The sequence below is a fragment of the Desmodus rotundus genome, chromosome X, assembly GCF_022682495.2.
Source record: "Desmodus rotundus isolate HL8 chromosome X, HLdesRot8A.1, whole genome shotgun sequence".
Lineage (NCBI taxonomy): Eukaryota > Metazoa > Chordata > Mammalia > Chiroptera > Phyllostomidae > Desmodus > Desmodus rotundus.
Genome location: NC_071400.1, coordinates 87266970 through 87555327, shown reverse-complemented (window position 1 = coordinate 87555327; position 288358 = coordinate 87266970). Strand labels below are relative to the sequence as shown.

At 40.5% G+C, this 288358-nt stretch overlaps 7 protein-coding genes, 2 non-coding genes and 3 pseudogenes across 19 annotated transcripts in view; 6 read left to right on the top strand and 6 right to left on the bottom strand.

Moving 5' to 3' along the window:
- PRDX4 (peroxiredoxin 4) overlaps window positions 1–4282 on the top strand; it is a 15704-nt gene extending 11422 nt beyond the window's left edge. Inside the window, exons 5-8 of one of the 3 annotated variants that reach the window (XR_002975686.4) lie at window positions 1–125; window positions 1365–1399; window positions 3892–4019; window positions 4172–4282. The exon at window positions 1–125 is cut by the window's left edge and continues 6 nt beyond it. Coding sequence is in view for 2 of the 3 variants with exons in the window: in XM_024569958.4 (XP_024425726.1) it covers window positions 1–125; window positions 1365–1399; window positions 3892–3938; window positions 4172–4175 (211 nt within the window). In the remaining variant the exon portion in view is untranslated. The remainder of the gene's footprint in view (window positions 126–1364; window positions 1400–3891; window positions 4020–4171) is intronic. The other 2 variants (XM_024569958.4, XM_024569957.4) reach the window with 2 other exon arrangements.
- Window positions 4283–11671: 7389 nt separating this feature from the next.
- Window positions 11672–37775, bottom strand: ACOT9 (acyl-CoA thioesterase 9). 3 transcript variants are annotated; one of them, XM_024569945.3, is made up of 16 exons: window positions 37660–37775; window positions 32752–32849; window positions 31528–31554; window positions 30709–30754; window positions 28173–28343; window positions 27877–27914; window positions 23317–23400; window positions 22576–22679; window positions 17794–17867; window positions 14605–14672; window positions 14000–14111; window positions 13755–13845; window positions 13283–13368; window positions 12722–12809; window positions 12419–12569; window positions 11672–11974 (listed from the first exon to the last, which is right to left on the bottom strand). In XM_024569945.3, the coding sequence occupies exons 1-16, from the start codon at window positions 37677–37679 to the stop codon at window positions 11886–11888; spliced, it is 1347 nt and encodes a 448-aa protein (XP_024425713.1). In that variant the 5' UTR covers window positions 37680–37775; the 3' UTR covers window positions 11672–11885. The 3 variants fall into 3 exon arrangements, with proteins under 3 accessions (XP_024425713.1, XP_045059222.1, XP_045059223.1); XM_045203287.2 differs by lacking the exon at window positions 31528–31554; XM_045203288.3 differs by lacking the exons at window positions 30709–30754; window positions 31528–31554; window positions 37660–37775.
- Window positions 37776–52650: 14875 nt separating this feature from the next.
- On the top strand, window positions 52651–55493 carry SAT1 (spermidine/spermine N1-acetyltransferase 1). Its single transcript, XM_053917596.2, has 6 exons — window positions 52651–52891; window positions 53141–53192; window positions 53287–53370; window positions 54606–54707; window positions 54806–54846; window positions 54979–55493. The coding sequence occupies exons 1-6, from the start codon at window positions 52826–52828 to the stop codon at window positions 55147–55149; spliced, it is 516 nt and encodes a 171-aa protein (XP_053773571.1). The 5' UTR covers window positions 52651–52825; the 3' UTR covers window positions 55150–55493.
- Window positions 55494–96483: 40990 nt separating this feature from the next.
- Window positions 96484–184417, bottom strand: APOO (apolipoprotein O). 2 transcript variants are annotated; one of them, XM_053917613.1, is made up of 10 exons: window positions 184414–184417; window positions 150227–150250; window positions 128328–128435; window positions 126592–126711; window positions 123719–123773; window positions 120391–120486; window positions 115385–115476; window positions 111721–111801; window positions 100541–100606; window positions 96484–96591 (listed from the first exon to the last, which is right to left on the bottom strand). In XM_053917613.1, the coding sequence occupies exons 2-9, from the start codon at window positions 150233–150235 to the stop codon at window positions 100571–100573; spliced, it is 597 nt and encodes a 198-aa protein (XP_053773588.1). In that variant the 5' UTR covers window positions 150236–150250; window positions 184414–184417; the 3' UTR covers window positions 96484–96591; window positions 100541–100570. The 2 variants fall into 2 exon arrangements, with proteins under 2 accessions (XP_053773588.1, XP_024425651.2); XM_024569883.3 differs by lacking the exon at window positions 184414–184417 and having other exon boundaries at window positions 150227–150535.
- LOC112313432 (small Cajal body-specific RNA 3) lies at window positions 114233–114371 on the bottom strand. Its single transcript, XR_002975702.1, has one exon. It is a non-coding gene; the product is annotated as a small Cajal body-specific RNA 3 (non-coding RNA).
- Window positions 134300–134696, top strand: LOC112313342 (large ribosomal subunit protein eL22 pseudogene; annotated as a pseudogene).
- CXHXorf58 (chromosome X CXorf58 homolog) lies at window positions 150234–191568 on the top strand. The gene is given in 11 exon segments (XM_053916975.1): window positions 150234–150292; window positions 154883–154982; window positions 156444–156538; window positions 156946–157057; window positions 163296–163367; window positions 163369–163428; window positions 168351–168579; window positions 169609–169702; window positions 171216–171378; window positions 189376–189575; window positions 191511–191568. Coding segments are annotated over 11 exon segments (1242 nt in total).
- LOC139440560 (U4 spliceosomal RNA) lies at window positions 174469–174629 on the top strand (annotated as a pseudogene).
- A 10559-nt stretch (window positions 191569–202127) lies between the features above and the next one.
- On the bottom strand, window positions 202128–238592 carry KLHL15 (kelch like family member 15). Of its 6 annotated transcripts, XM_053917233.1 has the most exons (8): window positions 238088–238259; window positions 237781–237978; window positions 237549–237605; window positions 231088–231171; window positions 230041–230109; window positions 229681–229799; window positions 224953–225664; window positions 202128–207409 (listed from the first exon to the last, which is right to left on the bottom strand). In XM_053917233.1, the coding sequence occupies exons 7-8, from the start codon at window positions 225655–225657 to the stop codon at window positions 206300–206302; spliced, it is 1815 nt and encodes a 604-aa protein (XP_053773208.1). In that variant the 5' UTR covers window positions 225658–225664; window positions 229681–229799; window positions 230041–230109; window positions 231088–231171; window positions 237549–237605; window positions 237781–237978; window positions 238088–238259; the 3' UTR covers window positions 202128–206299. The 6 variants fall into 6 exon arrangements, with proteins under 6 accessions (XP_053773208.1, XP_053773209.1, XP_053773205.1 ...); XM_053917234.1 differs by lacking the exons at window positions 229681–229799; window positions 238088–238259 and adding an exon at window positions 238550–238592; XM_053917230.1 differs by lacking the exon at window positions 229681–229799.
- On the bottom strand, window positions 215838–219576 carry LOC128779988 (histone-lysine N-methyltransferase EZH2-like; annotated as a pseudogene).
- Window positions 238593–249034: 10442 nt separating the features above from the next.
- Window positions 249035–264287, top strand: EIF2S3 (eukaryotic translation initiation factor 2 subunit gamma). Its single transcript, XM_024569936.3, has 12 exons — window positions 249035–249184; window positions 249752–249815; window positions 250971–251098; window positions 251187–251308; window positions 253398–253492; window positions 254755–254913; window positions 256198–256332; window positions 257971–258065; window positions 258927–259071; window positions 260111–260280; window positions 260618–260790; window positions 263732–264287. The coding sequence occupies exons 1-12, from the start codon at window positions 249071–249073 to the stop codon at window positions 263793–263795; spliced, it is 1464 nt and encodes a 487-aa protein (XP_024425704.3). The 5' UTR covers window positions 249035–249070; the 3' UTR covers window positions 263796–264287.
- A 22583-nt stretch (window positions 264288–286870) lies between these two features.
- LOC112313420 (U6 spliceosomal RNA) lies at window positions 286871–286976 on the bottom strand. Its single transcript, XR_002975693.2, has one exon. It is a non-coding gene; the product is annotated as a U6 spliceosomal RNA (small nuclear RNA).
- Window positions 286977–288358: the final 1382 nt, after the last annotated feature.

The following is a 288358-nucleotide window of genomic DNA, read 5'->3' as shown; positions in this document are numbered from 1 at the left end:
CTTCATTATTGATGACAAAGGGATCCTAAGACAGATTACTCTGAATGATCTTCCTGTGGGTAGATCGGTGGATGAGACACTGCGTTTGGTTCAAGCATTCCAGTACACCGATAAACATGGAGAAGGTACTCTTTCTTTCCAAACATCATAGCCTTTTGATTTTCTTTAAAGATTTTATTTATTTTTAGAGACAGGGGAAGGGAAAGAGAAAGAGAGGGCGAGAATCATCAATGTGTGGTTGCCTCTCACACACCCTACTACTGGGGACCTGGCCTGCAAGCCAGGCATGTGCCCCAGACTGGGAATCAAACTGGCGACCCTTTGGTTCGCAGGCCCGTGCTGTATCCACTGAGCCACACCAGCCAGGGCAGCCTTTTGATTTTTTAATTTGAGAAGAGGTAGCAGCATAGTTTAGTTTTTTATCCTATAATTTGGAAGCTTCCAAAGTCACCTCATTGATTGTTTTGAAATTATTAGCTGATCTGTTAGTAAATCAAATTATTACTTAAAGCGCTTTTAACAAAATATCACTAATATATACTACTTACTGAATTTTAAAAATGCAAAAATAGTCATTATTTGCATAGTCCTTTTGGTTAAGCTCAAAGAGAAAAGTTTCTGCTGCTACAGTTCTTCAAATGATATTTCTATAAATTTAAAATGTGCCAAACTGGCAATATTTAGTAATGTAGGTTTTATGTGCACCATGTACATTATTGGATATAGATTTTCCCTCAGGATGATTCAGCAATCATCAGGGTTATCCAGCATCACGCTAGTAACATATTAGCTCATCCTTTCACTCCGAGCTTTACAGTAGCTACATAGGAAAGGTCAGATTTTCCTCACATAGAACATATGCTTTATATTCCTTTCAAATGTGTAACTTGGTGCCTGGGTCCAGGTTCATTCTAAAAGGAAAAGCCTACTTCCTGAATAAAGCCTCTTTTGACAAACAGCAAACCATGGCATCAGTACAAAGTACTGCAGGAAACAGCAAATAAGCTTATTGTAAGTTTATGTAAATTCAGAGAAATTTTTACCATGCCCAGAACTTTCAGTTCACCAGATTTCCCAACTCTCCAACTTAGAGGAAGACTCAGCTTGGTTTCTTAAATTGTAAATGTAACTAAACATGATTGGCAAAAATGAAAATAGATTAGCTGCCTACTGATAAGCTGTGACTAAAATTCCTTGGTGCAAGCAGGCAAGCTAACAGAAGCCACGTGTTCACTGGCCTAGAAATGGTCTCATTAATACAGGCTCCATTTTCAATTTCCTTCGGACAAAGAAAAGCCAAGAGTTGCTGAAGAGAACTGAACTCTTGTTTTTAAACTGTTTTTGCCAATTTTTGTTCCTTTCAGTGTGCCCTGCTGGATGGAAACCTGGGAGTGAAACAGTAAGTCAAATTGATTTTTCTTAAGGGGATGTCTGGGGCCAAACAAAAATGCCAACCTTAAGATAATCTCTAATAGCACTGCTTTGATTTTGTAAATGAGCTAAACATTGCTCGGCAAAAATCAGAAGAGCGCAGGCGTTCTTTGAACTGTAAGGAGAGTAGCTGAAACTGAAAAAAAACAGAAGATGGAACTTCATGCTGTGAATTTTAAAGCCAAATATCCAGCAAAATATACCATTAAAGGCAAAGAAAATAATCACAAGCAAAACCTATATACATATACAGATGTGTATACATATATATATTATATATTATATAATATATAATATATATATGTATACACATAATATATGTGTGTATACGCATCTGTATGTGTGTGCGTATACACATGTATGTGTGTATACAGATGTATGTGTGCGTGTGTACGTGTGTGTGTGCATGCACACATACACATATATAAAAGCTTTTGAGAAACTCTGGCTTAACATTGAATTTAATGACTCTCTCATCACTTGAAGGCAAAAAATATTGAAACAAATACATTCTTTCATAGGGAGGCTGTATAATTTATAGGCAATCCCTGAAGCAGTCACTGGCCAAAATGCAACTTGTAAAACTTGCCTGAACCCTTTTCAGTGAACATGTTATCTTGTAAAAATCAAGAGGTTTACACAAACTGTAGTTAGGAAAAATACTAGCGCATCAGAGGAAGACATTGTATTAGGATAAAAGAAAAATATAGAGTCCTAAGATTTCTTCCTGAGCAAACAGCCCCCTGAAAAAAACAGTACCATTAGCCATAGACAATGAAACGCAGAAATTCACTCTGTAACCTCACTCAGATCAGGTAAAGTACCATTTCAGTGATTTTAAACCAGTTTTTGATAGATTTGCAGAAGAGCTTTGCCCTCATGGGTCAAAGTGAATGTTATAATACAACCTTATTCACCTCTACATAGGTCTGATGGATAGCAAATGGATTTGAAGTTAAACATTAAAGGGACTTAGAGCACTAGGTACTTTAAATTATAAATTAATCACTAGGTTAATTTACAATTATTCACCATGAGGCTCACAGATAGAAACAGGAGTCAGAAGCTGCAGGCATCACCTGAGAAGCCTTAAAACGCGTTTCTGGGTAAGGTCTTCAGGCTCGGGGCACTCCACCTGGAGCTGTAGCAGAACCAACGGTCAGTGACAGCACACCATGGGTTGCAGGCATGTGCTGAGAGAGCAGGATGAAGAAAGGGAGATGAAGGATGACTAGGTCAAGAAATAGAGCTGTGAAGGGGAGAAGGAAAGAAAGTAGAGGAGAAGGGCATGTAGGACCAGAAAAGGTCTGGTGGTGGTGTTTCTTCGCAGATAGATGGGTTTTTCACCTCCGTATCCCTCAGCTTCGCCCTGTCTATTGCACAGGCCTCCTGGTTTGTCTCCCAGACCTCAGTTTTCTCCCCTCCAATGCATGTCATTCTCCAGACAGAACCTTCAGCGGCTCCCCAGCACTCACAGGACAAAGGCCTGATATCCAGGGCACAACCTTCAAGCCTTTGCATTGTTTGTTTCCACCGCTCTCTCCCCTGTCGCCTTCCCTATGAGTCATGCACACTGTGCTCCCACCATTCACGACTCATCTCTCCCACAAAGAAGCCCCACTTTTTCACACCTTTGTGCCTTTGCGCAGGTCTTTCTTTCTAGAGCCTGGAATACCTGTGCCCTTCTCTAAATTCTACTCCTCTTTTAGTGCCACCTCCACTTAGGCTGTCCCTAATGCCATCTCAGCCCCCATTGAGTCACACAGCCTATGTCACATATGATCATGTGGTGCGTTGCATCAAAACAGTCACATCCACAGACACCTTCCCTGTGTATTTGTATGAGCCTCAGACGTGGGGACCATGGTAGTTCCCTATATCCCCCCACCTAGCCCACTATTGACACAACATAGTTATTCCGTAAAGTACCTGTAAACTGAATTTACATGCAGACAGAGTATAAACTGGAAAAGACAGAATGCTCCCTGAAGTGATGTCTGAAAAACTAGGTAATGATTATTTTATGCTGAAGGAAAATTCTGAAGAAAATGTGTATAGAACTATTATAAGCTGATTACAAGAGGGTTTTTTGTAGGTAGGAATAGATGTACTTTACCTATAACTATCAAATGACATAGTTAATGTGAGGTCAATTTATATGGAAATTTCAAAAAAAAGTAGATTTCTAAGGCTGTGATCTAGTAGGGAGAGATTTGTTTTCATTTGGAGTATTTGTTCATTCACTAAACAGTTATGCAAGGTAATACTCCATGTTGTATTTGAGTATTTTCTTAACTTTGCAGTTTGAGGTCAAAAGGTTGCCTTCTGGACCTCCAGAAACTCCATTTGAACACACTGCCCCCTTTCCAGGGGTTGCGGCTTACCAACACTTCAGCAGATGACTTTAGAAACACATTAACATCTGTAGCCATGCTCTCTCAATGTGTTTGGTTTAATCAGATCAAACCTGAAGATGCCATGAAAGCCTGGTGGCCCCGAGAAGAGCTGTAAGTACATTTGGGGTGCCTGAGTACAGATGTTAATTCGGTAACAAGTTACGTTCCTCGTGGGATGCCTGAGATTAGGAGGTAGGACAAATCCAGTTCTTCCTATGTACACATGACAGAGTTTGGTACACAAGAACAGTCCTCCTCTTTACTCAACATGAGCAACTACTAGCACACTGCTAATGATATGCTTTGGCTTCTAAAATGAATACTTTGCTCTTTTCTTTTCATAGATAATCCCAGATCCAGCTGGAAAACTGAAGTATTTCGACAAACTGAACTGAAAAATACTTCAAGTTATGATGCTTGAACGCTGTCAATAAAGGACACTGTGTTACTTACCACATTGAGCTACAGTAGTTATTTCTTGGAGCATTAAAAAATCCACGTCAGGCTCCAAAGATATTGAGTGTTCAAGTCAGACACTGATGCGAAAAGATAGACACTTATTCTCTCTCCAAACTAAGAGATATCCCATTGAATCAAACTAGGAACAACAATAACTAGCCTTTATGTAGAACTGATCATGTGCCAGATGTCACTTTAGGCAGATTACATGAGTTATTTCACTTAATCCTCACAGCAACTCTGCGTTATTTTACAGACGAGAAAACTGAAGCTCATATAAACCACTGACCCAGGGGAAAAAGGCTAGCTAGCAAAGGCAGACTCAGCGGAACCCCAGACAGACTCATTCTGGTTGCTGGGCTCTTACCATCCCACTGTGGCCCACCTCTGTGCCCCTGAGGGCGGCAGGAAAGGCTCGTTTGTGAGCAGTCTTCTCCCTCAGCACCTGCTCAGGGATAGCTGAACGCAGAGCTCACTGCTCTGTACAACAAAGCCATTTAGTCACCACCCCCCCTTTCTGTGAATTCATGGTTCGACTTACACCAAATTTATAAGTAACAACTTCCATGTTTAAATTCACTTTAACAAACATTGAATCCCTAAACGTAGCTAGGTCTTCACAAATCACCGACCGCATATAAAGCCGAGCTCCAGTACTACTTCATCACACATTTGCCGAGAGTTATGGCAGTGACTTCCTTGTAATCATGTACGGGTGTGCCATGTAAGTATGTTCTACATGCTAGCTTACAGTCACGATTTTAGAAGGCAGCCTGTTAGTAAAGGTGAAAACTGCTAGTCCTTGGGTGTTCAAACAGGGTTGTAATAATCTTGTCAATACTTCCGATGCAATTGGAATCCTGTTCTCAGATTTCTTCCTTCCAGTCTGAACAGTACAAATTTCTTACTCATGGAATAGCCTGTATCTTCTTGATCCATAGTTTCCAATCTCCGGAGCTTTTCTAACATGTTCATCTTAGGTATGTTTACAAGGACAGCTATTTTTATATCTACAGGGTCCGGCAGAAGTAACGCCTGCTTGAGTGTGGTTGGTAGGGTAATAATATGGGTGTAATAATTTGTAATTTTAATTTAAACATTTCACCTAAAATGTGTGCTTGAGTGTGATATTATGTTACAGAATTACATGCTTATGATTTTCTAATAAAAGATTTTGTCATAAAAAGGGCGTTATTTGTGCCAGACCCTGTATTCCAAAAAGCCAGTCGTTACTACTGCATTCAACACACAGCAGCCATTGATCACCTAGTCTAAACACTTGGTATATGTCAGCAGCCAAAGACAACTTGCTCCCCTTAAGGAGCTTAGTATTTGATTACTGAAGCAGGTGTTGCTAGTGTGGTCATTTCTGCGGATCTGCAAAGAAGTGAAAACACATCCTGACTCACCCCTTTCTTACCAGTTGGGTAATGTAAATAGCAAGAATAAAATGGCATTAAATGCACTCCTTTTCGGGGCTTTTTATCACCTATCCCTTCAAACAGCTCACTTCTGAAAGTCCACAGGTCCAAAATCATACTCTAAAGATGATCTCATGTGGCCATTGGCAGAAGACTGGACAAAGAGCCCAGAAAGGACAGTGCCCCTATTGGAGAGGATGGGCCCTGGGCTGACAGGGTCACAGCTACAGGAGGCCTATTCCTAGAACATGCTGACCTATATCAGTGCTTCTCACCTGGGGACAATTTGAGCCCAGGGGACACAGTAATGTCTGGGAGATGTTTTTGGCTGTCACATCTGGGGGGATGCATCTAGTGGGTAGAGGCCGGGGTGCTGCTGAACATCCTGCAACGCAGACAGCCCCACAGCGAAGACTTGCCTGGCCCAAGATGTCAATAGTGGTAAGGTTGACAGGGCCCTCTAGACACAGCTGCCACCAGACCAGTATAGTTTAGTAGCTGCCTCTGCAGCAGGAAGACGGACCATGCCATGACATTTGGAGCTTATCCAAAATAGTAGGTCAAGAGGTGACTTGAATTTTGTATGCAATACACTAGGTAAAGTCTTTTCAGTGCACAAATACATACATACATACATATACATATATATGCACACATATGTATCACCTATAATTCCATGCTTCTCTTCTCCCTCCAAGTTCTGATCTGCTGAGCAGTTCCCAGTTTAGCCTCGGCAGCATGCTGAGCTTTAACAGTGATCGCAGCAAACTGTTCTTCCAGGGATTTCTTAGTCCCCCAATCTCGTGCAAGAAATCAGTTCCTCCTCCCAGCGTTTCTTCTGTGTCCATGGGCACAGAGAATCCTACATCCTAAAGTCTCCGTCAGTAGACTTCCAGGTTGTATATTTCGTTCTCAAATACATTAACCAGTATTTCACTAATGATATTTTGTGCTCTAACCCCCCCCCTAATATCATGGAATGCGTCCTTGTATTTCATTATCCATGAACTCTCTGACGTCATGTCACTGAAATATCTGCGAGTAGACTCATTAATACATGAATGGGATAACGTGTGTATCTCAGTTACACAGCTCCATATCTCTCCTGACAAGGCCTCCCTGTCAGGAGAGAGATACAGGGTCCGGCAGAAGTAACGCTGTAGAATGTGGTTGGTAGGGTACATGAATGTGTTGCACAAAATGGACAGCAATTTGAACATTCCACCTAAAATATATGGTGTGCTTGAGTGTGATATTGTTATGTTACAGAGTTACACGCTTATGATTTCGTAAGAAAAAATTTGGTGTAGATTACCGGCTCGTAAACAGGGGCGTTATTTGTGCCGGACCCTGTATATGCCCGTATGTGTATGCATACACAAACACGCATGCTTCTATAAACTCATTAAAAATTTTACCTAGGTTTTAAAAGGAAAATGTTTAGCTTAGTATTTAGTCTTAGATAGCAAAGCAACTTTACCAATTCCACTGTTAGCACAGTAACACAATTTTGGCGTAACGTTATACACTTAGATAAAGTCGTAAAAATATAGTTATAAAGGCCCACCTTCCTCAGGCTTATCCTTACAAATTTTTAAATTTAAAAATTCAAAAACCAAGTCAAACACCCACGTTCACCTCAATCATACATTTGTTCATACAGAAAATATTATCTGCACACGTGCAAGGTACTTGGCTAGGCAATGAGGATAAAAAGATTCGGTATAATCTCTTCCCTCAAGAAACCCACAGTCTCCCAAATGAAAGCATGAGGAAAGAGCAATACAGTGCAATAATGCTAACAAGTCACCTGTGCTGGCTCCAAGGCGCGCATGAGCAACTACAGTGGTACTCAGCAGTCATCGTTACTTCATTCCGAGTGGTGAGCAAGCAACAATCGATGAAGCGTATTTTCTTGCGGCATGGTGTCATCAGCCATACAAGTTCTAGCAAGTGCAAGGAGTAGCGAGCGAGTGCTGAAACATTTTTTTCTCGTGAAAAGGCTGTGAGTACCAGGTTTGACGAGTTCTGAGGCCGATGAGTACTGAAGTACTATTGCACAAGGAAAAATTGGGATGACGGAAGGTGTTACAGAGAAGGGGAGTGTAAACACATTTCCTATTCCTCCACTGAAAGCCATATCACCTGTGAGTGCACCATCATTGTATAAGAAGACTACTTATATAAGCCCTGTCCAGGTAGCTCAGTTAGAGTGTCAGCCCGATATGCCAAGGTTGTGGGTTCAATGCCCAGTCAGGGCACATACAACATCAACCAATGAGTGCATCAGTAAGTGGAACAACAAATGATTGTGTTTCTCTCTCTCTCAATCTCTGCCTCTAAAAATCAATAAATAAATTTTTGAAAAACTGTACTTGTGACCCAACTTCAACAGCCGGAGCACTAACAGGTTTTCCTCGCTCATGGTAATCTGCTGGGAGATGGCACATACTTGAGACCTGACTGGCTAGGATTGGAGGTTCGGGCTGTGGCCAAGGTGAGATGGAAGGAAGGTAAGAATTGAATCTGCAGGTGTGTTTTTTTTTTAAAGATTTTTATTTTTTTACAGAGAGGGGAAGAGAGGGAGAGGGAGAGAAACATCAATGTGTGGTTGCCTCTTGTGTGCCCCCTACTGGGGACCTGGCCCATAACCCAGGCACGTGCCCTGACTGGGAATCAAACCAGTAACCCTTTGGTTTACAGGCCATGCTCAATCCACTGAGCCACACCAGCCAGGGCAGCTGTGGTTTTGTTAACTTCAACTTCTGTTCATTTGTTTAGCTCAGTTGGGACACCAGAAAGGAACTCTTACCTTTTATGACAGCAGGGAAGGACCAGGAGATTATTATACTAAATGAAATAAGCCAGTCAGTGAAAAACAAATACCATATGATCTTACTTATTGTGCAAACTAATGAACAAAATAAATTTACAAAACAGAAACGGAGGCATGGATACATGGAACAGACTGCCAGCTGTGAAAGGAGAGGGGGAGAGGAAGACTGGATGAAAGGGGAAGGGATTAGCCAAAGAACATGTGTGCATAACCCACCGACAATAGTGTGGTGATGGCCAGAGGGAAGGGGCAAGGGCTGGATGGAAGGGGAAAAATGGGGACAACTGTAATAGTGTAAACAATGAAAACAAAGTTTTGCCCTGGCTGGTGTGGCTCAGTGGATTGAGTGCCAGCCTGTGAACTAAAGGGTCGCTGGTTCGATTCCCAGTCAGGGCACATGCCTGGGTTGTGGGCCAGGTCCCCATTAGGGGATGTGTGAGAGGCAACAACCACTGATGTTTCTCTCCCTTCCTTCCCCCCTCTCTAAAAATAAATAAAAAATCTGTTTAAAAAGGTCAAATAATAAATGCTTTAAAAGATAAAATAAAGTTTAAAAAATGAAAGAAATGAGATTTTGCTAGTTTTCTATTAAAGGGTATATGCTGCACAGTAACCCAAAGGCCACGAGATGGCGCCTGGCACACTGAAATCCCTCAACACCTGCTAAGACTGAGGCCCCTTTCAGGCTAAACTGAAGGAGCAACTAACTTGCAAGCATATTTTGTGATTTGTTTTGTTTTTTAGCCAATCTAATTTAGAAAAAACAATTAAAATTACTAAAAATTTCAGAGCAATTCAAAACTAAGTACAACTCATGTAGGCATCTTAATTTCTACTGAAAGTAGATCATGCCGTAGAGAATGCAGGTAGCGAACGGAACATGCAAACAGGGTATTTGGGTGAGCACGAGAAAGGATCCAGTCACACGGCACACACAACACAATGCAAAGCACACTAATGTGAACTCTTTTCTAAAGAAACCAGTGATAAAGACACCACCCTTGAAGACTGCCCACTGAAGAAATACCTAAGCAAATACTAAGAACTTGGTGATAAATGCCTGAAGTAAAACTGGAATATATCAGCATGGACTAAACCACACCCCACCCACCTTAGGAAGTTCCACACTAGAGATGCAGCAGAGCTGGTACTGGGTGAAAGTCCGCTGTTCTTTGAGGCAGACAGACAGTACACTAAATAGCTAGAACCTATCAGGTATGTTCCGTAGTTTGCTTCTTCTCGTCCTCTAAAAGTCCTATATTGAAAAATAAAGCCTCTAGTTCTTATTATTAAAAAAACTATTGGTAGATAACAGATTTCGAGTTAAGACTCTGATGTCCAAAATTACCTGAACCAGTAACTTAACTAAAAAGATAAGGAGCACTTTTTAAAAGTTTGATCTCAGCAGCATTCAAAGAAAGGCAATTAATGAATGTCATTTTCACCTATGGAAATAGCAAAGATGTTTTTAAAAGACTAGGATAACATTTGGTGAAGTTCGGGAAAGCCACCGATGAGTTAGTGAATGTGTGCAACTGTTCTGTAGGGTAATGAGAAATGCGTATTGAAAGCCTTCAACAATACTATTCTGACCTAGACATCACTGCTCTATAATTTTCCTAAGGAAATAAATTATGGGTTAAATGTTTTAGCCACTTAGGATATTTACTGCAACACTGCTTAAAAGAGCAAGGCAAATTCTAGAAAAAGCTTCGGTGCACAGCAATAAATGGATGCACGGGTAAAACACAATCTACACACTAGGATGCAATAGGTCTCTTATCTGAACTTCACTTAACACATGCACACAACTCTCCAGAGCCCATCCCTTCATCCCTTGTCAGACACCACAGGGACCCCACCGGTTTGTAGGTAGACGGGCAAAGTGCTGAGCTGAAGGGGCCAGGTGAGGCTCAGGATGGTGGCAAGTACTGCGTGGGGAGACAGGACCGCTGCCAGCAGGCTCCCAGCGTGCCGCACAGGCCGGATTCCAGAGTCACTCCACACGCCTCCACAGCAGCTGTCTGTGCCCATGACTGACTCTGCCACAAATGCTTGTTCACAGTAGCTGTGACTTCCACAAATACTACACTAATCTGATTTTCTGTAAAAGCGCACCAACTAACTCGTGGAGCCGAGTGTGTGACCCCTGACCTGGAACCCACACTAAAGACTGCGTCCTTCCTGGGAGCACCTTTCAGAGATGATTTTGCTCTTCTGCGCAGCCTGGTCTTTGTCTCTTCTGACCTTGATCAACTTCCGGTCTCATCAAGGAAGAAACTCTCTTGGCTGTGGACTCATGGGAATAACTCCCTTTGGGTGACACTGTGATACTAGGTACAGCCTCCCTAGGTGACACTGTGAGACTGGGTGTGGCCTCCCTTGCTATATTCCTAGAAGGTAATACGCTGTACTGGTCAAGAGTATCCTGGCCCCACACAGCCTTGTTCTGAATCCCAGCACCACCACTTACTAGTGGTGGGACCTTGGCAAGTGGCTTAACCTCTCTGTACTTCAGTATCCCGAGTGACGTGACCCTTTGAGAGGGCCACACAAGCTCCCTCACAGTGTCAATGGAAGAAATAAATGAGCTAATACATGTCAAGCGCTTAGGATAGTGCCTACATAGCACACGGCAAGTGCTCCAAAAGCATAAGCTGCTGTTATGACTATTGTCCTTCTTTAATGCTATATCCCGTCCAGCCCCCGCGCAGGGCACTAAGAGCTGTCTAGTGAAAGAACACACAGCTCTGTGTTTCCTCACTGGCTCATCTCTGAACACCTCTGCTTATGACTTTAGGTCTAAAGCTCCCCACAAATCTTTTGTAATGCCACATCCTTCATCAAATCCCTTCACCCCAACCTTTCATCTACCTCTGCTAACAACAAAAGCTGGGAAGCAGAGGGAGGCAAACCACAAAGGAATCAGGTGGGAATGACAGGATTTAAATGACGCACAGGAACTGCAGCGAAGGTCAGGCTTAAAGACTGTCCTTCAAATGCCGTGGCAAGAAGCCATGTATATACTCATAGTCTGTGACATGTTTAAGAAAAGAATGTTTTCAATGGCGTAAAAAGGCATCTAATTTCTTCAGTAGACAGGAAGCAACACGGTGGGTTCACAATTTAAATTGTTCCGAAAGTGTTTATTATTTAATAACTCTCTCCCTCTGCCCCACCCAGCCACTCTCTCATTCTGCTTTTGTAATCACCCAAAAAGTGGAATACATTCTTTCTCCCTGTGGAGGGTGAGCATAAACACTAAAACCAATACACGTGACGAGGCCTTCATTAGGCACTACGTCACTAAGAAAGGCTGGTCTTCACCAAGCGTGGGTTTCCCTAGGGCTCCACAACGTAGTCCTTTCTCAAGGTCACCGGTACACCCATGGAGTTAAAATGCCGCTGCCCATCTAAATACAACATGGACTCTGAAACACAAGAGAGAACCGAGGAGGAACTTGCAGCACCTCAGAAAAGCATGCTACAAACACAAGCCTACTCGGGAACATTGGGACGGCGATGAGAACGCAACACTGGTGCCTGGCAAGCACTGCTGGGCCAGGGCTGTGCCAGGTTCCCAAGGGAGCGGGCCTTGACTCCTGCCCCTCTCCTTTGGACCAGTGTGAGCGCCACTGGCTGCTTGCAGCTGGCGCCAGCCCTTCAGACAACAGCCGGGCCGGCAGAGCAGCCACAGCTGCTTGCGAGCCACAAGGCATCCTGGCCTTCAGGGCTGCAGAACCTCAAAAGACAATCCCCTAAGGAGATGCTTTTGAGCTAACAGGCGTCAGCAGGCTTCCTGCAACAATCTTAAAAGGGGAAATTTTCTTTTAAAGTCCTTCCCTTTGTCAGGGACAAGCAATCACGCTGCTTACCTCCATATGTTCTGGGGAAAACCAGGGGCACTTCTTTCTGCGACATGAACGTGAAATGAAAGACATTGGTAGTCGTATGCTCTTTATTTTGCAGGGTGGCCACTTCACTGTGGACTCTGACTTGAATGTAATTGTCTTGAGTATAGCAAACCTAAGGGATTATGGGCATGCCAGTCAGTCAGTCAATCATACTGGGAAGAGGGAACAGGGCAGTCATAAGGGAAGCAGTAGCGTTGCAATATAAAAGCTGCTATTCTGGGCCCAAATGACTAAAAATTGTATTTTATCTTGTCGCACACCTACCTGGGAAGAAAGGAACAGCAAGGATCCGACCTCAACAGGTTTCTGAAACATGATATCATCCACTGCTACTACAAACGGTCGGGAACCACTATTGGGAGAGGAAGAATTTGGGGTCAATGCAAAATTTTGAGGATCTCTATTTTTTCCCTAACAACTGGCTGAAGCCAAATTTCAAGGATCAAAGAATAAACTAAGCATTGAAATAATATGAGTTATAACCTTTTGCTGGTGGAGGGTTGGTCTTGCCTTCAGTTTATAAAAACCACAACATCTGTGAAGTGCAATAAAACGAGGTATGCCTATAATGTACTAACTTACTTAGTAAGAGTAACATTCTTCTACAATAAGGATCAAACCCAGCTGGCACTAATGTCCTATTTTTTCAAAAAAACAACAAATTCCCCAACACATCCAGACTGGTCCAGAATGTCTCATTTCAGCAGGCTCCTTCTGGAGCACACCCACATCTTTTCTTTCAAGGGCGTGTTAAAAAAAAAAGTTGCATTTCAGCGGTATTAAAAATTGCTTCTCAGAAGTTAAGACTACCTTCATCTAACTCACCCAAAGTTACAAGCAGTAGCCCATCCAAGTTCATATGCTTTCCTCATAAGGAAACCACCAAAGATCCGATTGAAAATGTTCCTCTCCTATAGGGTATAAAAATGAATGTTAAGAAATACAAGAGCCCTGGCTGCTGTAGCTCAGTGGATTGAGCACGGGCCTGCGAACCAAAGGGTCGCTGGTTCGATTCCCAGTCAGGGCACATGTCTGGGTTGCAGGCCAGGTCCCCAGTAGGGAGCAACAAGACACTGATGTTTCTCTCCCTCTTTTTCTCCTTCTCTTCCCCTCTCTCTGAAAATGAATAAATAAAATCTTTAAAAAAAAAGAAATACAAGCTCATGGTCACCCTTCTACATAGGACAAAAGAATTAACAATGCAAAGAAGAGAGGCCAGTTTAAAGCAATTAAATCTTAGACGACTACCAAGATGCAAGTTATCCTATTTACAAGAATCTCCACTAAACCACAATACCTGAGGGTGGCAAATTTCCAAGCTCTTCAGTTTTGAATTCTCCATCCACACTGCATTAGGGGGCAAAACTCGACTTCGAAAACTTATAGTCCTGTGCAAACAGAGATTCAGTAAACCTTGTTAAGGCCATAGTTTCACTGCTGAAAAATAAACTATTTGCAAACAATTCCGAAAATGTTCAGGCAAGCCTGGTTTTGGAGAAGGCCAAGGATTTCCCAATGTGGAATCTCACCAGCCTAACTTACTTTGGATCCAGCGTGTTAAGAAACATCTCATGTATGGTCATCCTCTCTTCAGCACTGGGAGCCATTTTCAGTAATGACGCAGAGCTAAAGGCGACCCTTCTCCTCTTATTCACTGAAACATGGAGCAATAAGAAGCGATGGTCAGGTGGGTCTCACTGTACACTGGGGTTCCTGACCTGGGCTGCCTGGGATCCTACAAAGACAGTATTTCCAGGCTGCAAAAATCCCACTGGAAACTGTACATATACCTCCCCAAAACCTAGTGATTCATTGCCTTCACATGGAAACTGTATCACACCTCAGTGTAAAAGCGCTTGACATAGCTTTGACCTAGAGCCCCAGCCAGCAGTGATTTCATCAAGATACATTTCCCATTTCATTAAAAATGACCAAAAAATTACTTCAACTAATAAATATTGGCTGATCGATAAAATTGTTCCAAGTATGGACTTCATGGAACAAAAAATAAGTTATTTTTAATTTCAATAAATTCATCAGAATGAGTATGACACTTGACTGGTATGAGGAGTCCATACATACTCTTAAATAAGTTCCTTTGCAGTACAGTTATAAAAGTTTATCTTATTATAAATAAATTAATATACATTCTCCTTGTCTAAAGAGCTCTTCTTCCTCAGGGCCTTCAGGGATGAGTGGATTTACAAATGCCGACCTGAAGAGAAGAAAAGAGTATAGTTTACAATGTTATATACAATAAAAATGGAAGATGAACAGTTACCCACTACTTTTAAACTCTTTGCTGGTCATTTTGAGTAACGCTTACTGGCTGCTTCACACAAAAACTCTGGAACCACTGGGGAGGCCTCTGGTTACAGACTTATCTGTACAGTAGAAAGGTCACATTATAAAAAGGACAGGGCTGCTGCCAAAATATTTCACCTGATTCTAATCATGCAGAAACAGTCAAAATAGGTTGTAAAACATTCTACAACACAACTGGACCAGACTCTTCAAAAAATGTCAATGTCTTAAAAAGACAGAAAATGGCAGGGGGACTATTTTAAAGAAACAGGGTAACCAACTGCAACACACAATTCTTGATCACACCCTGCCTTAGGGGAAGAAGCTATAAAGGATATTTTAGGGACATCTAGCGAAGTTTGAATTATGGACTGTTCAATTTGTGGGTCTAATAAAAGCACTGAGGTTTTGTAGGAGAATTACCTTACTCTCTAGAGATACATGCTCAACTATCTCTGGCTGAAATGGTCTCAAATGATTCAGGGTGGAAATGTGTGTATGTGTGCATTTATACAGAGGGTGGGATGATAAGGCTGGCGGTAAAATGGTAACTGGTGAATTTAAGTGAAGAGTGTATGGGTGTTCGTTGCATTATTCCATTTTTCTATAGGTGTCAAATGTTTTAGAATAAAAAACTGAGCAAAAAGGAAGAGAGGATTTCACTGTGGTGGAATCCAAAAGTTTGATACAACAACAATGGCAACACAAGAACTGAAATGGCAGCTTGGAAAACTGAAATACATCAGCAGGGGCAGAAGCTTTAATGCCCCCAAATGCTGGCAAAGGAGCCCCCGGCCGGGTACCAGGAGCAGCAAGCAGGATGGCTGGGGCTGATGGGAGGACTTAGACTAGATGGGTGTATTCTTCACTCACATCTGTCACCAAGTTATTTTTGCAACCTTGACATAATTTTCCATGTCAGCTTTCTATGCAGCAGAAATGACTTCTTATTGCAGACTCCTAACTCAGGTTTCTAACACAAAGCGGACTTCCCATTGGCCTCTAGCCTCTATCCTGTACAAACAGCAATCCTATAACACTTTCCCACCCCACTCCCACACACACAATCAGGTCGGTTTTTTCCCATTTGAAGGCCTTAGGTGTAACTGTTGTTTGGAACCAAGAATTCAGTTTAAGAGAAAACAAAATGAAATATGAAGGCAAATAAGTTAAAGCCTGTACTACTAAACCTGACTTGAAAATGACAGTATAAATTCATGAGGTTGTTTGTTTCTTTGCTTTATAACATATATCCAAGCTCTGTCCACTGAAAAGGCCTAGACACAATGAAAAACTAGTAACAACACACAGTTCAAGAGCCCAGATTTTAGACTCTAAATACCAGTTCCCACATAAAGAAACCCCAGGACTCCTGGGAGCAATCGCTGACTCTAGGCCTGGGGCAGGAAATGTGTAAGATAAGCCCAAGATATCACCTTGCACCAGAGAGCAGGCAGGTATCAAAGACTAACAGAAAAATGTCAAAAGAGTTTGTCACAGCAGCCAGCTTAAAGGAGCTCTCACTGACCAGAGACCATACGGTAAATCGTGAGCAGCAAGAGCAATGGCTGCAATTCAGAGAAATACGTTTATATATTAAAATCCATTCACAATGTTATTTTTTTAAGATTTTATTTACTTATTTTTAGACAGAGGGGAAGGGAGGGAGAAAGAGAGGGAGAGAAACATCAATGTGTGGTTGCCTTTCACGCACCCCCTACTAGGGACCTGGCCCGCAACCCAGGCATGTGCTGGGAATCGAACTGGCAACCCTTTGGTTCTCAGGCTGGCACTCAGTCCACTGAGCCACACCAGCCAGGGCTACAATGATACTTTTTTAAAAAGCCAAAAAAGTAGAAAAATCATGTCATCACTAGCTAATTAACCATCTCGTTATTTTGCAAATGTGTAAATAAAGGTTAACAATGAAACACAAATCTTGACTTCCCTTTACAAACCAAATTGCCCTAGTTCATGAGGGAAACCTCTGCTTTACCAAACTCCAGCTAATAAATGTCGAAGGAATGACAGAACTTGAAAATCACTTTACACTCCTGCATGATTAAAGCAATGATCAATAAAGGACATTAAGAGCCCTGGAGAAAGAGTGACAGGGAGCTAGCTGTGCGCAGGATGAGGAAGCATACTCTGCACCCTGCGCTGTACTACGCCCTGTAGATCATTCCTGATCACAAGCAGATAAACTGAACTTTACAGTGGAAAGATCAGTCTGTCAGTACTTGAATGCATGCATCGATCTTAGCCTCGCTATGAGTAAGACAATCTATACCTCCTGATACGATGCAATATGAGATATGAGATACACCGAGAGGATCACCTATGAAGTATTCTTGCCCCCCCCGCCCCAAAAAAAGACCATAAGGAAGCAATCAGACAAACCCAGAAAGCTGGACACTGTATAGAAGAACCAATTCGGCCTTTCAACAAGTTGATAAAACAACACGGGGGCAGTGGGGACACACAGCTACTCTGGTGTTAAACGGCCTTTAGAAACCACACAGCTCTCTGATCTGTGATATACTAAAAGCCATAAAAGTGAATACTTTCAATGGGTGAATTATATCTCAATAAAGCCATTAACCAACAAAACAGGCTTACAAGACATAAAAATCAAATTTAATATAGGGACGTTTTTTGGTGCCTAATTGGAAGAAATCATAAAAAAGATATTTGGGGAAAACAGAATATGAACTACTGGGATATACTAAGGATTTATTAGTATTTTAGTTAAGTATCCTACTAGTAATATAGTTATTTCGGGAAATATCCTCATTTTTAAAGAGATGCCTACACTAAAGTATGTAGAGGTGAAATGTCATTATGCCTGGCATTTGCTTTAAAATATCATAAAGAAAATAATATACTTTAAAAAACAGAAATATGGCAAAAATGTTAAAACTCTTTTAAGTCTAGGTGATGAGTACACAGACATCCACATCATACTCTTCTCTGCAGTATTATGTATCTTTGACATTTTTCAAAATGATTTATTAGGAAAAAAGAACAATTACCGTTTATTTTCAGAATCACGAGCCACCATGACAAATGTTGCTTCCAAAACAGGACAAAATTCATTGCCATGTAACTAAAGAACAAAGGAAAGAAAATGCAGGTGTAAGAAACGCATTTCCTGGGGAGACCTACAGTTATAACAGTTATCGTGCACGCTTTGAGAAAGGCTGCAACTAGAAAAAGAGAAGTGCATTCATGAACCAAAAGCTGCTGAGCTGTCAGGCACAGAACTGGGCTCTGGGTGAGGACAGCAGCATGACCGGGAGCCTGTGGTCCAGCAGGAGAAGGACACCCCAAAATCCCAAACAGTGCACTGCGCAAAATGCTGGGATGGACGCAAACCACAGGCTCTGGAGCTACAAATGACTGCGACCCAGGGGTGGGGGTCCCAGAGGGACCTTCTGAATCATTTCACTGTCCTGCCTCACACTTCCTTCAGGCCTACCTGTCCTCCAAAGGGCACACAGAGCCAGGTGGACCTCCTGCCGCTCTCACAGATACTAGTATTTTCAGGGAACCTTAGTGTGCCAACTACCAGCACATGTTTAGGATTCCTTAGCGGAGCCCAGGGGCTCCCAAGAAAGGGAAAGATCAGTGATAATCCTGTGGATTCAGCTAAATATTTACAATGCACAAGCCTTTGAGGTTTTAAGGTGTTTCTTTATCCCTTAGAAGTCTGTTTCCAGGACAATCACATCATAAAATCCTATCATAACCTAACGTTCAGTTCCGTCCTCATCACTTAGTTACTCAATCACTAACACCTGGTCAGGCCCTAATACCTTCCCCCTCAACTTTCTTCTACCGTCTGCTCTAAGCCTGTTGGCTCTGTACATAAAGCCCTCCACCACTGGGCTCAGATTCCTCCCCAGCTGTTCATAAACACTCCCTCACAGCTGCACCTTTTTCTCCCAGGCACGACTGACAACTTGGAGGTCCTAGAGTGGACCGTGCTGTCAAACACCTCCCTTGCCTTGCCTGATACCTCCCAAGCGGCTGCATTCTGCACAACTCCTCCTGGCCCAGAGCAATACCCATCCCTGCACCCAGGCACAGCTCATCATTCTTTCCTTTGTCTGCCAGCTAAACAGAAACAAAGTCCTCTCCTGCCACTGGTTCTTGCCTGCGCGTCCCTGTAGGGGGCATTTGGAAACATGTAGGACTGGTCTGGGTTGCCACATGGCTTGGGAGACATTACTAGTGGGACAGGGGTAAGCAAGAGGATGAACACTTCACAATGCAGGGGACAGTCCTGCAGAACAAAGAATTTTCCCACATACAACGCCAACCGTGTCCCTGTTGAGAAACGCTACATACTTCACATGCTAAATCACGACCATTTATTTACGTGGCTACGGCCCTGCTGCACCATGAGTTCCTTGAGGACAAGACCATTTTCATTCACACTTGTACCCCAAGCACTTAGCACAAAGACTGGCAGATAGCGAATACCTGACCAATGGCTGCCAACATGTGAACTGAGGCAGGTAATTATTGAGAACTGCCAGAATGTAAACTCCAATAGAATGGAACTATGTTTTGCTCACAGCTGTACACCTAGCACAGAACAGGCATGGAATAAATGACTGCTAAGCGAATGTTAAATGTGTAGATCTTGGGAAGTGGGCTGGGTGACTCATACCCATATCCTGCTGTTCAGAAGCATATGGTCTAGAGGAAGAGAAAACATGTTGCTACGCAGCTCTGAGGAGCAGAGATCGGCAGGTCAGAGAAAGGGTACTGGGGAAGGCATCGTGGGCGGGAACAGGTACTGTGAGCTGGGAGGCCCGGGGAAGGGTTCGAGTATGGAGTGACCTGGAAGCACAAGTGGAATGTGGCTGCAAAGAGTCAGAACACAAGGATTTTAGGCAAAGGAAAAAGCCTAGGCGATGATGCTTGGCCACTTGCTTGCTGTTTAAATTACAGTTTATTATAATGAACACCTACTAGCGCCATGCATCAGGAATGCGAAGATGAACAACTCCCTGCTCTCAGGATGCTCAAAGTGTCCAGCAGTGGGCTCTAAGAATGTATGCAAATGATGTTGGAGGGAATCTAGACAGAAAGGGAGGTTGGAGCAAGTTTATGGAGCACCTTGGACCTTAACTAGTCAAAGGAATTTAGACTTTAGTGCACAGATAATGGTCACCAAGGGTGTTTTTAAAAAATATTTTATTTATTTACTTTTTTAGAGAGAGAGAAGGGAGGGAGAAAGAGAGGGAGAGAAACATCAATGTGTGGTTGCCTCTCATGAGCCCCCAACTGGGGACCTGGCCCACAACCCAAGCATGTGCCCCAAAAGGGAATCGAACCAGCGACTCCCTGTTTCGCAGGCTGGCACTCAATCCACTGTGCCACACCAGCCAGGGCAGTTTTTGAGCAGTGATGTGATTTAAGATCAGCTTTGGAAGATCTGATAAAAATGTATAAAATTAACAGCAAGAACAGGCTAGAGGCAGGCAGATTAATTAAAAGACAGCTCGGGCATTCACACAAGAGGCAGTGAGGGCTTAACTGGAACACAGGGGCCAAGGGGAAGGGGAAGAACGGACCCTGGTGAGCTGCTAAAGGGGATGAATTTGCAGGACTTAGCAAAAAGCTGCACAGGAAAGGGAAAAACTTAAGCTATCCCATAGGTTTAGAACTGGGAAACCAGGAGGCTGGCAAAGGGGAAAAATCGGAGGAAGATCAGGATTAGAAAGGAAGCTGACACGCTCAATTTGAAACACAGTGGACTGGAGGCAGCAGGAGCCCATGTCGGAGGAGATATGAAGGGTACTCAGAGAGGGATGTCTGAAGGTCCAGCCCAGAATAGAGATCTGGGACCATCTCCACAGTAATGATAATAAATTAACATTAATGTCAATACTGTGTGACAGGCAATTTATCAAATTCTTCAGAGGAGTGGGCTGTTTTCCATTTCACCTGTACCATACCATACAAGGTGGTGCTACTACTGTTTCCATGGTGCCCTGGAGAAAACAGAGGCCCAGAGAAGGTAAGTGATTTACCCACAGTCACACGGCTAATAAGCAGCAGAGCTGGGATTTGAACCTATGTGGACTCAAACCAGAGGCAGGGCACCTATCACCAGACTCCCTCTCTGGAATAGAAAGGATCACTCAAGTAATGAATTATTAGTCAAAAGAACAAGTGAGAAATGCAAATTTAAAACATATGTTTGTACTTGCCTGACACACCAATTTTCATTGGCTCTCTCCTCCCAAAAATTCCTGTATTTCTTTGTCAACCTACTTGTCCAAGATTCAAATTGTCAAGATTCCCTAGAAAGTTGGCCCTGTGCCTGCAATCCACTGCGCGTGGCACTGAGCAGGCTAGGAATCAACCATGAAGATTAAAAATGTGGACAAATCATAGCAGAATCCCCAACAAGTTCATGGTGTTTTGTTTTAAAAAGTGTTACTGTCAGTTACAACTATATGGGAGTTACAGAATCCAACTGCTTACATACGGCATCATATAAAAAACATTTAAACTATTTTAACCAATAACTGTAATTACTGCAGAGCAAGCTTCAGACTTTTCCAAAAGGTGAAGTGCTTCATAATTCCATAACAGAAAAAATACACCTGAAAAACAGGTCTATTGAATACCCTGACATAACTAAGTCATTCTTAAATAAGTTTTCACAATGAAATCTTGGACATATGCTGAATTATTTGATTTCTGTGCTATCATCCTCTTTGAGGTAGTTTTTCTTGTCAAATTGTTTATTTCTTTATAAAAGCTATTCTGTGTTTTGCTCACTAGAGAGGCTGTTCCTAACTGCCGTGCAGTCTAAGTGATGATTCTGGGTTGAACTGTGTCCCCCAAGAAGATATATCTTAGTCCTAACCCTTTGGGATCTATAAACATGACTATTTGGAAATAGAGTTGTTACAGATATAATCAGTAAGGTTGAGGTCATACTGGAGTAGGGTGGGCTCCAATACAGTATTATTGATGTCATTATAAAGAGTGAAGAGAGCCCTGGCTGGTGTGGTTCAGTGGGTTGAGCACTGGCCTATGAACTGAAAGGTCACCAGTTCGATTCTCGGTCAGGACACACGCCTGGGTTGCAGGCTAGGTCCCCAGTTGGGGGCGTGTGAAATGCAACTCATTTATGTTTCTTTCCCTCTCTTCCCCTCTGTCTAAAAATAAATAAATAAAATATTTTAAAAATAAAAATAAAACAAAAAAGAGAAGAACACGGAGACACAGACACACAAGGGGATGAGCCATGTAACAATGGAGGCAGAAATTGCAGTGTCACAGCTACGAGCTAAGGAATGCCAAGGATTGGCAGCAGACTGTCAAAAGCTGGAACGATTCTCCCTTATAGGTTTTAGAGGGAGCATGGTCCTTCTGAGACCTTGATCTTGGACTTCTAGCCTCAAAACTGTGAGACAATTAATTTCTGGTATTTTATGCCACCTGGCTCATGGTGTTTTGTTACAGCAGCCATAGGAAACTCGCACAGTGAGCAATCCCATTCATGCCTAACATAACTCAGATTTTTGTGAAATTCTCTGGACAAACGCAGAAACAAGTGCCCTAACATGGAGCTGAGATGATTTGAAAGTAATAAACACCAAATAACGTGTCAGTCTTCGTCTAGGAGGAGGATGTTAATAACCCACCAACTTTGTGACCTGAACTTCTAATGGTTTCTCTGCAGCTGGTGAGCTGTGTGTCTAAGGACACATCGGTTAATAAGCTTTTCTTTCAGTAAGAAATGTAGTGAAATTTACCAGCATTGGAACAAGGGGGTGCTTACACACCTGGAACATTTGCATCTTCACTTCCATAGATGTCTTCCCAACCCAGCTAACATGGCCACTGAACTTGATGTCCTGTTCTGGGCTTAGGCACTTCTTATGCATATCTGCAAAACAGAAAATCAATCTGAGTTCAGACTGTACCCCAAATTTTCTGTGCTGTAAATGGACAATTGAAAATGCTTGTAAATTCCACTACATTTCTTTTTCTGTCTCCCACACATAATGGCTTTTTTGATATACAAAAGAAATTTGTATGTCTTTCTGAAAAATGTAGACAATGCAAAGAATATAAAAAATAAAACTGGAACCATGCAAAATTCTTTCCACCAAAGGATAATTATAATAAATATTTTGATATATAACATTCTAGATATTTCCACATGCATATATACATAAAAATTCCCCCATAAAAAGAAAATATTTTCTCTAATTTCGATAATATCTTGTAATTAAACGGGTAGTTACAGAATAGTCATGGGAATGTAAAGTACAGCATAGGGAATAGAATCAATAATATTCTAATAACTATGTATGATACCAGATAGGTACTGGAAATATTAGGGAGAACACTAAGTTATGTAATGTCTAATCACTGGGGTGTACACCTGAAACTATATTATGTTATTAATACAATATTGTACATCAACTGTAATTGAAAAATAAAAAATGATTTAATTTTTTAAAAAACATCTTGTAATTATTAAGAATTCTAAGTATGCATAGAAAATAATTATTGGTTACCAATCTTGTCCACCAGAGCTGTAACTATCGATAAAGGAGACATCTTAGTTGAATGCATTTTGGTATGCATGTAGCAAATAAGAACTGTAGGAAAAGAGAAGAGAAACAAATAAAGGCAAAGCAAAATTATTTCTCAACATTTACAATTCACTCCCTGAAATCTATAAAAAGTCTTATCTTGCTTGCCCTGCCTGGTGTGGCTCAGGAGATTAGGCACTGGCCTGTAAACCAAAGAGTCACCTGTTCGATTCTGAGTCAGGGCACATGCCTGGGTTGCGGGCCAGGTTCCCAGTTGGGGGCATGTGAGAGGCAACCAATGGATGTGTCTCTTGTACAATGATGTTTCTCTCCCTTTCCTTCTACCTCCCTTCCTCTCTTTTCTAAAAGTAAATAAATAAAATCTCTTTTTTTAAGTGTTATCTTGTTTTGAAGACCCAATCCCCAGTGTTCCACTAGGACCCAAGACTTTATACACTGAAAAGTTCTAGGGATCCTCTAATCTAACTGCCCAATCAGTTTTCGATTTGGTGAGGAAATTGAAGCCCAAGCCCAGGCCCACCAGGTGGCTTGTCACCACTCCACAGAGACACAGTGCCTAAATCAGAGAAAGACCCCAGAACATGAGTCTGCCAGCATCAGACATTTTCAGAAAAGAAAAACAATCACAAAAACTCAGCTACCTATTTTCCTCCTGACTCTGTCCTAATCATGAAGCTATTATTTCACTAAGAGTTATCCCGCCTTCCCCATTACGCCCTCGGTTCCTACACCACCCTGTGGTTATCTGCATACTTTCCCTATCTTTACAAGCATTTGTATCTGCCAAGCATGGTTCTATGCACCTTACAATCATCACCTCATTGAAAGTTGTATTTGCTTCTGTATTTAGTGGCCTCCCTGCTTCCTCCATGATTCATTCAAATGTGTATCATCAGCACCTGGAACTGGGTCTATGCACCATAAGTATTTGCTAAGTGACAATAAATCCTTCCATCCATGTACCTGCTAAAGGATGTACTGGGGGAATGAGAGGCTAAAGGAAAGAAATTCTATTTAAAAGCATTTATGGCCCTGGCTGGTTTGGCTTACTGGATTGAGTGCCAGCCTGTGAACCAAGGGGTCACCGGTTTGATTCCCAGTCAAGGCACATGCCTGGGTTGTGGGACAGGCCCCCAGTAGGAGGAGTGTGAGAGGCAACCACACATTGATGCTTCTCTCCCTCTCTTTCTCTCTTCCTTCCCCTCTGCCTAAAAATAAATAAATACATCTTTAAAAAAAAAGCATTTATGGTACCCAGAAAAGAAACTATATGCATCTGACCCATGGCAGCAGTAGTGGAAATGAAGAGAACAGGAAAGGTCCAAGAGCTAAGGAGAAGGGAGACTTGACAAGGCTTGACTAAACCCAGGTTTCCAACTGGCATGAATGAAGACAGTGTACCATTCACTGAAAAAAAAGAATACAGGAAGAGGAGAAGGGGCTGTTTCAACATGTTGAATTAGAGAAACCTATAGCCCATCAGACGTCCAGGAGAGAGGAGGACAAATTGGTCTGGAACTCAGAAAAGCAGGCCAGGTAAAGTACCTTCCTAAGTATGCCCCATACTGATAGCAACTAAAGCATGGAAAAAGTAAATGAGATTATTTCTAGAGAATGTGCAGGTAACTAAAAAAAGGGGGGGCAGAAGACAAAACTCTGGGAATAAGCAAATTTTAAGGGATCAATAGAGAAACAGGAGCCTACACGGGAGACCAGGAAGGAATAACCAGAGAGGCAGAAGGAAATGGCAACAAAGCCCAAGGAGAAGTCTGACCGCATCAGGAGCCGCAAAGGGGCTGAGCAAGCCCTGAAAAGTACCCAGTAGGTCATGTAATGAGGTGGCCAATGGACAGCGTGGCCAGAGCAATTCAGTGGCATGAGGAGCAGAAGCCAGAACATGGCAGGTTGGGGAATAACAGGAGGTCAGGATACAGAGCAATGAGAGGAAATGATTTTTTTTCTAATTCTTTCCAGAGAGAATTATAAAGGGAATTCTTTCTCCCTCACTTAGCTCTGAAGTGAGGGAGAAAGACAGGTGGAGAGGGTTATTGGGAAGGGAATTTCACCTATTTTTCATTTTAAAAGAGACTTAAATATGTGATAAGGCAAGTTACTTGAAGAAATGGAAGGAGAATCAAGTAAACAGGTGAAAGGCATTGGCCATCAACAGAATGTAATGAGGAAAAAACAGAGTATTGGCAGGGGAGTTTGTATATTTAGGGACACTTGAGGAAACCAAAATCAAGTATGTGTGTGTTTAATTTTTAAAAGGTGAATAAGAAATTTTAACCAGGTTTATTTACTCTGAAGAAAACAAGTGGTAGGCATGAGCCTCACAGTGGAGTTATGTCTGTATTTTTAAAGTTAATTAGAGCCTTTCTTTATTTAAACCCTTTCCCAGCAGTTCTTTCTACAATTAGGCAGGAGCAAGCAAGGTGGCCCAGAGTAGGGTGCTGAAACCCAAGTGGGGTCAGGAGGACATGCAGAGAGGCAACGAGAGCAATAGCTCAGCATGCTGCACCGAGCACAATGAGGAAGGTGACCAGGTGACCTGCAAAGGGGACCTAGCATGGACTAGAACATCAGTGAGGTGAAGGGAGTCTCAATGAGGGTCCCGGGGTGGTGGAGATGAAACTGGCTACATCCAGGGAAACCAGCCGAGCACGCAAATGTATTAACGATAACGGAGCCAGCCAGAGAAGGGAATTAACAAATACGAAAAGGGAAGAAATAAGAAGGAAGCTGTGGTGTTGAACTGGAGTTATCAGTGAACCCATGGTTTCCACAGAGAGACAGAGATAAACACTGAGGTAAATGTGTGTGAGTGCATGTATTCCCCAGCTCATTCAGTGAAAGGGCAAGGGAGCAGTCACACCCCAGCGGCAGTGACCACTCCTAGCTCCCGGATCTTGGTTTCTAAATGTCATTCGCCATTAAAAAGAACAAGAGCTCCTTAGAGATTTGGCAGATTCCAGGACAAGGGCAGGGAAAGCACAAATAAACCTAGAACATCTTACCATGCCAGAAAGACAGGAAGTGCTCAAAAAATGACGGGGACACATCAAAAAACAAACAACAACAACAACAACAAAAAGCCCTGGCTGGTGTAGCTGAGTGGACTGAGCACAGGCTGCAAACCAAAGGGTCACCAGTTCAATTCCCAGTCAGGGTATGTGCCTGGGTTGCAGGCCAGGTCCCCAAAGAGGGGCACATGAGAGACAAACACACATTGATGTTTCTCTCCCTCTCTTTCTCCCTCCTTTCCCCTCTCTCTAAAAGTAAAGAAATAAAAACCTTTAAAAAAAACAAAAAACAAAAAAACCCCACAGCCCTGACTGGTATGGCTCAGTGGGTTTGGCATTCTCCCACAAACTGAATGGTCACCAGTTTGATTCCCAGTCAGGGCACATGCCTGGGTTGCACGCCAGGTCCCCAGTTGGGGGCGTGTGAGAGGCAACTGATCAATATTTCTCTTGCACATCAATGTTTCTCTCTCTCTCCTTCTCCTTCCCTTCCCTTCCCCTTTCTCTAAAAATAAATAAAGTCTTTTTTAAAAAAACACAAAAGCCAGCTTGAAGGGACTAGGACTGTATGGGACAATCTGAGCATCAAAATGGATGAAGTAGCATATTATACCCTACTTGATAAAATAGGAATCCACAAGTCCGTACTAATTTCAAAGTAATAAGTTGAAAGTCTGAGAAATGGGATGTTTACAAGGTCACAAAGTACCCCCCTACAAGGTACTTACTAGTTACAAAGGGGAAAAGAGTAACTTTACAGTGAAGAAGTCTGGCAGACACCACCTTCAACAAGGAATCAAGGTTAACATCGCAGTAATGGGGCAAATTAGAATTATGCACCACTTGGTAAGATGCATCCCTTCTGTGACATTCCTGCCAAAGATGCACGTCCTGAATCTAATCTTGGGGAAGCAGCAAACAAACCCAAATTGAGAGAAAGTCCACAAAAGAAGTGGCCTATAATCTTCAAAAGTGGCAAGGTCATGAAAGTCAAGGAAAGACTGAGAAACTACTCCTGACCCGACAGCTAAATGCAACATGTGATTCAGAGCTGGATCCTTCTGCTATAAAGGCCCGCTGGTGCGAGTTGAATGGGGTCTGAGGAGTAGACAGACAGTGTAACGTACCAGTGTTAATTTCCTGCCTTGACCATTGTATTGTGGTTAAGTAGGAGAAGGTCCTTGTTTGTAGGAAATACACATGAAAATATTTGGGGGTGATATGCATATCAGCAACATACTCACATGACTTGGGGAAGAACAATTCTTTATACTTATTTGCAGCTTTCAGGACTTTTGTTGAAAAAGTTATTGGAAAGAAGGATTAATCAGATTACAACTGTTAAATAGGAATCAAAATTGTCAGGATAAAATTATGACGATTCAGAAATAGTAGCCCTTCTTTTTCTGTTAAAGAATTAAAAAAATCCCTTTCTAGCCATAGGATTCAATGTACAGCTCTGAGTATCTATTTAGAAATACCATAATAATACCAGTACCTCCTAAGCTGTCAAGATCCTCAAGAATCCTGCCAAATCTGTGAAATAAAGAAAACTGGGATTAAATGAAAATCATGATGATAGCCCTATAAAAATAACACATTTTAGGGTCATAAAAATGTTCTAAAATTAACTGTGGTGATGTTTGCACAACTCTCTGAATATACTAAAAACTACGGAATTGCACACTTAAATAGGTGAATGGTATGGTGTGTGAATTATACCTCAAAGCGGCAACAGAGAAAGGAAAAGAAATGAAAACAAATAAATAACACAAATAAAAATAGTACTGTTACCTTATGGCATTTTGAACAGTCAAATATTTCTCTCGTAATTCAGGCTGACTGCCCAAAGGCAAGAGAACTTCGACATAACTGTCTTTCATTCTCCGAGGCGGCAGTTCTTCCTGTGACTTAGCCAAAAAACTATGGAGTAATTTTCTTTCCTCCATTGCTTTCACATGGTCTCTGAGAAGAAAGGATGAAAGCTTCATGAAACACAGGAGCAGGGCTACGCCCCAATTTCGGTGACACAGAGGCCAGACAGGCACCACCAAAGGAGGAAAAGAGGAGGTCTGGACCTACCTCGTCTCCTCTTCCTTCCCCCCTTCATACCTGCTAACTTGGTACAAATAAAAATTTCTGTTAAAATTCCTTAGGTTAGTAGATAAGAAAAACATACCCAAATGAACCATATATTCACCCTCATCAAAAAGTGTACTCAAATAACAGAATATTTGAAATCAAATTAAAAATACAGAGATGGACACAATAGTATATACATATATATGAGTTAAAGAATGATATGGCCACTGAATTACACATTCCCATGTCTCTCCTTGCCAGTTCTCATACTCTCTGTGCTCCAAAGCAGGCTAGTGCGTGTGCGCACGTTCTCTACCCCCGACCTGTCCCTCTCCCTCCCTCGCTCTCCTGCTCTCTCTGCCTTCAATTTCAGGAGAGACAGAAGAGGAAAAATGGAGTATATCCAAAAGAAAGCAGAGCAAAAGGTAAAGAGGAAGAGGACAAGAGAAGGAGACAGAAAGGGAAGAAAAAGAGGAGACAACTGAGGTGGAAGAGGAGAGACAAGGGAACAGGAAACTAAAATGTTAACAATGTCATTAAATAAGATGTTTTTTTAAGCTTCAATTAGGAAGTATTTATTGAAGATTTAGCCTGCAAAAAATATATCAGATAGAGGGACAAGTTCAATGGTACCAGGTGAATCCAGAATGTAGACCATTCTATAAGACAAATGGCTTGGCCCCTTTAAAGCAAAGCTCATAGGGATCAAAAAAAGGGAGTTAGGGATAACTGTCTGTTATTCTAGATTTGGGAGGATTAAAGAGTTGTAACCACTAAATGCAATATGCAATCCTTTATTGGATCTTCATGTTTTTAAAAAAAGCTATAAAAGACATTTGAGGAGCAGTTGAGAAATTATGAATATAAATCAGTAATATACCATTAGGGAATTGCTGTCAATTTCATTATGTAACAGAATATCTTGCTTGTTGGAGATATGTGACTACTGATTTTGTTATGTAGGAGAATATATTTCTTTATTGGAGAGGTATGCTGAAGTGTCATGATACCTATAATGGACTTAGAAATAGTTCACCCAATGTATGTATATTGGCAAATCTGGGAAAATGTTAATAAGTATCCAATCCAAATGGTGGGAACATAGGTATTCTTTTTTCCCCTACTTTTCAATAAATTGAAATGTTCCTATAGAGGGTTAAAAAGTCATTAGAAAATTTTTATACCAAAAATAGATTATTATATGTCTAGTGATCACTTGTACTTTTTAATTTTTTATTGATATATTTTATTTTTTAAAAGATTTATTTTATTTTTAGAGACAGGGGAAAGGAAGGAGAAAAAGAGGGAGAGAAATATTAATGTGTGGTTGCCTCTTGTGTACCCCACACAAAACCTGGGGACCTGGCCTGCAACCCAGGCATCTGCCCTGACTGGAATCGAACCAGCAATGCTTTCGTTTGCGGGCCCATGCTCAATCCACTGAGCTACACCAGTCAGGGGTATTGATTGATTTTAGAGAGAGAGGAAAGGAGGGAGAGAGAAAGAAAGGGAGTAATGGGCGAGGGGAGAGAGGGAGAAAGGAGGAGAGAGAAAGATTGATTGTTGTTCCACATATTTACACATTCATTGGTTGATTTTTTTATGTGCTCTGACCAGGGGTTGAACCCACGACCTTGGCATATGGGGACAACACTTTAACCAACTGAGCTATCCAGCCAGGACTGATCACTTGTACTTTTTGTTTTATCTCATTTTAGCCTCAAAATTCTGTGCACTAAAAGGAGTATTATCCTATTTTACAGCAGGAAAATGCTGAAAGAGAAAGACCGTGTGAGAACCTCATTAATTGTGAACTAACAAGAAGCAATGAAGGAGTCGGGCTGCATGAAACAGGAAAAAAAAAAAAAAAAAAGAAAGAAGGAAACTTGGGTTCAAGTACCAAACCCTGATGCTTAATCATTCAATCTCTCTGAGTTTCCATTTCAAAAAAAAGGGATAGGAACATATGCCATAAGCCGATACAAATTTTGTTGAGAACCAGTGAGATAATATAGCTGGATGCACTTTGAAAAAAGTAAAGTACATGTAAATCACATTATCTTAGGACAACAATGCATCAACTGATGAGTATGGTGGAATGTTGATCTTCTCCGTGGAGTAAAAATACCTCTCAATCCACCTCCGTACACAGGCCCCCCCATCCCTAGAATGAGACCATCAACTGAGCCCAAATACAGTCTCGCATACCACTTCAGGGATGAAGGAATGAATACACAGGAGTGCATACCTCCAGTTTGTGGACGCTCCTACTATCTCCCGCAACTTATCTCGAACTGAAACAAAAATAAAGAGGTCATCCCTTGAAACAAAGAAATAGGAGAACAGAATTACGGCAACAAACTCAAGAACTATGAAAAGCAATTCATGAGCTCAAAAGCTTTAAAGATCCACGAATTTCCATTTAATGCCACAAAAACAGCTCAGAGAAGACATCAGGCCCCTGCCTCCTGAAAACTTGAAACAACAATTGTCTCCTTAGTGCAGAAAAGAATACCCTTGTGCCAATCGCTAGGGTTTACAGAAACAAAAAAGGATAACTCGGTGTCGGCAGGAGTCCCTTTATGATGGAAATACTAGCAACAGAATCCCCACCTATCTTCTTATAGGCAGTAGATCAAATTACTTAGCTCAGGGACTAACAATAATACCCAAATCTGAGTATCATTCTAATTGATTTCTCTCGTTTTTTTGTATAATCCCTTTTTCTTTTTTTTAAATTTCTGTTCAATTACAGTTGTCCCCATTATCCCTCCATTACTCTTCCCTTCCCTACCCACTCTCACCTTCCACAGTCAATCTTACCCCGTCCCTCCAGTTCCATCCATGCCCTCGTGAAGGGTAGGAGTTCCTTCTCATATATGAGTATTTATACTATTGTAATTGTTAGAAAAGCTTAAGCCAGAAAAATGAAGCAAAGACATAAATCAAGGAAAGGCAAAGAATGTGATTTCATTTCAGTTAATGCCCACTGCTCAAAAGTAGAAGAAAGAATTAGTGCAAAAAAAAAATATATCAACACTTAGTTGATACTAATTACCACACACACCATGATTCACGTGTATAGGTGAACATGCTACATGGATAAAGAAAAAAATAAATTAGATAAGCAGTAGTAACTCAAAACCAAAACATAAGTCTATAGGATTTCAAATAATGTATTTAGTTCATTTTTTCCCTAGCATTTAAAAATATACATTCCAGTTACAAGAAATTAATGGTCCTTCAATAACTAACTGATCAAAACCAAATATCGTTAGATTAACATGCACTTTAACTTTCATAAAAAACATTGATTTTTCTATCAAACAATTGTTATATACCATAAATTTCGTGCAAACTCAAATTACAAATAAATCATGGAGAACTAAACAAAATAACCATTCATAAATTAGTCTTATTGATGATTTTTTTTCCTCCTGAGTTCCTTGAATAAAAGAATAAACAGAAAATACGCCCAACAGGATATAGACTATTGCTGCTCGATAACATGAAATGATTGTTACTAGTTCAGTCAGTGTGAGAAGCAAGGCCACTGTGGAGGGCCAAGAAGGAAAGTAGATTTTAAATTATATTTATACATATACATTTATGTGGACCCTTTAAAGATGCCACAATTTTAATTATGATGAATACTCCTAAACTGATAAACATCAGATTACCAGTAATAATTGAAATGAATCTCAATTAAACATGGATTAAACACGGTCCCTCTAACAAAACTGTGCACTAGGAGCATTCATACAGCTGAAGCGTCCGTCACTTACTTATGCGCTAGATTTCTTTTTTCTGTGCCTTCCCCTTCAGTACCTACTCACGGGAAATGGAAATCAATGAACTAAAAGGGCTCAGTCCCCAAGGTTCCCAGGAACCAAAGCTCAAATTCTGAATGTGATCTCCACCCACAGCTCTCCGGGTCATTTTATAAATGAGAAGTTCATGAAAGATCTACCTTTAGTATGCCTCATTTGCCCTAAAGCAGGGGTGTCAAACTCATTTTCACTGGGGGCGGGGGGGTGGGCACATCAGCCTCACAGTTGCCTTCAAAGGGCCGAATGTAATTTCAACTCCTTAACAGTTAAGGAGTAGTTACATTTATACAGTCCTAAAATAATTTTGGCCCTTTGAAGGCAATTGCGAGGCTGATGTGCCCTCTGCCCCAGCCGCCAGTGACAATGAGTTTGACACCCCTGCTAAAGTATCTATAAACACCTCCCAAATAAAACCAGGTTTTTCACCACATGAGCCTGAAAAGTAAAATACCCATGCTTGCCTTCATGAATGTGGAAGACTCTCTGATTTTCAGGATTCTGGGATCCTTGAGTCAGTCCTCTGCCAGGAGTAAGCAGGCCCCTGCTCAAGGTGCAAAGCCTACAAAACAAGAAAAAACACTTAGCGTAGTTTTCATGGCTTCTTTCCTGGCAACCCCAAAGACCTGTGTCTCCTCCCAAAGCTCTTGGCTGCCCCACATCCTTAGCACAAAGTCATGCACCAAATAACAACGTTTCCGTCAACAACGAACCGCATATACAACAGTGACATCCCATATAGCCTAAGAGTGTAGTAGGCGATACCATCTGGGTTTGTGTAAGTTCACTCTATGATGTTCACACAAAATGATCGCCTAACAATGTATTTCTCAAAACTGCACATGACTGTACTGTATACTGACTTGTAGGGCTCTGTACTTGTTTTTCAAGTGTATGCATAGTTGCATATGAGGCTACTCCATAAGTTATCTCTCTAGCTAGAGTAAATATTTATTTTATTTTTCAATTACAATTTACATTCAATATTATTTTGTATTAGTTTCAGGTGTACGGCATAGTAGTTAGACGATTATATACTTTGCACAGAGTTCCTCTTGATATTTCCAGTACCCACTCGGCAGCATACATGGGTACTGCACTACTGACTGTATTTCCTATGCTGTACTTACTTCCCCATGATTATTCTGTAACTGCCAATTTGTACTTCTCAGTCCCTTCACCCTTATCGCCAAGTCACCCACTCCCCCTTCCCCTCTGGCAACCATCAGTCTTAGAGTAAACATTTCTTGAGAGCAAAGACTAATTAGGCAACTATCTATAAAATAAATAAAAGATATCAACCGGGTTTAATGAATTTACTCTTACTCTTTCTACTTTATTAGCTTCAGAAGCCCAGAATTGATTTGGTAAATAAGTAAATTCATTATGAACATTAATTTTGTTCATTATCATACAATATTTGCTCAATAGATAAGATAAACCCAATTATAGGTTAATCAACTTTGAAAACAAAATTAACCCTTTCCAGACTCAAACAGGGTACTTATTGGACTGAGGCAGAAATTTCCTAATCCCCAACCAATCACATAAAAGCTATTTATCCAAATGTGCCTACCCTATTCTCCCAAAGTAAGTTATTTAAGCTGCCTTTGATTCACTATTGCTTTAAGTGTTGGCTCCTAATCATACACTGTGACAGCATGGATAACACACATGTCATGTTAGGGACTGACAAACTGATCTGTTGAGAGCACAGCTGAAGAAGGCAAGGCATTCTAGAGGTCACAAACTCTAAATACTATTACTCATTCTAGCTCAAGTTACTAGTAAATTCTTACTACCTAATGCCAGGACAAGGGATGACTACCCTCCCCCCGACAAAAAGTATCCAGTCATACCTCACTACTTGTGGGCTTCAAAACTCGTCAAACCCTGAACTCATCCCATTTTGACAAGGAAAAAATGTTTCAGCACTTAGCCCTTGCTCAGGACTCATCATTCTTGCTAGAACTTGTATGAGTCACGATGCCATCCCGCAAGAGAACATGCCACATCGTTGGGTACTTGTCGGTTTGGGCACTCATCACGAGTTCCAGAACGAATTAATGAGTACCGAGGTACCACTGTATTTTTTACTGTCTGTGGCCCAACTTCACCTTAGATTTCTCTTCTGAATTGTATACAGAAATTATATTGAAGAAAAATCTCTCAGTAAAAATATCTGGTGAGACCTACACATAGTCTTGCCATTTGTGCTGCTAGAACAAAGCCTTGTCCTTTCACCGAATCAACTAATCTGACAGAACAGCACACGTAAATACAAGCACACGCTCGCAGTCGCTTTAGCTCCTTAGCCATCCAGTCGTCACACTAGCTGGGACACAGGCCCTGCTGGTCCACTAAGGTCAGACCACTTGTTGGAGTGTTTGGGGTTTTTGTTTTGTGTTTATTCTCTAATCACATAGCTAATAAGCCTCTCTAATCTATTTCGGATTTATTTTTTCACAATAAACTTTCCATGTCTGTGCTTTTATATGTATATTAATGTCAGTTTTCTAACTCTTGACCTTCTAATTTGCATTTTCTCAGAACATGATCTTAATTTTTTTCCTATTTCATTTTATGTATTTTCTGTAGGTTCAAATCCTTTCCTGAAGAAAACAACCCTTCATTCTGCCTTCTGAGAAACTAGCATTCTGCGACTGAATGCATCAGGTTTTAAAAAGCACACTGGGAAAAGCTAATATTTTTCATTGCTACTATTAGCTGAGAGAGAAAAAAAAAAATCATGCCCTAAATATATCAGCAATAATAATAGATGCAGTAGATGCTCCCAATATAAGAAATGAGATGTGACTCTGAGTAGCTGAATATTTTGAATATCACAAACTAACAGGAAGTATACAACCATCTCACATATTTGGGTAAATACACATATACACAAGCATTTTTGTTTTGTTACCCTAAGCAGTGGCATTTTCTTGAGTGATAAAAACCATCCCATCCTGCCTGAGTGAGAGGTAGTATAGTACAGAGGTTAAGGGCCTGAACATGCTGTTTGTTAGCTGTGTGACCTTGGGCAAATTAACTTAGCAGAGCTTCAGTTTCCTCATCTGTAAAATGGGGATAATAATAATAATACCTATCCCATAGGATCGCTACAAGGATAAAGAGGTTGACACATGTTAAACCCTTAGGAGCATGCCTAATACATTGATAAGTCCTCAAAAAAAAATTAGGTATCACTATTCCAAAAAGTCATCCTTCTCCAAAGTCTCCCCTAAAAGTCAAAAAAGACCAGAAATTTAGAAAGCATAAGCTAGGCGCCATGACGGGCCATCTCTGAATAGTGACTCAGCTGGAGATAGTAAAAGGAGTTGATGAATGTAACACTTGGGCCAAGTTACTGGGAAAACTATGGTCCTGCAGCCCTGCTCTTTGCATACTGCCTTGATACATTTGGAAATATATCCCTGTAACACAACAAAGGCATAATTTGAACGTTTATTAAAAATTGTTGACTATACTAATCATATATTGGTACAACAAATTTCTATTATCCTGCGAACATTCAGTTTATGATAACTTTCTACTACAATTTGGTATCCTACCTACTGACAATCTGATGAAAACTGGTATATAAAAATGATACGTACTATTTCAGAAGGTTTATAGACCACCCCCTTTTGACACCCCCATAGGCCCCTATATTAAGAAATTCTGACTCAGACCAACCTTCTGAAGAACCTGAGGCCCCCCCAAATTAGATGACTTTTCCCAGTGCCAGTCAAATAGATAGAGCCCAGTTCTTCTGAAGCCACTCTCTCTCTCTCTCTCACACACACACACGCAGTTGCTCTTTTCACAATCTCAGCTACTTCCCTTTATATATGCAGCAGTGAGGTGGAGGGAGAGGGAGAATCATTTATCACTAGCGTTTATAAATGAACCTTTCCAATGAAAGGAGACCAAGGAGTCCAACCTCTCCATGGGCTGCTTAGGGAGTCACAGAAGTCACCTGAAGGTGTGAACAGAAGTGTCTTGGCTCTGTTCTGGGTCCCAAGCTTAGGGAGGGTGTCTGGGAAGAGTGTTCAGTACAATGACAGGCAATGCCACTCATGCCCTCCACTCTGAGGGAATGCCTCTATTTACAGACTAAACAAATTCAGGCGGCTCTTTTGTGAGTAGAAAAGAAAGCCACGAAGATTGCCCACCAGTCAAATAACCTAATCATCTCAGATACTCTGTACTCATTGACACTAAGGGAGTACCTGCTTAAGGTTCTATACAACTCACAAGAAAGGAAGACAATGGGCATTCGGTGCAGAGACGACTTCCAAATTGGGGGAGAAGAGATAAGAAAGGTTTCCTGAGAGAAAGTATGTGGGCAAGACTGTGGAAAGGCCACTATAGAGGGCCTTTCACATCGTGTCCGGTGCAAGCTAAAGCCTTCTGTGGTCCTTTTGACCCAACTTTCAAACTGTCTTCAAACAGTGTAAGGAAGTTGGGTTTTTTTTTCATTTTGTTAAGTGCCATAAACAAGAGAGAGACACACACAGAGAACCTTTCTCAAGTGATGGTAAGGTCCAGAGGAACAATGAGAGAGAACCGGGACCCCCAAGAGAATTGATGGGGATTAGTGTCAGAACCACTATGGGCCACACCTGAGAGGCCGGCGCACCTGTAGCTGGACGATTGCAGAAATTAGAACAGCAGGGAGCCCCTGGGACGAAGCCATGAAAAAAGAACTTAAATAGCTGGAGTGCTCCGGTGAAGCGGTTTGGAAGAGAGCCAGACGTGCCCTGGAGTGATGGAATGATGACAAAAAAATAGCATCCTCCTCGTCCAAGTGACCCAATCAAAGTCCCCCCACACACACTTGCATCACTGCTCATTAAAGCTAAAGTTCCAATCAGCACCAGGGGGTCCTGGTCATACAGTCCTGAGAGCCCATTAGGTACCCTACAATCTCTGCCCACATTACAACACACTTAAGTCTGAGTCCAAATAATCCAACCACTTAGCCCTAAAGATGCTCTACAAAGGAGGGTAAAGGACTGGAAAATTAATGTGGAACTCCAAATACCAGCTTTCTAACAACGGGCTACCCCCCAAACCACACCCTCGATGAGCAAACGGAAAGGAATTTCAGGGAACACCCAACTTCCTCCCTTAAAGTGCCGCTTCGCTTTTAATATCACACTCAGTGCCAGAACACACTAAGGTGGGGAAGGCGGTGCTCCACCCAAGGGCTTCAGGCCCGTCGTGGCGCGCTCGCGGTAGGCGGGCGCCCTTTCCTACCCAGCCTCACTTTCTGCCCAATGCCCACGCATTAGTCCCGCCAGCCCGGACCTTCCGCCCTGGCCCGCTAACTAGCGGAGCAATGGCTCAGACGCCCCCCAGCTACGTACCGAACCACCGCACGCCTCATCGCGCTCTGCCACCGCGCCCGCGACCAGAGACCCCCGCTCCGCGCGCCTGTCGGCAGGGAGAAGTAAAAGCAGTTGAGAGTGCGACAGCGCGCGCGACTGCGTGCGCGACAGCGGAACCTGAGTTAGCTTCCCAAGACCGCACCCCGACAGCCCAAGCCTGCTGAGGAGGGCCCCACCGCCCGCGCAGCTTGGGGGCGGGTCCACGCTACCCCAGCAGCTCAGCTCATTGGCGGGAAGCTGGAATCCGTGCCGTAGAGCTTCCGACGTAATCAGCTGGTGGGGAGCACGTTACTAACTAGGGGGCCGGCTTAACCCCGCCATTGTTGATTAAAAGCACCACTGAACGTGGCCGGGGTGTGACGTGGGGGTCAAGTGCGGCTAGGTCCTTAGAGCTCGTCTCCGTTATCCCTCTTCGCTGAAGGCCCCGCGACTTTGCCACGCCTCGGCTCCCGGTCCCTAATAATTGCCTTTAACTGTACGTTGGCATCTTCTGGGCAGTTTTCCAAACTACTGATGCCTGGGCTCCACTTTCTGGAGACTCTGATTTAGTCAGTCAGGGGTGTGGCAGGGGTCACAGGTGTTGCTAAAGTAAGCAAAGGTTGAGAACCACTGACATAAAGGGAAAGAAAAACGGTTCCTCTTCTAATCTCGGCCTGCCCCCTAGTGTTGAAAAGTTGGAGATCTTGTCCAGCGCAGAGAAATTCAAGGCCACAGCGTTAAATATGATTTTACCCTAACACCTTATTCTCCACTTCATTCCACAAATAATTTTTTAAAGATTTTATTTATTCATTTCTAGAGAGAGGGGAGGGGAGGGAGAAAAGACCGAGAGGAAACATCGATGTGGGAGAGAAACATCAATCGGTTGCCTCTCGCACACCCCTAGCCAGGGACCTGGCCCACAACCCAGGCATGTGCCCTGACTGGGAATTGAACCAGCAACCTTTCTGTTCACAAACCCAGCGCTCGACCCACTGAATCGCACCAGCCAGGGTTCAACAAATTCTTTATTTTTATTTTTATTCTTTAGATTTTATTTATTTTTAGAGAGAGAAAGAGTAAGGGAGGGAGAAAGAGAGGGAACCACACCAGCCGGGGCCAACAAATTCTTATTGAGCTGTTTCCAGTGTGCCAGATATCATAGATGCTGAGGACATAACAAAGTAGATAAAAATTCCTGCCTTTAGGAGGCTTACCTTACAGGAAAGGAAGTCAGCAAGCAAGTGAGCAAATAACATTTCAACCATGGTAAGGTGGTCTAAAGAGGAAATAAGGTAATGTGAGAGGGGATCTTTGGAGAAGATGCTAATTTCCTAGGAGACAGCGTCCATATTGTGTTATCCCCTCTTCTGATATCCCATGCTTGGCAAAAATTTGCCAATTTTAATCAAATAATGCATTTGACTGGGATGGAGTTTTGGAGGAGTCTTGGTGAAGAGACTGGATAGTGGCCTAGAAAGCCACAGAAAGGAAGTGACATTGGAGAGAGTTCTTCTCTTAAAGAAAGAGACTAAATTATCCAAATTGAATTTTCCAGTTTCATAACTAAACCCTTTACAATAAAGCTAAGAAAGTTATCCAAAAATTAACAGGGAACGTGTTTATTTGCCCTTCTGTAGCACACTATCACACACACCTGGCTAACTTAAGTGTGTTGTTTTAATTAAAGGCATCTGTGGAAGTTGGCCAAGTACCACTGCATCAATGGCCCAGCTGAGCATTTCCTGGAAGGAGAGCTTCCTGAACGACTTGGCAGTGTCACCATCACTACTAAGCCAGATAAAATTTGTACTGGAGGCACCTAGGGCTGTGCATCCTCAGCGGAAGTGAGTTGAATAAGCAAGACATCCCTTTTTGCTGCATTCTCAGATGACTCAGTTCCATTTCCTAGGGGAAGTAATATGCCTCTCAGAACAGTTCTGAGCTGAGCCCCAACTCACTGAGGGAGAGTCGCCACTTGGCTAACATGAACTCTGTCCCTGGGTAGACAGATCTCCAATCCATCTCCCCCTTGTGTCATGTTTGTTCAAGTGAAGACACACATATCATGTGCCTACTCTGTGAGAGGAAGTCCTCTTGATGCTGGAGCCACAGACTGCAAATAACAGCCCCTGCCTCTGAGGGGCTCTTGTCTGGCTTCCTGACTCATTTCATAGATAAGCAAACTGAGGCTCTGAACTTTCTGATTGCTCGTTCTGGTCTGTTCATGCTGTAATACTCCCTTGAGTGCCTTCCTCCCTTCATGGACTCACCAGGCCTAACTGAAGTTCTGCTTCTTCTAAGAGAATTTCCTGGCTCCTGTAATCATTATTAACTTTTACTTTCTCTGCACTTCTATTTCACTAAGTCTGTACCTGACAATTTATCACTTAATTATACTTTGCCTTGTACTAGTACTTTAATTATATGAAGTATCTTTGTGGTACTCCAATGACACTATAAGCTTCTTGAAGACGGGAGTCATCTTTTAAATTTTAAGCCTGGGTTCTAGTTCATTCTCAATATCTAGTTCCAATTTAATTGATTGGATGATAGAAACCAGCTTTTGAGCGGGCTACTAATGGGAGGGGGGAGGAATGGTAGGCAACACGTCCACCTTCAAAGGATAGTTTAGTCCAGGGGTGTACAACGTGTGGCCCACAGGCCACATACCACCCAGAATGGCTGTGAATGCAGTCCAACACAAAATCATAAATTTACTTAAAACATTATGAGATTTTTGTGTGTAATTACATGTTGCAATATATTTAATGTGTGGCCCAAGACAACTCTTCTTCTTTCAGTGTGGCCCAGAGATGCCAAATGGTTGGATACCCCTGGTTTAGTCCTAACCCAGCCTTCAAAAACCAGCTGGACTGGGTTTAAAGAACCTTCCCCAAGAGCATAATATAAAAACCAAAGGGTCTACATTAGAGATCATATTCACAATCCATCCAAAAACAAACAAGCAAGCAGAGTAGAAACAGACTCATAGATACAGAGAACAGACTGACGGTGCCAGACAGGAGAGGGGATGGGGGAATCTCGAAGGGTTTAAGTTATTGCATGGATAATGAACTGATTAAATTTAGGATGCTGTGGAGGATAGCTTTTGAGGTTGACACTTATCACAGATTAACTAACTTGTCCTCCCATACAATAAATCACCCCCTTTTCACTTTTTTATGGCTGAATCATATTCCATTATATATATGCACCACTTCTTTATCCATCGCACATACTCTTTGACCCAGTATTCCAGTCTGAAAGGGTCAGGCCAGTTTCCCAGCCCGCCAGACCGCTCATGACCCCATCAGGACAGTTTTCCAACCCGCTGGACTGCCCATGACTCAGTTATCTGCTGAGCCACACCCTCCAGGGTGTGAATTGCATGTCTTGGGCCTGACTGTACATCTTTTGCATTGGTTTCATTTAACAACAAGTACTTTAAAAAATAAAAATAAAAAAGTAAACGCTTATAAGTTAATATTTCCTTCTTGTATCCCTTTCACACATGTGAGTAAGTTTAAACATTCCACATAGGGGAAACAGGCACTGTTGGGGTATTCACTGGAGAAAGCTGCGTGGGTCCCTGTCTCCCATACTGGCTCACTGGGCTGAAATGCCTTGTTGAACTCACCATGGTTCAGGTACTGGTCCTAGATACACAGGTCAGACACTTGATTTGTCACTTTGCTAAAGTTGAGTCTATGTCCCTATCAGGCCTCACATCAACCAAAAGACTAATAAATGAAATAAGAATATCAGTTTCTTAACTCATAATGAATGTGGGACTGCTTGGGTCCCGCGAGAAACCCCGTTATAATCAGAACATTTACTGATGGGTATGGCATCACTTGCATTCAGCTAAGATATATTTACTAGAAATTAAGTATCACGAAGGCAAATATTTTTGTTTGATTTTCTATTCCTATAATTACTATGGAAACTATAATAACACCTGAAACAATAAAAAAAATCTGTCAAATAAATGGCATAATTAAATAATGTCAAAGAAGGAGAGGCTGCTGTATCTATCTCCACAATATGCAAACTCCCATCTCAAGAGTCAGCTACTGGAGTTCTTGCCTCAATCACGGTATCTTGCTCCAGGACAGGGCCAGGTTGAGCAGTGCTAATTTTGGCCCCTGAGATTCTTCTTTTTCTACGTTTTTAGGACTTATCCTAGCAGACACCTTTAGTTGCCTCCCTTATCCATCTCAAAACATAAAGGGAAGCCATCTGGGGTATTCTCAGAAAGATGTTGCTTCCCAGACAAAAAGATAAAGCCTCATCAGAAGAACAGTTTTTGCTACTGACCTCTCCCCCTGCTTGGGATGCTGATGTGAGGACATACTGCTTGCAGCTATTGCAGCCCTGCATGTCCATGAGATGAGCTGCGGGTTACCGGCAGAGTGGAAAACAGCCCAGATCATTGACAGCACGGTTACTGGCAATTGCTAAACTAGTCCTGCAACTGGCTGCCTCCGGGCTTCTCATAGAGCTTTTTAAAGCTTCTATGGCTTAAACTATTCTGTTAGCTGTACTCAAAAGCATTCCTAACTGATACAATGATCGAGTTCCTTATAAGATGTACCTTCTCTCTTCAGATATGTTAATACATTCATTCAGTTAACAGTCAAATATTGACTGGTCTGGGATACAGTTTGAATATCTCTTCTTGATTTTAAGTTTCACTTTTAGATGCTATCCTAATTTCGCTCATTTCTAATTCCATTGCCCAAATCATGCAACCACCCCAACTGTGACAATACTGAGTACGTCAGGTCTCCTTTCCCAGCGCTCCTTTGCCTGACCTGTTACTTCTTTCAAATCCTTCCAAGTCATGCCAGGTTGCAGGCATTTCTGAACCAAAATAATCTCTTCTATCATCATAAACAGAACCCATTACAATGCTGATATTATCATCAACAAAAGCTATTCAATTCCATTTGTGGGAGTCTGGATATCATGTTTGCTTATTCTTTATGTCTTTCCAATCTTGAGAAATAAATACAAGATGTTTTAGGTTTTCCCTTGGTAATTACTTTCCTGATAGAAATAAGGTATCAAAAACAACAGTAGTCCACACTTCTGTCTGACCCATCTGCTGTTTGTTCGTCTTTTCTTGTTTTCCCTTGGATTATTTTTTTTTATTAATCCATTTTATCTCCTCCACTGACTTGCTAGCTATACCTTTTTTTAGTATATATCTTTTTTAAAAAATATTTATTTTTAGAGAGAGGGGAAGTAAGGGAGAAAGAGAGAGAGAGAAATACTAATGTGAAAAAGGAAACATGCCGCCACCCCCCATCTGGGGACCTGGCCCAAAACCCAGGCGTGTACCCCAGTTGGAAATCGAACCAGTGGCCTTCTGGTTCGCAGGTTGGCATTCAATCCACTGAGCCACACCAGCGAGGGCATAGTATTTCTTGTAGTACAAGTTCACTAGTGATGAATTCTCTTGGCTTTAGCGTATCTGAAATGTCTTTATTTTGCCTTCATCTTTGGAAGAATTTTCACCAGGTATAAAATTCCAGGTTGACAGTGTTTAACTTTCCATGCTTTACAAATGTTGTTCCACCATCTTCTAGTTTGCATTGTTTTTAATGAGAAACCAGTTATCAGTCTCATCTTTAAGATTTTCTCTTTATTACTGGTTATCAGAAATTTGATTCTACAGCACCTTGGTGTGGTTTTCTTTACGTTTATGCTTTCTTTAGGTTTATGTTTATGCTTGGAGTTCCCTGGAATTCTTAAATATTTTTTCATTTATAGTTTTCAATGAATTTGGAACATTCTGAAATTGAGTTAAAAAATTGCAAAATTGTAAATCGTGTTTCATTGCTATATATTGCGGAAGGTAAATGAAGAATGCTTAACCACTACGCACAACCATTTATCAGCTTTTTGCTTTTAACCATGGCTCCCGAGCCTAAGCACTGAAAGAAAGTTTGGGAAATTGTTCTATCTGCTGTCCTGCCCAGGTTCTGAGCACTGTAACGGCATAATTTCCCTCTGTCTGGTATCGCTGTAAAATACCTGCTAAAATAAAAAGACCTCTAGTCAAATTGGAGGTGTAGGTAAATATGGCTCACCTCCTCACAAAACCAGCAAAAATTACAACTAAACTACAAAACAACTACCACCCAGAATCATCAGAAAATCAAGCTGTATGAAAGTCTGACAACCAAGGAATTAAAGAATTCCCATTCATCCAGGCAGGTTGGACAGGCAGAGATGTGGAGACACGTGGAGATGCCCAGAGACATGGAGACGCAGAACAGGTGGTCCCACACCCACGTGTGGTCGATAAAAATTGACAGGGATATTTCAGGACTGAGGGATCCCAGCCCCAGACCAGACCACTGAGCCCAGGGTTCCAGTGCCAGGAAGGTAAGTCTCCATAACTTCTGGCTGTAAAAACCAGTGGGGATTGGGATGGCAGAAGAAACTGAGGGATTCTCTTCTTCCAAATAGGACCACACAAAGACATATCATAATTAAAATGCCAAGTGTTAAAAAGAGAATTTTAAAAGCAGCAAGAGGAAAGCAGATAATTATCTACAAAGGAGTTCCCATAAGACTGTCAGCTGATTTCTCAAAAGAAACTTTGCAGGCAAGAAGGGACTGGCTAGAAGTATTCAAAGTGATGAAAAGCAAGGACCTACACCCTAGATGACTCTACCAACAAAGCTATCATTTAGAATGGAAGGGCAGATAAAGTGCTTCCCAGGCAAGGTAAAGCTAAAGGAATTCATCATCACTGAGCCATTATTACATGAAATGTTAAAGGGACTTATTTAAGAAAAAGAAGATTAAAACTATAAACAATAAAATGACAATAAATTCACAACTATCAATAATTGAATCTTTAAAAAAAACTAAGAAAACAACCAGGACAGGAATAGAATCACAGGTATGGAGATCATTTGGAAGGTTATCAGCTGGGAGGGGGAAAGGGGAGAATGAGGGAAAAGGTAGAGGGATTAAGAAGCATAATTGATAAGTACAAAATAGAGGGAGGTTAAGAACAGCATAGGAAATGGAGAAGCCAAAGAACTTATATGCGTGACCCATGGACATAAACTAATGGGGTGATTGCCAGAGGGAATAGGGGTGCTGGGTGGAGGGGGGCAAATTGGGACAACTGTAATAGCATAATCAATCAAATATGTTTTAAAAAGAAGGAAAAAAGTTGTGTTCTGATTAATATGATCTGCATAATGGCCTTTTCAACATTTTCTCCAACTTTTACTAACTCCAGGTGTGCTTTATAGCTGAATGTTAATCAGGTCACAGATGAGGTCCACTTCTACAGTGAGTCAGGGTTGCCAATAACTTATCCTAGGTGATGTGTCCTGGACTGGATCTTGTCCACCTGATGTCTACCCAGGCAGACAAAATGGGCGGAGTGCAATAGGCGTTGCCATACTGAGTACCCAGCCTCTGCGATGATGCCTGCTTCTATGACCGTCGGGGCAGGCCTCCTTGGTTGGAAAACACTGACAGAATCATTGCACATTTATTATTCATGAGGAAGGTCAAAGTTTCATGACAAAGGTTAATGAATAAGAGAATGATCATGTGTAAGGGCAGGATAAAAACAGGTTTAGGGACAAATCCTTCTCTCTCCCCATTGAATCATTCACAATGATTCTTCCTGATCTAAAAATTGTTATAATCCCTTATAGCACCAGGTAGACAGAAAGTGATGAGCATTTAGAGGGTACTCACTATATTCTAAGCGCTCTATAAAGGACTGTACAACAGCATTTAATATTCACAACCCTAGGAGGAGGAAACTATTAACTCCATTTTACAGATAAGTACTCTGAGATTCAAAACCCTGTCCCAAATCACACAGTTGAAAACTGGCAGCGCTGGGATTTGTATCTGCCTGGCCTCAAAAATCCCTGCTTTTTCTGCCACACAAGCGCACTCAACTCCACCAACCAAAAAGTACTTACTAAGTCAACTACCCTTAGGCTCCATGCCAACAAGATGGCATTGTCTAAGTCTCTTGTCTGGATGAGAAAACCCCTTCTTCCCGTCAGATGATGAATATGTATACCATCTATGAGGGAAGAATATAAATAAACGAAGAGCAGCGGACCATCTTCAAAGTACTGGGATAACACTTATCTCAGAAAGAGTGATGGTGTTGGGATGCCCCAGATTCACTGACTAGGTGTCCAGAGAGGAATCCTCCAAGAGCAGAAAGTCCTATGGCTTCTGGAATTCTCCTCTGGGAAGGAGTCTGGATTGAGGTAGCTTCCTGCACCTTTTAGGGCAGCAGGGATCTCTTAGCAAGTTGATTGCTTCCTTGTCTCAGGCAGTAGGTGTTCCTGACCCATAGTCCATAGTCCTACTTCTTAGTCCCATTCTTGGTATGGGGGGTGGGGATGCAGGGCACAGAAGGAAGACTTAGGGAGAGCAAGATATCGGGGAGGCTGGAATTGTCAAGAGCAAGCATTTTGGTTGTAATTAAACTAGGTGTGTGCTTGAGAAACTTAATTTGTGCAAAGGGGATCAAACGTGTTGAATATTTACTGGGGTTTTGGGTTTTTTGTTTTTGTTTTTGTTTTGCCTAAGTTCCAGCCTTAGGACAGGATATGGTAAAATCTGTCTTTAAACTTTCCGTTTTTGCCAGAAGATCTATGAGGGCTATAATTACACAGTGCTGTAATAACAGATCTCTTGCCCAAGAGTCAGGGGACCTTAATGGTGTTTCTGACTCTGTTACTTTCTAGCTTTGAGACCTTGGGCAAGTGCTTTGCCCTCTCTGGGCTTCAGTGTCCTTAGATGAAGAATTTGGACTAGAAAATCACTAACATTCCATACTTCTATGATGATAGAAATCTCAACAATACAGATTAGAGGGCTTCAAAGGAAAAAAAAATCCGTATTCTTCCAGATTATATTTATCCAGGCCAGCTTTACTTAAATGGCTGATTTCACTCCCAGTTTTCCCCCAAAGCTCTGATTGGAACTGTAGAGTTAACCCTTTTTTTAGTATAACAACAAATCTCTTCAATTTAATAGAATGTAGATGACACAGCGGGGCATCTATATAAAATAAGAAATAATACATGGTAACTAAGACTAAATGAAATCACAGCTGTAAAATGCCAAGCAAGGCATGCCACCTAGAATAGGTACTAAGAAATGCTAGTTGGTCCTGGCTGGTGTGGCTCAGTGGATTGAGCACTTGACTGCAAACCAAAAGGTAGACAGTTCAATTCCCAGTCGGGGCACATGCCTGGGTTGCGAGTCCCCAGTAGAGGGCGCCTGACAGGCAACCACACATTGATGTTTCCCTCCCTCTATTTCTCCCTCCCTTCCCCTCTGTCTAAAAATAAATAAATAAAATCTTTTTTTTTTTTAAGGGAACCGGCGACCCTTTGGTTCACAGGCTGGCACTCAATCCACTGAGCCACACCATCAGGACAATAAATAAATACTTTTTTTTTTAAAGAAGACCTTAAAATGTATTACAATTCTCTCAATCCTGTGGTCTTGGGTCCCTTTTTGATCTTCCTGCACACTTCTCCTACTTCCATCTCTCCCCCACCAAAAGGAATGACTCACTCTATATTCTCCACCTCCAGGATGAGTTCTCAGGTAATAACCTCTGTTTTCTCCAGCAGAATATACCCAACATGCGTTCACACCAGGGCCAGTGTATGAGTCTGTTCCTTCTTCCTCTGGTCAACGGAGGCTGCTCAGGTGGAGTTCCCTCCCCTATGTTTTCTTCTTTGAAGTATCCTCTATTTTCCTGGATTCGCTGTTAACATTTAATTGCCAGTTTATGAAGTGTACAAAGAATGGGAAACTGGATTCTGCACTTTAAAATCTATTATGTGTGCCCAGGAGCCATAGGGAAAAGAGGGGGTGTCTTCTACTTTGTGTACTAATAGGCAATTATTTCCTATGATCTTCTTACTGAGTAACCTCCATAGTCAGATTCATAGAGGTGATATTTTAGCAGACCTAAGGATGGCTGATTGCAGTTTGCAGATTTCCTACATATTTATGAGGAGTTAAGCCTTGATCCATGAGTTGAGTCTTCCCCTTGGACATGATTTCAGAAGGGGAGAAAGGGAGGGCTGCGGGGAGAAGGTAGGTCATACTTCTCCCTGAATGGGTGACTTACCGTGTATCTGCCCCTCAGCTCTGATTGTTCTGTCTTTTTTCTCCAGCAGGCTGACTCCCTTCCAATCATAACTGGAACTGTAAGGGCCTGTAATGTTGATCTATAAGTTCCTGGAGGACAGGGGCTATGCCATATTTTTTTAAACATTTCCCCCAGGCATGACGGTTGGCAGGAACCAGACCTTAATATTTGTTGAATAATAAGCCGGCTTTTACTGCCCTTCAAATGCACACACACTTCAAGGTGACCCCTCCCCATGATCCTCTCTGCTGAGTGTGGGCAGGACCTACGACTTGCTTTTAATCAACAGAAGGTGTTGCAGGTGATAGGGTGTCACTCCCATGGTCGTGTTACATTCATTATGTAAAACTCCCTGTTGCCAGGCAACAAAAGCAAAAAATAGACAAATGAGACTACATCAAACTTTAAATTTTTCCTGCATCAAAGGAAACAACCAACAGAGTAAAAAAGCAACCTACTGAATTTTCAGAAAATACTTGTAAATCACATACCTGATAAGTTAATAATCAGAATACAAAAATAACCCCTGTAGTTCAACAACAACAAAAAAAACCCCTGTTTTAAAAATGGGCAAAGAACTTGAACAGACAGCTCTCCAAGGAGACATACAAATGGCCAACAAACGTATAAATAGATGTTCATAGTGGGGGGTGGAGGGAGTAAAGGGGGTTAAATATATGGTGACAGAAAATGATAAGACTTGGATGGTAGGCAGACAATGCGATATGAAGATCCTGTATCGTAGAAATGTACATTTGAAACCTATATAATCTTATTAACCAATGTCAGCCCAATAAATTTAATTTAAAATGATGCTCAACATCACTAATCAGAAATGCAAATCAAACTCACAATGACATATCACGTCACACCTACTGGGATGACCACTATCCAAAAATTAAAAAAAAATAACAATATAACAAGTGCTGGTGCAGATGTGGAGAAAAGGGAATCCTCGTGCACTGTTGGTGGGATTGTAAAATGGTACAGCCTCTATAGTAAACAGTACAGAGTTTCCTCAAAACATTAAAAATGGAATTATCATATGATCAGCAATCCCACTTCTGGGGATATATCCAAAAGAATTGAAACAGGATCTTAAAGAGATATTTGCACCCCTATATTTATTACACCATTATTCATAATAACAAAAAGATGGAAGGAACCTAAATGTCCACTGATGGGTGAATGGATAAAGAAATGCAGTATATACATACAATGGAATATTATTCAGCCTTGAAAAAGAAAATTTGTCATAGGCTACAACATGGATAAATTTTGATGTCATTATACTAAGTGAAATGAGCCATTCATAGAGAGATGCTGTATGATTCTACGTATATGAGGTATCTAAAGTACAAGCTCAAACTGATAGAGACAGAAAATGGAATGAATGGTGGTTACCGGGGCTGAGGGAGGGGGAAATGGGGAGTGGTTCAATACGTACACATACAGAGTTTCCATTTTGCAAGTTCTAAAGATCTGTTACACAATAACATGCATTTAGTTAACAGTACTATACACTTACATATGGTTAAGGTGGTAAATTTTATGTTGTGTGGGGTTTTTCACCAAAAAAAGATAACTTGCTAACAGACTGGCTTAATGCTGGCTTCATGAAGTAAATGGCCATACTGGGTAAGCCAAGGTGACAAGGTATTGCAGGTAAGCTTCTAAAAACAAAGGACAGCCCTGGCTCATGTGGCTCAGTGGACTGAGTGCCAACCTGCGAACAAAAAGGTTGTCAGTTCGGTTCCTGGTCAGGGCACATGCCTGGATTCTGGGCCAGGTCCCTAGTTGGGAGCATGCGAGAGGCAACTGATTGATGTTTCTCATGCACATCGATGTTTCTCTCCCTCTCTTTCTGCCTCCCTTCCCATCTCTGTAAAAAGAAATAAATAAAATCTTTTAAAAAACAAAAATAAAAACAAGGGATAGCCTCAACTGACAGCAAGAAGCCAAGGCCCTCAGTGAAGGAAATGAACTCTGCTAATGCCCGCAGCCTGAGTTTGCAAGTGGATTCTTCCTTCGTCACACTCCCAAATGAGAATGCAGCCTGGCTGACACCTTGGGCAGAGGACCCAGCTAAGCCATGCCTGGACCCCCCATCTACAGAAAGCACACAATAATAGACATATGTAAGTTAAGCTGCTAGATCTGCATTAATTTATGTGACAACAAATAATTAATACAGAAGAGATGTTATAAGACAACTGTTACCAAACTAAAGGGGTTTGTTCACTTGCGTGCACCCTAGCCCAGTCAAATGCAAACAGGAGTTTGCAGCAAAGAAAGTAAAGGTTTATTAGTTAAGGAAATGGCATCAAGCCTGGAATCATAGGTGAGCTTGTTGCTCTAAGACTTCTGGGGAAAACTTATTCATTATGGTGATAAAGAGAATTGGGGTCACGGTCAGGGTCATGGTCTGTACTGATTGGTCAGTGGTAGGGCAGGGGGTAGGTAGTTGGTCAGTGCACCTGGTCCTGATGCAGCCATGGGTCACTTCTTCTGGTTTCACCACTTTTCTGGGCCTGGAGCTGAAACACAACTAAGGCCTAGATGTTCTCTCTACTTTGACTACAACTGTGTGTCTGTGGTCAACAGACCTGTTCCTAAGAGTATTTGATGCCCACCGGAATCTCATTGTCCTGCAGGCTTAATGCTTAAGGGAGTGAATGTGCAAGGGGAAAGGAGATGTGTGAGTCAGGGGGCCGGATGAGGCCAGTTTGAATCAAGAGGAAAGAAAGGAGAAAAGGTCATATTAAGGAAATGAAGTTTCTGCACGGTTACACAACCTGCTTTCAAATAACTGCCTCGCTGTTGTGGAACCTTGAAATAAAACGTGTTCATCATAGAGAGCAATGACCCTTGGGTCAACAACACCAATCTGAACTCATAAACATTCATAGCCTTGGAATATGACCATGTCTTTGTCTAAAAATCACTCAGCCTTGCCCTGAGCAATGTGGCTCAGTGGGTTGGGCATCGTCCCACAAACCAAAAGGTCTCCAGTTTGATTCCCAGTCGGTCACACGCCTGAATTATGGGATAGGCTCCGAGGTGGGATCGTACTAGAAGCAACTGATCAATGTTTCTCTCCTTTTCTTTCTCCCTCTCTTCCCCTCTCTCTAAAGATAAATAAAATCTTTTCAAACAAATGAAAATCACTCAGCCTCTACATCTGGTTTCCAGGGGTCAATCTCTGTGGTTGCTTCTTGTATGTGTCCACACCAGGGATGGAACCCACAACCCTGGTGCATGGAGAAAACACTCTAACCAACTGAGCTACCCAGCCAGGGCAGGAAATCAATGATATTTTGAAAGATCATTGAGAAAGACATTTCGTAAACTCCCAGAGTGACTCACTATGCATGACGTCTCCAGAGGGTGGGAACCATAACAGAGAAGCTACTTTTGCTTTCTTTTCTACATAATCCTAGTAAAGGCAGAAAATCACTAGTTCAATGTTGGGGCAGGGTCATTTGGTGATAGTTCAACCTCTCATTTTCCATACTGAAAACACAGCAGGCTCCCTTTATGCTTTCTCTTTGACTCATCCAGAAACCCTGGCAGGGCAGCCCAAGCAAGACCCTCAGGAGGGTCTGTCCGAGAAGATGGGTTATAAAAGAAAAACTCTGTCTGAAAGAGGTCTGAATACTTGCTCCAGTGGGTACAACAGGAATAGCTATATTCTAATTCAAATCTTCTCAAACATTTTTGCTTTCAGGACATTTAAAAATGGTTGAATGCAAAAATGCTTATCTTCAAAAGTTCAGAAAACATAAGAATATACAAGCACACATTCCTTTAGTGGCCAAAGCAACAATGTCAGCAGACATCCTGTAAATTTACAATTATTTCAAAATAAAAAAAATTAAAGGGAGTAAAAGCACAGAAGATGGAGCAAGTAAGGATTACAACTCTCAACAGCAAAGGAATTCAGAAGATAGTCTGATGTCATCAATAAGTCCAACCTCAAATTCTATAAGCAGTGAGATCAATCCTTCAAAAATTTTAAGGATTAAAGACATATTTAGGCAAGGAAAACAGAAAATTTTACAAAAGCAGACATACCGTAAAGAAAATCATGATGTGTGTACCTAAAATAGAAGGAGTGTTCCCACAAGGAAGAACTAAGATTTAAGAAGGAAAAAAATATATAAAACACTCTGTTAACTCTAGAAATTACGAGTACTGTACAGGAGGAAAAAATTACTGAGAAATCCACATATCTTATCTTAGGAAATTCTCGAAGACACATGCATATACAAACACCCATTTCTTCAGTCATGCTAGTGATGACTTAATCATACATGAGTTTGCTTCTGGGAAATCCCAGCGAGGTTGAAAAAGGCAAACGAAGTCTTACAATTATTACAAAACTAATTTTGACACAGACTCCCTGAAAGGATCTTGGAACCAGAGTTCCCAAGACCACACTTTTAGAACCGCTGCTCTAATCTCCCCATTGCCCAAGGCCTAGTCTCCTGAGTTGGGCCCCAAGGGGTTCCCCTTCTCCCGCTTTTGCTAAGGTTACCAGGGACGCCTAAATTCCGAGGTCGGGCTTTCGGGAAGGCTCCATAAAACGCCGCTAGAGGGCGCCGCTAGAAAACCGGTCGCGCTCGTCGCCACCGGCGCCCGCGCCCGCGCCCGCGCCTGCGCCGGAGGGGTTCACACAAGCCCCAGAATAGAGGGCGGTGCCAGGAAGGAGGAGGGCAGTCGCAGCCTCATTGGACGAGATGCCACAGCCTCACAGGCCGGGGCGGTGCTTCTCCCTGGTAAAAAAAGCCGGCAGGGGACGGCCGAAACGGGCATACCATCCCATTCCGATCTGGTCAAGTGTTTCTGCCGCTCACCGAAGCTTCCCGGGTCATGGTGCCCGCCTGACTGAGAAGAGGAAGCTCCCGGGAAACGAATGAAGAACCACTTTCTCCTGTTGTTCAAGTACAGGGGCCTGGTCCGCAAAGGGAAGAGAAGCAAAAGACGAAAATGGCTAAATTCGTGATCCGCCCGGCCACCGCCACTGACTGCAGTGACATCCTGCGGCTGATCAAGGTAGCGGGAGGCGCTGGCTCTTCTCGGGGCGCGGCGCGGGGGGAGGGGGGAGGCTGCATTTCGTCCCGGGAGGTGTCCTTGTCTGTCAGGTTCCCCTTTTTCCACCCGCCTCCCCCAATCCCCGCGGTGCCGCCGCTCTGGGATTCCGGGAATAAATCACCGCCCCGCCCCGCCCACCCCATTGCCTCTCGGCTGCCGGGACCTCACTGTTTCTGACTCTTACCTTTTGTCCTATGTACATCGCCTCAGGAACTGGCTAAATATGAATACATGGAAGAACAAGTAATATTAACTGAAAAAGGTAATATTAGTGGCGGGGCCGGGGGGAAGAGCCTTGGGTGTCTGTCCCCTTCACCGAGGCCAACACTGGCTATCCCTGCTGCCCTTTCTTGCAGATCTACTGGAAGATGGTTTCGGAGAGCACCCCTTCTACCACTGCCTGGTGGCAGAAGTATCCAAGGAGCACAGCACTCCGGAAGGTAATGCCCCTCCCCTTCCAGAGAGTGCTAGTGTGTTGTGTAGACGTAGTGTGTGCCCTGTAGAAGCACTTACAACACAGGCCTAAGTTACTGCGAGGTTGGGTAGAAATAATAGGCAGCCGGTGTTCGAACTAGCGAGGAAAGTGAAATAGATGTGCCGCACTTACCAGGGCAGGTAAAAAGAGCGGTTTGAGTAAGTATCACAGTGCTGTGGAGACCCGGAAAAACCTGAGCTGTTTGAAAGTAAGTATCAGAGTGCGGTGGTGGAGACCCGGAAGACTTAGGTATGTCATTTGTTGGGATTCAGTTTCATGAATGGTTCCTGTTTGACCCTATCCTGTTTGAACCTCTCTTTTTGGTTAATTCTGTTAAATCACGTTTGTTTTAATTTGTCCCAATCTTCAGGTTACAGTCTCTAGCTTCGCCATGTACATGGCCCTTCCGTGTACATGGATGGGCGGGGAGGTAACTAAAAGATCCTTTACACAATAAAGTAGATGATCATGATAAAAATGAGGTAAGGCTGTATTATCACACACTTAAAACACGGTAGATCAGAAACTCGATTCTCCTCACTTCCTGTGTTTGCAACGGACTATAAAATGACAACAAAGTTTAATTTGAAATCTTTGCCTCCGTTTGGAATTGTAGACACCAAATAAAACGATTATTTTATTCTATTTGCTGGTCTCAGTTAACTGGTCAGAAGACAAAAGTAAAAGGGGAAGTGATTTGGGTGGGTGCTTAAGTGTTTTTTTCTGAAGTTTGTTCCCCAAGCTAGAAGAGATGAGCAGAAAACAAGAAAATATAAGGGATGAAGTATTTTTTAGAGACAATGTGGATGTTTCTCTATACCACTGCTTCTTCTGGCTTAAAAACTGGGGAGAGCAAATTGACAATATTTTCATTGGAAGGCGGGTTCTGAAATTAAACCTTGTACTTTTGGCCTAATGTCCTGACCTTAAGGAAGCAGAGTTTCTGAACTACAAGCGTCTGCTATGCTGAATTGCCGCATAAGCCTTATTCCCAACTCCGCATGCCACTATATCGATAGGATGTGAATAATGTGTGGGTTTAGTTTAAGATCATAGCATTTTGGCTCTGACAAGTAATGAAAGCATTCTCGCTAATACATGCTTTTTTATTTTCTAAAACCTATGATGCACTTTGGATTTTGCAGCTGCAGCTTTCGTTAATGCATTTCACCTATAGCTCATGTGATACTCTGATTACAGGACACAGCATTGTTGGTTTCGCCATGTACTATTTTACCTACGATCCGTGGATTGGCAAACTCTTGTATCTTGAGGACTTCTTCGTAATGAGTGATTACAGAGGTACGGTTGAATTCAGGAGGGTGGCCCTAAAGAGAAATCAGGGCTTGCAGTCAGTCCTTCAAGTGACTTTTTAAAAATGCGACCTGTCTTTTTTTTAGGCTTTGGGATAGGATCAGAGATTCTGAAGAATCTAAGCCAGGTACGTTTTGGTTTTTCGTTTCTGAATTTGGAAGGCTTAATGGATTATTTTAATGACTGAATCAAAACTGGGTCCTGGAAAGCAGGTGAAATGTCCCGGAGTCTGTGTTTTACTCTCCCCTGTGTGTAACAGGTGGCGATGAAATGTCGCTGCAGCAGCATGCACTTCCTGGTAGCAGAATGGAATGAACCATCTATCAACTTCTACAAAAAAAGGGGTGCTTCTGATCTGTCCAGCGAAGAGGGATGGAGACTCTTCAAGATCGACAAAGAGTACTTGCTAAAGATGGCAGCAGAGGAGTGAGGAGTGCTGGTGCAGACTACACCTTCCATTCTATTTTAGAAAAAGTTCTCAACTTATCTTGCTTCCTATCATGTTTGTAGTGAAATAATAGAATGAGCACCCATTCCAAAGCTTTATTACCAGTGGCGTTGTTGCATGTTTGAAATGTGGTCTCTTTAAAATGGCAATGTAGTTTGGAGTCAGATTTACCCTTGAACATCTTTCAATAAACAACAAGGTGGTGTGATCGTAATGTATATGAAAAAAACTTCATTCTTGTGAGTCATTTAAATGTGTACAATGTACACACTGGTACTTAGAGTTTCTGTTTTGATTCTTTTTTAATAAACTACTCTTTGATTTCATTGTTTGGTGTATGCATTTTTACTCATCCTCTATTTCTGAACACAGTTTTCTTGCTGTTGAGTGCAAAATAAAAATGGCCAGGAAACATAACCTAAAACCTTATAATTGCTTAAACAAATCTGGCAAGAAGCCAGATGAATTCCAAGGTTTTATATCTAGCAACACCTATAAGATAACTTTACATTGATGACACTGTACATTTGACCGGCGCAATTTTCAAGAGCTTAGAAACTGATGCCCACCATAATAAATAAGCCCATTCGTTACACAAGTAAGGAGTCGGAGGTGGGAGGGATTCTGAAACATTGGGGGGAAAAAACGTCTTGCCCACAAGAATCTCATCCTTCATAAAATACTATTCAGAAGGAAAATGATCACTTTGCTAATAGGGCAGGAACAAAAATCCCACATTTTTACAGGACATTTGCAAACAGGCTAGAGTTGGGCACAGGTATCAATAAGGGAAATGAGCACCCTCATTACAGTCATCTAAATTCCTATACCCGCTAATTACCCCAATAAGGAAAAATGGTAGTTGATAAGAACCACAGTACTGATTTCCAAGATTAATCTCTTCCCTAAAGAAGTTGACAGACCTGAAAAACAATACTACGTCTTTCTGTGTTCTCCAGGGAATAAATGCTGGGCTCCTCAGGGGAAGGGGGAATTTGCAGAGCATCCCTTTGTTTCAGTGTCTGTTATGGCTTCCTAAATTAGAAGGCAGCCATATAAACAAGTGTGATCCTGTACTGGATTTAATACACGGGAGATCTGGGATACATTGGTGGCTCAGACAGCATGCCACCAAAACAGGCTTACAGCGTCCATTCTCAACCAGGTTCCTACTGGGTGGCAAGTAACTAGGAGAGAGTCTGGCTAACTAACATAAAAAAGGTTAACAACACAAGGAGCCTTGTGGGGAAAGAAAACTTGAAAATTGTGTTTTGGAAAGTGGGCCTCTGAGGAAAACAACTACATGCTGACTGAGGTTAAATATGTGAATAAATTAGATTAACCAAAGGACTTAGAATAATAACTCCTTGTTTTCTCATTCTTCTTAGAGCTTAATCCTGAGGGCCCAGTGTTGTCACCAGGAAAACTTTTAGCAAGTTTTTGTGTCCGTTGTAAAGAAGTCCCTCTCACCTTTAACTGGAACATAATCAACAAAAGAAAAAAGCAAACAAAATATAGCCAGAGACATTGAAATTAAGAACATTATAACAATAGCCAGAGGGGAGTGGGGAGGGGACAGTGGGGAGAGGGGCCTATAGGAGCTACTATAAAGGACACAAGGACAAAATCAAGGGGGAGGGTAGAGGTGGAGGAGGGAGGTGGGACTGGCTGGGGTGGGGTGGAGGGATGGGGAGAAAATGCAGACAATTGTAACTGAATAAAAATAAATTAATTTAAAAAAGATTAATATTAGAAGCTGAAACACCACACCATCAGTTCACTAAATGTTCATCTCAATCACAAAGACTCCTCTTTAAAAACTGAACTATAAAACAAATCTGTTAAAGCTTGAAATCACCAGGCAAGTAAGAAAACATGTTCTGGGGAAATGATAGGACAGGAAAGAAAGTGATAAACCTGGAAAAGGAGAAAAGTCCACGTAAGCAACGCCTCTGTGAAGATAACTTTAAAATTACTATTTTACTAAAATACTATCCCTGACATAATCATTTGGGAAGAATAGTATTTCAGGCCTAAGGACTTGTCAATGATTACATAAGGATATTAGGGGACTTTCTCTGTTTTTTTAAAAAATATAATTGTTATTTGCTAAGTTTATTCTATCCCTTAAAAACGTATAAAATCAAAATTTTTGATACAGTTCCCCCTTATCCATGGAGGATAGTTTCAAGACCCCCCAGTGGATGCCTGAAACTGCAGACAGTACTGGGCCCTACATACACTATGTTTTTTCCTACACACATACACACCTATGATAAAGTTTAATTTCTAAATTGGGCCCAGTAAGAGATGAAACTCTAGCCTGTCTGCAATAACTAAAAATAGAACAATTATAACAATATACTGTAATAAAAGTTATATGAATGTGACCTCAGTTTGTCTCAAAAAATTTTTTTTAAAGATTTTATTTATTTATTTTTAGAGAGAGGTGGAGGGAAGGAGAAAGAGAGGGAGAGAAACATCAATGTGCAGTAGCCTCTTGCACACCCCCAACTGGGGACGTGGCCCTCAACCCAGGCATGTGCCCTGATTGAGAATCAAACCAGCGACCCTTTGGTTCACAGGTCTGCGCTCAATCCACTGAGCTACACCAGCTAGGGCTCTCTCAAAATTTCTTATTGCACTGTATCACCTTTTCACTTAAAGGAGGCACTTCACAGCTTCTCTTTGGCATGTCCAGATTGCCAGCATCACTACTCTTGCACTTTGGGGCCATTATTAAGTAAAATAAGGGTGACTGGAACACAAGCACGGACATACAGTGATGGTCCATCTGATAACCCTGATGGCTACGAAATGACTGAAGGGTGGGGACCATCTATAGTGTGGAGATGCAGGACAAAAGGATGATTCATGTCCTGGGTGGGACAGAGCGGGACTGCGTGAGATTTCATCACATTACTCAAAACCTCGTGCAGTTTAAAATTTACAAGTTGTGGGCCTTGGCCAGGTAGCTTAGTTGGTTAGAGTGCTGTCCTGATACACCAAGGTTGCACGTTTGATCCCTGGTCAGGGCACATACAAGAATCAACCAATGAATGCATAAGTGGAACAGATTGATATTCCTTTCATGCACGCTCTCTCTCCCCCCTTCCCTCCCTCTCTCTGCTCTGCCCTCTCTCTCTCTCTCTCTCTCTCAAATCAATCAATAAAAATAAAATAAAATTTATGAATTATGTATTTCTGGAATTTCCCATTTAATATTTTTGGACTGTGGTTGACCATGTGTAACTGAAACAGTGGAAAGCAAAACTGCAGATGAGGAGGGCTGCCGTACTTTTAAAATGGGAAGTAGCTGAGTTTGTCTGCGAATAGGCTTGTGACATCCTGCTACAAATCTGCTTACAGCGTCCATAGTAGAGCCATTGTCTGTCATTGACCAAGTCATAGGCCAAGATCCTCAACTGCTTGGATTTCACAGGACAGCCTCTCTGTGGAAAGTAGAGTCTGTTTCACAGAAATGCAGAAGCAACAGTTCAAAAGAAACCTAATGATTTATGAATGCCTTAACGCCACTACCCCCCAACCTGTGATTCCCCAGTAGGGCCCAGGTGGATGGCAATCATCACTGCTCCTTGAGGCAAGCGGCTGCTCTGTAGCAACTGATAGAGCTGGCTATGCCTGAGGCAACCATCTACCATCCTCCTGACTGTGGCAAGCCAGTGTCTGCTCCTAGGATTCTATCTTTCTGCTTGACTGGCCTCATCGTTGTTTTCTTGCTTCATCACCTCTTCCTGTAGATCATCGCCTCAGGGTCACTTGTGCATCATTGTCATCCCTTTGTGCTGCAAGTCTTGGCCTCAAGCTAGTCAGTTATCCACAGCTCAGACGGACAGGCCTGTACCCTTATTGAACCCACCCCGCTCATCGTTGCCTTTGTTGCCCCACCTATCAAAGGCCACCAAATGCCCTTCTTCCCGATGTTCTCCCAGCATCCTATCTCCCCATCACCTCTTTCTTTCTTGGGGCTCACATTACAGCAGAAAGGGTTTTAGTGGCTTCCAGATGGGTATCAACATAATAGTTGATAATAAATAAGAGGTAACATTTAGTAAGTACTCACCAGGGACTGGGCATGATGTTCAGTGCTTTCTATATATCGTTTTCTCATCCAATTCTCACAAACATCCTGTGAGGTAGATACTATTATTAGCTTCTTTTTATAATGAGAAACTAAACTTCAGAGAGGTTGTGTAAGGGCCCACAACTAGGCCTGGGAATCAAACTCCAAGTTTCTCAAAGCCCTGGGCGTTCGCTGACATATTTTCATGAAACCTCATATTCTCTCTAAGAATGATTAAATTTGACATTCTTTTGGATGATACTCTAAAGAATAATTATTATAAGCATTTTCTGGATCATTGAAATCAGTAGTTCTCAGGCCCAGGTTTGCCAACAAGCAGTAAGGTTCCTTGGGTTCCTGCTTGAGCCTGGCAGAGGGGTCTTATTGGGCTTGTCACAGAAACTAGATGGCACTGTCCAGGGGCAGCCACCTGTGAGCTTTTCCAGGAAGCTGCAAAGTTTTCCTTGGGGCAGCCTATCACCATTTACGCACCCCACCAACTGTGGAGCCTGCTGGAGCAAAAAGGAAATTTATGGTTCACTGCTGGGAGAATGCACAGGTGCCAAGCAATTCAAATCTGTAAGATAAACCCAGCCTCCCTTCTCCCGCAGCCTGACTGGGCCGTGCTAATGCATGACTGTGCTGAAATAATTGGTGAAGTGTATTCTAGCAGAACTGATTTAAAAGACAGAGGATGTGTAACTGGAAGGAAAGAGACTATTAACCTCCAATAAACAGGAAATTAAGCATGCACCAGAAGATGTCAGTTACTAGAGGCTGTTCAGGTACCTTTACTTTTAGGCGTCAGAAAGAGCACACTGAAGTCGCTAAAGAAAATCTGGCCAATCGAGCAATGAAAGAGGCTGCTGAAGGAACATTTGTAATGCCTTTGGTACTCGTTCTACACTTGTCACTATTTGACGCTGAATATTCGACTGCAGACTTAGAAAAAGCTGAGAGGTGGGGTTTTGAACCACTTATGTTAAGCCATGGCTCACAGGTCCTGGGATTTCTAAGGCCACGTGTGCCAGAAGCGCAATCGTAAAACAGATCCCCATCAGAAAAAAAGAAGGGAAACAATACCAAGGACAGAGCTCCTTTGAGGACTGGCAAACAGACTTTAGCAAATGCCAAGGGTCCAAAGATGGAAATATTTGTTCGCCTTTGTTGATACCTTTTCAGGATGTGTAGAGGCCTAGAATGGAGAAATACTCACAGTTAACGAAAGCCTTACTAAAGGAAATAATCCCTGGCTTTGTCCTACCCGGCAGCATACAGAGTAATAACGGACCTGCTTTTGTTTCAGAAATCACACAGAAAGTTTGTAAATTTTTAGGGATCAACTGGACACTCCACACAGCATGGAGACCTCAGGCTTCCGGGAAGGTAGAGAAGATGAATCACACCTTGAAGAAAAATACAGCCCAGCTGTGTCAAGAAACTCATCTCCATTGGAACTAAGTTTAACCTACTCCCCTGCTCAGGACAAGGGTGGCTCCTCGAAGTGGGATTCAGTTGAGTCCCTATGAAATTATGTATAGGTGACCATTTCAGGCTATGATTGGGGTGGGAGACATGTATGTAGATCAAGAAGCAAAGGTAAAGAACTATGTACAACATCTAAGTCAGAGCTTAGCTGTAATAAATGACCTCGCTGTATTAGACACCTCTCCCCTACAGGTTTGCTACATTCCTTTGAGTCTGGAGATAAGATGCTACTCAAGACTTGGATGACAGCATCTCCTGAGAGCCAACTAGGAGAAAAGTGGACTGGACCTTGGGACGTGCTCCTCACTACCCCCACCATGGTGAAGCTGGAGGAAATAAAACCTTGGATTCATTGTACCAGAGGAAAGCAAGCAATGGAGGAACAATGGACCACCGAACTACAAGAAGACCTGAAAGTCATCCTTCAAAAACAATGATTTCTATTCTTTTCCCATGTTATGGAAAACTTATTCTTTTCAAACGAGATGAAAACATTTGGGTATATTTAGTAAGACATATTCACTAAATACATTTAGTAGAACATTTTAGTAAAAATGTTCTAAGTGTCTTTGACTTTTGTCTTGCGGGAAGAAGCTATGTTGAGCAAACTTTACTTCATGTCTTATAGGCATTTGCACTCCCCTGGAAAGCCTCCAAAATTGTTAATATAATTGGGGACCTATGGTAACTCTAAAGGATAGGGAAATGTTTCCTTTAAAAATCGCTAATGCAGCCCAGGCTGGAGGGTGTGCAACCTTTGCCAATTGTACTAATAACTGTCTCAGATGAATCGCAACAATGCCACTAATGTATCATATGCCCTCAGTCACTTCAAATTGCCTGCAGGATGGTTTCTAATGGGAGGACTGTTTATTCAACAGTGAAATGATTACTTCCATATGAAATTAATTTTGTAGAGATAAGATAATGAAAACTAACAGTGGGGGAATGATAGGGGAACTCAACAGTTACAGATTTTAGACTTCATGGGTAAGCTTAAGCGATGAATGCATGTGGAGCCTGTGGAAAGCTGTTATTCCGGGAATTGAAATGCATGACTGTAGGAGGTCACGTCCACCTCAGTGGCCCAGAGGGTCTGTAAGCCTTGGAGATGGTATCTCAGCAGTTGCCTTCCAGGGAGGGAACACCCATGATGCAGATAAAAAATTGTTGATTAACAGATAAAACAGATACAGAGGAACTAGGAAAATCACCCTGGACTGCAACTCTTACCCAATTAACGTTTTTTCCAAACCTCTTACCTACCCTTTCTTCTCCTTAATAAAAAGGTTGGCTTGAGATGAGATGTTAAGATGGGTTTTGAAGGTACATAACCCACCATCTTCTCAGATCACCAGCATCTGAATAAAGTGCCCATAAAGAGAAAGAGAGAGAGAGACAGAGACAGAGACAGAGACAGAGAGACAGAGGGAGAAAGAGAGAGAGAGAGGGAAATCAGTAGTTCTCAGTACTGGCTGCACGTTAGAATCACCTAGAAAGCTTTTCAGAAAACGAATGCCCCACCCCAGAGAATTCTCATTTAATTACAACCTACTGGACATTCCAAAGCGAGGCCAGGGTTGAGAACTACTGATGTAGATAATCGCCTTGTAACCAAATTCTAATCGCAGTTATGAGTACAACCATGCTGCTTACTTTGGCATCATGTCATTGGCAGTGAACTCGTGCCAAGCAAGCAAAGACTAACTGAAGCGCCATCACACTGCACGAAGGAGAAAATTCTGGAGAGTTTTTAGAGAAAATGGTGGGAGAATTGTGTCATCCAACTGTGTACAGCGCTGGAACCAAAAGCATCCACCCCAGCCATAAGGACCACGCTCCTTTGCAAGCAGCAACTCCATTTCAGCAAAACATCCTCCGTCACATTAAATCAATGTTGTTCATTTGAATTTTATTAGTTTGGTAGTTTTGTTTGTATTTGATTTGTAAATATATATTGGTTTTACAGTTATATAGGAGTTATGAACATACAATGTTCACATCTAGTTGTATGTCTGCAGTAAGTAATGTAATATTCAATATAATAAGAATAATTTCGATCACCACTGGAGGTCTGTGAAAATGCTCTTCCTTTAAAGGGGGTCCTATTACTGAGCTGATTGCTGTGACCAGAATGCAACACTGCCTGCTTCTGCTTGGTTTAAAAAAAAACCCAAAGGTGTCAGAGGTAAGACTTTACCAAGTGGGCCCCAACTTGATCAAATTTGGTTTGGTTTTTCAGCAAGAATATTTCATAGATGATTCTTTCCCATCAAGAGGCATAGTATGTCTGGATGTCTCTTTCTGTGATGCTAGCAGCCATTCAAATGAATATCTAGGTCCACTGATTCACTAGTAGTTCCAAAATGATGATATTATATTTCTACCATTCCCTCTTCATTAGCTAAAGTACTTCTACAAAGAGAACTTCTCCCCATCTTGCATAAAGTACAGTTTACCTAGTAGAGGCAGGATAAATGCTTCCTTCTTCCCTTGTATTTACTAAATTTCAAAAGAATGAAGTGGCTTCTCCAGCATCTTGTAATTAGGCTCACTCCTCTGCCAAGTACCATTATTATTAACTCGTAGATTTTAAACATTTCCTGTGTTTTAATTCATTGTCATTAGATTTCTTATTGGACCTCAGATTGCCCATATTATTCAGTGAGAGCTTCTTTAAGTTGGCTTTAGAAGCCTTTGGACACGGCCCCAGAAGCCTTTGTTAGCTTCCTAGCTTTTAAGATGTCCCAGGTTCATCTGGTACGTTTCCCACCCTGGAACTGACATCAATGTCTAGGTAATTCTGAGCTTGAGAGGCTCCCAGGGAAGCAACATTTATTGGGAGCAAGCAGTGTACACAGCTCTCTGGGTTTTCTATTCTATTCTATTCTATGCTATGCTATTCTATTCTATTCTATTCTATTCTATTCTATTCTATTCTATCCTCACCCAAGGACATTTTTTCACTGCTTTTTAGAGATGAAGGGAGAGAGAAACATTGATGTGAGGGAGAAACATCAATGGCTGCCTCCCGCAGGAGCCCCAACCAAGGACTGTACACACCCAGATGGGGGATCAAACCCACAAACTAGGAATGTGCCCTGACCAGGAATCAAACCTGCATCCCTTCAGGTACGGGACAATGCTCCAAGCTACTGAGCCACACTGGCCAGGACTTTTTTAGAAAATATGTATATGTTTATTGATTTCAAAAGAGGAGTTGGGAGGCAGGGAAGGAAGGGGGAGAGAGAGAGAGAAACATGGATTGGTTTCCTCCCACCCGTGCTCCAACTGGGGATGAATCCACAGCCCAGGTGTGTGCTCTGACAGGGAATCAGACCCCCCACCTTTTGGTGTACAGGGACAGTGCTTCAACCAACTGAGCCACACGGGCTAGGGCCACAGCTCTCTGTTTTGATAATGACACAGGCACAGTGGGGAGCACCTTTTAAGTGGGGACTGAGAGCGGGGAGGGCATTCCCTTCCAGCTTTGCTCAGGGAGGCTTCCATCAGACGTGGGCCAGGGCTGACTCTTTCCACCCTGTTGCTTATACTGCTTTCTTTCATCCAGTGAATCAATAACAACAACAACAAAAGTGGTTTCGAAACAGCTAAATCCACAACAACAATGATCCTTGTTTGCAGACACACAAGGTCCAGAGGCAGTTTGGGTCTGAAGGAAAGAACACTCCACTTGGAGCCAAAGGAAACTGAATGACAACCAAGCTCTTCTGCATTCATGGGAATAAAAATAAACTTCATTCATGGGCTTAAAATTAAACCATCTCAGAGTTGCCATGAAGATTAAATGAAATTATGAAAATGGATATTCAGGATGTACATTATTAACATATTCTATGTGATACATATCTACTTACAGTAACCCTATTGTGAGCATTTACTATGTACCAGATGCCGTGGTGATTTTATTTCACTAATTTGCATAACACTGGTGTAGGGTATTTGACGGGTGGCAGAATAAGCCACCCCAAAATATGCCACATCGGCATAAGGATTATTTTGAGCTAAAGGCACTTGAAAAATAGCAGATGCAAAAAGGCCATTGTAATCTCGCATTTTCTTTCTGAAAACTGGAGATAAAATTCCCAAGTGAAAAGATGCCGTCCTTGTATCAGGAGAAAAGAAACATTCTTCAAAGGGCAGTCAAAGCCTTGAGGATTCTGAACAAACAGAGCTTGTGAAAAGAATCCTTTCTTTAGCCTCCCCATCTATCTGAGTCACTTTTACACAGTTGTGTCTCCTTGTTTGACCCTTAGTATGAGAACATTTAGGTTCTGCCACTTCTTTGGGACTTCATTTCCTGAAACGGCTCCCATGTCATGTAAAACTTATATTGAATAAATTTGTATGCTTTTCTCTTGTTAATCTGTTTTCTGTAAATTAAATTATCAGGCCCCGCCAAAGACCCCAAGAGAATAAAGGTCAAGTGTTGCCTTCGGCACATATAGCAGTGGTTTCAACCAGCAGACTGTTGGGGTGGGGGAGCCTTGATTTGTACAATTTGCTGGTTAACACAGTGTAAATAGTTCCACCAAGGCTGATCCCAAGCAACCAATGGTTTTAACAACTGTCTTGCAAACTTCCCAAATACTTAACAGTAGTCTCCTCAAGCTAGTAGGAGCCGGCTTCAGCACACCACTGAATCAGGCTCATTTTACAATGAAGAAAGAGGCTTAGAGAGGTTGAGCAACTGGGATTCCGTGCAGGGGCTGCTGGTCTGGGCTGTCAACCAGATCTGTGCGTCCACAGACATGCGCATGCTCTCTCAGACACGTGGCCCTCCTCTAAGCAGTTGCTCCACACTATTTGCCCTCGGATCGACTTATTTATCCTTTTGCTATAACAGTACAAACAAAAATGTTTACCTCCTTGACCGACAACAGATCATGAGAGCAGGGACCCTGTGTCCCATAATCTTTATTGCCTGAGGGCCTTATTCCATGCACCTAGTAAATATTCGTTAAATAAATGGAATAAACAAGCCCCAGTTTGAGGGGGAAACAGACAGAATCAGCTCTAATGTCATTCTTTCTTTACTTGTAACAGGCACCTATCTTGAGTTGCAATTTATTTTTTTTAAGATTTCATTTATTCTTTTTATTTTTTTAAAGATTTCATTTATTTTTAGATTGGGGGAGCGGAAGAAAGAGAGAGGGAAACATCAATGTGTGGTTGCCTCTCACACATGCCCTACTGGGGTCCTGGCCCACAACCCAGCCATGTGCCCTGATCTGGGAATTGAACCTGCGACCTTCTGGTTCGCAGGCCAGCACTCAATCCACTGAGCTACACAAGCCAGGGCTTATTTATTATTTTTAGATAGAGGGGAAGGGAGGGAGTAAGAGAGAGAGAGAAATACCAATGTTCGAGAGAAACATCAGTGGGTTGTCCTTCCCACCACCTGGCCCTCAACCCAGGCATGTGCCTTGACCGGGAATCGAACCAGCAACCCTTCAGTTTTGCAGGGTGGCGTCCAATCCACTAAACCACACTAGCCAGGGCTGCAATTTAATTTTTTTTTAAAAGAAAGCTAATAATTATAAAGCACTTTCATGGCTTACGTCATTTCATCCTTGAAACAAAGGCATCCTTTTGTGCATGGGAAGGTAGGGGTGAAGTAACTTACTCTACATTATACAACCAGAGGTAATGGGGTTGAGATTTGAACTGGACAGCGGGACTCCACATACACCCCCGTGAACCACAGCTCTGTGTAGTTTAACCAGACCCAGTGGCCTTGAGTCGTTAATACTGGCGGTGCTCTGGGGCTGACTGTTTGTCACCTGGTAAAAGTTTAGGTGCTTAGAATAGGTTTGGAATCTATTACCTGCTCCTTCCTTTACTTCTCAGACAGCTATTCGAGAAAATTCAACTTCTCCCCATAGGACCAGCTTCAAGGCAAGGCCCGTGGTTTGGGGTCAGGAACCATTCCACCTCACTTTCTCTTCCTCAAATTATATTGAGTTCTGTTACTAGAAACAAAAATTTGCTCTCCTAAATTTTCCACACGGGCCTCCAAGGAGTTGAAAAACAAAAATCATTTTCCAGTTTTTCTGGCTTCAAGCCCGATTCCAGGCCATGATCCAACACTAATCACCATCCAAATGTCTGTCAGCCAGACGGTCACTGTGTACTCTGGCACATAGTACTGAGGCAGTCTTGTGCAATGTTGTTAAAGCATTATGTTATAATTATACCCCGGCCTTGTTTCCTGCCCATCTTCCAGATGCTTATCCACCAGCAGAATTACCTGACAATCACTCTAAACAAGTCTGGACAAAAATCAATAACAGCGGTAACCCTCAGGAACTTATGAAAGAATAGACAGCTAATGTTCCAGAATGTTCAGCCAGGTCAAGAGTCTCTGATAGGCCAATCAAAAATATCAAATGGTATTTCTACCTCTCTTATTCTGCCTTTGACCTCTCTTTGTGATCTCTTTTTCAGAACAGTTACTCTACTCACCTTAACACATGAAACACTAGAGGAAATTCTCACAACCCCTCAGCCCCGGATCCCAACACCGCCCCCCCCCCCAGAGGAGCTGAAATGTCCCGGAGTGGTGAACACATGCAGGCTGTTACACCTGCTAAGCAGGGGCTACCCACCCTCTGTCCTACTGCTCCTTCCCTGCAATGGGAGTGCAGGGCAGCAGAGATTGCAAAACCAAAATATGCCTCTTCGAGATGTTGATGATTTTAAGCTGGTTACTTTTTTAAATAAGATTTTGTTTATTTATTTTGAGAGAGGGGAAGGGAGGGAGAAAGAGAGGGAGAGAAACAACCATGTGAAAGAAAAACCTCGATCTGTTGCCTCTCACATGTGCCCCTACCAGAAAGGAACTGGAAACCTAGGCATGAGCCCTGGCCAGGAATCAAACTGACCATCCTTCACTTTGTGGAATGACACCCAACCAACTGAGCCACACCGGTCATGGCAAGCCAGTTATTTTTAAGAAACAAAGACTGAAGCCCTGGCCACTGTGGCTCTGTGGGTGGAGTGCCGGCTGTGAACCAAAAGGTCATTGGTTCGATTCGGGGTCAGGGCACATGCCTGGGTTGCAGGCCAGGTCCGTGGTTGGGGGCACGTGAGAGGCAACCAGTTGGTGTTTCTCTTGCATATTGATGTTTCTCTCCCTCTCTGTCTGACTTCCTCTCTCTGGAAATGAATAAATAAAACCTTAAAAAAAAAAAAACCAAAGACTGAAGAACCTTGAACCTTCTCCCTTCCCCCCAACTGCCTAAAAGAATTTAGATGCTGGATCTGCTCCAGGAAGGCAGCTATCATCGAACATATAGTTTAACTTGAACTAGTGTAAAAGACAGAGAGGACCCTAGCAAAGCTCTTTTGATCCAGGTCCCATTGTTAAAGGTGGTCCAGCAAACATTTGTTTACCAAACATTTGCTTTTCACCTCCTTGTGAGTTGACTTCCTCCCCTTTGTCCCACACTACACCCCTTCTCCTTAGCTCAAGGTGGCATACAAGCCATCAACTCAACTGCCTGATTTGTCCTCATGTAACAGCGTAGGTCTGGCCAGTTTGCCGGGGAGCAGGCAGGGGACCCCAGAAGTGGCGCCAGAGCCAGTACCTCCCCCCCAGAAGGGGGGGGTTGCAGGAAATCCCGAGGTAGTGGATTGTAGCCAAAGCTTCTTCCTCACCCTGGGGGTGGGGGTAGGGGTGGGAGGCGGGGGCGGGAGGGGGGGAGAGTAAACAACTGGCATGCTTGTGACACAGCTGGAGGGAGTTTGCACAGAGCCCTTGTGGGCTGTGGGAGCCGGACCCCCTGCCTCGGGCCAAGATGCTTGTGCCCTTATTGCAGCTGGGAAACTTCTGCTCCCTTTTGCAAACTGGCAGCCAGAAGGGGGCAAAGACACTGCGGGGCTGACAAACATGGTGGACGTTAGAACTCATTGATTGAAAAGCCAGATGCTCCATTGCTCATGAGTTTGTGGGCCAAGACTTTAAAACAGAATGTGGACAGAAGTACTCTCTCTCTTCCTCACCCCCTGCCCCAGTCGGGGTGGGGCAGAGTGTTTGCAGGACCCTGTGAGACTCCAGGCCCCACTCTCGGCTCCTGCCTTGGCCTGCTCGCACAGCCTGGAGCAGGCCTGAGTGCAGGACACTGCAACCCAGCACCACATGGCAAGGGTCCTGGGCTGCTCCCACTCCCACGCAGACACGTGGGCTGGGAAAGTTCCTTGGCCCCAGGGGTGTAAGCAGCTTTGGGCGCCGGGGCCCCACACAGGGAGCTTCCCCTGTATTTCCAGCTGGTGTGATTTGGCAATGCCCCCCAAAGTCAGGGCGGGGCAGAGAAGAAAGTGCACTAGGAGATGGTGATGCTGGAATCTACAACTATGCACCCCAGAGAGCCTGAGAACTGGAGAGATGGACACCCGTTCACGTAGCCACCTTGGGGAACTTCTTGGCATGGGTTTGGATTTTAGTCTTTCCGGGAACAAGTGGATTCCTGTGTTTTGTGGAAAAGAATGGCTTGGATCAGGGGAGACCTCAGCTCCCCCAAATTGGGAACCCTGTTAATAAAAACCTCCTCCCTTCCTCACCTATTTCTGTGTTATGCTTGTGCATGGTGGCAGGTGGCTGGACCCCAGGCTGCTCAGTTACACTCAGGCCCCGTGTTCTCAAGAAATTAAATTCAGTTAGTTTCTCCTGTTAATCTGTCTTATGGCATCTTAATTATTCAGCCAGCCAGAAGAACTAAGAAGAGAAAGGGGACATTTTCTTCTCCCCCATGGGAGGAAAGGGATTGTGCCACGGTCACGGACACCCATATCACAGACATTGTGGTCTTGGGCCAGACAAGAAGGAACTCTAGGGAAATGTTCCTCCAAAATCCAGGGGAGTGGTGGGGAGAAAGCTCCTCAGGGAAGAATCTAGGTGGTGGTGGTGTGTGTGGTTTTCATTCCAGTCTGTGATTTAAGAGGTTTCCCAGCAGGTTTTAATTAACCTCCAACTGAAATTGCTAAACAAGTTTTGCAACTCAGGTTATTGTGTTAGCATTTTTCCGGGTATATTGTCCTGGGTTTGAATTTCATTAAGTTTATTATTCTTTCTTAATATAACTCAATGGGAAAAAGCAAAGTGTACATTTTAAAACCTAGGTATTTCCTGGTAATGACTTGTAGGGAAGAATATCTTCCTGAGATTTGGATCAAGAAAGGAAGCAAAAATTAAAAGTTGACATTTATGAATGATAACACAAAACCAAACGTATTTTTTAAAAAGAACGTGCTCTTTTTCAATGAAATATACACAATCTTAGGCCCTGGCCAGGTAGCTCAGTTGGTTAGAGCATTATCCCAACATACCAAGGTTGCGGGTTTGATACCCGGTCGGGGCCCATACAAGAATCAAACAATGAATGCATAGATGGGTGGAACAACAGTTGATGTTTCTCTCTTTCTCTAAAGACAATCAATCAAAAGAAAGAAAGAAATATACACAATCTTTTAGTTCAAATGATAATTCTTTGAGACTTAGTTTTGAAAACAACCCCTTAAATATCAAATGCTCCAACCTGGAGGGGACAAATTCAGAATAGTTTCAATTTCTTTCTAGTTCATTTCATCCCGGCCTGCATTTCAGACGAGATCGGGTACGTTCAGGGTGGTATGGCCATACACCAGGCCTGCATTTCAAATGGAAGCACCACATGATCTTTCTGCAACACGAACCACCGAATAATAATCCCTCTGTCCTCAGAGGAGCCACTGAGAAGAATGCCCTTTGAGGAAGCTCGGAAAGATGTGGGATGCTGCCCCAGGGACCTCTACTCCAGAGTCCTTAGAATAACCTCTTGAAATGATCTCTGATAAGTCATTCTCTACGGTTATTTATGTAAGCCTCTGTCGCAAGCATACAAGAATTACCTAGTCGAAAGCTTTCAAACTCATAAACACTTGCCACTTGAGGTATAGGAGAATTTTCCAGGGGACTGAGTTATAGGAACTTGGTTTCCAAACCTCAAATTCCATATATGCTCTTTCTGGAAATAATCTGCCTGACAATGCTCCTAAGGTGAAGAGGTCAGATTTGGTTCCGTTTGCCCATCTTCCCTTTCATAGTTACCCTTCTCCCACTTGCCTAAAAAAAAAAAAAAAAAAAAAAAAAAAAAGCTGTTTGCCTCATCCACCCTGAATCTTAGCAGAATATGCCACCTTAAAGTGTAAAAACCTGTGGGCACCAAACTGAAGACTAATTCAGGAATGTATATAGCTCCTGAGGGGATAGTTTCCTGAGCATGAACTCAGTGTCGGGGAGGAAAAAATAGTGTTCTCTCTACCCTCCTATGTTCTTGGCCGAGACCACGCTATAATAAAAGACAGATTAATAGGAGAAAAGCAAACAAGTTAAATTAACCTATATACCTCCTGCACACATGGGAGAGACCCAGGAAAACTGAGTAACTCCCCCAAGATGGCCCAGCCTCCACCTTCAATACTCTCCCTAGTTAAACACAAAAGAAGAGGGTGGGGTGGGGAGTCAGTTGTGAAAGCTCACCAGGAAAAACACAGCCAGCAAGGGTAAGGTTGCTCTGTATCTCCAAGTCAGTACCTTCTCCACTGATAAGATCTTCTAGAGATCTAGAGTCCTCCTCCTCTTCCCGGTACAGAGAGGGGGACACGTGTCTCTTACGAAAGGGTAACTTGTACTCAAGTTTTCAGAGATTCTCCTGTGTCCGCTGGTTCTTAAAAAACAACCAGCTCAGGATAATCCTTATGCCAAAGAGCATATTTTGGGGAGACATATTCTGTTCCCCTTCACTAGCTTCTCGGATGGCTTAGGAGCACAAACACAAGGTTTTATTTCAAACTCCACAAAGAAAGAGGCTCCTGAGCAAGCCAATTCAAAGATCCTCTTTTAGAGAGATGTAAGTGGTACAATAAAGGAACTACTGGTTACGGAGTGTCAGCGGCCGGTCAGCTGGGGGGTAACCAGAATGTTCCACAAAGAGATTGCTCAAGCATTTTATTAGGACTGTTGATTATCTCCCAGAAGAGGACCGCAAATTACATTAGACATAAAAGTTCTATCCCAGACTAGATTTGGGACAATTTTCTCTCTCAAGAGCTGGAAAAAAAAAAAAAAAAGGACAGACAGCTTTGGTAAAAAAATAAAAAAGAAGTATAATGATAGAAATGGGAAGTTATTTTATCCAGGTAACAAACTGCTTTATCTGAGCATTAGAATTAGAAGTGAGATAATATTTCATGCTTATTTGAATTGAAAAACGAAGTCAGATTTTCTTTAAATTTTTCTATTTTCCTTCTTACAGCTTTTGGTAAACGTCACCTCCTCCAGGAAGGCCCCCCCAGACCACCCACCCACCTCCTCTTATACATTCCACTAACAGCTCCTTCACTGCACTCTTCCCAGTGTGATTTACTATTTATTTGAGAAATACTTTGATTAACACCTGTCTCTCCTGTTAGAGCACAAGTTCCACGAGGCAAGAATCATGTCAGTTTTAGGTCCACCATTGTTGGGTGAGCAGAGAGAGGGCTAACATTTTGACTAATTCTTTAAAAGTACTTTGATTGGGCTGATTGCTTTGATAGCGAGGACTGGCTTTCCCATTAGGTGATAGAGCAGGCATTTTCCATTCATGGAATGAACTATAAATGAGCTGTCCCAAGATTTTGAAGCAATAAGAATAGATTTAAAGTATGTGCGTAATGTACAGTACACCAGAAATCACATTCTTTGCAGGAATTTATGATTTTGCAAATATGTCAGTTTGAAATTGAGGGAAAATGTAAAAATTAAAAAATTTGAAAGACAAAATAAACTGTTCAGTGGGCTACACAAGTGTTCAAAATTCTTTTAGGGCACAGGTGGCAAACACAAGGCCCGTGGGACGAACCCGGCCCTCCACCATGTTTTATCCAGCCCGGCACCTTGTTTCTACCCGGGGGGGCAGCGCCGAGCTCCTTGTCCCTAGTTAAGGGGTAGTTATATTTATATAGTCCTAAAATTATATTCGGCCCTTTGAAGGCGACCACAAGGCTGATGTGGCCCCTGGTGAAAATGAGTTTGGCACCCGTTTCAGGGCGTATTGAAGCAAAAATGTTTGTAAGAAACACTAGTGATTGTAGTGCAATCACTACATTAATGCAGGACTCAAAGAGCTTCCACTGTTCCTGGGTGGGTGTCAGTCAGCATCTGCCTCAACACATTTGGTGATGGCGAAATTACTACCTGCCTGGTAGCTCAAGTCATTTTCAGAAAGCTCCACTTACGATAGAGCTCACCTAGCTCCCAATTGAAAGCTGTCTCTTTGTCCTTCTCATTCACCCAACTGTTACCTTAATTCTACCCCTGGGGCTAGAATAGCCCCTCACTCACTGAACAGGCTTTCGTGACTCTGAGACATGGCAGATATCCAGTCCTTTAATCATTCCTTATTAAATATAATTTCTTGAAGATCCTTGTTCCCCTTCACCCAATTAGTTCCTATTTCCCCTCAAATATCAGCTTCACTGTCACTTCCAGCACCTGTCAGCAGTGTGTCCACTTTTTACACAGGGAACGGGGGAAGGCACAGGATAAAACACACAGCCTATCCTCATATAGCTTGGCCTTTTTTTAGTTCTGACGAAAGCCATGTCCCAGCACTTCCACCTACATTTCATTGGCTGGGGTGTGTCATACAGCCATCCTTAGCGGTAAGGGAGGCTGGGAATTCTCGTATTCTGCTTTCCAGTGAGGAAAGGTGAGCAAAGTAATGAAGCATCCAGTGCAAGAATAACAAGCTGTAGCCCTGGCTGGGTGGCTCAGTTGATTGGAACGTTGTCCCATGCACCAAAAGGTTGTGGGTTCGATCCCCGGTCAGGGCATGGATAGGAGGCAACCAATTGATGTTTCTCTCTCCCTCCCTTACTTTCTCTCTAAAATTAATAAACATATCCTCAGGTAAAGAAGTTTTTAAAAAAGAATTACAAGCTATAATTTAAAAAGTAATTTGGAAGCTTGTAAGGTAAACTAAGCAATCAGCCAACAAGGTAGTTATTTAAACAAAACAAACTTTGACACTTTGTAAAACTATACAACTTTCTAATTGAGTTAAAGCAAAAATATAAACAGTTCACCAAAAAAGCAAACTCTCAAAAAAAAAAAGAAGTACTATATATGACCAGATGTTGCTTTTTCTAAAATTTTATAGTAACTTCTCTTTCCACTTCCAACTCCAACTGCTCTCCCCCAAAATGTTAAATGGTCGTGCCTTTTGTGTTTTCCAATCAGTACGTAAGTCAGAAATTTCTAAAATACATTTTAAATTATGGGTCACACCATCGCATGACTTTCTATAAAGCAATTTGATTTTTCTAAGGTAACAATTTTAAAAATACTTACACACAAATGTTCAGTGGATTATGCTGAAGACCATTTTCTTCGGTGAATCAGCATGATTTCGTCATCAAACCAAGGTGCGTGTCTGCTCTGCGGGGCACTGGCCCTGTCACTTCCTGTTCAGGAAACAGTATCTTCAGAACTTGGATAAACCATTGCCTTTAGTATTTGAGTATTGAAAATAAACAAGGAAAATACAAAACGTATTGATGCATATTTGAGTAATAATATATCAAATATGTTTTCTGGATTATTTAAAAAAGTGTAGAAGGGGATTGTTTGTTCTGATTGAAACAATGATCTTTTAATATGAGTATTTACATGGGAGATCTAATCTCGAAGATGTTCTGGCTGATGCTGTTGGATTCCTGCCTAACTTTAAAAAAAATATTTATTTATTTATTTATTTAATCCTCTCCTGAGGACATTTTTTCATTGCTTTGAGAGAAGAGAGAGAGAACAGGGATGTGAGAGAGAAACATCAATTGGTTGGCCTTTGTACATGCTCCCACCAGGGAATCAAACGTGCAACCTTTCGATCTACAGGACGACTAAGCTATACCAGCCAGGAACGGTTTGTGTCCTAACTTCTTTTCCTTTGAAAAGAGACTCACATCATCATCCCGACCTCCACACTCCCACCTAGACTCTTAGAGTGAAGTCTGGGCTGCCTCCCAGAGTAGCAGTCTCCATTCCCCCTCTATTCGCTGCATACAGCATCCTAACAACTTTTAGGAGAGTTTTTCATTCTTAGTGTTGTGTTTTAGAAAAAGTTCAGAAGAGAATATGGTGAAAAGTCTAAAGGATAAGGAAGATGAGGAGAAAGAGAAAGCATTTAAAAATAGAACCACATGACTTGCAAGCTGGGAGAGAGCGGGCTGTGGGAAATCACGGAGAAAGGGTGCCGAGCGGCAGGGCGGACAGGTAAGCAATATATTCAACATGTTTTAAGTGTCTGTTCTGTATAGTGGTCTGTGTGACAATGACGTTAATCTAGCCATCCTGTACATAGTGCAGAGGAACTACATATAGGGTTGTTTGCTTTCTGGTTTTTTGTTTGTTTTTTTAGGGAATTGTCTGGATCTTGTTTTCTGTGTGGAAAGCAGAAAATCAGAATTGCAAACATCGGGGCCTGTAGTGGCTACCATTTTGGCCCAACCCACTGCCCATTTCCCTTCTTTTGTTCATTTGCAGAACTTCCCTTCCACCCACGTGGTCCTGGTGTCCTGGTAAGATTATTAGTCACGATGCCCTGCCCCTGTCCAAACTCCCGCAACCCCGGGAGTTGGCTCAGGGCTGGGTGCACTCGTGTTTCACGGCTCCACCATTTCCAGATCATTCACAGGCTGAAGGCGGTAGCCTGGGGCTGTTGGCTGCCATCTTCAGTGTCCTGAGGGAGCACCTGCCAGCAAAACGCAGCCAAGGCCTGTGGGCATCAGAGCCAAGCACTGAGGGAACGGCACCGTGGCTTGAGATGTTTCTTCCTGGTGGCGTTCCTTCTCATTCTTCATTCATTATTCTTATTGTTGACACTATTACAGATGTCCCCACCCCCACCCCCTCCCTTTGCCCTGCTCCACTCAGACCCCTTCCCCTAGCCTTCACCACATTGTTCTGTGTCCCTGGGCTATGCATATATGCATATATGTGCTTTGGCTAATCTCCTCCAGTCCACCCTGTCTCCTCCCCTGTATCAGCCTGTTCCATGTTTCCACGCCTCTGGTCCTGTTCTGTTCGTCAGTTTATTTTGTTCATTAGATTCCACAGATGAGTAAGATCATATGGTACTTGTCTTTCTCATTCTCCATCCTTGGACTCCCAGCTGAAGGTCCATCCCAGCCGATGGGGATCAGGCCCCACTCATACTCAAACCGTAGCCTCTGCTTATAGACAGCCTCCTATGACTGAATCTATCATACACGGGTAGTTATTCCCCCACCTACGTCCTAAGTGGCCTTTTTCTGCTGCTGCCAGCGTGTATAGCACTACCCCGCATGTAGTAGGGTCACAGGTAAGACTTGTTCAATTCTTTTCCAATGACAGAAAGTAAACTAAAACCAGAATGTTTTTAAAGTATATTTTATTGATTATTCTATTATAGTTGTCCCATTTTTTCTCCTTTGCCCCTCTGCCCAGTTCTCCCCTTCCCTCCAGCATTCCCTCCCCCCACTCGGTTCATGTCCATGGGTCATACATATCAGTTCTTTGGCTTCTCCATTTCCCATACTATTCTTAACATCCTGCTGTCTGTTCTGTACCTACCATTCCTGCTCCTTATTCCCTGTACCTTTTCCCCATTCTCCCCCTCCCCTTCCCAACTGATAACCCTCCAAATGATCCCCATACCTAAGATTCTGTTCCTGTTCTGGTTGTTTGCTTAGTTTGTTTTTGTTTTGGCTTTTATTTTTTAGGTTCAGTTGTTGATAGTTGTGAGTTTGTTATCATTTTAATGTTCATAGTTTTGATCTTCATTTTCCTTAAATAAGTCCCTTTAACATTTCATATAATAATGGTTTGGTGATGATGAACTCCTTTAGTTTGTTCTTGTCTGGGAAACACTTTATCTGCCCTCCCATTCTAAATGATAGCTTTGCTGGATAGGGTAATCTAGGTTGTAGGTCCTTGCTTTTCATCACTTTAATACTTCTAGCCAGTCCCTTCTTGCCTGCAAAGTTTCTTTTGAGAAATCAGCTGACAGTCTTATGGGAACTCCTTTGTAGGCAATTCTCTGCTTTTCTCTTGCTGCTTTGAAGATTCTCTCTTTATCTTTAATCTTTCACATTTTAATTATGCAGAATGTTTTTATACGAAGTGATCACATGAGGTGGCCGCTTAAGAAACAACATTTACTGGGCACAGCTTACATTATCTTCTTTAATCTACACAACCAATTTGTGAGGTAGACGTTCAACTTTATGGCCTTGGAATTCTGAACTGAGTTGTAAAATGCAATGAAGGCAAGTACCTCTGACTCTAGATTCTGCGTTAGGAAACAAACTGCCTGTAACACCTCCTCTTCACACTGTCCCCTCCTCCCCCGCCAAGCAACAAGCAAATTTAGCAAATTTGCGCCATATCATTACTCCCAGTATCTGAGGGATAAAGGATGTTCAAGGACAAGGCTCTACACGCTGAATAAACTGGAACAAATTATCCACTTGAGTTTCATCAAATACATTTCCCAAGCAACAAAATACATGATTCGGCGTAGAAAAACTAACCACTCATGCAGATAACACTTTGTCTGAGAGACTTTGGCCAACCTTGGTAACTGCCTCCGCAGGAGAGGCCTCCATTCAGGGACTGGAGGGAGGGAAGGAGGGAGAACAAGCCAGTTGTTACACTGGGACCTTCCAGAAATGCAGCTGTGACCCTTAACAAGATAGCTGACCTGAGCTTTTCATTTGCTTTGACTTCACTTATGTGTTTAAATCCAAAGTCGCAAATAACAGGAAATGAACCACAAGGTTAGCCAGTTAACATCAAAGGTGGAAGGAGACCAGGAGGCCGACTGTGAAAAAGAATTATAAGGGGAAACATTCCAGTGACAGTGAGTCACAAGCATTCAATACTCACTAGCACCACAAGAAGCAAATAGTGTGGGAACCCTGAGCGGATGTCCCGGTTTGCAGTGCATATATTATATCCATTCGTTCTTTCTCCGTTTGGACGGAAGCTGGGTATTTTTAGGATTTATTTATTTATTTTTCCTCTTTGTTGAGTTTATTGGGGTGACACTGGTTAATAAGATTATGTAAGTGTCAGGTGTACAGTTCCAGAACACATCATCTGTACACTGTATTGTGTTTACCACCCTAATAAGTGGTGTTCCATCACCACGTATCCCCCTTTACCCTCTTCTGCCTGCCAGCCCCCCACCCACCATTTCCCTCTGGTAACCACCACACTGTTGTCTGTGTCTATAAATTTGGATTTTTTTTTTTTTGCTTAATCCCTTCATCTTTTTCAGCCAGCCCCATAACCCCCCTCCCCTCTGACAGCTGTCAATCTGTTCTCTGTATCTATGAGTCTGTTTCTATTTTGTTAGTTTATTTTGTTGATTAGATTCCACATATGAGGGAGAGCATATGGTATTTGTCTTGTCTTTCGCTGACTGGCTTATTTCACTTCGCATAATGCTCCCCAGGTCCATCCATGCTGTTGCAAATGGTAAGATTTCCTTCTTTTTTACAGCTGAGTAGTATTCTATTGCAAAAATGTACCAGAGCATTTATTCCTTCATGTAGAGAGAATAATCCTTGAGGGATACTGAAAGGGTCAGGCCAGGTCCCCAGCCCCCAGACTGCTAATGACTCCATCAGGCCAATTTCCAACCCTCGGGCTGGCCTGTGACTCAGTTGTTGCTGACTCGCTTGGTAGCCTGCGGCTTAATCAGAACTCTCCTCCACGGAGCACAATGGACACCTGGTGCCAGACACAATGGCCTGTGGCCACACTGACCCTCCTGTACCTGGGAACAGCCTGCCCCTTACCTAACCCGTTGTCCCCACTCACATCCTGGAACCCTGAGGCACCCGCCTGGAAGATCAAGAGACTAACCCCTCCTCTATCCCCTCACAAATCCCACGCTTTTTCTTTTAAAACCCCACTCTTGCCTTCCCCCAGTGCTGAAGTCTACCCAACTCAGCCCGCCTCTCAGCATCAAATAAAGGCACTGGGATCAGATCACGTGGTTCCTCCTGCCTCTATTTCTCGTGCATTTCTAACAGATACTTGTTAAATTTATCACACCATAAATGTCACCACTTATACAGATTATATGGTACTTTAACTTTGAAATGAAAGTTTGTTGTTTTTTAATATAAATACTAGGCAAAATAAGTCAGATGGAAAGGCCAAGAACCATGATTTCTCTCATATGTGGGATATAAAGCAGAAAGCAATAAATGAACAAATGAAACCAACAAACTCACAGGTACACACAACAGTGTGGTTATTGCCAGGGGGGAAGGGGGTGGGGGAGGTAGAAGAGGGTAATGGGGGGATAGATGGTGATGGAAGGAGACTTGACTCGGGGTGGTGAACACACAGGACAACATACAGATGATGTGTTGTAGAACTGTACACCTGAAACCTATGTAATCTTATTAACCAATGTCACCCCAATAAATTCAATTGAAAAATGGTAAATCTACAAATCGGAGAAGAGCAGTAGCAATCTGCTTTTTCTCTTCAGCACTGTGGTTCCCAGCCTTGAGGTGCTTTACAAAAATACTCACGCCTGGGTTACCCTAGGACAAAATAAATGTTCAAAATTAGACTGGCTGTGAGGTGGATGCTGTGTGTGTGTAGCAATCTAGTGTAGACATCGAATTCACTGCCAGTACTGTCTGACCCAAAGCGCGTGTCACCGTAAAAACATGTACGTAACGGTGCACAGGCAGGGGCTTTGATTTCTGTCTAGTTGTATTTCACCTGCCTAACAGTTAACGAGAGCTCGGAGAGAAAAAAAAGTGATGTCTCACTCTTCTTGATCTGAGGACTCATTTTAATAAAGGAAAATGAGCTTTACTAAGAAAAGGCCAAAAATAGTACAGAGAAGTGTATATCAGATTGAACATTTTCAAGTCTGATCACAAAAGGAAAGGCTCACCGCTGCGACTTTGCTGTAACTTCATTTTGCTCGTTTCACTTTGATAGCAATTCCGCTCCACCCATTTTTTCCTCAGTGTCTTCCAAAAACATTGGTGTTTCCTTGATGTACATGTCAGAATCTGCAGAGATGAAGATTAACAGGTCTCTGCATTAAAACTGAAAGAGGAATAGAATGTGGAGTTTCCTCACAAAGTTCAAAATAGAACCACCACCTGATCCGGCTATCCCACATCTGGGTATTTATCCCAGAGTTGAAAGCAGGGTCTCAAAAGAGATTGTCTGCGCTCCCACGCTCACAGCAGCATTATACAGAATAGCCAAGAGGTAAAAGCAACTTGAGTGGCCATCATGGATGAATGGCTAAACAAAATGTGGGAGATACGTACAGTGGTATGTTCTTCAGCCTTAAAAAAGGAAGGAAACCCTGTTATATGCTACAACGGGATGAACTTGGAGGGCATTATGCTAAGTGAAGTAGGCCAGTTGCAAAAGACAAATGCCATATGAGTTCATTTATATGAAGTGTCTAAAGTAGTCCAATTCATATAAACAGGAAGTAGAATGGTGGCTACCAGGGGAAGGAGGCAACAGGAAGATGTCATGGTGTCATGTAAGGGGCATACGGTGTTAATTTTGCAAGACAAAATTCTGGAGAGCTTTTCCACTTCAATGTGAATATATTTAATATTACTGAACTATACACTCAAAATGGTTAAAATTGTAAATTATATGTGCTTTTCTACCACAGTTTTTAAAATATTGGTTTTGACATGAGTAACTGAAAGGGAGAAAATTCTGGAAGACTATTTGATTGTTCATTGAATCTCTGGAAATGCCAAAGATCCACACTTCGGCAATAAGAACAAGCCAAGACCAGGAATGAGGAAACTGGGTGTTCCTTTGAAGTCTGACACTTTTATGTGTTCCGTTGACTGGGAAGCACCCAGTAATAAATCTCAGGTTTGTAAATTTCATCAAAAAGAAAAACAAAACACGAAGGAAGGCTGAGCTAAAAAAGGGGTTTAGGCAGCAGGTGTACTCTGTTCTAAACTTGGACAGGAACAGTCGGGCGATTGGAGACTCAGAAACAATGAAAAGCAGAGGACTCGGCAGTACTCCTAAAAGATACTCCATTGTGACGTAACTATTTTGATCTAAGTCTGAGTCTGTTCTCATTGTATTTAAAAAAAAAAAGTCTCTCTTTGGTGGGAACTAAAAACAAAACCTGATTCAATTGAATTTTTTCCCAAAAGTTACACAAAGGGAAGTAATAATGCCAACTGTGAGAACTGAAGTGCAGATCAGATCTCAGCCCAACCAGAACCACCAATGGGGACAATAGACAATAACTGTGACTCTAATGAAACTCATTTCTCAGCTGAAGGCACTGGGGCTGATGTTTCTCTTGCTCTATTCTTAGTACTAAAGCTTTTTCCCTTTCAGGGAAACAGCTCTCTTCAGTTTGAAACAATAGATATTCACACTGCATTCCATATTTTCTGGGTTCTCAGTGTTGCCTAAAATGTCACGACCTCCTCTCTTCCCCCACAAGATATGACTGAGATTTCCCCTCCTGCGAGGGTCACAGCTGCTCTCAGAACAGGAGTGTGTAGAGTGGGGATCAGCAGCACAAATCTATGCCCAGGGGCAGTGGTGATAAAGTGAGGGAAGGCTCAAAAGCTGGGCCCTACTTCTCTTTTCATCTCCTGTGCTATGCTTGCTGGTGACTGGCATTCAGTAAATGTTTGCTCAATGAGTAAGACAAACAAATGGGGTATCTTAGTACACAACACATCAAAAGAAGCTAAAAGTTTTAAAGTAAAAGTGGTTGTTGCATTACGACTGCTCAAGAAATGCTAAAGGAATGTGTGGTGGAATGAACTGGATTTCCCAGTGACCATGCCAGCTATTGTCTTTCAGGCTGTTGTGGTAGCTGCCTACCAAATATCTACTCTCCAATTCTCTCTCAAAAGAATCCCAGGTTTTCAGCTGGCATACTGCTTCCAGGCTAAAAGATGGCATTTGTCAGACTCCCTCCATTGCAGCTAGGTTATGTTATAGCTAACAAGTAAGCTGAAGTAATGGGTGGAAGTTCTGGGAAGTCTTGAGAGGGAGGTGGCATGTGCTCCTTCCTCTCCTGTTCTGCTGTTTGAAACTATGATGTGATGGCTGGAGCCCCAGCAGCTGCATGAGACCATAAGGATGAGGACCACATCCTAAGGATGGCAGAATGAAAAGCTAGAGGGAGCCTGTGTCCCTTATGACCATGGTACTGTCACACCAGCCGTGGATTGCTTATGTACAAAATTCTTTTATTTGAGAAATAAACTTGTCTTTCGTAGCCACTAGTTTCGGGGTCTCTATTATTCCTAGTTAAAACCAAACCTAACTAATATAGCTGTGATCTCAGAAGATACACAGCTAGGGGAGAGGTCTCACAACCTACATCTTCTCTCCCTTTCCTCTCCTGAAGACATCAAACTCATTCTAGGAAGGGTTCCCATCTGGCACCTCACAAAGGCATTCCAGCTTAGGCTGTTTTCATGACACATTCCTATATAACAGCAAAGGCAGTTTAACTTGACTGGTAGTTTCCTAGCTCCTGACTCCTTTCCCGGGTTTCCTAGAAGCCACAGTGGTTACCAAGGTCTCCCCTTGGCCTCTCTGCCTCCCTCACTCCCAACCTCTTCTAAGCGTGCCTTCTCCATATGGCAAAATTGTGCAGCGCCCCTTGCAATCTGCGTAAACTGATTCACAATAAGAGAGTGAATGACTAATATGGTAGTCCCACCTTATTGGAGGGGGATATATTCCAAAGATGCCCAGTTGATGCCAGAAACCATGGGTAGTACTGGACTCTACTCAACTATATTTTTTCCTACGCATGCTTACATATGACAAAGTTTAACTTATAAGTTAGGCACAGTAAGAGATTAACAACAATAACTAATAATAGAGCCATTTTAAGAATGTACGCGTGTGTGGCCTCTCAAAACCTGTTGCACTGTACCCACCCTTCTTCTCGTGATGGGAGATGATACAATGCCTACGTGAGGAGACGAAGGGAGGCAAATAACGCAGGCTTTGTAAAGTAGCCTTAGGCTGGTAATGACCTTCTGATAACGTATCAGGAGGAGGACTACCTGCTTCGGGAAACTCTGGCTCATTGACCTCTGGGATGTCGATGCCAGGAGCAGATACCGATGGACGGGGATTCTTGAACACTGAAAAGTGTTTTGGGCCAAATGAACAGTGTAATCAGAAGCTATTGTCTCTTTTTAACTCATTGAATTGTTGCTGCAGAGGTTGTAATCCTTTGGTGATCACACAGGTGGCCTTAATGCTCTGTTCCATCTGAGGGTCGCAGGCCATCATTTTTGTAAAATAAGGATCACCTGAACACAAGCACTGTGCTACTACAACAGCCGATCTGATAACTGAGATGCCTACTAAGTGGCTAATGGGTGGGAGTGTACGCAGCGTGGACACGCTGGACAAAGGGATGATTCACATCCTGGATGGGACAGAACAGATGGCGTAAGATTTCATCATGTTCTTCAGAACGGCATGCACTTTAAAACTTTATTTTTGAAAATTGTATTTAATATTTCTGGATGGTGGTTGACTGTGTGTAACTAAAACCACAGTAAGAGAAATGGCAGGTAAGGTGGGACGGCGGTAGTCTTCATCCGAAGGGTGGGGGAGCACACAGTGTATGAGTGTGTAATTCAGAATGCCTCTGCAACAGGCAGGGGACAGTGAGTGGAACACGGTTGCGAAACAATGTATCCAGGTCACACGGACAGTGGGGCACACACCTGGGACATGAATCCAGGCTTCTGGCTCCTGGTTCTGTGTTCTTTGCTTCAAGCCAAGGGGTTGGGCACCTTGGACACTCCACTGCCTAATTAGTGTTACCAAGTCCAAGGTCACCACAAAGAGCACACAGAGGGCGAGAGGTACACCTCATGAGCTCTGCCCAGCTGGAATCTGTTGGCAGAGCCTGAGCCATGGGGGTGGGAAGCACGTGGAGAGGGTCACGGGCTGAACTTTCAGCCCAAACGCTCTGAGTGGCACATGGTGAGAAAGTGAAGCAGCTCACATCGTGCGCACGTGACTTCTCTCATGTGGCTCTTTCAGGAAGGCTTCCAAGGAAGAGACGAAACTGTCGAGAAGGCACTTCTATAGTTTCTTCTAGGGCTGAGTTTCTGGTATGGGTCCCGTATCTTCTTGGCGATATTTAGAAATATCAGGTTATATAGAAATCTATTATCTAATGTGGTAAAATTTACACTAACTCAAAATTTACCACTTTAACAATTTTTAAGCACACAGTTAAGTGGCATTAAGTATATTCACATTGCTGTGCAACCATCCCCACCATCCATCCCCAGCAATTTTCATCTTCCCAAGCCGGAAGTCTCACCTCATGAAACACTAATTCCTCACCCCCCACCCTACAGCCCCTGGCAACCACCCTTTTACTTTCTGTCTATAAAATTGACCACTCCAGGCGCCTCATATAAATGAAATCATACAGTATGTATCCTTTTGTGTCTGACTGCTTTCACTTAGCATAATGTCCTCAAGGTTCATGTTGTAGCCTGTGTCAGAACTTCATTTGTTTTTAAGGCTGAATAATGTCCCATTGTGTGGATACATGTAGGAATTGTATGTTTTTTTTTAAAGATATTAGTTATTTATTTTTAGACAGAGGAGAAGGGAGGCAGAAAGAGAGGAAGAGAAACATCAATGTGTGGTTGCCTCTCACACACCCCCCACTGGGGACCTGGCCCGCAACCCAGGCGTGTGCCATGACTGGGAATCGAACCAGCAACCCTCAGTTCAAAGGCACTGGGCCACACCAGTCAGGGCAGGGATTGTTTTTAAAGAAAAAATTCAAACATACACACCCATCTACACATATACATGAACAAAGCTACTGAAGCTATCTGACACTGTACAAGAGGTTTGAATGTTTAGTTCATGGTTCATGCAGTGAATACCTAAGGAGCTGCTAGCCTTGCCATATGTCAGGCGCCAGCGAAGAGCAAGGATATAATGTGGACCCTTCCTCTAAGACAGCTCATAGTTGACCTGGGAAACAGACACAACTAGCTTTGATATAATATGATGAACATTATGACAAAACAGAGGCAAAACAGTAATACAGACTGGTGTAGCCACTGTGGAAAACAGTATGGAATTTCCTTAAAACATTAAACATGGAACCGCCTTTTGACCCAGCGATTCTGGGAATATACCCTAACAATCCCAAAACACCAATTCAGAAGAATTTATGTACCCCCATGTTCACAGTAGTGTTGTTTATAATAGCCAAGATTTGGAAACAGCCTAAGTGCCCATCAGTAAGTGAGTGGATCAAAAAACCATGGGACATTTACACAATGGAATTCTATGCAGCAGAAAGAAGGAGCTCCTACCCTTTGTGACAGCATGGATGGAACTGGAGAGCATTATGCTAAGTGAAATAAGCCAGGCGGTGAGGGGAAAATACCATGTGATCTCACCTATAAGAGGAATCTAGTGAACAAAATAAAACTAATGAGCAAAATAGAACCAGAGGCATAGAATCATGGAACAGACTGACAGCTGTAAGAGGGGAAGGGGGAGGTGGGGACTGATTGAAAGAAGGTGAAGGGCCTAGTCAAAGACCATGTATGAAGGACCCATGGACATGGACAACAGTGTGGGGACTGACTATAGAAGTGGGGGGTGGGCTTGGTGGAGAGGGGCAAAGGGGGAAACATTGGGACAACTGCAATAGCATAAACAGTATTTTCAAAACCCAGAGGCAATAAAGATGACTTCTCTCTAAGAGGCAACAGAACGTTTACACAAAGGTTGACCTTTGATTAGGTCTTTAAGAACAATGAAGTCGGGCTATCTGGACTGGTGAACTTCATGGCAGGGCTGAAACTGTCACAGGTGGGGGAAGGGTTCCAGTTGCAATGGCTGCAAAACAAATCATCCCAAAACCGGAAGGCCTAAAAACCACCACTATGCTCATGGATTCTGTCAGTCGTCAATTAAGTTATGGCACAGGAGGGACAGGTTGTCACTGCTCCTCTGTCTCAGCCTGAAGATTTGAAGGCTGTCTTGGTCCACACGCTCAACACTTGATGCTGGCTGTCTGCCCAGACCGTAGCTGGAACTGTCAGTGGAATGCCTACATGTGGCCTCTCCATGTGACCTGGGCTTCCTCACAGCATGGTGACTGCATTCTGAGGGTGAGCACAGTGAGACAACCAGGTGGAAGACACATCACCTTTTATGACCCAACCTCAGAAGTCATGCAGCATCACATATGCTGCATCCATTTCCATAGGAGGAAGTCACTACTAAGGCCAGCCCATATTCAAAGGGAGGAGAATCAGTCTCCACCTTTTGCTGACAGGGATAACCGGGTTCTACAAGAACATGTAGAACCAGAAATATTACTGTGGCTATATATAATCATAACAGGTTTAGTGGTACATGCCTGAGGCTGAAGCCACCTTGGGACAATAGCTGAGTCCGTGACTATAAATCAATTACATGAGTATAAAGAGTGGTAACCCTGGGCCACCACTCCAGCCCTTACAATGACTAATTTCAGTAGTGACCAGGTAGTAATGACCATATGTGCGTCTTTCATTTAGGACTGACCAAGTTAGACCTTCTATGTCCCTGGGGTTCTTGAATACAATTTGGTGGGGGGCTATGTGTACATGTGAGAGAAAGGCGGGGAGGTGGAGAGAGAGAGACAGAGAGGGAGGGAGGGAGAGAGAAAGAGAAATACCGGACTGCTTACCAATTTGCATATGTGGGTGTTTGAACAATTAATTTGATTATAGGGAAATGACACTTGTACCTCCAAGCTGGTGAAGAGGTCATACCTGCTACAACTTTCATATGCCTGACCCCCCTTTCCCAATCAGAAGCTCCTCCGAGGGCTCATCTCATCTGGTCTCCCCAAAAGCTTTAACAAGCTTGGCCTTTGGAATCACACAACCCTTAATTTAAATCTCAACTCTGCCACTTCCTGGTTGTGTGGCCTTAGATATGCTATTTGAGTATGCTGGACGTGAGTGTCCTCATCTCAGAATTATTAAAAGAATTAAATGAGATTTTTCCCTTGTACATAAAAGGCACTCAATGTTGTTTCTTTCTTTCCCACTGAAAAATGCTGAATGGCCAGGCACTCCTGGACTCCCCACCTGACCCTTTTCCATTTGGCTTTTTAAAACTTCCCTTGAGTCCTTTCTCTCCCACACTCCTCTGATGGTGAATGCTCCAGTCTTCCCTGAGCCCCACAGGTCTGCTTCCCCCAGGGGAATGCCTCTGGGAGTCTCACTCCTCCCATTCCCACTGCAGGGTCAGGAAGGCAGGAAGGGGCCAGGGGCTGCAGGACTAAGAAAAAGGAGCTGGCATGCTCTGGGGGTATCTGGACTGGTGACCTCATTGGCAGGGCTGAGACTCTCACAGGTGGGGGCTGGAGGCTGAGTTACTAGAGCAAGTTAAATCCTTTTCATTCACTGATAAAACAAATGTTGATTACATCTCACTAGGCTCTAAACACTATGCAAGAAGTTGAGGATACAGCAGTGAGGAGGAACAAGGTCTCTAATCTTTGCAGATTTTCGAATTTGTATTAGTCATTATTATATTACATGTGGGGGAAACTTGAGAGGAAGATGACACAGATGAAAGGTAAACAAAATAAGCCTGGCTGGTGTGGCTCAGTTGGTTGGAGAGAGATCCCAGAGCCAGAGTTGCAGGTTTGATCCCCGGTCTGAGTGCATATGATCCCCGGTCCGAGCACATGCAGGCGGCAACCAATCAATGCTTCCCTCTCACATTGATGTCTCTCTCTCTTCCTTCCTCTCTCTAAAAGCAATGAAAAAATGTCCTCAGGTGAGGTTTAAAAAAAAAGATAGAATATAGTGATAGTGCAACAAAGAAAATAAAACTACCGTTTCTGCTGACGGCTCAGAACCCACCCAACCAAAGACTGATTTAGGTGAAGACCCAGATGACAAGGAGCCAGCCTAGCAAAGGCCCAGCGCAGGGCCGCTCACCCCAGCACTCCTGGCATGTGGGGCCAGACCATTCTTTGTTGTGAGGCTGTGCTGTGCATTGGGGGAAGTTTAGCAGCATCAATGGAACTCTGCCCACAAGACTCCAGTAGCACCCACCCTCCCAAGTTGAGACAACCAAAAATGTCTCCAGACATTGTCAAGTGTGCCTGGAGGGCAGAATCACTTGATTGAGAACCGCTGGGCTCAGGCGAAAGCATTCCTGGCAGAAGAAACAAGGCCCCCGGTCTGCTTGGCCTCATCAGTTCCAGCTGTCCCTCCTTCTGGGTGAATTTTGCCAACTGTGACAAGTGGCAACAGATCTTAGAGAAGGGTAAACCGGCAAGTGGGAATACTTCCTGGTTCAACGCTTCAGTCATGGGCTGCTGTTCTTCCCCTCTCACTTCCTGAAGCTGGGGCCAGTCCCAGACCACAGGCAGGCAGGCACCACAGGCCTGGGCTTTGTGTCGCTTCCCTGAAGAGGACTCTCCTGCTGTCCACCAAACTCCTAAACGGCCAGGCAGCCACATTTCTATCATTCAAGACCAGATTTTTCATTGCTGTTAGCAGTTGTCTTTTTTTTTTTTTAGAATGAAACAGACTATTTTTTAAAAAGATTTTATTTATTAATTTTTTTTAGAGAGGGAAAGGAGGGAGAAAGAGAGGGAGAGAAACATCCATGTGTGGTTGCCTCTCCTGCATCCTCCACTGGGGACCTGGCCCACAACCCAGGCACGTGCCCCGACTGGGAATCGAACCAGCGACCCTTTGGTTCACAGGCTGGCAGTCAACCACTGAGCCACACCAGCCAGGGCAGTTGTCTGAACTATAAAAGTAAATGTGAACAACTCTACATCAATTTTTTATCCTGCAAACTCACCATCTCTAAATATCATCAATTTCCAAGAAATAGGTTAATGAAATTAAGTATGTCACAAAGAGAAGCAATTGGGCCAGTATCACTTGAACTCCCTGAGTATATTTTGATTACATTTTCAGAAATTCCGCCACCCTCTCTTCAGAGAGTATATACAACACTGTATGGGACAGAGCAGGGTTAGGGAAGAGTTCAGATAACAGGGTGCTGTTTAGGCAATGCAGGACAGTTTCTGTTTTTCATTTTTAAAATAGTGATAAAAATACGTAACAAAATTTACCATCTTAACCATTTCTGAGTGTACAGCTCAGTAGTGTTAAGTACAGGGTGGGGCAAAAGTAAGTTTACAGTTGTGAGTCCACAAGAGTTTATTCTTGTATTACTGTATTCATTAATTATTGTACTATTTTCCACACGAACTGTGAACCTGCCTTTGCCCCACCCTGCATATTTACATTGTTAGGCAACAACTCTCCGGGACTTTTTCATTCTGCAAATCAGAAACTGCACCCATTAAATAATGGGAGTGACTGCTGGACTGTTTTCTCCACAACCACATCAGCACTTGGTATTTTCTGTCCTTTTTACTACAGTCATCCTAGTAGATGCGAAGTGGTATCTCAGTGTGGCTTTCATTTGCATTGCCCTAATGACTAATAATGTTAAACATCTTTTTCATGTGTTTATTGGCCATTTCTATTATATTCTTTGGAAAAAAGGTCTGTTCGAATTCTTTGCCCAGGTTTAATTGGCTTATTAGTCTTTGTACTGTTGAGTTATAAAAATTCTTTATACACCCCATAGTCAATGGGTTGTCTTTTATTTTTCTTGATAGTATTTTTTATAGCACAAACTTTAAAAAAAAGTTTTTTAAGATTTTATTTATTTTTTGACAGAGGGGAAGAGAGGGAAACATCAATGTGTGGTTGCCTCTCATGAGCCCTGTACCAGGGACCTGGCCCACAACCCAGGCATGTGCCCCGACTGGGAATCGAACTGGTGACCTTTTGGTTCACAGGCCGGCACTCAATCCACTGAGTCATACCAGCCAGGACTGTTTTTAAATTCTGAGGCAGTCCAACATCTTTTGTTGCTTGTGCTTACGGTGTTGTACTGAAGAAACCACTGCCCAATCCAAGGTCACATTTTACTCCTTCACCAAGATTTACTCCTCAGCTGTCTTCTGAGAGTTCTAGTTTTAGCTCTTATATCTAGGTCTATGTTCCCACAGTCTTTAAAAGTCTTACCTATTTGGTAGTGCTTTCCTAGGGAAATATTTACAGCACCATCAAAACACAATCAGACTATTGTATTTAAAACAAAATGTGTGATGTGTACTCTTCAGCATTCTGTTCTAGGCTGAGAACAGTATTTGAAATGAGCCAGTGCTCTCTGTGTAGGACAAATAAATGCTTTCATAAGTACGTCACTTTTGAATGGAGTAAAGTTTATGACCTATTTACTTATGAACCAGCCCAAACAGCTTGCCTCCATAGCGTGAGGGAAGGAAGAAAGCCTCTATTGTGAGAATCAGAAAAAAACCCAATCACTAATTTGGTCTAAACAAGGAAGCTTAGAGCCTTCTGTGGCCTTCAAAAACCACTTTCTCTTTGCTTGAGGAAGATGAATAAAACTGTTTTTTAGTATCTTCTGACCTGGAAATATTCAATGTAAATAAAATAGTCCCTGTATTTATGTTTTTCCTCTAAGGCTGAGGGGAAGATGGCATAACATAACAAAACAAACTCCATTTCAACATGCTCTTTCCGTGGGTCCCCAACATCACCCACACATTAGGTGATTTGCTAAAATGATTCACAGGACTCAACATATAGTTGTACTCATGGCTCAGGTTTATTACAGCAAAGGGGGCATGACAAGACCAGCAAGGGGAAGAAAAACAGGCACAGCCTGAAAAAATCCACACGCAGGCTTCATAGCCTCTCTCCCTCCCAGACTAGGAGCATGTTCCTTTTCCCAGCGGCGGGGGAGGGTCGGAGGGGTGGGGGGGGTGGGGGGGTGGGAGGGGGCTGGGAATGCAGCCATGTGGGTGCAATGCTTCTGTCTAGGGAAGCCCATTAGAGACTCAGCACCCAAGATTTGTACTGGGGGCTGGTCACATAAGCAGCCCTGCCTAGCAGCCACCAAAATTCCCGAATCCCAGGAGGAAATCATGAATTTGAAGTAAATCACATCATTTGTACAAACAATCTCTATGACCTGCCCAGAGAGGCCGTGGCATTCACTCGAGCTCTAATTTGATATTTACTTAAGGAAACATTCAAATTTGTCACCATTTCAATGAGTTGAAGTTTATCCTATCTATGAATAAATGAGTATATTACAGCAGATATTATACTATACTATACTATACATTATATTATATTATACTATACTATACTATATTGAATTACTTTACATTATAGTACATTATATTATATACTGTGTGTACACTAAGAAGATAGTTACCTGGCCTCAGGAGGCTGTAGTCTACTAGAGATCAAGTGTGAACTAACAAGGGTAGAACACGTACAAGGCCATAAGAAATCCAGAAAGTGATCCAGAAGTTCAGTGAGAAAAGGTTTTCATGTCTGGAGATTCAGTTCTTCAGAAGTGTAGGAGTGACAGTGAATTCAACAGGAATCCAAACAAGGTAAAAAGGTTTTACAAGGGTTCAAGCTTTCCCTAAATCTCACATCTTGTTAACTGAGCGATCACACAAAGAAATCTATTAGTAGTAAGTTAAGTATCTTCAGGTCAATGGGATTACGAAGAGCCAGTAACACAAAGTTGAGGAGTGGAAACCAGCGCCACTTCTGCTTGATAGGACAGAGGGGAGGTGCAGAAAGGACACCCATCTTCCTCTACACCCTCGCCAACAATGGCAAGTGGGGTGAAGGATGCAGGGAAGACTCTGGGTGCACCACGGCCACTTCCAGTCTGAACAGCCTGTGCAGGGCCAACAGTGCAGTAAGCAGTCTCTGCTTTTCTTCGCAGAAACAGCCCGATCCCCAACCCCGGGGAACACGCCCCCAAACAGATCACAGCCTCCCTCTTGAGCAATGTTGTAATTGAGGGTTGCCTTCGTGATGAAGGATTCAGAAAATGAATCAGAGATATTACCCCAAATGCCATAGATACAAAGACACACCAGAGCCTTCTAAAACTTTTTTAAAAATGTAAAGAAATGTATCATATTGCATTCATTACAGAAGGGCCGTGGTTTGACACATGGAACCAAAATTTGCAAAGTAAATGATATTTTTAATATTAACTTCTGTGTGTTTCTTAGAATTCATTTCTAAATGTTTTTGTTATTTTCATTTGTGTCAATGTTATATGGGCAGAGTTTCAAAAGTCAAACAATTATCACTAAGTCTGCTGCGAAGCAAGAGTCCCATCGCCTCCCTCTCCTTCTCCTTCCCTGTGTGCTAACGCCCTCTCCAAACCCCATTCCTCTTGTCTTCCCGGGGTTTCAGGAGGAAATAATGTATGTATTGTGACATTGTCATTACTTGAAGGCCATTTTCTCATGATTTAGAAGAGATATGGAAGATAAATTAGACAGCTGATATTTTCTCTGTAGCAAATAAAACATTTAAAATCATTCCTCCAACCCCACTCAAATTTGGGGTTACTAACAAAATCCCAGTACTGCATCACTTCAGCATTGGAGGGCCTCACTGTGACTTCCCTTTTGAGTGTCAGGAGCAGTCTTTGAATCCTATGTTTCTCTCCATCTTGGCCTTTTTCTCCTTCTCCCGCCTGTCCTGTCTACTCCCAAGAGAGGCCAGCACTGAGGGAGAGGACAGCATTCTCGGACTAACTCTGGGAATACTGAGTCTGAAGACTGTTTCACAGGTTGGGGAAAGGCAGGGAGAAGAGCCACTTCCTTCACTATTCTTTTACCTTCCAGAGCCACAACTAAAGTCCAACAACATCGCTGTAGAGTTGATTAAGAAGATAATGGCCCTTAAATGTGAAATACAGGTGGCTCATTCAGTGCTGCTAAGAGAACAAAATGTGAAATACTGAAATGCTTGCGTTATGAAAATAAGCTTCTGCTCCATCCACAAATTTCCTTGGCTATCATTTCATAAACATAAATAAGCCTGAACTACGGTCATGTCTGAAGTTTGACCTAATCGTACCTTTAGAACTATGTGCTGGCTGATTACTGACTTGAAATTTGAACCTATCAGAAAGAAAACAAAACATCAGACAGGAGGAATACTATAGGGTGAACACCAAAACCCCGAGCAGGTTTCTTTTAATTAGTGGTGAATGAAACCATTATTTCAAATATTTACCTTAATTAAAATTATGCCTGGGGTGAGAGTTTAGTCCCACAAATATATGCTAGTCTGTCTGACAGTGGTGTTTGCATGAGACTGGGTGGCTGCATTGAATTAAAAAGTAAAAACTTTTACACTCAGGGTAAATCATTCAGCTTGCATAATGAGCATGAATACTACTGGTCACAAAGAAAAATGTTTCTCTAAATATCAAGCCTTGCCCAAAAGATGAGTGCAAAGTATATTCATTAAAACACAACAATGAAAGCCCTGGCTGGGAGCTCAGTTGGAACATTGTCCCAATGCACCAAAGTTGCAGGTTCGATCCCTGGTCAGAGCACATACAAGAAGCAACCAATGAATGCCTAAATAAGTGGAGCAATGAATCGATTTCTCCCTTTCTCTTCCGCTTCCTCCCTCTAAGTCAATTAAAAAAAACAACAACAGGACAATGGAGAGAACAAAGTCTCTCTTTTCCCACTGAATTCAAGGATTCTGAACTTTATCTTTAAACTAATAAAAATCAGTAATAATCACTACATGGCCTAATTTTAACTGTCATTGATTTGGTAGTTAACCACAAGCAAGCCATATTTTTCCATCTATATTTGTGAACACAGGCACTTTGCCTCGACTTTGAACTTTCTTTAGGCCACCTGGATATGATGTCATTGATCCATTACACAGGCCACAACTAGGCTGGGATCCAGCCACACTCAGAACAAAAACTGCTGACCCAGTAGCACTGGCACCTGTCGCTCCACTGCCTGGGTGGGTGTCCCTTCCTATTGTACTACTACTGTTTTAATTTTTGATTTTGTCCCAAGAGGTGACACAAGTGATAAGATTGATGAAGACATTTTTTAGTGCTTCTACTCCTTTTACTGAAGCAACTGCTTTTAAATCTTGATTTCTGACCAAGTAACTTTTCTTAGGACTCCAACTACCACATCACAGGACAGACTACACTGCATTTGTCGCTTTAGATGAGCCGAAAGCACTCTGTATGGTACAGAACATTCCCTGTAAACCCCCTTAAGTTATTCAAATAGCACCATGTTGACTAAGTTACAGATAAACTGGATTGAGATTTATAGTTTTATTATAAGGGGAAATGGTCATGAGAAATAGAAGTGTAAATGTTAAGTAGAGAGTATTACCTTGGGACAGAGAAAAACAGTACAAGCACACTGAGGTCAGAAATAAGCCAAGGAAGGAAAGGTATGAAACAGGACTCCAGAAAGTATAAAGAGCTGGAGAAACAGTTGGGTGTTCATGGAAGGCATGCAAGAAGTGTTAAATATAAAAAGAAGGCAGTGCTAGATACGACCAACCACAAAAGGCAAAGATGACAGTACAATATAAAGGGTAACTGAGTTACACTGGCTGAGAGGTGAGTCCCCTGCTGTCCTAGATATGGGTCAGGTACCACTGAAAGCTGGTCCTGGACCCCACCCCCACGTCCCCCTGGAGGAGTTAAGAGGTTTTAAGGCAATGTTTCAATATTGAATAAAGGGTTAAAAAGGGGAATATCTTAGTTAGGAGGCACTGAAATACCTTTTGATTAATGATCCCCAGAGCGTGCTGTGACGTGGGCCATTTCTTCATCTTCTCTAGATCAAGCAATCTCAAGAATGAGGAAACTTGTGGAATCTCTACTTTCTGGAGGTGATATAGGAAGCCAAGCCAATGGGAAAGGCCTGAAATAATAATATACTGAGATATTATAATGATATTATAATTTAGGCACAGTTTTAATATACTGAAATGATTGGTCACTGGGTCACTAGCAGGACTATTCTAGTGACAAGGGTGCTTCGGCTCATTAATCCTGTAGCAATGCAGGCACCATGCCAGCCATTTTGAATCTATTAAATATAATATTAACATGTGCATGTTCCATTTGCATATTGCTATCTTACCAACTGCTATCAATTCTGGAAGGTCAACAGTTAGGAATTAAATGGATGCTACAGGAATACAAAGATGACTTTTAATTTCCAAATCTGACTGAAATTTGTAAATTCTCAATTCTCTTTCACATACTATTCCCAACCATCCTTCCTGGCTGGCTGACAAGTCAAAAGAGGCCCCTGCTATTCCCACCAGCACTGGGGACATGGGGTGCAATGAGCTGTGCATTCAGGGGCCAAAAAGGCGAATACAAGGCCTACGTACAGACGACCGACACACACCACCACCTAGCATTCTCACATTGGCAGAGGACAGAGCCTACACGGGGGGACCCAAAAAACCCGGAATTTATTTGTAAAAAAGTGTGTCTTTACTCTTACATGTTTAAACTTCAGTCACCTTCAAAGCACTGTCTGTTTGATTCAATACCCCTAATCGAGATGTTTTCCACTGCTCAAAACAGTTTCTGAACTGTATTGAGCAGTGGAAATCAATGCCGTCCATTTCAATGCCTTTTAGTGCTTCTGCCGTTTTTTGTTTCGCTTCTTCCACATTGGCAAAACGTTTCCCTTTGAGAACTTCTTTCATCAGGGAAACAAAAGTCACTTGGCACAAGATCAGGTGAATAGAGAGGGTGAGGCACGGGGGTCATGTGGTTTTTGGTCCAAAACTGCTGAACACTCAGCACAGTGTGGCCAGGTGCGCTTGTAAACTACCCATCATGAAATGGGCAAACGCGTTGCAAGAGGCTCCAAAAAAATTCACTGACGAATGCAGCCTCTGACCATGACACCAGCTGGTTGGTACACTGATACAGATGGGTTCCTAGAACACTCATCTAGAGGGGGAAGTCTGTATTATTTTCTATAAAACCAGAAAATAATTCTGGTTTTCTGAGGGTCCCCTCTTGTACTTAACTATGTACCTCCCACTGGCACTAAAGAAACGGAAGCTATGTACGAGCTGGGAGGCAACAAGACACAAGGATTCCCAGTCACTATTTTCTTTTGCATGCCTTCTAATCAGGGTCAGGCAGACTATTACTTACAGGTTTTGTTCCTTGTGCTAGCTATCAAAGCATCGTCTCTTGGCTCCAGAGCTGCTCTTGTCAACTCGACTCTCTTGTGGGGCACAGGCTCTGCAGATTGCCAGCTGATACTGCTCTGAGAGTTACCATTTTTCACACACACACACACACACACAGTACACCCAGATACATACCACAGCTACATGCTACACACATGAAGACATACCACATGCCTGCCACACATGCCTCCACATACATGCACACTCTCTCTCTCTCTCTCTCACATGCATATACATGTATACTTAGAGACACCATACATCACCCCATATACACTGGCACTAGATACACTTAAACTGTCACTCCATACTATCGGCGGGGGGGGAAAAAGCAGGACAACATTTTTTAACTTGGAGTTTTAATTATGTACATAAATAGCAACATGAGAACAAGAAGTTCTAAGGCTTGTACATTATCTATAGGTGAAAATATTCCAGATTAGTCCCTTTGTAGTATGGAATCACCAAAGATAACAAAGAGGCCTGGTATATTTTTCCTGAAGAAGAAAGCCAGTTTATTACATTCAATACTGACTTCTATTCCGCTTTTCTGTAGAAATACTGGTTTAGTGTATGGAGTTTCCAACGTTTACCTATAACTAAAAGAAAAAAAATTAAGTAATCTGTACCAGAAAAATAAAAACTCTAAAATTTTGCATTTTGAAAATGCTTTAGTTTTACATAGAGAAATCATAACAAATCTTTACATTACCTTGTATGACTATGAGGATCATATACAGCAAGAGAAAAGTGTAACTGTTTTCCTTTTATAGAGAGGTAAACCAAATACCAGAAAGGTTTCATGTTTCATTGATACTATATTCAGATTCTCCACTGGCTGTGTATTGAGCATAATTATAAGGATGGATTTATAAATAAAAAATAAAGGCCGAAATGGCACAGCAACACCACATCTCTCCCTTTCTGAAAACTAAACAATTAGACTTCCACCCATCTGCTGGAGAAGACCATGATCATATCGCTGTCAGTCTGACATCGACCTTTCCTCACGTCACCCCGTCATTCTTTTCTGGAATGAGACACCCAGCAATCCGAAGACACACCAAAAGCTAAACCGGCTCTTCTCCATGATGCCTTTTCCTAATGCCTTAGCAATTAAAGGTTTATAAATATTTTAGAGTCCAGTGACTACTCATTTGATTTTTTAAGATAGAACCAAAAATTCTTAAACATGTAAACCACTAGCTTACCTTTTCTATCTGAGTTTATTAATCTGTTTTGGACTTAACAGTTCAACAGATTTATTGCATTGCTAAAAACTACAAACCAGAAATAGCCTGTACTAGTGAGGATTCAACAGATCATGGTAGTTCATGCTAGGAAATTATTATGCAGCTACAGGAGGAATGAGATAGATCTGTCAGCATCAATGGGGAAAGATGTACACAATATATTAAGTGAAGAAAGGCAAGTTCATTCATTCAATATAGTTAAACATAGCACACTGTCTATGTAGTATTCTTACAAAAAATTGAACCTGAATCTGATTAAGCCTTCAGATCCATCAGTTGATGGGAAAGGCAGAGAAGAGAGGATCCAAGAGATAAACAGAGTAACACTAAATGGATGCACTCAGCCAGGGCCACAACATGGGAAATTCTAAAAGACAAGTAAGCCCAGGTTTTCAACAAATACATGGCAAGGGAAAACGAGGGAGAAGGAACTATTACAGTTTAAAAGGCACTTATGAGACCTGTCTGTCAAACACAATGGGCTGCTCTTGTTTAGATTTTGATTCAAAGAAACCAAGTGCAGAAAGTTATTACTGAGACAACCAGGGGAGTCTGCATACTGTCTGGACAGTAGATATTAAGGAATTAGTGTTAATTTCTTCAGCTGGGATAATAAAATTGCACTGTGTGCCCTCATGGAGCTTTCAGTGTTCTTGTAAGACCAATACAAGGAATATGACCTCATTCTGTCAAAAACCCAAAAGCATGTATGGGTGCATATTTACACATACGAAAAAAGTCTGGAATGATATACCAAAATATTAACAGAAATTTCCTCTGGGGAAAAAAACAGAAAACAAAAATGCTTTAGAAATATTTATCTAGGCCCTGAACAGTGTGGCTCAGTTGGTTGGGCGTCGTCCCACAAAGCAAAAAGTCGCTGGTTCTATTCCCAGTTGGAGCACATTCCTGGGTTGCGGGCTGGTCCCTGGTTATGGGGGGGGGAGGGGGCGGTGAGAGGCAACCGATTAATGTTCCTCTCACACATCGGTGTTTTTCCCCTTCTCTTTCTCTCTCCCTTCCCCTGTCTCTCTCAAAATAAATAAACCAATAAAATCTTTAAAAAATATTTATCTAAAAAAATTTCTTTACAATAAATATGCATCACTTGTGTATTCAAAAATTCATCGCCAATAAAGCTCTAAAACATAAAGAATGAAATCAAGGTCATGTATACCATAAATTGAACTCTGACCCATAATACTTTTAGAAAATGAAATAGATATTTACATAGTTTCCCTTTACTCCATGTCTCACTGTCCCCATAGAGAAATAGAACCATATTCAAAGTAAAGTCTCTGGAGAATAGGTATATCTTCCTTGCTGTGCAACCTCTAGTCTCTCTTCTAACAGCACATGGGATGCACATCTGGCCCTATTCGCCAGAGATGCCGATTCTGGGATGGGGCCTAGGCCTCTGCCTCTTCATCAGCTTCCCAAGTAATTTGTTTGTATAATGAAATTTGAGAACTGCTGACTCAGGCTTACTATATGAAGAGCTGTGATGTGAAAGAGGATCTGGATTTGTTTTCTATGACCCCTAACACAGGGTCAGACCATTGTGTAGAAGGAGTTATAAGGAGATACATTTTCGCTTAGTATAAGAAATAGCTTCCTAAAAATCAGAACGATCCAAAGATGGCTGCCCTATGAGGTGTGCTTTCTATTGGTGGAGGTGAAAAGTGGGAACACACGCCTGAGGCTGGGAGTTGGGCCAGATGACGCTTCCCAAATTCAAAGATTATATGATTCTCTGGGTGTCAATATGAAGACAGCTTGAGAGAGAAAAATCTCAAACCTGAGGCTTTCATGAATTTTAAATAGCCGCCATAATTTACAATAAATGTAACACTAATATAAAATTTTTTATTACAAATGAAAATTCATATTCATTATGAAATTTAAAAATACAGTTATATAAAAGAAAAATACAAAAATAATCTGTAATTCTACTATGACAAGATATATACCATAGTCCCCCTTATTCGCATGGGATATGTCCCTGGAGGCCCCAGTGGATGCCTCAGATTGTGGGTAGTACCGAACCCTACATATACTATGTTTTCTCCTAAACGGGCATATCTATGACAAAGTTTGATTTATAAATTAGGGACAGTAGGAGATTAACAACAACAATAAAACAGAACAATTAGAACAATGTACTGTAACAAAAGTTGTGTGATCGTGGTCTCTCAAAAAGGTACAGTGTGAAACGTAGGACAAAGGCATGATTCACGTCCTGGGTGGGACAGAGCAGGACAGCGCAAGATTTCATCACGCTACTCAGAACATGTCATTTAAAACTTGTAAATTGTTTACTTCTGGAATTTTCCATTTAATATTTTCAGACGACAGTTGACTACAAGTAAATGAAACCACAGAAACTGAAGCTATGGATAAGGGGGAACCACTTAAATATTTTGTTTTATTTCTTGGTCCTTATCCTCTCTAAAAATGTATCACACTATCTTTTACTTCCTCCATTTAACAATAATTGTGTACATGTTCCCATGGAATTAAATATTATTAAACCATAGTGACATTCCTCTTTATGGATAGACCATGATAAGTCATTTTCCTACAGTCAAATATTTAGTTTCCAAATTAAATATAGTCTAATTACTAGGAAATCACAAGTGCTACCCTATAATTTTTAATATGTACACAACATAATATTAATATTATTAACTAGTGTTTTGTACTTAGCAGGCACTCAATGTGTAAATATTAAACAAATGAATGAAAATAAATGGTGAACTGAGTATAAGATCAGAAGGAATCAAACTGATTTTCTGACTTCATCTCATATCATACTAAATTTCTCCAGCCTGGGGTTACTCAATCTTTAAAGAAAGAATAACTACACCTATGAATTCCCTACGTCAATTACAATAATATCTCCATACAATCTTGAACTTCTCTACAACAGTCATACATTGAATAAACATTTAATGAATGACTATTAGATGAGTACAAGTATACTTACTATAGTGAAGTTTCAAAAAAATAAACCTAAGAAATAATGGCATTTTTCAATTGTTTGAAATTGTAAATTACAACTGTCAAGTTCTAGCTTGTCTAAAAAACCCAGGTACATCTCAGGAACAAACACAATTATATAAGTCATGGCACTTAAACCCATAAATTAAAGATGGAATGAAATATCATCCTGACCCTGTTTCCACATAAAGTTGAAACTGTTATAATTTACAGAATTAAATTAAATTAATTAAAGATAGCTCATTTTAGCTGGTGCTAATAATGCTAAAAATAACCACAGTTTTTTATTCTTTACCTGATTAAAATGGGCAGAACATGGAGTATTCTACTTATTTCCAGGTGAATTCTTCACATTTCCGGGCTTATAAAATAAAAAGGAAGAATATTAGTACAACTTGAAAAGAAAGAGAGAAACTTATAAAGAAATGGTGGAACATCTCAAAGTGCCAGTCTTCAGCATTTGGCTGATACAAACACTAAATACTATTATAATGCAAAGTGACCCATTTCTCGGTAAACTTAAGGAATTATCAATACTAAGGCTCCTGGAGGGCCGCGCATTAGAGGGTGACTTAGGTACAGAAGAGGGCAGGAAATAAAGCTCCATCAACTCTCATTATACAGAGTCAGGCAAACAGCTGATTCTATTAAAAAAATCAAATCAGTAGTGAAAAGATTTCTTTACTACTTTATGCCATAGTCATTGTTAAAGAAGGTTTTACACCTATGGGATGCATCCTGTAGGAACTCCGCTCTGTGTATCTATCACCCACCATAGGGGCCAAATCACAAAATATGTTTACTCTGAAAGAGGTTATAATCGGACCACACCCATTCGGCCTGGCCACCATCTGGGAACATATAATTAGGACATGTCATCCATGAGAAGTGATGTAGTAAAGTTTCTAGTGGGAGAAGTTTATGTGCTAAATGTTTAAGGCCTTACTTTCTTTCCTATACGTCTTTAAGAGTTTAATTCTCAGAACACATTGGTAAGACCTGAGGTCATCAAGGATCTGAGCTCTCATGAGACGGCAACCTGAAAAACACTAGCCTGCCGTTCAGTGGGCAATGGGGCTGTGATTCTGTGGCCTAGAGTTGGTGCAGGTTCTCCTGCTGTACTTCTCTCAGAGTTACCCACACGTGAAGGAGGGGGTTGGGGGAGCAGACACATGTGACTAATCCTGTAATTTCAGAGCATGGTTTCTAGGCAACGTCAGGCTTACTGGAATGTTTGCGAACTGGTCCCTAAGCATGGGGATTATACATCTTGGCTTGTCCAAGTTATACTGGTTTATACCCATTGTCCCAGCGTAATTCATAGTACCCCCTCTTACTCTCTAGAGCAGGGGTGTCAAACTCATTTTCACTGGGGGCCACATTAGCCTCACGGTTGCCTTCAAAGGACCAAATGTAATTTTAGGACTGTATAAACGTAACTACTCCTTAACAGTTAAGGAGTTGAAATTACATCCGTCCCTTTGAAGGCAACCGCGAGGCTAATGTGGCCCCCGGTGAAAATGAGTTTGACACCCCTGCTCTAGAGTATCCTAGTTTGGATGATAAATGATATAGTCACCCTATCTAGAAACCACATCCACCTGACAACTGAGTTCTGGGCAACAAGGCTGTAAATACTGCTTGATGGATCATCATACAATACTCAGGTCTATTTGTTCCTGTGAACAGAGTTCTACAGGACTGACTGCCTGTGTGCCTTACTCTATTCCTCCAGAGCCACTTTCACACACACACACACACCCCATCCCAGGGACCTCCTGCTGTTGCTCTTCCAACTTGGCCAAGCTCTTTCCTGGGAGACCTTTGCAAAATGTATCCTTGACCTAGGCTGACCAATCCTAATTTTTGCCTGGCTAAATGCTACTCATCCTTTAGATCAAGGCTTTCCCCTGTCCCCTGCCCTCTGATTTAGATAAGAACCTCTAATTCACATTCATAGCACCCATGAGCTTCCCGATTTGTGTAAGTCTTTCACTCATGTTTGAATCCTTTACTAACAAATAAGCTTCATGAGGGCACAATATCTTTACAACCTCCTAACACATAGTATTCAAACACTTGTATAAAAAAAGTTTGGGTAGGCCCTGGCAGGATAGCTCAATTGGTTGTAGTGTCATCCTGATATGCCAAGGTTGCGGGTTCGATCCCCAATCAGAGCACATACAGGAATCAACCAATGAATGCACAGGTGAGTGGAACAACAAGTCAATGTGAGTCTGCCTGTCTCTTTCGATCTCTAAAATCAATAAGTAAATATTTTTTTAAGTTTGGATATGCAATTAATGAAGAACAAGAAGGGAATTAGAGATAAGTGAGATAACCATGTCCAACAACTGGGTCTGTCATAAAAACTGTGGTTTTTGCCCTGGCCAGTGTGGCTTGCTTGGTTGGAGCATCATCTGTACACTGAAAGGTCACGGGTTCAATTCCTCATCAGGGCACATACCTAGGTTGTAGGTTTGGTCCCCGGTTGGGGCACATACAGGAGGCAACTGATCAATGTTTCTCTCTTACATTGATGTTTTGTCTCTCGCTCTCTCCCTTCCAGTCTCTCTATAATCAATTTACAAATCTATCCTTGGGAGAGGATCAAAAAAAAAAAAAAAGTATGTGGTTCTCTACCTAGTTAAATATACTTTACATCTGAATTATCTTAACATAATGCTTGCCAAGTACTTCTAGTGAGATTCTTATATAGTCTATTATCTATACTTGCCAGGATCACAATCTTAAAAATATAAGCTGTGAAATTCATAGGTTTTTAAAAATCTTTCGGACATTAAGAAAATGATCACATGAAAACATTCTTTTGGTTGGGGAAAGCAACTCTGTTGCTAGGAAAATTTTTTGTTTGGTTACATATCACTTATAGTATAATAAAACAAGACAGTCAAATGTCTCACTAAAGAAATATTGAGCCCATCCACCCTATTACAAATCAGATCTCTCTTGGCAGAAACCTTAATGATCTCAGAAAAAAAACAACATTCAAAAGACAGTTTATGATTTAGAACAAGTCAGAAATTAACTTTTTGCATTTTCAGACAAAAAATTTTATTTAAAATATTTTATAACTCATTCATACTCCTTGTAACCTATTTTTAATATATATCAGGTTTCATTGTTTTTTAGTAATCAATACATTTATTTAACCCAATATACCTAAAATGTCATTTCAGCCCTGAGTGGCATGGCTCAGTGAGCTGGGTGTCATCCCACAAAATGAAAGGTTGCCAGTTCGATTCCCGGTTGGGTCACATGCCTGGGTTGCAGGCCGGTCCCCGATTGGGGGCATGTGAGAGGCAACCCATTGATGTTTCTCTCACACATCAATGTTTCTCTCCCTCTCTTTCTCCCTGCCTTCCCCTCTCTCTATAAATAAATAAATAAATTCTTTAAAAAATAAATAAAGTGTTATTTTACCATATGATCGATATAAAACAATGAGATGGTTTACATTCTTTTTATTTCTATCATGTCTTGTAAATTTGGTGTGGATTTATACTTACAGCAATAGAGTTCAGGCAGTCAATAGCTAGTGGCTGCCATACTGAACTACACAAGGCTAGAGGAATAAGCTAAACAGCACTGTGATGGTTAGTTTTATGTGTCAACTTGGCTAGGCTATAGTAGACAATTCATAGTACAAAATCCATGTTTGTCCACAAACATGAGTGATAATTTCTATTAGCAAAATTAAAACATGTTTTAATCAAACCGTTTATTTGTAATTAGTATGCACTGCCATGTGAAGAGGAACTTTCAGCCAAACCTTTAAGGTAAAGTGGTCCCCTGAAATGTCTGAGTCCTCACCAGCCCAATTATTTTGATCTATTACTTAACTTTTCCAAACTGCAGCTTCCTCATTTGTAAAACTGGGATAGTAACAGAACCTGCCTCACAGACTCTTCCAGAAGCAAAGAGTTTAGTGTCCAGAGCTAAGTTCACAGCAAGTGCTCAATAAACATTATCTGTTTTATGTGGTAGGTCACCTAGCTTTTTGGATGAAGAAATAAAAGGCAAGGATAAATGACCTGTTAAAGACCCCAATGAAATTCCAGTTCACTGAATGTGGCAGGCGGAATAACGGTCTTCCCCACCCGCAAAGATGTCTGCATCCTAATCCTGGAACCCATGACTGTGTTACTTTATATGGCAGGGGAGAACTAAAGTAGCACTGGAACTGAGGTTGCTAATCAGCTAACCTTACAATGGGGAGATTATTTTGGATTATCTGGATGGGCCCAATGGAATTACATGCATTCCTATAGCTAAAACGGAGGCAGAAGACAGGATCAGAGATATGAGAAGTACAAAGGACTCAACCTGCAGTAGCTGGCTTTGAAGATGGAGAAGGAGGGCTATGACCCCAGGAATGCTGCAGCCTCTAGAAGCTAGGAGTAGCCCCTCAGCTGACGGCCAGCAACACAGACCTTGGTCCTGGAAGTGCAAGAAACTGAATTCTGTCAACAACCTGAATGAGCAGGGTTCTCCCGTGGAGCCTCTAGAAAGGACTGCGGTCCAGCTGACACCTTGATTTACCTACCTACCTGACCTATCGAGTCTAAGATAAATTTGTGTTACTTTCAGCCAGTAAATTTGTGGTCACTTGCTATGGCAGTAATAAAAAACTAGAACGCTGATAGGGAGGACTTGACTAATGGGGATAAGTCCTACGGCTCCCTTTTCCATCAGATGTTATCTTTTTGGGCAGAAGTGAAAACGCAGTGTCGTATGACATCTATCATGGCAAGCGTGCCAGGGTCTGTCTGCTTTATGTGTTTCTCACGTGGGTAAACTCACTTAATCCTCAAAACAGCCCCCATGAGCTACTATATCCATTTCCCAGGGCTCCGCAGCAATTTCCAAAAGGTTTCCAGTCTTGTAAGAGGTGGGGTGGGGATGGAGCCTTACATGCCCACTGTGAAGTCCACTCTCTCGGCCTCCAGGCCACGCTGCATCCTGCCAGGCCCACTTTTTCTGCTATCAAAAGTGTACGTCTTTTCAAAAAAATTATTTTTTTCAAGATTTCTAACTTTTTATTTTTCTAAGTAATGACGTTAAAAAAAAAAGAAAAGAAAATTCATTGTCTAGTACCGGCGGCTTTTCTTAGAATTTTAAACAGCAAAAACTAGAGAGGGCACAAATTCAAAACAAATGTAGCTTTATAGAAAACCCACCACATTGTCCTTATTTTTATTTTTATTTTATTGTGGGGAGAGCACTTAACATGAGCTCCACCCTCCTGACAAACTTTTTAAGTGGACAATACAGTATTGCTAACTACAGACACAATGTTGTACATCAAATCTCTAGAACGGATTTATCTTGCATAACGGATACTTCATACCAGTTGAACAACCCCCCCTCCCTGTTTCTCTCTGCTCCAGCCCCTGGGTGGACCGTTCTCCTCTCTGCTTCTATGAGCTTGACTATTTTAATACTTCATATAAGTGGAATTATGCAGTATTTCTCTTGTGACTAGCTTATTTCAAAGATGATCATTTTAAATCATTTAAATCACATTAACTTACAGCTAAAGTGGAGTGTGCTTAGAAAGTTAAGGAACTTTTAAATGGAGGAAGAGAAAGCAGGATATATTTACTCAGAGGGGTTGCTGCTGCTTCCCCTTCATATTCCTGCTGAGCCAGCAAGGCCCTGAATACAACTATTAGAAGCTCAGCTTCAGAAGTTCTGGTCAGTTTTCTTGTTAGTAATGGGTTTATATATTCTTTATATATTTTCCTGCCCTTTGAAGAATTAAGATTTTTCTTTTTAGTTATTGTTGGACTCTCATTGTCATTCTACAATTCTCTGATAGTAACTTGTTCCATGTTTTAAAAACCTCAGTAAACATGACATTTACTGAGACATATTGCTGTGTGTGGCTATTTATAGGATAACTCTAATCTGTGACCCTGGTGCCTAACACCCACAACTGGCCTGTATCTCTGATACTCAGGCATTGGACTGAGACTCTTCTGAAAAAGTTGGCAGTGGACAATCAGTAAATAGTCCCATGCTTTTACTAAGCTCCTACAGTTAAGGAGTGAAAACCATAACGGAAAAAAATCAGTAAAAAAACTACATTAAGAACTTCTGATCACCAAAAGACACCAAAACTGAAAAGATAAGCCTCAAATTGGGAAAAGATATTTGTAAGCATGTGACCAAAAACATGAGTATCTAGGAAAAAAATAAAGAACTTTTATAAATCATTGAGATGGAAAGATGACCCATATAAAAAATTGCCCAAAAGACATGAACAGGCACTTCAAGAAGAAGAAATCAAGAAATATGTGAAAAGATGCTCGACCTCATTAGTAATCAAGGAAAGGTACATTAAAACAAAAATGAGCCCCGGCTGGTGCGCCTCAGTGGGTTGAGTGCCGACCTGCAAACTAAAAGGTCACCAGTTCAATTCCTGGTCAGGGCACATGCCTGAGTTGTGGGCCAGGTGGTGTGACAGTCAACCAATGGATGTTTCTCTCACACATTCATGTTTCTCTCCCTCTCTCTCCCTCCCCCCTCCCCCCTCTAAAAAATAAATAAAATATTTAATAGAAAATAAAATTGTCTAAATAAGATATTAAAAAGATCAAGCATGCATCCTGTCTTTCCCATAACTGGGTAAGTGTAGATGAGGGAAAGTGGTTCCTTATTCAACTACTCCAGCTAATATGTGAAAATGAAATGACAGAAGTAAGAAGACACCATTTTCCAAGCCCGGTGAACCAATGAATCTAGGCATTGAGCATCAACAGCCCTAACACCAAAATATCAAAGTAAAAACCAGGCTTATGTGTCTACATAGCCTTGTCAATGGGATCAAACGTGACACTGATTAAGCAGCTTCTGGATCCAGCCACCAATCTGCAGAAAACGCAGAGAAGAGCGGAACCTGTTCAACTACACCATGAGTATACAATTAGCAAAACTCAAACTGCTGGAGACTTTGCAGGTCCAACATGCTAGGTTCTTTTAACAGATACATTGTAAGGAAGATAAAAGGAGAGAAGGGGAACCTATAGATTAAAAGTGACTTAAAAAGCAAAAAAAAAAAAAAAAAAGAAAGAAAGAAAGAAAAAGACTTAAAAAGGTATATGAAGTCAGAAATAATAACAGGCAAGAATAAAGTGACAGGGATAAATACTTAGGTGAAAAAGCCATAAAGAAGAGAATAAAGTTATTAGTATAAAAGTCAGGATGGTAGGTATATTTGGACGGAGGAAGACTGTGATTAGGGTGGGCTACATGCAGGGGCTTCTGGCGTGGCTAGCAAAGTTCTTTTTTTTTTTTGTCCTAGATGAGGTTACAAGGGTATTTGCCTTATAATAATTCCCTCAACTATAAAAAAAATTAAGTTGTTGAAGGAAAGCACATTCTTGGGGCAACTGCAGAAATGTGAATATGAACTGTATATTAGGTAATGTTCATTTAAACAATGAAATGTTAATTTTCCTCAGTACGATAATAATACTGTGATTATATGAGACAAGTTCTTTAGAAATACATGCTGAAGGTGCAATGATATCTACAATTAACTCTTAAATGGTTCAGAAAAATAAAAGACAAGTGTGTGTGAGCACCCATGCATGTGTAAAAAGATAAAGCAAATGCAGCAAAGTATTAATTGGTGAATCTAAGTGAAGATATATTCACTGTACTCTTGGGGTGACTTTCTGTAGTTTTGAGATATTTTTTCAAAATAAAAATTGGGGGATAAAGTAAAACCACACGCACACGCACGCACGCACACACAAAGGATTTTAAAGCCAAGCAGACTGGCAAAAATGGAAAAAACCACTTTGGAAGCTTACTTGGCGCCATCTAGTAAAACTGATGTGCAGGCCCTATGAATCAGGAATCCCAGCCTTGAAAAACTCTTAATAAAGCATGACACATGCACAAGAATGTTCCCAGGTCTGTGTGCAACAACAATATAATGAAAACTGCCCAACTAGCCAACAACATGGGCATTTTCCCACAAAGATATACGAGTATTCTACAGCAGTGAAAATGAATAAACTACAACCATACATAGCCAATAAACATAATGTTAGGGGAACAAAAGTTACAAAATAATACACATGGAAAGACTTCCTCTAGATAAACTTTATGTATTTACTTGTTTTTTTTAAGCTATGTATCTTTTTTGAAAGATTTTATTTATTTATTTTAAGAGGGAGGGGGAGGGAGGGAGGGAGAAAGAGAGGGAGAGAAACATCAATGTGTGGTTGCCTCTTGCACACTCCCAACTGGGTATCTGGCCTGCAACCCAGGCATGTGCCCTGACTGGGAATCGAACCAGTGACCCTTTGCTTCATAGGCTGGCACTCAATCCACTGAGCCACAACAGCCAGGGCATATTTATTTTTGATATATATTTATATTATAAAAGCAAGCTCAACTATGGTGTTTTCTATTCTATTCTATTCTGTTCTGTTCTGTTCTATCCTATTCTATTCTAATATTCTATTATATTCTGTAACACTGTAGTTGAGCTTGCCTTTTATATTTGTTTTTGATATATATTTATATTATAAAAGGCAAGCTCAACTACAGTGTTTTAGAATATACATGTATGTGGTTAAACTAAGAAAAGTTAAAAAAAAAACAAGGGAATGAAGAACAAGAATCTGGGGACATGGAGGGGCCCATGGAGAACTTAAAAGGCATGGTAATTTCCTATCTTTAAAGGTAGATGGGTGATTGCTATATGTGTGGTCATTATATTGTTTGATTTTAAACTGTATATATACAGTTGATCCTTGAACAACACGGGTTTGAACTGCGTGGGTTCACTTACATGTGATTTTTTTCAATAAATTCCTGTACTATTTGGATCCGAGGATGGGAGGCTGTGGCTGTGGCGGGCTGGCTGTAAGCCTTGATCTACGCCATTTTCAATAGAAGACCTGAACATCCACAGATTTTCGTGTCCTTGGGGGGTCCTGGAACCAATCTCCCGCAGATACCAAAGGACAACTAAGTTTGCGGTAAGTCAAAAGTTATACATGATTTGACTAAGTGGGGGGTCGGTGCCCCTAATCTATGTTGTGCAAGGGTCAACGGTACATTATATGTTCTTTTATCTCACAGAAAAACAAACCCTAGACCACCTTATGATGACAATATTTCTGAATACACCCATCTTTGCTTCACAGTTCTGACAAAGAGTTCACTTTAACTGAAGCACATAAATTCCTCTTAACTGACCAATGACGATGACTGAACAGAAAGACAACTTCATCCAAACTTTATTGGTACAGGACTCAGTGCAAACACTTAGAATTCCTAAAAGGGGAAAGGGATGTGGTAGAGCGGAAAAACGCCCCAGACTTATTTAAGGTCGTTGAGAGTAATATAGCTCCACAGGAAACAATAAAATTGAGAATTGAGCCATCATTCATACCACTTAAAATTCCTGGGCCTTATTTTAAACAGAGTGTCTACAAATTTCTTTCACTGTTTACAAAGCAAAATAATGTATATCTGTGTTATACACCATTATAGTATAAACAATTATGAATTAAATTGCATCTAATAGAGACTGATCATTGAAACCTGACTAGAAAACCATTCTTCAGACAAGCTAAGAAACAAACAAAAATCGCCTTCATAAAGTGTCCCTCAATTTCCTTCAAAGAGATAGTTCTTGAGCCCTAAAAGATTCCAGTTTCGGGGTAGTTTAAATCTTTGTTCTCATTAATAAAACAAACAAACAAACAAACAAAAAATCACCGAAACTCACAAAACTAAATGAGGAGGGCAGGGCAGGGGAATCAATAAAAAAACAATGGCATTTCACTATGAAGTAATTCCTGAAATCTAAGAATATCAAATCTTGTATTAATAGAGCCTTCTGCTATCTTTCATTTAAAACTTGTGCTAAATGTTTAGGTAGTCAACATTGATTTTATTACCTTCTATTGAGAACAGACTAGAAAAATATGCTTTGAGGGTAAACAAATGAAAGAACACTGAGTTCTTCAGGACTCTGACAAGGGTAAGGGCTTGGAAGAGGAGAGAAAAATGCAGAGCAACCATGAGCTAATTAGACATCTTTACTACCTTATTCCCCAAACACATGCAAATAAATGTGAGTAGCTTTAAAATGTAACGTTTTTGAATTATCATAAAATGCTGTTTAACTTGCATTCCAACCAGAGTCCCATTGCTTGTGCACTGGGCTGAATCAGAGCAGAGAAAACTATTTCCGAGCTAGAGGCTCCAGGGGGACCCAGCTTGGCTTTGGTGGGCATGTGTCTGCCTGACAACACAGGAAACACTCAGGACTAAGGCTGAGTTTCACTTTCCACACTTCTTTCGAGGGCTGTGTATAGCTTCCCTGACACTCTAGTGTTTTCTTTTCCACATAAAACTCAGTGTGGACTTAAGGAATTTTTTAAACAGGAAAGGAAGCTTTCAAAGAAAATATCAGAAATGAAAGTAAAACAACGAGTGTTTATTCTTTAAAATGGACTGCCAAAGGGCACTTGATATTAATACAGTACTTCCTCCTCAAGAGCTAGTTTAAATAGGCTCAATAGAGACTAATGCCTTTAGAAACTATCAGTACAAAAATCAGTCCAGATATCAATTAATTACTTAGGTATACAATGAAGAGGACTTATAATTTATTCTATAACATTACTTCCAAATTCCAGCTCCAAATTCTGGATTTTAATTTTGAGAGAGTTGTTTATATTTTTAAAAGAGTATTTTGATTTGAGATGACAGGAGTCAAAATCAACTTCTTTAAGTTTACAATGTAGAAGGTACATTAATGTAAGGATTCTAATTCTTCCTTAGCGAGTTGTGCCTCTGAGTGCTCGGAGGAGACATGATGCCTTGTTCTGTACTCATTCTTCCTTATCAGGGAAAGAGAGAAAATTCCAGCAAACACAAACAACATCCAATCAACTATGCGGCTGTGAGGAGAGATAAAAGAAGACACCCCCTTACAGTCACACAACCTCCTCCCCCTGCCTCTTGTCCCTCAGTCAGCACAGAGAATCTGGCCTGCAGCTGAGATACAGTATTGCTAAAGGAAAGAACAGGCACTTATGATAAGTGAAATAGCAAAAGCAGTCTTAGTTATCTGTCTTTTGCCTGGAAGCATAGTTATGTTCCCTTTGCCTCCAGTTTTGATAAAACTGTCATATAATATGCTATACTTTGAGCAAATTGTAACTACAATACAGTGGCAATTATGGTCTAAGATTGCTGTGGAATGCATCTGATGGTTACTATTTACTCAGCCCTGCTGACATTAAGCAAAAGCATGGAATACCCTCTACTCCTCCAAGGGTCACCAGAGAATCTGAGTGAGAGATGTACCAAATAAACAGAACAGAAAAGACTGAGTAACAGGGTTATCAAGAATTTTACAAAACCCTAGGGAAACCACACACTTAAACCAAAAGGAAGATAATGAAAAAGATTTCTCACCTTTTGAAAGTTCTCCTTCCACAAATCTTCTATGACTATGTATCCTCGTAAACCCCAGTCATATAATTTCTCCCCACTGACCTTGAAATAAAACATAAAAGATCCATTGCTAGTCCATACATGACTGGTAAGGAAGAGAATTTTCCATTTTCCTTTTTCCAGTATAACTCTATTTGAGCATATGACGACTATAGAAGTCTTGGGACATATACATTAAAACTATGTAACACAAGCAAATAAAAAATAAGAAGAAGGATAGAATAAGAAGAAAAATAGTTTGATTGTGTATAGTTATCATTAAAAATAATCTGCTATCAATCGTGTATATATTCCAAAGTTTCACAGTTTGAAGGAAAAAATGTAGATCACTGCTGATACGGGAAATTCTAAAACTCTACCTACCACATCTAGCACATAACAGCCAATCAAATCACATTTGCCAAGCTGGAAATCATTCATTGTAGGAGCTTAGGTAAAAAACGGGTGAACCCAATGAAGATGCTCTCAGCTTTCCCAGGTCCCCCAAAATACAAAGTCTTCGAGTTTCCACGGGGATTTTGCCTCCTAATCCAAAATCTTTTCTACAGCATCCTGAGGTCCCAGAGTCAGAGAATATTTTGGGGTGGGAGTTCACTACCTTAAAAGGTACTTGTCCACATTTGGCTGGCTAGCTTTAATGGTTAGAAACTTTGTTTGGTAAGTATTGAGCTTTCTTTTAAAAAAATGCTTCCAGTAATTTGCATTCATTGGTCCTAGTTATAACAGAGAGTGTTGATTACTCTTCCACATGACAGTACTTCAAATTTCTGAAAAGTTATTATTCCTCTTCCTAATTTCTATAATAATTTATCCATACATAGCATTTTAGTTTATAAAGCACATTCACATGAATTATCTCTACTCTATATAACAACCCTGTGCGATAAGTAGGCAAAGATACTCAAACATAAGGAAATAAATGTACCATTGTAACCATTTTTAGGTGTACAACTCAGTGACATTAAATAAATACATTCACAACGTTATGCAACCATCACCACTATCCATTTCTGAGAGTTCTTCATTATCCCAAACAGATCACTAATGTTTGATACCCAGTGAAAATAAATTATTTTGCTCTGGCTTACCCTAGGTATAAAATAAAAAACCAAACTCCTTCCCACTGATTTTAAAAATACATTACAATACAACTCAGACTTGAATCCTACTATCTTGGTTGTGAACCCAAAAGATCTTTTCCAACATGTGCTATGGCATATAAAATTTAGAAAAGACTTCTACTCAGGGAGCAGCCACCTATGCCTCTTGACCAGTAGCCAGGCCCACCTATCCATTTACTATTTAAACCATAACAGACTAACAGAATGTTAGATGATTTTTATGACCTAGAGCAGGCAGAATGATCCCCCGTTCCTGAGCTGGGACTGCGACAGTTGGAGGAACATGACCTATCTGCTTCCAGGACTGCTGTAAACAATGTCAAGGCCCTGCTAAAGAGATCTTACTGGCAACTGTCACCAAAGCCATCAATTTCCCACAGCTGGAGCCAATGGGCTCCCACCTACAACTGTAGCGCGATCCAGGAATCTAGACTCAATCCTGTCACAAGGACTCCAGGGAGCTCAGTGTCACGTCAGTCTGGCTTAGAGTCCTCAGAGCCCAATTCTGGTGACGGGACTGCTGCTCCTCATAGAACCAGGTCTCTGTGTGATATGGCAGTTCTGGCAACTGGTCCCTGCCCCCATAAGCTGTCCAGGAACTCAAAACCTATAGCTTGCTTTGCTCTTACCAGTTTTCCAAGGAACTCTGTGTCTAGAGTCCCACCAAGTCCAGACAGCACTGCCCTGAAGGAATCTAGTCTATATCAGTGGTTCTCAAACATCAGAGGCATTGAAATCCCCTGGAGCGCTCACTAAAATAGGTGGGAACCCTAACTCTCAGTGTCTGAGTCAGTAGGTCTGGGCTGGGGCCTGAGAATTTGCACTTCCTTTTTTAACTCAAAAAAATTTTTTTTTGCTATTTATTTTATCCAAAACAATGTGTTTCCCCATCACAAAAATATCATAACCCCACCACCAACAGTAGCAAAGTCTATACAGCTACACTGATGAGGGAGTGTTCACTGGGTATTCCCATGTCCCAAAGGTCCCAAAGGAGGAAAAGAGTAAAAGAAAAAAATCCTCAAAACAAATCCAAAACCCATGATGACTTTCAGGACAGACATGACATGACAGTTTCTGTCTTCTTTCATTCTTAGCTGCAGGTGTATTTCAGCAAGACCAAGTACAATTTAACTTAAGTAAACCATTCATATAAACTCCAGCACCTTAACTATACCCTGTCAGCACAGTAGACTCCTATTTTCCAAAACTGTAAGATACCTCAGAAAACAGTTAAGATGGATGCAGAAATGACCTCACTTGGCTGCCTTTTAATAACCCAGAACCCTTCATCAGCAGAGAGAGTAAACAAAGCAGCAAGGAAAGCAGTACCTGCAATGCTGGTTTTAAAGCCTGTATGGAGGGAGAGGATCAAACTTAGTCAGCTGTCCTAAGCTAAACAGAGACCTCCATATTTATGTAGGATCACTGCAATTTGTAGACAAATACATTTTTCATTTGTCCACATGGTTAGTTCCTGCAGGTTCCATGAGAATTTGCATTTCTAAAAAGTTCCCAGGAGATTCTGATATTGGTGGTCCAGGGACCATACTTTGAGACCCCCTGGTCCAGCTGTTAGAGCCTGAATTACATCCCCTGCCCAATCCACGTGGTAAAGCCTTAACCCACAATGTGACTCTATTTAGAGATAGGGCCTTTTAAGATTAAATGAGGTTATAAAGGGAGGGTCTCCAATCCAATACAACTGGTGTTATTGTTCGATGGGGATGAGACACCAGGGATGTGTGCATATAATGAAAAGGCGTGTGAAGACACAGTGGGAAGGCAGCCATCTGCAAGCCAAGGAAGAGGCCTCAAGAGAAACCAACTTCGCTGACACCTTGATCTGAGACTTCCACTCTCCAGAACTGTGAGAAAATAAATTTCTGTTATTTAAGTCCCATAGTCTGTGGTGTTTTGTTATGGCAGCTCGAGCTGGCTAAGAAATCAGCTTCAGCTGTGTTGCCTGCCACTGTGTTCTACTCGCTAGGGTGCCATTAAGCTGAGGCCTGAAGGGTAGGAAAGCAGGGTGCTCCCAGCAGAGGGAACTGCACTCCCTGAAAGGCCCAGCAAGGAGAGCCAGGCCAGCTCCAGGGCCAGAGACAAGGCACAAAGGGTCAAGCACAGGCCTGTGCCTGCAACCCAAGGAAGGTAGGTTGTGATACACCTGAACTGAGAATGACCCATAACTATCGACTTTGGAATTTGAGTCTCTAGACTAACATGTCAACATGCACCAAAAAAAAAGGTATCTTAAGTTTTCTTTTATTAATACTCAAATTAGTGTGCATTCTCTGACCACTGACATGATTGGAAGGACAGCCAGAACTGAGGTACATAGTGAAGAAAAACATTTAAATTTGCTGTATTAATTTATATTTGCAAACAAATTTTAGTTTGGTGTTATAAAAGCTGTAAAATAAAATTAAATAAAAATAAAGCAGTAAACCCATACATACATAAACAAGAATAAGGGGCATCTTAACTTACTGGGTCTACCTTACCTGGAAAAATACGATGGCTTGTTGTGGATAATAAAGAGAGGCAGCTACTCCCATGAAACCAGGTGGATACACCAGCTTCTTTATTTTTGAACCTATTAAATAAAAGGTTGTGGACACTGTCAGATGATTCCATCTTAACCATCTCAATTTGTCTGTATATCTAACACTAAATAAGACTTCTTTGGGGTCCTGGCCAGGTAGCTCAGTTGGTTAGTGTCATCCCAATACGCCAAGGTGTGGGTTCAATCCCTGGTCGGGGGTCATTCAAGAATCAACCAATGAATGTATAAATAAGTGAAACAACAAATCAATGTTTCTCTCTCTGAAAAAAAAAAAAAAAAAAAAGACTTCTTCGGTCCTAGATTGACAGAGAATGTACTTAATAACATCAAACATACCAAAAAGAACCACCGCATTTTCATAGCTTCAGTGAGACACAATTCATACAACTCACCTGTTTAAAATGTGCAATTCAATGGCTTTTAGTGTATTCACAGAGGTGTGCAACCATCACCACAGTCAATTTTAGAATAATTTCATCAGCCCCAAAAGAAACCCCACATCCATTAGCAGTCACCCCCAATTCCCCCATAACCCCCAGCCCTAGAGAGACACTAATCTACTTTCTATCTCTAAGCATTTGCCCATTTGGACATTTCATATAAATGGAATTATATGATGTGTGGTCCTTGTGACTGGCTTCTTTCATCAGCACAATGAACCACCATTTCTAAGGAAACAGAAAAAAGATTGTTATGAAAAAAAACCCACATTATTTTGATCTCTAAGGTTTATGTTCTTTTTATAGTAAACTGGCTTCCTATTTACATAATGAACACAGGTATTCCTCTCTTCTCCTAATACTCCATCATAATAATAGTACAATAATAAAATACAGATGATAAACCTGCAACAAAGAGAAAATATGTGGAAGGGCCACTGGAGGGGCAATTTTCAGAAAACGGAGAGTGGTCCTGGCTGGTGTGGCTCAGGGGACTGAGCGCCAGCCTGTAAGCTGAAGGGCTACTGGTTCGACTCCTGGTCAGGGCACGTGCCTGGTTTGCGGGTCAGGTCCCGGTTGGGGTCGTGCGAGAGGCAAAACTGATCAATGTCTCTCTCACACATTGATGTTTCTCCCCCTCTCTTTCTCCCTCCCTTCCTCTCTCTAAAAGTAAATAAATAAAATCTTTAATAAAAAACATAAAATGGAGAGTGGACAGAAGCAAGAGGACACATAGCCTTGAAGTCCTGAGGAGAGGCTATAGCAGAGGAGGGAACAGAATGTCCCAGCAGCCTAGAGATGGCGGGCACTGTGAAGGGCGGACAGGGCAACCAGGGATCAAGACAGGGGTATAAGTGCAAGTCCTGTGCATGGACCAGCTGGCCTTCTCCTTCCCCCACACCATCCCAGTGCAAAACTGCCTATGGCCAGGCGTCTCTCTAGGCAAAAATTTTTAAAGTGGATGGGGTATTTCTAGAGAAATGACATGGATTTTCTGTTGAGTACCAAGATAACCGGTGTGTGTGCACATACATGTAAGTGCCTGAGAGTAGAGCCTTCCTCATTCAGGCACTGAGGGTAGGCATCCCCCATATTACAGTCACTCTTCATTCAGCTCACCCTGAGGTAGAACCTGCCTGCCAGCAAGCCCCATCTATGCACAAAAGTTCTTATTGGCATTTCAATCGCTTTCTTCTTAAACATGATGTACAACCAAGGATCACTATTTATTTGAGGAAAGCCTGCAATATAAGACAAGATCGATATAAGCAGGAAGGAAAAAAATGACCCTATAGGAAACAGAAGTTTAAAACAAAACTAAACCTGTATCACTGAATAGAGTATCACTAAATAAATATCACTTTATTACTTTATTAAGTATCACTGAATAAATTAAAGAAGCTACTACATTAAAAGAAAAGAAGAGTTCTAAGAAAAAGGAACATTCAGAGAAGAGGTCTTAGAAATGACTGAGTAAAAAAATCAAAAGGAATAAAATAAAACAATCAAGAAAATATAAGAGACATATAGGGTCAGTTTAAATAGCTTGATCGCTAATATGAGTTCAGGAAGGAAAAAGATGAGAGTACATTTTCAAAGAAATACAGGATAGACATCTTCCTACAGCTGAAGGCTGCAAGCCACCAAAATGCCCAACCAGGAAACAAGCGACTATATGTAGTCACAGCACCATGGAAATTCAAAGCACTGGAGATTAAGAGAAGATCCTCAAAGCTTCCAGGAAAAAAAATGAATCACTTCAAAAGGAACAAACTTCCAGACTGGCTGCTGACTCTCACATCTGCAACTCTGGATGCTAGAACACATGGCTTTCAAAGTCTTGAAGGAAAATGAACTATACGCCCAATCAAACTATCACATGGTATGAGGACAGAAAGTAATTTTCAGACCTGCAAGGACTTGGAAAATTTATCTCCAACATAGGCTTTTTTGAGAGTGACTTAAGCATGGAGTTCAACAGCATGGCAAAGCAAAACAAGGACATGACGACATGGAACTGGAAAAGGGGGCCAAATCCAAGGAAGAGTGAGGCGGTGTCCCAAGACAACAGCTGGGTTGAGTCTCAGTCCAGACTGAGAGGATGTGAAGCCCTGGGAAGGGGGAATTGAGCAAGATGGGGAGCTGGGAGAAACCTGAGAATGCAGTTAAGAAAACAGGTAGGTAGTGTGTGAAACAGGAAAATACACTTGAAATGGACTTGACATGAGAAACAGTCTCCACTGAGAGACATGGTTTGTACATGGGATACATATAGATGCCGGTGCAATATATGTTATTAACACTTACACAGAATAATGTGTAAGTGCTGTTTATTTTAACTTTAAACAGACAAATCCCCAAAGATGGAATGGGTATTGCAGAAGAGAACACAAATATTATCAACGTAGACTCTTAATATATTAATGTTTCTCTCCCTGTCCCATTGCCTTGATTGAAAGGACAAAATTATTCCAAAGGAGAAAAGCCTGTTATACCCCTGGGATCCTACCTGTACACTTGAAGCTTTAAGCACCTGGGCAGCTCACACAGGTGAGGACCAAGTGAAGGGCAGCAAATCTGCCAACCTGCCATTTTCCATTCCTAAATGGAAAGCTGGTAAGCAGCAGCTCTCGGGCCTTCAGATCCTACTGGTTGATACAATGAGCTGGAAACCCCAGAATTTTAGGAAGGAACTGCAACCTCTGCCTCTGCCATCTCCATGCCCATACCTCCCAGGAAGCCAGGAGTCTGAGCTGTAGCTATCAGCACTGCCAGAGGGGAACCCCTGGCTGCCAGTGCTGGTGGGAGCCACCAAAAGGCAACAATAGTAAGTGACAACCACCTGCCCCCCCCCCACTGGCCTGGTTGGGCCCATTTCCTCTCACTTCCCAGAGAGATGCCACTTGTCACTCATCCCCATCAACTGAGGCAGACTACCTTAGCAGATATGCTCCAGAAACCCTATTATATTGTCCAACAAACCTTCTTCTGGGTATATATCCCAAGGCAATGAAATCTATCTCAAAGAGTTATCTGTATTCCCAGTTCATTCCAGCATTATTCACAACAGCCAAGACATGGAAACAACCTAAGTGTCTGACAATGAACGAGTGGATAAAGAAATTGTGGTGTCTATATACAATGGAATGTTATTCAGCCTTAAAAAAGGACACCCTGCCATTTGCAACAACATGGATGAACCTGGAGGGCAGTGTACTAAGTGAAATAATCCAGACATAGCAAAAAACCCTGCATGATCTTACCGATATGTAGGATCTTTAAAAATCAAATACATAAGAGTATTAGGGTGGTTACCAGGGACAGAGAGGTGGGAAAAAGGGGCAGATGTTATGTAGAATGAATGAGTCCAGAGATCTAATGTGTAGTAGGGCACCTACAGCTAATAATATTGAATCCTGGAAATTTACTAAGAGAAGAGATTTCATGTGCTCTCATCACACACACGCACACACACACACACACAAGAAATGGTAATTATGGGAGAAGATATGTTAATTAGTACCCAAGATTCCAAAACCTTGGCCTTTGGATTCTCCTACATTCCAAACGCTATCTAAATAAGACTGGAATGCTTTATGGGACAGCTTTACAGAAAAGAGGGGAGTTTGTTCAACTATTTCGCAAGTTGATTAGTAAGAATAAACTCTAAATTTAATTCTTATATAGATGGGAGGAAGGCACAGAAACTCCAACAAGAGTTCATTCCACAGGCTGCAGGAGTGGCACCAGTACACACGTCTCTACTGATTCTGATGTAACAGTTAAGGTGGGTAGCAGCAAAGGTTTTTAAAGCTGAAGACTGGATGCCAAGCTAGTCTCCACAGTTATCTCTTATGGGGGTCTGATTACAGGGTTCATAAACTTTCTATTTTGGGAATTTTTGTAAAGTCTGAATTTCACAATCAGTGAAACTTCAAGTAGTTCGTAATGAATTCACTCATTATAATGAAGGATTTTATCATCCTTTGTTTCCTATAAATGTTTTATAATCCAGCAGTGCAGTGTAGTAATATTTTTAAGTTGGCATTTGTTAGCTTTCAATTTGTTTAAAAAAAAATTTATATCCTCAATGACTGAAGCTACGACACATCAAAAGATTAATACAATCCCTATAAAATCACTATTCTATTTACTGTGATTAAGAGCCTGATTTTAACAGTGAAACATTTGAAAAGTGTCTCAGGTATGACAGATTTTGGTTAACAATTTTTCTGTACCAAAGAGCAACAGTAATTTGATCAAGTAAATGTTCATATAAAGGATAACTAATATGTTTTTCCAACCAAGAGTATACAATTTCTTTCATTTTACTTTTTTTTAACAATTTCTATATATACTTAAAATCAAATATACTGGAGAAAAAAACCGTATCAATGGATCCAACTCACTGTTCTAAAAACTGGTAAATGAAAACAAAGAACTGAATATATATCTTCTCTCTCCCTTATGAACTGTTTTTTTTAAGAAACAAAATTGCACCTACCTCTAGCCAAAAGGAGTCCAACAATGCCAGCAAACCCAATAACACCAAGTCTTGGAAAAAACCCAGGAGGTGCATTTTGGAGATATTCATAGCTGTCTACAATAGAATCAGACAAGGAAACAGTTCCATAAATTGCTCATTAAAGAAACAAAACAAATCTTAAAGTCTAACTAGTACTTGTAGTATCAAATGCTTTTCAAATAATGTATTCTTGGCTTTTGCCTAACATGCTTCTTTTCAACATTCTTTGTATGTGATAAACATGATTTACTATTCACATAGCAAGTATCTAATTTCCAAGCACTTTTGGTCTGACATCCTATTGACAGTACAGTAATGGTAGATTACCTTCACATTCCTAAAGGCTACAGACGTGAATCAACAATTCACACGGGGAGAAACACAAATACAGGGATCTCTTGCTATCCAAACTCTTGTTACCCCAACAAAGAAACACAGAACACAGGCAGACCTTGGGAGATATTGAGGGTTCGGTTTCAGACCACCACAATAAAGCGAGTCACATGAATTTTTTGGTTTCCCAGTGCATACGGAAGTTATGTTTACACTGTCGTGCAGTCTATTAAGTGTGCGTTATGTCTACAAGAGCAATGTACATACCTGAAGTAAAATGTATTTTATTGCTAAAAAATGCTAACTACCATCTGAGCCTGTTGGAGAAATTGGTGCTGACAGACCTGCTCAGTGCAGGGTTGCCACAAAGCTCCAACTTGTTAAAAAAAAAAAAAAAAAATCAATAAAGCGAAGCACAAAAAAAGGAGGTATGCCTGAATATTTGGATAAATCTCTCTCTCTCAGAAGCTTTGCTGCCTGTTCTCTGATGCTCAGTAACCAAGTACATTAAACTCAAGGAAAAAATTTTTTTGTCACCTGAACTCATTATTCGAACCCAAGAACAGAATAAATTTGGATAATGAAGGGAACTTGTAGTACAAGTGTATGTGGGGAAATAGTCACTGTTGGTAGTGGTAAAAGAAATAAAAACATAAGCAACACGTGAGCCTCTCTGCCATGACTGAACATGCCTTATACCTCATTTGCATGATCCCACATCTCCTTTCCTCTCCACTGAGCCAATCCCACCAAATAACAGCCAGTTTAAGTCCTCATTCCTCAGAAAAGCTTTTCCTATGCTCATCAGCCCATAGCTCTCCTCCTCCTCTAAAGTCCCATCATATTTACTCTCTGTACCATAATTTGGTATCTACTCCTATAGCACCTTGTGTTTTATTAAGCAGGGGTGTGTTTTATGTCTCCACAAGAATATGCACTCCTTAATGGCGCACCACTCAGACTTCTGTGTTACTTTCCTCAGTGGTTAACAGTGGATGTTCATTCAACAGGTCATTTATTACAAGTACTGCTAGGAGTTGATGAATACTGAGTGAATTAACAAAGGGCTTTTAGCTAAGTCATGACTTAAAAAGCCTCACATCTCTTCCTCAACCTCATCTTCAACAGTCTGCTTCCAGTTCCCGGCACATGCAACACTGAGTCGTACACTCAAGCCTTGGTGGTGCCGTGCCCTCTGTGTGGCCACCTTTGTTTCTTCAATATTTATCTCAGAAATCCCTCCCTGACTGTTCCCATCTTCCCACTCTCTATTAAACTAGTCTCCTTCCTCTGCACCTTCAAGAGTGGTCTGTGATCATCTCTGTATTTGCGTTTAAGTGAATAATTTATTATACACAGCAGTGGTTGGGACCACTGACTTAATCAGCCTTGATCTTCAATGCTTGCCATTATGACTTATGTGGAACTGAAGTAATTGGAATACTCAGTAATTCCCTCTCCCAGATAATACCAGACACATGTCAGTTTTCCTTTTCTGGGTTCTCTGAGAAATGTGGTGATCATTTTAATACTACTATACGGCTTGTGTTGTTGGTACTAATTCCTGAATGGCCTTTCACTTACTTTGCCTTTAACCTTATTTTTCTATCTTCTGCCCTGGCTGGTGTGGCTCAGTGGATTGAGCACCAGCCTGTGAACCAAAGGGTCACCAGTTTGATTCTCAGTCAGGGCACATGCCTGGGTTGCGGGCCAGGTCAGGTCCCCAGTTGGGGGCATGCAAGAGGCAACGTATATCTCTCACAAATATAGGTTCCTCTCCCTTTCTTTCTCCCTTCCTTCCCCTCTCTCTAAAAATAAAAATAAATAAAATCTTAAAAAAAAATTTTTTTAAAGATGTTAGTTATTAACATACATGAATAATTTAAAAGAACCAGTAGGCTATTAATATGTCTGTCTTCAAATGAAAAATTTCTTTATCTGGTAGTTTCAGGGCTATCAGCTCATCAATGCCCTATGATAATCTTTGCAAACAAATACACTATACTCATTTTATTTTCTTCTGTCATGGAAGCAAACACTTGTAAAAATAAGAGTTTAAATTTGTCAAGATGCCCAATAAAGGGAATGAAATATGTTACCACTTCCTGGCTGAGATTAGTCAACACATACACTGTGAATGAGTCTATGTGATAAGTGATTGTGAAAAACAATCAAGGACAATAAAAAGCAATGAAGGCAGCTTTCTGAGTAAGCCAGCACCTTTCCCCGCCCCCTTCTTTCCCCAGGGCAGTCTCATAGTTTGAGTCTCTGTCTGCTGTTGTCTTTCTGTCTGTCCTCCCTCTGTCCCTCCATCCACACACACCTTTCTGCCCCTCCTTCCCCCATGTGCTTTCTGTCTGCCTTTGTTTTTCCGAAACTCCAAGGGCCCTTCTTTTGCCTCTGTAACTCATTTCCTGAGTCCACAGAGCCCAGCTGGCTCGCCTTTGTTACCTGTGACTTTCTACATTGACTTTCTCTTATAAATTGAAAAAATAAAAATAAAAAATAAAAACCAATGAAAAATGTAAAAACACTACTAACTGTGCAATAAGGCCTTTCCTAGGCACACCAACCCAGTTCCTTCCTGCCTTTAAACTTCTATAAAATGTATTAAGAGCTGCGTATAAGAGCTCTCCTGATTCTGAAAGACTATTGATGAGTTAGTGTAGGTTAGTGTGAGTTACGGGCATTGCACCTAGAATAAATTTAAAGAAAAAAAATACAGGATATCTGTACTTGCTAGCTCAACAATCCTAATGATCTTTAAGAGACTTACCTGAGTGTTTGGGGATACTAATCCTCTTAAATATAATTGAAACAACAGATCATCTTTCTAGAAAAAAATCCACATAGCTCTAAAATTCTGCATGCAATTTTAAGGAATTCACAACTCTCCTTGGAACCCATCCGTGGAACCCAGTTAAGAGTCCAATGTTAATAAAGAAACTGATTTTACATCATTAAATCAACTTACCTAACCCCCACTGAACCAAACTTTGCATCTTGGGCTCAGTTTGGGAGTACATTTCCTAAAAAGGTGAAAAGAAAATGAATGAGTAGTATTTGCTGATTAGAAAGTAACAATAAATATATTTGTCTCAATAAATTATCATGTTATCAACACTTTCTGAACAAAGATTTACTGACTATCTGGATTTTTTGTGTTCTTTATTATCTTTTGTAATTTCCCCTTCACCACAAATTGCTCAGCAGAATGGCTTATGACTGCCACAGGAAGCAAAGATTTCAAGTGGAGTGGTTTCAACAACCCAGACTCTTCATTCGCTATTAACATACACCAGAAGGGACAAAAATCAGTCCCTCAATAATTAAAGCAGCAATCTTTTCCCTGTGAGATTAAATCTGTCTTTCATGTTAAGTCTACTTCCTGATTTGCCATGACTTTAGAGTCTATATCTAAAAAACTACCCATTTGAAGCAGGAATGACTAGCTTTAATGGGACAAAGAAGTCTATATCTAAGTTTGGAAAGACACTTATCCTAGTCCTAAAGCAAGTGAAGTATTAACATTCTCGTAACAATAACAATAATAAAAAGGCTTTGCACATGAATGCCAGATGATCCTAAAGAAAACAAGGAACTAGCTGGAAGGTATGTACCCTCAAGAAGTCTACAGTGAAGATGGGCAAAGAGATGTGTGGGTATCAGAAGGCATCAGAAGCAGTTGCCACTTGGAAAAGGATTTTTAAATATAATTTAGCTAAGTCAAAACAAATTATCCTAATACTATTAAATGAGCCTAAATAACAAATGCTAAATTTGGAGGAAGACATAAAAACATAAAATAACTATCGTGGCTGGTGCGGCTTAGTGGATTGAGTGCTGGTGTGAGAACCAAAGGGTCACTGGTTCAATTCCCAGTCAGGGCACATGCCTGGGGTGTGGGCCAGGTCCCCAGTGGGGGGTGCACAAGAGGCAACCACACATTGATGTTTCTCTCCCTCTCTTTCTCCCTCCATTCCCTTCTCTAAAAATAAATAAATAAAATCTTTTTTAAAAAAGAAGAAGAAAGAGAAAGACAAAAGAAAAGCTATAGATCAATGTCTGGAGTGACTATCCACTTCTTTTTGATGCATTATCTTTTTATTATAAAGAAAAATTAAATTAGTTCTTGAAGAAATGGAATAGAAATTATTGGCCTGAAAAAGGAGCCAAGAATTAAAAATATTTCTATTCATGAAGACTTTATTCTACAGGAAAATGAAACAATTATAATCACACAGAAAAGTAATTAGAAGTACTGCAAATAAATGGTTGATAACCATTCTATCATGTAGAGAGGTATTTTGCTGCATTGAGGACTGAGCACAGATGAAAAAGTAAAAAACAAAAAGCAACCTCAGGTTGAAAGCTAAAGAGACAAAATACTTTCATAACCAAACACAGAGAGAGAAACAACAGTAGTCATGCCTACATGATACAAAAATATTTGCATATATTTGCTGACCTTACCTTTTTTCCTAAAATTTTATTTATTTATTTTTAGAGAGAGGGGAAGGGAGGGAGCAAGAGAGGGAGGGAAACATCAATGTGTGGTTGCCTCTCGTATGGCCCCTGCCGGGGACCTGGCCCACAAACCCAGGCATGTGCCCTGAGTGGGAATCGAACCTGTGACCCTTTAGTTTGGAGGCCTGCACTCAATCCATTGAGCAACATCAGCCAGGCCTGCTGACCTTATCTTAACCATTAAGAATATGGTTTAAAAATCTTCTAGAACAGCCATGTCTAGTGTGGCTCAGTGGACTGAGTGCCGGCCTGTGAACTGAAAGGTAACTGGTTCGACACCCAGTCAGGACACATGCTTGGGTTGCAGGCCAGGATCCCAGGTGGGGGTGTGTGAGAGGCAAGTGATTGATGTTTCTCTCCCTTTCTACCTCCCGTCCTCTCTAAAAATAAATAAAATCTTTTAAAAAATCTTCTAGAACAAGAGGATAAAGTCTAAGTGTTTTACAACACAATATAGTCTTTAGGTAGTTCATAACTCAATAATATGGTTGTAATATTTATGTATAATGGCATCATTTATATCGTTGATAAGAGTCTATGCTTACTATTTTCTTTCTAAATTGGTTCAGCAGTGACATAGAGTAAAAATATTTAAGTAAGTTCTTGATGAAAATTGAGTTTGTAAGTCTCAAGCAAAGTAAATCTAGACCATGCCACACACACACATCTATATGCTTGTATCATGGCTCATGGGAGCATTCTGTAGATTGTAAACTTCAGTTTTAGATGTTAAAAATGACAGAAATGCCTTCCTGAAACACAAAGCCTGATCTAAAACCTGAGCGGTGACAGAAGCCAATCTGTATAGGTAGTTCTTGGATTACTGGGGCAAATAGTTCAGTACTCAAATATGTAATTCCACCTTTTTGGTTATTTACCCTCCTATTATAGCATTCAAAGTGCTCTGTAACAATTACTGTTTAAAGTGGTACTGATTTGTAGAATCTCTGGGGGGGGGGGAACTTCCCAATTTTGACATAAATGGTTACATTGTGTCCTTTTCCTTCCTCTAAACAATAGTGTTTTCATAGCTGTGACCAAGAAGATACTTACCAGTCCTCCACTCCCTGGTGATGGTGCTAGACCTACCCAGTGGGAGGGAAATTCTCTGTGCAGCTATGGCAACAGGAACCGCCAGGTAGCCAGGGCTTTCTGCTCAACCGCCCTCCCTCAGATGGCACTGATGAACATTGATAAGTTGGGCACTCTTAGGCTGGGGCCCTTTATCATGCCTTTTTCTGAAAACATACAGCTGATATAGACTTCTCACTACTGACTCTAAACAGGAATGCGTTCACTCCATTTTCAAAAGAACTGTACCTGACACCGACTTGTAAATGGCTCACAATACTGTCGGAGGTGTGAGATGCTTTCTTCAAGTTGAGTCCTTGGCTCCTCCACATATTTAGATTGACCCTCGGGAACGGAGTAGAGTGAAAGCTGCATACATTAAAAAATAAAACAAAAAGAAATAAAAATGTCTATACAGCAATGAGATAACATAATCAATTATCAAATTTGTAAGCACTGTAATACGAATGAACTGCAATTCTAATAATTCATGAACTACAGACACTCTAAGGGCTAGGTGCATCCTCAACTTCCTTCAGAGGATCTCTGCACCTTACTTAACTACCTTTTCTTTTAAAAAAGATTTCCAACTTCCTTTTTTAAAAGATTTTGTTTGTTTATTTTCAGAGAGATGGGAAGGGAGGGAGAAAGAGAGGGAGAGAAACATCGATCCACTGCCTCTCACACACCCCAAACCGTGCCCAGACTAGGAATCAAACCAGTGATCTTTTGCTTTGCAGGACGATGCCCAACCCACTGAGCCACACCGGCCAGGGCACCTTACTTACTACCTTAATCAATAAGACCAAGGCCAAGAGGGCAAGGCTATGAGGTGTTCTACCATCCCCCTACCACCCTACTGGTAGCAGACAAGGCAGCTCCCCTTTATTTGTTTTATATACTAAAATTTGGTATTTCTCCATAGATTTCATTTGGAAAAAGGATAATATTACTCTAAAGGGTGTGTTGGATTGGGGTTTTAAACAAAGGTTGAGACCTGGCTGTTGTGGCTCAGTGGGTTGAGTGCTGGCCTGCAAACCAAAAGGTCACCAGTTCAATTCCCAGTCAGGGCACATGCCTGGGTTGAGGGTCAGGTCCCCAGCTGGGGACATGTGAGAGGCAGTTGTTGGATGTTTCTCTCTCACTTCAATGTCTCTCTACCTCTCTTTCTCCCTCCCTTTCTCTCTCTCTAAAAAATAAATAAATAAAAATGTTATAAAAAAAGCTTGAGAGTAACTGAAGAGCATGTTGTTATGTATTTCAAATGATCAGTCTGGTGCTAATCAAACCAGGGTTGCAGGTTCGTTCCCCATCCAGAGAAGAAACCTTTCACAGCCACTAGTGGCTGCCTTCTTCACCCTCAAAAACGCCACTGCCCCAAGGCTTGAGAAGAAGAGAGTAAAGGGCAAAAGATAAGCTAATTAGTTTTATGTAAACATGGTCAAGTAACCTTGCTTGAGACTGAAGGTAGACCTTTAGGTCACTTGAGTCAGTCTGAACAGAAACCAAATACCCAAAATAATCCATTGCAAGTATAGACAAAAAGACTGTAAACAGTGGAGAGACGATTTCTTGTTTTGGTTCTTTAGTATTCGTTAATTATCTACTTGTGAGCCTCTAATCCGGCCAAGAAGCAGAGTGAGGCCAGGTCTTTAATTTCTTAGGAAAAATATATGTTTCCTTGGCTTGATAAGCAGTCTAGAGTCAGGCAGATCACTCAGAAGCAAACTGTGCTTACATTCTACTGCAACACAGCGGATTCCTCACTAAAAATCTAAGAAATATTATGTACCATTACCTAAAGTGTATCTGTTGAAAAAGCAGTCTAGTAGCTTCCCACAAAGAAAAATAAACCATAAGGAAATATATTTCCTCCTATTAAATATCCTCTAAAATGTTCTATCTTCCTGATACACAGTTTGCATCCTTCCTATAGTAAGTAAATCAGATGTTCAAACTATTTCACAACATGAACAGCATGTTACCTCATTAACCTTCACGGAAGTTTTGTGAGGTGAGTCCTTTTTCTGTGATGCATAGACTTTGAAGGTGAGCAGACTCAGGCTGGCTGGCCCCACGGACTTCTGAATTACCTGAAACACAGAAGCAATCTTAAGCCTTCTCTCAATACTACAAAATGAATGTGTACTACATGAGCATCCTCCTAACCTCAGCCACGCCTGCCCTAAAAGGGTGACTGCGCTTTTTGAGAAATAAATGTATTCCTGAAGTTTCATGGAAGTCAGAACCTAAAAAATATGTTCTCAGGGACTTAAAATTTCAGGTCACCTCTATCTTAATTTCCCAAAGACAATAGTTTCTAAGTTTTTCTTCTTAGCCTTTCAGGTAAAATAAATGATATATACATACAAACACGCACCAACAACAAGGGAAGGGTTTGGTTTCTTTTTATTCTTTGTCATATTTTATTTATCAGAATCAAGTCACACAACAAGGGAAGTTTTTAATGATCTCGCTTAGTAATTCATTGAACAGAGTGCAGATTATTTCTGTAATTCTACTAATCAAACTTTCAGAAGCTCCCCCTTTCCATTCCCATCCAGAGCTGGTCTCCCCTGATCTCAGTTCTGAAACTCAATCTCTTTCTGTGCCTTGCTCTCCCTGACTGGGAATCACTCACACCCAATGACTTGCAGATATAAAGCTTCGGCCCAGAGCTCTCTCCCCAGCTATCAACTCACTCACCCTACAACCGCTGGACATTTCCACTTGGATGGGACACAAGCTCCCCAGATCAAGCATGTCTAAAACCAACTCATCAGGAACGTGTCTGTGCACACTAGGCCTGATGGATGGATGTGTGCTGTGGAATCAAGTCAGAAAGCTTGTTCTCAATAATCCCCTACATTTACACAGCTCTTGGCCATCCAGCATCTTTTCCCCAGCCCTGTCCCTCTTCCTCTACTTTCTCACCCACCTAGACAACCTAATCAGAAACTCTGAGGTCATCCTTCACCACCACCCTCATTCTATTGATTATTAAATCCTCTTAATTCTGCCCATTAAATGATGGCAATTCACTCTCTCTTGAGATCCCCTACTGTACAGTTTTCCTTGGGCCCCCATTTCTTTCCTGGATTATCTTAGCAGCATTCTAACTGCTCACCTGGCCTCCGATGACCACACTGTGAAAGAATGATCTTTGTAAACAACAAACCTGATTATCTTCTATCCTCATTTGAGATCCTTTGTAACTCATTACCCAGGACTTTTATGGGGGTCTAACAAGGCCTATTAAAATCTCACCCCAACCACCTTCTCTAACCTCATCTCTCTGTCATTCTGCCTTCTCCCACAAAACTTGAACTCCCTATGCTTCTCCCATGCTGCTTCCCAGCTTCATGGGTTCACACATGCTGATTCCTCTGCCTAGCTTGTACTTGCTTTGTCTTTCTGTACAACTGCCTAAGAACAGAGAGATTCATTGATTTTCTTTTCTTATGTGTCCATTTATTTATGTCTATCAAGTTCTCCCCACCAGATTGGAAGCCCTTTCAGGATAGGGCCATGTCTTACTTTGTATTCCTAGTGTCCAGGACTGCCCAGCATATAAGAAATGACCAATAACTGTTTACTGCCTACCTACACGGACAGAGGGGAGGTGAAAAAGAAATGACTGACTTATTCTAAGTACTTAGGCATGATTTAGCATCACACAAATCATATTGCTGAGATTTGCAGTGCCTGCAATGTGAAAGGCGGGGCTATTCTGTAATACTCACAAAACATAGATAAAACATAACAAAAGTGTCCACTGAAATGTACAGTATGCCTGGAGTCACACACAAAAAAGGAAATTCCCATACTTCAGAAGCAAAGAGCTAGAAGTTATTTTTTTAAAGTAGTTATTACTTTAACTGGTTTAAAAATAATTAACACACCCTGAAAGCATTATGTGTTCATCTTGAAAGGTTGTAATTTCAAAGAAATATTGCTACAAATTTCTTCTGCTTCCAGGGTAAAGGTCAGAGAGCTACCGCTGACGCAGTCAGTGTGGTCCCTCCCTGCACTCCAGGAGAGGGCCTGTTAGGCTGCCGGTATCTGGAGATATCAGCTCATGCTCTCTGCCCTCTGGGTCTGCCCACCACCAACTAACACCACTGCTTGAACTGGGGACTTTCTACTGAGCCAGCTGGCCCCACCCTGGACTTTGTTCCTGATTCCCTTCCTCATGGGCAATAGCTGGTGCCCAGCCCTTTGCTCACTCCTCACCCAGCACCAGAGCCTCCAAGCCTTTCAGGTTCATGTTGTTCCCTCTCTTCATCCTCGTTTGATATAACACCTTATGTTGACCTTCTTAATTAAGTCTCTGCTTTCAATCATTACTCCTACCTATTTTCCACATATTTCATTTTTCATCTCATGGCCTTCTACTGTTTTAATTCAGATCTCTACTTTTTATGTTTTTAATGATTATTCTCCTGTTCATCTTTTCTTTTCAATCTCAGCTTGTTTACTTTTAAAATTTAACATTTTACTGGATTCTTGATTATTTATTTCTACTTTATTTTCCCCCCTTTTCTATTTTTCTCCTTTTAACACTATGCTAAGCCGGCCCCTTTGTTGCCCAAGTTGTTTTCCTCTTCTTCCACTTCTCCTGATAGTCTACTGAGCAAGCCCACCCTCACTCCTGCCCCACAGCAAGAATGTGGCCAGAGGCCCGTAGCACCCAACAAAGCCCCCTCCTGAGATTGCCCTTTCAGCTCCCCAAGGGCTCTCAACAAATAAACAAAACAAAGAGTAAAACAAACGTCATCCCAGGGGATTTGGGAGATCCACAGACTAACACTCCCCAGGGCAAAGAGCACATGATTTACTTCAGGGTTTCTCAATCTTAGGACTGTTGACATTTGAGGCTGGATCATTCTTTGTTGTCAGGCCATTCTGTGCACTGTAGGAGGCTTAGCAGCACACCTGGCCTGCACCCACTAGATGCCAGGAGTACCCCCTCCCAGTCATGAACCAAAAATGTCTCCAGAACCCACCAAAAGTCTCCCAGGGGGTGTCCGCCAACCCCCACTGAGAAGCACTGATTTACTTGAATTAACATTATTTGCTGACATCTCTCACCACCCAGACTTTAAGAAACTCTGTATGTTTCAAACTGTACAGCCTCAAACCTCACACACAGTAATAGAAATCAGAACACTTGATGCTTGGGGATTAAATGTGGAAAAGGAGGTAGACTTACTGACAAGGGGGTGACAGAAATGTTCTATATTTTGATTGGCGTGTGGGTTACGGAAGGTGTAAAGGACAAGTAGCATTGAATGTGTGATGGAAAACCACAGGAGGAGCCTGGGTAAAAGGTCCATAGGCAGACAAGCCTGATGCTGATGTGCTTCCCAACATCCTGGCTGGTTCACTTTCCTTTCTGGCATCAAAGAGGGCTCTTCTTGGTGACAGACTTATCCCATTCTGCATTGGCCAGACCAGATATTATCATGAATGGGAATTGTGGACACTGGACCCCTGCCAGGTGGCTATCATAATTTGTTAGAGTTCATATTGAGTATTCAGGCTAACCCGTTCAATATCAGAATTTAAAAAGGAAAAGGCCATTAAAATGTGCCAAGATCACCCTCAGGTATGTATGAGGGCAAAAGAAGCACTTTCTTCAATCTTCTGTCTCCCCAAAGAAGTAAAAGAACACTAATCTGAAAGTTAAATGTTCTGAAGAAAGATTTAACTGATTTCCATGGTGTGGGTGATAATCACTAAAGCTCTGGCTTTACCACCTTTCTCCTGTGGGCAGGTACTCCTGTTGGGTTGTCATGTAAAACATGAACAAAAAGCTGTTCTCTCCCCATAAGACCCATTACGGTACAATTAGATTGAAAGTGCCTCTTGGGAAGTGAGATCTTTTTTGGAGAAGGGCTGGAACCTCTACCATGCATATACCCACGGCCTGAGCACACTCTGTCCCAAGTGACAGTCCTTGAGAACCCTTGTTTGCCAGGCTCACAGTGGGTACATGTGTACCTTTCAAAGGCTCAGGACACATGCTCGACTTTGGATCAGACGAGTTTGGCTGCTAGATCAAAGTCAAGCCCACTATGTTAAGAGCTGTATCTTCAATGAGTACTAAGCTACAGCAACAGACTAAACTAGATCCAAAGGCTGTGCTGCTTTATATCGAGCCTATCCTCTGGAATGTACCCTTCAGTTATTAGATGTGACTCCCAGAATTCAGCTGGTTGGGGCTCTCAAAGTAAGGACCCTACTGTGTTGGCTGGTTTGGGGATTGGTTTTGAATATAGGTGTAAGAAACCCATAGTCACAGCGAAAACTAAAATTTGGCTGAAACAAAGGTGAGCTGGTGACCTCATGGAAAGTGTCACTAAGTTCCCTGGCTCGCATGGCTAAACCGTCTGTCTGATTCCACTCCCCAGCAAGGTATCTTATTTATACTCTCCCTATCAAGATATATTCTCCATTTTAGACCTCTGAACTCTCTCTCTTTGTCTTTCAACTTTTGTTTTACATAGTCCACAGCCTTCATTGTCAATGGAAACTGAGCACCAGGATTGGCAGTTGTCCTTGTCTGGCAATGAAAGTGCACTGCCCAGAATTCTGGTCCAGAACTCCAGGACCTCTTTCTCATTGTGTCCCAGTATAACGGCTTTAAAGACAAAATCTTCAAGGTATTTAAATAAGCTACCCTCAAGGATGTTTAATAACGATGGGTCTCAAAACCCTGAAAACTGGCTTTGTTTTTCAATTTTATGGAGAATCCAGTATATACTCGCTCCCATTTTTAAGAAGGGTGACCTTTTATTCTCCCACAATTACAGATCTATTGCCTTATTAGACCTTCCATTTAAAATATATACCAGTATTCCCCTGGCTGGTGTGGCTCAGTGGATCGAGCACCAGCCTGCGAACTAAAAAGTCGCTGGTTCAATTCCCAATCAGGGCACGTGCCTGGGTTATAGGCCAGGTTCCTGGCTGGGAGCATGTAAGAAGCAATCAGTCGATGTATCTCTCACACATCAGTGTTTCTCTCTCTCTCTTACTCCCTTCCTTCCCATCTCTCTAAAAATAAATAAAATATTTAAAAATATATATACCAGTTTCCTTTTTCATAAAATGTAAGCTTTACAGGCCTGTGTACACGAGGTTTCAGAATCACTTGGGAGTTTTTTAGAAGCAAAGATTCCCAGGATATCTCATTTAGTAAAACTAAAAGGGGTCCAAGAATCTATTCCCACGATCAGCCAGGTTAGAACCACTAATGCACAAGTAGATGCTTGGGGAACAGTTATTTAATTTTTATAAATACTCAAACATACTTACTTTTAAAACCATCTGAAAGAATGAAATGAAGATGGCCCTAAACTTAAAAAGAAAAAGTAATTGGCCACCTGCTAGAGAAGTTAGGGGATTTATTTAACATTCAAAGAAAATCTCACCCATCTTATAAAAACCATAACTAATACCTTCCATACCTAATTCCTAACTACCACCCTATCCTTCCATCTCCCTCCACTGACAAATACATTTTAAAAATAGACTATGGTTGGACTTCTGGCCAAGATGGAGGTGTAGGTAAACACACCTCACTTTCTCATTCAACTACAGCTAACATTACAACTAGACTACAAAACAAATATCACCCATAATTGTCAGAAAATCGAGCAGTATGGAAGTCCAACAACCAAAACTGAAGGAGTTGATCATCACCAAGCCATTATTATATGAAGTGTTAAAGGGACTTATTGAAGATAAAAGTATGTACATTAAAATGGCAATAAATCCACAACTATCAGTAATCAAATCTAAATTACAAACTAAGCAAACAACCAGAACAGGAACAGAAACATAGACATGGAGATCATTTGGAGGGTTACCAGGTGGGAGGGGGGAGGGGGAGAATGGAGGAAAAAGTTCGAGGATTCAGAAGTACAAATTGGCCCTTTCTGTCTCCACAGCAGCCATGGCTCCTATGAAAAAGCTTGTAGCGAAGGGAGGCAAAAAAAAAAAAAAAAAAAAGAAGCAGGTTCTGAAGTTCACTCTTAACTGCACCCATCCTGTAGAAGTGGGAATTATGGATGCTGCCAACTTTGAGCAGTTTCTTCAGGACAGAATCAAAGTGAACGGAAAAGCTGGGAACCTTGGTGGAAAGTTGTAACCAACCATTGAAAGAAGCCAGAGTAAGATCACTGTAACTTCTGAAGTGCCTTTGTCCAAAAGGTATTTGAAATATCTCACAAAAAAATATTTGAAGAATAATCTACATGACTGGTTGCGTAGTTGCTAACAGCAAATAGAGTTACAAATTGTGTGACTTCCAGATAAACCAGGATGAAGAAGAGGAGGAAGATGAGGATTAAAACTCATTTATCTGGCACATTTTTACAGGTTCTTGAATAAAACCTAGGAACCAAAAAAAAAAGGAAGTACAAATTGGTAGCTACAAAATAAGACAGGGGGATGTTAAGAACAGTATAGGAAATGCAGAAGCCAAAGAACTTATATGCATGACCCATGGACATGAACTGGGGCGGGGGGGGGGGGGGGGGAGAATTGCTGGAGGGAAGGGGGGGTACTGGGTAGAGGGGGGAAAAAGGGAGAAAAAATGGGACAACTGTAATAACATAATCAATAAAATATATTTAAAAATAAAATTAAACTAAAAAAAATAATAAACTACGGCTAGGCCCTGGTCAGGTGGGTATCCAGTTGGTTAGAGCATCATCCAGATATACCAAGGTTACTGAGTGGATCCCCAGTCAAGGCACATACAAGCAGCAACCAACGAATGCATAAATAAGTGGAGCAATGAATCAATGTTTCTTTCTCTTTTTCTTTCTCTCTTTCTGTCCCTCCCTCCCTCTCTCTAAAATCAATTTTTAAAAATAGACTGCGGTTAGAAGGCAGAACAGTGGATACCCTTAGCAGGCTAGAGAGTGTCTAGAAGGGCCATGAGGGTGTGGGAGAAAAAGAGGCTGCACACTAACCCTGACAAACTCAGGGGCAACCCACATGGTGGCCTTACAAACTCAGAGACCAAAGCAACCATGTGGGATGGTCTGACATTAGACCTTCCTAACTAGAAGCACTTCGTGGTGCACAGTCACCTCCTAGGCCCATATTGTCCTTTAACAAAGGTCAATCTTTATCTTAACTGAGCCTGTCTGTTGTGTAACATATCTTTGGAATGTCAGGGTAATTTCCATTTTTCCAGACCCCTCAGGGCACAATCCCTCACCAGAGCACAGACCACGGAACCTCACCTTGTTATCTTGATCTCCCCCACACCATCTGTACGTGCTGTACGAGTTAACTGTTAACTATCCTATACCCACCAATGTAAAAGCAGCATGTGTCTATGCCTTCTACTCTTTACCCAACCTCAGAGATTTCCCCGCTTTGCTTTCTCCTGCCTCCCTAATCTACCACCAATGGATGTGAAGTAACCCCCTTACGTCTTCTCTTTTGATTCTGATATATAAAGTGGTAAAACCGGCCAATCTCTGGGGCATTTTCTCAGTCCACTGACATTTTGCTTCCCAGCAATTGTCATCGGTTTGGTTCAAATGAACTCATAAAAATTCTCTACAGGTTTGGACATTTCTGACATTGACAAGCACTTCTAGAGTGCTAGATAGACTAGTATGGCCAGTTTGTAAAAACTCACTTGTGATCTGTGCACTCTACTGTATGCATGTTATATTTTAACATCAAGTTAAAAAGACTCTGCTTTCTCTCCTTTTCCCCCTCCTCCTTTCACTACTCGAGATACCTAAAACTGTTCTTCCCAAGGCCTCCCAGTTACTAAACTTCAATGGACATCTGGAATCTTGGTTGCACCCTGAAATGGGTAACACTCCACTGTCTTTGAACTCTCTCTTCCTTTGTTTCAAGATTCTCCTCTAGCTCCATTCTGGAAGCTTTGTAGGGCACTCCTTCACTCTTATTATGGGTCTTCTTTTCCTCTGTGCATCTCTTCAAGGTTGATGAGCCCTTAACCTGGTCCTTAAGCCCTCTCCTCTTCTCACACCAGAGCAATTTCATTTAAATGTAAATCTTTAAATCCAACCCTGTGCTTTTGATGCCCAAATCAGTATTCCCACCTGGGGCCTCTCCCTAAGCCTCAGGCTTGTGAGTCTAACTCCCCATGGATACCTTCACCAGGTTTTTCAATTACTACCTCATAATGGATTTTCTTTCTCCAAAACCTGGTTTTCTCTGAGTTTCTCTACCTCATTTAATAGCCCTACAAGCCACACAGTCAAAGAACATCAAAGCAACTCTTTAATGAAACAATGAAAACGGACTTCAAAAGCAGTAACATGTGGTCTCTCAGTCCACCATCAAATAAAGAGGATAAACAAATAACTACACCACCTGTGATAAGTGCACTAACAGACAAGGGACAGGAGTAACACAGAAAAAGGAATAATGTACCACAATTAGAAATTGTGGGAAACAACTGTAGAGAGAAAAGTGGAATCAACAATTGAAAAGTTTATTCCTGCCTGCTTGCCACCCTCTCTCCAACCCTTCCTTTTTTCTAGTAAAGTCACCCATCAGATTGACGTTAAGATTCAGCATCACTAAGAACAGGCACTGTAAAGAGCACGAAGGTTTGGAACATGAGCATTTCTGACATACCACAATCTTTTCAGCTACACCCATGAGCAGATTCAATTGCTAGACAGAGCAAATATAAGCAACCATAAACCATGGCTGTTACTTTAATATTAAAAATTCTTTTTTTAAATCTGAGGACATTTTTTTTTCATTGCTTTCAGAGAGGAAGGGAGGGAGGGAAGGAGGGAGAAACATGAATCCATTCATTGCCTCCCATACATGCCCCCACCAGGGAACAACCCACAACCCAGGCATGTGCCCTGACCAGGGAATCAAACCTGTGACCTTTCTGTTTATGGGACAATGTTCCAATCAACCGAGCCACATGGGCCATGGCTCAAAAATACTCTTAATCAAAAATTTCCCTTTTAATACCAAGGGCAGATAGGGTTTCAATGATAATCCACTCAAAATAATTTGGTATCAGTGCTCGCTTCAGCAGCACATATACTAAAATAATTTGGTATCAAAAGAAAGAACTTATGGACATGGACAACAGTGTGGTGATAGCAATGGAGAGGGCGGTGGGAGGAGGTGGCAGAGGGTATAGGGGAGATAAATGGTAATGGAAAAAACACAAATTTAAAAATGAAAAAAAGTTCTGCCAATTCAAAAAATTGCATAAATAAATCTAATCCTTTAATTATAGCATTTTAGCTGTTACATTACCTGTACATCAAGCCTTGACCAGTGTGGTTCAGTTTGTTGGGCATCATCCCACAAAGCAAGGGTCACTGGTTTGATTTCCACCCAGGGCACAGGCCTGTGTTGTGGGTTCAGTCCCTGGTCAGGCACATACAAGACACAACAGAACGATGTTTCTCTCCTTCTCTTTCTCCCTCCCTTCCCCTCTCTCTAAAAATAATAAATAAAATCTAAAAAAGATGAAACAAATCAGTAATTTTGCCCAAATCAGGCCACATTGCTGTCCTGAATTAATAATAAAGAGAAAGTAAATGAGTCCATCCTCTTGATACACCAAAAGAATTTGCCCTCACCCCCAAAAGGAGCATTCAGTATAGTACCTACATTTTATACAACAATTCTTTCTAATCTGGAGGGCCACACACCAAACTGGTAACAGAGGCTTTCTCTGGGAAGGGGGTTAGAGAGAAGCGGACAGTGGAAACCTGACAATTAATTACCTTAACTGTACTATCTTGACTTTTTTCAAGGAAAAGTTATTTCAGTGTTACACAATTTTGAAATAGATACTTTCTCACCTCGCACCCCTTTGGATGGACACTATCAAAAAACCAGAAAGCCCTGGCTGGTGTGGCTCAGTGCACTGAGTGCCGGCCTATGAACCAAAAGGTCGCCAGTTCAATTCCCAGTCAGGGCACATGCCTGGGTTGCAGGCCAGGTCCCCAGTTGGGGTGGTACGAGAGGCAACTGATCAATATATCTCTCACACATTGATGTTTCTCTCCATTTCTTTCTCCCTCCCCTCCTCTCTCAGAAAATAACAAGTGTTGGCAAAGATATAGAGAAACTGAAATCCTTGTGCACTGTTGGCGGGACTGTAAAATCCCACAGCTGCTAAGTGCAGCTACTAAGGAAAACAGTATACAGGTTCCTCAAAAAATTAAAAATAGAACTACCATATGATCCAGCAATTCCACTTCCGGGTATTTATCCAAAAGAATTGAAAGTAGGGTCTTAAGATTATATTTGCACATCCATGTTCATAACAACATTATTCACAATTGCCAAAAAGTGGAAGCAACCCAAGTAAGTGTCCATGGAAAGATGAATGGGTAAAGAAAATGTGGCATATACATACAATGGAATACTAGAGCCTTGAAATACTGTATATTTAACTTATATGAGATATTTAAAGTAGTCAAGTTCACGGAAACAGGAAGTAAATGGTGGTTACCAGGAGCTGGAGGAAGGAGGAAATAGGAGTTGTTTAATGGGTATAGAATTTCAGATTGGCAAGATGAAGAAGTTCTGGAGCTCTTTTCCACATCAGTGTAAATACAGTTAACACTACTGAACTGTACACTTAAGAATGATTAAGCTGATAAATTTTACGTAACTTTTTAGCACAATAAAAAATATATGGAACTAGAAAAATGGTTAAGATGGTAAAAAAGAAAAAAATCAATGCAGCTAGAAAGAAAAAAAAAAAACGGTATGCCTCATCAAGAAAAAAAAGTAGTTTTCTCCAAAGTGGTAATCTTGAGAAATCACATACTGAGTCAGAATTGATTGCAACTAGCTATACATAAAAAGTTAGTAAAAGAAAGTTACTTTTAATATGTGATTATATGGCCTCTATTTCTAAACGTCCTCAGATCAAATTTTCACCTTCTAAGGAAATCAGTCTCAATATATTTGAAATAAAAATGAGAAAGCAGATTAGAAAATGATGTTTGTTTAAAAGGCGGGGGATTTGTGAGGTTTTTTTAAACGTCAAGCTGAGGGTATATAAAAGTATGCCCAGAAACGAGTCTGAAAAGATGTTAACAGTGGTTACCTACAGATAGTGGGATTCTCTAGTATTATCTGTATTTCCTGAAGTTTTTACAATGAATATTGATTTGTGTTGTAATATGCAAAAAATGAAAATGGCTGGCTCCTGAGGATATTCTAAAGAATTTACCACAAAATATGAAGATAACCCCAAAAGAATATATTTTTGGAATAAATACATTGATGAGTGACAGTATGTATAGAAGAAATATATTGACAGAAAAATTAGATCTGTCCTGTCAATTTTTGCCATTTTGACAGGCACTCATTTGAATGTATACATTTGGGAGCACTTATACTTCAACAAATACAAACCACAATGACTTCAATCTGTTTCACAGTGAAGGGATTATGAAGCCAAATATTTTGAGAGTTCAGACTTTAACTAACAAAAAGGAAAACTGTCTTCCAACTATGACAAACACAGAACTATTTTATGACATACTTTCAATTCTGTACTGGAGTAATTGATATTTCCTAGTTCTTCCTCATCCACTGTAAACACACTGTGATCTAAAGGATGACTAAAGAAAAAAAAAATGAGGCTGTTTTCAAGATCAACGTTTATCTTTTTCCTACAGAAAACCAACTGCTGTTTTATCTTTGAAAAGCAGAATTCACCACAAAATTAGGTCAGCAAAAAAAAAAAAAAACAACTGTTTTAGTTGTAATTGTTTCATTTCCTACTCATTAAAAATAGTTATCAGATTTTGTTAAATTCACACAAAAAATAGTAAATTTGTCTGATAAACAGGAAGGAAACCTCAGGGCCAAAGAATGAGATAATTGTTTCTTCAGGCAGGTTTTGAGTCATCTGGTTGGGCTGTACTGGTTTCACAGGCATAGAACACAAATGACATGTAATTTACCACGTTTCAAATATTTTGTACTTCCTCATTCAGACAGGAATTTACCACTGCTTACGTACATCTCCAAAACATATACATATGTTTTGTATGTGTGTGTCTGTGTATATATACATATACATGTATATATATGTATGTATATGTATATATATCTATATAATTGTCTCTTTTGGAATGGCATCCCCAAATCCACTCATTCTGTTCTGAGTTAAGGGAATATAGGTAGGAAAAAAAATCACAAAGGAACATTTAGTTTAAGACTTGCCTTTCAAATGCTTCTGTATTTTAAAAAAACTTTTAAAAATCTACATTTTCTAAGAGGAAGAGCTATTCTGTCGAAGTAAAGTCTACCTAGTCTTCATTTCCTAATATATCACTGTGTGCACAGAGAACATTTCCTAATAGGTTTCATTTCCTAATAGACCAACCACTGTGTGCACAGAGAATGCCAGGTTCACTGACGACAACTACCTTCCACCTCATCTCACTTAGTCACGGGCTTATCATCTTTAAGGAAAAGAAAACTGCAAAATTCTTTTGAAAAGAAATCATGTGCAAGGCTCAATTCGGCTACGATAATCTGGACTCATAATGAAACTTTCTGCGAAAATAAGGAACAAAAGTAAGAAAAGTCAGTTTTGGGACTATGCACAACAGTGCACCCAGATGATGTGACCTCATAAACAGGCTCAGAGTCAATATTAGTTAAGGGAGGCAAGCCATTATCACAGGACTTAGTACACTTGTTGAAGTCCTCCTATCCCTTGGTGCTTACTTACTCACTCACCACTTTAACTTGTGTCATAATGCAACACATAAATCAGCCCCTCTGATGGAAGAGGAGATTCATTCCAACAAGCATACATGTACCATTATTACTTTCATACCTCTTATTTAAAAGACCATTCAAAGGATTAAACATGTCTGAAAAAGAGACCACTGGGTATCCCCGCCCCCAACTAAAGCAATGAACTTGCGCTTGAGATCTATCTCTAGCTCCCACAGAAAGCTACTCATCCTCTCCCAACTAAAGACATCCTTAAGTTGGAGCCAGTGTGGGCTCTGAATAAAACACAACATTGCTTCAAGGAGTCAGAAAGAAGTAGGAAAACAAAGGGTGACAGTATTTAAAGTGCCCTCAAGACAATATTCATTCAAAACACAACTGTACTATTTATAATGCTATTATCATGAAGATGAAGCTTACCAGTCAATGTTACAAGCTCTCAGCATATTGAAAACTCTACATCTTTGCTCTAAATTCTTGCCTCTACAAGTTTTTGTGTACAATGAACACAAGTTTTAAAACCTACTACATTAATTGGCATTGATCAATAAAACTAGCATGAGGCCATGCAAAAATTAAGAAAAACTCAGCACCTTGGCGTAGTATCTCAGTTGACTGGAGTGCTGTGGGTTTGATTCCTGGTCAAGGCACATACCTAGGTTGCAGGTTCAATCCCTGGTCAGGGAGCATGTGGGAGGCAACCAATTGATGATTGTTTCTCTCTCACATTGATGTCTGTCTGTCTGTCTGTCTCTCTCCCCCTTCCTCTCTCTCTCTAAAATCAATAAATATATCCTCAGGTGAGAATTAAATGATAAAAGAAAAACTCAGCAAAAGTAAAAAACACATAACTTCTAAGTTCAAAAATATATCTTTAGACTGAGATTTTTTTCCCTGAAAATATCTATGTAGTTTCATGTTGTATGCACTAATTCTAAAATTCCGCTTACGCATTACTGCAGAAAAATCAACTGATACAAGCTCTTTCAATCCCTTCATTTAAAAAATCTTTTGGTACCTTCCTATCATAATATAAATAACTCAAATCTCAATTTTTTTCAAATAGATATGTATGTTTGCTATAGAGATTTCTCTTTTTTTAGAGCTTTCCTATGTGTTTAATTACTTGCAGTAATTATAAATGTACCACACAAATAAATATCAAATTTCATTTCCTAGCCTCTAAGTTCCAGTTTAGTCGAGAAAGGACATGGGCATGGAATACATAAACATACAGACTGTAAATTAAACCTTTATATCATAAAAGTCTACAAATACACATAAGCCTCACAGGATAATATATTCATTTATCAAAAATGTCTAGTACATTATCTGCTGTTCTGCATTCTGTCTCTGCCCCCTACCCTGTTCTTTTAAGGTCTAATTCTTCTACTTCTTTCTCCTCTTCCCACATTAGCTGCAAATGAGAGGCTATTTGCATTTTAGAAGTGGATGGAAGAGTGTTACAGTGGCCTAAGCAGAATTCAGTTCCAAATGAGAAGTGAATTTATTTAAGTCGGATCTACTTTTTACAGTCTCAAGTCCACAGCACTAACCTGAAATTCTAGATCAGTGGGCAGATGTGATGCAGAAGGAATTGAAAATACTTTACATTCATATCATGCTTTGTAGTGTACTGTGTTTTTCACATACGTCATCTCATTTGAACCTCCCAAATATCCTGTGTGATATGGAGGAGCATATTACTGTCACCACAGTACCCTTAATAAGGGGACTCCAAGAGAGAAAGAAATCTCATTAAGGTTGCTTAGCCAGACACCAGAACCACTACAACTAGAAGCCAAGCCTGTGCTTTCTGACTGTGTCCTGCAGTGCAGAGCAGTTTTCTTCTTCTTTGTGATCTACCACCGAACAGGAAAAAAACAAATTAATTCTGCACAGAAATACGTATTTATGTGAGTAAAAATGTATTCACTATTCAAGGAGAAATTCCCTCAGAGATGCTTAAATTGTGAGGAAAAAAAATCTTTACTATCTTTAAAAATATGTGGCATTTAAAATGATAGGCAAGTAAAATACAGTTACAGTATTTCTTTTCCAATTTACAGATGATTACACTTTTCCATTTAACAGTGTAATTCTCAGATTGTACTAGTAACATTATTCATGGTAAGAAGATTAATTTCAGAAAGACAGGCAATAAAGGCATTACATCAAGACCAAACAGCCCTGGCAGCTCAGTTGGTTAGAGCATCATCCTAATACACCAACGATGTGGGTTTGATCCCTGGTCAGGGCACATACAAGAAGCAACCAATGAATGCATAATTAAGTGGAACAACAAATCGATGTTTCTCTGTCCCTTTCTTCCTCTCTCTCCCCCTCAACTCCTTTCCCTCCCTCCCTTCCTCTCAAATCAATACAATAAAAAAACCCCAAACAGCCACAAAGAATATGTGAGGTAATAATGCCCTACAGACAAAAAGATCCGGTCATCTCAGGCTCTGAGTACAGGTCACATCTGTCCTCAGGGAACGAACTGATGCAGACCAGGTTTTACTGTCGTCTACCTTCTCACCCTTGAGGCATCTGAGGATTCTCCCATCTCCAGCCCACATCTCTCTCATGAAATCTCCATACCCCTGGGTTCCATGTCAGCTGAATATCACCTCTTAATGCCCACAGATATTTCAACAAGCCCAACTTCTTCACAATCAAATTATCATCTCCCCCCAAAATAAACTCGGCCTTCTTCCACTTTCTCATTTCAATGAATGGTTCTAACAGCCACCGAATTTTCCAATCCAAAAGCCTGAAAAGCATCCTTGTATTCTTCTCCCTCCTCTGCCATATCCAGTCAACTACCAAGTTTTGAATGAATACTTTCAGAAAGCCCCAAGAATGTACACCACCACAGCACTACTGTCGCAGCCTCCTACAAGAGACCAACTAAAAGTTACTAACAGCTCACATTTATTGAGACTTACTTTGTACCAAGCACCATGGTAAGCTTTAGGTCTGAGTTAATGTAATCCACACTACAATTTGAGGTTGGTGCTAACCTGATGCTTGTTTTACAGATGAGGACACAGCTACAGAGAACTTTGGTACCTCACCCACGGTAACAGGTGAGGCCCAAGGTCTTAACATTGAGCTGAATTCTCACTTCTCTGTCCTTGCATGCACTTTTCTGCTCTACTTGGAGGGCCCTTTCACAACCTGTCTGTCCACCTTCAAAGGTCCGCAGAAGCTCAGTCTCCTCTACAAAGTCTCCTGATGCCCCCTGCTGGTGCTCGTTCCTCTAAGTCAGTGGTTCTCAAATTTGGCAGCAAGCTCTAAAAACTAGATGCCTAGATCTCAACCCTACAGATTCTGACAGCATTGGTCTGGGTGCAGCCTGGGCATGGGGGTTTATAAAAGCCCCCCAGCTGGTTCTGATATGCAGTCAAGGTTGAGACCCACTGCTCTATGTTTCCTCAACACATATACATCAGAGCGCCTACCCCACTGCATTGGAATGGGCTGCTTATGTTTGTGCTAACAGTATGGTGAGCTCCTGAAATGGAAGTTTCACAGTCACCTGGGGTGTTTGGGGGTTTTTTTTCCCCCCAAACTAGAGGTTCCTGCCTAGTACACTGTTGGTGGGAATGCAGACTGGTGCAGCCACTGTGGAAAGCAGTATGGAATTTCCTCAGAAAACTAAAAATGGAAAGGCCTTTTGACCCAGCAATTCTACTGCTGGGATTATACCCTAAGAACCCTGAAACACCAATCCAAAAGAACCTATGCACCCCAATGTTCATAGCAGCACAATTTACAATAGCCAAGTGCTGGAAGCAGCCTAGGTGCCCATCAGTAAATGAGTGGATCAAAAAACTATGATACATTTACACAATGGAATACTACACAGCAGAGAGAAAGAATGAGCTCCCACCCTTTGTGACAGCATGAATGGAACTGGAGAGCATTATGCTAAGTGAAATAAGCCAGGCGGTGAGGGACAAATACCATATGATCTCACCTTAAACAGGAACCTAATCAACAAAAGAAAAAAAGCAAGCAAAATATAACCAGAGACATTGAAGTTAAGAACAATCTAACAGTAACCAGGGGGGATGTGGAAGGGGACAATGGGGGTAAGGGGTTTCAGGAACAACTATAAAGGACACATGGAGAAAACCAAGGGGGGGACAGTGGAAGGAAGGGAGGGAGGTGGGTTTGGCTAGGGTGGGGGGGAGTGGTAGGGGGTAAATGCAGACAACTGTCATTGAACAATAAAATAATTTTAAAACAACTAAAAAAACCCGAAAAACTAGAGGATCCTGGACCTCACTTATAAACTAAATCTGGGTTGTGGCCAGGATCTTGGAAACTATTTATCTCTTGAATAATTGTGATGTACAGTCAAATTTGGGGACTCTCTCCTAGGTAAAAACTGGGTCTTTTCATTTGTACCCGCCAGGGCACAGAACAGTGCCCAGGCCATAGCTGGACCATGGCAAACATTTGTGTAATGAATGAAATTTAGAAATGTGAATCTGGGGACTGGGTATACGTATTCAATATTCAAGCTTCCTAAAGCAGCAGCCTGAAAAGCTGCTTCCTCCAATGAAATTCAAATACTGGTCAGCCTTTTAAATGTGGTTTTTAATCCTGCAGTGCCCCCTACTGACGTGAAGATGAATAGCTAAATCAAAACAACGGTTACAGTTCAAATATTTTAATGGTGTCTGCACATAACTAGTCACACACACTGTACTTTTTCTGCCAACACCTATATTATCAACTCCTGTGTCCTCCAGTCCTAGCTGATCCAAGCTGATAACTCACAAACACAGATGGAGCCTACCATTTGCTCTGTCCCCACTCCTGAGCTGCACTCATGACAGACCTGCCCTAGCAGCACTCAGCAGAGCCCTCAAAGCCCCTCACATATCTTTTTTGTTCCTTGCTCAGTGCCTCTTCCAAATTCCACCACACTCATAAAACTACTGACATGAAAACACAAGAAACCATTCGTCTGTCAATTTGCCTCAGTTCTTGATATTAAAAGTACGATGGGGGAGCAGCAGCATCCGTATGGCCCAGGAACCTTGTTAACAATGGACAAATCTGAGGCCCCACTTCAGACCTACTGAATCAGAAGCTGTATTTTAGGAAGAGTCGCACGCACATTACAGTTTGGGAAGCACTGGTTCTCGACACCCAGACCTAACACCACCATTTTATGACATATTTTTAAAGTAACTCTTTTGCTATGCTTGAATAAAATTCATCACCCAGTTACATGCGTTAAGTCCAATAAAAGTGACCAGCAGGCTGATTTGAAGGCAACATAATGGAGAACAAAAAGGAAAGATGTGTAAGAATTATATTTCAGTATGTAAATGCTCGACACAACTAAACTAAAGATGTGAAGAACTCCTCAAGTACTCAGAAGGGGTGGTACCATCCAGATGAGAACCAGTGTCCACAATCCCATCCCTCTCCTTTCACCTCACAGGAGGGAGGGGCGATCTCTCCTCCTTTGAAAGCTGAGGAACTCTCTTGTAAAAGATCCCTCCCCATACTCCCTAGGCCATAAACACTGCCACATCTTGAATACTCCAACAACCAGAAAACAACTCTAGAATCTTGACCCATCACGTCCCTCTGGCGGCATATTCTCTCTCCTTCTCTTGACAGTCAAGCTTATCAACCATTGTACATACTCACACTTCTCTCAGTCACCAACCATGTTAATCCGGCTTTCACTTCCATTAGTAAACCTACATGTATCATGAGAGCTTTCCAAATTGCCCAAATCGATGAATACTTCTCCACACTCATTGAACTCATTTTTCTGTAATGGACATTGTTGGTTGCGCACCCAGTCTCCATTCCCCACTGAGTTCCTAAATTCATTTCCCTCCCCTGTGATTAAGGTGAATTGACCCTATCTGGATATGATCCTGTGTCTAAGCCAATCAGAGCATAGCATTCTCCTAGCCACTAAAGGGTCATGACTCGTAAAGGGTCAGGGGCAGACACCTGACCTAAGTTGGTCAGATCAGACTGAAGGAAGAGCATAATCCAAGCATGGGAATCTTGTCCTCTCTCTTGCTCTAGTGCCGGGGTGTCAAACTCATTTTCACCGGGGACCACATGGCCTTGCGGTTGCCTTCAAAGGGCCAAAATAGTTTTAGGACTGTATAAATGTAACTACTCCTTAACTGTTAAGGAGTTGAAATTACATTTGGCTCTTTGAAGGCAACTGCAAGGCTGATGTGGCCCCCGGTGAAAATGAGTTTGACACCCCTGCTCTAGTGAATGGGAAAGCATGTGTTATAGGCAGTGACCTTGCAACCACAGGGGAACCAATCTTACTGTTGAAAGCCAAGAGACAGGGCCCTTGATGACAATGTTGACCCACAGGAGTCCACCCTTCCTCTGGACTTTGTGACACAATTTCCCTTACTATCTAAGCAATTGGGTTTTCCCAGCTGAAAACAACCTAACATAGCCTGTCCTGCCTGAAACTTTCCTCCTGGAGTGTTCGAAATATCACTCTTCTTATTCGTCTACTTCTCAAAAGTTGCTTCTTGAACATCTCTGGCCTCCCCTCTTCCTCAGCCTACTCCTTGCATTTTGGTGTTCTCCAAGGTTTCTTGCATCTTTTCTACTCCAACTACATGTTTCAATCATTTCAGCTCACTCTATCTTTCCCCTGACACAGCAGAACTGAGTTAATGGCACTTCCGCCAGTAGAGTACCAGTGCTGTTCCCAGTCCATCCACCTCGGGGACTCCTATTTGCCTTTCAAAACTAAATTTCAATGTCTCCACTGTGAAGCCTCTCCTGAAGCCCCCAGGGGTTCCTCGCCTTTTTGTGCCATGGACTGCTTTAGCAGCCTGGTGAGCCCTATGGACCCCTTCTCAAAGTAATGCATCTAATTGCCTAAAATACCAATGATATTGCAATAGTTATAAAAAATATTTTAAAATCCAAAATCTGATATAGTAATATGTTATTTATTAGGTCATTAAAGAAAAAGATCTAACAGTGAGTCCTGTAATTACTGTAACTTTGAAGTAGTGATGAACGTAAATGACATCTGCAACAACCGTAATATGATGTGAAAATGTCTGTGACTTGCACTGGTCTTGCACTTTTACTGGTGACAGGTACTGCTAACACAACTCATTTGTTGCTGTGGTAGCTTATTATTTAATGGGTCCCAACAGATGACAGCTAGTCGGGGGGAGGTTAGGGGGTGGATGGATTGAGCCAAAAGGAAAAAGGACTCAGGGAGATGGACAACAGTGTGGTGACTGCTGGGGGGAGGGGGTACAAAGGGCCAGGGTACAAGGGGACAGAATGATAACGGAAAGAAATATAATAAAGATTATATGTTTTTAAGAATTAATTAATGGGTCCTAGTGAACCACAGCACACCTCCTCATATCCATGTAATCCCCCACCACACTGACACTGGAGTTGGCCAGGTGACTTGTCTTGACATCAGGAAATGTGATGCAAGCAGGTAAATTTGCATATTGGGACTCACTCTCTTGGAACCCAGTAACCATGTGAGGAAGCCCAACTTAGGCACACTGAGGGGTACCAAGCCCCCAGACATGGGAGTAAGACCACCCTGTAGTGTAGCCGCCAGCTGAATTCAGCTGCTGGGGGAACACCAGCAGAACTACCCAGCCAAACTATGGATAGCAAGGACAAATCATTGTTTTAAGGCACTGGCTTGCAGTGGTTTTTTCTCCAGCAATAGATAAATAAGACAGTTGCTTACATTTATAAGTGAAGAAATTGCTAAATTTCATTTGGAGATTGGTGAAAATAAAGATGATTTTTTTTCCCATCAGAAATCAGCGTCTCCCAGGATTCTCTCCAGATACTTTTGAGGGGCTGTGGTCCTCAGGATAAGAACCCCTGGTTAGGCAGAGAAGATACTGCTCTTCTTTTTTACTACCACAGTACATTGTTGATACCCATGTAAACTGATCACAGTATGTCCCTTGTCGTTGCAACTCTAAAACTGAGCTGAGCTTCTAGCACATAATGGGTGTTCCACGCAAATGAATCAAGTGAATGCACGTTGCTTATGGGATCTGTCATCCTGACTAAACTGGGAGCTGCCTGAAGACGAAATAAAAGCGAATGCCCAGATGGTATTTCTATGTGCCAGAGCCCGTTCCAAGTGCTTTACACATACTTATTTATTCTGTATAACACCCCTATGAGGCATGTGCTATTCCCCCACTTTCACCAATAAGAAAACAGGTACAAAGCAGTTAAGTGACTTGCTCAAGGTCACACAGCTAGAAAGTGGCAATGCCAGGATTGGAAGGTGAAATCTATGTTCTGATTTTTATAGCCTGTACTAATGTGCCCCAAGTACATACACTGCAGGGGCCTCAACAAAACTTTTGAGTAGTTTTTTTGAAATTTCATTAGCATTATTTTATCGGTGTTACGTTTCTTGCAGAGTAATTTCTGGTAGCTTGTTTTTCATGATAGAAACTACCATTTACTTTTTTAAGTAGTAGAAAAATAACTTCGTGTTAAAATGAAGATTTTCGAAGTATTCACTGTACAAGTCCATTTCTTTCAAAGGACACGAACTAATAAAACGTAAAGAGGTCAACTTGTCCCTACGAAATAACGTTCACTAAGGACAGGAGCAAGCTCCAGCTTCCCACCCCCTCAACCCAGCCACTCCAGTGCCAGCAACCCCCACATCCTGCAACTGCTTCTCAAGTGGGTGGCCCTCCCCCATTCGCACACTAGGTTCTGAAACCTGACCCTACCAGGCAACCAAAGCCGAACCCCGCAGTACCCGGAGATGGCCTCACCCTACCCACAAACCCAAGAGGGCAACAGGGGGAAGAGGGTGGATATTTGGGGGGTTACTTGAATTTTTAAAAATGTTTTATTCACGAGAGTACGACCCTAATGGCCCCACCCACGCACCCCAGAGTCTCACGCCTCCACCCGGCAACCGCCGGCTCCAAGCGGACAGGTGAATGAACCGCCGGACCAAGACGCAACCGGCCTGGAGGCGAGAAAAGCCTCGCGGTGAGCAGGGCTTGGTCCCCAGAGAGGCCCAGGAGAGCGCGGGAAGGGCTCCGGGAGGCTGGGAGGGAGCGGTGACAACTGTGACCCGACTCCACGCTCTCACCTTGAACATGTCGCTGGCAGCGGCGGCTCCGGAGGGGTCACCCCGGCCTAGGCCCCGCCCACTACAGTGAGGCGACTACGGCGGCCGGATAGGGCCCTGATTCTTCCGACCGCAGGTGGGCCGCGTTGCGGGCGAAAGCGAAACGCCAAGGTGATCTCGCGAAAGCTTAGTTTGGAAGCCTCGGCTAGAAGCGACGTCGCTAAGCTGCGGCGCGTCGCGCTAATCTGCGGCGCGTGGCGCTAAATTGCGACGCGTGGCGATAAGCTGCGGCGCGTCGAGCTTCGCGCGGCTAGAGAACTCAAGCCCCGCCTCCCGGAGGCTCCGCCCCTGCGCCGACGGTTGCTAGGCGTCCAGAAACCGCCAGCTTGGTGTGGGCGGCACGAGCGGTGTGAGAAGGGAGGCGCGGGAGGACTAGCGTCACTGGGAATCATCTTTCGCCGCCTGGATTCGGCGCCAGTGGCGTTGGCTGAGAATTTGTGCGCTAGGCCACCGCGCGGGGGCGCCCGTTGGACCTTGGGCGGCGGCCTGGAAAGCCTCGGAGCAGGAAACCGCCGAGTTTGGAACCTGGATATACCTTCCAAAAGGTTTTCAGGGTTTTTTTTTTTTTTTTTTTTTACCGTGGGCTGAAGTTTCTGAGGTCTTAAATTTGTTTAAATTTGCTACATCCTTTAGAGTGCAAAGGCCCTGACCTTTTGTTTTCTTTTCGATATACCTAAGTGTATGTCCCTAACTAGGAATCAAATGTTTGTCCCTTAATACTAGTAGAAATAGTAATAATGACAATTACCTTACTGACAAGAATAGTAAGCTCTACCATGGCGTTTACTATGTGCCCAGATCAGTCCTAATTCCTTACACATATTTATCTAATCTTTTCAACAACCGAAGTCGGTGGACATGATTATTCCCAATCCGAGGAAACTGAGGCATAGAGAAGTAATTTGTACAAAGCCACACAGAGGGGTGGGAAGCCAAGATCCAAACCTAGGTCGTCTGCGTTTAAAGACTGTGATCTCACCTAAATAATTGTTATAGTGTGTTATAATGGAGGTGTGTTTGATATTTCATTCTGTATTTCATGCTCTAACACCGTAGAACGTATAAACCCATCCAGGCGGCCATCTAGAAGATTTGGGAGGTTTGTGTGGTGGTGTCCACCAGCCAAAGACCATTTGGAACACCTCTGTAGTTGAACAAGCTGGGTTTGTTTCTTTTCTCATTGCTGAGAGGGAAAGAGGGTATTAGGAAGATTTATTATAGGATTTGGGCTTGGTTGCATGATTTGGGGGCAAGTTCAAGGGAGCAGAGCTTTGCTCTGAATTAGGTGTCGTTAGGAAGCCACCTAATACCAGAGCCCAGCTGCGAGTGTCCGGCCAGCTCCCAGATGTTCAGGGCTGCTTGTCTCCTTCTCAAGTGAATTGTATATTCCAAGCCACCCCCATCCACATTCCTAAGGAGAAATATTGAGAAGACTCTGAAGACTCTGCATTAGGAATGGAATGTCATATGTATATAAAAATGTGAAGTATAGTGGTAAATCAGGGCAGGAGTTCTTAATTCGGGGGGTATATGAAGTCAGATGGGGAAGAACTACAACTTTATTTTTTACTAACCTCGAATTGAACTTTAGCATTTCTTTCAATTGTAGTGTAGGCAACAAACCACAGTACTATCAGCAGTACCTGTGACTTTGCCATCAATAGAAAATACAGAGCCCTGGCTGGTGTGGCTCAGTGGTTTGAGCACCGGCCTGCGAACCAAAGGGTCTCCAGTTCGATTCCCAGTCAGGGCACATGCCTGGGTTGCAGGCCAGGTCCCCAGTAGGGGGTGTGTGAGAGGCAACCACACACTGATGTTTCTCTCCCTCTCTTTCTCCCTCCTTTCCCCTCTGTCTAAAAATAAATAAATAAAATCTTTCTTTTTTTTTTAAAAAAAAAAAAGAAAGCACAGATATCTTCATATCATGTTATAGCCATGGAAGACTTCTTTAGATATCATTCCTACTCGTTACCACTTTGCAAGTACAGTAGTGATTAGAGCTCTCATTTAATGCATAAAGAAAGCACATGTTTCTATAATTTTGTTTTTATTAAATATTGCAACAATGATTTCAATGTAATTGAAGGTTTTTGTAATCCTCTCTATTTTATGTTATGCATTTTTACTTTTTTAATCCTCACCCAAGGACATGCTTATTGATTTTAGAGAGAGGGGAAGGGAGGGAGAGAAACACCAATGTGAGAGAGAAACTTACGCACCCCAACTAGGGAGGGAACCAGCAACCCAGGCGTGTACTGTGACCAGGAATCTAACCTGCGACCTTTTGGTTTACAGGATGGCACTGCAGCCAACTGAGCCACACTGGGCGGGGCTATGCATTTTTAAAAACAGTTCTTCGAAGGAGTGTGTCCATAGAGGTCCATGACACCAAAAGAAGAGACAAAGAGCCCCTGGTTTAGTGGAAGAGACTAAGCAGTAACCAAGAATTTGGGAACTGCATCCAAATTACAGCAGTGCATCAAAGATGCATTCCAGAGATGGAACCAGATGATTTAGTACACACTCTCTCACTTTACCAAGGTGGGAACTGTGCTACTGAGAGGTTAGAGGACTTGACCAAAGTTTCATAGCTATATCATGACAAAATCGGGGTGGAAATTTTTTAGACTAGCATGTAAAAGTCCTCCACTCTGCTAGGCATTGAGGATTCCATAGTTAGCAAGGTGCCTCCTCCCCTCAATGAGCTTGGTTTAGTGACAGCCAAGAAAACAAATTATGATGCAATATGAGAAGTAACGTATATGGAAAACATAACAGTATTATGGGACCTTGGAGACAGGAATGTGCAGTTCTGTAAAAAAGTGGAAAACTTAAGAAAAGAGGCATCAATTAGCTGGGGACTTCAAGAATGAATCGATGTTTGTTGGTGGCAGGGAAGTCGTTCCAGGTAGAGGATGTGGCATGATCAGCAGCCCAGAATTGTAAAACATTGACTGATTTTGGCAAGAAGTTCTTGTTCTCACAGAGCATAGAGAGGAATGCTAATGAAAGGTGGTATTTTGAGATTTGAAAGAGAGAATGGAGCTAGATTGTGAAAAGGCTTCAACGGCACTCCAAAGACTCTAGACTTCAGCTAGGAGGAAATGAGGTGTCCCTGAAAGATTGTAAGTTGGGGAGTGACAAGGTTGGATTATTGATCTAAAAAGTTAACTCCAGCTACAGTGTGGAGAAAGAAAAAAAGGACAAAGAGCCTGGAGACAGGGAGACCAGTGAGAAGGTGATTGGAAAGATCCCCTTATCTTTCCCATATCCCTCATAATATTTTTAGTACACAAAGACTGTAAAACTGTAAGCAATATTAAGAGATACACTCAACTTTCCTTTTTAAGGGGCTCTGGAATTAGTGCAATGAGCAGATGATACTTGAATCTCATCCAGCGGAATAATACAGATTATGACCTCAAATGCTTAATTTATATACTTTCAGAGTACTTTGTTAGAAGAAAGATGAACCATTTCTCAAAGGCAGCAATTACTGGTGCTCGAAAATCAGTTCATCCACGCTGGGTAAAAGGCCGCAGAGTGATTTTGCCAAGTATTGAGAAGAAAAAGGAAGCACCGCTGTGAGTAGCCATCTTTCACCTTGTATCATTTTCCACAACTGAACAGTTTCCATGCGGTATTTACCCAGGTAACATCAAACACTTCTTGTTTTGAAAATTATAGGGTTTGTGTGTGTTTTAAAATTACTTTTGAATTGAATAATTATTATAATTATAGTATTTCATAGTTTACAAAGCATGTTAACTCACATCTCTTTGATCCTGACACAACTCTGTGAAGCAGTCTTATTACATTTTATACGTGAGGAAGCAGCAACTGGGACAAGGTAAGTGGTTTGTAGAAGGTTAGACAGCTAATAATGGCATAGGCTCAGATTCAAAGGATTTTTCCCGTACTCCAGGCTTTTTCTACTCTACACGTTGTAGCCCGCATTTTGCCAGCCAACAGTGATGGTGACGTTATACAGGAATATCTCTCCTTGCATGTAGTCCTGTGAGGGGCAATGACAGGGTTGGGGGGTTGGGGAGAGGGAGATCCCTGTGACCTGCTAGTTCACAAAATAATTCTCTGACCTGTCTGGGCTGAACCTGGTTCAAGCATAGATCAGAAAGGAGTTTCTTTCCTAGGGCATGGGCATCTGCTCCTTCAAGAGAATTCAGCCTACTGTAAATGTCGATGAGTCCACATTCTATTTTCTTAGTATTCGAACTAGTTGGACAGTGTTTTTAAGAACTAACTACAGTGGAATCATTTTAGGTCATGGATGGTTTTAGAAAATAAGTTTGTCCCATCACGTGTTATTTACAATATTTTATATATACACACATACCCCCATACCTTTTGATGATAAAGTTTAGCCAGGATGGTTTTTTAATCTTAAGGGAAATATTCTCAAGTATTTCATATCCTCATTCTAACTGGATTTTGCAAATGACCAGTTCCAATTGCCACATCCAAATGTTCCTCATTAGGTTAGTCTCACGGTGGGGGAGGGGGAGGTGCAGGAGGAGGAAGCATAAATTCAGAGTTCCCTAAGATTTTAGGAAAATGAAAACGACTTCACAGATCCTAACCTCTTTTTTTTTCTCTCAGAAGTCAGAGAGATACTGCAGCTCTAATGATACAAAGAGCTTGGCTATCTCATATGGACAAAAGAATATTTTATCTCCTAAAGCACACAATTTGTATAACGGTATGTATTTTGCTTTTCGTTTTGTCTGACAGATTTAATTTCACTGCAGTATCGTTTGCAACAGTGAAGAAAGTAAACCGTATAATGTTCATCAATGTGATGCTGGTTAAATAAGTGTTGGTGCTTTCATGGTGTTAAACCTTGAAGCCTTGCATATGAATCTGCAGTAGAAAGATAGCCAAGATACTGTGTTAGTGAAAAAGGCAAGTGCAGAACAGTATGAGTAGTATGGTCCTATCTGAGTAAAAAAATGCATACCCCCACTGCCCCCCCCAAAAAACCAACTCTGGCAACCCTGGAAGAATATTAAGACTTCCCTGGTACAGTACCAAATAGTGTCCTACTAAAATCACCCATGATTACAATAGTCTATAATTAGCAATAGTCACATTGAGGGAATTTTAGCCCCTCTGAAAAAATCATCAAGTCTGAGCAATGTGTACACTTCTTCACCGTCTGACCCACAGACCCCTTTCTGATGTCAGTGAAAGCAGAATCCCTCAGAGAAAACCCACCCAGGTAAAGTGGTGACATTGCAGGTTCATCGTCCATTGTCTTCACATACGGAACTTGTATGTAAGTATCATGGTACTGGTTTTGTTATAATTTTAGATTCTTTTAGTAACAGAAAGAAGGAAATTAATTCTTTTTTCTATCTGTTAACCTAATGCTTCAAGTTACTACCTTACATTGATAATGCTTTGCCATTTTAAAAGCCCTTTGGCGTACATTTTTATGTGATTGTCACAGGCATAAATGCTGGGCAGGGTCATATGGAGGTAAAAGTGGGGGCTTTAAAGTCAAACAAATCAAGGTTTGAATCCTGGCTTCCCCACTTATTACCCATATGCCTTTGGACAAGTTACAGACACTCCCAGAGCCTCAGCCTGCTCATCTGTAAAATGGGAATAATATTCAAATAATATTGCTGAATTATAAGGATTAAATAAGGTTATGTGAATAAGGCACCTAACGTAGTATGTGGTGTGTAAAATGTGCTTAAGAGGTAGTAACAGAACTATTATCGTCATTTTACAGTGATTCATTCAATATTAAATACTGGTTAAGCTCCTGCTGTGTTCCAGGCAGTATACTAGATACTGGGAACACAGCAATAAAAAAAATGACAACACTGCTCTTAACTTCATTAAGCTTGCAGTCTAGTAGGAGACACAAAGGAGTTTATAGTCGATTGCAATACATTGTGAGAAGTGTCATAGGGAAAGAACAGTGCCTGGGATCTCGAGGAGGAACACATACCCAAACTTGGAAGCCAAAAGGATGAAGTAACTGACTCAAGGCTACACGGATGATAAGCGGAGAAGCCAAGACTAGAACCCAAGTCTTCAGAACTTCAAGTCTGATGTACTGTTCACTTTATCATGCCACCTCTGTTATTTTGAGTAAATTGCATCTAGTTAGGGTACCACCTTCCATTTATAGCACCATCATCTATTTCAGGAATATTGTGTGGCACATGAAATACTAAAGAATGTGAGACCCGTAGAGGCTGAGCTTGTGAAAGATCCTAGTATGAAGTGTAAAATTAGATTCAGGTGATGTTTCTATGCTGCTTTATTTCAAAAAGTACTTAGTTAATGTGAAGATATCTTAGAAGTTTATTAAGTCATCCTCACTTCTCAGTATATAATTACAAAGTAAATGTGTTCTTACTTACATTTATTATGGGAAGAAACTGAGGCATGACAGGCCAAAAGTTGCATTGAGAGTGGCTCTCATCTCCCATGACGTGTCCAGTCTGACATACACATGAGAATAGTTGTGACACACACACGTAAGTGTGGCTCTTTCATCTTCTGTAATCCACTTCATTACCAGTTTTTCTCCGTGCTGTGGCATAGCCTTTACCCTGCATGCAAGAAACTGTGTGAAATATCTTAAGTACAAGGGGGAGAAGTCCCAAACCTGATGCCAAATGACAAATTTTTGTTCTTTCTTTCAGATTGAGTGGTGAAACATTTCCACCTTTTATTGTGTTTAAAATTTTCATTCCTGCCGGAGGCCAGGGTTACAAATATTTCAGTGGGAAAAATATGTTAAAGTAGTCAAGCAAGGTGATGTTTCACAATGTACATTTTATGTTAATTTAGCTTCTTATAATTCTTAACATCATAATGCAGATATGAAGTATCTGAATTGCATTTAAGTATACAGACTAAATTATTTCACCATTAAACATCCCAGCAGGCAGTTAGTGTTTTTTTTTAAGCATATGTTTCAAAGTGTTTCTGTTTATTAGCTAAAAAATATTTGAAATAATTACTTATATAAGGCCTTAGAAAATACCCACCAATATTCTTTGTATTAAAATTTTGGTTTGTTAATACAGGGGTGGGCAAAAATAGGTTAATAATATTAAATAGTACAATAATTGATAAATAATAATACAAGAATAAGCTCTGCGTTTCACATACTCAACTGTAAATGTACTTGTGTCCACCCCTTTAACAGACTAATGTGGTCTATTAGTCACAGCTTTAAAATTATGCGGAACAGCTCTGACTGGTGTGGCTCAGGGGACTGAGTGCCGGCAGGGGAACCAGTTTGATTTCTAGTCAGGGCACATGCCTGAGTTGTGACCCAGGCCCCCAGTAGGGGGAGCGCGAGCGACAGCCACATATTGATGTTTCCCTCTCTTTCTCCTTCCCTTCCCCTCTCTAAAAATAAATAAATAAAATCTTTTTTAAAAAATTATGCAGCCCTGGCTGGTGTGGCTCAGTGGATTGAATGCTGGCCTGCGAACCAAAGGGTCACCAGTTCTATTCCCAGTCAGGGCACATGCCTGGCTTGTGGGCCAGGTCCCTGGGGCGGGGAGTGTGAGAGGCAACCACACATTGATGCTTCTCTCCGTCTCTTTCCACCTCCCTTCCCCTCTCTAAAAATAAATAAATAAGATCCTTTTAAAAATTATGCAGAACATTTGATGCAGTTTTGTCTAACAACACTTTATCATTGTTTCTTCAGTCCTGGTTGCATATTTAGAAAAGCCATGCTGGACTGTCAGAAATGAGCTTTTAAAATATTTGTTCTGTTTTATGTGAGTTCTTATACTTTCAAGTTTCATGAATATTCAGCAAAATTCTGTCTACAGCAGAGGAATCACCTGAGGATCTTGTTTAAAATGCAGTTGCGGATTCAGTAGATCTGGGATGGACTGAGCCTAACCAGCTCCCAGGTGTGGCCAGTGCTTCTGGTCCACAGGCCACATTTTTAATAGCAAGGATCTACAACGCAGGGTTAACTCCTTTGACCCTTATATGTGACTATAATTGAGTAAAAAAAAAAGTGTGCATTCTCATATCTAGCATTTTATAAGCCATAAATCAAAGGTTATGTTTCTGTAGCCTTTTGGAAATATTTTACATGAAAAGTATGGCCCATCTGAAATAATCAGTACTGGCATGAATTGCGGATAGGAGACCACACAGCCTGGCAGTGTCTGATCAGATCCAGCATGTGTAGCCTTTATTCTCTGAAGAATATTAAAAAAGGAAAAGAGACTGCTTTTTTCCTGCTCTCAGGCAATGTCAGAGAAAATTTAGCTCAGTTTCAGAAATGTAGCAAATGGATTATGTGTTTTCATGTGAAATGTAGTGTTTCAGAAACATTAATATATGTTCATTTATATAGGATGACTTCAAATGCAAAGTAGATGTTTATTTTACGTTCATGCCACATTTATCTACAGAATAAGCTCAGAGTTGGCCCTGTAAAATATCATCAATTGCTGCTTTTCTGAGGTTATATAATGGGGCCTTTCCAGGAACTGGAAATCTCCTGGGTCAGCTCCTGGAGGCCCCTGCTGTCCCCAGGCTGGAGCAAATGAGAAGCTTGGACGCCGTGACTGGAAAGCACTGTGTGTGTATTAAAACTCATAAAAATGCTGTATAATAACTTATATTTTTATTTAGATTACAAAGTAACTGTTTAAAAGAGAAAATAGCACAGAGATTTTTTTTAAAGGAAAATATGCCTTTCTTTACTGTGCTGCAATTTTCACTCGCCTGGGGTGATTACTGTTAATAGTGTGCTACATATCCTTTATTTTTCCCCATGAAAACATACACAAATATATTTTTAAATTTTTTTTATTATAAAAATGCGATCATACCATTCAGCTTGAGTTTTTCACTAAACATTATAAGGGTTTTAAATGATTAGGACTACCCGATTTGGAGAGAACAATTTAGGGTTCCTTTTTCCCTTTAGTTCAGTTTCAAAACAAACTCTGGTAACCCTTGGATTAATGGTTGATAGAAGAGGAATGTTTCTCCCTATAAGTTTACTCAACCCCTCTGCTCTTTGAATGTACACATTGTGTCTTTAGCAAACTGATCCTACTTTCCTAAGTTAACTTATTTCTTAATATGAAAGAAATAAGTCCGTTTTAGTCCATTCAGATGTTTAATCTAAGTTCACTTATGAAAGAGGGTTGTTTCACAGATTGTTGTTGTCATTCCAGCTTTTCTTTTGTTTCTCTTGCTATTTCTAGTTTCATTTCCTTATTGTTTTCCAATAGCATCTTTCATGTACTCATACACACACAAAAACAAAAGCAAAAACAAGTGAAAAGGTGTAGAATAGCCTAAGAAACTTTGGAGAAGAAGAGCAAAGTTAGAAAATTTACACTACCTGATTTCAGGATTTAAAAAGCCACAGTAATCCCAACAGTATAGTGATAATGTAAAGACAGACATGGAGATCAATGAGATAGAATAGAAAATTCAGAAATAGACCTACACAAAGATGATCAATTGATTTTTTAAAGATTTTATTTATTTTTAGAGAGGGGGAAAGGAGGGAGAAAGAAAGGGAGACCATCAATGTGCGAGAGATACATTGATCAGTTGCCTCTTGCATACCCCCAGCTGGGGACCTGCTCTCCTGCAACCCAGGAATGTGCCCTGACTGGGAATCAAACCTGCGACCTTTCAGTTCATAGGCCGGCACTCAATCCACTGCTCTACACCAGCCAGGGCCAATTGACTTCCACCAAAGGTACAAAGGCAGTTCAAATGGTGCTAGAACAATTGGATAGCCACGTGTATAAAAAAGAGATCTCATTTCAGTTATCTACTTCAATAATCTATTTTCAGAGTAATGCTTATTTACAGAGGGTTGTCACTGTAGTTAGTCCACCAACTATATTTAGAATATTCTAAAGCTTTGTTACTCAATGTGTGGTCTGCAGACCCACAACACTGGCATCCCCTGGAACTTATTAAAAATTCAGACTCTTGGGCCCCACCCCAGACCCACCGAATCAGCATCTGCCATTTAACAAGATGCCCAGGTGATCCTAGGCGCAATATAGTAGGATGAGCACTGTTCTAAAGGTGCCCCCACCATAGCCTGGAATGCCTCTGGGTAACTGACAGTTCTTTAACATTTAATAGCTGTTATTTTAAATTGAAGATCCCATTCTTCTTGAGGATTGTGCATTTATGTGAAAAGGAAAAACATTAGTATTAATAATAGCTGCCCTTATTGAGCACTATCAAGTATGATGTTACACGTTTTATGTGCATTATTATTTAATTCTCCTAAACTGTAGACTGTAGATTCTGTTATTATCTTCATTTTAAAGAAACTAAGTAACTTGCCTAAGGTCTCATAACTAGAAAGTGGAGGACATGACATCAAAACTCAGTGAGCCTGACTCCAGAGCTCAGGCTCTTACCCACTCCCGAGTCAGGAAACCCACTAAATATGTTCTCTTATATGGCCTCCTGATAACATGTTATTCCCATTTTCCTCTGAAAAAGGTGAACTCGGGGAGGCTTGTCAAGCACAGGACTGAGACTTGAATCCTTCTCTGCGTATTGTGCACATTCTAATGCAGTTATGGTGGTTTGATTAATTCTGAGCCTGTATATAATTGAACTATTTCAAACCAATAACCTGTTCCTGTGCAGAGATGCTACTCGTTACTACCTTGGTGAGTGAGAATGTCCAGTGGCAGGGATGAGACTTGAGATATTAGAGTAACTTGATAAGTCCAAGTATGGATCTAAGCCAGCAAGTAGGCACAGGCTGTGGGGGCTTCTGGGCCACATGGATGCCAGGTATCAGGGGAGGTGTCAAATTTACAGATACCCCCCTCTGACCCTTTGAGTCCCCCACTAAGAAAGGGACCTGCCTCTTGAATCCTAGTCCTATTAGCTGCTATCCTGGAATCCTTGCCTACTTTTCGCCCTTCCCTTTTCTGGGGGAACTGGGCTCTTCTTTCCCATCTCTTCCTATCCAGAAGGACTTTCCTGAATTTGGCCATACAGGGAAGTTGTATGAGAAAGAATATCTTGGCCATTGGAGGGCAAACTTTTTTCAAACCTCTGTCACAAGAGGGCAGCAAAACTGCCTTGTGCTGCCAAGAGAGGGTTTTCTGCCTCAGAGACTAGGATGGGCCTCCGTGAGGCCCTGTACAAATAAAGAATCTGGGGCGTGGTGAGATTGGTGCTGATGGCTGAGTGCAGTGGAGTTTGGAGGAACTAACAAGAAATACCTTTTCAAATAACTTGATCTAAAGTAAAATATAATAATATCCAAAGAAATGCTCAAAACAGAAATTAAGTGGTTTTTCAGACCTCTTTAGTGTGTAACTATTTGTTTTTACCTCTAGTGTCCCTGTGGGAATGGCTAATTAGAACCCACAGAAAATTAATTGCAAGAAAGCATAATGGAGATACGTGCCACTACTGCCTTTTGTTTAGATGCATAGTGTATAAAGAAACTAATGAAATGAAAAACACAAACAATCTGCCTAAAGGAAGGTTCCATCACATTTTTGGTAAACTATTTCTGTCCTTTTAATTTATTACATTAAGAATAAAACTACACACAACCATTTGAATACAGGGTGGGGCAAAAGTAGGTTTACAGTTGTTTGCATGGAAAAATAATGCAATAGCCCTGGAGGGTGTGGCTCAGTGGATTGAGCACCGGACTGTGAACCAAAGGGTCACAGGTTCAATTCCCAGTCAGGGCACATGCCTGGGTTGTGGGCCAGGTCCCCAGTAGGGCTCATGCGAGATGCAACCACACATTGATGTTTCTCTCCCTCTCTTTCTCTCTCACTTCCCCTCTGTCTAAAAATAAATAAAATCTTTTTTAAAAAGAAAAATAATACAATAATTAATAAATAATTATACGAGAATAGACTGTGTTTTGCATACTCACAACTATAAACCTACTTTTGTCCCACCATGTATTTTCTTTCATTTTTCATGTATGTCTGTGTTCTAAGCTTTAGAATAAAAAGAAAAAAGACTATTGTAGATAACAAAAGTGAGAATTGGGATAGAAAATACAACAGGTTTGCTGTTGTATTGTGTGTTCAGTGAAAAGAACAGATTCTGAGTTTCAATCCTATCTCAATCATTCCTCTATGGTCTTATATCAGCATTGTATAACACAGAGTTCCCATACTTTGAGATACAAAGGAAAAGAGAGACTGATTTGGAATCAAAAGATATTTGAAATTTCATCTACACCAGTCTCCTTTCACATAAGCATATCCTTTGTGGCCAGAAACACAGATATGTAATACAAATATGGGTTGGAGGAGACAGCACGACTTATGGGCAGTGGGAAGGAGGGTGGGGAGTACTTAAAGCTCTACTCACAGTCTGTGTATAGCTCTTAGCACAAGGAGAGATGTGTGTGGAAGGGTTTGGTACTGATAGAGCCAGCTGGGATTTGAGCCTCAGTATTTTCTTTGGTTTTTCTATCTTTGCCCTTTCGGGTGCTTTCTTTGAGTACCAGATGTAAAAAACCCTTTGTTTGCCAATCTTCGGCTCCTGAGAATAAAGTCTGAAGGAGAGGGAGGTGTGAACAATCTGAAACATACATGGTTCCATTCAGAGGCCATATGTGAGATAACACATAAAAGAGAGTTGGCCCAGTAACACCTTTCATTGCAGTGCCTAGGCCAGCTTATTTAATAGCCAGATAAGTGTTCTATGCATGGACACCACAAATGGCGCCATAGGTTTGTTTTGTTTTTTCAAAGGGTAAAAAACATCTTTTAAAAACTGATCCTTCGAAGATGGTAGACTCAGCTACTCCTCTAGCTGTATCTTCAAACTGTAGATGTGGTTATAGCGACAAATTTTAAGTGGTTTTTAAAATCCCTGTATAATATTTTTGTAAACATAATCCATTTGCTAAATAGCAAGCTGCTAGAAGAAAGGAACAATATTTGATGTATTTGCCAGAAAAATATGTGAAGTGTGTGCTAATAATTATTGCTATTATACTACTATTTTAAGAGTCTATTTTCTATTCTATTTATAGGTATCCACTGATGCTTGCAAATTAATAGGGAAGAAGTTGTTTCATGAACACATTATGGAAGGTGAACGTCTTCCCCTGGGAGTTCGAAATAACTGGTGAAACTGACATTGTCACCCTGCAAGATCACATGAAAGTAAGGAATTTAGGTTTGTATATTGAAAACCTAACAACAACAAAAAGACTCCTGACCTTATCCTCCAAGAATCATACATTTTTTATTGTGGCAAAATGTACACAATATAAAATGTGCTGTTTTGTTTTTTAATTTTAATGTCTTGATTTTTTTTTTTGAGAGAGAGAAACATCAATTTGTTGTTTCACTTATTTATTCGTTGGTTGATTCCTATATGTGCCCTGACTGGGGATCAAATCCACAACCTTGGCATATCAGGACAATGCTCCAACCAACTAAGCCACCCAGCCAGGGCTAAAATGTGCCATTTTAAAGTGAAATTCAGTGGCATTAAGTACATTCACAGTGTTGTGCAAACATTACCACCATCTAGTTTCAGAACCTTTTTGTCATCCCAAAGGGAAACCTCACATCCATTAAGCAGTCACTCCTTGGTCTTCCATCACTGCAGCCCTTATCAACCACTAATCCGCTTTCTGTCTCGGAATTTGCCCATTCTGGAGATTTCGTACTAATGGAATCATATAATCTGTGGCTTTTTGTGTCTGGGGAGTGATAGGTAAAGAATGTGGGGTTACTTTTCTGTGTGATGGAAATGTTTTGGAATTAGATAGCGGTGACAAACAATGTGAACTTCTAATAACCACTGAATTGTATACTTTAAAATGCTTAAATTGGTGAATTTTATGTTATCTAAATTTTATCTCAATAAAAAATCAAAAATAAATATATAGTGCTAAGAGACTGCACAAGGATTTACCTAATAATAAAGATCCTGTTATTGTTTGGGTGCCTTCTGCTACAAGTAACAGAATATTTCCAGCCACAAGAGGCTTAAACAGTAAAGGATATTTATTGTCCCATATTACAAGTCCCCGGATAGGAGGGTCCTGGACTAGCTAACGTAGCAAGCAGCTCATGGACATCAGGGTTCTGGGTCAACTTCTCTACAGTTCTCTTGGCTTCCTTCACATGGTAACAAGATGACTGTCACATTCTCAACTACATTCAAAGGCAGGAAGGAGACTCCTTGAGTCTTTTTCTCTTTATCTTATGAAGAAAACTCTCCCCCAGAAGACTCCAACAGACTTCCCCCCAGGCCCTCTTGGTCAGAACTGGGTCATGGTTCATGTGCTGGGGCCCTCTTTCCCAGAGCATATTGCTGTTCTATACCTAGAAAAAAAAATCAGGGCTCCAGGAGAAAGGGAGAAGTGAGAAATAGCTGATGGGTAGGCGATCAACAATGGGTCACAACCTCAGTCTGGGGCTGAGGAGTTGGCAAACTCAAGGCAAAGGTGCTGTGGCGAGAGGAGATGCAGGGCCTGAAAGCGGATCTGTGGACTGGAGGAGAGAGTGCAGAGAGTGTGGCATGTCGTCAAGCCAGAGGGCTGGGAAGAGATCATCCAGCAGGGCTTTCGACCATAGTAGCGTATTTATTTATTTATTTTTGATTCTGTGTGCGACTAGAAGCTGGTCCAGTGAGTGTAATGAGGTGATCGAATCTAACGAGTGAGGAGATCCATGTGGCAGCAATGCAGCGTGTGGATTAGAGGACAGCGACAGCCTTCTCCTAGTTTGGAGGTTCCTGCCGTATTTTAGGAGAGATGGTGGTATCTTGGTTTAGGGCTGTGAGGCTGGAGATGTAAAAGATAATTAGAGAATAAAAGCAGTCTGTCTTGGCCCTGGCCAAGCAACTCAGTTGGTTAGAGCGTTGTCCTGATACAACAAGGTTGCAGGTTCAATCCCCGGTCAGGGCACATACAAGAATCAATCAACAAATGCATAAATAAGTGGACAACAAATCAATCTCTCTCTCTCTCCCTCTCTCCCCCTTCACCCCCCTTCCCCTCTCTCTCTAAAAAAAAACCAATCAATAAAAAAATGTTGTAAAAAGCAATGGGGCTTGGTGACAGGATGGTAAACTAAAGGAAGGTGTCCAACATGGCTCCTTAACATAAACCGAGATGGCATAGCTTGCTACTATAATTGTACGTGCTATACTTTCATACCACTGGCAGTGCATGGGTTTGTCTACAGCATCACCACAAACGTGTGAGTAATGCATTGTGCTATGATTTTATAACGGCTACTATGTCACTAGGTGATAGGAATGTTTCAGCTCCACTATAATATTATGGGACAACCGTCATATAGGTAGTCTGTTGTTGACCAAAACATCATTATGTGGCACATAACTGTAATGCCAGCTCCTTTTAGTCTCATAACAACCCTAAGAGGTAGGTACTACTATTACCCTATTTTACACATTGTAAGGAACAAGGGATCCCAAAATTCTAGCTCATAATAATAATATATGGTCATAACTGTTCACCTAGTTGCTTCAGTATGAAACGTGAAATTAGTACAGTGCCATAGGGACCCCCAATTCTGTTTGTTTTCTCTTGAAGCCTTAACCTAGAAGATTAGGGCATTGGACCATGAAATAAGTAGAGCTTGGGGGTGCCAACTATCTTTGCTAAGGACATGGCTCTCATACTTGCAGACGGTGACTATGCCAAGGACTGGTGCCATAGAAAAAGTCTCCAGATTGATATATTGGTAGAGGGGGATATGATGATTGCTGATATTTATTGAGCCCTTTATGGACACAGCATAGTTTTTAGCTCTTTATATGCATAGTAGTATCTCCTTTAATCTTCAAGTTTATAAATTAGGGGACCCTTTAACAGATGAGAAAAACTGAGTTTAATGAGATTTTTTAAAACTTGCCCAAGGTCATAATAGCTAATAAGTGCAGAGCAGATCATTGACTGTTCTGAGATGTTTCCCCAGTTTACTACTCCACTCTCAGGAAATAAAATACCCACGCAGTCCTCACTTTACACAGTAGTGCAGGGCCATGGAAAGGACCGTGCAAACTGAAACAATGTGAAGCAAACTCTATAATCAATGGGGAAAATTGTGATTGTCCCATGCCTTGAAGAAATCTCGTCAAAACATTAAAAACACTCCTACTGTCTGTTATATAGAAAAATTAAAAAAAAAAACAACGAAAGATTTATTTAATATACTGTAAAACATTGAGAAATAAAGTGTTTTATTTCTTTGTAAAAAACTTAAGTTTATCAACTGTGAACATACTAAAAGCCATTGAATTATACACTTTAAATGGGTGAATTGTATGGGATGCGAATCTCAATAAAACTATTTTTTAAAGTTTATCTAGAGTAGTTCAAACAGTGCTTGCCTTCTTGTTCTTACATAACTTACAGTACAGAGGGAACATCTTCTCTGCCTTGGCAAATTGTCGTACTTCTAAGTGTGGATCACCCACCAACACTTTATCCTCTGGCCTTTAAACGTTGTGATATATCTCAGTTCCTGTACTGTGAAGTGTCTTTTTTGCTAGCGTCACTTCCTCTGCAACTGCTTAATCCTTTTTGTTACAGCCACTTTCCTCATTTATGGTGATAACTTCACCTTCACCAACTTCCTCTAGCTGCCTCTCTGCAGTCTCTTCCGTGATGACAGTGTCACCACCCCAGGTCCTCTATTTCTTCTAAAATTCCATTTATGTTAGATTTGAATTTTACTTCCAGCAGTACCACTTTTTGTTTCTTTTTTTGTCTGTTACCTCTTTTGATTTTTTTTTTTTTTTTTGTCACTGGAAGACAAAGAGGCGACACAACTACATATTTGGCTATTTTTGTGAACTAAATGACAGATCCGCAGTGAGCAATCATTGACATACTTTGAAAGAAGTGACATGATTTGTCACTAATCACCATACACATCTGTTATTTATGCAGTGATCTGTGGACTGAAGAGGTAGCAGCAGAGTTTGTACTTTATGCAATTACTCAATTATACTGGGGTAACTGAAATTTGAACCATGTTGTTGGAGAACTGGGCTTATTTGACTAAATGGTGATAATTAAAACTCATGCATGCCTAAATAATACAAAGGAAGAACTGCCTGCATGTGTGTGTGAGAGAGAGTGTGTGGGGGAGGCCTTATACCCTAACTGCCCAGCTGTTACTCCATTTCCTAGCATCATGGATCCTCCTTCTCTGTTTGTAGCTGCTAAATGAACATTTATGAGGTTGAATTAATTATATGTTTGCCTTTGCATTTTTAATTCCTAATTTTATATTTTAAAATTCTTAAAAAGCGTGATCTCTATAAATATTTCAAATGATAATAATGCAATTCACCACTTAGCACCAGAGATGAACTCATTTCTAAAAAGATTTCTGCTACTGTCATCTCAACCCACGCGTGTCATGAAGGAGCACTACTAGGAATGAAGATCACATAGCTATTATCAGTTTTTAGGGTCATCCTGAGTTCAATTTATCTGAGTTATATTTGCCATTAAAATGTTTATGCAGTAAAGAAATATTTAGTGAGTGCGGTATTCCATGCGTGATACAGCTAAAACATCAGGTAGTCAGTAATAAGAGTCATAGAAGAGAGATGCCAATAAAATTCAGAGATGTGACCAAGGAATGCTTTTTGAATGAAGTGACATTTGAGTGGAACCTTGGGAAATGTGTCTAAAAAACATTCTAGAGCACAGGTGGCAAACACAAGGCCTGTGGACTGAATCCAGCCCTCTACCTTGTTTTATCCGGCCCAGCACCTTGTTTCTACCTGGCGGCAGAGCCCAGCTCTCGCTTAACAGTTAAGGAGTAGTTACATTTGTACAGTCCTAAAATTACATTCGGCCCTTTGAAGGCAACCATGAGGCTGATGTGGCCCCAGTGAAAATGACTTTGATACCCCTGTTCTAGAGCATCCACAACCAATCTTTTTAATTGTTTTTTCCATATACAGGGTGGGGGAAAGTAGGTTTATAGTTCATATGAAAAACAATACAATAATTAGTAAATAATAATATAAGAATAAACTGTGTTTTGCATACTCACAACTGTAAACCTACTTTTGCCCCTCCCTATAGTATTGTAGCCTACTGGATAAGATCCCTGCATCTTCTGGTGGAAGAAATAACAGTTGGAGAAGAGTAAGCCTCGACGACATTCCCAGGACAAGGATGATGTGTGACATAGTTAAGAATGCAGAATTTGGAATAATCTCAAACCGTCTATGAAAAGAAATGAAGTAGCTGTTACAGAGACCACACACAGAAGACATGCTCCAGGACCAGCTACGTGTTGTTTCTGAATTAGGTAAAAGCAATCCCTCACTGGGATTACAATCCTAGGGACATTACTGAAAATGGTCACCTTCTGCCAAATAGCTCATGGAAGGTAATAGTAGGGCACAGGTGGCCCTGGCCAGTGTGGCTTAGTTGATGGGGCATCCTCCTGCAAACTGAAAGGTAGCAGGTTGGATTCCCACTCAGGAAACATACCTGGGTTGCGGGTTCAGTCCTTGGGGTGCTTACGGGAGGCAGCCTATCGATGTTTCTCTATCACATCAGTGTTTCTCCCTCTCTCCCTCCCTTCCCCGCTCTCTAAAATCAGTAAGCACATGTCTTCAGGTGAGGACTAAAAAAAAGTAGGGCATATGGGAAAAATAGGGTTGGGGCAGATTGCTCAAAACTTATGCAACTTTGTAAACAGAGCACCAACAGAAAGGACAACTGGTACCTGGGGAGATAACTCATATCACCAGACAGGGAGTTCAAGATAGCTGGAGGCCACTAGAGCAAATATTTAAAATGTACGATAGGGTAGGAATGCTAGCAACTCTTTTTTTTTTTTTTTAATATTGTATTTCTTTATTTTTAGACAGAGGGGAAGGGAGGGAGAAAGAGACCTAGAGAAACATCAGTGTGCGGTTGCCTCTCGTGCGCCCCTCACTGGCCCACAACCCAGGCATGTACCCTAATTGGGAATCAAACTGGCAGCCCTTTGCTTTGCAGGCTGGTGCTCAATCCACTGAGCCACACCAGCCAGGGCACAACTCTTTAATTAGAGCAAGCCGTAAGCACTGAGATAGTGCGGATGGAAGTGGAGCCCTGGTCCAGTGTGCCTTTTAAGTTCGACTGAGGCAGTTCGACTTGCCATGAACCAAGAGCCACCCGAGGTGGGGAGTAGGGTGGAGACTGTAAGGGTGGATAGTGTGGGAGTGGGGCCCCTCTCTAGGGAGAGAGCCCTAGGTGCAGATGCTAATCATTGTTTTTAAAATACAACCAGAAGGGCTCCCTTTGCCTATGCTGCACAGAGCTAAGGACTTTTCCCTTTCTGCTGAAGGTTATAATTCTGCTCTTGCTATACTGGCTCCCCTTGCTGAAGATAAATTGCATATAAATTACAGTGACATTATTCCCTTCTTTACCAGTAGCACGTGAGCCAATTCACATTATAGAAATGCATGTTGTAGCAAAATAGACTGTATTATGATCTGAAGCAACATGAACAGAATATGACTGCTCCAATTATATTTCTTTTTTCTTTCCATTACCAAGTCTCACCTAGGCCATCTTGTTTACAGATTAAGCTTTCTTTCTTAAGAAAAAGAGATAATACGACAGGAGAGGACCTATTGGAAGTCCATTTTCACACAGTCATATTCGACATGAAAAATACTCCTTTAGTACCTGAAGAAGACACTGGTGACCCATTGTCACACAAACATGCTGGGTTGTTATTTTTTTTTTTTTTCAGGAGAACAGACGAGTGGTGCTGACTCAATAACATAATTTAGCCCATTTATTTTTACGATCAAGGCCATACATTTGCCAGATGGATGGCCTGGTGTAGGGTGCAGTCAGTCTGTCATGAAATAGATTTTCACTAGCTCATCCATATAAGCACTGAATATAGAACTTAACCCTATTACCACCAAGGTCAAATAAATGGTGTGATTTTCTCTGCCACCATATGTAACCCTAGGCTCCTTGCTGTTTGGGTGCATGCTACTGATTATCCAAGAGTGAGTCACTTTAAAGAGCCAAATAAGTAGTCAAATTCTAAATCAATTGAAGAGTGAAAAGTACTTTTTTAAAGGATTCTTTGAATGGAGCCTCACTTTGGGATCTTCCAGAAGCAAGCCATGAGACAAAGATTTGAGTATGAGTAGTTTGACAGGTGATCCCACAAACCTCTGATGAGAGGGGGTAGAGGAGTGAAACAGGAAAGGGCAGGCAGCCAAAACTGGGTGTGTCAGCAAGCAAGTTACCACTGTGGGTAAACTGGAGCTTAATCTCTCCTGGGAATGTCTGAACCAGTGTAGAACACGCAACTCCAGTTATCCCACAGGGGCAAAGGAGTTGGGATAGCTGTAACACCTATGCCCATTAGTCATTGGTTAAGGGTTTCTCAGGAGAGAGGGTATTAATTCTTGGGCAGTTTCCCCACACACGGGTTTTTGTTTTCACAAGAAAGCTCTCAGGCTGAGTGAGGCCCATGCTAGCAGGTAGAAGCCGGGCCTGTGTGCCCTGCAGTGACGGACTATGGGCATGCTACCAACTATGTCTGAGTCCGACACTGATTTTAAAAAGTTTGTTTTTTCATCCATTATGAAATTTAATACCTTTTTGTGTTAGTGTAGAGTAAAAAAAAAAAAAGATTCCAATGGCTACTACATGGTATTTTCCAGGAAAACTGATTTTAAATTGATAGGACGTGTTCTAATTGTCATCATTATCATCACCACTGTCATCGTGGCAGATAAAGGACTGTGCTGTGTCACTCAAACAGAAATGATGACTTTGGCCTAAAAATATATATGCAGTATTGCCGCAAGTACCAAGGTCTATGATATTTGCTAGAGGATGCTTTAAGAAAATTAGGATCTTGCTATATATTTACATTTTATTTTGTGCAATTTTTCTGTCCGTAATACAAATATTTCCTAGGTACAGTTCGTATGTCTCAAGGAGCCAAACTTTATATCGGCCCTACCAACAGCAAAGTCAGATTAAACATCTGGGTTGTCGATCCAAGCAAGCTGAAATGAAAGTTGAAAAAATGAAAAAAGCTTATGGAATGGCAAAAGAAATCAACACTTTTGTGGGGACTGTAAGTTTAACCTGTACTGAAGTCATTGTTTGGACAATATGCAAACTGTAAATAATTCTACTTCCGTAAGTAGAATTTTTCTAATCTACAAGTTTAAGGCTGAGAAACCTTTGTTATATACCTTGGATGATAGTATAAAGCTACATTTCTCTTGGTAACACATACTTTTGAAATTCTTAAACCTGATCAATACTTCATGAGCTGGCAAAAACAAAACAAAACCAACCCTCTGTATGTTGACACTGATGAGTCAGCACATCCCTAATGGTGCATTTCTCAAAGAGGAAGTCAGTTGTATCCGAACTTAAAATCTGTACTGTGTAAATTCTGCTTCAGTATACTCCTATGTTGTAGGAATATTTACAGTGAACATATATATATATTCATGTATTACTTTGTAATCTGTTAAAAATATGCTACACAGTTTTTGAGTCAAATATAAAAATATAAAATGGTAAAAACCAAATATAAAACACTTTCCACTTTTATTTATAATTCTACCTAGGAACCTTAACAAGACACAGGAGATGAAAAGTACCAACAGACAATTGTCTTCTCCTCATCTTTGGACACTAGGCATTAAGGAACTGAAATCAAATGACAAATTGGAAAAAACCAAAAAGGGACCATGTGCCTGTCACCAACAGATATATAGTCATCATTTTCCACCATTTCAATGCACAGCTAATTACCAGAAAGCCAAGTTATTTAATAACTTGCTTGTCTGTCTATAAATGATTTAAATATGAGTCCTAAAGGAAAATGAACTATAAACAAGGCCTCAGTATGCTTTCTTAACCAAACGCGTGACAGATTTTTAAGCCCTTTTTGTATTACCATGGATACAAATATTTTTTACTGACAGAATTTTAATCTGAATAAATTATTTCAACTAGATGCCCTCCAACTAGCTAGATACAGTTTTGTTTGAGAAATGATGAGTAAATTAATCCCTAGAACATTTCTCAATTTTTATTTTCCTTCATTTAAAAAAATATCTAGGCCATGCTTAGCATAAATATTAGAACTGTCAGAATAAAAGGCTTCTGCAGAGTCAGCCTCCAGTGTCTTTTTTTTTAGTAGCATGTTGTTTTTACAGAACAGCTTGTGATTGACCTATTCTCAATTATAATAAAATTAATAATGAATTTGTTGCTACAGTCAGCGTGACATAGCATACCTAATCATTACTGAGCGTTGTAAGCACTTGGGACAGAATGCTGCATCTGCTTTAATGTTGTACTTCAGATATTTTTCAAGTATGAAGACTGTTTTGAATAATATTTGTCAATTTCCTTTTGAATTGATAAGTTCTCATTACAAATTATTGATATTTTTGGTGATTTAGGCTATTGGATTATATCAAACCTTACCAGAGACTGTCATAGTTAAAGTGCATTATTTATTTAACTTTAAAAATACAATTTTACATTTTGTTTAACATTTAAAATGTGGAGATTGATTGCTGATTTAACTCAGGCAAAGCAGCCTATAAATGGATCTCATTCTCTGCTAAAACATTCTCTTAAATGATAAAGAATATTGTAGTAAATGTGTGTGATTCCCCCTGGAATGTATTTAACATAAATGTGTGCTCTTCAATATTAGTATATCCTCATTTGATCTCCAAACATGGGATAGATAATCCCCTTGTTTTCAGAGCTTGTTCTGGACACTGGTTGAATAGAAAACACGTACTTACTGCATGAGTCATACATATTCTCATTTGTTAAATTATGAAGCAGTCCCTGTTTCAATCAAATGCATATCAGATCCAGTGTACCCATAGTATGTGCAATAACAAAGCTAAGGGAGATTTAAGGTAACAAGATGAAGGAAAATGACACAGGAAGGACAGACTAAAGAGTCTGTTCAAGGGCAGCCACTTCTCATATTAGCTATGACTTTGCCCCATCGTAATGCCAGCTGCATTCCTCCCAGCTGCAAGGGAGGCTGGGAAATGTACTCTTGTTTTGGGCGGTTATGTATCAAACTAAAATTCTGTTGTTATAAAAGAATGGGACAGCCCTGGCTGGTGTAGCTCAGTGGATTGAGTGCCAGCCTGCAAACCAAAGGGTCACCAGTTCGATTTCCAGTCTAGGGCACACGCCTGGGTTGCAGACCAGACTCCCAGTAGGGGACACACAGGAGGCAACCACACACTGATGTTTCTCTCCCTCCCTCCTTCCCTTCCCTCTCTCTAAAAATAAATACATAAAATCTTTGGGGGAGAAAAAGAACAGGATAATTGATATTAAGATATAATTAGCATCAACTGCCAGAGATTGTCTTCTACTGATTCTTTCCATTCGCATTAAACAATGTAACTGCGTCATAGAAAATCCTTTTAAAAGTAGAATTACACGTAATCTCATCACTATAACAGATGTTCTCATTTATTTATATCTTCCTAATCTGTGTGAATGTACACAAGTTTCCACGTGGTTGTAATCATAAATAACATACAGAGGTGGCTACAGTAGGTTTACAGTTGTGGGTACATGAAACAGTTTATTCTTGTATTAGTTATTAATTATTGTATTATTTGTATTATAACTATAAACCTACTTTTGCTCACCCCTGTAGATTTAAAAAGGCAAAAGATTTATATGATCTGAAGAGAAACTAGATCATACCACCCCTACAGATTTAAAATTTTCACTTAATGTTGTATATTAAACATAGTACACTTAAAAAATAAGTTTAATGGCCACATGATAGCCCATGGGGTTGATGAAGCATAATTTACTTAGCCATAGCCATATCGTTGGATACTTCAGCGATTCTAAGTTTTCACTGTTGTAGGTAATTAACACCAGAGTAAACGTCTTCATATACAGTTTTCTTTCTTCTGATTATCTTTCTGTTATTTATTTTTAACTTAATTGCACTGTAACCAGAGAACATGATTTGTATGATACTGATTTCTGGGAAATTTTTTGAGGCTGGTTTTATAGGCAACTATATGTTCAGTTTGGATAAATGATTCTTGCACCCTTAAGGAAGAAAAGAAAGAAGCATCCAGTACAGAGAAAGAAAAACGTGCATTCTCTGTCACTGGATACAAGATTCTATACATGTCCTTTTTTCAGTGTTGTGCCATGGCATTATCACAGCCCAATGAGGTTTATCCAAGGTGCAATTATTACTAATTGAAAACTTCTCCCTATACGTGTCCTTTTGATCAAGCTTGTTAGATATATTATTTATATTTTCTATATGCTACTAATTTTCGGTCTTTGTGACATCAATAACTAAGAAGGGCATATGTTACATTCTGTGGCGGTGGGTTTGTCAGTTTCTCCTAATAATTCTGTTGATTTTTGCTGTATGTTATTTGAAGATGTCATTAGCTACATCTGTTTCTGGTGAATTGAATCTTTTATCTTTATGTAGTTACTATCATTAGCCCTGTTAATGCATTTTGCCTTGAAGAATATTTTGTCCAGTGTGAGCAGAACGACTCTAGCTTTCCTCTGCTTATCGTCTGCCTGGCATATCCCTCTGCATCTTTTTTTTAATTTCCAGCCTTTTTGTGTATCAGAGACTGGCTAGGTGCTCACTGATTCCATTTTCTCTTCCTGCGAACACAGGACTACATTTTCCAGCTCTTTTTGCAGTTATGTTGGAACCACCAGAGGAATGTGGGCAGACGTGATATATGCCACTTCTAAACCTGGCAAAAATGTCATGCGTGATCTTCTATGTGCTGTCTTCCCGGTTCGCATGTCTGCAGGCAAAGAACTCCAAAGTGGTAGAACTGGGATTAAAGGATCCCAGACTTCTATGTCACTGATTGAAAGGATGACACCCAGAGAAGCAAGAAATGAACTTTGTTGGGTTAAGTCCCAGCGAGTTTAGAGGTCGTTCATTACAGTAGCGAACGTTAATTACTCTGATATACCATGTTTTTGTGTTTTAGGTTTTCTCTAGGGTACAGCAGATACCTGGATTGTTTTGCTTTGATCCAGTTTGAGGATATGTTTGTTATAACCAGTGAGTTTAGACCATTTATACTTTATTATGATTTTAACTGTTCCCGTATGGAATTATCTTTAGCATTTTATTTTATGCTCTGTCTCCTGCTTTTTCCATCGTTTTTTTCCCCCTTTCCTGTGTTCTTTCAGAATGATTCCACATTTTCCCCTCTATTGTTTTGGAAGTTATACGCTCTATTTTTATTTAGTGATGACTCTTAAATTTTAGCATGTGTATTTAAAGTCTACATCAAAATAGCTCCACCCCCCAAGGGTGTCAGAATGGTAATCACCACCATCCTCTTGTCTTGAAAGTTATTATCCAATATTTTAGTGCCATCTTGTTTTTAACCTCCAAATTAGATGTTATTGTTGTTTTATAAGTCTAAACTTCCTTCTGGGATCATTTTTTCTTTATCCTAATGTGTACTCTTAGAAACTCCTTTAATGAGTATCCTTTGGTGATAACTCATTCAGTTTGGGATTTTCTGAAAATGTCATTTCACTCTTACTTTTAAATACAGTGTACATAATTTAAGTAGATATCAAATTCTACACTGACAGTGGTTTTCTGTTAGCAATCCTAAATTGTTGTTCCACTGTGATTGCCAATCCAGTTGTTCCCTTTAGCTGATCTCTCTTTTCTTTCTGTCAACTTTTAAGAATTTTCTCCTTGTATTTTGTGCTCTTCGGTCACAACTGAAGAAGATTGACTCTCCCACATTTTATCTCCATTTGTTTCATCTTGGTGTCCTTGGAGCGTCTGGCTGTACGCAGAAGTCTCCGTGCCAATTCCCTACCTTCCCTGAGCCCAAGATCGTGTCTCCCACAAACATGCGGTCATTAAAACCTGAGGTTTTAGGTTCCTGGGAGTGATGAATGGGCTCAGGGTTATCAGTCACTTACCATGCTAGTGTGTAGCTCCCTCTTTATTTTTCACTCCTATTTTCCTTCTTACAAGCTCAACTATAGCTTTTAAAAGATGGGGGTTTCTTTTTATATTTTAGCTAGGGTTTCTATGGTTTTGCAGTGGGATGGTTTTGCAGAGTATTTAGTCTACCATCTTCTCCTAAGTGAAAGTCCACATTGTCACTTCATTCTATTGAATTATATCCTCAGGATAGAATCTTGAGAGTGGGACCACTTAACTGCATCAGAGACTTGAAATATTTTTAGGGCTGTTCATACACATTGTCGAACTGCTTTCCCGCCATCCTCTTTCTGAGTGGCAGCCACTCTGCCTCCCTCACAGAGGCACAGTGGCATTAGAGAGTATGGGCTTTGAATAGGTCACATCTGATTCTGTCTCCTCCTACCCCATCTCTTTCTATCCCTTCACTATTCACATATATAGCAATTAGAGAAATCTTTCCCTTAAGAGTTTTGTTGTGGTTTGAGATACAAGAGAGTTCAGAAAGAAGGTACCACTTGAGAAGAACAGAACGAAGATACATGTGGAAGGCCTTCTGACTAAAAATGCTTCTCCTTCAAGCTCACTAAAAAAAATACAGTAAAGAGGTTTTTCTCTTACAGACAAACCATCAGTGGTAGAAATCAGAGAAAGCAGCAGCAAAATTTTGTCAGTTGGAAAACTTATGAGTGGTAGTTGACATAGCAGACCTGAGAAAACTGTATCTTAAACTGGCCTTGAGGTAAGCTAAGAAGCAAACCAGTTTACCCTGTGGGACCCCCCCCCCCAAGAAAAGACTCAGGAATTGGCAAAGTGGTTACATTCAGATGTGAGGGGTAAAGGAGGAAGAATTGGCTGAAAATCTGCTTAAGAAGCAATTAGAACACCAGATTCCTTCTCCACTGTTACAGGTCGAATTGTGCTCCGTTCCCTCCCCTGGAAAACATAATTTGAAGTCTTAACCCCCAGTACCTCAGAATGTGACCTTATTTGGAAATAGAGTTGTTGCAGATGTAATTAGTTAAGATGAAGTCATACTAGAGTAGGGTGGGGCTGTAATCCAACAGGACAGGTGTCTTTGTAAGAAGACAGCCATGTAAAGACAGAATCAGTTAAATGAAGAGAATTGAAATGTTTACTTCAAAGGATAAGGGCATGGGGAAAAGTGGAGCCGAGTCTAGCAGATTTTATAACAATTATTGTAGAATTATTTGACTTTTAAAACTGTGCAAGTATGCATTTCATTTTAAAGATTTTATTTATTTACTTATTTTTAGAGGGGAAGGGAAGGAGAAAGAGAGGGAGAGAAACAGCAATGTGTGGTTGCCTCTTGTGCGCCCCTTACTGGGGGCCTGGCCCACAACCCAGGCATGTGCCCTGACTGGGAATTGAACCTGCGACCCTTTGGTTCACAGGCCAGCATTCAGTCCACTGAGCCACACCACCCAGGCCTGGTTTTAAAACTAAACTTTTTTTTTTCAAATAAAAGAAAGCAGGAGAATTGTTGGGGTGCGGGCAGGAGTGTGCTGGAGTAGCTCATACTTAGCTTGTTCAAGCTGGTGGTTAAAGTTCTAGGAATTTTGTGAGCTACTTGTTAAATGTAGCTATTATTAAAAATTGTATAAACTTACAATTAACTAAACTACTATATTAAATGCACAGTTAGTTACTCAAAGCTCATCACTTCCTAATTATTTGACTACATTTTACTGTGATCTATAATCTTGATGTTGTGTCTGGTGTACCTGTCTGTTGTGATATCATGTTGGTAACTTGAAAACATATGTATTTGTTGTTGTTTATTTCTTAAACGTTTTTATTGTTAAGTATAATACATCTATAGAAAACCACATAAAACAACTTCTTTGGGACTCTCTGAGCTTCCTGGACTTCCTAGAAGTCTATTTCCTTTGCCAGATTGGGGAAGTTCTTCATTATTTGTTGAAATAAGTTTTCAATTTCTTGCTGCTGTTCTTCTCCTTCTGGCACCCCTATGATTCGGATATTGGAATGTTTAAAGTTGTCCCGGAAGTTCTTAAGTCTCTCTTCATTTTTTTGAATTCTTGTTTCTTCCTTTTCTTCTGGATGGATCTTTCTTTCTTTTGTTTGTTCCAAATCTTTGCTTTGAATCCTAGTTTCCTTCCTGTCACTGCTGGTTCCCTGAATATTTTGCTTTAAATTACCCAAGATTAAAGATAAGGAGAGAATCTTAAAAGAAGCCAGAGAAAAGGAGACAGTTACCTACAAAGGAGTTCCCATTAGATTATCAGCTGATTTCTCAAAAGAAATCTTGCAGGCAAGAAGGGGCTGGAAAGAAGTATTTGAAGTCATGAAAGGCAAGGACCTACATCCAAGATGACTCTATCCAGCAAAGCTTTCATTTAGAATGGAAGGGCAGATAAAGTGCTTCCCAGATGAGGTCAAGTTACAGGAGTTCCTCATCACCAAGCCCTTATTATATGAAATGTTAAAGGGACTTATCCAAGAAAAAGAAGATCAAAAATATGAACAGTAAAATGACAACAAGCTCACAACTATCAACAAATGAACCTAAAAGAAAAGAAAAACAATGAAAACAAAAACTAAGTAAACAACCAGAACAGGAACAGAATCAGAGAAATGGACATCACATGGAGGGATTTCAGTGGGGAGAGGGAAGGGAGGAATAGGGGGGGAAAGGTACAGGGAAGAAGCAGCATAACCAGTAGGCATAAAACAGATAGGGAGAGATAAAAATGGTATAGGGAACAGAGACCTCAAAGAACTTACATGTACAACCCATGGACATGAACTAAGTGGGGGTGGGGGGGAATGCTGGAGGGTTGGGGGGGCAGTGTGGACGGGGGATAAAGGGGGAAAAATTGGGAAAACTGTAATAGCATAATCAATAAAAATACTTAAAACCACATCAAACAAACATAATGTTTAATGTATTATTATAAGGCAAGACACCTTTGTAACTACCATCCATGTGAGAAAAAGAACCATAGCTGTCCACCCCAAAAGCACTCCATCTGCTCCCCCTCTCCTAAGAGTAACCATACTTCTTTTTAAATTTTTTGTTCAATTACAGTTGTCCCCATTTTACCCTCATTACTCTCCCCTACCCCACTGACCCCCACCTCCCACCCTCAACCCTTCCCCGCTTTGGATTTGTCCGTGCGTCCTTCATATATGTTCGTTGACTTGCCCCTTCCCCTTCTTTCCCCGTTTATCCCCTCGCTCCCCTCCCCTCTGGTCACCGTCAGTTCTTTGTTTCCATGTCTCTGCCTCTGTTTTGCTTGCTTGCTTGTTTTGTTGATTAGGTCCCACTTCGTACTTTTATGGTAATCACTTCAGCACTTCATAGTTTCATCACCTAAGCATGCGTCCATAAACACTTTAGTTTAATTTCGCCTGTTATTTTTACATGGTTTTTACCTCTTTTTAATCTGTAGGTTCCCTGTCTACCTCTTTTCTTTCTTTTTACAATTTGCTGATAAAACTGGATTGTTTATCTGTGCCATCTCCCATGATCTGGATTTTGCTGACTGAATTTCTCTGGGGTAGCTTAACATGCTCTTCTGCCTGCTGTATTTCCTATGAATTGGTGGGTGGATCTAGAGACTCGCTCTTTATTATTTAACCATGACAACAACAAAAACACGAATTCAGCAAATGCATATTGAACATTTCTTGCATGCCTGAATGGGATGCTATAAAAATACATATTGTTTAAGGACTCATTATTTCAGGCAACTGACAGAATCTGTCTGAGGGACAGGTTGTTACAGTTCACTCTATATTCAGGGGCGTCAAACTCATTTTTCCTGGGGGCCACATCAGTCTCATGGTTGCCTTCAAAGGGCTGAGTGTAATTTTAGGACTATGTAAATACAACTACTCCTTAACTGTTAAGGAGTTGAAATTACATTCGGTCCTTTGAAGGCAGCCGCGAGGCTAGTGTGGCCCCCAGTGAAAATGAGTTTGACACCCCTGCTCTATAACATTAGCTCGGTCACCAACTCAGAAGGCATCTCCAAAAGTGTTAGGCCTTATGTGTGAAATATATATTAACCGACAAAGAGACTCGTGATAATAATGTAGACATAGTACAGGAATGCCTTCCTGAAGAAATTATTAACTACATAACCACTTGTATAGAAACCTCTGTTTTTCAAGGCTGGTTTTAATAATGGTACATTTACGAAGTACCACTGACAATAATTGCAGATTTCATAGAACAGTTCGTAGAAACTCAGCAATAAAGGATTTGTAAAAGGAAGAGGAGGAAATTTAGTTACATATTTCTAAATAATCAGAACCTTTATTTTTTTTAAAAGGACAGAATAATAAGATTCCATAACTCAATGCTCTCTATAACTTTTTCCTATGATGAACCAATAATGCAGTCTCCCTAACTAGTGCTAATTATTGCTAGAATAATGTTGGCAACCTAAAGATATGTTCACATGCTTAAAATCAAGCATCAAGGCTTCCTGTAGGGACAGTACTTGGCTAAATTATTTAAAGTGTGGTTTGGTTTAAAATAGTTTTGTGGCTTATTCTCATAGTGTACTAGTGAATGTTTTATGTTATATATATAATGTTTATAAAATTAATGAAGTTTTAGTAACGAGAACTTCGCTTCTGCTATGAATTCTTTGCTTGGAAGTAAGGAGAAATGCTCAGATTTGTGGACCAGGAAGCTATGAGAGAATGAAGATTACCCCAAAAGCAAAAATGTTCAACCCTACTCTATAAGTTTACAGTATTATATTCAGCAGGATACAGAGAAATGACATTAAGTTTAAAATATTCATGTGTGTCATTTTTAAAAAGTTCTCCAAAAGTAAGTCATTTCTTCCTGTATTTTTGCAAAAGTGAATATTCATTTCTCCCTGGTAAATTAAGGCAATCTTTGGCATCAAAATGAACCTGTCAAAGTACATTCTCCAAAATTCTCCAACATTTGCAGAGATTTGAGGAACTTCTGAAAGTGAAATAGTCAGGATATGATATTTATGGCCCAGATTAAAGAAATAAATGCCAAAAAGTATACCATTCCATCACAGAATATTAAGAAAGATTCAAACAACCTGAGTTATTTTGGATCAATAATTATTACGGGTTTCTATAAATAAAAAGCCTCCAGTGTTAAAAGTTGTTGGATCAGCATTTCCAAAAATCTATGACTAATACCATTATACTATCTGTTCCAAGGAGTTTTGTTATGACATCATCTCTTGAGAACATTTAAATATTAATCCATAGGTTATTCTCAGCATGCAATCCATTACTTTTTTCCTCATTCAGAATACTTTCTCATTTAGCACAAATAAGTTAATGTAATTCTTTGAACATGCTAAAGAAAATAGGATCAGATGAGGATATCCAGGCTTGCATTAATTTAAAGCGAATCAAAATGCTCTACACAAAGACTATTCATTGCCAGTCGCTTTTTGCCTTCACAAGTTATTAAGGCAAAGCATCAAATGAGTATTATTTTTGACAGCACTTTTACAGTGTCACCCTCAGGAATATATTTCTATAGTCTGAGTAATTTTGGAATAAATTAAATCATGGTACTTATATTTCCCTTCTAAAATCACACAAATCTTTTTCTGGGAGGTAATTTCTCTCTCTGCCTCAAACGTGATTCTCCTCCCAGGCTGTGGCAGATGCTATAGATATGCCACCCATACTTCCTCGCCTTGACCACTTCTGTGAGTTCCAGTGGCTGCCTCGCCTTCCTCATCTCACTTCTCCAGTAACTTCCTCATTCTCCTACTGAGGTGTTTGTTTGTGTTTGCACCTTCTAAATAAACTACTTGCACTGGATCCTTGCCTCGCAGTCAGCTTCTGGGGAAAACCAACCGAAGACTCAGCAGCTCTTCCTGCTTTGTTTTATTCTTTCTTCAACATTTCAATTCATTTGTTATTTCCTGGTTTTATAATGCGATGAAGAGAGCAACTGTCAACTTTGTTAGGAAATTCCTTTTCAGCTCCTTCTGAACATACTATCTTCTTTTTACACTATGTCAAGAAAAATCATTTCATTCCTTTGCTAACCCTCCAGGGTGTAGATATCTATCTACAATTGAATTTGGCTACCTGCAGAAAAAAGGGGCCGGGGGTCTCTGGTGTCCCTGAACTGAAATCAAATTCCTGGTCAGTACTTAGTGATTTCCAGGGTGTCTTCCAGCTTTAAAATTGTATGAGTTTTAGCAACAATTCTATGGAAAGTAGTTCAGAAAACTGAATAGAAAGGTTGTGGCTGGTGTGGCTCAGTGGATTGAGGCCCGGCCTGCAAACCAAAGGGTTCGCCAATTGAATTCCCAGTCAGGGCACATGCCTGGGCTGTGGGCCAGGTCCCCAGTAGGGGGCACACAAGAGGCAACCACACATTGATGTTTCCCTCTCTTTCTCCCTCCTTTCTCCTCTCTAAAAATAAATAAATAAACTCTTTTAAAATACATAAATAAATAAAAAGTTAAAATAACTTTAAAAGAAAAAAGAAAATTGAGTAGGAGGGAGTACTTTCCAACTCATTTTGAGGACAACAAAATACCCAAACCAGACAAAAGCACTACAAAAAAGAAAACTACAGAACAATATCCCTCATAAACTGAGACACCGAAATCCTCAAAAGAAATTTAGCAAATGGAATTCAGCAGTACATAAGAAGTTCATACCATGACCAACTGGGGTTTATTTCAGGATGTAAAGGTTCAATATTAAAAAATCAGTGTAACCAATCATATAACAGGCTAAAGTAGAATAATCACATGATAATATAATTGATGCAGAAAAGCATTTAACAAAATTAAATACCCGTAATAAACACTCTCAGCAAATGAGAAATACAGTGGAACTTCCTCATTGTTTGTGTGTGTGTGCGCCCTGAGGGGTCTGGAAAAATAGATGACTGACCTTGCAAAGGTTCGTTATCTTAGATGCAAAAATGTTACCGGACAGCTTCCTCATGGGGGCTGGACTCGCCTTGGCAAGGCCCAGGGCCTCTCAGTGTCAGGGCACCGCCAGGTTCTTGACTTGTGCAGGGAAGATTTCAAGACACAAATGCAGGCGAAAGTGAGAGTAAGGATATTAAAGCTTTGGACAGTGAGGCAAAAGAAGGGTCCCTGGAGATAGGATCAGGGGGCAAGCCCAGGATGAGCTGCTGCAGCCCATTGCTCCCCTGGGCAACCGTCAGCCTATTTTCTGTCTCTGCAGGTTTGCCTGTTCTGAGCACTTCATATAAATGGAGTCATGCAATATGTGGTATTTGTGTCTGACTTCTTCCACTTAGCCCAATGTTTTCAAGGTTCATCACGTTGTATCATGTGTCAGTACTTCATTCCACACCCCCCCCACACACACACACCCTGTTTTTACTATGGTAAAACACACATAAAGTAAATTTGCCATCTTGGTGGTTAAGTACAGTTTAGCGAGCTTGCTTGTGCCTGGTGGTTCCCATGGATTTGATTTCTCCTGGCACCATCTACAGGGTGGACTTTTCCAGTTGCTTAAGGCCGTTTGTTGCTCTTTGGCTCTCCTGCCTTAATGCAAGGGTCTCTCCATCCTGAACTCACACACTGCTCAAGCTCTAGGCTTTGTCTCCCATCCCCCACAGCAATGGCTCACGAAAACCTGCCTGTAGGCCGTCAGGAGTCAGCTGCTACCTCCAGAGTAAATCTGATCTCTAGCTCTTGTGGGCTGGTGCTTTCCTATCATTTCTGCACCCCGACCACCACCCTTGGGATTCCCTTACTTTCTCACCATTACTCTATGTATGAAAATATTAAAACTTATTTTTTGGCATTTAAGTGTTTCCCTTTGCTTTTCTACTATTCAGATGTACAGGGTGGGGCTAAAGTAGGTTTACAGTTGTGAGTAAACGTGAAACAGTTTATTCTTGTATCGTTATTTATTAATCATTGTATTATTATTATTAACCTACTTTTCCCCACCTCTGTATAATTGGTATACTAAAAAACAACACCATGCATGCTTCTTTATAACCTCCTTTTGTGTCATTTAGCAATATATTTTGAACATCTTTTTACATGAACAAATGTGTCAGTGATGCTGTGGGTGGAGTTACTTAGGAAACAGACTCTGAGTCAAGAGATTTGAGTGCCAGCCCTGGCGTGGCTCAGTGGATTGAGCTCCGGCCTGTGAACCAAACGTTCGCCAGTTCAATTCCTGATCAGGGCACATGCCTGGCTTGCAGGGCAAGTCCCCAGTAGGGGACATGTGAGAGGCACTGATCAATGTTTCTCTTGCACATTGATATTTCTCTCCCTCCCTTCCCCTCTCTCTAAGAGAGAGATTTGAGTGCAGGAAGTTTATTAAGAAGTGCTCTTAAGATACCATCAAGAAATGGAATCAAGCAGGATTAGGAACAAGGGGAAGTTAGGCAGTGCAGTAGTTACAAGGGTTCCAGCTCTGGAACTGGGAGGGCCCTGTGTCCCAAATTCAAGAAAGAAGGCGGAGCCTTTATACTCCTAGGGGCTGCCTCCCAGGAAGGGGACTGGGCAAGGCAGCCGACTCAATGAATGGAATTCCTAAAGAGAGCTGACAACTGTCAGCCTGTAGCACTCTCAGCATCTGGGAGTCCTGAGGGGGTCTGGGGGGCACATCACAGTATCAACCACAGCTGGGGACTCTCTGGGCTCTGAATATCAGAGAACCCAAACAACTCTTGCTTAACAAATAGTTCATCTTTCTCACTTAATAGTAGGTGATAACTGTGGCATCAACAGCATCTTTCCCTTTCCTTAGGAAAGCAAAACCTCTCTCAGAACCCCCAGTAGACTTCTCCTTACATCTCATGGACCAGAAATGGATCACATGGTCACCCCTAGGTGCAGGGCAAGCTCGGCACACGGGAACAGGACTGTCAGATTTTGTGCCGGGAGCAGTGAGCACTGCCGGTGGTTGTGTTACTACAGGAGAAGAGGGGACACCGTGGTAGACGTGGAACCAGCAGAGCCTGCCACGGACAGTTGGCTATGGTGCTAACGTAGTGAAATAGTCCCCATACTGCTGGACATTTTGATTGTTTCCAACATTTTGTTGTTATCCACTGTGCTGCAATAAGCATTCTTGCCTGTCCATATCCTCAATTAGTGTCTTCAGGATGAAATGCCAAATATGCAATTTCTGGGCCAAGAGAATGTACCTTTTTAAGGATTTTTTAATCCATCTTACCAAAATTATTGGCACTTACCTGAGAAAGATTCTACAAATTTATGTTTCCAAGAGCAGTGAACAAAGAGGCCTACTTCCCCTCAATCCTTACTGACACTGGATGCGATCATGCTTATTCATTTTCATCAGACTTACAGTATAAAAAAAAAAAAAAACCCACCTTGTTTTAATTTGCATTTTGATTACTTTGTATTTATCGTATTTATTCACTTTTTGTTTGAATCATGGTCTGAAAATAGGGTTTGTGTGGTTTCAGCATTTTGGAAATTATTGAGATGGACTTTGTGCTTTGCTTTTGCGCTGTAAAGCTTCATCATGGCAGGTTTACAATTAACCTGAGCTGTTTGGTTAAATTAAAGCTCCTGCCTGACATGACTCCTGGTCAAAGCATGAAACATTGATGTATAGTGTCTCTATGTAACCACGAGTCCAAAGAGTTTCAGGGGAGTTTGACCCAGCTTGTCAGCACCGTTTAGGAATAACAATGAGCTTGGAGGGTTGCACCCCGTCTGCGTGTGCCACTCCCCAGCCCCCGGCCCCGGGTTCTGCTGCGTCCACAGCAGGGATATGCCTAGGTGACAAGCGCAATAGAAACAACCTCAGCAAAGAATCATTTTGTCTCCCTGGTTCCGAAGTGTTCTGTGCACACATCAGGGGTTCCCCATCCACAGACATCTGGCCTGGCCCTTAGAGACAGAGGACATTAGGAGCCTGCACCTGGCCTCTCCAGACCCCCGCTGTGAGTCATATGCTGATGTTTACTCTGATTTCCAGGCTCTTGCTATAGTGTGTCTGTTCCCTGTAATAAACTGTGTATTTGAAAGCTTTGTCCTTTTAAGTTCCATGAGTCTAATTCAGCAACTGAACCCTGTTGAAGTGCCACTGTTAGTGCAGCTACATGTTCAGTTTTTATGCGTCCCCTGGGCACTAGGAAAAAAGGTCTGTTTGTCTAGTATGCATGCTTCTTTCCAGGAAGCTATTAAATAAGACATTAATTGTATTATTAAGTGAGTCTCTACTCTTCTTATTTTGGTTTTATACATTTCAATGCCATTTTATGCAGGTTTTTTTGGTCTCAAATTTAACTAATGTAAGTATTTCAACCTTTGGTTTCCCTTCATTTGTGTCTGTTTTGTATATTTCCCTGATTCTTTTACATGGGTCTTCTTATGCCATTTTGTGATTCTTTTAAATCATAGAACTAATTTTTTAAAATCCAGTCTGGGAAACAGTGTTTTTAAATACGGAAGTAGGCTTCATTTATATTTATGATTATAACTAATACATTTAGCTTATCACATTTCATCTTTTTCTATGCTACTTTTTAATGCCTCTTTGCTGTTTCTTTTGGTTAGAAAGAAATGATTTCTTATGATTTGTTTCTCTCTTATGAGTATTTTCTTTGTTGGTATCTTCTCCTTTGCTTTGGAAGGCATATGTACACCTTTCAGAATTGTAAATATGACCTTTAAGCATTCTGTGGATCTGGGAAAAGACATACACGGTGTTTCGACAGCAGTAGAGCTTTCGGAGTCTGCAAGGTCATGGTAACAGGAGTCATGTGCCAACTTAAAAGTCCCCGCTAGTCACAAGTGGGATAATTTGAGCATCAGGAAAGATAACTGCATGGATGAAACACATCAAATAAGTTTGAATCCATGTGTTCGTATTTTTAAAAATCTACTGTTTACCTTTGGAAAAAAAACTTCATTGTTTTCCTGTAGAAGAGTTTATGGCACCAGCTATATTTAGAAAACTGCTAAATAAGATTTGAGCAGAACAATTTTAAAAGCATTCATTCTGTGGCCTATATTTTTTAAATTATCAGAATTCTTAAACTGAAATGGTAATCTTTTTTTATTTTTTATTTATATTGTTTTAGGGTATTTTATTGACTATGCTATTACAGTTGTCCCACTTTTTCCCCCTTTGCCTCCCTCCGCCTGTAACTCCCTTCCCTCCAACAGTCCCTGCCCCTTAGTTCTTGTCCATGGGTCGTGCATGTACGTTCTTTGGCTTCTCCATTTCCTAGACTGTTCTTAACATGAAATGATAGTCTTTTAGTTCCTCCTGATTCGGCCAAGTTGAGCTCACTTTTACTTTCCTCCTTCTACCCTTTAATAACATTTTAGATTTAGGTATATATTAATCTTTTAGACTTTTAAAAACTAACTTTGTAGTTTTCACAAGATTGTCTCATTTTTGAATTGTTTTTGGATCTCTTGTTATTGTGATGTATATTTTTATGTAATTGTTTTTCAAGAAGTGGGCATCGATGGTATGCTTTTGAGCCCTGGAGGTATGGAAGGGCAGTTCACACCATGGGTCAGAAGACCAGATTGCATAGGCACCACCTTAGCTCTGAGAGAAGTTACCTAACTTATCTGGGCTTCAGTTTTCTCATGTAAAAGGAGGATAATAAGAATTCTTGTGCCCTGACTGGTGTGGCTCAGTGGATAGAGCACCAGCCTGCGAACCCAAAGGTCACCAGTTTGATTCCCACTCAGGGCACATTCCTGGGTTGTGGGCCTGGTTCCTGGTTGGAGGCGTGAGAGAGGCAACCAATCTATGTATCTGTTGCACACTGATGTTTCTTGTTTTCTCCTTCCCTTCTCCTCTCTCTAAAGGGAAATAAATAAAATCTTAAAAAAAAAGAATTCCTGTCTTACAGGATTGTTCATGAATGACTCAATATATATAGCCCTTACGACAGTGCCTGTCACATGGTGCGTGTTTAGTATTTGTTAGCTATATTGTGAAAGACAGTTTGGCAGAGTGGAAGACTCTTTGGGTATAGTCTTTTTTTCTCTAAAAAGTCTAGCTGTTGCTGCATTTGCTTCCGAAAGCTGTTGTTGCAGAGAAGACTGAAACCAAACTGACTTGGTTGCCTTCTAGCACAGTGGCTAAGAGCTCTGGCCTTGGTTTGTGTCCTGGCTCATCCACTTGTACTGGGGGGCGACCTCGGGCACATTACTTGGCCTCTCTCATCCTCACTGTCCTCATCGGTACAGTGGGGCAACTCATAGACCGTTCCCTCGAGGACCTTTCGCATTTGTTGGCCAAACCTCTCTTTATTCATTTATTTTTTCTCACTCCACCCTTTTAATCCTGGTGGGATTTCTAATCATTGTACCTCAGCCCCTGGCCGATTATCTTAAGTCCATTCTCTTGGCCACTGTGATGGATCCCAGGGCGACATGGCATACACACGGCTGGAGCCCTTGCATGGTGAGACCAGGAGAGAGACCCCGTCTTTTCTCCTGGGGTTACTGAGCTAGGATCATGTGAGCCCGGGGCTGCCTGTGTCGTGTCTGGAGGAAGCCTGTCAACATGGTTCGAATTCCTGAATCTGGTCAACTTGAAGGTCAGTACCACCCTTTATTGGAATGCTGTGAGGTCTAGACGAGAGAACTCCTGTAAAGCACCAAGTAGCGTGCAGAACAAATGATGATTTGTTTTCTGCTGTCTGGATGATTGCAGGTGTTTTTCTGTTGCCAACTTGTTGCCAAGTGTGTTTGTGGGTAGATGGGTAATTCTCCCTGAAATGGGGTAAGTTCTTTGAGTCTACACAGAGATCTCCCTTAGGCTTAGGAAAACCTTATTCTGAAAGATCTTTCATCTGTGTCTCTTGGCCAGGAACATGACGCACCTGTAATTTGTTGTTCAGTGTCTGTTCTGTGTCATTTTCTGTCTCTGCCTCTAAATATCGAGTCCCTGGGGGCATGGACGTGGGTGACACAGTATCGATGCCCAGAACTGCTGACGCCTTGAACCTCCCCCACCCCTCCTGGGCCACACCATGCCCACGGGAGGACTCTAAGCCCCTGGCTGCCAGAAAAGCCAGCCCCCTCCCCTGGATGGAGGGTTTCAGAGGAAATGGGTTTCTGCCTTGCCCCCATCCCGCTGTCCTTGTAGCAGCAGTGCGGGCAGGTGTTTGCGCTACAGAATTTCTCAGTGACAGACTTCGTGCAGAGTCAGAGTGAGGAGCCTAGTCGGAGCCCCGCAGGGTCCCAGAGAGCCCGGGTCCTCAGCATCGCCCTGGAGCTCGTTAGAAAGGCGGGCCCTCGGGCCCCATCCTGCACCAGAAGGAGCCTTTTCACAGCATCTCCGTTAAAGTTTGAGCAGCTCAGGCTCAGTTTCAACCTTTTCTTCATAATCCATTTTGGGAGGGGGGAGGCTACTCACGCAATCTTTCATTTCAGCAAAAACCTTCCCAAACTCCTCACCAGACCAGATCACGTAACACTCTGACACCTTACTACTTACTTCGTTTTCGTGTGAGTTTTCCCTCAATATAATGTTATGACCATCCAGTGGGGGTTCCGTGGCCAGGGCGCCTAGGAGTCATGCGCACAGCTCAACCTTTAGAGAAACCTTAACTGTACTTGCTCTCGCTGTGTCCTCAGCTCTCGAGAATTCCAAAACTTGATGTAACTATATCCAGTACCTTCTGTTTTGTTCTCTCCATAAGAGCTCAGTGATTTGAATACTTTCTCCTGAGTTTATATACTTAACTCAATTTGTTGCCATTCATTAAACCTGATGTATTTTCTTTCTCCAGTATTGGGTCAATATTGCCAACCCCAAAACAACAAAATATTAATCGGCTAAAATCAGTTTACTGCACACTGTTGACGTGGTTAATTCCGTGTTCTCACCAGAACTCCATGAGGTCAGTTAGAATATTCCCATTTTTCAGATGGGAAAACTCGGACTGGAGTGATTGGGATATTTCTCTTTTCTAGGAGACTTAGCATTTTCATGGCAAAATATGATTTGTACTATGATGGGTATGTGGAGATTCAGTATGCTATTTTGTCTGCTTTTGTGTATCTCTGAGTATTTCCATAAGGAAAGGGTAGATAAAACCCAAGTAAATAAGTACTGTCTGTAATAGTGGAGGGCTTTCAGTTCCCGCCTCTCTCCTGAGCTTCATCCAGATTTATGCATTCAGTAATGTTTTTTACCTCTTCACTCTTTTTAAAAGATTTTATTTATTTTCAAGACAGGGGAAGGGAGGGAAGAGAGAGAGAAACATCAATATGTGGTTGCCTCTCGTGCACCTCTCACTGGGTACCTGACCCACAACCCAGGCATGTGCCCTGACTGGGAATCGAACTGGTGATCCTTTGGTTTGCAGGCCCAGACTCAATCCACTAAGCCACACCACCCAGGGCTATTCCTTCTTTAGATAGGCCTCCCCTAACCACACAGTTGGAACTGGCTTCTCCTACATGGAAGCTCGTATAGTGCCGGTTCAGTTGAGGCAACCACCACGATTGGCAATTATGTGTTAACTTGTGTTTAAGGGTTTAATGGCTGCCTCTCACACTCTGAGGATAGATAATGTGAAAGCCTTTAGGTCTAACACCTAGCAGAGTGACTGGCACATAGGTATTCATGAAGCATGTGGTGAAGGTCTGAACCTCTCATTTTCATCTGCACTCTGGGAAGCATCTCAAGTATGTCTTTGACATCAGCAGGTGGATTTTCTGCACCAGCCTTTCTGACTGCATATGGATTTGAATTCTGCTGCAGTCTTTGGAATGTTCTTACAGTCTTTCTTTGAGTCAACTAACTTTTCAACTTTTGCTCTGCATCTACCCTTAGGTCTTTAAATTAAATTTATTGGGGTAACATTAGTTAATAAAATTGTATAGTTTTCAGGTATTACCTATGACCTTTTGCGTGTCATGCAATCTTTTGAAGATGCCTGATAGCTTGACTTTCTCTTCTGGCTCTGAAAGCAAATAATATTCCAGAGGCATATTCCCTTTCTCTGGCTCTTCTTTTATCTCATAGTCTTTGTTTATAGCCCCCAATTTGTCTTTTCTCTTAATTCATGCACAAACAAGGGAAGATCCTTCTACACTCAGTGTATCAACAGAATATGTGGGTTGCCTTGAGTCCCAACTTCTATCCATTTGGGTAGTGGCTCCACCCCCTTGGTAAGTCTGTACCTGGAAAGGGGGTGAGTTGATGGGCACAGCTCCCTGTCTACATTTGAGCTTCTAATGGGCTTTGTGTTATTGTACCTCTTTGTACTCTAGTGGTTATGGCCCTCCTCGCATCGTCTCCTTCTCTGGTACTGGAAGCCAACAGCAGTGAAATAGCTCTTCCTATGTCTGAGGTCACTTGTAGTGGGTGAGTAATGGGTGAGGATACGCTTTATACCATGGCCAGTCTGCCCTTCCTTCCTGTGTAGTTGATTACTGTGGTGGTTCTTTTTCCATGTAAAACTGTAAAAAGACAATGGGTAAACTGAGGGGGTCAAGAGAGATGAATGCCCAGTCCTCTGGCTAGTAAAGGCCTGAATCTCTGAGTCAGGATACGGTTGGTGGAGCACGAGCAGTGTACTTAAAAAAAAATCTTTATCTAGTTGCTCTTTCATGAAGAAGCCTTGTGTATTCTATAAGGTGAAGAAGTATGGGTCTATTTTTCTCAAACTCCATTTGCCTTAAGATTATTTTCAAGGCTGCTCACAATTTTACATTATGTTGCCTGTCAATCTCTCATTATTTTAATGGGTTTTTATTCTTTTCCTGTAAGGTCATGGATATTTTAGTGAAAAGTTGCGAAGAGTTACACTGAAAAGCAGTAAGATCCGATTTTTCTCTTATCCTCTTTCAACAAAGAAATCTGCAGATCCACAGAATATTCATGAATGATTTTTTTTTTTTTTTGCTTAACATCTGCTCTCATAGCTCTGTCAGTGAGGAATTCATCATTCCCAAAGCATTCCATATGCTTTTTCACTCTGCATTTACCCATGCAATTTCCCCTGGCACAAATCCTCTTCATTTTTTGGCCTCTAGCAGCTCAAGAACAGGATGTTTCGATCCTCCTCTTGTTTTGAGTCGGAGGACACTGTGACTCCATGTTTGTGAGTAAAAACACTCTAAATCAGAATCATGCCAGCATCGATGAAATTTTATGAAGAACATATTTCCCTGAGCAAATTCAAATCAATTTAATTCCTTGATATCAACTTTCTATATAATTCAGGTTAAATGTTTCTCGTTACTTTTATTCGCTTTTCTGTTATTGAAATTATTTTCTTTTGCTTTTTAATTTTAATTTTTCAATTCGTTTACATTCACTATTACTTTTGTATTGGTTTCAGGTGTACAGCACAGTGGTTAGGTAATCGTGTACCTTACAGAGTGTCCCCCTGATATTTCCGGTACCCACCTGGCACCGCACAGAGTTATTGCACCATAATTGATGACATTCCCTATGCTGCGCTTTGCATCCCCGTGACTACTCTGTAACTACCAATTTGTGAAGGGATTAAGAATTACTGAAACTATTTTCATCTGGAAAATGTTTCTTCATAAAAATGTCACCACGAAGATTTGTTTTAACATTTGTCCAAATAAAATTTTTTAAACTTTTAACCTCTTACAAGTGAGTTTACTTTTATGGCAATTATGTCTACCAATTTCCTGTGGTGCAAATTTTGGGGGCCTAAGTTTTGTCAAAATGTGGTTCTTCCGATAGTTTTGAGTCAATAAACATACACAGTGGGTACTAGTGGCGGCCCACCCATGCCCCGTTGGCACTCACCCTCCAGTACACAAGAATGGGGGGTGGCTTCTGAGTGTGAAGACCTGCAACTCCCGACCTGGGCTTCCTCTCAGCCTGGACACGCCCGGCTGGAAGTGCTGGGGCTTAATGTGCCAATGACAGATGACGCATGGAGGATGAATACCCCAGCTTCCTCCTCCTCTGGTGAGATTCCTCTTAGGTATGTTCTACACCTTTTTTTCCCCAGTTGCCCGGGTGTTGAGGATTGAACCCATTCACCCCCAGTGGAAAACTGCATGATGATGTGCCCTTTACTGGCTCACCCCAGTCTCTGTATTATTCCCTGCCCCACTGCTGATGCTTTCTGCAATGACCTCTCAAATAAACTAACATTTAAACTCTCATTCTTACCTCGGAGTCGACTTGCAGGGAGCCAAGCTAAGACTGCAAGTTTAATTGTATAAAGTTTTGCCATTGTCAGTTTTACCATGTTGACTATTTTTATGGAGTCTAAATTTTCCATGTCAATGTCTTATGAAAAATGTTTTAACGAGTTAAAATGGGTCTTCAATACAAAGAGAGAATCTTAAAGCCAGCAAGAGAAAAGCACTTAGTTACCTACAGAAGAATTCTCGTAAGACTGTCAGCTGAATTCTCAAAAGAAACCTTCCAGGCAAGAAGGGACTAGCAAGAAGTATTCAAAGTCATGAAAGGCAAGGACCTACATCCAAGATTACTGTATCCAGCAAAGCTTTCATTTAGAATGGAAGGGCAGATAAAGTGCTTCCCACATAAGGTCAAGTTAAAGGAGTTCATCATCAACAAGCCCTTAGTATATGAAATGTTAAAGGGTCTTCTTTAAGAACATCAAAACTATGAACAATAAAATGGCAATAAATACATTTCAATCGGTAATTGAATCTAGAGAGTTCCGGCCAAGATGGAGGCGTAGGTAGAAACCCTTCGCTTCCTCACACAACCAAAAGGAGGATAACAACTAATCTAAAATCAATACACAACCAAAAGCACCAGAAAATCAAACTGCATGGAACTCCAATGACCAAGGAATTAAAGAAAAAATTAATCAGAATAAACAGACCGGTAAGGCAGCAGAGCTTGCAGGCCAACTCAGAAAACTGCTGGTGGACTGGGTGGGCGGGGCCTGGTGCTTCGGGGCTGAGGGCTGCGCAGCAGACGGAGCTGACTGAAGGCTAAATGGAGACTCAGAGGTGGCTGCGGGCTATGGTGGTTGCTACGGTGGGAGAAACTCCCAGTTTCACACGCAAGTCCATTGGAAAGTGCACTAGAGACAAGCAGGTGAGCTGCACTGTTCCCTCTCTGGCTCCTCCCCCACAGGCAGTGCCGAAGTGCGGCAAAGATGGTTGCCCTGCCCAGGTGAATACCTAAGGCCCCGCCCCCTTACAATCTATCAGCTGCGCCAAGACAAAGAAATTTGGCCCAAATGAAAGAACAGAGTAAAGCCTCAGAAAGAGAGCTAAGCAAGGAGGAGATCGCCAACCTATCTGATGGAGAATTTAAAGCCCTGGTCATCAAAATGCTCACAGATCTGATTCAGCTTGGTCGAAAAATGAAAATACAAACGAAGGATACCCAAAGTGAAATAAAGCAAAATATCCAGGAAACCAACAACAACAGGAAGGAAACCAGGATTCAAAGCAAAGATTTGGAACAAAAGGAAAAAATAAACATCCATCCAGAACAAAATAAAGAAACAAGAATTCAAAAAAACTGAAGAGAATCTTACAAACCTCTGGACAACCTGAAACGTTCCAATATCCGAATTATAGGGGTGCCAGGAGGAGAAAAACAACAGCAAGAAATTGAAAACTTATTTGAACAAATAATGAAGGAAAACCTCCCCAATCTGGTGAAGGAAATAGACTTCCAAGAAGTCCAGGAAGTCCAGGGTGTCCCAAAGAAGTTGGACCCAAAGAGGAACACACCAAGGCACATCATCATTAGTTACCCAAGATTAAAGACAAAGAGAGAATCTTAAAAGCAGCAAGAGAAAAGGAGACAGTTACCTACAAAGGAATTCCCATAAGATTATCAGCTGATTTCTCAAAAGAAACCTTGCAAGCAAGAAGGGGCTGGAAAGAAGTATTTGAAGTCATGAAAGGCAAGGACCTACATCCAAGATGACTCTGTCCAGCAAAGCTATCATTTAAAATGGAAGGGCAGATAAAGTGCTTCCCAGATAAGGTCAAGTTAAAGGAGTTCCTTTAAGCCAGTATTATATGAAACGTTAAAGGGACTTATCCAAGAAAAAGATGATCAAAAATATGAACAGTAAAATGACAACAAACTCACAACTATCAACAAATGAACCTAAAAGAAAAGAAAAACAACGAAAACAAAAACTAAGCAAACAACCAGAACAAGAACAGAATCAGAGAAATGGACATCACATGGAGGGTTTTCAGTGGGGTGGGGGAAGGGAGGAATAGGGGGGAAAAGACACAGGGAAGAAGAAGCATAATTAGTAGGCATAAAATAGATGGGAAGAGATAAAAATGGTATAGGAAACAGAGACCTCAAAGAACTTATATGTACAACCCATGGAAATAAACTAAGTGGGGGTGGGGGGGGAATGCTGGAGGGTTGGCAGGGCAGGGCGGAGGGGGGATAAAGGAAAAATTGGGGAAACTGTAATAGCATAATCAATAAAAAATACTTAAAAATAAAAAATAATAATTGAATCTAAAAAACAAACAAAAAGAACAGAAACAGAATCATAGACACAAAGAATGTTTTGATGGTTGCCAGATGGGGGTGGGGGTTGAGGAATGAGCAAAAAAGGTGAAGGGATTAAGAAGTACAAATTGGTATTTACAGAATAGTCATGGGGATGTAAAATACAACATAGGAAATATAAGTAGGCAAAGAACACATATGCATGACCCATGGATGTGGAAAATGGTGTGGGGATTTCCTGAGGGAGTGTGTGTGGGGGGGAGGCTGTGTGGAGGGAGGCAAAGGGGGGAAAAATTGAGACAAGTGTAATAGCATAAATAATAAAATATAATTAAAAAATAAAATAAAATGGGTCTTCACCCAATTTTTTCATTCATAGCAAATTTTACTATGTGGTATTTTATGTTATTTCCACCAATACTAGAATCCATCTGAGCGGAAGACTGATAGATTGCATCTGGGTGCATGCCTGGGTCAGAACCTCCTGTCTTGTGTGGCCTTTGGTGCTTTTTTGCACATCCTATCTTGAGAAGAACCCTTTTCTGTATTCTCCACCTAGAGAAATCCTACTTAGTCTACATGACCAAGCAGAAATGCCCATTCCTCCATGGACATTTTCCTGAGTCTCATCAATAGTACCGTATTTTGCCATGTATAATGTGCACCCACACTTTTGGCCCAAACTTTCAGGAAAAAAATCTTTTAAGTTTTTAATTCAATTGTTTGTTTATTTAAATTTAGATACTTGTTTTTTGTATTATAAAGGAATTTTAGCATTTTTGAACATATGATGGTACAAGAAATTTTATGTAACAAATAATTACAAAACACAAGAACAGATACAAGGCATTTCAGGTACTACGTATGTATAATGTGCATCCTTATTTTCCCCCTCAAAAATTTGGGCAAAAAGTATGCATTACACATGGCAAAATACGGTAATTCTGACTTTCTGAGCTCCCACAGCACCCTGCTTTTTCCCCTCTCTCTCTCTTGCCTTATTCATTTTTACCTGCCTTAAGTGAGTTTTAGTTACTTATGATTCCTCATTAGATTGAGAGCAGAGTGGACCTTGTTTTTCGCTTCCACTAGTATACACTGCAGTTATTCAATAAATGTTTGAATGCGTGTTTTCATTACAGAAGCCTCTCACACTCTAGATCCAAGGAGAATGCTGTTAATTCTCCTCAGGGAATTTTTTGAATAGGGTTTCTTTTGACCCTATAATGTATACCATGCTTTTCATAATATCTTTATCAGCTGCTATCTCTTAAACATAGTTGATTCTTAATCATTTTGCTCCATTGATATAATTCCCATCCCTTTTGTTTTCTCTAAATTGTTTTAGTCGCTTTCCACACTTAATGAAATTTGATTATATGATTTTTTTTTAATTGCCCCAATAGTTAAAGATACCTAGTCATCATTTGGGATAGCATACTCATGTGGCAAGCATAGTTTATGAGAAATCTTTCCAAATCCATTAATAAAACAGTAAAATACCACTGAAAATGCATAAATGACATATTGGTACATAGAGGTGAAAAATTACTCAACCCTGACTAGAATCAAAGAAATAAAAATGAAGATACAACTTTCACCTATTAGATTGCTAATGATTCTTTATTTCCTTTTCACGTATAGAGTATGGTAATAAAGAAATTCATATTCAGCTCTGGCTGGTGTGGTCAGTGGATTGAGTGCCAGCCTACAAACCAAAGGGTTGCTGGTTCAATTCCCAGTCAGGGCACGTGCCTGTGTTTTGGGCCAGGTCCCCGGTGGGGGGCACACAAGAGGCAACTACACATTGATGTTTCTCTTCCTCTTTCTCCCTCCCTTCCCCTCTCTCTAAAAATAAATAATAAATTCTTCTTAAAAAAGAAATACACATTCATTGCTGATGTGGGTCTAATATTATACAACTCCCCTGGAGCTTCATCTAGCAAGATTTGCCAGGGACTTTAAATAGTTCATTTTTTCACCTTTAGAAAACTACATTCAGAAAGTAATTGGAAGTATAGATAATATATAAGTCAAATGAAAGAACTACTTTTAAAATGTAGTAATGTCTCACAGTAGGGGCATGATGACATAAATTATGATAGACATATTATGGAACACAAAGCAATCAGTAAAAGTGTTATTTTCAGAGAAATTGTAATGACTTGTGAAATTGTTTCTAATAAAATTTTATGTGAAATACAGGATACAATACTATAATTATACTGCTCTTCATAACACTCTGATCCCTAAAACCGTTTTCTATTGACTCCTCATTTTTCTGGGAATGGGTCACACTTTTCTGTTTCTTTGCATGCCTCATAATTTCTTTTGGAAACTTGACATTTTAAATATTGTAGCAACTCTAGATTCTGTGTGTTTGGGGTTTTTTTTTTGTGTGTGTGGTATGTTTGTTTAGTGATTTGCCTGGAGGAATTCTGTGGAGTTTATACTCCACTCACTTTCCCCCTCCCCCACCCCCATGTATGACCACTGATACCTCTGCTCTGTTATGTTTAAGATTGGATTCCAAGCGATCACCCGAGTCAGCATACCCTAGTGGTCAACCAGTGATTGGTCAGAAGTTACACTCAGACACCATGGGCCACTAAAGGTTTCCTTTCACCCTTTGCTGATAAATCTGTGTGTGGCCTGGGGAATGCATTCAAAGTTCAAAGTTTCCAAGTGTATTCCAGATATTATTTTCTGTGTTTGCAAGGCCTCACATCCAGCCAGGGGCAAGTACCTTGCTTTAGCCCTCTTAGGTGCACACAGCCTTGTCCATGAGCACAGACTTCTGGACCACCAGGGATAAAGTAGGCTGTCTCATTGCCAAGATCTCCTGTTAAATTCCTGGTGGGTCTATCTGCCAGTCTATTACTAAATGCAATCACTATTGAGACTTCAGGCTAGCTGCAATGTTAGCCACAATGACATATGGGATACTCCACACTCCACTCCAAATAAAGGTAGATTCCCTCCGATGGCCCTGGTGGAACTGTGCCACAGATCCAGGGGAAGGGGAGTTGTGATGGGAACAGCACCAGGCAAAAATTTTGTCTTTACATTTTTTGGACAAGTTTGTTCAGTTTCACCACTGCATTTTAGGGAGAGGGTTTGCTGAGCTCTTTACTTGGCCATTCTGGAAGTCCTGCTCCTTAAACCATACAAGTTGTACAAGTAATTATACAAATTCAACCAGCTCTTAGGGGAAGGTGAGACCTTCCTCAGCGTGTGAAATCCCCAGGATACCATCATGTTGGCTAAATGTCAACTTCAGCCTGGAAACTAACTGGACCTGCAGGATGAAGTTCATTTTTTTTTTTTAAGATTTTATTTATTTTTAGAGAGAGGGAAAAGGAAGGAGAAAGAGGGAGAGAAATGTCAATGTGTGGTTGCCTCTCACATGTCCCCTACTGGGGATCTGGCCCAGAACCCAGGAATGCGCCCTGACTGGGAAGTGAACCTGTGACCTTTTGGTTCATAGGCCCACACTCAATCCACTGAGCTACACCAGCCAAGGCGAAGTCCATTTTCTTTTTTTTACCAGAGTACCTGAATGAGTGGTCCTCTGTACTTGTTTTCTATTACTTATTCCTTAGCCTGGCTTTTTCAATAACATTTATGGATCATATATATTCCATGAAAAAGAGTTCAGTGGCCAAATGTTTGGCTTACACTGAACAAAATCAAAATGAGTTAGCATGAGGACTTCTAAGAGCCTTTATATGCCTTTTCTTGAGATTTCCTAAAAAAAGAAATTTTATGTAGTGTTTCTCAAGATTACTCTGACCACCACCTCTTTCCGCCAAAAAGCATTTCACAGGATTAATGATGTGCTTTTGGTCTATTTGACTTGAACTTTTCAGCCTGGATCAGAAATACTGAGATGTTAAGGGAAGAAGTATCTGTTGACAACTGTGCTAGCTATATGCATCAACCTTCCAGACGTGGAAGCAGTGGTAGTGGAAATGAATGGAGGGAATTCCTCAGGAGGTCAATTCTGGCAGACAATCAAACTCTCTAATACAGCTGCCCCTCCTCACCAGGAGCATTTCATTGGTGACCTTCCAAGTTTCTATTTCTATTAGGGAGGACTATTTCTATTTCTATTAGGGAGGCCTTACCATGTGCCAGACATTAAGTCAGACTCTTGGAAAATAAAGATAAAAAGCCAGTATCTGCCCTCACAGAGTACAGTTAAAGGTGGGATAGAAAAAACAGTTACAGTCAAGTGTCAGAGGAGGTGAGGGTATAGGGTACTCACAAAGTGCTACTGTATGGCCAAGGGCACAGTTAACCTGGCCCAAAGGGTTAAAGAACACTTGACAGAGGCCGTGATGCCCAGGCTAGTTCTTGAAGGTCAAGAAAGCTAAGCCAGGGAGGAAGAGGGGAAGAGCATGTACAAAGGCAGAGAAGCTGCAGAAAATGTGGTATATTCAGGGAACTCCAAGTAGCTTATATAGCTAGAGTATGGGGTATAAAGAGAGACCAAACAGGTACAAAGGGAGCAAAATATGAAGGACTTTGTGTGGCAGGCTAGGGAATTTGGATCTTATTCTCAAGGTGAAGGGAGATTTTAAAAAATTGACTTTGGAGCCCTGGCTGGGGTGGCTCAGTGGACTGAGCGCCAGCCAAAGGGTTGCTGGTTTGATTCCCAGTCAGGGCACATGCCTGGGCTGTGGGCCACGTCCCCAGAACGGGATGCACTAGAGGCAACCACACATTGATGCTTCTCTTTCTCCCTCCCTTCCCCTCTAAAAATAAATAAATAAATAAATAATCTTTAAAAAATTGACTTTGGAGAGAGAGGAAGAGGGAGAAAGAGATAAGGAGAGGGAAAGACAGAAACATCAATTCGTTGTTCCATTATTTATGCATTCACTGTTGCTTCTTGTATGTGCCCTGAGCGGGATGGAATCATCAATCTTGGCATATTGGGACGTTCTGACCAACTGAGCTACCTGGCCAGGGTAATGAACGGGAGATTATTAAAGCTGTTGAATCTCAGGATCAGACTTACGTTTTGAAAGCTCCCCCTGGCAGCAGTGTAGAAAATATTGTGGAGGTAGAACATCAGAAAAGTCCCAGAGGCCAGCAAGAATGCAAGGGCCTAAATGAGGGAAGTATGAATGGAGAGGAGAGGGCAAGTCAAAGTTTAAACTGACAGGACTGAATAAACCAAGATGTTTAGGTGTTCCCCTTGAACAGTCCCAGGCAATGGTAGAGCCACATATTAATACAGGGAATACAGGACAAGGGGCAAGGTTTTGGGAAGGAGATAATGTATTCAGGTTTGCACTTGTTCTGTTTGAAATTCTGCTAAAACATGTGAAATATGTTCAGATGGCTGGAACTCTGCATTGAGAAACACAGACTTGACAGCTATCAGAATAGAAGTTGCAGGTGAAGCCACAGGTGCAGGTGAGACTGGGCAAGGAGTAGACAGAGAAGGAATCTGAGACAAAGCCCCCGGGGAACTAATATCTCCCTCTTCCAAATGCTTATAGCATGTCTATAACTCATATGGATTTTGTCACATGCTGCAATAAACATTTAGAGCTCAGTGCCTATTGTGTACAAAAAGTATCATGCTAGATATAAGGGTACAAAAAGGAATAAAAGAAGGTTCTTTCATCCAAGACGACTATGATCTAGTTGTGGAGAATGAATATACCCAACTATTATGCAAAATGAAATAAGCACTACAAATGTGCTAAATGCATAAGAGGCAATTAATTCACTGAGAGAGAACAGGTTGCAGGATGGGAGGGGAACATTTGAGTTGGGCTTTAAAAAAGAAGTGAATTTTGCAAGCAGGGTAGGGGGAAGGTGGCAAGTAATTTAAGGCTGGAAATTAACACACAATCATCACAACAGAATCCAGTGTGGGAAGTGACAGAGGGAGAGGATGGAAAGGTGGCTTGAGGCCAGGATCCAGGGAATCCTGCTGAGGCTTTTCAGGAGTCCATTTTAACGGAAGCATGAGCTGCCACATAAGCCTATGTGTACCCAAGTGCTTGCGATGCAGCAGACTGATTCTAGCCTATTTCCTAATTTCAGATATACCTTTAAGAATAATGAATCAAAAATGCTAAAGGAAATCTACAGATTACCAAACTAAGGTTTGAGGCTTGTAAATGCTCTCTCTCAATTCTGTATTTCCATTCTGCAAAACTCTGTGTTAGTAGAACTTTAATTACTTGGCTTCATTATAAAATTTCCATTGCATGTAAGTGCAAATAATTTCACTTTAATATTTTCATTTGAATCGCTGGCTGAAAGAATCAGTAGAAATCACATTTCTGTGGCATTTGTTGGCACGTTGAAGGAAAACAAAATGGATACTGCTAATCAAGTCATGAGTGACTTTGAAACTGATGGATTATATAAAGATAGTAAATAATAAGAGATAAAGAAGTATATTTTAAAGATGAAAAATATTTTATTTAAACTTTTCTTCATAAACACTTTTAACATTTTTTCAATTTAAAAACAGAATGGATAGCATAAACATGTTTGAATAGATTATATTCACGGCTTGGGAAAAATTACCTGACAAAAATGTAAAGGCTTTCAAAACAGGTATAAAAGGCAAACCTTAAATTATTCTAAGATTTTTAAATCGGCCCTAGGATTAATTTGACTATTGGCCCAAAATGTACCTAAATGTCAAAATATTTTTCTAATAAACAAAGTATGCCCAAGAGGTATAGGGCACATACAAGTTAGGTAGAAAATAACCTCTCCGATCACCTCACTGGAACATTCCTTCCGAAAGCAAACTCTTAATCCTTACTGATATACTGATTAATAAGGTTTTTAACGTAATTGTTCCCAAAGGTGTAAAGAAAGAAAATCCGAGAATGTTAAGGGGGAACAAACAAAGCTGATGGGATTCTCTCGGTGTTACTCCTGTAACTGTGAAGCTATACCGGTATACTGAAAGGGTATGACTTCCATGAGTGTTTACGTGTTCCGGTCTATGTCAACTGAATATTTGACTTTATAAACTCTTGATAAACTAGTTTTTCAGGACTTTTGTTTTTAAGATAAATCTCTTTTTAGAAGATACTTATTCCCAAACCAACTCTAATCCAATCGAACAAATGTATGATCCCTAAAACTGTTCCAAGTACAAAAAACAAAATCAAAAATGTGTAATAGGCAAACAAGAAAAATGGCACTAGCAGTTTCACTGCTATATAGCCCTCAGTTATACCTAATTTCACTATTATCTATGTTGTGTTTCACTTCAATCTAAAACCTTAAATTATGTATTCTCAAAAGAGCTAGTCTTTTTTGAGAGATAGCTTATAAACTGAAATAACGATTTATATTATAAACTGAAATGTTATGACCTACAACCACATATACATATATAAAAATAGTCCCACTGAACGTTTGACATGTTTAGATAATGCAGCTCAAATAATTTGTTATAAAATATTTTAAAGCTTAGTTTCCTGTAATTAAGACAAAACTCTCCATTTTTACCACTTCTCCCCATACAAATGTGTGTCCTTTACTATGACTCGAGCAGGCTTCCCAGAATGAGGTGTCCAAAGGTGCTGCTTTAGAAAAGGTAAGTGAAGGGCTCAGTCAGTATTTCACAAATTATAGTAACACTCACACAGAGCAGAGTAATGAGGACACAGAGAAAGCTGTCTCAAGAAAAGCTAATAATTCTATTAATTAAGCTTTGCTTTTAAAAAACCAGTAGTATTTCTTCCAATACAAAACCTTCAATGAGACAATCTTGAGTTTTATGAAAAGGTTGTAGTGCAAGAATTTTCTTTAAGCAGATTAAAGTCAAAACTTAGGTCAAAGACATGGGAGAGAACAAACATTTCTAATTAAGATGCAACTAATGAAGACCAGCTAACTCTGTAGTCTGGCATTTACAATGTAAAGTGAAAATTAACACAAAGATTACAACGGTTGCACTGAATCGTTTCAAATCTCTTACTGAATTTTCAAGAACTACTATCTTGAACACATACAATGTATATAAACAAAAATGGTTCCAAATGAAGCACACAAAAAATAAACTTGAAAAAAAATCTATGAAAAAATTTTCCATAGTTTAGTATAACAAAAATAAATCTCTTTCAGCAATTACACCATAACTTGAAAAGGGAATGTAACTTATCATGGATTTAAAAGAACCTAAATTAGCGCTACATATAAACAGAAGAATTTTCTCATACATTCATAAAGAACCCAAGCAACAGCAACTATTCTTAAAGCTCAAAACTGATTACAGCTAACATCAGGTCAGACATGAATTAAACGTGAAGCTGAACCCAGAGTTAGTTCAAGTTAAGATTTCACAAATTTTCCAAAACACAAATTTTGACCTTGGCCTCTGTCTTTAGAATGGAAGACCAAGAATTTCAATTGTTTGCCCAGATCTTACCTTAACTAGGGCTATGAAGTCATATCTAAGCAATTAAAGAGAACCACCACTGGAGTGTAAAAGCCTGATGAAGGGTACCCTGTCTCGGTCTTTTCCAGCAAAAGACAACGAGGAAAATAATGAAGACATTAATTGTTATTTTCTTTAAAGCAAGACAGCAGACACACAGAACACTAAACCACCTAATATATTAGAAAAAGAATGACTAAGGTAACCCTAGTTTTCAAAAGTAAAATGATTAGAAATGATTTAAATGTAGAAAAAAGACTTTTACCCATATTACCATGGGAAATGATATCGAGTTTCATTATTAAAAACAGAAAAGTAAATGATAGAATCATTTAACACAAATTTAAGTCTCATATACAAGAGAACACTAATTTGACTTCTAAAACCAATGCCAAGGTTTTTCTTTTTCAAAAACTACTTGTGTATCTGATTGTTTCTTAAACTCAAACGCCTCCAGTTTTGGAGTTTTAAAACCAGGGTATTTTTTTTAATAGTTGTCTCATTTAACTGTAAAAAAACCACAAGTCTTCACATTTCCATGACTTCACTCTTCTATCTTATGTTCAGTGGTGGCAGCAGCAAAAAAAAAAAAAAAAAGTGAAACTAGAAAATTTATACAATAGCCATACAGAAGGCATTGCAATATTGCACCAATATTCTAAGATCTGGCAAGTTTTGCCAGTGTAGATCTAGTCTGTATCAGCTATAGACTCTACTCAGGAAAAAATGGCATCGATTTGAATGAGCCATTTCCTGGTTCTTCTTGCTTAACTTTGTCAACTATATGCTTTTCCGTTGAGTTGAAAGGTGCGGCTAATCCTAAAACACTTAGTACAAATGCTTTCAAACAGTTATTCTCGATCCACTCTCAACCTTGAGGTTACTGTCCTTCATGCTAGTAGCTTTCAGTAAATAAAACAAAAGCTGAGGGCTTACATCCCCAGTGCCGCTAAGTTTTTTTGTACTAAATAAACAAGTAGATATGACCAGTCCGATTATAATTCTATTTCTTACCTCTAAGTCAAAACTGAGCTCAAATTGTCCACAAGTTGCTACTTTCCATTCAATAACAGATGCAGCAGCCTTATTAAATGTAAAGAATGGAAGTTGCACTTACTTTTAGGGGCCTGTATTTAGCAGTCTGGTATTACCTAAATTCTCTTTAAAAAGTGCTTGCACGCTGCAGGGCCAGGGCTTGTCATATAGCACTCCAATTCTTACTAAAAACAGGGTAACGTTAAACAAACTGCAAAAAAAAAAAACATGTTCAAAAAGAAGACATACATCGATAAAGAACACTAACGTTTCCTTTTAAAGTAAAATATAAAATATTAGTTTTCATAAGTCCATACATGTTTCAGGAATATAAGGAGTTCAAATTATTACTGAATCAGTATGGACTGAAGACAGGCTACTTCGACATCAAATGAGGACTCCAGTTATTTTAACTTTCTAAAAATGTTAATACACGAAAAGACATTACATCTAAAATTCAACAAGTATGGCAAACTGTGTGTGCAAGTGCACTAGCTTAAAAATATAGAATCCTAACCACGCATAAAAGAGGATGTGCCTTATATATTCATAAGATGTATGCACGTATGGATACGCTTTCACTAACACAATGCAGGTAAGAGAAGGCAGCTTAGAAATAGTGTTTTGAATATAAAAAGTTAACTTTGTAGAAAAGTTATATTTTTGCATTTTCAGCAAAAAGCCATGCAAAAAGGGCAAGAGTTTTAAACTTAAACAATAAAACCAAAAGGTCTAACGGACTGAAATAAACGTTCAGAAAGATTTCAGATCGAGATAGGAACTGAAATTACATCAAGTGACACTTATCAGGTCTTCTCTTAGAAGATGCATGACTCCTACACTGACATCTGAGAGAAATGTTTAAAGCATACAATCAGCTTCCCAGATAAGTGGATCATTCTATTAAACTGCTTGAGGAAGTAGTTTCAAGAGCTAGTGCTTAGAACTAACTTATTGCATGAGTTTGAGGCCACTAAAAGGAAAACAAAGGATGCTAGCACAGAATGAAAATTTTTTACACTATTAGACCAATGGCTTTGATAGTAAAACTCGTGAGGTTTTCCTTTATGCTGTTAATTAACTACTCTGTCACAAACAAATTTTTTGTTTGGCTTTGAAGCGAGAACGATGTCGTTAGTTGCAGCGTCTGACCTCATCCAGTATATATTCTGGAAAATGCAGGTTGCATACTTGTAAACCATCCAGCTTGCAGGGCATCCGCGGGTATTCATCTTCCTTCCACTTGTTTTCTTCTGGATCAAAAGTGAGAATGGAATCGCTGTAATGACCATTGTAGCAAAGGCCTCCAAGAACCATTATTTGTTTGTCCAGCACAGTCACTCCATGGCCACTTCTACCAATTGGCATGGATGCCAAGATGGTCCACTGATCAGTCTCTGGGTTGTACACTTCTGTGGAAGGGCAGCCCTGAGATTCAAAAGAGGCCCTCAAGATCACACAGACACCACCGAAGACGTAAAGCTTGCCATTGTAAGAAATCATCTTGTGAAAGCATCTTGCGTAATTCATTTTGCTCTTATTCTCCCAGCAGTTGGTAACAACTTGGGTTCTTCTGGTCCGTTGTTCTATGGTCCCTTCTTTACTGGGGTCAAAAACGCACACTTGTTTGGAGGTGGATGATGAGGTGATTCCACCAGTGATATACAACTTGTTATTGAGCACTGTCCCCTCATGTCCGTATTTGTTAACTGGATAAGGATCCACAAATTCCCATTTATCATTGGTGATATCATATCTCTCTGTTGAATAGAAAGTCTCATCTCTGGTTCTGCCTGCTACAGCGTAAATAAACTTCCCAATAACACCAACTGCAAATTCTGAACGTGGTACAGACATGTCTGCCATCCGGAGCCAAGAGTTGTGTCTCGGGTCATATCTGAACACTTTGGAAGAAGCATGGAATTCGCCATCTGGGCCCAATTCTTCACCACCCAACAAGAACACAAAGTTATTGACAATAGCTAGGCAGTCTGGCCTCAGAGGTACTTGGGGGCCCTCTAGTTCCCACCAGACTCTTGGTTTCTTTAAGAGAAGTATTTTACTGTTAACCATGCTATGTCCAATCATTCCTCGGAATACTGTAGTTTGAGGTTTGGCAGAGCGGATGCGGCTTGATTTCATGTCCAACAAAGGCTGCTGGTGAATGTTCTGAAAGTAATTCAATGCTTGGTCAACTTCATAGCGCAGCTGTCGAGAGTATCTATAAAATTCTGATGTCTTAACCTAAGAAAAAAGTAAAAGAATTTAACTAAAAGAACGAACATCAATGGCAAATAAAACATCAAAGCCCACTAAGACGGTTAGTGTTAAGATTTTAGACTTACTTTACTAAAATTGCTTTTCCTGTTCAGATCACAAACTTTTAAAAAAGCTTTTATCACATTTGTTTTTGCAATCTACATTTATAATAACCTATGCACATTTCCAAGGTTTTTACAGTAAACAAGTTACTTTCCCAGCACAAGCTAAATTCCTCTAACAAAATGTATTAATCACCTATTATTATGTCAGGCCCTGGTGGTGGCCAGGAGGACAAATAGAGGTTTCACAGTAGAGAAAAACATGCCCATGGTTTTCTTAACCACAAGGAACAGTGTAAGCACAACCATAGCTGAATAATTTGGGGAATTAAGTTAGTGAGTTAGTAAAAATGTAAATATACACAAAATTCTCAGCAGATTTTTCACATAAAGGCTTGGTCTGCTATCATCAACTACTATGGCAATAATTCAGTTGACAAGAAAAGGTCAATTTTTTTCATTTTATTTTTGGAGCCAGAGCTACCTAATTAAGATGATCACTAAGATCTTATGAAGCGTACTTTAAGTACTGTGGTAATGCTATAGGGAGGGGAGGTAAAAAATAAGCATGAGATGTGGTTTCTTCAGAGAACTTTTGTGAATGAGGTAAGAAACTGAAGACAAAGCAAAAAAAGCCAACATCATATTTATAAAAGAAGAGAGTCTTGCCATTTTATTTATTTTTCAAATTACATGAGAGGGTTTGTTTAGAAATTTACAGAGGTAGTAAAAGTGAGCCATAGAAAAAATGGACTAAGGAAACAAGTTACAGAGGCAAAAGAAGAGACCTTGGAGCTCAGGAAAGAGAAGACAAAGGTAAGGCGCCTGAGGAGAGGAAGGGGAGAAGGGAAAGGCGAGGGGGATGCTCCTGAGAGGGAGAGCACCCAAAACTTGCCATTTTAAACATATCTCCTGCCCTGCCTGGTGTGGCTCAGTGGACTGAGCACAGGCCTGCAAACCAACAGGTCACCAGTTCAATTCCCAGTCAGGGTACATGCCTAGGTTGCAGGCCAGGTCCCTGGTTGGGGGCGGGCGAGAGGCAACTGATCAATGTTTTTCTTCCTCTCTGTCTCTCTCCCTTCCCCCCTCTCTAAAAACTAAAAATCTTTTTAAAAACATGATTAATAACATTACAAGTAGAAGGAAGCTTTAGAGAAAGCAGCCGTGTTGTTTGGAGATCAAGAAAGGAAGGAAGGAAAATGATGCACATATTGGATAGGCAGATTTCAACTTTTTCAAAGAAAAATTAGGATCAATTCCAAAATCAGAAACTATGTGAAGGCTCTCAAAAGCATTGCTGACTGCATAATTGCAAAACATACTGATGAGGGGAAGAGAAGGGAAAGTGTCTAAAAAATCTGATGTGCTGCACAGAGAGCTTTCTGGAATTTAGATGTTAAAAAAACCACTTAAAACAGATGGTGAAAAAAAAGCAGGCACATAAAACAAGTATTAGTGGAATGGAGCTCTAAGAATATTGTGAACAAGGCTAAACCCTCTGAATGAACTGTGACTTTACAAAGTGTCAGATACTGAATAGATGGCATTTTAGAGGTTAAAGTAAAAAGAGGTAGAGGAAAAAGTGAAGTCTCCCTTGGATGGGGTGGTTAATGTAATATTAACAAAGACAAACAGCCTTACTCCTATTTTATTTCCATCTCAGCTAAGAATGTTTTCTTCTTTCCAATCTGACGATCAAATACAATGACTAAGAAGAAACTTAAATCCAAGATGGCTGAGAAAAAAAAGAGAGAACAGCTAGATATCCTGAGTTCAAGTCATTTGATCTCACAAATCACATCCTGGGATCCTGAGAGGCTTCACAGATAAGGCTGCTTAATTGCTGTCTGTAACCTGTGTGGAATCGTGAAGAATGGGTAAGGACTAGAAACCAGACAGATTTCTCAACTACAGACTGGTTAGCTTGAGGCTGATCCTGGGTTGTTAAAAAAATTAGTTAGCACTTGCAAATAAGAAAGCGCTACACACTAGGAGATAGCACACACTCACCAGGCAATTCCAAGACTGACCGTTTCCGATTAAATTTTTGACTATGTAACAGCACTTGTAGAGAATGAGAGAATCTATGACTTCAGCACAGTAATCAACAAAATCTAATCATAAAGAAAAGGGGAAACACTGAAGACCCATGAACCACATAAAACTACAGAAATAATTGTGTGAATGCATTTGAGGGGTAGGATGAAGGTGATAAGTCCATAGCTTTTATCAGATACTCCAGGGATCCACAAACTACAAACATAAAGTTTTAACTGACTCTGTCCTCAACATGAACTAACAGTGTGTGATATGACAGCCTTAAGAGTTAATAAAATCATGACCGAATTAAAAGAATAGATAATCCCACACTCTCCATTAGGATAAAACCACAACTAAGACAGTGTTCAGCTCCATCGCTACGCTTTACACATGGGCAAAACAGACCATGTCTCAAGAAGATGGCAACTGTTTTTAGAACCAATTAAGTAGAAGTTAGAAGAAAGGTTTTAGGCTAATACAAAAAAAAAAAAAAGCTTTGTAATTAGAACTGTCAAGAAGATAATGGATGTTCATTGCACTGTTATCTGTAAGAGCACAAAAACTGGGAACAGCTCAAATATCAGTAAGGCATCGGTTGAATAAACTCTGACACAGACCATATGCAGTAGCCATTAAAAAGAATGGTTAATCCATATGCACTAACACAGACATTCAAAATTTGAAATGACAAAAACAGAAAAGTATATAGAATATTCTCAAAAAATAAAAATGAACTGTTTACACAGTCAGTAGTATATGCAGGGGAAAGCATGTATATGTGGACAACATACATCAGTGAGCTTGTCTGTATTTAGCTTTTTTAATAGGGACTACAGTAAAAAAAAAAAAAAAAAAAAAGTATGGGTACCTATTTTCCCAAGTCAGGAGTTGTCTACCTCCGGAGTCAGTGGACACCCTGCCACTGAAGGTAGTCCAAGTGTGACCACCTATCAGGAGCACTGAGGAGGGATTCCAGTGTCACACAAGGTCTAGGAGAATGGCCTGTAACAGCCTTCCCCCTTCTAACCCCAGGCTCTCGCAGATCACATCAAACTGGGCCAGTTTAACTGCTTCTTAAAGTCATTTTCCTGTCTTTCATTTTATACCCAATCTTCTGGTCCCTTTGTCCTCTTCTCCATTCATTTGATTTACTCTTTTGGAACTTGGGTTCCAAAGGGTTTCCAAGATTCACTTCAACTCCATGTTAAAGTTCAAATCAAAGCTACATATCTGTATCCAGTCTGTTCTACCTCTAAGCCCATGACAATGGAAGTTGTGCCATTTGAGATAACTAGTTATAACATGAAAGATCTTCTAACCAAAAAAATTTAGCTCCTACTTCTCCCTGCCAAAGCCAAAAGCTCTAGATCTACCTTGCCCTTTTCGCAGAACTAGGTATCATGGCAATTCTCCTCTAAAACCATACAGTATCAAAAAGCGTAACTTCTTTCATTATAGAAACACAGAATTAATGCTTCTCTGATAATTCTGCACTAAGTAATTACAAATATACTCTGCTTCAAAACAAAAGGCAGAGGGCTGAAAACCTTCTGTGTGTGAATAAAATCATTTAAAATGCATTAATAAATGGGGCTATCCAAAAAGAAATGTGTGGCTCACCTTTTCATACAGGAAGCATTTCTGCCACCATCCACTCATGTAACAGTTAAACTATCTGTGTATCAGGTACTCTCAATAGATATGGAAAGAATGACATTTATTTCATGTTCTGAACTACTTTTCTTATCCTTTCATGCGATTAAAAAAGCTGTCTTGTTTAAAACTTGGAAAGCCTATATTCATTTTTATCACTTTTCTTGCTTTGATACCTTAAAATTTTAAGTATTTTGTCTTACTCTGAATACAAAATGAAAGCATATATTACCTCTTAAAAACAGTGATCTGAAAATTTAAAATTGGCCATTTCCTCCTTTAATCTTTTAGTCTAGTGTAATTGTGTGCATGCACATATGCATGTGGTTAAAGACAAAATGTGAGAAACTATTCATTTTGAATGTGGTTCCTGCAAATACATATTAAGTCAAAGAAATAATAGCTAGCCATTACCATTGAGCAAAAATTCCAGGTTTCTCCCTTCACTGTCAAAATGTTAAATAATCCAGCCCTGCCCGGGTGGTTCAGTTGGTTGACTGTCACCCTGTACACCAAAAGGTGGCAGATTCGATCCCTGGTTGGGGTACATATGAGAGGCAACCAACCAATGTTTTTCACTAACATCGATGTCTTTCTCCCTCCCTTCCCCTCTCTCTAAATCAATAAACATAATTCTCAGGTGAGAATTATTTTTTAAAGTTACATAATTCGTTTATTAAATTTTTAATCTTTAGAGGTAATTGCTACATACTCTTTTAATTTTTGAGAGAATTAAAATAGAACTCGCAATATAACTAAAACAGGCATTTCCACAGAGCTTACTACCTTTGTTTGATTAAAAATCTCCAATTTTAAAAGTCTACTAACATTGACTACAGTCTAAAATTATTTTATACTTTCAGTCAGCCATTTTAAGGTATTATCAGCTGTTTCACCTTTCAAAATGATTTGTAAATACCAAATATACTTATACCTTAAAGAAACAAATGCTTTTTATTAGCTTATCTATCAGTGAGAGATTCACAGGGGCAGGAATAAGCCATGAACTCAAGATACCAGGACTTAAGCTGTGAACAAGTCTCCACTTTAGATACTCCCTTTCTGAAATGAGTCAGCTGCATTAACAGACACCTCTTTGGCACTTCCTACATCCAAAAACGCTAACCCAATTTTTGAAATGTATAAGATGTTATGTGGAAGACTGAGTCCTGGCTATTGGTTTTACCATCCATTCTCCATGATCCAATCTTCTCAATAGAAATATCTAGAAACAAAGCAGTTACTCTCATGGGGCTTCAGTGTTATAACAACTGATATCTCTGAGAATTACAGCTACATTTGATATAGTTTTGATAGTCAGTAAAAATGTGGAGCAGACTTTTATATGTTGTATTGTGAAAGCATCTAATTGGTGCGAGAAGTCTATTTATAAACCCAGGCTCAGACCTGAAGTTTATATTGATCTATGGGAAACAAACAAACAAAAAATTCACATAATCAAAATGCCTTTAAATAATACCTTTGTCTTAAAAAACTGAGTTAATGACCTGGGGTAAGGCTATAAAAATACTAGTTCCTGATAAGCACAAATTCACTCAGTAATACTCTATTGGCAGTCAAATGCCAAATGGCAGAGACAAACTTTAGCAAGGGTTTACCCATCCTCTCTTCTTCTAGCAGGCCAGAGTCTAAAAACTTCAGAAGTTAGGTGACCAGAGTAAATAGGGGCAAGGGAGAAGACCTCTCAGGGTAATGTTCTAGTAAGAGTTTCAGCACAATTTGGTTAGTCCTATATCCTTTCAACTTTTCTATAGAGTGAAAAGTATTTACTTCAAAAATAAATGTGCTTCAGGACCTCCGGCCAAGATGGAGGCGTAGGTAGACACACTTTTGCTTCCTCGCACAACCAAAAGGACAACAAATTTAAAAACAAAAGCAACCAGAACTGCCAGAAAATCGAACTACATGCAAGCCTGACAACCAAGGATTTAAAGAAGAAACAATCATCCAGATTGGGAGGAAGAGTGGAGAGGACCAGGCAGGTGAGGTGGCGGCTGGCACACTGGGCAGTCCCACAATTGTGAGCAGATAAATGGGGAGGAACAACTCGCGAGTGAGACAGACTGCACAACCCAGGGTTCCAGTGCACGAAAAGAAACCCTCAAAACCTCTAGCTGTAAAAACCTGTGGGGGTTGCAGCAGTGGGAGAAACTCCCAGCCTCACAGGAGAGTTCATTGGAGAGACCCACAGGGATAAAACTGGGATTAAAATCAATGATTTGGAGCAGAAGGAAGAAATAAACTTCAACTAGAACAGAATGAAGAAACAAGAATTCAAAAACATGAGGAGAGGCTTAGGATCCTCTGGCACAACTTGAAACATTCCAACATCTGAATCATAGGGGTGCCAAAAGGAGAAGAGAAAGAGCAAGAAATTGAAAACTTATTTGAAAACATAATGGAGAACTTCCCCAATCTGGCAAAGGAAATAGACTTCCAAGAAATCCAGGAAGCTCAGAGTCGCAAAGAAGTTGGACCCAAGGAAGCACACACCAAGGCACATCATAATTACATTACCCAAGATTAAAGAGAAGGAGAGAATCTTAGAAACAGCAAGAGAAAAGGGGACAGTTACCTACAAAGGAGTTCCCATAAGACTAGCAGTTGATTTCTCAAAAGAAACCTTGCAGGAAAGAAAGGGCTGGAAAGAAGTTTTCCAAGTCATGAAAGGCAAGGACCTATATCTAAGATTACTCTATCCAGCAAAACTATCATTTAGAATGGAAGGGCAGATAAAGGTCTGCTTCCCAGATAAGGTCAAGTTAAAGGAGCTCACCATCACGAAGCCCTTATTATATGAAATGTTAAAGGGACCTATCTAAGAAAAAGATCAAAACTATGAACAGTAAAATGCAACAAACAACTCTCAACAGCTGAATCTAAAGAGAAAAATAAAAACAAACTAAGCAAACCACCAGAACAAAACAGAATCACAGAAATGGAGATCACATGGAGGGTTATCGGGGGGGGGGGTTGAGTAATGGGGGAAAAGGTACAAGGAATAAGAAGCATAAATGGTAGGTACAAAATAGACAGGGGCAGGTTAAGAATACAGGGAATGGAAAAGCTAAAGAACTTATATGTATGACCCATGGACATGAACTAAGGGGGGAAATGCTGGGGGGGGGGGTGCAGGGCAGAGGGGAATAAAGGGGAAAAAAGGGGACAACTGTAATAGCATAATCAATAAAATATACTTTTAAAAAAGAAAGATAAAAAATAAATGTGCTTTATAAGTCTAATTTCCTTCCAATTTTGGTGCAACAGTAATACAGCACCACTGGAAATTAAAACTGCACAATCCTAAAATGTAGAAAATAATGTAATTTTTAAAGACACTTAAGACCACCTTATTATTTGACTATACTTTTACATAGTACAACTAAGTTTTAGAATTTATAACTTAGGAGGAAAAAATTCCTCCTACGTTATATCAAACTAACTTCTAAATGACCAAGGCTTACCTATCACATATGTAACATTGGGTAAATTTTAAACTTGAAAATTAAAACGTTAAAGACTAAAATCTTAGTATTTTGCCTTGTTTCTTTCCTGCTCCTAACCTTTTCTCCAGTCATTTTTCTGACTTATCTGATCCTTTTTGATTTAAAAAAATGTATGTTATTTATTTTTAGAGAGGGGGGAGGAAGAGAGGGAGAGAAACACCAATGCACAAGAGATACACTAATTGGTTGCCTCTCGCATGCCCCCCCACTGGAGGTCTGGCCCGCAACCCAGGCATGTGCCCCGACCAGAAATCAAACTGGCAACTTTTTGGTTCCCAGGCCAGCGCTCAGTCCTCTAAGCCACACCAGCCAGGGCTTGATTTCTACCTATCATTTAGTTTCTATTTTTTGTCAGTTTATTTAAAAGGTTTTCTCCTTTTACAAGTCAATATGCCTATTCCCATTCCATGTCTTTCTTTCCTTTCACTCCATAGTTAATTTCCAATTCTGTGCTTTTGTTTTCATCACCCTTTTAGTTAGAAGACAAATAATCAAGTATGATTAAATTTTAAACTCCCATTTTCAATAGGTTCTGCCTGCTTAATACACTGAAATCATCTCTTTCCCAGAGGATCTAACAGCAGTCAACACACTAGATTACCAGCAGTCTTCAGGAACCTGTGAACCTGGAGTAATGCAAGTCAAAGGTAGAGTAAGAGCACTCCACATTTATACAAGAAAGGCAGAAGACCTGAAAGGAAAAAAACACCTTGGGTGATTATTTTAAGGAACTGCACACAGTTAATTACAATCATCCAAGTCCATGGGGCTGGGTCCAGGTCTGCAAAAAGACTGATGTAGAAAATGACATTAACTGAGAAAGTAGGGTTAACCCACTGACCCACTTCCAACAGAAACCCTGCTAATCTCTGTGCCTTCACTCCCAGGAGCAAGTGAGCTGACTGTTATCTTAAGCAACTTCAAGTTTATAGATGTATAAGTACTATTAAGTATATGAGGAATTTTATTTTTTTGAAGTTCAAGTATTCTTTAGTCAAAGTTGAAAAATGTACCATACTGCATTATTGCAAAAATTCACTGGTACAAAACACTTTGCAGCTGGTGAGAAGGCAGTAAAAAGTTGATTTTTAAACTCATTACTATATATTATTCTTCCATTACTTTGCAAATTCAGGATTTCAAACTGCAATTTATTTTTCTAAATTGCTCACAGTACTGGAGATTTCTGAAGCTAAGGCAACCGTTCCAGAGGACGGGGGAACAGGTAGCAGACATCAAGGGATCTATCTCCATGTCTCATTCGCTGCCCATGTACTTCAGGGCATCGGCCTGGCTATGTCTGTAATGAAAAAACAGCTCTTCAGCAGTCTGGATGGCTCTCTTCACAAGCATCCCTATCCTGTGATTGCCCCTTCACCATCATGACATTTGCATAGCAGTTTGGATTGATTGATCTGCAAAACAAATTTTGTTACCCTTGAGGATTGCGTCTACCACAAAATCAATAGAGAAGGCTGCACGTGTATTTATCATACATTTTCCCTCTTCTGTCAGCTTCATCTTGAGAAATGCTCTCTCCACAGAACTCTGAGGTGAATTAATTTTTCTGTGCAGGATCTTCGATGAAAATGCCACAGCCCGCCACTTTGGACAGTGCCAGCAATAAATGCTTCTTGGAGCCCCGCTGGATGCTGCAGTTCTTGCAGGACACGTTCTTGCTGTCCCTGTGGTCATCAGCAGCTCCACACATCAGAGACACACGTTGGGGTCACACTCTGAGGTGGCCAGGTAGCATGGGCACTGCACTTTCCAGCAGCAGCCGGGAAAGCGGTTCTAACATTCTGAACTACACTGACAAAACTTCACAAAAATTCTGTGCTATCGTGTTAAGGCATGAACTGTCACAAGGCTGCCGTGGATGGTCACAGGGTTGGTACTTGTAAATGTGGTTAGAGGAGCACTCTTTTCAGTTGTGTCTTTCTGCAATGTAGCCCACAACTTGTGTTTCCTCTTCTTCTTGGAGTGTTGACATCCTCAGTGGGAGCCAGAGCTATGATACTGGATTCTGACCCGAAACACATATACCTGTCTACGTGTTTTGGTCCCAATTAACCTGGCAATGGTGCAGTTGTGGTAGGGGCCGACGAGGACTAGGAACATGAAGGCCTCAGCCCCCCCACTACACATTCCGGCAGCAGGGGGGGGCACGCTCACTGTTTGGCTTCATCTTTATTGGCATTTGACACTGAGATTTCACTTCAGAGGAGCTGGAGGTTTCATCTTTTTTCTCTTCTTCATCATTGTTCTCACCATCTGTTTTGGCCCGACTTCCCTGTCACTGTCCTGTCCATGTCCTTTGACTCCAGCACGTTGATGGTGGGGGTACTGGGCTTGCTCCTGCTGTTTGGAAGCCGCCCTCTTCTGTGGCCTCCCGGGAGCTTCGGGGGTCGGCATCTTGATGCAATAGGCAGTGAGGGCAGCAGTGAACTCCTTTGCTCCCTCCAAATGCTGTCAGCACTGGTCCACCAGGTTTGTTGTCCAGAGTCATCTCTGTGTTCTTCTGCTTGTAAGCATTGGGTGTTGCATGAAAAGGGTTTAGGAAGCAATCAACACTTGAAACATCACCTACAGAAGAGCTTGTGAGATGAATGCAGGCTCTGATCCCTCCAAACACATTGAACAGATTCAGCATTTGGTCCGTGTATGTTTGGGGTATATTCAGGAGGAAGTGCCCCTGGGAGCTGCTGCTCGGTGAGTTCTTTACATTGTTCCTTCAGTTCTTCTGATGTGCCATTATATGGAAACATTGAGGAAATGGCTTCAAAAATTTTGTCAGAAGGAAACTTCTGAGCTGGGCAGCTTTCTTTATCATCTCAGTCCTCCACCAGATCTGTTCTCTCTTCAGGCTCAACTCTGTCATCATTGTCATGACCATCTTTGTACTGACCAAAAGCATTCACCCAGTCCACAAAGATTTCATCACTTACAAACCCACATTCTCTATCCCCCTCTCTCTCTACACCCCAGCCCCTCCATCACCACTCCCATGCACTGCCACAGCCGCCAGGGCTCCAGCGTCAGACACTCCCAGACTGAGCACCCTATGTGAGGAATTTTAAACTTTTCAAAAACAACTCAAGCTTATTAGAAATTCTAATCAAATTTCACATTTGAACTCCAAGTTATGTCTTTTTAAAAAATAATTTATTGTCAAACACAGCACGGCTTATATTTCTCTTCTCAAACTATGAAGGTTTGAGGGAAAGTTCTGGTTTGCCCTTTAGATTTGTCAGGCTGTAGCTGAAGTCATTAAAAATAAACTTTTTTTGAATTTTTGGCTAAGCTGTGGTAACATTGCAGTTAATGGTTTGGTTGCTAGATAGACATTTTGGATTAGTCAAGTGATAGATTAGTCAAAACACATTACAATGTGTAATTGGAGGAATTCTGGAGGGTATACAGCACCTACACTTTACACAGACGCATCCCTTGCCCAGTGAATTTATTTCATTATCTAGTGGACTGTGTTTCAGTGAACCAGAATATCAAATCACCCAAGCATGAATTATATTAAGAACAATAAATTTCCTTATGGGTCATAGTCCAGTTAATGGTATATAAATCAACAATAATGATAGAGAAAATATCTGGAAGATTATCAGTGTTTTATGAAGACCAGTTCTGAGAGCTAATACGTTTTTAGTAAGGTATCCAAGATATTCTTGAATGCTTAATTTGTAATCCTTGAATTCTCTCAGTTTCAATGTGAGTCCAGGACACATGATTCCCATTTTAAAATGTAGCTTTTAAGGCCACAAATTTTGCTCCTTAAAAGACATTTTTCTAGGTGTTAGAAAGCTTTTCTGAAGCGTTAATTTTAACTCTGATCCTAGGATTAATTTTCACTAGTAATGAAGTTACATCTTTTCTTTTTAGTAGACTATCAAAATTAGCTCAGTCTTAAATATTCGTAAAACAGTAAACTTTTATAAAATGCCCATTATTTGTTAAATCCAAATATAGTCCCATTGAAAGAGAATTAACATTCTTTTCTCATTAGAACATTAGCTTTGCTCTTTAAAAGTTACATAAATCTGCCCTGGCTGGTGTGGTTCAGTGGATTGAGTGCCAGCCTGCAAACCAAAGGGTCACCAGTTTGGTTCCTGGTCAGGGCACATGCCTGGGTTGAGGGCCAGGTCCCCAGTGGGGCGCACATGAGAGGCAAACACACATTGATGTTTCTCTCCCTCTCTTTCTCCCTCCCTTCCTCTCTCTCTAAAAATAAATTTTAAAATCTTTTTTTAAAAAGTTACATAAAACTAATTGTGGGGGGATACGGTGAACTACATTTAACAAATTAAGCAAGAAAATCACACGGGGGTTCTGAATATCATGATCTAGATTATAAAGCAAATTATTTGGAAGAAAGCAAAATACAAGTCAACAAAATATCAACTGTAAAATCCTAAACACAAACTGAATAAATGTTTTTTTTACCATTTCAGGATTTGGAATAGATTCTCTCCTTTTAAAAAATTGAAAGACTTTATGATTATGATTAATACAATTTCTAAGGGGATCACTGGTACCTTGACTCTTACCTTATGCATATTTATGATACTGAAAATGCCCTGGATTCAAAACTATTAAGACACCACTGTACTAAAAATCAATATATGGCTATTTTAATGAATAACATAACAGTTTTGCTAAAAAGATGTTCTCTGTACAAAAAAGTAATATTATGCACTTTGCCAAATATATATTTACTTCATAAAAATTTTTTCATAAAACTGTCTTTTTAAAAACCAAGACCAAAGAGGGCAAAGTTTGAACTGTATCTCCAAACCAATGAAATTCAGAATGACAAATGTTGAGGCTTACCTCTGTTAACAGAGACAAAGACCATTGGAACTAGCAAAAATATATGCCACAGACGTTTGCCTAAGTAAAAACTGAAATTGAAGTCTGGCTTTATTTTTTTAAGATTTTATTTATTTATTCTGAGAGAGAGAGGGGGAGGGAAGGAGAAAGAGAGGGAGAGAAACAATCAATCTGCAGTTGCTTCTTGCATGCCCCATACTGGGGACCCAGCCTGCAGCCCTGACTGGGAATCAAACTGGCGACCCTTTTGTTCACAGGCCATCACTCAATCCACTGACCCACACCAGCCAGGGCTGAAGTCTGGTTTTAAAATTGGGAATACACTATAGATGAAATTAATCACAATAACTCTTGACTTCTAGGCAAGATGGAGGCATAGGTAAACACACCTAGCCTCCTCACACAACTATAGCAAAAATTACATCTAGACTACAAAACAAGTACCATCCAAAATTGGCAGAAAATCGAGCTGAATGGAAATACAACAACCAAGGATTTAAAGAAGCCACATTCAGCCCTGGCCACTGTGGCTCAGTGGATTGAGTGCTGGCCTGCAAACCAAAGGGTCACAGGTTTAATTCCTAGTCAGGGCACACGCCTGGGTTGTGGGCCAGGCCCCTAGTTCGGGGTGTGCAGAGGGGGCAACCAATAAATGTTCTGCTCCCACTCTTTCTCCTGTCTCTCTAAAAATGAAAAATAAATAAAAAGTCCTCAAAAAAAAAAAAAAAAAAAAAGAAGCCACATTCATTCAGACAGGTAGGAGGGACAGAGATGCAGAGACGTGTGGAGAGGCATGGAGACACAGAACGGAGACACATCCATGTGTGGTTGATAAAAATTGGGAGGAATACCTCAGGAGCAAGGGATACCAGCCCCAGACCAGACCGTCCAGCCCAAGGTTCCAGCACCAGGAAGGTAAGTCCCTGTAATTTCTGGCTACAAAAACCAGTGGGGGTTGGGGCTACCGAGGAAACTGCAGATACTCAGAAGACACCTCTTAAAGGGCCCAAAACTGACTTTGAACTTATGCAGACCCACCCCCTCTGAGATTCAGCACCAGGGAAATAGCTGGAAGGGCACAAGTGGCATACAGGAAGAAATTGAAGTGACTGGCAACAGGGCAAGTGCCAGGAGAGAGCTTCCTCCTGGGTAAAGCTCCAGAGGCCAGGCAGGAGCACAGTCCCCTCTCCAAGCCCTTCACCCCACAGAGCCACAAAGCAGTGACCCAGGTTGCTCCACCCTGGCAATTACCTAAGGCTCTGCCCCCTACAACTTACAGGTGTGCTTTTCTACAATAGGCCATGCTACTAAGACAGGGAGTCAAAGCAGCTCTAACTAATACACAGAAACAAACACAGGGAGGCTGCCAAAATGAGAAGACAAAGAAACATGGCCCAAATGAAAGAACAGAACAAAACTCTAGAAAAAAAAAAAAAAAACTAAAATAAATGGAGATTACCAACCTATCAGAGGCATAGTTCAAAACACTGGTGATCAGGATGCTCAAAGAACTCAATGAGTACTTCGACAGCATAAAAAAGACCCAGGCAGAAATGAAGGTTACATTAAATGAAATAGAGAAAAATCCACAGGGAACCAATAGTGGAGGGGATGAAGCTGAGACTCAAATCAATGATTTGGAACATAAGGAAGAAAAAAACATTCAATCAGAACAGCAAGAAAAAAGAATTTTTTTTAAAAAGCCCTGGATGGTGTGGCTCACTAGACTGACCACCAACCTGCAAACTGAAAGGTCACCAGTTCAATTCCCAGTCTGGGCACATGCCTGGATTGTGGGCCAGGTCCCCAGTTGGGGGCATGTGGGAGGCAGCTGATTAATGAATCTCTTGAACCCTGATGTTTATCTCCCTTTCTTTCTCCTCCCTTCCCCTCTCTAAAAATAAATAAAATCTCAATCCCCCCCCCCAAAACCAAAACCAAAAAACAAGAGGCTAAGGAGCCTCAGGGACATCTTCAAACATATCAACATCCAAATCATAGAGGTGCAAGAAAGAGAAGATGAAGAACAAGAAATTGAAAACTTATTTCAAAAAGTAATGAAAAAAAAAACTTCCCTAATTTGGTGAAGGAAACAGACATAGAGTCCAGGGAGTCCCAAACAAGATTGACACAGAGGCCCACACCAAGACACATCATAATTAAAATGCCAAAGTTAAACATAAAGAGAGAATCTTAAAAGAAGCAAGAGAAAAGCAGAGAGTTACCTACAAAAGACTTCCCATAAGATTTCCAGCTGATTTCTTAAAAGAAACTTCGCAGGCTTAAAGGGACTGGCAAGAAGTATTCAAGTGATGAAAAAGCAAGGACCTACAGCCTAGATTACTCTATCCAGCAAAGTACCACTTAGAATGGAAGGGCAGATAAAGTGTTTCCCAGACAAGGTAAAACTAAAGGAGTTGATCATCACCAAGCCATTATTACATGAAATGTTAAAGGGACTTAATAAGAAAAAGGAGATGATTAAAACAATGAACATTAAAAAGGTAACAAATTCACAACTATCAACAACTGAATCTAAAAAAAAAAAACTAACCAAACAAGCAGAACAGGAACAGAATCATAGATATGGAGATCATCTGGAGGGTTATCAGTTGCGAGGTGGAAGGGGGAAAAGGTACAGGGATTAAGAAGTACAAAATGGTAGGTACAAAATAGGGGAATGTTAAGAACAGTATAGGAAATGGAGAAGCCAAAGAACTTACATGCATGACCCATGGACATGAACTAAGGGGGGACTGTTGGAGGGAATGGGGGTATCGGGCAGAGAGGGGCAAAGGGGGAAAAACTGGGACAACTGTAATAGCATAATCAATAAAATACAGTTTTAAAAAACTCTTATAATACAAAGCTTTAAAAAATGTAAAACTAAAAGAAAAAGGCGCACATCAGTATTACATTTTTCTAAGTTTCAGCAAATAGAATAAAACCACAAATCAAAACTTCCTACACTTTTCCCTCCGTAGATTCTCATACTAAAAAAGGACCAGCCCAGATGTAACATGTCTTTATTTCTGTGCCCTTTCTGGCACTGAGCATATATAATGGATATTAAAATGGCCTTCCTCAAAACCTGCAGTGTGCTGAGCATAGGAAAAATAGATGGACCCTATTTTCAAGCTCAAAATACAGGGTTTGGGCAAAAGTAGGTTTACAGTTGTTTGTATGGAAATACAATAATTTGATATATAATAATGCAAGAAAGAGCTCTGTGTATTGTGCACATAACTGTAAACCTACTTTTGCCCCATCCTGTATTATGATGTAAAATAGTCCAATGTCTTACTTCCTAACCAAATTTTCCAGTTTAGTTTTTTTCCTGAAGTTTTATTACTAGAGATAAGGTCTCAAATCTAGCTAACTTAGTGTTTCTCAACATTTAGAAAGCCACAGATTCCTTTGATAAACACTAACTCTCACACACTAAGAATCATAGCCTACCTTCCACTTATCTCACCAGTATTACTAAAATAAAATGGAAAGATTTCTCTGTGGCCAGGGCCTTATTAAGTTCTCTAAAGAAATTAACTCAAGAAGGAAACCTTAACAACACTTTCATTCAAATGAGATGCTCAATACCTGGCCAATGAGCAACAACCCCCTCCCATGCTACATATGCAAACAATCCATCAGAAGGTACAACTGATGTTTTATACGATTTACAAAACTACCCAATGTAATTAATTTGCAGCCACTGTCACTACTGACCACCTTAAACTGATAATTGGAATATAAAAAGGTTCTGCAGCCCAGCACTTAAAAATCATTTACTGCTTTCAATTATCCATCATACTGTTCCACAAGAGGGGAAATTTTATTTTCTATTTCACAAGTACTTCCATCTATTTGGAGGGTTTTTGTTTGTTTTAGTAGTAAAAAGCATTTGTATTTAATGTATAAAGACAAAACAGGATTCCCCAGGGAAAAAGAGCAATAAAAACAGTAGAAGGAAAAAAATCAAAACAGACAAATGATTTACATAGTTGGTGTAGGACTGATTATCACTGAACAAAAATCATTAAAAAATGTATTCTTCAAAGTTTCATTTATTTCTGCCTTGTCAGTACATTCTAAGAAAGATAAAATCCCATAAAATTGAGTTCTCTATTAAAAAGTATAAGTTAATAATATTTCAGAGAGAAAAGAACACGCCAGGCTGCTGAGTGTTATTTGAAGGCACAAATCTGTTTGTTTTTCAAATGGTGTAAATGACTCTGTTTTGCAAATATTATATTTTTATTACCAGGTTCAGTGACTAAAGCTTAAGAACTATTTAACATGAAGGGTGTCGACCAAAGCTTTACTGGTACTTTCTAGAAAGAAGAAAAGATTTAAGAGATAAAGAGCCCCAGAGGTAACCATATGATTAGAAGCCAATTAAGTTAAGCAATTACTGAAACTGCTTGTTCTCCTTTGGGCAAGAAAGAATCACAAGTGAGACTCTGATATAAAGATGAAAAATGCTACATGCAAAAAGGCCAAGACTGTTTTGGAGAAAGACTTTTTAAGAGAGCAGAACTGTTAAATGGTAAAATGTGCAGTTTGATCAATGTAGCTAGAGAATTTATAATCTATTTCTTTAGAAATGCCAAAACAATGGTTTTAGACATAAACATCATTTTCATGGTTACATTTAGTACGCACAGTGAAATGGGGAAAAACAGAACTGGGAAAGAGCAGCAGAGAAAAATCACAATTAGAACTGGTTGGTTTTCAGGAGCTATTTTATGTTTCCTTACCACATTTTAGAGGAATATGAAACTGTATTAGTGCATATCATTCAGAACTATAAAACTCAACTCTAATTTCAGCGTGTATTACCTAAATTAATTTTTTAAACCAAGAACTAGCCTCACACAGTTCAGATTTAATTACTTTGTGAAGAAAGAAAAGCTAAAGCAAACTTGTAATATTTCAGGCTAAATAATTATGCCTCAACTTTGAAAGTACATTTAAGATGTGGATTGAGCACCAACCTGTGAAGAGTCTACAGTTCGATTCCTGGTCAGGGCACATGCCTGGGTTGCAGGCCAGGTCCCCAGTTGGGGGCATGCAAGAGGCAACCAATCGATCTCTCTCACACATACTGATGTTTCTCTCCCTCTCATTCTCCCCTTCCCTCTCTCTAAAAGTAAGTAAAATCTTAAAAAAATACATTAAAATGAAAGCACTCCATTACCTACCTGATTCTTCTTTCAGCCACAAAATGTGTGTTAAAAAACCCTAAATGCACAAGCTAAAACAAATTAGACCCTTTATATATAAAACTCTTATCAACTATTCATTCTCTTTTTTGGCTCCTGTCCAAGCCTGGGAATCTTATCTATAAAAACATACTACCTTAACTGAATGAGTACCTTCTATTGTTTTCAAACGTACTAACCTTCTCAAAAACGCTGGATGGGGTCATCAAACAAAACCTGATGTTCTGAATAATGGTATCGGTATGTCTCCAGCGTCTTCTATCATGCCGCAGCCAAGACTGCACAGCCTCATACAGCTCTATCTCTGGAAACCTGCTCAGATGATCATTATCCAAATAAGACATGAGCTTCTCAAAACTCAGATAAGACAGGAAATCAGGCCTGGACATGAGTGGCACAAAGTTGTCTAGCAGAAAGGATTCCAGCTTCTCCCTGACTCCCTCGATGTTTACACCGAAATCATCTAAGAGTCTCATGATTTCGGCACAGTTTTCTAAGCAGATTTTCGCTAATAGGAAAGAGCAGCAGAACTTCACCACTTCTATAAGTTGAACATACATGGCAGCCTGAAGAATCTCATGAACAGTATTCATACTCAGTTCTATAGTTCCATAGTACATAAACTGAAGGACGTGGCTGAAACCGGTAGCAGTTAGACCTTTTAAATGAATTTTGTCCTGATCACGCTCCCTCATGTCTGCAGTAAACATAATTCTGAAGTAATCACTCTGGGTGGCCAAGAGTGCTTTATGGGCCTGGAACTGATGATCATCAATAACCAGAGTGACATCAAGAAGCAGTCCCTCCTCATACAGTGCTCTGAACCCAGCAGAGACACTGGTGTCATGGATGGAGGAACAGAATCCTTCCATGTCCCCTGCCATGAATCACCTGGAAAAGAAGTAATCAAAGAAAACTGCGTTAATCATTTCCATGCATTCTGAACACACTATTAACTTAGAACTTAAACAATTTTTTATAATTATCTCAATTCCACTGCCTAGATCGTAAACGTACAAGCCCTTTGGGAAAAGATAACCTAAAGTTTTGCAAGCTGATGTTTTCAGCTTCCCTACCTGCAAAAAAATTTTATTAAATATCTACCAAAAATGGTAAATTGTTACAACTTACAAATAATATGTCTATCCCATTGATTTTACACTTTCCACCCAATATATTTAAACATGTCCCAAAATTAACAATACAAAGACAATTTCTCAAATACTAAATTATGAGAAAAAGAGACAGAAAAGAAATTAGACCAAAAAGTGCACTGTTGACTTGAAACCTCCTAGAACCGAAGGAAAGAATCAGATAAATATGCCAAGTTGTACACACAAGGTTTTTCTTTCTAGCCTTATTTATAATAAAAAATTGGAAAGTATTCAAAAGCCCAATAATAGATTATTAAATAAATATGGTACAGTTCTATAATGGATTGCTGTAACAACCAAAAATGATAGCAGCAATCTACCTATTCTGACAAAAGATATTTATTAGGTATTGTTATGGTGGAAAAAAGCAGGCAACTGCAATATACCTAGTATATTTTCAAAAATTAAATACATATGTATTTGTTTAGAAGAGAAAAAGTCCAGAGGAATATATACCAAAATGATGTCCCTGGGTAGTGGGTGTTCAAGAAATACTGAGGTTTAACTTTTTCTTTTTACTTACCTCATTAACCTTATCTTTAAAAAGTGATCATTGCTTATATAGTTAAAATATAAATATGTAATTTTAAAGGATATTAAAGCACATTTTTGCATGTCAGATAAATGAAGCCAAGATAGTGAAAGAATAGATCTCTTAAGCAAAGCAGAATAAACTAACCCAGTCTATTAGGCTGTTTATGAAGTAATTTTCTCCTTTGCACACAACCCCGCCCCAGACCACCTATCCTCTCAACGCTCATCCTCAAGCAGTTCTGAGCTTCCTCCTCAACGAACCATCCTCCCATCCCCTAACTCCCTCCCAATCCTTTCCACTGTACCCAGTGGGACCTTGCTTCAGTGTAAAGAAACTCCCCTAAAGGCTCATGCTGGTCACAGAAAGTTTTCTCTGCAATCTGATTTAAATAAGAAAAATACTTTTCTATATTCTTCATAGAAAAAAATGCTCTCCTATAGCTTATAAACCTATCTTCTAAATCTTCTCTTACCTTTCTATTGTCCTTTTTCTAAAACGTGGCATTTCACTCAGATAAAAAGCCATCATCTATTTCTCATTGCCACTTATCTATCATATAGACATATCCTGATCGATCTGTCCCACATTTCCTGATGACTTTGGCACCTAGCTAAGAGTCATCTTCCACACCTCTTCACTGTTCATGTAAGATCACCCATCCAAAAGCCAAGAATCAAAATTCCTTGACCACTTCAAACCTTAAAACTTCCCCCCTTCCTCCATTTTAAAACTTACTCCCAAAGCTACTGGACTTCACCACAATCCAGAAGTGGTCCACATCTGAAATTGTTAACTGTCAACTGCCCATTCTCTGGCTTAACTGTTTCCTCTTTTTTCACTTGGTCAATCATCTCCAAACTTTACCTCTGTCCTTCTCTAGCTTAGACCTTCTGGTATGAGACCCAATTTCCCAAGCTCTTTCCTTTCCCTGGCTGGGTATTTGGACCAAGAGCCCTCCAGTGAAGCAACTAGCACCACAGTCACTTGCTCTACCTCCTTGAAGGAAACCATCACTGCCAATCTCACCACTCTATTACCGATAGCTTTATTTACTAAAAGAGCATCTCTGTATGCCAGGCACTGTGTTAGGTATGGAAGTTTGTGCCTTTCAGGGATCATCTCTGCATCCAAAATTTGGCAGAGCCTTCAGCTGCCAAGAGTGAAAAGGAAGCTTCCACAGGCATGCTAAAGGCACTACTTCTCCACTCTTGTGAGTAGGTATCACTACATTCTATTGCTTTGTTCCATCAACATGTTGTCTATGACATTCTGTACTTCTTGACACATTAACTCATGTATTCTGTAGTTATCCCAGTCTGATGTCATCTAAAAAATAAGTGTTAATAAATAAATAAAGGTGTGGCCCTGACTGATGTGGCTCAGTGGGTTGGGCATCACCCTGCAAACCTAAAAGTTGCTGGTTCGATTCTTGCTCAGGGCACATGCCTGGGTTGTAGACCAGGCCCCCGGGTGGGGGTGTGCAAGAGGCAACTGATTGTTTCTCTCTCACATGGATGATTATCCCCCTCTCTTTCTCCCTCCCTTCCCCTCTAAAAATTAAGTTCTTTTATAAATAAATAAATGAATGGATGAATGTCTGACAGGATAATACCAAAATGTTAAAAATGGTTATCTTGGGATGGTAGAGTATCAGACAGTTTTACTGCCCACCCCCTCCACTAATTTGTTTTTTAATCTATCTTCAATGAAAGCGTATTACTGTTTTGTAAAAGTTCATGTATTTTAAATCTAAACAAACATCCTGACCTGCCAAACCCAACAGTTACATCCTTGTCCCTATTTCTCAGGATCCTTCTGCAGCACAGCATGACGCTGTCTCTCAACTCAACACTCTCTCAACTTCATTACACTATTTTCCCAACTCTCTTCTTATTCTTGGGCTCCTTGTTTCTCAATCTCCTTCCTGAGCTCATTTTCCTTGAGCTACTTTTACCCCTTATTCCTAGCTACTCCTTAAACACTGGCGTTCCCCGGGATTCTGTTCTTGCACCCTTTTCTCATCTCATCTTAGCACTCTTTCTCCCTAAATGATCTCATCTAAACCCGTGCTTCTCAGTAATACCTGCCTTTACCATCGCCGTGAGCATCTCCATCCTTACTCCCGTACTCTATAAATACCGAATCACCCACTGCACACTTCTGGGTGTCCCAGGGGATCTCAAAATATATCTAAAGAGAATCATAATTCTATCCTCCCCCATCAGTTATTTTGTATTTCCCATCTTATCAAGAGACATTCTAGGTGCCTCTTTCTGCCCATGTGTCCCTAACTTACCTTTAAGTCTTATTGATTGTACCACGTAAGTTCACTTAACTAAGACAGCAAAGCATTCACAAGATGAAATTAATATCAAATTTTTAATCAGTGCTCCATTAACCCAAAAGCTGTATGTTTTCATTCTGGAAAGGTACAGCACAAGAAAGCTGTCTATAATCTGGAAAGTAGATATGAAATATTTTACACTGTACGCAAGGCTTGGCAGAGCTACTTTACTAACACTCGGGATTAAAGTAAGCTATCGCGGGTTTTTTTGTGTACTGTTTTTAAAGGTAAAATTAATGAGCTCAGAATTTTCCAAGTGATATGAGGCATATGTAGAACAAAACAAACAGCATATAGTGTGGTGTCTGAATATTCACACATTCTGGTTAGTGGAGGGCTGCCGATACCACACTTGTTATCGATTTTCAAACTAATTAGAATGAAGTAACAACATGGATGAACATTTTGATATTTCAGTATCTTTCTCAGGATCATTATGGATAGCAATGATCACTCTGACTCTTCAAGACGCATTGGTCACATTTCCTGGAGACTGACGAACAAAAGGCTGCCCAGCACTATTTATCTCCTTGAGAGGAGACTGCTTTGTGTTTCATTCATCTGTTGTTTTGACAGTGCCTGAAATATCACATATTTCACTTCCTGTGAAAATAGCCCTTTTTATTCAAGTTGTCACTATCCAGTAAAGTGTCAAACAGGTAATAGTCACTGCTCTGAAAAAAAGTTCCATCTAAAAGAAATTTTTAAAAAGCGATACCATGCTTTCTCAAACAAACAAATAAAGCAATCTAGGTTCCAGACACTTACTATGGTGCAAACATCAACAGGCAAAGCAGAAAGAAGGGGGGAGGAGGAGGATCCAGTACCCTGTGAGTCAGAAGACCCTAAATGCGTAAACACAGTGCCCGCTCACCTCCGCGCACCCACAGCCCACTGAGCGGGGATTCGCTGCAGACTCGCTTCCACTCTGTGATCCCGCTCCCAGTCACATAGGGTCAGACCCAGTGGGAAATAGGAGTCGAGATGAACGCTCTTTTGTCAGACATTTAGAAAAGAGGAGAGAAAGTAAGGGAAAAGAAAGAGGCATGCACTGTGTATAACTTGAACTGGAACATGTTGAAGAGCAGCTGTGGGCACCAACTTCCGCCTGCCGCGTGATCTGAGTATCAGCGAAACGTCACGTCACTTGCTCCGCTGCCCCTCCGCTGCCCGCCGCCCCCGCCCGCGCCCCCGAGAGTCTTCTCCCACTGGGATTCCTCCAGGCCCGACTCACCGCTGGGAACGAAGGGGGCAAGGACACGGCGACCGCAGTTAGAGACGATCGTCTCCCAGGCAAAGTGCTCTGCACAAGACGGTGGACGATAAAGAAAAGGAAGGCACAGTCTTAGAATCAGCCATTTCTCCAAAGAGCCCTAATTCCTTTTATTGGAGAGTGGTATGAGAAACCAAGATCTGGGTGACATCACTTCTGCATCATCATAAAACTGAAAAATCATACATCAAATCATCGTACGTTGAGGACCATCTATGTGTGTGTTTGCATGTGTGGTAAGAATGCCCATTTAAAAAATGGTTGTTAGCTTTCTTGTTAATAAAATAATTTTTAATACAGTAAAAAAAAAAAAAAGACAGAAAAAGTCAGTCAACTTAGAAAAAATAAAGCCAACTTGAGAGGATAAGGAGTGCTCCCTAAACCCTTTATTTTTCCAATTCCTAGGCCTCGCTCTGTTTCTGCCCTTGGGTTCTGAGAGAAATACTTACATTCCTAGAATAAATTCTCCCTTTTTACTACCTTAGGTAGGTCTCCCCTAGGTATAACCAAGGTCCCTAACTAACACAGTTTTAGGACAGAAATGGCTATACTTAAAGTTACTCAAACTTTCTTGGTCTTACCTCTGCATCTGTAAAATGAGAACACATGAAGATCACTAAAAATTTTTTATCACAAAATTCTCATTTATTCTATTTTTATATGATTTTACAGATGTATAATGTATTTATAGAGATATGCAGAATAAACAAACTATAGCTACTTTTCAATCTTAGCAATGCACTTGTGAAGTTTATCTAATCCAAATTGATTTCTAAAACTAATTTGTGATAGCTGGGACATATGCAGTAACTTTTCTACATGAAAAAGCTTGGTGCATCTATCACTAACACTAACAGATTTAGAGCAGCAACAGTATTTTAAACTTTTATGGGAAGCATGTGTTCAAGTAGAAAGTGATAAAAATACTCAGTAATTAACTGACCAACGTGATATAAGTCCTTAAATGGAAGTAGTGAGAGTTAAGAATACAGGTCTAGAGTCACATACCTGGGTTTGAATCCTGGTCCTACTTCTTAACTTTGTGACCTTGGGGGCAAGCTACTTTGCCTCTCTGTGTTCTACTGCCCTCATCTGTGAAAAGGGAATATTAATATTAATAGGAACCTACCTCATAGGTGACTGTGAGGATTAAATGAGTTAATACAAGACTTAGAACAGTATACGGCCCTGAAATACACCATAACATTAGGACTTACTTTTCAACCCCTTCATGGTGCTACTGGAACCAATATAATAAACGTGACCCTTTAACAGTTCAGTAAACTCTGGAAAAACCCTTCTCCCTAGCAACAGCACTTCGAATCCCAGCCCACCCTCTCAGAAAAATCTCTCAGGACCTAGATCAACTCTAACTAGACTAAAGAAGATAATAAGATCCACAGGTGAATTTTTTCTTCAAGGTCATACAACTAGTTAGAAATAGAGTTAAGACTAGAATTTGATTTGCAAAAAAATACAACACGGTGGTTAGACAGAGCAAAACCTTTGAAATCAGGGAGCTTACCAGTACTTACCACCTGTGTAACATGGAAAAATTTAGTTAACTTCCTGACCTCAGTTTCCATCCGTATCTTAGGAATAATAATCATCATCTTGAGTTGGGGTGGTAATTAAATGAATTAACATGAACTTAAATGTCTAGCTCAGAGCAAGGTAACCCATTGGAGGTCAATCAATGCTGGCTTCCCTCCTCCGACTCTTGCCCAATGCCACATATCACACACAAGCCATTGGAATGACGCTCCTACAACTCCCCTCCACAGACCCCACCCCTCCCTAGGGTTTATCACAATGCAATTCTGTAAGGGATTAAATGTACTGGTAGTCAAAACAGAACCTCATTTTGCAGTGACATTGTTTTCCATTTTTTCTCACCACCCCAATATAGTTTTCTAGCTTTTCTGGGCTCCTCAGGCTTTGTTGCCCTAACCAGAGTAGCTACTCTCCTCTGTATCTGTGCTGTTCAACTGGAAGCCAATACAGCTAGTCCAAATTGAAACGTGCTGTAAGTACAAAATGGACAACAGATTTTGTAGACCTAGTCCAAAAAAAAAAAAAAAAGAATGTGAAATATCTCATTATACAAATGTTTATACTGAAAACATGTTGAAATAATATTTTGGATGTACTAGGTTAAATAAAATATAGTAAAATGAATCCCACTTGTTTTTTACTTTTTTTAAACTGTGGCTATGAGAAAATTTTACATCACATATGTGGCTTGCATTGTATTCTGTTGGAGCGCGCGGATCTATAACATCAAGGTTTAAGACATCAAACAACCAAACTTAAAAATGAACATATGAAACAAAACCAACTTGTTCACAATACACACCCTGAAAGCTACCAAGAAAAAAAAAAAGTAAAACTTAAGTTAAAATATCACAAAAACACACATGTAAGCAATAAAAATAGCTAGAAAAAGAAAACTAAGAATACAAAAAGAAAAAATACAAAACTTTATGCATAAGAATTCTCTAAATAAAGAGCTATTGCAATTTAAGAAATAATTATAAAAACTAATTGTAAAATAAAACAAAACTCAAATAAGAACTCTATAAATCAATGAGGGCTGGGGTGGGAATCCATTAAGGGACTTTGAAAAAAAATATTTGCTAACACACAAAATGCTCAATGTACAGAAATCCTGTATCCTCACTTTTCTAAATAGATCATCAGATTAAGGGAAATCATAGTTTATAAACCTATATGTGTATGTATTCTATATTTGGCCTTCAGAATTTTAAATGATAGGTTTTTAAAAAGGGAAACCAAATCAAACTAAATGACAAGGCATACTTATACTACTAGGAAAGAAATACTGAAGAGTTTGTCATATAAACTTGGAACTAAAGAAAAAAGAAACTTTCAGACATTCTATGCATAAAAACGGTTAATACAGTGATTCTCAAAGTGTGGTCCAGGGACAACTGAGGTCCTAACCTCCTAAAAGAACTTTGCAAGGTTAAAAAAACTATTTTCATAATAATTTTAAAAGTTGTTTGTCCTTTTCACTTATTTTTTTTCCCGTGATACCATAACAGACTGAATGTAGAAGTGAAAAGAAGCCCAATGTCTTTTATTAAGGCAGACATTAAAGAAATTTGCAAAAATGTAAAACAATGCCACTCTTCTCACCAAGTTTTTCATTCTTTTGGAGAATAGTTTTTTTTTTTTCATAAGAAACATTATATACATTAACAAGTAGGGTTTTTAAAAATGAATTATACGTAAGTTTTTTTTTTAATTTCCCAGTTTAAATTTCTATTATGGTCAATATAGATACATACAACCCACAAACAAAAAAGTTCAGGATCCCAATAATTTTTAAAAATATCCCAAGGTCCTGAGACCAAAAGGTTTGATTACCACTGACGGTTACAATAAGGGATAAATGGGATAAAAGACAACACACACACTTACAACCAAAGCACCTCTGCCCTGGAAGAGTATTACTGCTATTTATATCGCAGAAATTTCTAACAGTTCAAAACTCTCTAGTGACCAGCAAAGAAAAAGTCTGGTGGGGGTAAAATTGGACAGGAAATTAAATGCTTCCTTTTCAGTTAGAAGGCTGCCATTCTGATATGGAAGCAGATTCTAGACAATTAAAGAGAATATATTTCATAATTAACTAACCTCCATGTTTATGCCACAAGCAACAATTTAATGCTGTCACAGTCCCCCGCCCAAGTTGCTTGAAAATTCATAAAAAAACCCCTGACTTATCCAGTATAAAAGGTAGATTCACAGAGATTGATATATTTATCTTCGATGAAAAATTTAATTGTTTCATACCATTTTTATCCTCAAACTGTTAGCCTACCAAGATGATGCCTATGCAGAAAATGCCATACTTGCACAGTAAAAAAAAAAAAAAAATGCAAGGCTTACTACAGATAAAAATAGAATTAATTTCTGAGTCATAACATTTCTTACAATTTCTGTAACCTACCAAGTAAAAATTTTAAATTCAACATCTCAAGGAGGCCAACCTCTCCATCTAAAAGGAAAGAAAAATCTGAAAATAGACTATTAGCTCTGTTAGCAGTCATTTTACTCTCAGATATACTTACTCAAATTGAGAAATATGTTTAATATAGGAGGAAAGACTGTGTAAAGTTAACTTTCAATTTGTTTAATATTGAAAATTCTTCCTTGTCCATCAAAATGTTCTCCTAACTCAGGACCAAATTTGTAAATGACCATTTAACTAAGCTTTTAGGAAGGCTCTGGGGTCCTTCAGCCTCCAGGTTGGCACCTATTATCCCAATTACTTCACTTTTCAGGTATGTTTAGCATTTAGTCATCCTAGAATACATGAAACCTTGTAAGAAAAAAACCACTCCTGCTTCAACACTATTTTTTTCATCAGAAGATTTTAATTTAATGCTCCTCTGCTCATTCCTCACTACAAGTAGAAGTAATCCAAGGGTGATGTCATGGAAAACAGCTTCCCTAGCCTTTAGAGGCTGGATCCAGTGAGAATTCTAGGAAAAACCTCTATTGGGGAATAAAACCCCAAATCTTCTAAGTTACATCCTAACTTGAAATCACCAATATCATAGTGTTAACACTTTCGTTCTCCATGAGAATTAAATCTTTTGGAAGGTCTGGATGTTATGATACGGATTTCCTGCAAATCTTTAAATGATGTAAAATCATTAACTAAATATAATCAATTATCTTATCAAAGACAACGTATAAATTTTCTATCTGTTCTTATTTGCTTCAATAATTTAGCCAGATGAGTTTTAAAAGGTCTGATGTTAAAAAGAGAAAATTGAGGAAATATCTTTTCTAGTTTCTTTATTCAGAAGTTAAAATTTCTAATTCTGAAAAGGTTTCCCACTTTTGGACCTGCAGCAGCACAATATATACCATGGCAAAGATGAACTATGAGAACCACCCTAGTGATTCCTAAAACATCAATACTAGTTATCTCCCATTACTCCCCCTTGTTCACTCTGCTCCAGATATACTGGCCATTTTGCTGTTTCTTGAAAATCAGCCACACACCCATCCTTAAGGCCCTGCGCTGGCCATTCCCTCTGCCTGGATCACCCCATCCCCAGATATATATGGCTCCCTCCACGTCTTTCCTCCAGTGTCATCTCAGTGAAGCCTTCCTCCAACCCCCTCTTTAAAATAAAAAACCTCCCATACGCCCCATCAACCAGAAAATCCACACTTTTTCTGCTAAATCTTTCCTCTTAGTATATTAAATGAAGATAAGGCTTATTTTTATTTTTCTTACTTTTTTGTTGTTTGGTTTTCCCTTTAAAAAAATTTTTTTTGCTGTTTCATTGACTGTTGTATCCCCAGACCTTAGAAAAAACAGCACTTGGCACATAACAAGTGCTTAATAAATATTTGTGGGATGAATAGATAAATTTAATCCTCAAGACCTTCCATGTTGTGTAACTATCCCTGATGTAAAGATGAGAAAAATCAAAGCTCAGAGGTTAAGTTGCCCAAGGATATAATTCTTAATAAGTGGTAGAGTGGGGGTCTGCCTGATTTCAGAGTGCGCTTACCCAACTATCCTACAATGCTTTACCAATGACTCTCTTCCATTTTCTTCAATTAAAAAAAAAAAATCCCCGTGGCAAGGTACAGCATTCCAATTCAGAGGAGATACGTGCTAATAAATTAAGTCAACTCCTCATAAGCTAAAGATTCATTTTCCTCACAGTTAATGTTATTCACTCTCAAAACATTTACAATGGGAAATGACAACCTTGACAATGGGCTACATAATTTTGGGGGCCCAGCACAAAATGAAAATGCAGCGCCTCTTGCTCAAAGCAGGTAGAAAGTGTCGTTAGTTAAAGATACTAAGACATAAAGCTTTCTCCCTTCTTCTAGAATCTCTCTCAACTTGTCATGGAGTTTTTTTATTTGCTGTTTAATTTGTCCTAAGTAAAGAAAAAAATTTAAATATTAGCATGAATTTTACCATTCACCTTTATATTGTACAATGCCAATTTTACACAGATTATTAAACCAAGTTTGGGGCCCATCTAAACACCCAGGGCCAAGCTAGCCCTGGTCCCAAGATTTTAGCCCCAGATAACTTATATCAAGGCAGAGAGGGCACACCTTAAAATTCCTGATAAAGCAGTGATTTCCCAAAATTTTACCTTCAGGACAAGTGATAAGTCCAACGTATAAAAACCTAGGATTCTAAAGTATGCTCTCCCTTTAGCAAATTTAATCCCACCTGCCTTTTATTATTCTCCCTTTTTACAAAACACAAAAGCATACTCTGAAAAGACAACTGGTATTGGATTATAAATTGAACATCTCAGAGGAAAAAAAATCTCAGAAAACCATTTGTTAGCTAAAAATAATATACTAAAAAAAATGCTTCTTTTACTTTTTGTGGACCATTTTTAAAGCCAAACCATACTTTAATTCTTGATGTGCGGAGTAAGGATGATCCCATACTGTTCAGCTACACATATCTATTACAAATTCTGCAAATAAGTCTAATAATCAAACCACAGATATTTACTATCCTGTTATTCCCCCAAGTTAATCAGCAATAAAGAGTGCAAATTAACCTCCTTTGCCACGGAAAAACTGTTTCTAGGCACCTCAATGTTGTGGTGATTAAAAAAAAGAATTAAATTACCTAAATACAATTACATTTGTCAAAAAGTTGAATTTTCTATACATTTCTAGATGCACTAAGAATTACAGAAATCTGTATGCATTCAGAAGCTTATGAAATCAATTTTCACATTGGTAGAGATATTCAGGCATCCTATTTCCTAGATATGAAAAATAGACATTAAAATTAAGAGTATTTATGTTAAAAGCATTTTCAGAATTACAATTTAATCAGATTAACAAAAGAAAATATCAGTTCAGAAAATATAAGACTGAAGAAATGGAAGGTGTTAAATATTGCCAGTAGGAAAAAGCAAATAAATGGCCTAGAAAAATGAAAAGCAAAGCACCACATTAACGTTAAATTTGAATTAAAGAATACCGTTATTTAAATAAGCAGTTAGCATTTCGTAGGAAGAAGGCCAAGCAACGTGACTATTATATCTAGTCAATTCACAGCACTGCTTCGACATTCCGTACTTATTGCTTATACTCATAATATAGAAATAAAGAGGCAGCAACAGTTAGCCACTACATTAACCACTCTGGCAAAGGTTACTCAAAAAAATTGCCTTGCATTTTTATTTTTACACTTTACAGCTAAACATTATTTTCATATATATGGCCTCATATAATCCTCACTACCCTGTGATGTGACTAGATTTCATAGATAAGAAACCAAGACTCAGTAAGCGATTTTCTCAGAGTCACCCAGTCGAACCCAGACCTTCTGATTCCACGTTTTATGCCTCGCATTTCGTATAGTTCTATTTCAGGCATAAATAGAATTTTTAAAGGGAAAGAACGGGTTAGGAAGAAAATAATCATGGTACCTGCAGCTGTGTGCTGCAAAAAATGGCTGAATTATGCTTCTTCCTTTTTTTTCTTCTCTGAAAAAAATTAAAATTCAAACAATTTAAGTAGTCAAAGACAAATTAGGTCCCGGCGTCTACCAAATGTTTGACTCGGGTCTGTGCAGAAAGGGCCACCGAATCGGTGTCGAGCGCGGGGCCGCGGCCGAAGCACGGGCTCCCGCAGGCCGGAGGGCCAGGGGCGGCTACGTACCTCGGGGGTCCGTCCAACCTCTAGTAGACGGCACTTCGCATCAGGAAGAAGTGGGCCGGCAGCCGGACGGTGGGCGGTCGGTTGCCGGACGGCACTGGGCAGGGTCCTCGAATGTCTAGAAGGGGCCGCTCCCGGGCCGGACCCGGGCGCTCCCGCGGGGGGCGAGTCTGCGCGCCTGCTGCCCCCTCGGAACCAGTCCTGCGAAAGAAGACAGCGCTGAGTCGCGAGTCGAGACTGTCGGCTCGGCGCGAGGCGGTACGGCGTCGGGGCCGGGCTCGGCCTTGCCAACGCCTGGGGCACACGGCACCTGGCGGGGCTCGGCAGGAGGACCGACTCCGGACCGCGGGCGGGGAAAGGGGTTGAGGGGCCGCGGGTAGCGGGAGAAGCGCGGACGGTGCTGGCGTCGACGACGGCGTCTCCGGGCTTCTGCCCCAAGCGCGCCGAGCCTCAGGATCACCCACGCCGGGGGTGGAGGAAGGCGGGCAAGGGGCGGGAAAGGGGCGGGGCATGTGGGGCCCCGAGCCAGGGGCCTCTCCTGGCCGCGCGCCCCCTGCGGGCGGTGAGAGCCGCCCGGGGCCCGCCCAGGGAGGCGGGGCCCGCAGGCAGGGGGCTCTAAGCGCCGTTGTCCCAACGCGGAAGCTTGCCACGTGGTTGGGGAGGTCGAAGGGTAGGAAGCGGAGAGATGGCCGGGAGGCCCAGGAGCCGCCCACGGTCCCTACTGGTGCCTCCAGGGGGCCCGCTGGCGGGCGGCGGCCCGGAGGGTGTTTACCTTCCCCCTGGTCGAGCGCCAATGCCGCCATCTTTCAGCCAGTGCGCGTCACTTCCGGCACCGCGGGAGCGGGTGTGGGAGCCGGTGGGGGCAGGGCTGTCCCACGCCCGTGGGGCCCCACGTTCCGGCTGGGCATGGCAGCGGGCCCCACTAAGGGGATGGGGCGGCCCCACACTGTGGCCGCGATCCCTGCCGGAGGAGGCCTCCCTCGCCGTCGGGGCTGGGAACACTTGGCTGTATTAGTCGCCGCGCAGCGGTCCCTCTTTGCCTGCAGGAGCGGTGGGCTCGAGCCACTGCCGTGCGCCCACTCTCGACAAGTTGAGTGTTAGGAAGCCCGGAAAATGTCTTTGCCTCTTGCATTCAGTGGGGGTGGGGAAATCGGGAACGACTTGGAGGAAGCTTTACCATATCTACCTGTGTTATAAAAGTGACTACATCTGCACCAAATGACATCATTTTTTTGTAGGGCAACTTGCAGGGGATAATTGCGTCATAGTTCCACTTGGCTTATTCCCAAATAATTACACGTTTCAGAAGTACATTTCCCAGAGGTGGGAAAATTCATAGAAAAGGGCATGTCTGAACCAAACAGAAATACCGGATCTTAAAACGCTGTTGTGTTTCTATTTGCGTAAAAATAAGATAGCAAGAAGAAACAGAGGGCAGCGATCGGGGAAGGGGGTGTCTTTTTTTAACAAATCGGTTATAGGATTCTAGCTTAATGCTTTTTAAATAGCGACTTTTATTGATTTAGAATTTAAAACTACAACATAGGACTGTTCTGTAAATTTATTGTTGTGAAATCTCCTTTTGGGAAAAGTGTAGATGACAAATACACAGTTAGAGGCCAGTGGTTCTACAACTAACCTTAAATTATCCATTGCCCATTTCTGATCCTAAACTGAGGGATTTCTCTTTCCCCCACCCCCCCGCCGCCATTTTCTCTCCATACCAATACATCCCGATGTACTTTCAGGGAGATATATATGTTGCTAAAAGCGATCATTATCTCCGTAGCAAACTTAAACACGTCCTGTTCCTGAGAGGCCAAAACAGCACACGGTGTAGTCTTTTGCTGAAATAGACAGAGTACTTAATGGGGAAAAAAGAGAGAAAAACACCTTAATCTTCTGGAAGTAGGGATATAAGCTTCCCCTTTCCAATTTAAACTATAAAACAAACTTAAAAAAAACCTATAAGCCATAAAATAAACTTTAAAATAGCATGCATTCAACTTTGAACATTTGTTTTCATATATTATTCCTGAACATCTAAAAGCACCGAATTTTTATTTTTGTACATTAGCTGACAGGCATACATCTTGAGGCACTAAACTGTCTAGAAAGAGACTTCTTGATTCAGTCAGGAACTGAAATGTGTCTCTTTTGGGCAGCAGGGATATATCTACAGCGATGTCATGAGCCTTATTGTGACGTTATGTGGTCTCCTGTGATATTTCATTATGCCCAAATGTACTTTTTAAATATACTTTACTGCTTCTGAAACTGAGCTGTGTCTTTCCACCAACTTATATATTTACTAGATAGAGCCCACTTCGGAAACACAAGTGATCTTTAATTAACGATGCCTCTCACTCATTTAAAAAGAGGGGAGGTGTTTTATAGAAGGGTCTGATACAATAAGAAGCATTCTGCTTCTCCAACACGGAGAAAGTAAAACCAAGTCATTTAAACAAACGAACTCCTCCAGGCAATTCCTGTCTTCAATTACTTTTCCCAGCAATTACTAGAATAATGGGAGCTCCTAAATACCTTGTGGACATTTTTTTTCCACACTGGTAGAGCCCCATGGGGCAGATAGAAGCTGTCTTTTCCTAGCCCTCTAGCTTAAGTACACAGGCCTCGAATCGGATATCTAGCAGTCCCAGATGTCGGGAGTCAGGTTAGAGACTTGGGACAGAGTGGTAGTGGAGTTGGAAGGAAGTTCCTACCCAGGGGTTCTGAGGATTTAGGATACTGTGTACCCTCCCCCACTTAAAAAAAAAAAAAAAAAAAAAAAGGTAGCTGAGGCTTTTCAGAAATCCTGCTGTGGTAATTATTTTGTTAATCACTTTTCATGTAACTAGCCCCCACCCCAATCTCTGGGAATCTAAGAGTTCTATCTTCAGCCAGCTCTAATAAAGCTGCTTATGCATTCTCTTTCTTGAATTCTGTTTGCCAAGCGCTCTACGGCTTGAGGCATTTTAAGGCAACTTGTGGGGTCTAGTCTATCTCAGCCCCTCAGGACCCGCGAGTATCTTCCAAATCAGTACTCCCTTCTGTGGGTCCACACCAAGACCTGCACACTAACACATTCCAGCAGGATGGTGGCTGTTGTCCTCAGCATTATTTCCTGGTCCCTATCCAAGATGGAGCCTTCAAAATGCAATCTGAGGGGGCCCCAATTTTCTAGGCTTTTACGTTTATTGTTTTAATATCCAAATAGAATAACTTGAGCTTTTATGTTGTATGACTAACAGGAAATCGGTGTCTTCATGATGTTGGAGAATTCCTGGCTAATGCTCACACATCTTGGTCATTGCTGCTCACTTAGAAAGGCTTCTCTTAGCTTGTCTCCTATGACCTCTGGCGTTTGGATCTGTCACCACCTCTCCACATTTCTCCAGCTTGATCTGTGCACTTCTGACTAACACACTTGACTCTACCTCCACTTCCTTAGCAAAGCAAACGCCTAAAGCTATCACAAGGAAACTGCAATCTCTTTAAACAGGTCATGGCTTCTAGAGATCCCTACACAGGGATATCCTGTCTCATCACCTCTCAGTCAGATCTATAGTCAGTTGGTAGGAACCCTTGTCTGAGCATACCACTTGTTTCTCCCTTCCCCAATGTCATGAACCCCCAAACCCCAACCCTGGGCCCAGCTAGGAGAATACCCAATCCCTAAATATCCAAAAGTGCAAAAATGAACAAAAACCCTTCAGAGGGCACTGCCCCCACGAACCAGTGTGTCTGAAATATTTACATTTGTGTTATTTCACTAATGTGCAGAGTTACCTCAAGGAAAATGAATTGATACCATGATTTATATCTACACGGCCAAGAAGACTCAACAATGTGATTCTTCCTGGAACCAAATGCTTCTTCCTATTTCATTTCCATCCCTAAAGCCCTAGGAAACAATTCTCTGCTGGCCGTTGTTAGAATGACTGCTTTGCACCTGGGTTCAGAAACATTCGGGTTCAATATCAGAGTCCCCAAAACATTGTGACAGGTTTAGGCAACATGGGGTGCTATGTGAGGAAGTATAAATGGGGGATGTAATTGGAGCTTGCGAGGGTCAAGCACAGCTTCTCAGAAGCAGTATTGTCTAAGCTCAGTGCAGAGGGAAGAAGGTAGGAAAGAGAGTAAAGGATACCCACAGGACGGTAGTTCCAGGCCTAGAAGAGGCAGTATGGCACCTTTATTTAGAGAACCATGGACAGTTTAGTAAGGTTACAGTGTGGGATGCAAGAAGGAGAGAGGGAGGAAAAAAGCAAAAATCAGGAAGGCTACGGAATGTAGACCGTGGCAATCAGGGCTTCTCCCCTCCCGTGTTGCCTCTCACTCCATGCTCCACTGTACCACGTTATACTACTGATTAACACAGCAAATGATCTTCGCACTGTTGCAGTTTTTTACTCCTACTTAATTCCATAAATTGTTCATCTGTGATTTATACTAATATGCTCATTCATGCCGTAAACATTTATGAGTGTCTACTATGTGCCAAGTCCTGTTCTAAACACTGGGTATCAGTGACCAAACACATAAAAATCCATGCCTTCTTACAGATTACATAAATCAGGCAATAACCAAAATTAATAAACAAATTATATGGCCTGTTAGAATGTGGCAAATGCTATGGGAAATAATAGAGCAGGATGAGAAAGAGATTCGGATTATCAAGAGGGAGGGGTGTGCCAATTCTAACTAGTGAGATTTGGGTCGGGGGTATCATTTGAGCCTTGACTTGAAAGAGATGAGGGACCAGACTATGCAAAGCCTCATAGGCTATTGTAAAGTCTCTGCTCTTTGAGAAATTGGGGACCATTGGAAGGTTTTGAGAAGAGGAGCAATATGATTACCACTCAGGTTTCTGTGTAAAGTATAGAGTTTAGGCATAATGTAATGTACACCATGGTGGCTGTAGTTAACACTGCTGTATGGTGTATTTAAAAGTTGCTAAGACAGGAGATCCTAGAAGTTCTCATCTCAAGGGAAAAAACCTTTTTTTTTTTCTTGTATCTATGGGATGACAGATGTTTACTAGACTGACTGTGGTTATCATTTCACAGAATATGTAGGTCAAGTTATGCTGTACACCTTATACAGTGCTATATGTCAATTATATCTCAATAAAACTGAAAGAAAAAACACTGGACCACTGGCTGGTGTGGCTCAGTGGACTGAGTGCCGGGCTGTGAACCAGAGGGTCGCTGGCTCGATTCCCAGTTGGGGCATATGGCTGGGTTGCTGGCTGGCTCCCCGGGGGCTGGGGGGGGGGGACCCACCTTGGTGTTTCTCTCCCTCTCTTCCTCCCTCCCTTCCCCTCTCTCTAAAAATGGATAAATAAAATATTTTTAAAAAACACTGGAAAGATTATGCAAAAGTATAGGCTGTTAAAAACAAAAAAACAAAAAACAAGAATTTAGGCAGACATGGGGAAGCAGGGTGCCAGGTAAGGAGACTATTCCACCAATGGAGTGAAATGGAGGCTACAGCAGAGACCGTGGGAAGTGGCTAGAGTCTGCAAATATTTTAAAGGAAGAGCCAACAGGATTTCCTGAATGTAGGGAGAAAGGAAAGAGAGGTGTTGAGGATGTCGCCGTTTCTGGCCTGAGGTGCTGGAAGGATGGACTTGTCACTTCCTGAGATCTGGGAGACTTTAAGAGGAGCAAGTTTGAGGGGGTGGAGGGAAAGGAGAAGGTGCAAGGACTGGGCCCTGGGCTCTGCCAAGGGTAGGGAGCCATCCAGGAGAACACAGGGGACTGGTCTAGGAGACCAGAGTGCCATATGCTGTACCCTGGAGAGGCAGGTACTAAATATCCACCATCAATAAAAGATGCAATGAATGTCGCCATTTTAGCTAAATATATTTACCTTGAAGTACAGTGTAGACAAAGCCCCTTGAAAATGAAAACATTAAAAAGAACAAAAAACTTTTTAATTTTTATTGAATTTATTGGGGTGACATTGGTTAATAAAATATATAGGTTTCAGGCGTACAAGTCTGTAATATATCATCTATATGTTGTACTGTGTGTTCACCACCCAAGTCAAGTCTCCTTCCGTCACCATTTATCTCCCCTTTCCCCTCTTCTACCTGCCACCCCCCCCCCTTACCCTCTGGTAATCACCACACTGTTGTCTGTGTCTGTGAGTTTTTTTGTTTTGCTTTGTTTTGTTTTGCTTAATCCCTTCACCTATTTAACCCAGCCCCCCACTTCCCTTCCCCTCTGACAGCTGTCAGTGCGTTCTTTGTCTCTATGAACAAAATTTTTAAAAAGTTAATCATTTTTTGTGCTCCTTATGAGCCAATGAAAAATACACTATGCTTCAGAAGCCTCAACATGCAAGCCACATGTTCATGAGGTATTGAGGTTCTCAAGGGGCTGAGGGTAAGGAGAGGAAGGACAGGGCCTTGGGGCACACCTGGGTTAGGGAGTTATCCTGGAGAAGATAGACCGCCGGGGAGACAGAGGAGTAGCCAGTGAGATAAGAGTAAAACAGAGGGTGGTATGTTAAGCCAGATAGAAAAGAACAGTAAATAGTTAGACATCCACTATAATAAAAAATGAAATTAATATCACAATTTTAATGAAATGTATTTACTTTGAAATACATCATAGACAATGCCCCCTTGTAAATGAAAATGCTGAAAAGAACACTTCCCCCCAGAGTTCATTATTTTTCTGTTCTTTCTGAACCAGTAAAAAATCAATGCTTTACTTTAGAAGCCTGCAGATACAAGGCACATATTCATAAAGACTGCATTTCAGTAGATGTGCATGCAAACACGTATACATCCTAAGGGTGAGCGCCAGGGCTGAGGTGAGTGGGAGCAATGAAGAGCTACTATATGGTGTTTGCACCGTGAAGGAAGTGGGGAGAAAAGCCTCCAGTAATTAGTGTTGCCAGAAGCACAGCTTTAGGACTTGGGGACTGTGGTTAAGGATAGAGACGGGATTGAATCTAGGCTCTGAAGTTATTTATTAGTTCTAAAACTAAGTTCGTTTAAAAAAACCAAACAAACAGCAATTGCATAGCTCTCAGGACAAAATGTCTTTGTCCTGATACAGGGTAGAGAGGACCTTTAGGTTAAGTCAGTTTGGGCAGCCTCAGCTTGGGGCGGGGTAGCTGAAGTGCAAGCAGGGGAAGTGCACGTGAACAGCGGGGGGCCCAGGCCTGGCTTCCAGGACAGCTGAGCTTCACACTGTCCAAAGACCTGGGAGAAGAGCAGCACTATCACGGTGAGAGGCACTGGAATGCTAAGCATAGGTGAGGCAGAATGGCCTGCTGGGACTGGAAGTCTCTATATTGTCAGGATGGTGATTCTCTTCAAATTGATCTACAGATTCAAGACAATCCCCAGCAAAACCCCAGCAGGTTTTTATGCAGAAATTCACAAGCCAATTCTAAAATTTGTATGGAAATGAAAAGGCTCTAGAAAATCTAAAAGGATTTTGAAAAAGAACATAGGTAAAGGACTTATACTTTCCAGTTTCAAAATGTACTTATATAAAATGACAGAAATCAAGACAGTGTGGTACTGGCATAAAGATAGATATACAGAACAATGGAATAGAGAGTCCAGAAATAAATCCTTTTCTTGTCAATTTTTGGTCAAGTTATGAGTATTTTCAAGAAAATGCCAAGGCAATTCAATAGGGAAAGGACTGTCTTTTCAACAAATACTGCTGGGACAATAGGATATCCACACGGAAAAAAGATGGAGTGAAACCCTTACCAGACTCTATACACAAAAATTAACTCAATATAGACCATAGATGTAAATATGCAAGCTAAAACTAGAAAACTTTCGGAAGAAAATACAAGAGCAAATGTTTGTGACCTTGGGTTAGGCAAAGTGTTCTTAAATATGATACCAAAGCATGATTCATAAAAGAAGAAATAAATTGGACTTCAAAGTTAAAAACTTTTGCTCTTTCTTCTTCAGAGACAGCATTAAGAAAATGAAGACAAGCTACAGACTGGGAGAAAACATTTACAAATCATATATCTGATAAAGACTTATGACCAGAATATTTTACTTTTTTAAAGATTTTATTTATTTATTTTTAGAGAGAGGGGAAAGGATGGAGGAAGAGAGTAAAAGAAACATCAGCGTGTGGTTGCCTCTCACATGCTCCCTACTGGGGACCTGGCCTGCAACCCAGGCAAGTGCCCTGACTGGGAATCGATTCTGCAGCCCTTTGGTTCGCAGGCCGGCACTTAATCTACTGAGCCACACCAGCCAGGGCTTATGTCCAGAATATTTTAAAACTCTTGCACCTCTGCCCTGGCTGGGTGCTTCAGTTGTTTGGAGCATAGTCCCATATACTGAAAAGGTCGTGGGTTCAATTCCAGGTCAGGGCACATACCTAGGTTTCCGGTTCGATCCCTGGTTGGGGTGCATACAGGAGGCAACCGATCGATGTTTTTCTCTCCCATCGATGCCCCCCCTTCCTTCCCCTCTCTCTAAAATCAATAAAAACTGATCCATGATTTAAAAAATTATAAAAACTTTTGCGCCTCAATAAGATAAACCACCCAATTTAAAAATGGGTTTGAGATACGAATGACTGATAAGTATAGAAAAGATGCTCCACATCATTAGTCATTAGAGAGATGCAAATTAAAACCACATCTACTGGAATGTCTATAATAAAAAATACAATATCAAGCTGTGATATTGTGATAGTGTGATACCAAGTTGATGAAGATGTGGAGAAACTGCAGCCTTCATACATTGCTGGTGGGAATGTAAAATGATGCAGCCACTTTTGGAAAAGTTTGGCTATTCCTCAGAAGTTGAACATAGATTTACCATAGGACTCAGCAGTTACATAACTTGATATTTACCAAGAGAAGAAATGAAAGCATGTTTTCACAAAAATTTGTACACAAATGTTCATAGCAGCATTATTCACAATAACAAAAACATGTACATGAATGTTCATAGCACTTAGTATTCACGATAGCCAAAAGTGGAAACAAAATAAATATCCATCAACTGGTGAATGGATCAACAAAATGTGGTATGTCTATAAAATGAGATTATCTTCAGCAATAAAAAGGAATGAACTACCTACTACTGATAGATGCTACAACATGGATGAACCTTAAAACCATTATGCCCAGAGAAGCCAGAAGCAAAAGACCACATATTGTACGATTCTACTTATATAATATGTCCAGAAAAAGCATATCTATAGAGACAGAAAGACCATTAGTGGTTACCTAGGGCCAGAAATAGAAATGTGGATTGACTGCAAATGGATACTCAGGATCTCTTTGGGAGTGATTGAAATGTTCAAGATCTGGATTGTGGTGATAGTTGCACAACTCTGTAAATTTACTAAAAATCACTTAATTGTATATTTAAAATGGGTGAATTTTATGGTATGCAAATCTTACCTCAACAAATTCCATCTTCTAAAAAGAGCATGCTGGTAATTGCCTATGAATGGCCTATGAATTCTGCTACTTACTAGCTGTGGAATCATGTTATCTAATGTTTTTAGGACTCAAGCTTCCTCACCTGTCAAATGGTAATATTAAATAATGGTAACAATAATACCTCAAAAAAGTATATACCTCATCAGCCTCTTTTACAGATTAAATTAATACTTGTTAAGTCAGTGCCAATGTTTAACTATTATTCTCATTAATGACATTATTTCCTGTGATGTTTCTACTTCCAAAAGTTTCTGACAATGAAGCATATATTTTGTTATAAATGAATTTTATATTTTATTGATATAATTCACCCACCCTTTAAACTGTACAATTCACTGGTTTTTAGTGTATTCACAAAGTAGTATCCATCACCACTAATTCCATATTTTTATCACCTCGATAGGCTTTCTGAATTGGTTGGTACAACTATTTACAAAGTAAGATAAATTCTAAATTTATAAATTTGTAAATTTATAAATTCCTAAATGTAGAACTAAATGCCTCCACCCAAATACAATGCATTGTACAGTTTCTACCATCACTTAACCAATAAGTGCATTTATTGAAACATAACTTCCTACTTTAAGCTGTTGTGCCTAAAATTTATGAAAACATATTCATTTTAATCTTCCTTAAGCATTCAGTAAACACAGGTAACCTCAATTCTTACTCACCTCACCTTACTTTTTTTTTCTGGCTAGAATGAGTAACTGTTAATGATGGAAAATTTGTAAAGCATAGAAATACGTGAGGGAGAAACAAAACTTGCATTCTTTTTAATATTGGATGAAGAAGAGGACTAAGGCTCAACAGTCTTTAAATTTTAAAATACCTATTTAGGGGTAATCTTTCCATTAAATAAGTGGGTGTTTTTGGATCAGCTTTAAAACAAAACAAAAAAACCCTCTTTGGGCGCTCTTTTTTTTTTACAGTTAGTGGTGACCTTGTATTTTATTTTTATTGCATATATTTTTAAATTTTTACACAATTTGCATTCAACAACTTCTGTATTGGTTTCATATATACAGCAGAGTGGTTAGAAAATCATGTGCTTTACAGAGTGAACCCCTAGTGTTTCAAATGCCTACCTGGGTACATATATAGTTATTACAATATTTTTAAATTAATTATTTTATTATTGTTCAAGTACAGCTGTCTGAATTTTCTTTGGGCGCTCTTAAGGACATCCAGCTTCTATCTTAACTCGATTCTAGCGCCATCACGGACCATCTCCCTAGCACTAAAAACCTCCCTCCCAGAATAAGTGAGACTTTGCTTTTGCCATCCCTAAGCCGCGGAACCTCCGCGCGAGGGCGCCCTCCCCGCCGCCTGCCTGGTGACGCAAGGCGCGGTGAACGTTGCCAGCTCTGCGCGTGGCTTCTTCCCCGCCAATAGCTCCGTCACAGGTGGGCCGGACCCAAGCCGACCTCGCCTTATTAAATTGCGGAAATCAGTAAAGAAAGACATTCCCACAGTCTGTCCTCACATCCTAGTTAAAGTTCCCAGGTTCTGGGAAACCCTTCCGGCTATCCCCACGGGATACGGAAATGGCTTCTCCCGCGCAAGCGCGCCTGATGTTAATTTCACCCGCCTAGCCAGGGGCCTTTTTGGGGGCTGCCCTCAGCCTTGCCTGCACAAAAAAACCAACAAACCTGCGGCGAATAGACCCCGAAGCTTTGCCTTGTGTTTTCTAGTAATCCTACCGGCAAGTACTATATGAACGCAATCAGGAAGAAGTCCAAGCAGTGAGGTCCTGCTGCACCGGTCATCCTCCTTTCCCAGGCCTGGGCCCTAGTCTGACGTCCCGCCTTCGCTCCGCCCCTCTCCGGCTGCATTGTGTATGGTCAGGCTGCTGCCGGGCCAACTTCCTTCCTCTCCAGGCAAGATGGCGGGGGGCGAGGCTGGCGTGACTCTCGGACAGCCGCATCTTTCTCGCCAAGATCTCGCTACATTGGTAAGGTTTCGATCTGGGAGGATGTGGAGTGAACTCGGAAGTGGGGATGACAGGGCCTCCCGGGTGGCGTTGAGACGAAGCAGTTCTGAGCTGTCAGGAGCATGGCTAGCTCCTAAGAGGGAGGTGCTAAGCCGCGCCGGCGCCGCCGCCTGCATTTCGGCGAGTCCGCGAGCTGAGCAGTGGGGTGTGAGATCGTGGGACCTAAACGTCGTTAAGGTTGTCACTTATGAAGGTCTGGGAAGGGAGTGTCTACACTGTCCTCAGTGCTAATGCTGTCGGAAGGGAGTGTCTACACTGTCCTCAGTGCTAATGCTGTCAAGATTGGGCGGTCTCTGGCCTGTCCATTTCCTATAGTGAATGGAGGTGTAGTCTCTTACAATGATGGGGGACTTTTAAAGCTTCCTAGTCATCAGAGTACAAGATTGCTTATACAAGAAAAGCGCTTTAGAACTAGGAGAGAGCTGTTGACATGGTGGCGAGCTGTAGGTCACATGTAAAGTCAAAGCAAAAGTCGTGACTTGTGTTATGTACAGTGATTAAAAATAAAAGTAAAATGTTTGATTGCAGGATGTTAGCAAATTGACGCCACTTTCACACGAAGTTATCAGCAGACAAGCCACAATTAATATAGGTAAGATAAGAACTTCTTGGAGACCTGAGTTGCTTGTTCTCTGCCGAGTGATTTTAACCTCTCCCTTTGTGTGATTACCTGAATTGTATGAGGATGCAAATATTCAGATAGACGTTGAGCGCTTGTGAGCAAAGCACCTGCTAGATTCGTGGGGGAAACACATGCTGCCCATGCCTAGCTTACAGACTAGGTGAGAAAAAAAGATACAGACCTATGAGAAGTTTAATAGCATAAGGTGATAGGCAGTCATGTAGCACTTTAAGGAAGAAGTAAAAATGTGCCTATACTCGCCACAGAGTTATTGCAGGGGCAGAGTTTTTGAAAGTTTTATTTGATATATATAGGCTATTATTAAGTACAATTTTTTTTTCTTAATTGACACCTAGAACTTGAGAGGAGAAGTTAGTCTACTGAGTGCAAATTTGGGGTATTTGAGAGTCTGTACAAACAGCACAGTAAAACCTAGTTAAAAGTAAGGCTCTACCATCAGGCTATTAAAAAGTTGTAAGACTTGTGCTGCCCTTGACAGCATTACCGTAATTAAACCTGAGCTGTTTTCTCATTTTCATGGATGCCTTTTGGTTGGGCTCATCATCCCTATTTATTTCACTTTGGGAATGCTGGAAAGGTTCTGAATATACATGACATTATGTATTTTTTTTTTTTATTGAGCATTTTAAATGCAGATAGTCTTTTTGGTGATTAAAAACATGAGATGAATAGATTTTAGTATTCTGGGTATGCCGGCTTTTTAAAAAATAATTTTTTAAACCCTCACCTGAAGATGTATTGATTTTAAAGAGAGAGGAAGGAAGAGAGAGGAACACTGGTTGCTTCCCATACATGCTCCGATCAGGGATGAAAGCTGCAACCTTTTGGTGCACAGGATGCTCCAACCAACTAAGCCACCCGGCCAGGGTACTGAGTATGGATTTTGAACAGGGTTATCAGTTACATGGAAAATTTGCTTCATTCCTGTCTCAGAATACATTTTTAATAGAAAAGAATATGTAGGATCAAAAATTGAAGTCACTGTTGGTTTTACATTGATATTTCTAATGAGTTACGGCTTTGGGTTTTCTACTCTAACACTATTTGAAAAAAATATTTTGTGCAATTATGTGTATGTGAATTAATTTTTTGAACTTTCTGTAGGTACAATTGGTCATGTAGCTCATGGGAAATCCACAGTTGTGAAAGCTATATCAGGAGTTCACACTGTCAGGTTCAAAAATGAACTAGAAAGAAATATTACAATCAAGCTTGGATATGCTAATGCTAAGGTGAGCAGCATACTGTGGAGCTAGAAATTAACTTTAATTGGAATGTACAGGTAACAAATCCAAATCTTTTTTTCATTGAAACTTTTAGATTTATAAACTTGATGACCCAAGCTGTCCTCGGCCAGAATGTTACAGATCCTGTGGAAGTAGTACACCCGATGAGTTTCCCACAGACATTCCAGGGACCAAAGGGAACTTCAAATTAGTCAGGTGACCTCTTTGGTGCTAAGAACACTTTATATTTTATTGTCTTGTGGTTGGTACTTTTTGAAATATTTAACAGGGGATTAAACAATGAACCTAATTGCTGAATGATTTTGTTATTTTTCCATTATTTTATGTTCTTATTGTCTATAATGACAATAATTTGAAAAGCCAAGTATTTAAACCTAAGATAAGTATGTGCTTCTCCAAAGGAGAAGTATCACATAAGCAGAATGGAATGGAGGGAAACACAATTTACGGATTAAGGGATTCTTTTTTGTCGGGCTTCCTAAATTTCTTTTAAACAGCACTGTTTCTGTTCTAAGGGGGGGGACAAAGCCATTCTTAATTTCCTCTCTTAAGTACATGGGTTTGTTAGCCATCTATTTTATGAATATGGCTGTGACTTCTGATTCCTTATCAGAGGGTACTAACATCAACCTAGTGATGTTTTAGGGGGTTGGGGATGCTCCAGAAAGAGATTTTAGATCAGGGTCAGGGCTGGGACTAGGGAAAGGTGAGTAAGACCCTTGCCTTGGGCCCAAAATTTAAGGGGGAGAAGGGATGCGAAAAACCCTTAGTAATTAAGATAAGTAGTATTTTAAGCAGTGTTTTTTTTTTTATTAAAAGAAATTGTGATAAACAGAATATCATTTGTTTAAATAAGGTTGGGCTTGAAATTACTGGGTTGTTTTCCTTCTTCTATTCAATATCACTTTTTCTTCTTTTGGATTCAACATGGCATTTTTACTGATCCTTTATTCATTTAAAATTTTGATATTTTATCATGGATTTTTGGCATTAATTTTGGCTTTTGACAATATTAAATTTAAATATTATTTATCTTGATTACTAAGGTTTTTGTCGCTCCCTGAAATTTTGCACTTGTCTCGTCTTGCTTTAGGCCCTGATCAGAGATTAGCAAACTTTTTCTCTAAAGGGCCTGATGGTAAGTATTTTTGCTTTGTAGGCCATGAGGTCTCTGTTTTAGCGACCCAGCTCTGCTCTCGTGTTCTGAAAGCAGACACAGACAGCGTGTGTTCAAGTGCTATGACACTGGGCTAGATTTTGCCTAAGGGCCGTAGTTTGCTGATTCACATTGTAGATAATGACAGTATGAGCATATACTTTTTCTAAAAGATTTTATTTAGCCCTGGCTGGTGTGGCTCAGTGGATTGAGTCCCGGCCTGTGAACTGATAGGTATGTGGTTCAGTTCCCAGTCAGGGCATATGCCTGGATTGTGGACCCGGTCCCCAGTTGGAGGTGTATGAGAGGTAACCACACATTGATGTTTCTCTCCCTCTCTTTCTTTCTCCCTTCCCCTTTCTTTAAAAATAAAGAAATAATATCTTTTTTAAAAAGATTTTACTTACTTTCAGAGAGAGGGGAAGGAGAAAGAGGGAAACATCAATATGCAAAAGAAACATCAGTGGATTGTGTCTTACCCTCCCCCTATTGGAGGCCCACCCGCTACCCAGGCTTGTGCCCTGACTGGGAATCAACCTGTGACCTTTTGGTTTGCAGGCTGGCACTCAATCCACTGAGCCACACCAGCCAGAGCAAGCATACACTTTTTTAAAATAATGGTTCTGAATGAGTAATATAGGTTTGTTTGTTTGTTTGTTTAAATAGTGCTGCCATCTCCAATTCAGATTAGCAGTTGCAGCTTTTCAAGGTGCTGGAGAAATTTGGCAAATTATTTTTTCAGATGGCAATGCCCATTATGTTAACACAGTTGTAGTTTTCCTATACATGCCATTCCCTATATACATTCTACCATATTTACTTTTACTTGGATTTGGGAATTTCTGGCTCTTGAGTTATCTGTAGCTGTCACATAGCTAATTGCATTTACTTTGCAATTACCTGCAGTGATTTGACTCTCAGAAAGTAGGTAATCCTATTTCCAAGGTCTAGAAACACCAAGTCCTATAACCACTTGACTTTATAGTAGTAAGAATTATTTCTGTGTTTTTATTCTGTCTTTATGTGTAATATGTTCTGCATGTAAAGTGATTTAATTTGGGGAAATCTGTAACTTGTATCTTGAAGTATTGATTGATCTTGGACTGATTGTTATTTCTCCACTGTTAGACATGTTTCCTTTGTCGACTGTCCTGGCCATGATATTTTGATGGCTACTATGCTGAACGGTGCAGCAGTGATGGATGCAGCGCTTCTGTTGATAGGTAAATACATCAGAATTGGTTTGGACAAATCAATGTAGAGGAAATCCAAGATGAAATATTTAAAGGGGAGCTAAGGCCTTTAAGGGCCATATCCATTACTTAAGGGTGATGTGAATGGAAACTAACATGAAATCCAGGGCGGCATCCCTGCCAACCAGCTATCACAAAATGTTAAACAAGGCAGACCGAAGGCAGATGTTTTAAAGAATTCATATGGTAATATATATTTTAAAAAGTCAATAATTCATTTGCCCCACTCAGATGACCTGAAATGGTTTATTTTAAATTTACATGTAAAAGTACATATATTTTTTTTTGTTTCTGACCTGTCCACTGCAACATTGATTTATAATGTTTGGTTTTGTTTGTTTTTTAAAGTCCTCACCCAAGGACATGCCCACAGATTTAGAGAGAGGGGAAGGGAGGGAGAGAGAGAGGGAGGGAACATAAGTGTTGAAATCTAGGCCTGAATTGGGATTTTCAAGGCTACGGTTGTGCTACCTTCCTTATGTGAACAGTTGAGAGATTTGTTGCTAGGGAATATAATTTCTTGAAAGTATGCCGAGTGGATATAGTACAGGACACCTGAATGTCACTGCTTAGACAGGGTGATTGTTGGAGTGCCCAACAAAACATACCTATTTCTTTATAATACACTGTTGGTTGTCTTCACAATTAGTGTCCTTCCCTCCTTTGTTAGGGAGTAGCCTCTGATAGTTGAAATTCATAGACTGTATTAAGTGTCTTTCCCTCTTAATTACTTTCTGTCTCAGGAGCTTGGCTAGACTGGCCCATTTCTAATACTGGATAGAGCCTTATGCCTGAGCAAAAGCTGAGAGAGCAGACCCCAAGATGCCAAACTTGTTGATTCCAAACTTCTTGCTTAGGACCAGCAATGGGAGCCAAATGATGTGTCCATGACTTTTGCCTTGAATAGGGCTAGGGCATTCAAAAGTTCCCTTTATTAGATTTGGTAGTAAAATATGCATAACATAAAATTCATCACTTTAGCATTTGAAGTGTACAGTTCAGTGACATTAAGTACACTGACTGTTGCATGAGTATCACCACTGTCTAGTTCCAGAACATCTTCATTCCCCCAAAAGGGAACCCTGTGCCCATTAGGCAGTCACTCTGTTCCCCCTTCCCCCAGTCTAGCCCCTGGCAACCATTAATCTGCTTTCTGTCTCTTATGGATTTGTCTCTTCTGGCAGATATTTCCAGCTAATTCTCACGCATCTGTTTTTTTCTTCTTCATCTAGCTGGTAATGAGTCTTGTCCTCAGCCTCAGACTTCTGAACACCTGGCTGCTATAGAAATCATGAAACTGAAGCATATTTTGATTCTACAAAATAAAATTGATTTGGTAAAAGAAAGCCAGGCCAAAGAACAGTATGAACAGATCCTTGCATTTGTACAAGGTAAGACGCCATAGTATCTTAATACTTCTGTGAATCACTTTGAGAGCCATTTAATCCAGATAACAGATGTTAATTTAACTCTTAATATAATAGAGTATCTAAAACAGGGTAAACTTAAGGGTCTTAAGCCTTATTTTTCTTTACCTACCACTAGTGAAATCTGTTTCTGAATTTGATAGACTAGCAGGGGTGCCCAGCCCCTGTCCCGCAGGCTGCATGCAGCCCAGGACGGCTATGAATGTGGCCCAACACAAAATCGTGAATTTACTTAAAACATTATGAGATTTTTGTTTGGTTTTCATTAGTGTTTGTGTATTTAATGTGTAACCCAAGACAACTCTTCTTCCAGTGTGACCCAGAGACACCAAAAGGTTGGACACCCCTGGATTAAAGTATATTTTTGCTGCTTGAAAGTTAGAAGTGAACTCGTATTCTGGAGGCTATCAGTTTTAAAAACTCCTCCTCAGTGATAGTAAATGAACAAAAGCATTTTTAAAAAATAGGTCTTAAACTGTTCTTACTGGGTAGCTACTTTGAGAATTGGGACTGATGATCATTTATTTAATCTTTCTGGTCCCTTTCTCTAACAGTGTAGTGTTTTTCACTTCAGGGAAAGACATGATGCATCTTTTTTTTTTTTTTATCTCACCTGAGGATATATTTTTTTGATTGTAGAGAGGCAAACATGGATTGGTTGCCTTCCATAAACACCCCTACTGGGATTCGAATCCGCAACCTAGGCATGTGTCCTAACCAGGGATCGAACCCACAGCCTTTTGGTGTACAGGGACAAAGCTCCAACTAACTGAGCCACCCTGCCAGGGCGAAACATTATACATCTTATGTTGACATGATTCTCTCTCAGCTTTGTTTTTCTTGTTAGAAAGGTTGACTTCTCATGAACTCAGTCCTATCATAATGAAAAAGAATAAGTCATATTGATTAAAATCTAATTATGTTTGTTCCATTTCTTTGACCAGCCTGTTTGACATGTAATTAATAAGGAGCAAATATTATATGTGCAGCAGTCTTTGATTAGCAAAGAGTCTGTAATTTTATCTTGACATTTATTGGAAGGTTAATTACATGTTATTAGAAATCTTTCAACTGGTAAAGTGCTTTTTTCCCAGGAGTGTTAATATTTTATTCCTTTAAATAGTTTTGTCATTTTAGAATATTAAACATACTTATTAATATATTTAAAATTTTAACAGTTTCATGTAATATGTATAGAACAAGTTTTGTAAAATTGAAAAATTCTAACTGCTGAATTTTGTCACGTAGGTACAGTAGCAGAAGGAGCTCCTATTATTCCAATTTCTGCTCAGCTGAAATACAATATTGAAGTTGTCTGTGAGTACATAGTAAAGAAAATTCCAGTACCCCCAAGAGATTTTACTTCAGAACCCCGACTTATTGGTAAGTGATAGGATTTGTCTTTAATTCTTACTGGATCTTTTCTACATTGGTGATTCTCCCTTAAGAGTGTTTATTACTATTTTCTCTTTCTGCAGAGGTGATAATAAATTATAATCTTCATAGAAATTATTTTGAAATTGATGAGTTTTGAGATCGTATTGACGGTACTAGATTGCAGGACTGGTTGAGGAACAGAGTCCTGAATATAGAAGGAACTCTTAACTTTTTTGTGTTCACTATATGGCATATTGTGCGATCGAGGTGAATAACACAGTACTGTCTATGGAACTGTATTGTAGTCTGGAACAGGATATTAGAACTCATACAAATGATTTCATTGTACCATTAATGAAGATCTTCTTTTTTTTTTTTAGATCTCTTATTTATTTTTATAGAGGAGAAGGGAGGGAGAAAGAGAGGGAGAGAAACAACAATGCGTGGTTTCCTCTTGCGCACCCCCTAATGGGGACCTGGCCCACAACACAGGCATGTGCCCTGACTGGGAATCGAACTGGCGACCCTTTGGTTTGCAGGCTGGCACTCAGTCCACTGAGCCACACTAGCCAGGGCCATTAATGAAGATATTCATGTCTCTGTCACTTTTACTTAAGTTCATAATATCAATATTGGTGATCATCTAAGCTTATGATTTCTACCCAGAGATGTAGGAGCCTTTTCAAAACAGACATTTGAGCCCTTCTGGGCCTTCACTCAAGGCCCACCTTTGTGTTGTGGGAAGGGTCTCTTGGGTGATTGCAATGCGTTCCCTCTGTTAAGGGACAGTACGCTCAGACCCTAAGTGCTAGTCATGTAGCCCTAGAGTTTTTGTGTAGTTTCAAAACTAAATTTTTATTTCAGAAATCACATAGTACAGGGGTATATAAAGATTAAAGTCCATGATTTCCCTACCCCCCACTTCTAGCCCCTTAGCCCTAAAGTAACCAAAGTAAACAGTTGGTGTATATTATTCCCATACCTCTCTTTGTTCGTATCATGCTTTTTGTTTTAATATTTTTTTTTATCCTCACCCAAGGACATTTTTTCATTGCTGTAGAGGCGGGAGGAGAGAGAGAAAGAGAAACATCAATGTGAGAAATATTGAGTGGTTGCTTTCTCATACATTTCCCAACTGGGGTGCAGTTGTCTGTGCCCTCACTGGGATTCGAACACATGACCTTCCGGTCTAGGAGACAGTGCTCCCACCAAATGAGCCACACTGGCCAAGGCTGTTTTAGTTTTTCTATGTGGAAGTGGGATCATACTGTGTGTTACTTATTACATACTGTGTGTTACATACTGTGTGTTAATAGGGTTTTTTTTTTTCTTTAATAGTACATGAAGGTTATCCTCCCAGATCATTACATATGGTTCTACATTCCGTAATAGCTGCATGACACTGTATAGTATTGATGTATCATAAAAAGCCTCCTATCACTGATCTTTGAAGTTATTTCCACTTTCCCATCCTAAGTAAGGCTGTGGTATACTTAGTTGGAGGAGTAATATTAGATTTTGTCATGAAGTCACCCTTATGGTGTAAATCTGATGTATCTACTATTTTAGGAAAGTTAACTTACAAAATAATATTTTTTCTAAAGTTAAAATTAACAGAATTGGCTTTACTCTGTTGTCTTTTAGTTATTAGGTCCTTTGATGTCAACAAACCTGGCTGTGAAGTTGATGACCTTAAGGGTGGTGTGGCTGGTGGTAGTATTCTAAAAGGAGTGCTAAAGGTAAATTTTTTTTTTTAAGATTTTATTTACTTATTTTTAGAGAGAGGGGAAGGGAAGGAGAAAGAGATGGACAGAAACATCAGTGTGTGGTTGCCTCTCGCGCACCCCAGTCTGGGGACCTGGCCCACAACTCAGGCATGTGCCCTGACTGGGAATCAAACCAGCAACCCTTTGGTTCACAGGCCTGTGCTCAATCTACTGAGCCACACCAGCCAGGGCTAAATTGGGTTTTGATTTTTTTTTTTTTTTAATGGGGTAACACTGGTTAATAACATTTAAATTTTCAGGTTTTTACAACTTTATAATACGTCTGTATGCTCCATTGTGTGCTGACCACCCAAAGTATAGTGGTTGTTGTGTTTTCGTTTTATTTGTTCTTCCCTGGCATTTTTTTTCTTCAATTACAGTTTACATTCAATTATTATTCTGTATTAGTTTCAGGTGTATAGTGAAGTGGTTAGAAAATCACGTACTTCCCTGGTCTTAATCAGGAAAACAGTATGGATATTCCAAATTGGAAAATAACATTTTTTAAGGTGTCTAGTTCTTGATGTAGGTGTCATTGTACTATTATATTTTTTGAACGTGTCTGGCCTCTTAACTTTATAGGCTCCTCGTGCGTATGGAGCACGTTTTTTGTGGGGCTAGGCTTATGTGGTAGGTGGTTAGAAACGGTCTATGGTTCTGGTTTGGAAGATCTCTTTCACTTCTTATTTTTTTAATTGTGACCTTTGAAATAGAGAAAGGATTGCCTTTTCAGTTTTCTGGTCTTCCTGATAGGACTTTTTTTATACAAATGGGAATTGTATTGTCCGTAATTCTAATTATAGTAATTCTAATTGCTGATTTATATTTTTACAGGTAGGCCAGGAGATAGAGGTCAGACCTGGTATTGTTTCCAAAGATAGTGAAGGAAAACTCATGTGTAAGCCAATCTTTTCCAAAATTGTATCACTGTTTGCGGAACATAATGATCTTCAGTATGCTGCTCCGGGAGGTCTTATCGGTGAGGATTTGCCTCTCATCCCTACACTTTTAATTTGCAGATATTCATGATACTCTTCATGGGAAATGGATTACCCAGAAAGATATATTATAGATTTTTAATTGGGTATTTTAATAATTGAATGGGATGGGGGAACATACATGTGGTTAAACTGTTGATTTTAGGTTATAAGATAATTCATGTGTTTTTCTTTTTTTTTAATTTTTTTTTAATTTTTTAAAGATTTTACTTATTTTTTATTTTTATTTATTTATTTTTAAAAGATTATTTATTTATTTATTTTTTGACAGAGGGGAAAGGAGAGAGAGAGGGAGAGAAACATCAATGTGCATTGCTTCTCGCATGCCCTGCACTTCGGTCCTGGTGTGCAACTCAGGCATATGCCCTGACCGGGAATCGAATCAGCACCCTTTGGTTCCCAGGGCAGCACTCAATCCACTGAGCAACACCAGCCAGGGCTAAAGATTTTATTTAGAGAGAGGGGAAGGGAGGAAGAAAGAGCGAGAGAAACATCAATGTGTGGTTGCCTCTCGAGCACCCCCCACTGGGGTCCTGGCCCACAACCCAGGCATGTGCCCTGACTGGGGATTGAACTGGTGACCTTTGTGTTCGCAGGCCTTCACTCAGTCCACTGAGCCACACTAGCCAGGGCTAAGCTCTCTTTTTTATTAGCCTTTCAGGGGAGAAATGGCAGGCACATGTTATGCAAACTGCTCATAAATTTTGTATGTTTTCAACCTTCATTAAGGATGTTCAGACTTATTTTTGAGTTCAGCTATTACCTTTTTGCCCTTTATTTAGAATTTAAATCAAGACAGTGTTTCTATTTACAAATGCCCAACTAACCTGTGAGTTTACGTTTCTATTTCTTTGCATAAAGTGGGTATTTTGTCACACCTGTGTAGCTGTTACATGGCTCTGAGAATATAGGTATGAAACTGTATAGGTGTGTGCTGTACTTGAGTAAGTTTTGGGATAAAGAGCTTTATAGGGAAAACAGTTGGGATATATATATCTATAAAATCTTATTTTATATCAGGAGTTGGAACAAAAATCGACCCCACTTTGTGCCGGGCTGACCGAATGGTGGGGCAGGTACTTGGTGCAGTTGGAGCTTTACCTGAGATCTTCACAGAATTGGAAATCTCCTATTTCCTGCTTAGACGGCTTCTAGGTGTACGCACCGAAGGAGACAAAAAAGCAGCAAAGGTAAGTGCTTTCTGTAATTCCTGTTACAAAAAGTGACAGTGGTGTTAAGACTTATTTAACCGTCAACATGGGATAAAAAAAGCAAAGGTGAATAAATTTGACTTCCTGAGCATCGAGAGCTTTGACATGGCAGTCCATTTAAAGTGAAACAAAACCAAACAGCGAAAGGTCTGTCACCCATTTGCTTTTTTCAAAAGTCTCAGTACGATTACATTGGCAGAAATGGGAAATTGCTGACATCTACTGTTGGCAGGGATGTAAAAAAAAAATAAGCAGTAATTTTTGGAAAGCATTTTACTGATTTTGGGGATTGTTTTTCCCTGTTTTATTTCTCTAGGTGCAAAAGCTGTCGAAGAATGAAGTGCTCATGGTGAACATCGGATCCCTGTCGACCGGAGGAAGAGTCAGTGCAGTCAAGGCCGATTTGGGCAAAATCGTTCTGACTAATCCTGTGTGCACAGAAGTAGGAGAAAAAATTGCCCTGAGCCGAAGAGTTGAGAAACACTGGCGGTAAGTTTACTAGCCTTTGTCACTGTCTAATGAAGAAGACACAGTCAGCCCTGACTGGTGTGGCTCAGTGGATTGAGTGTTGCCGGCCTGTGAACCAAAGGGTCCCCAGTTTGATTCCCAGTTGAGGCATGTGCCTGGGTTGCAGGCCAGATCCCTGGTGGGGGGAGTGTGAGATGCAACCACACACTGATGTTTCTTTCTCTCTCTTTCTCCCTCTCTTCCCCTCTGTCTAAAAACAAAACTAAATTAAAAAAAAAAATTTAAAAGACAATCAGTTTCCTTAAGTTTTTGGTGGTGTACATGTACTCTTTTCCTTGAATGCAACAGTTATGGTACCTTTAACTCTCAACCATTTATTTAGATGCCTTGGAAATCTGTATTTCTACCCGATTTGTGATAGACACCTATGCAAAACCGATGAATTTGGTTCAATACTTCCCTTGTCTTTGGCTTTTTAAAACTTTCATTTGGAGATCAGTTCAACTTAACAGGAAAATTACAAGAGTTTCACACAGAACTCCTGTATTCCCTTTTCCCAAGTGTACAATTTGTGTGTGTGTGTGTGTGTGTGTATATGTATAAACACTTTTCTGAACCGTATGAGGCGTAGGTTATATATAGTCATGCCCCTTGATCTCTTAATACTTCAGTGTATATTCCTAAAAACAAAGATGCTCTCTCATGTAACCACTTAAAGAAGTTTAACGTTGATAAAATGCTAAAATCTACAGTCCATATTCCAGTTTCATTGCCTGCCCCAATTAACGTCCTCTATGTCCTTCCAGTCTGGGCTCATACATTACATTTAGTTTTCGTGTCTCTAACCGGAAACTTCCTCAGCCTTTCTTTGTGTTGACCTTGACAGCTTCGAAGAATACCAGCTAGTAACTTATAGACTGTTCCTCAATTTGGGTTTAATCCGAAGATTCCTAAGATTAGATTCAGGTTTTTTGTTTTGTTTTGTTTCTTAAGGTTTTATTTATTTTTTAGACAGGGGAAGGGAAGGAGAAAGGGAAAGAAACATCAATGTATGGTTGCCTCTCACGCACACATTGTCCAGTTGAGTCCTGTTTTTTTCAGTAGGTTGTGATTTGTTACTGTCCTTACTATTTTGATGCCCAAATTGTCCAGTAGAGAGACCCTTCAAGTTGGATCCTGTGTCCTTTTGACATGTCGCCATCAGTTTGGTGTTCTTTCTTTTCTTTTTCTTTTTCTTTTTCTTTTCTTTTTTGTTTTTTTTTGAAGAGTTTCTTTCTATTTGGCACAGGATGTTCCCAAGTCATCTTGTACCTCCCGTCTCCAGTTTAGAATTGGCCATTTCTCCAAGGAACCCTAGTTTCTTTTAGTGGGAAGTGGTGCTAGGTGTGCTCATCGCCTTTAAGATGCTGTTGTTTCTAGGCCCTTTCTATTCTGTGTGGCCTCATCATAGCCCTACAACAATCACTTCACACTTAGAGGTATTGCAAATGATTCCTAATTTGCCTTTGTTACTTCCAAGCTCAATCGAACATGTTTATCATGCTGTGTTCAGCAATTTCTAGTAGCTTCTCACTATTTTCTGATACTCAGGACCTTTCTAGAAGCCTGCTTCAATGCATGTTACATTTCCTCCTGCTTTGTCTCATGTAAACCCTCTTAATCAGACTACCCTGTGTCCTGATTGTCCCCATAATTATTGAGATCACCCGTGGCTCTTTTTTTCTTTCCTCCCTCCCTCCCTCCCTCATTAAGGCTTCCCTGATTCTGTGCCCCGTGCTGGTCTCTCATCACTCCTCAGAAGATCTGAATCATTAGTCTCATTTAGACAGAGTTGAACTTTTGGTTGTCTTTTAAGTAAATAATCCTGCTTTGTGGTGATTTATGCCCACTTGATTTTACTCTTTTATATGATTATACGATTTGCCATTATAGACATACTGCTTTCCAATATATTTTAAAATTGGCTTAAATAACAAATTTTCGAAAACTCTCTACATGGGATGTATTTTTCTCAGAATGGTACATTTCCTAGATTAGAACAGATTTTAAAACAAAGGATCTTTTTGTATCTGTCCACTAATATAAGAATAATCCACCATGGCCAGGTTAGCTCATTTGGTTACACCAAGTTGCAGATTCAATCCCTGGTCAGGGCACATACAAGAATCAACCAGTGAATGCATAAATAAGTGGGACAACAAAATGATGTCTGTATCTCTTTCTCTTTAAAATCAGTAAATTAAAAAAAAAAGTATCCAAAATGAAATTTTAAGCTTTGCTTAAAAATGAGCAAGTATGTTAAAATTGTTAAAAGAAATGAGAGCATCCGAATGATTCTTACAGTCTTTAGAATTGTGGTTTTAACCCTTGTGTAGGTGGATTCTGTTCTAAAGCTGCAGTGGAGGTGGCGATCCAGCCTGCTCGTTGGTTAGAGCAGACATTGGGAGAGGGAATAGAGATCCCTCTGCTGTTGAGAGTAATCTGACAATACACTATCTAGTCCTTTAGTTCTCTTAATTTCCTTTACCAGCTAAGGTCATGCTGAAGCCACTGTGATGTGCTGAGGTATTGTAAATGATAAAAAGAAGCATTTTTCACAGAGAGGATAGAGGAAGAGATTGTTTAAAAATATCAGGCTGAAGGAGTTTTACATGGTTCCCTAGGTGAATGGGAAACCTCTTCTTGGTGGCTCTGAGGAGTAGGTATATTTTAATAGGGTGAAGATGAGCATATTTATACAATAGCAAAAACTTTTTTTTCTGTCATGCATTCTGGCTAGATCCCATCTCTCTGGGTCGAAGAATCTAAGATGATAGTGTGAGCTTTCTTTGTGGATGAGAAGGTTTTGGAAACATTCAGATTTAGCAGATAAGCAAGTAAAACCAGTTATGTCAAGTGATTGTGTGGTAATGATAATGAAATAGACAAAAAACTCACAATTCCTTTTATTTTCACTTTGCAGTTTAATTGGTTGGGGTCAGATACGAAGAGGAGTGACCATCAAGCCCACAGTGGATGATGACTAAAGAATTTGGATCAAGTCAGATTTTCAGTTAACGACCTGGGGGTATATTTTCAAAGCAATGCTGGGGGATAGATTCCACCTCAGTCATTGTTACTCTCATCTTTTCGGTGATGAAGATAATAACCTCCAGTAGTGAAGTAGGGTCTACAATAAATATAAAAAGTACTGAATTGAATCTACCAGAAATTTATCATGCCCAAATCATGTCTAATTTATATATCAGTGCAGGTTTGAAATGAAACTGTTTGCTACAACCGGCTCTTGCTGTAGCACATGTACCACCAAACCTGTTTGAAATGAAATTTTTCTTGTTTTCATAATTCATCTTTGAGTAGCTCCAGGCTTGAAAGTATTGTTACATCAGTAAAAACTTGGAGGTGCAAAATTATGAAGACCAGCTTCCCTTTGCTTCATATTATATGTCGCTTTACCTTTGCAATTATGAGTAAAAAAAAATTAAGAGATTCAAATAAAATTATCCTTCAGAGCATGAGTGCTGTTGTCATGGACACACCTTTCTCTCTTCCTCTCTTCCTGGTCTGGAACACAGGAAACTAGAGCCAGAAGTTCTCTCCCTCGCCCTGTGAAACCCTGAAATTATTTCTGTGTTGGTTGACACCTGAAATCCAACAGCTTTCTCCCATTGGGAAATACTGTTACGCCAGGTAATTCTAGATAAGTGACAAAGATCTTTTCAGGCCTAATTTTATAAGATTCTAATATTAGCCATTTTTAAAAAATATTGGGTTGGCCAAAAAGTCCATGTGTTTTTTTTTCCCCCTGTAAAATAAAAGACACATTTTTTATGTTCACCAATAACTTTATCGATTTGGATATTTTGAGTATGTCGGCTATCTCGTGTGTAGTATAATGCTCATTATTCTCGGTGTCTCGATTTGATCGCTATCAACTTCAACTGGTCTACCAGACCGTGGAGCATCATCCAGCAAGAAATCTCCAGCACGAAACTTCACAAACCACTCTCGACACATTCCGTCAGTCACAGCACCTTCTGCATACACTGCACAAATCTTTTTTTGCATCTCAGTAGCGTTTTTACCTTTCTTGAAATAATAAGACATGATATGCCAAAAATGTGTATTTTCTTCCAGCTTCAGTATTAACATGGCTATGCAAAAATTCACCAATTTTGATAAGTTTTTGTGTTAATGCACACTGATATGACAGCTGTCACAATACAATCTATAACAAAATTGTTTGCAATGAAATTAAAGCCAACTAAGTACTACTAGAGCCATCTTATGGAAAAAAACAATTTTTGGCCAACCCATTATTAGTGATTTTTGAACCTTTCAAGAGATCAAAGGTATCAGAAAGTAAAGGGTGTGCCCTTTCATTTTTAACTTACTCTCCATGTTCCTGCACTTTTCCTGTGCTGTGTTTTTTTTTATTTTTTATTTCATAAGATTCTGTTAGAGCAGTGGTTCTAGACTGACAGACTTGCTGGAGAAACTCTAAAAAATGATAGGTGCCTCACAGAGGTTCTGATTTAATTGGCTTGGGGCGGAGCCCAGGTGTTGATGTTTTTAAAAACTCCCCAGTGTTGAGAAACAAGTTTAGAGAGTTGAGAAGGAGGTGTGGCAGGTAACACAGAATCTTACTGAGTTTGGGCAGTCTGATAATCCTATTTAACTGGCTTTTTAAAAATTTGCATTTAATGTGGGACTTGATGCCATAGTCATGACAGCATGCTCTTTCGGGCATAGAAGCTGCTGCCAGTAGAAGTTTAGAAGCTGTGGCCGTGCGTTCTGTAAGTTCATACGTTTTGAGGAGGCATATTAATGCTACATACTTGGTTGACTTGGAAGGTTTGTTTTAGCATGTGGAACACATTTAAATAAAGCAAGGTCCTAATCCGAACCATTTTATTTCTAGTATGTTCCTAGGTGTTTTCTAAGCACCTTCTACCAGAAATTCTGGAATAACATAAGATCCAGAGCTTTGCAATAGTTGACTTATTTTAATTAATCTCACATCAGAACGGATACCAGAAGTCTCTTGTCTATTTCAAACATCCACATGAATTTCAACAAATTTGCAAAACACTGTGCTTAGTGTGGATGGGGATACACAAATAAGAAAAAAATGGGCCTTATATTCGTAGAACTTGGAGACAGTGCCGTGATCCTCAGCAAAAGGCATACCTAATTAAGGATCTGCTCGTGATGTTGCTGATGAAAGTACATTGCATGTGCAAATTATATTGGCTCTCCTGTCACCAATTCTCACCACCTCCACTGCTGCCATCCTAGTCACCAGTAGCTCTCACCCGTGTCAATAGCCCTTAACCCCTTCCTGCTTCCACCCTTTACCACTGCCGTCTGTTCTCAACGTATGTAATTACCCTTTTTGTGAAAGAATGCTATGTACAACTCTATGATAAATTATAAAGGTAGTCACAGAAATCGGGGGCATGAGGACAGTTCACAGCTGTGACATCATCCAAGTGATTTCCAAGCTGACCTAGAAAGCTCTCCTCACTATTTCACTGTGTGTAAGATCCCAAGATACGTGTGTGTGTGTGGTTTTTACAGAGGAAAAAAGAACTTCAAATGAGTGCAAATAGATGTACTCTAATAAAACTTAAGAAATCCCATTTCTAGAAAAAATAATGGTGAAGCTTCCGGTGAAATGGATGCTTCTCTAAAAATACGTTTAAATTTTTTTAATTACCCAAAACGAACCAGCTGCCCTTAAAATATTGATAATCAAGAAACATTAAAAAATTAATTTTGCAAAAGTTTTCACAGTCTACCAAATTTTAAGGAATAGGTACCAATTCTGATAATTAAATTGTTCCAGAAAATAGGAAATGAAAAAGGGGTGAAAAAGGAGACATTCTAACTCACTGTTCAAAATTATATTCCTGCTCTCCAAACCTGGAAAGAATACTACCAAAAACAACAAAACCACTGGAGAAATCAATAGAAGAAAAAAGCAAACAAAATATAACCAGAGACATTGAAGTTGAGAACAATCTAACAATAGCTGGGGGGGGGGGGACAGTGGGAAGAGGGGATTACAGGAACTACTATAAAGGACACATGGACAAAACCAAGGGGGAGGGAGGAGGTGGGGGAGGGAGGTGGGTTCAGCTGGGGTGGGGTGGAGGGATGGGGAGAAAAGGCATACAACTGTAACTGAATAACAATAAAAAAAAAAACCACTGGAGACCTTACAAAGTTATAAAATTCATACTAAAATATTAGTAAATTAAATGCAGCACTCTATTAAAATATAATGCATGGGTTTTTTTATAGGTTAAAAAAGCATACCTTGAAAATGTATTTGGTACAATTTAAAATTTTTACAATGTAGGTGATGTAGAGAACTTTGTCTTTATTTTTTAGATTTTATTTATTTTTAGAGAGAGGGGAAGAGAAAGAGAAAGACAGGGTGAGAAATATCAGTGTGTGGTTGTCTCTCACATGGGCCCCACTGGGGACCTGGCCTGCAACCCAGGCACGTGCCCTGACTGGGAATCGAACCCGCGACTCTTTGGTTCATAGCCTGCACTCGATCCACTGACCTACACCAGCTAGGGCGAGAAGGAAACTATTAACATGATGTAGTATACTTGGAGAACTATCAGAATCATTTTTAACGATGAAAAAGGTTTCATCTTGGTAAAGAGCTTCACGTGGGTAGAATGAGGGGGTTGTGAGGTTAATGAAATAATGGGGGAAATTTAGAGGGTGGGAAGCAGTCATGAACTGCAAACTCGTAGAACTGATGTTATTGTTTGGTCTCTGTATTCTCAAGGTCTGAAACAAGAAAGTCAGGTGCCACTTCAATTCTACATGGTTTTCTGAGGCTTAGCAAGTGAGATATGGAAGCGACAGAACATTATTTACAAGGTATAAGATTGTCTACCTAAAAATATAAAGCAGAAACTGAAAAACTTGGAACTTCTAAGAGAATTCAGTGAGGTAACATTAAGATAAACATGCAAAAATTATTTACTAAATTACTAATTAGTTTACAATGCACACAAATATATAAATCAGAAAATGCAGTGGGTATAAACTATCCAGGTATAAATTTAATAAGAATATGCAAGGTATATATGAATACAATAACATTTGTTGAAGGACAAAAAAGAAGATATGAATAATGAGAAAATAGGCAATATTCTTGAATGGGAATACTCAACATTGTACAGAAGACTGCCATTTTTAATATAAATTCAGTGCAATCTAGATAAAAATGTCAATAAGACTTTTAAAATAACTTCTTCAGCTGATATTAAAGATTTGGAAAAGTAAATTCACAAGAATAATAAATAAACTTTGAAAAGGAATTATGATGGAAGAGTTGACATAGCACATTTTGACCAGATATAAAATTTTAGTTATGTATACTATCAGTATCATTTTATGTCAGAGAGGAAAAATACTTTTTTAGTCCCAATTGCTAGCCATTTGGGGATAAAAGATCTTTTATGTAAAATCTTTAAGCCCTGTCCCAGTGGTTCAGTTGGTTAGAGCATTGTCATGATACACCAAGGTCACAGCTTCAATCCCCAGGCAGGGCACATACAAGAAGCAATCAATAAGTGCATAAATAAGTGGAACAACAAATCCATGTCTCTCTCTGACTCTTTCTTCCTCTCAGATTAATAAAAAATAAAGTCGTCTTTAAAATTTCATTTCATTGGGGATTGACTGTGGGAGCAGGGGGGCAAGGCAGGGGAGAGCAATGGAGAAAAAAGGGGGGACAATTGTAATTGAACAACAAAAATAAATTTACAAAAAGTTAATTGAGACAAAATTATGAACGAAGAAGATGTAGGAGATTATTTTAGAAATTTGCTGCCCTGGCTGGTATGACTCAGTGGATTGAGTAGCTGGCCTGCGAACTGAAAGGTTGCTGGATCAATACCCAGTCAGGGCACATGCCTGGGTTGCAGGTCAGGTCTCCAGGGGGGTGGGTGAGAGGCATTCAATTGATGTATTTCACACATCGATGTTTCTCTCCCTCTTTTCCCCCTCCCTTTTCCACTCTCTAAAAGTAAATAAATAAAATCTTTTAAAAAATAAAATAAAATTATGTGGCTTGCATTAAAAAAAAAAAATTGCATGAGGATGGCAAAGCAAACCCAAAAGTCATAAAGGAAAAGTTGACAGATCTGATACATAAAAATTCAAAACTTGCAGCCAAAGATACTACAGATTTTTTAAAATGAGAGAAAATACTTAAAACTTGTACGATGTGAAAAATTAATATATCTAATACAAATCAGTACTATAAAAATAACAATAGAAATGGAACAAATATATTGTCTCACTTCAGGTGGCTAAAGAGCAGCAGGAAGAGACCTCATGCAGACTCAAGCAAGCTGATGCCACTGCTTTGATTTGGGCAAAGATTTTGTAGAAGTTAGTGGCAGCGAAGTGGTCCCGCAGGCGGGAGCAGATGCAGCATCTCCATGGAGTTTTCTTTGTGCCTCAGACTTCACAGCAGGGAGGGGCTGTGCTGCTGCCAGTGACTTCAGGAGCTGGGGTTGTATTGGATCAAGAAAATGGGTTTTGTGCTGGACCATTGTACTTTTAGTCTCAGATCATATCATTGTTCATGAAGAACTTGGACAAATAATCCTCTTAGTGCTTACATTTAAAGGAACGTTTACAAACACTTGGCATCAGGGTAACCACACTGTATTCTGGAGGATAAGTCACCATTATTGAACAATGTCTAACTTCAGCTTTTTGGCAACAGGGAAAATCCATCTCACAAACGTGTATAAGCTATTTATAGAAGAAATACAAATACCCAAGACACATTTGTGAAGTGGTCAGCCTATCTAGTAAGAAGGAATGTGAAAACTGACAATGTGATTCATTTTCACTCATTAAAATCGGCAAAATTAAAATGATTTTTAAAAAGATTTCATTCAGCCCTGGCTGGTGTGGCTCAGTGGATTGAGCGCCAGCCTGTAAACCACAAGGTCGCTGGTTCAATTCCCAGTGAGGGCATATGCCTGGGTTGTGGGCCAGGTCCTCGGTAGGGGGAGCATGAGAGGCAATCACACTTTGATGTTTCTCTCCCTTTCTTCCTCCTTTCCCTCTCTAAAAATAAATAAATAAATAAATCTTTTAAAAAAAAAAAAAAAAAAAAAAAAAGATTTCATTCATTTACCTTTAGAGAGAGGGAAAGGGAGGAAAGAGAGGGAGAGAAACATTGATGCACGAGAGAAATACCAGTCAGTTGCCCCCAACTGGGGACCTGGCTCATGACCCAGGCATGTGCCCTGACTGGGAACCAAACCCATGACCTTTTGCTTTGCAGGACAATGCCCAACCCACTGAGCCACACCAGTCAGGGCTAAAATGACTTATAGCACTCAGTGTTGGTGAAGCTATATTGTTGGTGAGAAGTATAAACTGGTACATTCTTTAAAGAGAACAGTTTGATTCTATCAAGATTTGAAATATCTCACCCTTTACCCAGAATCCCATATCTGGGAATGCATCATAAAGAAATATTTGCTCATGTTCACAAAGGTCTACACAGCAGTTATTGTTATTCCAGCATTGTTTATTGTAACAACAATTGTAAGACACTAAATGTTAGCCAAAAGGGAATGATTCAGTACATTTTGTGGTACATTTATTCTATTATGAAATAAAACTGTAAACCAACTTTGATTCAGCCCTGGTTAAAATTAAAGGTGAAAATTTGATGAAAATCACTGAGAGGAAATAATCTCTTTGACTTAAAGTATTAGGAGAATTCATACTTCGGTATTTGTTGCTCACCTCAGCAAAAAAAATAGAGTATCAAAGGAACAAGATCCACGTTGGCGTTAGCCTTGAATCTGCTACAATCACAAGTTTATTTTCTCAAACAAGTTTATAGGGAGAAAGCTGAGACCAGCAAGTGAATTTGTACCACTTACATAGTAGTGAAATTATGCAGTAACTTTATCACTGTCAGGCTGGTATCTCCATTACAATCTATAGCCCTACAATAAATACTTTGTATCCAATATAATTTCCCATTATTTAGAAAAAGATTTTATTTATTTTGAGAGAGAGGGAAAGGGAGGGAGAAAGAGAGGGAGAGAAGCATCGATGTGTGATTGCCTTTCACACATCCCCAAGCGAGGGCCTGGCCCATAACCCAGGCATGTGTCCTGACTGGGAATCAAACCGGTGACCCTTTAGTTCATGTGTTGGCACTCAATCCACTGAGACACACCAGCCAGAGCTAATTTCCTATTATTATAAACATATAGTATGTAGTATATCTCATCTCCTACAACAAACATAAAAAGAGTTAGCAGGAGTCACACCTCTTGGTATTATACTCCAAAAGGGCTAACAGCAAATCCTTTATAAATAATATGTATGTCAAGAATATTATTATAGGAGGTTAAACTAACCAGGAACACATTCTAGTGGCGGCAAGATACAGACTATGTATAGCTCCAACCTAAACAAGACCTGTATGCCTTGAAAATTCTCTAAGTCTTAGAGACCTTATGATTTGTAAATCATCCTTAACCTTCTCCAAATGGTTGTAAAAATACAACAAAACCTGTTAGTCCAGTGGTTTGCATCCTCAAAAGCACTAATTTAACTATCTTTTGTTTGTCTCGAGAAGTTTCTCATTTTCCTGACTGGTGTGGCTCAGTGGGTTGGGCATTGTCTCGCAAAGCAAAAGGTTGCTGGTTCAATTCCTGGTCAGGGCACATGCCTAGGTTGCGGGTTCAGTCCCCAGTTGGGGCACTTTGGATGTGTCTCTCCCTCTCTTTTTCCCTCCTTTCCTCTATCTCTAAAAATAAATAAATATGAAAACAATTTTTAAAGTTTTTCATCAACTTATATTATGACTCATGGCCTATTTTTTGGAAAATTTTATTTTTCAAAAGACCAATTTTTGGTTTTGTGGAGTCTCCACTGTACTTTTCAAATTTCATTGGTTTTCTATCTTTATCATTTCCTTCTATTTTCTTTGGGCTTATTGTGCTAATTTTTACTATGTAATTACCTCATTGATTGTCTTTTAGCCTGTCTTCTTTTCAATATAAACGTTGAAGGCCACACATTTCCCACTTGGGACTTTCATAGCAGACTCAAACAAGGTTTTATTTATTTAGGTATAATCTATATTCAATAAAATGCACAAATCTCAATTGTTCAGCTTGACGAGTTTTATTTCATACACCCATGTATCCATCAGCTCAAACAAGATGCAGAACATTTCCATCAGCCCAGAAAGTTCCCTCATGCTCCTACAATATGTAGTCTTTTGGCATCTGAATTCTTCCACATAGAATGTGTTTGAGAGTCATCCATGTTGTAGCGTGTATCAATAGTTCATTTCTTTTTATTGCTGAATAGGATTCCACTGTAAAGACATACCACATTTTGTCTATCCATTCACCAATTGGTGGACATTAGTACTGTCTCCACTTTTAGGAATAACGCTGCTCTGAACCTTAGTGTTCAAGTCTGTGTAGACGTGTGCTTTCATTTCTGGTGAAATATCTGTTGAAATCTTTTGCCCTTTTTTAAACTGGGTTGTTTGTTTTATTGACTTCTAAGAGTTTTTTTGATGTGTTCTCAATAAAAGCCCCTTATCCAGATATGTGATTTGCAAATATGTTCTCTTATTCTGTAGCTTGGCTTTTCATTTTCTCAATGGTACCTTTTGAAAGTGCAGTTTTTAATTTTGATGAAGTCTAACTTGTTTTTCTTTTATGGATAATGCTTTTTTGTGTTGTGTCTAAGAACTCTTTGCCTACCCCAAGGTCATAAAGATTTTCTCCTGTGTTTTCCTGTAAGAGCTTTACAATTTTACCTCTTACATTTTGGTCTGTGATCTATTTTGAGTTGGTTTTCTGATGGTGTGAAGTAAAGGCCTAGGTTCTTTTTTTTTTTTTTCTGTATGGATATCCAGTTGACCCAAGCCATTTGTTAGAAAGGCTATCCTTTCTCCAATGTATTGTTTTGGTGCCTTTATCGAAAATCAGTTGACATAGATGTAAAGTTTGATTTCTTGAATTCTTTTCTACTGACTGATCTGTATGCCGCATTGTCTTGATTACAGTGGCTTTAAAGTAAGGTTTTATTAATGTACTAATTTTGCTCATACAATGTTTTTATTTTTATATAACTATAAGCAGAATTAACACAACATTCAGCAACTCCAGACCAGTTTTTCCTACACCAATGCAGAGTGATCAATTAACAGTCACAGACTGGTGGATTTCTGATAACCTCTCCCCAGCCCATCTAGAAGACTGTGCCTCAGGAGAAAAAGCGATAGCGACTCTCCCTATTGCTTTTTTCAGTACTGATCTTTAAAATAGCCAGAGCAGGATACTGACACCTAGTGACCAATCTGAAATGCACCACATGAGGGGTTAGTGGCCTTGCCAGCCTCTGGTTGTATGGTGATAGACAAGGCGGTGAAAACACATCTCAGAATATGCCACCATGCGCAGTTCTGGACCAGGGCTCACAAAGGTGGAGGCAATGAGTCTTTTTCGTCTCCCTTAAAGACTTTTTTTTTAAGCTCTGCACTATTAGTGTAGACCTGTTCTTACCTAAATTTTTCCTCCTTTAATTTCTGGGTTGGTATTCTTTTTTAAAAAATAGATTTTATTTGTTTGTTCGTTTTGTTTACTTACTTATTTTTGGTTTTAGAGAGAGGGGAAGGGAGGGAGAAAGAGGGAGAGAAACCGATATACATCAATCAGTTGCCTCGCACGCCCCCAAGTGGGGACATGGCCCGCAACCTGGGCATGTGCCCTAACCTCATTTTGTAATTGGATTATTTGTTTTCTTACAGTTGAGTTTTGAGATATTAATCCTTTGTCAGACATGTGGTTTGAAAATATTTGCTCCCAGTCTGTAGCTTGACTTTTCATCCTCTAAATAAGGCATTTCACAGAGCAAAATTTTACATTTTGATGAAATTCAACTTACCCATTTTTTCCTTTTATGGTGCTTTTGGTGTTAAGTCTAAGAACACTTTGCATGGCCCTAGGTCCTATAGATTTTATCCTATGTTTTTTTCTAAAAGTTTTATGGCCCTGGCCAACTAGGTCAGGTAGTTAGAGTGTCATCCCCATACACCAAGGTTGCAGGTTTGATCTCCAGTCAGGGCGCATACAGGAATCAACCAATGAATGCATAAATAAGCAGAACACAAATCAGTGTTTCTCTCTCTCCCTATCCCCCTTCCTCTCTCTCTAAAATCAATAAATTTAAAAAGTAATCAATAAAAGTTTTATAACGTTATGTTTCACATTTAAGTCCACAATCCATTTTGAGTTAATTTTTGTGTCAGCTGTGAGGTTCAATTGATCCAGCACCGTTAATGAAAAGGCTCTTCTTCCTCCGCTGAATTACTTTTGCATCCTTGTCAAAAATCAATTGGGTATATTTATGTGAGTCTGTTTCTGGATTCTCTATTCTATTCATTGATCTATGTCTATACCTCTGTGAATATCACACAATCTGGATAACTGTATGAAAGAGAAAGAAAAAGAGAGGAAGGGAAACATTGATGTGAGAGAAATATTGATTGGTTGCCTCTCTCACACCCCTATCTGGGGACCAGGCCATGATTTTTTTCTACTTTATTCCTCTTTTTCCAAAATTGATGAAGCTATTCTAATTTTCCTTTCTATACAAATTTTAGGACAAGCTTGTCTGTATCTATAAAAATGTTGCTGAGATTTTAATAGGAATTGCATTATACCTGTATAGGAATTCGAGGAGAACTGGCGTCTTTTCTATGTTGAGTCTCCCAGTCCGTGAACACAGAAAGTCTCTCCATTTGTTTAGGCACTTGCTTCTTTCACCAGAGTTTTCAAGTATACAAATCCTATACATGTTTTGTTAGATTGGCACCTGCATATTTCATTTTTTCACTGATTATAAATGGTACTGTATTTTAAATTTTGTTGTCCATGTATTTATTCATTGCTCATATATAGAAATACAGTGATTTTATACCTATATCTTGTATTCCTGTGACAGTATCAAAATTATTAATTCTATGAGGTACTTTATAGATTTTTTTTACGTAGACATTCATGTCATCTGTAAATAGGGACAGTCTTATTTCTTTCTTTAAAATCAAGATTCCTTTTATTTTGAAAAAGATTCCTTTTATTTTATTTTATTCCCTTGCCTTTTTGCACTGACTAGGACTTTCAGTACAATGCTGAATAAGGTGATGAAAGCAGACATCCTTGCCTTGTCCTCAGTCTTAGGGGGAAAGCCATCAGTTTTTCACCAATAAACATAATGTAAGCTGTAACCTTTTTCGCAGGTTGTATTTATCAAGTTGAAGTTACCTTTTACCCCTAGCTTTCTTAAAATTTTTTTTGAGAATCAATGTTGAATTTTGTCAAATGCTTTTCTGCATCAATTAATATGACTAGGTGGTTTTTCTTCTTTAGTTCGTTGATGCGATTTTTGAATATTGACCTAGATTTGCATCCAGAGAATAAACCTCACTTGGTCATGGTGTATGATTCCTTAAAAAAATTTTTTTGTGATAAAACACTCATAGCATAAAACTTACCATTTTAGCCATTTAAAAGTGTGCGATTGACACGAAGTACATTCACGATATTGTGCAACCATCCCCACTATCTAATTCCAGAACGTTTTCATCACTCCAAAGGGAAACCTCGTACTCATTAAGCAATCACTCCCCACTCCCATTCTCCCCAAGCCCTGGCAACCACTAATCTGCTTTTTGTTTCTATAGATTTGCCAACTCTGCATATTTCATATAAATGGAATTATACAGTGTGTGGTGTGGCCTTTTGTGTCTGGTTTCTTTCTCTTAACACAATGTTTCTGAGGTTCATCCATGTCATAGCATGTGTCAGTACTCCATTCCTTCCTATGACTGACTAATATGCCATATTTTGTTTATCGTTTATCTGCTGATGAACATTTGGGTTGTTTCCATCTTTGGCTATTGTGAGTAGTGGTGCTATGAACATTCAAGTACAAGTTTTTGTTTGAACACCTGTTTTCAATTCTTTTGGGTATGTACCTAGACGTGGAATTACTGGTTCATATGGTAGTTCAGTGTTTCAGCTTTTTGAGGAACAGCCAAAATCTTTTCTAAAGTGGCTACACCATTTTACGTTCCCACCAGGAATGCGTGAGGGCTCCGGTTTCTTCACATCCTCATCAATGCTTTTTACTTTATGTTCTGTCGTTGGTGTTATAGCCATCCTAGTGGGTGTGAAGTGGTATCTCATTGTGAGTTTGATTTTCATTTCCCTAATGATTAATGATACTGAGCATTTTTTCACATGCTTGTTAGCCATGTGTGTATCTTCTTTGGAGAAAATCTGTTCAAGTCCTTTGCTCATTTTTTAAGTGAGTTGTTTATCTTTTTGTTGTTGAGTTATAGAAGTTTTTTTTAATATCTTCTGGATACTAGAACCCATATAATTAATATTCCTTTTTTAAGATTTTATTTTTATTTATTTAATTTAGACAGAGGGGAAGGGAGGAAGAGAGGAAGAGAAACATCAATGGGTGATTGTCTTTCACACGCCCACCCCCACTGGGGACCTGGCCCGCAACTCAGGCACGTGCCCTGACTGGGAGTCGAACCAGCGACCCTTTGATTCGCAGGCCAGCACTCAACCCAGTGAGCCATACCAGCAAGGGCCCTTTGTCCCAGTTTTATGGGCTAAAATTGACTATGGGGTTCAGGTGTTCCCATTGTGATCCCTCCATTATAAAATTTCCCTTTCACCTCTCATTTAGAGGTTTTCACCTGCACTGACAATTGCAATCTAAATCCATAACTTCATTAGGATTGGCAAAATGTTCATTTTGTAATTCTCTCATTTTAGGGGCTTTTTTTTTTGCTGGAACTTTTTAAAGGATTTTGTTTATTTATTTTTAGACATGGGAACGGAGAGAGAAAGAGATGGAGAGAAACATCAATGTGTGGTTGCCTCTTGTGTGCCCCTCCCTGGAGACCTGGTCTGCAACCCAGGCATGTGCCCTGACTGGGAATCGAACCTGCGACACTTTGGTTCGCAGGCTGGCACTCAATCCACTGAGCCACACAGGGCTGGAATTCTTTTATAAAGAAGAAAATTCCTTTATTAACTGTTTTGTAACCTTGGAGTCCTGCCTAGGGACAGTAGTGCCAGGATAAATGCTTAATTGTTTCTCTTGATCAATTTACCACATTATGAGATAGTGTTCTGGTATAGTGAGGTTTACTAAATTTATCTCTGTGGCCTCAGGTATATTATATATTTTACATATCTCAATCAATTACAGTCATTATTATTTGTGATGCTCAAATAATCCCTTTTTGGCCAGTGGGGCCCCTTCAAGGTGATTCCTGTGGAATCCTTGCAAGCTTTGTCTTGTATATTTCCTATCCCAGATTTATAATCAGCCACTTTGGGGCTTTCCTTCTTTTATTTAAAATTAATCCATTTAAGAATTAAGTTACCTCAGAATACTGATTTTGCTACATGCCATACATTTTGGTATGTAATACTTAGATTCCAATTCAGCTATAAATATTTTGTAATTTCTTTTTATATTTACTTTTTCTTAAAGAACAGCTTTATTGAGATACAATTCACATACTACAATTCACCCATTTAAAATTGACAATTCAAGTCCCTGGCCTGGTAGCTAAGATGGTTAGAGCATCACCCTGATACGCCAATGTTGTGGGTTCAATCCCTGGTTAGAGCACATACAAGAAGCAACCAATGAATGCATAAATGAAACAACAAACTGATGTTCCTCTCTCTCTCTCTAAAATCAATAAATTAAAAAATAAAAAAACTAAAGTCCTGCCCTGGCTGGTGTGGCTCAGTGGATTGAGTGCCAGCCTGAGAACCAAAGGGTCGCTGGTTCAATTCCCAGTCAGGGCTCATGACTGGGTTGTGGGCCAGGTGTCCAGTAGGGGGCATGTGAGAGGCAACCACACAATGATGTTTCTCACCCTCTCTTTCTCCCTTTCATCCCCTCTCTCTAAAAATAAATAAATAAAATCTTAAAAAAAAAAACCCCAACAACTAAAGTCCCCTACTGAAATCCCCTACTATGACTGTGTTATGGTTGATCTCTCCCTTTATGTCCATCAAAATTTGCTTTATATATTTAAGTGCTCCTATGTTGGGTGCATGAATGTTTACAATGGTTATATCCTCTTGTAGGATTGATTCCTTTATTATTATGTAGTGTATTTTGTCTCGTTATAGCTTTTGTTTTAAAGTCTATTTTGTCTGATATAGGTATTGCTACCCCAAGTTTTTTTCATTTCCATTTGCATGAAATATCTTTTTCATCCCTTTACATTTAGTTTGTGTGTGTCTTTTATTCTGAGGTGGGTGTCTTGTAGACAGTATATATATGGGCTTTGTTCTCTTATCCATTCAGCTATCCTATGTCTTTTGATTGGAGTATTTAAGCCATTTACATTTAAAGTGGTTATTGATAGGTATATATTTACTGCCATTTTATTTTTATAACTATGTTCCTCTTTTTTTCTTTTTTCTTCCTAAAGAAGTCCCTTTAAAATTGATTGTAATACTGGTTTAGTGGTAATGAACTCCTTTAGCTTTTTCTTGTCTTAGAAGCTCTTTATTTCTTCTTCAATTTTAAACGAAAGCCTTACTGGCAAATAAGTCTTGGTTGTAAGTCCTTGCTTTTCATCACTTTGAATATTGCATGCCAGTCCCATCTGGCCTGAAAAATTTCTGTTGAGAAATCAGCTGACAGCCTTATGGGAGCTCCCTTATAGGTTACTCTTTTTCTCTTGCTGCTTTTAAGATTCTCTCTTTGTCTTTAACCTTTGGCATTTTAATTATAATATATCTTGGTGTGGGCCTCCTTGGGTTCATCTTGTTTAGGACTCTCTGTACTTCCTGGACTTGTGTGTCTTTTTCCTTCACCAGGTTAGAGAAGTTTTCAGTCATCATTTCTTCAAGAAGGTTCTCAATCCCTTGCTCTTTCTCTCCTCCCTCTGGTACTCCTATGGTGTTGGTGTTGTTACATTGCATGTTGTCCCAAATGTCCTTTAAACTATTCTCATTTTTTTTAATTCTTTTTTTTCTTTTCACTGCTCTGATAGGGTGTTTTCTGCTACCTTGTCTTCTAAGTCATTGATTCGATCCTCTGCTTCATCTAATATGCTGTTGAATCCTTCTAGCACAGGGGTGTCAAACTCATTTTCACCGGGGACCACATCAGCCTCACGGTTGCCTTCAAAGGGCCGAATGTAACTTTAGCACCATATACATGTAACTGCTCCTTAACAGTTAAACAAGAGCTCAGCGCTGCCGCCAGGTAGAAACAAGGTGCCGGGCCGGATAAAACAAGGTGGAGGGCCGGATTCAGCCCTTGGGCCTTGTGTTTACCACCTGTGTTCTAGTGTATTCTTCATTTCAGATATTGTATTATTTGTTTCTGACTGGTTCTTTCTTTATGGTTTCTATGTCCTTTTTTATGCTTACTATCTCTTTGTTGAAGTTCTAAGTTCCTTGTGCATCTTTATAACCATTGTTTTAAACTCTTTATCTGGTAGATTGCTTGCCTCCATTTCATTTCATTCTTTTTCTGGGAATTTTTTCTGTTTTTTCATATCTGGCATGTTTCTGTGTCTCCCCACTTTGGTTATCTCTCTGTATTTGTTTCTGTGTATTAGGTAGGTCTGTTATGTCTCCTTGTCCTGGTGTGGTGGCCTTATGTAGTAGGTATGTTGTGGGACTCAGTAGCGCAGTCTCCCTGATCACCTGAGCTAGGTATTCCAGGAATGTCCCTTGTGTGGGTTATGTGAGCGCTGCTGTTGTATTTGAGTCTTGATTGCTGTTGGCCCATCGGTGGGTCGGGGTGACTCTTAGGCTGGCTGAAGATGGGAATTGACCCCGACCACAATGTATGAGCTGCTGTGTAGGGGCTGACCCCATGAAGCAGAATTTGTCCCAACAGGGTCTGGCGCCTGCTGAGATCTCCCTTTGGGTATACTACTTTTGGAGCTAATTGGGTGCTGCTCTGATATGATCTGAAGCCTACCACCAGATGTGTTGGTTTGGGGGCCTCTTGGGAGGGACTCTATTGCAGCAGATCAGTGTCAGGTGCTGTGTGTGGCTCACCCGAGGCTACCTGTTTGGAGCTACAAAGGAATCCACAGTTTGTGCTCTCTACTGATCCTGGGTGCGCATGGGAGGGGCCGAGCTGCACACCAAGACTGGCTTCCACTAGCACCAAGCCTGGGGGGAGGTCAGCAAAAAGCTCTAGACACCCAGAGATCCACCTCTGCCTGTGGCTTCCTGTTAGTCTTAGTCACTGAAATAGCCTCTGGCGATAGCGAATTGCATGAGGTAGGTTCTCATTCAATGAGTCACCAAGTAGGGGTCAGTGTTGTTCACTAGAATAATACAGACTCAAATCCGCACCAGTGCTAGGACTGAGGTCAGTCAGCAAAAGCTCCAGAGAACAAGGTCAGCCACCACCCGTGGGGGCCCTCAGACCTTTGTGGTGGGGAGGTGTCTCATGCAGTCTTCAGGGTAAGGCCAGCAGAGTTCACCAGGACCAACCAACCAACCAACATTTGGCCGTATGAGGGGAGGGTTGTACACAGTAATGTTGGCACTGGTTGGGCATGTGAGGGAAAGATGGCACCCATCCTTGAGTCACACAATTCAATCTATGCCTAATTCTGCCCGGACCTCCTCAAGAACTTTTCTAGAAACTCAGCACTGTGAACCCAGGCTGGCCACAGCCAGATGACAGTTCTGTAGGGCACGAGCTTGTCAGGGCAGTGCCACTGGGAGTTGAGAATGTGGGGCCAGTGGAGGGTAAGCACTGGTTAGGTGCGTGCAGGGAGGGAATGACCCCCATCCCAGAGCCACACAATTTGGCCTCTGACGTCACCTGAGTTTGCCCTGAAGAGCCCTCCAAGAAATTCTACACCACAGGCCCAGGAAGCTGACTCTTCTTCTAGATAGGAGGTTGGCGGGGCGGGGTGACTGGGAGGGTGGAGCTATTGCATTCCCCCAGGATGATGCCACGTAGAGAGGAATGCTCCACCCAGGAGAGCTTCTGTGGGCAGTGCGGGAGAGGGACTCAGCAGAAGACCCCCGGCTGCTGTCCCTTCAGCTCTCTCCTTGGAGCCACACAACCCAGTCTCCTCTAGCACGACTCCAGTCTTCTCTGAGCTACCCTTCCTCCTCAAGAGCACAGGGTGAGTGGCTTCAGACACAGATTTGTATTCTGGCCGTTTGAGAGGGCGCCTGGGTTTCCAGCACTCCCGTCTCTCCCTGGCCTATAGAATCCCCACTGATTTTCACGGTCAGGTGTTATGTGGGCTCCTCTTTAGGGCTCTGGTGCTCTGGGCTGGGGAGCCCAGCATGCGGGTGAGACGCCATTCTTCCGGTGGGAGGAACCTTTGCAGCTGAGATATCCCTCTGGATTCTCAGCCACCGCCTGAGGGTGTGGGGCCAGCCCTTTTCCTGTGTCCACTCTTCCTAACAGTCTCGATGGGGCTTCTTCTATAAGTCCTTGGTTATAATGAGACTTCTGTTCAGGTAGTCTTCAGTTGGTTATTTAGGTTGATCTTTTTGTATTTTAGTTGTAATTCCAGTTTGGTCCTAGGAGGAGGTGAGTATGACTTCTACCTACTCCGTCGCCATCTTGGATCATTGGTAAAGGTATTTTTAAATTGTTATTAACATTTAAGTCAATAGTAAATTTAGCAGATTATCCTCAATAATGTAGGTGGGCCTTATCCAATCAGTTGAAGGCCTTAAGTGAAAAAACTTGTCCTTGTTGAACCCATAGCACTTTTGAGACAATTGCTGTCCCTCCTGGGGTTGTTTTTCTGGTGGGAGACTTGGGCGGGTTGTGAAATCTGGGCTGTAGAGCTTCATTTTCTCATAATCTCAAAGGCTAGACTAATCCTCTCTTGTAGACAAAATGACATGGGTTCCCAAATTTTAAAGTAGGGATTATATCCACAGTCTACATATTCCTCATTTTTCTGTATGTAAAAAATGTATAAAAATTATATATCATATATAAATATATAATACAGTGGAACCTCAGTTCTTGAACTTAAATTCATTCCAGAAAACTGTTTGAGAAGGGAATTGTTTGAAAACTGAATCTCCTTTGTCTCCTGAGAGACATGTGACTGATCATACAGGTATCAGCATGAAAGGGTTGTCTGGTAGAAAATCGAAACCGGGAGTCTTGTTAGGCAACTGAGACATTTTTTCCGTGAACAACTTGATCAAGAATCAAATTGTTTGAGAACCAAGACATTCGAGAACCAAGGTTTGACTGTGTGTCATCTATGTCATATATGTGATATTTAATGTTATACATAAAGTGAGCATTTTATGTATATTATATATAAACACAACTACTTATATTGAGCTCATCTAGTGAATTTTTAATTTTATATATTGTGTTTTTATCCTCTAAAATTTCCATTTGGTTATTTTTTATAGTTTATTTTTACTCTGCTGAGAACTATATTTTCATTTATTTAAAGGTGTGGCTCAGGGGATTGAGTGCAGGCCTGCAAACCGAAGGGTGGCCTGTTCCATTTCCGGTCTGGTCACATGCCTGGGTTACTGCCCAGGGCCCCCAGTTGGGGGCGCGCGAGAGGCAGCTGATCTATGTTTCTCTCGCACATTGTGTTTCTTTCCTTTCTTCCTCCCTTCCCCTCTCTCTAAAGATGAATAAATAAAATCTTTTTAAAAATTTTTAGAAATAAATAAATAATTAGAGGGTGTGTTTACCTCACAGACTATAACAGCTTTAAAGTCTGTCTGTTAATTTCAACATCTGAGTTATCTTGGATTTGGCCATCTGTTGAATGTTTTTTCCCTTGGGAATTAGTCACATTTTCTCAATTCTTTGTATATCAAGTAATTTTGGATTGTATACTGGATATTTTGAATCTTATGTTGTAAGAATCTGGGCTCTGTTAAAGATCTCTGTTGGATGAATTTTGTTTTTTTTTAAAGCAGGCAATCGACCTGCTTTAAATAAGCAGTTAGAATAACGGCTAACAAGTAAATTAGATGACAAGCTGTAACTTACGTGTGCAGTGGTCCTAATGTCATTTCAAAGCCTTTGCTCTGATAATTTGGGCTTATCCCACATATGCTCTACTCAGGCATTAGTTTGAGTGGTGTTTTATATAATAGTTTAATTCTCAAATTTATTACTATGTTGTTTTGGTTCTGTCCCACTCATGCTCCGCTCAGAGGTGAGCCTGAGATTTGTGCTAGTTCATACACAGGATTAATCCCTTCTCCAGCAATCTCCTCTGTGTGATTCCTTCCACACTTCCAGCCTTCCGGAGCACCTTTTCTCAGTTGTTTGGCCAGAAGTATAGGGTTCCTTGGAGGTTTCCTCCTTGTGCTATCTAAGAAAGCTCTGCTGGCGATTTCTCCTCTGATCATTTTTGGGTGAGAAGTAGCTAAAATACTTACTATATGAGTAACTCACCCCTGTATGACTCACTTCTTCGAGTTCTTTCTTCCCTTCTCAATCCACTTGATTTTGCTTACGTTTCAGAGTTTTCAGGTAGTTGCGTTTGTGGCCCCCCCCTCCCCAACTTGTAGTTGTTCTACGTGGGAGAGATATACTGTATGGGTTTATGCCATCTTGGCTGGCACCAAACATCAGCACACCCACAGTATTTCTATTAGTGAAAGTCTGTGAGTGGTAAACTACTTCTTTGTATGTCTGTAAATACCTCTATTTTGCCCTTATAATGGTAATTTACCTAGGTATAAAATGCTACGTTGCTAATAATTTCCCCTTTTCACTTTGAAAATACCATTCCACTGTCTTCTGGCATCGGTTGTTGGCTGATGCAAAGTCTGTCAGTAATTTAGTTTTCATTTTTTAGTGGTAATGCCTTTTTTCTTTTGTGGCTTTTAAGATTCCCTTTATCAGCCCTGGCTGATATGGCTCAGCGGATTGAGCACCAGCTTGCGCATCCAAGGGGTCACCAGTTCATTTCTCAGTCTAGGGCACATGCCTGGGTTGCTGGCCAGGTTCCCACTTGGGGGCGTGTGAGAGGTAACTATACATTGATGTTTCCCTCTCTCTCTCCCTCCTTTTCTCTAAAAATAAATAAATAAAGATCTTTTAAAAAAAGATTCCCTTTATCACTAATGTTTTGCAGTTTCACTCCAACGTGTCAAAAAAAAAAAAAAAAGGAAGTACCCAGAAACTTCCAGCTACTCCCTAGAGGGCAGTATTGTCCCTGTTGAGCCCAATAGCACTCCAGAGACAATTTCTCTTCACTGAGGTTGCCGTTTGCCAAGAGGCTGGGTGGGTTGTGAGATCTGGGCTGTAGATCTCCAGTTTCTCGTAATCTCAAAGGTTAGACTAATCATTTTATAGATAAAATGACACGGGTTCCAAAATTTTTTTAAAGTAGGGGTTGTACCCATGGTCTACATAATCTTTATTTCTGGGCGTATAGCTTATTTCTTTCATAGATTCATGGAAATCAGCTTTAACTAAGGTATTGGCTAACTTCCTTCAGTTCTTTATTGCTTTGTATTTCTTTACTACTTTTAAGATATTTAAATATATTTCGGAGTAACTTAAAACCACTTAAGGTCATTCACTGGATTCTTTGTACTCCTTCCCTCCCTTCCTTCCTTCCACCAATTATCAATTTATTTATTTAACATTAACAGAGTTGATATACCAGGTTCTATACTAGACCTGGGCACAGAGAGATAAATAACCCAGACCTTTTCCTCAAGGTTCCCTCAGCCTCTTCAATGCAATAATAATCCAGAAAAAAAATAGTTTTATGACATTGAACAGAGTTTTAACGAGTATGTGAAGTTGTGCCAGGAAATTCTTTGACTCACATAACTTAATCTCTTCCTTAGTGGGTATGATATTTTTGGTCAGGAGAATTTAACCCTTGTTTCTTAAGCATCCATAAAACCTGTCCTGCACTTTCTATGAAGTATATGACAGTAATATTTGTTGACCCATGTGCAGGGTGGTTGTGAGATATTTTACAATATTTATTGTCAAGTCTCATTCAAGAGAGAAAAATCTTACTGAAAATAAAACTTTTGGGAAATGTTATTTGTCGGGTTGAATTATTTGTTCTATAACATCTTGTGTTAAACCTGAAGGTAAAAGACAAGTATTCAAAATGACTCTGAATATTTTTTATCAGTATTAATAACATCATTTAAAAAGATTTTATTTATTTATTTATTTTTAGAGAGAAGGGAAGGGAAGGAGAAAGAGAGGGGAAGAAACATCAATGTGTGGTTGCCTCTCCTGTGGCCCCCAACTGGAGACCTGGCCCACAACCCAGGCATGTGCCCTGACTGGGAATCGAACTTGCAACCCTTTTCTTCACAGGCCTGTGTTCAGCCTACTGAGCTACACCAGCCAGGGCTTAATAATGTCATGTAAAGTGAACACTTGGACCTGCCTGGTGTAGGTCAGTGGACTGAGCACAGGCTTGTAAACCAAATGGTCACAGGTTCGATTCCCAGTCAGGACACATGCCTGTGTTGCGGGCCAAGTCCCCAGTAGAGGGTGTGTGAGGGGCAACCACACATTGATGTTTCTCTCCCTAGAAAAAATAAAAAAAATAAATAAAGTGAACATTTGAAGACATTTAGTTTTTGAGCAGAAATAATACAAATATAAATGTACTTGTATAATTTAAAGATTAAATAAATATTTAAAAATAGAAGTGGTTGGTTTAGATTAAGTGACATCTTAGTTCCTCATAAGTTTGTTGTCCAGAGCTTGGACTTTGAATTTTTATTTCATATATTTATTAAAAATACAAAGAATTAACCTATGTATTTAACTTTTAAAAAAAAATTTTTAAAGCGTAGGTGTGCCTTGTTTGGGGAAATAAATATTGTTAGAAGCAAATAATTTGTATGGTAATTTTACCTAAGTCAAATTTCTATTAATTGAATGCTGTTCTAAAATTTATTAGAGAAACTTCTACATGAAAAAATTCACACCCTGGCTGGTGTGGTTCAGTGGATTGAGCGTCAGCCTATGAACTGAAAGGTGGCCAATTCTATCCCCAGCCAGGGCACATGCCTGGGTTGTGGGCCAAGTCCCCAGCTGGGGGCGCTCGAGAGGCAACCAGTCGATGTTTCTCTTGCACATTGACGTTTCTCTCCCTCACTTTCTCCCTCCCTTCCTCTCTCTCTCTTAAAAAAAAAAAAAGGACCTTAACTTAGTCACATTTGCAGAGTTCCTTTTGCTGTGTAAAAGGTTCAAGGGATTATTAGGTTATGGACATCTGAGGGGCCATTATTCTCTCGACCACAGTATATGATTTTTACTTTTTATTTTTGTGTCTATATTTTGTAATTTTATATAATGAGTATGCAGTGCTTAGAATGCGTAAATTAAAAGTAGAAAAATGTTATAGTTTAATACCAAGTGACATGTGACATGGTCATTTTGAAACTTTCATCTGGCTCCATATGAAGCTTGAGTTTCACATCCAGTTATTTTCTTGGTTTTTATTTATACCAAATCAGAAAATTCAAATTCACAACTTGTGTTGCCAGAAATGGCAGCCAGTGTTTGGTAACTGGGTCAGAGACTTTAGTATGTTGGATTGAACAAGGACCCATAAATCGAGAAGTCATTTCTTCCGTTTTGTGTTGCCCCCAGACACTAAGTGGATGAAATCTCAAACTCAAATTCTGCAAGGAAGAATGTTTCACCTTAGGAGAGTGTGTCTCACCGAGGGCAGTACCACCCAAGGGTGTGCTTGGAAAACACGTTGGGCTATTTTGGTTGTTAGAGTGATTGACAAGAATCCCCTGGCAAGGGTTTCCTGGCAGTTAATGGACAGGAGCCAAGAATGTCATATGCTCTTCAATGCATGTGACATTCTTACAAGGACAAACTTTCCTACATTTTACATAATTTTCAAATATCCTCCTAGACATTCACATATATGAAAAACCTATTTGTAATTGTCTGAGCCTAAACCTAATCACATTTTGCACGTAAACTCCAAGTACTTTCTTTTTTTCTAAAATCGATTTTTAAAAATGTGGAATGCTTTCACAAATTTGCATGTCATTCTAGTGCAGGGGCCGTGCTCATCTTCTGTGTATAATTCCAATTTTAGTATATTGCTGCTGAAGCGGGCATACCTCAAAGTATTTTTTGCATGGTTTTAATATCCTGGAATTTTCCAGGAACAGAACTACTGTATAAATTGAAAGGAGTGTGTGTTATTTTGTTTGGAACTTTACCAAGAATGGTTTAATGGTTTAGAAAATCACACCAATGACATCAATGTCATTTATGGGCTGTGCTGGATATCTTCCATTTGCCCTTCCAGATCCACTCCACCCCTCTCTACCTGTTCTGTGCCCTGGGAAAGGACTGAGTCAACAGGTTTCTTTGCCCTCCGGCTTTCTGGTGGGTTTGCTCAGAAAGCATGGGCAGGAGATCTGGAATGCGAAAGGAAAGGGGTGTATACTACTTGAAATGACCATCAGGTAATAGGTGGGGTTTTTTGTTTTTTTTTTTACCTCACTCGAGGATATATTTATTGACTTGAGAGAGAGAGGAATGGGGAGAGAGAGTGTGAGAGAGAGAAGGAGAGAGAGAGAGGAATGGGGGGGGGAGAGAGAGAGAGAAATGGGGAGGGGGGGGAGAGAGAGAGAAAGCATTGATTGGTCACCTCCCATATGTGCCCTGACCAGAGATTGAACCTGCAACCTTTTGGTGCATGGGACGACGCTCCAACCAACTGAGCCATCCGGCCAGGGCTATAGGTGTTTTTTGATTTATGGAAATATAAATTGGATGTGACAACAGTATTCCACTAGAAAATGGTAATGCTATGTATGTGATTGAGTCCCAGCTAGTGAGAAGGCACGAGTAAACCATATGAAGAAATGTTTTAAACTCCCATGGCCGTAATTGTGACAAACTAAAAAAAAAGTTTGCACATCCTTAGAACGTTCATCATTTTTTGTGCCACTGCTCTAAGGTTTATTTTGCTTATATTAGGCTAATATTATTAAAGTCCTATAAAAAGATAGATATATTAGTTGAAGGGGAACCAACCATCTTAGGAAATACATAAAGACAATACTATTAACAATTTTATATAGAATTTTCATTTGAAAAAACCCTTTCTCATATAATATTTCCATTAATAATGGGAAAATATAGGCGAATAAATATTGAAGAAAAAACTTGCATGATACTTGCTCTGTCCTATTTTTTTCCTTAACTCACATTATACTTTCCAGAGAGTTCTCTATGATTGATTAAAAGAAAAACACAGGCCTGGTTTATGCACAGTTTACTGGCACTGGGTAAAAGTGGATGGCTCCATTCTAGCCCCTGAAAGACAGTGGTGAGGGAGAACATTCCTAGGGACAAAACTTTGAGCAGTACATCTTATTGTCCATTTCAAGTGGAAGGCGAGATGGCCCATTTTCTCTCTAGGCGTAATATGGTTGAGAGATGCAATCTGTCACAGCCCAGAGTGTCCCTGTTCCGTTTTGTATGCCAA

What these genes read in the sequence shown, in the direction of transcription:
- ACOT9 (XM_024569945.3), bottom strand. Translation starts at nt 37,679, where the DNA reads ATGAGGCGTGCGGTGGTTCG. An exon ending in GGAGCGTCCACAAACTGGAG is followed by an intron (nt 28,344 to 30,708) that starts GTATGCACTCCT and finishes CTTTCTTCTCAG; the next exon opens with AGACCATGTGAAAGCAATGG. An exon ending in TTTCCCCAGAACATATGGAG is followed by an intron (nt 11,975 to 12,418) that starts GTAAGCAGCGTG and finishes CTTGTGTTTCAG; the next exon opens with AGTCCATGTTGTATTTAGAT.
- SAT1 (XM_053917596.2), top strand. Translation starts at nt 52,826, where the DNA reads ATGGCTAAATTCGTGATCCGCCCGGCCACCGCCACTGACTGCAGTGAC. An exon ending in ACATCCTGCGGCTGATCAAG is followed by an intron (nt 52,892 to 53,140) that starts GTAGCGGGAGGC and finishes ACATCGCCTCAG; the next exon opens with GAACTGGCTAAATATGAATA. An exon ending in TTCTGAAGAATCTAAGCCAG is followed by an intron (nt 54,847 to 54,978) that starts GTACGTTTTGGT and finishes TGTGTGTAACAG; the next exon opens with GTGGCGATGAAATGTCGCTG.
- APOO (XM_053917613.1), bottom strand. An exon ending in AAGCCATCGTATTTTTCCAG is followed by an intron (nt 111,802 to 115,384) that starts GTAAGGTAGACC and finishes TTTTATTTCAAG; the next exon opens with GTCAGTGGGGAGAAATTATA. An exon ending in GGAAGGAGAACTTTCAAAAG is followed by an intron (nt 100,607 to 111,720) that starts GTGAGAAATCTT and finishes TTATTTTATAAG; the next exon opens with CCCGGAAATGTGAAGAATTC.
- KLHL15 (XM_053917234.1), bottom strand. Translation starts at nt 225,657, where the DNA reads ATGGCAGGGGACATGGAAGGATTCTGTTCCTCCATCCATGACACCAGT. An exon ending in CATCCAGCGTTTTTGAGAAG is followed by an intron (nt 207,410 to 224,952) that starts GTTAGTACGTTT and finishes CTTTTTTCTTAG; the next exon opens with GTTAAGACATCAGAATTTTA.
- EIF2S3 (XM_024569936.3), top strand. Translation starts at nt 249,071, where the DNA reads ATGGTCAGGCTGCTGCCGGGCCAACTTCCTTCCTCTCCAGGCAAGATG. An exon ending in TTCTAAAAGGAGTGCTAAAG is followed by an intron (nt 258,066 to 258,926) that starts GTAAATTTTTTT and finishes ATATTTTTACAG; the next exon opens with GTAGGCCAGGAGATAGAGGT. An exon ending in TGCTCCGGGAGGTCTTATCG is followed by an intron (nt 259,072 to 260,110) that starts GTGAGGATTTGC and finishes ATTTTATATCAG; the next exon opens with GAGTTGGAACAAAAATCGAC.